At 39.0% G+C, this 243,793-nt stretch overlaps 5 protein-coding genes and 2 long non-coding RNA genes across 18 annotated transcripts; 3 read left to right on the forward strand and 4 right to left on the reverse strand.

Moving 5' to 3' along the window:
- The first annotated feature begins 44,019 nt into the window (after window positions 1-44,019).
- SMPD3 (sphingomyelin phosphodiesterase 3) lies at window positions 44,020-144,895 on the forward strand. Of its 2 annotated transcripts, none has more exons than XM_038147935.1 (8): window positions 44,020-44,300; window positions 109,714-111,337; window positions 123,148-123,223; window positions 129,571-129,726; window positions 133,900-133,989; window positions 134,813-134,876; window positions 139,349-139,511; window positions 140,325-144,895. In XM_038147935.1, exons 2-8 carry the CDS (start codon window positions 110,006-110,008, stop codon window positions 140,424-140,426), a joined length of 1,983 nt encoding a protein of 660 aa, XP_038003863.1. In that variant the 5' UTR covers window positions 44,020-44,300; window positions 109,714-110,005; the 3' UTR covers window positions 140,427-144,895. The 2 variants fall into 2 exon arrangements, with proteins under 2 accessions (XP_038003863.1, XP_038003864.1); XM_038147936.1 differs by lacking the exon at window positions 44,020-44,300 and adding an exon at window positions 56,663-57,425.
- LOC119705474 lies at window positions 134,893-156,474 on the reverse strand. Of its 2 annotated transcripts, none has more exons than XR_005258245.1 (4): window positions 155,934-156,474; window positions 152,504-152,619; window positions 140,306-140,438; window positions 134,893-137,717 (listed from the first exon to the last, which is right to left on the reverse strand). It is a non-coding gene; the product is annotated as an uncharacterized LOC119705474 (long non-coding RNA). The 2 variants fall into 2 exon arrangements; XR_005258246.1 differs by having other exon boundaries at window positions 152,504-152,622.
- Window positions 156,475-157,075: 601 nt separating this feature from the next.
- PRMT7 (protein arginine methyltransferase 7) lies at window positions 157,076-173,861 on the reverse strand. 2 transcript variants are annotated; one of them, XM_038147847.1, is made up of 18 exons: window positions 173,074-173,861; window positions 172,110-172,279; window positions 171,331-171,367; window positions 169,899-170,048; window positions 169,243-169,351; window positions 168,413-168,525; window positions 166,947-167,188; window positions 166,610-166,787; window positions 165,400-165,527; window positions 164,456-164,615; window positions 163,964-164,047; window positions 162,905-162,952; window positions 162,008-162,097; window positions 161,250-161,411; window positions 159,695-159,769; window positions 159,129-159,289; window positions 157,830-157,926; window positions 157,076-157,293 (listed from the first exon to the last, which is right to left on the reverse strand). In XM_038147847.1, exons 2-18 carry the CDS (start codon window positions 172,202-172,204, stop codon window positions 157,138-157,140), a joined length of 2,085 nt encoding a protein of 694 aa, XP_038003775.1. In that variant the 5' UTR covers window positions 172,205-172,279; window positions 173,074-173,861; the 3' UTR covers window positions 157,076-157,137. The 2 variants fall into 2 exon arrangements, with proteins under 2 accessions (XP_038003775.1, XP_038003776.1); XM_038147848.1 differs by lacking the exon at window positions 173,074-173,861 and adding an exon at window positions 172,812-172,860.
- SLC7A6OS (solute carrier family 7 member 6 opposite strand) lies at window positions 172,881-176,933 on the forward strand. The gene is made up of 5 exons (XM_038147860.1): window positions 172,881-173,106; window positions 173,888-174,265; window positions 174,601-174,801; window positions 175,672-175,795; window positions 176,261-176,933. Exons 1-5 carry the CDS (start codon window positions 172,963-172,965, stop codon window positions 176,380-176,382), a joined length of 969 nt encoding a protein of 322 aa, XP_038003788.1. The 5' UTR covers window positions 172,881-172,962; the 3' UTR covers window positions 176,383-176,933.
- An 866-nt stretch (window positions 176,934-177,799) lies between these two features.
- On the reverse strand, window positions 177,800-218,571 carry SLC7A6 (solute carrier family 7 member 6). Of its 5 annotated transcripts, none has more exons than XM_038147850.1 (10): window positions 218,436-218,571; window positions 199,098-199,661; window positions 195,072-195,197; window positions 193,155-193,299; window positions 190,569-190,692; window positions 182,620-182,723; window positions 181,493-181,589; window positions 180,686-180,835; window positions 179,817-180,000; window positions 177,800-178,648 (listed from the first exon to the last, which is right to left on the reverse strand). In XM_038147850.1, the coding sequence occupies exons 2-10, from the start codon at window positions 199,618-199,620 to the stop codon at window positions 178,554-178,556; spliced, it is 1,548 nt and encodes a 515-aa protein (XP_038003778.1). In that variant the 5' UTR covers window positions 199,621-199,661; window positions 218,436-218,571; the 3' UTR covers window positions 177,800-178,553. The 5 variants fall into 5 exon arrangements, with proteins under 5 accessions (XP_038003778.1, XP_038003777.1, XP_038003781.1 ...); XM_038147849.1 differs by lacking the exon at window positions 218,436-218,571 and adding an exon at window positions 205,265-205,373; XM_038147853.1 differs by lacking the exon at window positions 218,436-218,571 and adding an exon at window positions 205,236-205,257.
- Window positions 205,375-218,429, forward strand: LOC119705439. The gene is made up of 3 exons (XR_005258227.1): window positions 205,375-205,728; window positions 207,832-207,880; window positions 210,218-218,429. It is a non-coding gene; the product is annotated as an uncharacterized LOC119705439 (long non-coding RNA).
- Window positions 218,572-219,259: 688 nt separating the features above from the next.
- LOC119705437 (receptor-interacting serine/threonine-protein kinase 2-like) lies at window positions 219,260-232,134 on the reverse strand. 5 transcript variants are annotated; one of them, XM_038147858.1, is made up of 13 exons: window positions 232,012-232,134; window positions 229,583-229,748; window positions 228,610-228,763; window positions 228,251-228,406; window positions 227,963-228,111; window positions 226,098-226,147; window positions 224,870-225,031; window positions 224,438-224,523; window positions 222,864-222,932; window positions 222,469-222,577; window positions 221,341-221,493; window positions 219,722-220,022; window positions 219,260-219,393 (listed from the first exon to the last, which is right to left on the reverse strand). In XM_038147858.1, the coding sequence occupies exons 2-13, from the start codon at window positions 229,732-229,734 to the stop codon at window positions 219,372-219,374; spliced, it is 1,563 nt and encodes a 520-aa protein (XP_038003786.1). In that variant the 5' UTR covers window positions 229,735-229,748; window positions 232,012-232,134; the 3' UTR covers window positions 219,260-219,371. The 5 variants fall into 5 exon arrangements, with proteins under 5 accessions (XP_038003786.1, XP_038003783.1, XP_038003784.1 ...); XM_038147855.1 differs by having other exon boundaries at window positions 222,412-222,577; XM_038147856.1 differs by having other exon boundaries at window positions 222,412-222,577; window positions 229,583-229,744; window positions 232,012-232,105.
- Window positions 232,135-243,793: the final 11,659 nt, after the last annotated feature.

Below are 243,793 nucleotides of genomic sequence, written 5' to 3' on the forward strand. Positions count from 1 at the left end.
CTTGCCTTCAATTCAAACCTCTCCAACCAGGCTTTTGTCATTGAGCCCAAGTTTTTAAAATTGCTTAAATGATGCTGAAATCTCAGCATCTAATGCAAAAATAAACATTCCAAAGCCAAACATAGCATGAAAATCTTCCACACAGACTGAAGCAAATTGTTGACAATCAAGTCTTACATAGAGACTCTTTTTGGAGAGAGACTAAATGCTTCAATAATGGCAAATTACCTTAAAGAAACCCCAGTTTTCTTAGCAGGGATGCACATACAAAGATAGCATTTAGCTCAGAGCTTAAGGGTGTCAGGAAATCGGAAAAGAGAACTGAAATGTCAGGCAGCAAGAACAAGTGAGAGGCTGGGCTGGTAGAATGGTGTCTGTAGAGCTATGATGTATTTGTGTTTGTTTTTAAAATCGACTTCATCAAAGCAAAAGGAAAATTCTGACTCCATGAGGGAGAGAGAGAAGGAAAAAACATGTAGCTAGCTGGACTGCAGTTACTGGCATCCTACATCAAAGTCTACAAGACCTAACTTAAGGCTCCCTGGCCAGAAGAGTGTGATGTTGGTTTGCTAAAGACTGCTGCTGTCTGGGAGTCCTGAAGTTATCAAATATTTGCACAGGATCCGTGTATAGATCGTGTGTCTTAAGAGAATGTTTCCTGTGAGAAGCAGCAAAGGATCTGGATTTACATGAAGATAGAAAACATTGTCTCTTTTTCTCTAATTCCATTTAGGTAGAAGTCATTGAGCACTGCAGGTCTCAGAGACCTCTGCTATTCATGGTGAGTGCCTTACCCAGCTCCTAGAGATGAAGTTTTCTAGGCTTCATCTGAAGATGTCTCAGTTCCCAGCTAAGGAGTTGAGACTCACCTAAGGGCCACAAGTTTCACTGCATTTTGCCATTTTTTCATGTCTTCCATTTTAAGAATACAGACCATAGTTTACTTCATCTCCCTGTTCAGACCAGCCTGTGCAATAAATTCAAGGTCGTCATGTTATTGCTTTTCCAGCTGTTTTTGTTATTAACTTTCTGAGGAGGATCACTTATTTATTATCACTGAGACAAGGACATAAACACACAAGACAGTACTATACATCTCTAAAACAGGAGTATCACCTAATTTACGCAAGAATTTGTGTCTGTTGGAGCTTAACAGTAGAACAAGACAAGTTTTATTACCTAATTTGTATGTTTATGATCAGTCTAGAAGGATTCCATTTGTAAAGTAAAATTTATACCTTTTGTGATGATAACATCTCAGGGGATTTAGGTAAGGAAATAGTTTGGTTCATAGCAAAAGTTAGAGAGAAATTACCAAATTACCAAATTTATTTTTTAAAATTGCCAGATTTTTTTAATCCATAAATGAAATCCATTTTGTAAATGTAAGAATGACCTGTTGGATGTACGCCCAAGTGTGACCAACTACTAGCAAATGTGTTTTTCAGAAGCATAAAACAGTGAGGTGCACAAGAAGAAATACTGCTGCTATGATTCTCTGCTTGTAGCCTCTGTTAAATATTTACGTTTTCAAAGTTTCATTTAGTTTTTCAGCTAAATACGGTTTCTAGAATACTGAGGGCTTAACATCACCCTATTTCTGTACCACAAAGCAGCCAGGATTTGGTATCAAATCTACATGAAAAAGTCATCTTATACTTAATGTAAGGCTGCTTTTGGGAATAAATATTTAGCATCAGGCCCTTAAGAAGCAAGATACATTAATGGAATAGAGTAAGATACTGTGCATTTACTCCTTTCAGAAAGGCTTTTGTAAATGCTAAGTGTATGCTCAGTCAGTGTTTTTTCCTGAATGTTTCAGGTCAATAGAGTAAACAATTTAATTTGTTATTGTTTGTTGTTTGTTTCTATTTCCTGTACTCCAATTAGTAAATTGAGATATTAAACTGATTTGTCTGGTTTCACTAATGAATAGAAAGCAAATAGAAAGGTCAGGTTCAGACTGAGTTTTCAGAAATGTACAAACACATGATCCATAAAAATGCTTTCATTTACAAAGAAGAGGCAGGTTGAAAACAGGAAATACCATATTATTCTCTGCTGAAATGAATCAAGTTGTGATAAATAATAGGAGCAGTAGGGTTTAGATCTGACCTTACATTCCATCTGTTTTACTGCAACAGCTCTGAGATCCAGCTGCAACCAGGAACCAACACCAAAACAGACTGGGAGGCTCTGGCTGCCTTCAGCAAATAGGAGCAGGCTGTGGTGCATCCTCTAAGGCACAAAACTGACTGAAGCAGCCCAGAGCACATCTTGAAAGCTCCTGAGACTTGTCACAAACTTTCACTGATAAGCTGTTAATTACTCCTTTGCTGTTGTCATGTCATCCTTACTATAATTCAGTTATGAATTGGTTGCAGAGAAATAACTCATTTTCTCCCAAGCTCTGTGTGTGTGTCATCAAGGCAAGCAGTGAGTCAACATCAGAGCAGATTTGACTTCAGTGGTTTTGTGGTTGAAAACTCTGCAAGGTCCTTGTTTCAAGGTGCATCTGCAGCTTTCAGTCCTCAGCATAGGACCACCATTCTCTGTGTTACCAGCTGCCCAGAGCTGGGGCACAGACTTGTAGCAAAGTAAAAAATTATGAAATGCCCTATTAATTCAAAATGGATGTAATGGGTAATTTTCAACCCACTGCACTAGTAGTTTGGGACATAGCTATAAGACTCATTTACTTTTCTAAATAAGGCACCCTATTTCAAAAGGTGTGTGGGAAGCTATGCACAAATACAGTCAGCAGGAATTTGTATGCTAAACTCCCACATTACAGTAAAACGTCCTGCACCACAGGAGGTGGCATGTAGGAGTGGGTGGGCAAACTTCAGAACAGAAGAAGGTAGTGAATCACTTGAAAATTTCTCTTTACTCTTTATTTATGTATTCAATTACTTGTCCCACTTTTTACCTCCTAAGCACTCTTATTTTACATGGTTATTTCAAGGCTGAATAGAAGTGCTACATTCTTGATGCAAACTTGTCTTTACTCCCACTTCCTCTTCTCTTTAAATTTGAGATGCAAAATTTTACTGAAACATGATGAACCAACTCCCAATGCAAGTTCCAAACCTAGCTAGCAGTTATTGGTTGTTATCCAGGATTCCTAAAGATGTACCATCATTCTGCTACACTTTAATTTAAAGACATTTATATTTTGTAGACAAACAAGTCCTGTTACTGTTTTTCTGTTTCATAGTAACTATGTTACTGTTTACATAAAACAGGAGAGATACATGGCACATACTGTAATACAAACTTTCATTGGACACCTCAAGAAATGCAACTTTTCTTTTTGGTCCATCCCGGTGTTAGAACTGCCCCAGAGTTGGCAAACAGAATGTTCATTGTTTAAGCAGCTCTTCTAGAAAAATAGCAGTGTTCGAATTCTAACACTGCATGGCTAGAAAAGGGACAATAGGTGGGTGTGTCTGCATGATTCTAGAGCAGCAAAAGCATCAGGGCCAGCTGCTTGGACAGACCCTTGACCAAAGACTGCATTTTTAAGTGGTCACAATTGATTCTGAATTTGTGTGTTTATACATTTCTCTATTTACAGAGAATTCAAACCTGAGTTTATTGCATTTAAAACTCTCCTCAGCTTTACCATTCATCTGCTCTCTAAGTTAACTTGCACTGGAAAGTCAACTATGGAAGAAAGCACATCTTCTAATTCATTACTGAATTCTCTATTTCTGGTAATTTGCAGAGCTTCTGCCTGAAAAAAAAAAAAAAACAAAAAAAAACAAACCCCTACATTTAGTCCAGAGACTTATTATATCATGCTTTAAAATCAGCTTGTGACTTTTAAATCCGGTTCTAGACTGGCAGGGTTTCATTAGAGATGTTTCCAAAACTAGTAATTACCCTCTTAATGAGCCCTTGAAGATATTGTTTATATTTCTAATTAGATTTACTGAGGACACTCAATCAGTTCAAACACAGCTGGGTGCATGATGCTGGCTGAGACAGTCAATCCACTGGAAAGTCCAGTCAGACAAAATTGCCTTTTGACAAAGAGCACTGAGCACTGCTACCTTGCAATCTGCACAGCTAATGAAAATACTGCTGCTTTGCATAGTCCACTATAAAAATGGTGATTCTCTGCTAGAGGAGAGATTTTTTTATTTTTTAATTAATCTGACTCTCAGTTGTGGTCCTGCTGAACTCTACAGTATTTGTGGATATTTGGGATTTGGTGGGGGGTGGGGGGGAAGGGCTGCCTCATTCATTGAGATCCTTGGCCCAAGGACAAGGGGGAATGGTTTCTGACTGAAAGAGTGTAGGTTTAAATCAGATTTTAAGATGAATTTTATTTGCTCCTTTAAGTCAGAATTGTTAGAACAGGATGTACGTGTCCACGATCTCATGGAAACTTTCTTAACCTACACCTGATGGCCAGTCCAGAAATAATGGGGCACAGCACAGCACCAACTAACCACAAAACTGCAAACCAGATATCACAGCAATTCCTAATGTTTCATTTCTATGTTGCGAATAATAAGCAATGCCTTTGACTCTTTAAGAGAGTTAAGAAAAGTATTTATGTTCCTGTCAGGGTGATCTGATAACTTCTAGAAGTACTTACCTATGTAGTGCTTAATGTTAATTATTCTTTACTGTGTAATTTCTTTCTTTTTCAATATCTTTTTACATTGCCTTTCTGTGCTCCATTTATTTCAGTGCTTTTTCTACCCACAGTGAAGTTCTAACCTACAAACATGTCCATGAAAACTGGAGGAGCTCCATGGAAACTAAGGTATTCCTTTTTAAACTGACTAATTTTCCTTACATAACTGCCAGAAGATGACCTGGCGGAGCTAAGGCATTGATGAAGATGGCTAGAATATGCAGGCAATAATGTATTTACACAAACTGATGTTTGCTTTAAAAAATATTTTCTATACTTAACTGCTGCTATTGTCTTCTGCTGCTGGAAACTAAACCAGGAAAGCCGTATGTTCCATTTTCTCTGTTAGAATGAACATGCTCCTCAAGCACATCAGATGCAGAATAGAAAGCAAAGCTATAAAGTTGTTAGTAACATTCTAATTTACTCTAGAATTTTACAGAGGGTTCCTAAGGCTGACTGAAAAAATTTCCCCCTCAATTTGAAAATAAAAATTAATTTTAAAATTAATTCAGGCTTCAATTAATAAGGCTTCATCTTTGTCACCCAGCTGCAGCAGCATGTTCACACTCAATAATCTCCATTGCCATAGCAACACACACTTGTCAGATCGGGGCTGAATTGATGCAGAAATCTCTGTGCAGAAATCTGCTAACCCCTAGATATGCAACTGTGGAATTCACTAGGATTTCTTTTTACTTTTAGAAATGTAACATTGTTATACAATACAAAATAAACACCTCAAACCTTCTGATCTGATCTGTGTGACTTGCTTTCTAATAAACCAGAGTTTTGAAGTGCTTAACACAGCTAGAAACAGATTATTCAGGTTACAGGTTTTCATGTAGGAAATTGCAAATGAAAGTAGAATCATAGATTATACTGAGTTAGAAGGGACCCACAAGGATCATTGAGTCCAACCCCTGGCCCTGCACACGACACTCCAAAAATTCCACCCTGTGCCTAAGAGTATCATCCAGATACTCCTTGGGTTCTGCCAGGCTGGAGCTGTGATCACTGCCCTGGGGAACCTGTTCCAGTGCTCAAGCACGCTCTGGGTGAAGAACCCTTTCCTAATACCCAACCTAATCCCCCCCGGCACAACTCCAGCCGTTCTCTCTGGTCCTGTCACAGCAAGAAGAGATCGGGGCTGCCCCTCCCGAGGAAGCCGCAGCCCACGATGAGCTCTGCCCTCAGTCTCTTCTCCAGGCGGAACAAGCCAAGAGCCCTCAGCCGCTCCTCATAAAGCTTTCCCTCTACTTACCATTTAAATAACAGTACACAAACACTGGGTGTCATCCTTTTCCCTTTGGAGTCAGCAGAGAGTCCCTTCCTCTTTTATTCTTTGTAGAAAAATGTTTGTTCACTTTTCCCCTACAGTCAGTCATGAGATACTCAAGTTCCATTGTCATCATGCACAGCTGGATTAAGAAAGGTAGGGGTGCAGAGAAAAGTGATTTGTGCAAGTTTACATGTAAAGCTGGCATGAGAAATACTGTTTCGCAGCTCTGGATGAGTTATTACTGTATTTATCATTAATACATATGCTACCATTTATATTTTCATCATTACCTGATTAAAAGAAAAAAAGCAATAATAAAATCTCTCAGCCAATGTTGCCCATTTCAGCTGGCTCTGGGAGTTCACCACATAGATTGCTAGGCCTGGTTTTCTCTCCAGTATGCTGTGGTTTAGAGCCTTGGTACATTTTTAATCAATGAAGCTCCAACTGGGTTATAACAACATTCCTAATTCAAGATGTAACATAAATACACAATTTAAATGCTAATCTTTAGAACAGATAGAAATGCAGGGATGCACTTAATAATTTACTTCCACAGAATATTTCTTCTTTTCAAAAATATGTTTTGAGACCTTTAAAAATATGGAGATAATTATGAACTTAATCTATAGTTTTAGGTTTTCTAACCTCAGGGTCTGTGGAATAATTGAAATCATTAAGTTCTACTATGCATTTGTATCTGGGTGAGAAAAGATCCCAACAAAGTGTCCTGGGCTCCAAAACACACTATGCCATCTGAGTACCCACACAATAACTATTCAGGCAAGAAAAACCATGTGTGCACGTACAATTTTAAGTTTATTTTTGCTGTATTTGCTATACTTACCTAGGCTACCATGCAATAGCAGTGTTGCTATGGGAACAGGTTTTCAAAAAAGTAGATCACACATGACAGGCAGCACATTTTTGGATGTTTTTTGTATGTATTATGCCAGGGTGGATAGCAAGCATATCAAAGTAAAGGCTAACTTAAAATCTTATATGCCCTGATCTACAATGAGATTCCATTGATCATTTTGCATTATATTTTTTTAAGGATTCTATAAAGCACTACTTGTTTCCAGGTGTGTAAGAATTCTTTTCCCTCATCCTTATATACTTTATATTTAATTTGTAATTTCTTATCTTCCTATCAGGTCCTCCCCTTTTATTTTGTTTTTCCCCAAATATAGTCATAATGTTCATTTACTCATTCATTCATACCTATTTTTTTCTTTTTTCCCTCTTTCTCTCTCTGTCTCTGTGTACATTTTTCTCAGGATTTTGAACCCCCTTTTGTGTATTTTGCAGTCTCCCTTTACTCACAGTGTTAACCCCAAACAAAACACTCAGCATTTGCTCTGACACGAAGGGTAGCTGCCACTCTAAGTAACAATACTTAGAAAGGCATTTTTTCATTCAGCAAAATGGAATATATTTCTTCCTTCCACCTCCTCAAGAGATAACATAAGAGGAAGAGTCACTTCTCCTTTTTGCTTTATGCATGAAAAGAACTATGGCAAAATTACATATGCTTTCATTTGTTCTTTCAAAATCTCTCAATAAATCCATTTTTCAGAGTTTATTTCCTACTGTGCAGACTACTAGCAGGTATGATACTTTCTGTAAACTGATGGTATCACCTTTACATCCTAGTAGAGACTTTCAAAAGCTTACATCACCAAAGCTTTGAAAATGAAAGGTAACACAGGCAGCCAGCTGAAGAACAGCAAAAACCCATGCAAGTGTAGCAGTATTCCAGAAATCCGTTGCATCAATTCCTTCTTTTTAAAGGAGAAAATGAAAATGAAAATGCCCATGAAAATGTTATTAAAGATTTTTGTAGGTCTTGACATAAAAAATGGTCTTTCATGTCTTAATTTGACTTAATATACATTGAAGAACTCTCTAGACTAATAACTTGACTGACAAGCATCCTGTCTTGGGGTATAGGAGCTATATTGTGCTTCATGTGACATTTTGAGCTGTTAGTCAGACACCAGCAGTGTCAGGAAAACGTCATCCCAAGTGGAAGGTAATATATTTGGATCAATTCTACTTTTTCCAGCTTTTTGATTTCTTCCTGTTCCATGATTATTCTTCTGCATCAACATTTGCAGGAATTTGTAATTCAAATATAGAATTTTTCAACCACTAGCAGCCCAAGTTCCATCTGGGATTTGAACAGTCAAGCTGAGCTCCTTCTGCTACACACAATACTTACACCACCACTGCCAATAAATATTGTGAAATTAGAATTCTGCAGGCAGACTTTCTAATGAACAGAACAATTTGCTCTTTCACACTCTTACTATGATTCTAATTATGATTCCCATAAAAACTAATTTTGTGAGGTAACATTTTCATATCCCAGTCAATCAAAATGTTAGTCACACAACCCTAAATTCATGTGCATACTTAATAAAGTTTTAAAATCTGTGAGTATGAGCGGCATGTCTATATGAACATGCACTGAAAGATGTATAGCACCAATTTCCTTGAGTGATAGTGAACTGTGGGAATTGTATGAATAACTTTTTTTTTTTTTTTTTGCTTCTTTCTTTTACAGAAGCAAAAGACTCAACATAAGCTTTTATAAAACTTAGCATGCAACAAGAGTAGTGGTAGAATTGGCTTACACATACATAACTAGAAGAGATTTCAGTTACTCTCTTTGCACTTAATGTATTAAATTAAATAAAAACACCAAGATCTGCAATTTTCTACTGTATTTCAACTGACATTAATATTCAAATAAAAGTGTGTTTCATTTTTGTAAGATGTACCATTTATAGTCTACTACTTCATCTGCTAACTCAGAAATACAGTGATTCTGAAGTTCACCATCATTGTAAAATTAGTCACTTTAAGCCATTTCCCTTCTTCAACTACAAAGTAGATAAAGTTGTATTTGTCTGGAAAGTACTTTAGATAGTTCCCATTTCAGATGAGATGGCCAACAGACTACAAAACAAGCTGCTGCTACACTGCTTTCCCTGAAACTGTTAAAAACGAGGCTAAATTAGAAAACTGACACAATGCAGAAGATAAATATCAGAATCATAAAGAGCTTGAATATAGTGAGTTTTTCTATTTCTCCCTCTTGTTTTGATGAAAATGAATGACATACCATTAAGTGAGTTATTGTTTGGGGGGAAAAAAACCCCAGGTATTAATAGCTTTGTAAAAGGTCTTTAGGCATACATAATGTATGTACTGACTGCATGAAATTCCATCTGTTTGTAGGATGAAAGCAGAGTAAGTCAATATTGACCAATTAAGCTTATTAAAATAATATACCATTGCACTACAAAACATATTGTGTGAGTAATCCTTACAAAATCTCTGAGGCTATTAGCAGTTTTCCCTGCCCAGTATATGCCTTTTGAAGCCATTAGAAATTAGTTTCTTTTTGTAATTTAACTTCTTCGTAAGTACAGCATGAAGTGAGCACTCTCATACAGGATGCTACAGGTATCAACAGTTCCTTAGGCATAAACACCAAAATGCAAGATGTAAACATTAGTTCTTTACTGTTTATGCTCAGTTTATTCCTGAACACCCAACATTTCAGAAAATCCCCCAACTCTCTAAGCGTACTGTTGATGGAGTATTTTGCAGTGTTTTCCTCCTTTTGGGGAATGTGACACTAGATGGCACATCACACCATGAAATGTGTAATGAAGTGTAAGCAAATGCTGCTTGCACTAGCGAAGACTACTCATTCAAAAAGCTTCTTAAATCAATACAGTAACACTTCTGTATCAGACTCAAGGTCTGCTTCTGAAAAAGGTCCTTGAAGAATAAATTTCATACATAATTCATAAGTAGATGTTTAATTTACTACTAAATTAATCTTAACAGGCTGATGCTAAAATACAATTTAGTATCCACATGAGAGTCATAGTTATTAAGTTATCCTTTTCTTTTAAACTATTTGCAAAATAATACCAGCATGGTTTAGTTTAACTAGTGATGTGTTACTGTCCAAACCATGATTTTAATTCCCATAGCTTTGAGTGGAACTGCCAAACTTGAAACTGAGGACTGAGAGCAGTTTTCAGAACTCAGAGGTCAGTGATTTTTTTGCATATTGGAAATTACTATAAAGTTTAGGTGTAGTCCCCCAGACCTCATTCTTTCATAAAGTGAGGTTGTATCACGAATCACAATGGATCCTATGATCAAAACCGTACAGCTCAAGGACTGGAGCTTTCCAGGCAACCAGTATAGTTTATTCATAAGGCAAGCATGAAGTGCATTTTTAGGCCTGTAAATAAGTATCTATGATTCACCTAGGTATTATATTTGTGATGCATGGTTGCACAAAACCCTTTAAATTAGATCTGTATTTCACATGCCTTGGAAACATTTAAGTAGCAATCTAGCAGGCAGAGTATTCTTAAGCTGCACTGATGTTTGATGCATGAATCCTGTGAGAAAATGCAAAATAATCTCTGGGTACAAACTGGCATGCATTTCTTTTAAGCTCCATGAATAAAAAAAGAGAGCTTCTCTTTTCAAAATAGAAATAAAGGAAGACCTCATAGGGAAACAATTTAGTCAGTGAAAAACAGTGCTTATATTTGCCTTCATTTGAAGGCAAGGAAGTGAGAACATAGAACAAAATGTAATTTTTCTGGAAAAGAAAAGTAATTTTTAGAGCTCTACTTCACATACTCTGAGTCAAAAGCCTAGAATGTTTTAAATGACAATGTAATTGAAAAAAAAGGAATTAAATGGTTGCCATGACTGCCTCCAAATGCCTCAATGTGCTTTCCTGTCTTTATTTTTAATCCTAACTCTGAATTAACTCTGAATTTTTGTCTTTTACTGCATATCAGCCATTTTTCTTAAGAAGTCTATGCCACTGCTTGATATCTTTAACTGGCAAGGCCAGACAGCTTTGAGATAGTAAATCTCCCAGTCCAACATTTCAGTTCAACATTTTACATGTTGGAAACAAGACTGGAAAAGGGTACTTCAATATCTAGTTCCTCTGCTATGCAAAGATAACCGGGGTTAAACAGTTATAGCCTTTTTTCCTTTCTCAGCATGATTTTTCTTGTCTCTGGGTAGATACCCAGCCTAGAATAAGATTCTCTAGCTGTATAACATGATTTGCTCCACTTGCATGGGGAAAAAGAGCCCATGCAGCTCTAAGGACAGCCAGGCAACCAGCACTCCAACCACAGCTATTTTGGTAGCAACAGCACCTTACAAAGTGGGCTCCACTAAGATAATGTGGTTAAAACTGCATCACTCAAAGAGGTTCAATTGTCAAAAATAGCTTTCCCTCAAATGCAGTAATCAGGCTTGTATTTGTATGTTGAATTACAGGCAGTTTTCCATTGCAAACAACTTTGTGGCAAACCAGAAATACAGGGTTTTTTTCCCTTCCCAATACCCACATGCTGATTTATGCTGTCCATTAGGTAGAAGGAAGTTTCCTCTGTCTTCAAAATAAAGCAATCCTTTAATAAAATGAGCTTGGACTTTGAAACGACAAAATAGTAGCTGGGATAATGTAATTCAAAGACAAGCTCTCTCCTGTCATAATGCTGTGGCTAAACCATAATCCCTTGAATCCCATTATTTTTGAAGAAAGATCCTGGCTGGTACTACCCATCAATGAGGCTCTGTTTCCAACAGAATTACACTCCAATTCAGACACTTTAGAGTATGCCATGTTTTCCCCTGTAACTTAAGGAGAAAAATAACAAGTTTTTCAACAGGTCAGCTTCTTCATGAGCAACCAATGCTAACAAATTATTAATGAAAGAATCGTGTTTGCTGTTAGGTCATCACAGCGTGAAGGTGCTTTTTACATATTTTATATAGAAATCATGTTTTAATTGCAGCATTATGTAGCATTCCATCCTAGGATGGACAAACAATAAGCACTGGGAAGATCTGTTTCTAATCTCAGCCAGCACTCAGGTATATAGGGCTACATAAATTGACAAATCAGTGAGTTTGGGAAGACTTTATTTTATTTGTGTTATTTTACTTAGTGATAGTGTTATAATTAGAAGCTGAAAGTCCAAGGATGCAGGAAGATTTAGAGATAATAACACAGCCCTGAACTAATGACATAGTCCTGCACTCTAAGGAGAGCAGTTTAGGCTTTGAGGACTACAGCCACTAAGAGTTCTAAAGCCACTGTAGGATCCAGCAGGAGCACAACCATATGCACAAACTTTAAATAGCAAAGAACAAAGAACATGAAACCAAATAACCGGGTTAAAAGGCTACTCTTTCAAAAATCACTGGAACTGTGGGCTTTGTACTTTACCATTTCAAGCCCAGACTTACAGCCTTGTGTTAGCAATCAAAGTCTACAATTAAAGGGAGAGATTCTTTAAAATAGTCAGCAGTTTCCATTGAGGATAGAAATGAAAGAACTAAGTCTCCTGAACTCCTGATCAACCAGCAAGTTCCAATCAGTTCATGTATTTTTAACATGTCACTATTGAATTCTGAGGTCTGCACATGAATCAGGTCTTGTTAAACAGCATCTTTGATGCAGTGTGGAGAAGAGGTATTTGAGAAATATTTTCCTTTAAAACATAGTTTTAGAAAACCAGAACCACCCCAACTGACTTGTAATCCAGTCTCTTACTGCAGCCACAGTGTTGCAGACTGTACTGCAGTGCCACCTTATTCGCAGCAACTAAAGCCCTACAGATCTGCCATCATAAAAGTAGGGTTTTGTAGCATGCCAGCTGGGTGCACTCCTTAGATTTGCATCCTTAATAAACTCTAGGTAGTTAAATATCTGGTAAATTTATCCTGACATTTCTGATTTCTTTCTTTCTTTGTAAAGGGTATATATTTTTTAACATTCCAAGTGCATACATCAGCAGAAAGCAAAAGTTGGAAAGTTGATCAGAGTACAAAGCTGATTAAGGAGGAAATTAAAGAAGACACTGTACATGCTTGGATCAGGAATCTGTTTGCAGTGGTAGATAAATTGTACACACCTCCACTACTGTATCTGAATTTATAGGAAATAAATCTAAGAGCAGAAGGCTACTATCACTCAAGATAGTAGTTCATGAGCTATAGTTCATGAAGCTATGAAATTACTGAGTACTTTCTTTTAGTGTTTCAATTTAACTTTACAAATGGTGTTCTCCATTTCTTGCACTCATTGTAAACTACATAATTAAAAGATATCATACTCTGCCACAAAAGAATTCTTTGTTCTCATTCCTTTTCCTAAAATAAATTCAGGTTAAGGTACATTATTATTATGCATGTCTAGGAAAGTAGAACATATCCAAAGCTTTTAAGTGCTCCTTCCCTAATTCAGTTATTCACATTAAATTAAAAACTTTCACTTCAGAATGTGCAGTTGATATTGCTATGGCAACGTTAGAGGAGTGAATCCAATTTTTGGAAAGATTTGCTATCCAGATTTGTTGCAGTATGACAAGCCAGTGGTTCCAGTCTGGGACCCAGTGTTTCTTACCACACACAAGAAGGGGGGATTAAAAGAACTAAGCAGGACCTTCTGCTGGACACTGCAGCTGTTCACAGATTTCACAGTGGCCTAGCAAAAACTTGGAAATCAAAGGTAAAGATTACAATGACCAGACTACCAATACTTTATCCAAAAAATGTCAGTAAATTTCCCCAGTATAAGACAGCAAGCAATGAGAGCAGAAGAGTAAAGTCTTCCAGTCCTTGAGATGTCACAAATTTATGGACAACAGAGTAAGTCAGGTTGAACTGCAGTTTATTGCAAATTGAATTTATTACCAGCAATAGAGACTTGGTGTTTTCACTCTGCATAGCAATTTTTTCCAGTAACTCTCTGTAAAGGTTTAAGTAAACAGGAACAATTTGTTAAAGAAAAATGATATCTCTATGACTGTTATAAATGTCCCATGTCATCTTATCTACAGTAAATGCAAAGGAAGAAATTTAAATACCTAATACCAGAAAGAGACTGTACTTAAACATATGTCAGCTGTACCAGGCTTAGCTGAATACCATATGCCATGGAGACATGACTTACTTACACTCATATCCATATACAAATTATGTGACATTTTGCTTCCCTATCAAATTAATATTTTAAAGGATATTACAGAAATGGTGGAACAAAGGCAAAAATCTGATTATACAGGTAGATTAGCCTTTGGCATTCTCATTATTTAACTTTAAAAATGTTTTCATATTGGTCTGTAAAATTTAAGAATAATTCTTTAAAGAATAGAAGGCAAGATATAAGGAAAAATTAGAAATAGATTCCATTTAATAAAATCTTACCAGATCAAAGCCACCCTAGGCTTAATTTGAAATTCATATGTTTAAAACCACAGAATGGAAACTTCCAGTACTGTTGAAAGCCATGTTCTGCATATAGCCTTTCCCTTTTGGAAACTGAACCACAGCCTTGCTCTTTATTTACTGAACTTTCTCTGTACTTGGTCATCACTGAAGTCTGTCATTACAGACTCTCTGCATAGTTCCAGGCCAAAAAGCAGAACTATTTGTGAACCTTTGTAGCAGCAGAGGTAAAATAGGGATACTAATAGGAATTCAAGGCATGTATTAACATTCAGGATCTTGAGCAGAATTCTTTAAGCAAACAAGAAGGCAAACAAGAACGAGCTGCAAATACTGTGTACATTAGTCCTAGATGAACACATGCAGCAGAATCAAATGAGCTGTCATTCATCCACTTTACTTCTATTTTTTCGTTTTCATTTCCAAATGAGCACCTAGTTTGAAAAGAATCCTGTTCCCTGATCTTCTCTATGATTTGCCAAAACTAGAAATGTTGCTTGAGGTGTTTTCATGAAGAGAAGGGTAGTTTAATTTTTCATTTGTGTTCAGTTTTGAAGGATCAGTGAGTGAACAACAACATATATTTGCACATCTATCGATGTGGGTGAAAAAACTGGAATATTTCTTAATGATGATGTAGCTATGCTGATGTAGGGATTAAGAAACAGTGATTTTATAGTCTAAAAACTGCATGAACCAACAGAAGCTCAGCAAGTAGAAAATTGTCAGTAAAATATAAAGCCAATCTGGTACATGCTAACTAAAATCAGACATATTTAGCTGTTAATTTTGCCTTATAAAACACAGTGATTATCTGTCCTTCTCGCAGCTCTTTTTCAGTTTGCTTCCTATTATAAAGCACTGTTTGTTAATGTAATGTTAACATTATTACAGTAATATTTTATTAATGCATGTCTGTGTGTGGAACAGAATTTACTGTTAACCATTGTTATGATCCTTCAGCTTTTTATGGCTTAACAAGGAATGTGTGCTCACAAGTGTTCACAGCCTAACTATAAAATCTCCTTTATTCTTCTAATGATCTTACTATTAGCTGGAGCTTGATTTGTTGATTCTAAATTTAATTGAAATTTAGAAGATTTATATAGTATTTGCACATCAATTGTAACAATAACTCTTCATTCACAAAATTCTCCTTTTGTTGCCACATGGCTTTTTTAAGGTGGTCATCTCAGATGTTTAAATAAAAATAATTGGGAAACTCTATATGGTTTGAGTAGCTTTTTAAACTATAAACCAGCTTTTGTAACTATAAAAGACCCCAAGGAAGTACAAAGGAACAGTTCTACATATTTTCTATGAACAAGAAAGCTAAACTAAGTGAAATAACTGGGTAACTATGAAAAAATAATCCTATCATTGGAATTCTAAGAACAGTATAAATAACCTACATTCCTTTTTTCTCCATTCCTCACAAATTCTCTTAATAATCTTCCTTCCACCCAGTTGAGATGAACTGTCGAAGGAGTAGAGAACCTACATACATACATACACACATATATAAGAATCATCAAAATCAAAATGAATGTACAGTCAGAGTAACCAGACTTCCCTATTTTTGAGACCACACTTGATCTCATGAAGTCAGAAAACAAAGTGCCATTATGTGCCTTAAGCAGAGCTTTTTATTCCATTTGTGCTCCAGAAGAGGAGCTGTGTTAGGTGGATTTCAGTATTGCTCTTTTTACATGAACAAAAGCAATCTTTTTCATTCTTCCTGTTCTATTTAAGTAGTTTCCTTGCCTGCTCTGGTGACAGTCACATAATCTCCTAATTCACACATGATGTAAAATCTGACTAATGAGTAGCAAGATTTATTTTCATATAACTGACAACATATATAATGTGCAAATCCAGACTAGAAATATTCAGCATCTTAACTCTTACTTAACTTTTCTTATTTGCTCAGTTGAATCCCCTTAGAAATGGAGATAATATTAGTTGAATATTTCAGACTTTGAACAGAATGCTTGCTTATCATCTAAAATTAAATTATTTGCATTTTTAAAGAAAAATGTCTGTGTTTATCACTATAATTGCTCGTGTTGAGAGAACCTGTTTCTAACACTGGGACAGACAATAATAAAAAAATTAAAATAACTTAAAACATCCATATGCATTACAAAAACACAATTTAAATCAGCAGTCTAAGCCAGGGCTTAGAAAGGGGCATTAGGATACAATATGCTGTATTTTATGCTCTACTGCAGTGAAATGAAATTTATAAATGTGCTGAAGGTTAAAAATTTTTTCTAAAACATATGGCTATAGACACTCCTGGAATTATGATAAAAGCTAGTAATTTATTTTAGTTTAAATAAAAATCTTGTAAATTCCCGATTGCTGCATCGAAAGAAAGAGCACCAAATGACTGAACAGGAAGTTTTAGCATAGAGTTACAATGAAATTCTCCTTTTTTTATCTGATTGTCTCTGTAACATGCAAGGAAATATCACCAGGCACAGATTAGTGTCACACTCCTGAAGCTGTAGGTAACTTGGAGAGATATTTCCATAATCCTTCACTCTTAGCAGAGCTCCAGAGGGGCTCATAGGAACATCTATATATTTAGCACATAATGAGGAGAGAGGCTTTGGGCAAGACAAGTATGTAGGGAGAGGGAAGGTTGTAAATTATTAAATGTTTCAAGAATTACAACTGTTACTAAATGACTGCACAGTTACACATGCTATACCATTTGTAAAGGGAGGTGATTATGAAACAAAGCAATACTAAAACAGAATGCTGAAATCAGTTGAAAGAACTCAAGAACTGTTCTCTCTTGACAGGTTTATACCATAATATTCATAAAATATCTATAAAGATACATTTTTCAAAACCAAGTGAGACATTTAGCCACAGCATTCTGCTGCTAACAAAAAAAACTAATGAAACAAATGCTAGCTTGGATAGGCTTAAAAATGCTGCAGTATAATAAACATATCCATGAACTAATCTCTTACAGAGTGATAATACTTTGATGTTCTTCTGAGGAAGAAAGCTCAGAATATACATCTGGTTTTCATATGGTAGTTTATGTGAGACCATGTGGCCAAACAATTACAAAATTTTGACTTGATAAGGTCCTCATTATATTTTCTCTTATTCTTTATTTTTTCTAAAGCTTCCACTTAAAATTATTTGTAATAAATAGAAAAGAAGAATCCCCTTCAAACAGCACTAAATTGAGTATGTCTCTACATAACAAAAGTCAAAACCAACATTTCAACTTGAATGTATGTTGTGCATCTCTTTGTAACTGGAAAAGTACATCTTACCTTTATCTTTGCCAATTATGTGCACCATCTTAAACATTATTTTCTCTGAGAATTGCTGCTCCTCTAAAACTGAAAAAAATAGAAAAAAGAAATGGTCACATTGTACTTTCTTAAGGTCATAATATAAATTGTCACTCCTGTTACTATAGAAACAGAGTGGATTTCATCATTCTAATGCATACAGTGATAATTGTTCTGCTTTCAGTCTATGGATAGGTAGTTAATGGTGCCGGTTGCTGTTAGCACAAACACAGACTATTGTCATCTAAGCACAAAGCTGCTGTCTCCTGTTCTGTCACTGTGAGCTTTCCTAACCATCAGCAATTCATAGGGGAACATTCAGGCAGAATGAAGTGCTGTTCACAGGCCTCCTTTCTGTGGCTGAAACAGAATTCCCTGCAGGAATTATATTCTCAAATGAAAACCAAATAAATATGACACAGCACAGAGTCCTTCCTCAGATTGTCCTGTCACGTCATTGCACAAAAACTGTTTTCTGAGCTTGTGAAATTTGCATTGCATTGAGAAAAGCTTCAGTTTACATCCTATCTATAGAGCAGGCTTTCACTGGTACAGCCAGATACCACGAGCTTACAACACACATCTCTGTGCAACTGCATATTTTAACCTTGACACTATAAACAGATCAGTGGGTACAAAATAAATGTAAATATTGCAGTTCTGGGAGTTCACAGCTATTCCACAGGTGCTCAAATTTAGGCTCATTTAGAACACACAAGTGGAAAGTAAGGCGAAGTGAGAGCAATATGGGATAAGAGAAGAACTATCCAAATTCCAGCATTGTCCAGTCTCAATCCAAAACTCGGTTGTATCAATTTTAAAACAGATGCACTCTAAAATGAGCAGATAATGGGTTACTAAAACTAGTGTTATGACTTTTACTCAGGTTTGGCTTAAAACATGAAAGATTTATTCCCAATCAGTTATTCTCAGTTCATGGTAATTTGGCAATATTTCATGGAAGTTGTGGGGAATTATCTCCTTATAGGAGATGCAGCTAATGTGTAGTTTAAATATTAATGAGCTTATTCTTTATAAGGATAACTGCAATGCTTAATATAGATTAGTCAAGCATATAGATGCTTTTCTTAAAATTGACATGCTTCAAATCAATAGGGTTACAGGTTAACTATAAAACCCTGTTTTCTGTATTTAGCCTTCCTCGCTCAACACCATGAAATAAATAAATTGTTACCAGGATGGTATTTCCCTCTGATGTATGTCTGTGCAATTTGGTTCTGAAACTCTTTCAGAAACCAATACTATATAAAAAGCAATTGGTTTTTCTTATCAATTTTAAAATGATAAGAAAAAGTCTAAAACTGACAAAAATGCAATGAATTAGAGCAAAAATGTAATGAATTAGAGCAGTGTATAATCAAAAATAGACACATGCTAAGTACTATGAAAACTGAATTGTGACTGGAATTATACTTGGAAAGGTCTGTTTAGAGGTCCCATCTGTGAACACAGAAAATTATAACAGACAAAATGATGATGGTGGTATAATTTGTGAGTACCTATAATGACATTAGCTCTTGCTGGACAGAAAACCACCACGCCATACAACTCCTGAACAGATTTTTCATGAATTATTTCTCCTCAGATCCTAAGAATTGTAACATATTGATTCTTACTCATGAGATTTTATGCAGTGTATCCCTGCTTGTCTCTGACTCCTGAGGTTTTCCCAATTCCCCTGGGAATCATCTCTCTGTTATTCATAGATATGTACATACATACCCTACTTATTTTGTATTTAGGTCACATCAGCTATGCGCACACAGCAGCACCAAACAGGTCACCATATGTCCAAAAATTCCACATATATTTGTTATGTATGTGCATTCTGAAACGCAATCATTTTACTACAGTGAGCATACACATTTGTTCAGAAAAATGGTAACCACAATTAGAAATTTGGCAGTATATCAGCTACACAGTAAAATCAGTCTGTTGGAGAAACATCAGGGTTACTGCATGAGTGCTCCATAGTGCACATACACATACAACTTCCCCACAAATGTCAGGCAAATATGATAGCCTTGTGTTTTCTGAAGATTTTACTTTTTTGGCAGACAGCCAGGCTGAAAAATTCTGCTGGAAACCTATAATCCATATCTGGTAATATCTCACTTCCTAGCAAGGATATATAAAACTATGTGAGAGAAGAAACAAGGTTCTAATTCTCCCCACTTTGACAAGAGCTCAGAGGAAAGAAAACCAACAGTGTTCTCTGCCAATGTGGCTTGCTCCAGAAAGCTGGAAATGGCTGTGACCATGATTCCTGCCCTTCAGGCCCTGGCACATTTGCCCACAGCCTGGCTCATTTGCTCAGGACAGGCATTGAGCTGGGACTTGGAACAGAAACAAAATTTGACCAGTGAAGTCATGTCGACTTTTTTTTTAAACAAGTGTTTGCTTTGAACAAGCATAGCTAAAATACATAGACCATAATAGGAAGAGAGTAATTAGGCATATTTCAGTAGCCAGCTTGACTCCCATTATGCTTTGCTACAGACAATATTACATACTTCACCTTCATTAGTGATACTGCAGTGTATCACAATATACTGTTTTCTAACCTGAACTGAACCAGAATGCACTGTGTGGCAAAAAGACCAATGAAAATTAAGTAAGAACAAATTACATACTGTGGTAAAAAGAACAGCAGTACAATTAAAATTTGGAGAGCAGCAGTCCAGCAAAAGTGGCATTCTTTTACTATTCCAAATATCAGGTAGTGAGATCAGTACCTTGCAAGCAAAACTGAAGCATGTAGAAACCTGTCACATTTCAAGACAAATCACCTATGCAAGTGCAGCAGCTTTTATGATGAACAATGCAGTCATACAAGGCTGGATGAACTCAAAGAAAAAACATCTGGAAAAAATTCACTGCAAAATACATCTACAGCTCATTTGTGAGCTACTTAGATGAGATTGCATCTCTTCTTCAGGGAAAGCTGGGGAGAGAATCTGTGTCTCTGATCCAGGTCTTTTTGAAATCCAGACAGATTTTGCACACAGAATAAAATCAGCTTGCTTTCTTACAGGTGTTTTTTGTATGCAGCTGTTAATTTTCTTGATAGCTTTTGTGCTTTCATTGCATTTCTCTATACTTGGCATGGTGGGCAACACCACAACAAACTGAAACATCCTCACATGTACCAAAATTTAGAGCTCACAGTTCACTTAAGAGAACTTTTTGGACACTAGTATGGAATACTTCCAGGCCACAGTCCCTTTACAGCTATTAGAAAGGGGATTGAGACAGGAAATTACTTATTAACAACATTTTAATGTAGAATGCCTTGTTCAGCGAAGCAAATTTGGTCTGGGAAGAAACTCTTCCCCATCAGCTTTTAAAATGATTCAGGTAATATTCTTCCTGATCAAAAGACTAACCAATTTCCTCCTGACCACATCCTCCTCTGCTCTGACAATGAATGCCATGAAATAAAAGCCTGTAGGCACATGCTGGAGTAAAAATATTTTTAGATTTTTAATCCCCTGGCTGGATACAACCATATTAAATATAGATTACTTTTTATGACTAGAGATAAAATGGAATGAAAATAGGAAAATTGTCACTGAATAAAAAAGAAGTGTGGCATTGAAGGTATATGATGTACTGTAGATAACACAGTATAGAAAAAGCTAATGTGTATGTTCATCATATGAGGCAGAGCAATGACGATAGCATTTCTGATGTATATAATTTAATATTAATAATTTATAAATATATTCTCATTCCAATTCCACGACTGAACCGTTCTTGAATTTAAAGGGTCTTATTTTAAAATGTTCTCTATACAAAATGAGATTGAAGCCTTGCAACCTCCATTTACATAGTCATGTCTTGGGACATAGAGAAAATAAAACTATTTTCCATTTCAAAAAATTCTAAAACTCAGTGATATTTGTACTTAATGCAAAAAACTTCAGCTCCTTTGGCTAGTCTTGCAAAACAAAACAGTCCCATTGTGATGAAGGATTCCGAATACAACTTAGTACTATAAATAATATGACAAGCTGATCTTTCAACTAGGTTTTCATGGTACTGGTCCTGTCAACAAGTGGGAGTTTTCCTGTTAAAATTATAAATATGTTGGATTTCCATTGAGGTTTCAGGATATCTTCTTTTGTTATGGATAACATTTATATTTTCTAGAAATATATCTGCCTTTAACACAGAAGTACAAATCAAGCAAAGCAGTCAATCCTCTCCGTGCAGCTGACCACCCCAATGCCAGGAGTTAAGTGGGATAAGCTGTACAGCTACAGTGAGCAGTGAAGTGTCTGCTGGGGAGGACTACTGTGGAAATTGTTTGGCTACCCACTGAACAGTTTAGCAGTAGACAGAGAGAAAAACATTAAATGCTATGTTTTAAAATATTACCCCAAATTTATCCAATTTATTGCAAGATTCATATAGCCAATCTCTTCTGTCTGGAGCAGAGTGCATATAGGATGGATTGGGGAAAATGAAGGTGTTCCAAAGAATGGCTCATAACATTCGTGTTATCTTCAATGGAAGTAGCAAGGCTGTAAAAATCCTTCTTCAAGTATTCCAGAATCCAAATTTACTGAGTTCATCTGGAAGCTTCCTTTCATTTATGAACTTAAATCCTTTTTTTGGTAGATCTTAATGACATATATTAAAACCCAAGGGCAAAGAAAAAGGAAAATAATCAACTCCATACCCTTTGTGCACATTTTTCTACTCTGGTTACATAAATCAGTCATTTATAACAGGAAAAAAGGAACTAACACCTTCACTTGGAACACAGGAGGAATATCAAGGTACCTAACTAGACAGCCAGTGAGGTGGTAAAAGTCCTGCATTAGAAAAACAAAACAAAACAAAAAAACCCCAAAAAACCATTCTTTGGTTTGTTTTTTTTTTTTTTCCCAAAATAGCATAACTTTGTGTGTGATTGGTCTGGTTTGGTTTTTTTTGTTGTTGTTGTTTGGTGGGGTTTCCCCCCAGCAGAAATTTTCTTTTCCCAAAATGGCACGGCAGACATCTGAAACACTAATCAACTGAGAGACTGGAAAAGTTCTTAGTGGACACAGCTCTGGCTAGACTTTTCACAAAATAAACACTGTCACTTAAGTGACTGAGTTTAAGGGCTCTGCTCCAAAAATAATGCAGAACTCGAGTTTTGCCTATCGCATAGAAGGAAAAAACATTGGAGTTCAACATCTTTCTGCTGATGAAAAGGGATTATTTGGCTTGAAACTCCATATTGAAGTGCAATGTTCAGTTTTGTAAAGTAAGAATCATTAAATAACACTGAAGCATCTATTATTGCACAGTGTTTAAACATTTTGAACTCATAGTTCTATTTCTGGATACTTCTTTGTCCCTGTTTGAAATTTTGAAATTGTTCACAGCTCAAAAAGGAAACTGAAGGCAGCCTTTAAATAATTGTCTCTGCAGATGAACGATAACTAAATTTTGAAGATCTAAGGAGTCAAGAAGAGCACAGTAGCACACAAAGCCAGTTTGATTACAGAGGGTCAGACTAGCCTATGTTTCATCAAGTGTTATAGATTCTATTTTTAAAAACCTTTAAACTTGTGGAAACTTTCAATACATTGCAGTGTGTAGAACTGAAAGCATAATCCTTCACCTCTGATATTGAGCTGCCTTTGCAGAATTCCTCTCAAAATGTCTTCTATGAAGACTGCATATTAGCCTGTTCACAGAATTCTCCTCTTTTCATCACTCTTTCTAAGAAACAGGTGTCAGCACACTAAAATTACTTCTGTTTCCAATAGTCCCTGCCCAGTTCTAAGCTCATGATCCATTTTCCAACGTCTGTTATTTTATTTCTTCTCCTATTGGAAGATCATCTTCTACCAATGGGTGTCTGAAGGGAGGGTCATTTGAAAATCTCAACAGTTAGGAGAGACATTGTGCTCAGATTGGACTGGTGCAAACCTGCAGGAGTCACTAGATAGGCACTGGCTCATTCCAGAGCTGAATTTGGTACTTTGTGTTTACATTAATTGTTTCACCATTTGAAACAAATGTTTATTTAAAGCTGATTGAGGTAAGAGTTGACACAGTGTGCCATTTACATCATCAGTGCTTTTGCCACTTCATCTCAGCAGGTTTTACTTTGAAGAAGCAAAAATAGCTTCATCAGACACTGAAAGAAAATCTTAACGTTCTGGTTAATCAGCAGCAGTCTGTGAAGAAAACAGCAAAGTAATGAAATCTCCACTTCTGAATAATTGTACTTGGAAAGAAGTGAGATTCCAGCATAAATTAATTCTGAGCATCCAGCTCAGTTTTCAGCTAGAATCAATCAGTCAAGTACTGAAACTAAATTCACAGCTCTTCACAGCATACTCCTTTTGGTAGAATGCAGAAAGATTAAAAAAATAAAATAAAATTAAGGCACTAAATTATTTTTTCCTACACAGGAGATCCATTATTTGTACAATAGAAATCAATTACTGATGTGGAGAATTTTAATAACCTTATGTTCTCAATGTTCCAAATCCAAGTGATGGATACACTGGAAGGCACATTGAGGTATGTGCCTCAGAATTCTAACTAAATGTGATTTACTACTGGAGAAATGTTAGCAACTCTATCCTAACACCCTACCCCCCAATCTTCTGTTGTTTTACATCACGTGAAATCTTCACACAAAGTTCATAAAAAACTCAACTACAAAGTTTGAAGATGAGTCCACATTAACCATGCTTCTCAGACTGAATTTATTATTTCAACAACTTTAAAAAAAGTATAATGAAAAGAAAGCAGCTAAAGGGCTATTTAAGATATACCATAAAACTTGGGGCCTTCACCACCTTGAGGTGACAGGGAAGGGAAGGAGCCAGCAAAAATTTTACCCACAATACTATCTTGTACAGTGTCAAGTACCCAGTCACAGAAAATGAGAATCGCATAAACAGAATGTAAGAGGAAAATGTAAAAATGACATCCTAGGTTAGAATGGGGCTGTTATGGGTGAGCCAAATGTAGCTTTGAGATCATTCTACCTTAACTAATCAGAATTTACAACTTGCTCCAATTTAAGTCTCTGAAGTGCCTGAAAACATATTTTGGTAATTTTATTCCACCACTGCAAACATCTGTCTCAAAGAATAAGTGTCCTTAAGTCCTTGAATACAACATATGTTACTCATTCCATTCCTTTGGGTACTTGACCAGTCTTCCAGAGCCCAGTGAAATTTAAAAGCCATTTAAAAAAAGAGCAGAAATTCTAGACCAATTAGAGAGCTGATAAAGGACAAAATTTCTCTGGAAAAATATCTTTCTTGTGACTGAAATTAGCTAGACAATGTCTCCATTATTCTCCTGTGCTTCAAGGCAAATGTCTAAACCTTTAACATCCCTCAAAAAATTTTAGCAATTTAACACCTGGAATTCTGAGAAACTTTTCTGAGGAGGAAAAAAGTAATTATTTTTTTACTAAGAAACCCATCACTAATTTAAACTGTAACTTGTGTAATCCCTAGAACCTAGCATTCTGATCAATTATGCCACTTCTCACTGCATAGTAATCGCTGCATCTCAAACAATTCATCTCCTCACCAATTACCAAATTACTGAACTAATCCTCATTTGCTTTACAGCAGTTAAAAAAAGACCTTTATAAAACTGTGTGCAGTGCTGTGGAATCGGCAACCTTCACTCCAGTCTCTTCTGTACTGAATGAATCTTAACTTGTGGTGGTGGGAAAATTATCTATATTTCTTCTATCTTTCACTGTAAAAAGAAAACATGTACAATCTTTTGCTCTCTGGTTTTTTTTTCAGTTAGAGATTGTTTAAATGCTAAAAGATATCTTAGACTTATTTCAGCAAATTACTGAGCTAATGTTACAAGAACTCCTTAATTTACTCCTTTTCCTGTACCTGCACGAAGAACATGCCCTGCTGATGGCCAAGGTGTTCTATAGGGACAGGAAGAACCATAGGACACTTAATTTGTATCACTTAATGTGTATTATCCAGACAGAGACAAAACATGCAAATACTCAATACTATATGAGATACATCCTTCACTGCAAGAGAAGGAAACTTCTGGAACTGCTTCCTGAACTTCCAGTTACTGACACAAACACGGACACTGATCACAGAAAACTAAAGGTGCCCTTCCAGGGAATGTTACCCATCCCATTCCAGCCAAGCTCTCTGTAGTGCCTCTGGAAGACAGACAGAAGGCAGACATTTTGATGTTCTAGAAGAATACAAATAAATACTTAAGTAAATAAGGAGCTGCACACTTGGTTCTGCCAACACCATCTTCATTATCTTCTACTTGTGCAGCAGCCTCTGCAGAGGGAGCCTTGAGCTTTGATAACAGCTTTTCTGGTTATTAAAGGCAAAGCACAGAACCTTCAACAAAATGGTGTTTTCACATGACTTTCTAGCACTTTCAACTAAAAGGGAAACAAACAAATAAATAAATAAATAAATCGGAAATAATAATAACCTGGGATCAGATCTGAAATGATCACATCAAAGAAACAGATCTGAGAATTAACAGTACATTAAACAGTTGTGTTTTCTGGAAAGATAACTGGAATGACTGTCAATAAATAAGCATCTTCTTGAGACTTCTGAGAAATAAACTAATTGGAAGCTCATCAATAAATACTGCTGGAAAGACAGAACACAGGGCACATAAACCTAAATATCATGGTTTTGCATCATTGCAGCAAGAGTCATATATGCAACCTTTCCTCTGCTTGTCTCAGTATTGAAAGTCCTGCTGCAACTATTTCTAAATCACATAAACTTATAAGTCGACCAAGTATCAACTGAGAGTTTAATGTTGTGAAACAGAGTGTAGTTGACTTATTTCTCATCACTCTCTGAAGGATGATGATTCCTTTTTTCCCTTGCTTCAGAAGCTGAAAGCTCTCTGTTCATTTGTTATGATATCCCAGGAGATCAAGAGAGACAGAAATTACACTGTCATGACCACAGCTCTCAGCATTTGCTTTCTGACTACAGCATCTCAGATTTCAGTTTTGTTTTTAATGCTTGCTAGTGACCCACTTCAATGCAGTTCGAAGGCAACATTACTATGTAAAAGTCACTACAGAGTCCAAATTAAAGATCTCATAATTGATCTGAATGATGGGTCTATCCATTGCAGAAGGCTTGAATTGCAAGGCTTGCTTCTTCTTAAACTAATGGTAGACTCCTCTGTGGTCTCAGTTTCACTCTTTATTGCTTATTTTAGGAGATCAAAATACAGTGGTTCGTAAAGATGATTTGGACCACATTCATCTCTGAAATTACTCCTGCAAACTCCTACTTGTTAAAGTAAAAGTAAGCATTTTTGCTTTAAAAAATCACAGGAGAACTAGTGTTTTACTATGAGAAGAGCTAATTATTAGTATACAGACAGGCAGTAAATTCAGAAACAGAAAAAGAAAGCTTAAGCAACAACAAGAAATGAAATACTTTAAACACTGTCTAGGTAGCTGCTGGCTGCACAGATGCCACAAACAAAAAACCCCAGCTGGCTTAAACTAGTGGTTGTCCACTTTATGGTCACTAGATTTTCATTTCCATGGTTTGGGAAAACTCTTAAACTTGTTTCTTCATGACGAAACTCAACATAACTGCAAAGATGATGAAAATTATCACGAGGAAAAGTAAGGCAGTAAAGCTACTTTTGCATACTGCAATAAAATTCTAATGTAGGAATGTCTTCCTCAGCAGTAGTTAACCACAGGTCAGTTTGTTTCAAGCCAAATTTTGGGTGCAACTCAGCCACTGCAATTGCTACTCAAACTCTATCCGAGATCATTGTTAAAGTGATTTTACAAGCAGGAATTATTCAATGCAATAACTGAAGCAGAACTTTGGCCCTTGTACTTTAATCAATAATGGACCACGTATCACAAGAAGAAAGATGTTAGTGTATCACAGCTGCTTTGAGAACAAGCAAAATCCTGGGAATGATCAAGGTTGGCAAACTGTAGCAGCCAGCCCTGTGATGCTGCCACAGCAGACAAGAACATAAAATCTTGCTGAAATACTTGGCATTATCAAAAAATATATTAAAATCTATTCCACCTGAACAGACCAGCTCATCAAGAAAGTGTCCCCCTACCAAGGTTATCCATGACACTTGATTGATTTCTGATATCCTCTAGGATTTAAAGAGTATTATACCTACATAAACCAATGCAGTATAATCCTAGAACATCTCATCTATCCCAGTTATTTCAATCTAGAAATGTTTTAGGGATTCTGAAGGAGAATTCCATGGTAATGCAGCTCAACAGCTGTCAGTATCCATCCAGTCAAACAGAGCTAGCACCTGGACCCAAGGAAAGCCCCCTCTCATGTCAAGTTGAACAGAACACAAATGCATAATCCCTGAACTGACATGGAAATGCACCCTCAAAGTGAGTTACCCATGGGCTCCTGTATTCCTGCTCTCTCACTTTTGTAAGGGATATTCATTTCATCGCCCTTCCCTTCCACCAGCACAGACATGCACAGTCAACAGATCTGGGAGTGGAAAGCTACATTTTCACCAAAGATGGATTTTCTGAAAAGCACAATCACAGCACCACATATGCACCAGTGTCAGACCAGCAGCAGGTTGCAAATTTCTGATCACAGATGGCTGGGCTTGGCTTCAGTCTCCTAGGAACTATAGCCTAAGTTCTTACTGGTTTGTGTATTTTATAGTCCACTTGTACGTCAGTACAACTAAAACCCATTTCTGTGTAATGCTCTCCATGGTTTTAAAATGTATTAGTGTATTCCAGAGATTCTCTGGTAGGAGATCAGTGATCCTGCCAGAGGGGGAAAAAAGAGAAATCTTTTAAAAGGTCATGTTTACTACATTTGAAGTTATATGCTACAGATTTGCTAAGTGGACAGATTAGGCAAAGTGCTATGAAACATAACTGAGCTTTCTTTGGCTACTGAATACTTTGGAACAGTCTACAAAAATCCTTTACCATTAGCCTCAAGATAACTGTTACTGCAGTTCATTTAATCAGAATTCTTGCTAGCACAGGTTCTTGTCTACACATACTTACATGCCAAGAAATCACTTACTACTGAGTCATTACAAAACTTCTGGAAATTACTCTCACTGACAAAGCCAAACAAAAGCCAAAACTCAATTCTGTATTGTTTAGTGTCCTCTCAGAAAGAGCCAGCACACAAAGATTAAAACATTTCATGTGAATGATAAAAGCAAGAATTTAATTTATGCCTTATTTTCAGCCTCTTGTTAAAAAAATGTTTCATCTGTTTGTCAAGGAAGATTTCCTCCTTAGGTCTGTTCTTTGCTACCATATGTAATCCTCATGTCACATACTATATGGAATACACATTCGTCTTCCACCTATAAATTAATCAAGCTAAAAAATTGCAATGGTTTTTCATTCTCACATGCAGACAGTTGTGAGTTATAGTTGGTAAAACGAATGAAATTAAAATATTCTTGTTATCTTCTATGGTTTTCCCCCCTAATTTCTATAATATAATAGCAGAGATAAGAATTAGTCCAAATGATTCAAAGGAAGTGATTTTAATCTCATCCAAACCCATACCAATGTATTATGTCTACTACATTTATTTACAGAGTTCAGAACTGAAAAAAGAAATAAGATGTTGCATAGCGGCTTTCCACTGGACCTTTCTCTTCTTTATGTTATCTTAATCTATTCAGGGTGTCTGATATTGTAGCAACTTCTACTTTCCATTTTTAGTACTTAAATACTGTTTAACTGATATTTTATACACAGAGGATTAAGTTATCTACTTGAGCAAAGACTTCAAAATTAATGCTTTCTGATGATATTTTTACTCTACTGAGCAAAAAGCTAGAAAGACAAAAATTGTTATACTAGCTTGATTATGCCTATGATTAGCTCAGTCTTGTCTCCAGTGCTGGCCAATATCAGACACTGATTGCAAAAGTAGAATAATTTGGAATCCACTTTGTAGGCAAACCAGGGAGTTATTTTGTTAGGCTCTGGGCTTGCTGTAGAGGTGAAAGCTTTCTAATAATTCTTAAAGCTCCACAATACTAATGCAGTAAAAATCATACTAAAGTGTACAAAAAGGCAAAATTCTGTTCTGTAGTTAAAACTTGACAAACTTAAAACCCACGCTTTCTATGTCAGCTTAGAAGTGACTCTCTTCCAGAGGGCACTAAAGTCCATTTCTCAACTGTTTAGCAATTCTGCTTCTAGATACTGGGAGCAATAGTTTACAGCTCACAAGATGGCCTGGGACCCGACTGGAGGGAGGAGGTAAAATGCTCTATTGGATTTGTGGTAGAAGAGAACTCCATACCAGATTTAACAGGCCCTGCAGAGCCCAGTCTGAATGAACACAGAAAGGTCACAGCTGCAAAATAATCAAGGAAGGTGTCAGAGGAGTATTCATAGGAAGTACGTAGAAAAGGCAGTCCTTTGTAAACTGAAAAGTGAGGATGAAAAATGAAGTCTGAGGTTCTGGGCATGATTTTGATCCTCCTTAGGCTATAATCATGGTGATACAACAGCACCCAGTTCTCAGATCCATTTTATGTGAAAGGTATCTACATTATTGTCTTGGTGAAGTCAACACTAGGAGCTTAAATAATAAACTTTTCAAATAATTGCTTTAAGTGCTAATTTCTGTGAAGACTTCAGACCTCAGACCTCTTTTTCCATGATGCTTGTAGATTATTCCCAGTTCCTGCATATGAATTTCCCAAACCTAAGACCTCATTTTAAGACGCCAGAGAAACAAAATTTATTTCAGTTTTCTGCTTTCACTTATAGTAAGAGCTAGGCTAGATTTCCCATTACATTGTATAAACTACATTGCCATGCTCTGTAACTCAGTCTTTCAGCTTGATAAAACAGACAGAACACCCTAGAATTGGACAAATGCATTAGTTTGTTATACCAAGTAAATTCAGAGTGCATATGAGCAAAGGGAGAGTAAAGAAAAACATGTCAAGGTGAACATCTTAATAATTTGTGAAGGTTTCTGGTTCTACAAATAATATAACCACTTATGTATTTGAAATTAGGTGTTTCTTGTGAATTCTTGTAGCAGCTGGTAAGATCCCTGCTGCAGGTCATGCATGACAGTACAAGAAGAGTAAACAAAACCAGGCATTGCTTGTCCCAGTGAAAGGAGATGGGAACATTTTGCACAGAGATCGCATTTTTATTTGATTAAAACTTCAGCACTGCTCATGGCATTAAATTATATAATTAATTTACTGGAAGATTAGTTTCAATGCTATGCCTTTTAATAGAAGCTCAACCTGCAAGCCAGAATTTCTGAAGGGAGCAAGACAACCAGCATACTTCAAATACCAAAGTAATTCTTATTTAACAAAGCATCTACATAATTCTAAAACAATCCCATAAAGATCTATTGACAGCAGGACCACTCTGTATTAGTCAGGGTAAAAAGAAGAGTTAATAACAAAAGTGAAGCTGGCAGAGTATTGTTTTTCCTATTCATCAGTGCTTGGGCATGAAAAAGCCATTGCAGATCACAATGAAATCAAGGCTTTATATGTGTTCATGGAAGTATGAGAGGGAACTCTTGTCTCAGGTATTCACTGTTAAATTCAGATCCAAATCCTTGGCTTAGCTAATTCAAACCTGCTGCTAACATCCAAGCTACTGCCCATCCTTCCAGACAGCAGTTTTGCCTCAGCACTTCCTTGTTGATGGGATTTCATACCTGAACAGAATAACAAAGAAACAAATACTAAGGGCTGCACCCTGAAAGCAAACCATTTAGAGATGAGAGCTCAAATGCAAACCAGCAAGTTCAGGAAAGAGATTATATTTCTCAATGTGCTATTGTGTCAAGGTGCTGTTGATAATGGCTGTTATTAATTTTTGGCTCACAGGTAGTAATTCTCAAGAAATAATGAGAATTTGTTGTGTTCCAGCACAGCTTCTGCACACAGAAGCCGTGAAAATACACCACTGTCAAGATTCACACAGTGAGAAGGAATGAAAAGAAGGATATTTGGCAGAAAGATATTTGTCCTCCAATTTGCAGGACAAGCTATATATCTCCTTCACATTCCCCTTTTTAATAAACACAAATAAAAGGACTTGGCAACTGTGCAGGGCTCCTTTACATATGTGGAGAGCATATGAGAACACACATGATTTTTAAATTTTCTGTCTGAAAAAATGTACCAAATATGAAGTCCTTGTGCTTGTAGTTTATTCTTAAATACCTTCCACACCCAATTATTTTAAAAGAGAGGGAAAGAAAAAAAGAAAACCACCACCAAATTTTAATGCTGTTCACTACCTGTGACTAAGAAGTGTTTCCAGAGGACTCCAAGTGTATTTCAACACTTTTTATTTTGGTCTCCTGACTGAAAATTAAATTCCTCTTGGGCCTCTTATATCAGTCTTAGCAGATGATGCCTAATGACAACATTCTAGTGTTTTAATAACAACAAAAAGAACAGCTTTCTTATTTTATGACCTATGATTGGTTCTGCACCTCTTCTATACTACTGTTAGATTAAATTGTAAGTAAATATATTTCTTGGCAAGTTTTTATATCAAGTGACACTTGATTGTGCATAAATAAATCCAACAAATGTTAACTACCTAAGCAAATAGTGTTCCAGTGCCACAGCATACAGCTTTTGGTAATGGTGATTATTATCATGAGCAGAAAAAAACCCACAACATTTGATTCAGAAAATAGAGAAATGGTTAAGATTATATTAATTGTCCCAGCTGACTTACAAGAACCACTATCACTCTCTTGGATGGTAGCTTACCTCAGAAGAGCACAGATCATATCAGAAGAAAGAGAGGATCAAGTACAAAGAAATGTTTGGGGGTTTTTTAATGAGGAAATAAATTTGGAAAGGAGAATTGATATTGTGTTAATTTTAGGTCTGAAATGATTCTCAGATAATTCAAAGTTATGATTCTCATAATTAGAAATTGCATTTCCCCTTCTCTGCCATGACACAGCAAAGCACCTGCTCACAGGAGCTTCACAGCAAACAAATGAGAATCTTCTGCTCCAGAACCCACCTGTGAGCTCCTAAACCAGAAGATAGTGCTATGTCTTTTCTTTGCTGAGCTTTGCTGGGATGCAGAGGAGACTGAAATGTACTGTTCCAGTAAGAGCTGATATGACTTAATCCAGCTGGAGCATTTACCCCACTGTAACCTTTTGTGTAGGTGAGCTCTTGAGGGCCCAGACTTCTCTCCTGGGTAAGTGAGTACTGAGCACAAATGGGAAGTGATGGTCTGGAGCAAAGCCTGTGGGTGTGTCTGGGCTTTGTGCAAAGCTCTGCTTGTAGAATGGAAAGGATTCCTGCTGCCTGCCTTGGCTCTGAACTTCTGCTTTGTTCAGCCCTGAGGAAGTGACCTGGAAAGAATGAACTTGCAAGATGTGGGAAATAAAGCTTTAAAGATGCAAAGCACATAACATTAACGAAAGCAGAACTGCCAGGTGGTAAATAAGCTTAATGAAGAAATCCTACATATCTTCACAAAAATCTTCTGGACACAATGTACAAGAATAAGCAATGAATATCCCAACCGTCAGTCCACCTCTTTTGGCTAATATTGAGCCTGCTCTTATTAAGCACAAACTTTTAAAGTAAACTCTACACTAAAAGTTTTAAAGTAGTTATATGAGCTAATGCTTTTTTCAGTTCTCATTCCCTCTCCCAGGAGAAATTATCTTCATACTGCATTCAACAAATATGCATAAGCATGATCAAAAGGGTATATATTATTTATTTCTGCATAAGTTGCAGAATTCCCTTGCTTCTTTGGGCACTCTAAGCATTTAAAAATGAAAGATATTTCACTCATCTGCCAAAATAGGTGACAGAACCTTTGACAACAATGATCTAGGGGGATGCACAACATAAATTAGGCAGGCCTGTTGCAATAAATTGACAAATTGCTTTTACAAAACTGCTCAGCCCCAAATGGTATACAGTAATTAGCAGAAGAGGTTCTTAGCACCTCATCAACATGAGGAAATTCAACACTTTGGATGTCACTGCCCATGGCTGGGGGGTTGGACTAGCTGACCTTTAAATATCCCTTTCAACCCAAACTAATATTTGAGTAAACACTTTTTCTAAAATTGAAGTCTTGTTTAACAAAATGTTTACATTTTAAGTATACAACTTGACTATTGGAAAGCTTGCTTTTAGCAGGAAATATTCCAATAGAAATGGTGATTAAATAGCTTAAAATTTCTGGCATTTCTGCCATCATATCCCTTGAACTGTTAACTTGCTACTTTTCCAGAGCACGTGTCTTTATGGAAACCATTAGTGAAGGGTGGGGCAAAATTTTCCTTGGAGGAAATTGTGCCCCATTCCCCTTTCCCCTCACCCCCCTTAGCCCCTCAAATAAATTCTTGATTCCAATTTCAGTGAGGATACAATTTTTAAAATGAAAAAATCATTGAGAAGGAGAAATTAAGAGTTATTTAAATGGCTTTAAACAAAACCACATTTCTGTTCATTCTCAATTTCACATCTAAATGGCTTGTGGCAAATGCTCAGCATAGATAAAAGTTCATAATCCTTTTAATAATAATTTGCCTGCTGTTTAAATCCATTTTATTTTTTGGTTAACTGAAGATATTTTTGAAAGTATCATAAAATCATAAGAAACCAATTACATTGTTTTGTTGGCACAATCCATTTTTTATGTCACAGGGTGTGAAACTGCTAAAATGCTAAAACGTGAAATTCAAGGATGAAGGCACACATAAAAAGAACTCTGAGAAATGAATTAGGGTGTTAAGTGTCATCTTCATATTCTTATAGTTAGCATTGGAGAAAGGAAGTATTTAGCACAGAAATCCAGTCTGAAGCAATCCTTCAGCCTTCAGTTAGCATCCAACCTGGGCAGTTCTGAGGGTGAGATGATCTTGGACCTATTGTACAGCTTGAGGTACTTCTGCACCTACCACAGTGAACACTTTCAAAAAATGCACTCAAGTGCCTGCAGGAGATAAGAGCAAGGAGCTTGGCAGTCTATCAGTTGGAAAACAAATCTCTCTGATAGTAGAAACCAAAAATGTTTCACTGGAGGAGAATACTACGTCACATCAGAAGAAAATGTTAACCTCTCTCAAATTTTGAGTCAGCAAGTCACTGAGATTTCTACCAAATTCACATGTTCAGCTTCACCCTCCCTCCTGATTCCCTTGTTGCATTGTCCTTAGAGGAATAAAGGATTTAAATAATCAGTAAGTTTTTAAAATCAACTATCTCGTGGGAATATCTTTAATAAAAAAATCATAGAACACATAGCTCTAAAGACTAAAATATTTCTTTCAAATTCAGAAAGAATCACACAATAGAGCCAACTAGAAAGATCACCCCAAGTAGCTACAAATGTCTTCAAATGCTTGCTTGTGGATTTTTGTTTTTGGTTTGGTTTTCTGTTTGTTGGATTTTGTTTTCCACCAAGAAAATTAGAAGGAAATAGAGAAGCGGTTCAATTCTAGACTTTGGTCTGATCTTTTTCATTTGTTTCATTACACAATGTGTTCATTTTGTCTCATCTCTCTAATATATTTTTCTCAGAGGTTTCTGTTTTAGCAGACATTGAATTTGTTTCATAAAGCTCATTAAACTTTTTTCTAACTATTTATTACAGTAATTTTTTCACCAGATAGGCAGTATATGCCTTTAGTATGGACTAATACTTTATGAATCTTGTTTTAATCAGCTTAATTCTTTCCCTCCTCCCCGTACTACTTAATGATCTATATTCAGATCAAATATTTTTGAAATAATCTGTTATTCAATGTTAATCTGACAATCAAAGTCAATTTTTTTACTAGAACCTAACAAAGCAAACTGTTTATGGCAATTATTCAATATTAAACTAATTTGAATTACAAAGCATTCTGAAATTTCCCGACTTGGATGTCCAAATGTAGGCAGCTTGATCTATGCTTAGGAATCTAAATTAATGGTCTGGCTTTTCAAACATGCTAAGCAATTTTTTTTCTCTTATAAGGCTTAACTAATTAAATCTAGCACAAACTTAGTATTTTTGAAGGATTATGAAAGGGGCAAATACTTGGTTTTCATTTCACAAATAGCTTGCAAAGTGAATAATGATATTTTAATGTTTTTATACTAAAAAGTACCATGATAAGTGGTTTTCTACTCCAACATAAATAAAACATTAAACAAAACAGTAAAACCATCCATAACATCAATGGAGTTGTCTTCTAAAAACCAAAACATCCAATTCAAATGAATAATGAAAGGCTTCAGCACAGTTTTTGTGATTACAGTATTTACTTATAGATCATCTAATTTCCTCCTAAGGCTAATGTGGAAACTGGAAGCTGCTACCATACACAATCAATAATCCTCTTAGAAGCTTAGTGTGAGATGCAGGAGACATTGCCAAAAGTAGTCGGCCAGAAATTAAATTCATTTCAGTTTTGTTGCTGTTGCTGTTGTTTTAAGGAGAAAGCAACTCAAACATTGCCCAGCATCTCTCATTTTACTTACTGACTTTTCTTTGCAAAAGATGATGTTCAAATCTTCTAATGCTTTGTCTGACTGGCTGGACCTTATTAACACAATTTGAACTTGGAGAAAAAGCAACAAAACATTTTGTAGTTCATGATTTCTGTGAAATGTTGGTTACAACACAGAGGGCAAATTCGGCTTGTCAGTCTTTACTGCTGTTAAACATGCCTTGGGCCCTGAAGAAGGCTGAGTCACTTTGTGGGGGAAGAAATTACCTGGTTGCATTAGAAAGTGGAATTCCAATAAAAGATCACATCTGATGAAAGGCACACACATTCTTCCCAGGGACAGCAGGAAGCAGAACCAAGCAGATTCAAATGTACAAGATGTTGCATGTTTTAACTAATGCTGTTCTCTGACAACATCAAATACCCCAATGCTCTGTGTGGATTGGCCTCTTGCACACTGGGGGAGAGAACCCATTTCAGGCCAACATGAAAAAATCCAGTTATGCAAAGCAATTTAACTGAACCTCTGAATTTAACTATGGTGTCCAGCAGTATTTTCCAGTTTGTGTTCTTGAAGTCAAGCCTAGAGAGTTACTGTTCTAGAAGTAATCCAGCCTGACTCATTGAAATGATAACATTTTCAGAGAATGATTAGAATGGTCCACCATTAAATAGCTGCATCAGGCACTCCCAAGGAATGAAGCATTCAAAAGCATTCAAAAGAATTATCCACTTTCTCTAGAGTCACTTAAATGTCTAAGTTATTAAAATATTAATCCCAAGTGTTGAATGATAGATCTGTAGGCACACTTAAGTTTTCCCACCACTGGGCCATCCAGAAAAATGAACATTAAGCATGATTTGGAGAGCTTTCAAGTCAAATGTAAGAACAAATTCTTAGATTCACTGAAAAATTATTGCTCTAATGTTATTTTTTCAAGTTTTGAACAAAAGATCTGCTAACCCCTTGTCTCCATAAGGGAAATTCAGACACTAAGAACTGAAGGGAAATAATCAATACAACGTGAGTTGTAAGGAGAAAGTAGTCTGTTATTTTGAAATGTCTGTAATCCTCAAAACTTGGTAATGCTATGCAAGGGGAGATCACTGCCAAAAATCAAGTTAGGAGATTGCACATATCACTCGGTATTACTTTCAATTCCGATTAAGTGGCAAGCCCAAAAATCAGGAAAGGACAAGCATTTCAAAAACATTAACATAAACTAGTAATCACTCAAAGTACAAAGGACTAATCAGAAAAATCCTTAAATTGAGTAACTGAGATATTAGAGTATTTTGTGCACTGTGCTCATTCTGGTTTGCTTCTGTTTTTTAAATCAAGGTTCCTCTTTAGTGGGGACCTTTATACGTTATATAACTCCAGTAATGAAGGAATGTGTCTGCATTCCCAAGGATGGGCAGGAAACAAGAAGGAATACTGATGAGTGTACAGTTCCAAACAGAATGATCAAAAATCAGAGACATTTTTATTTGCCCCGAGAAATCAGGTCTGTAGTGTCTATTACATGTCATTAAAACTGTTCACAGGACAAGAACTTGAGATGCCCTGATGTTTCTGGTTATTAGGACAAGACTAAAAGCAATCATCATCCTCTATTGCTCACTTGGAAGCTACAATTATCCTGGCCAGTAGGACTTGAAAAAGGATACCCATTCTCCCAGAAATCTGAAGCATAGTTTACTACTCTGGATAATTACACTGCTTAAATTGCAGATCCAACACTAATTATTCAATTTGCTGAGCAACAAAAAGATCTGAAGCTGGAAATAAACATTTGGTTCCTGCTTTGCTGTCTTTTGTGCATTCTAGCTAGGAACATGAGAATTGACTGTGTGCTTATGTGTTTCTCTGAGTGACTGTCTAAATTCACTTTTACATTTTCTTCCACTAGGATCTTTCTGGATCTCAAGATATTTGTCAGATGGGCTTTAAAACAAGATTTCTTAGACTTCTAATGTAAAAGTAAGAGAAATACAGGTCAAGAGAGAGAGAGAAAAGAAAAAATTCGGACTGCTTTCCAGTCCTGATGAGGTAAAAAACAACTTACCTACAAACTTCAGAACATCTTGTTCCCTGAAGATATCTAGATACTGGATAAATCATTCACCCTCCTTACCTTGTAAGAGGGAACAAAACCTCTTACGATTTTGAACTCAGTACATTTTTTTGGCACCAGATATCTGATGTAGCTAACTAAGTTAAGTGTAATACTGCTGTCTTGAATTTAAGCTCTGAGAGATGAAAAAAATATTAAGTGAAAAAAGTACAAGAAAGTTGTTTTAATGATGCTATTTTTAACTCTCAACATTTTCTAAATGCAATCTGCTCCATGCAGTTGATTTGACTACAATTTATATTAATGAAACATTTCAACAGCACACTGCTTTGCAATAAAAAGCTTGTAGCTATGGGCACAACACTGATTAAAATGAAGGTTTTGGTGGGTTACTCAGTTGCAACTGGGTTGCAACCAGTAACTGAGAAGGGTTATGGTGCTTTTTTCCCCCCCTACATAGAAATAGAAAGAACCTGTCATGGTTAAAAATCATCTCAGATCAAACAAACCTATTGCATTTTTTTTCCCTGTTAGAGGATGATTATTCTCACCCACACCCTTACAAAATTCCATCCATAAATTACAGGCAGCCTCAAGCTATAGTACCATAAATACCAAAAGAGAATACTTACTGTCAACTACCAGATGTCTTCATGTCTTAATCTATGGTAACTTGCCTTCTGGTTGTGTGGTCCAACAGGTGATTAAAAATAAATTTTGTAAGGCTGCAATAGTGGTTTTGTACACTGCAGGCCTTTGGCTCTTGATAGTAAGCTGCATTTAGAAGTAATTGCTACTCTCTTGTCAAGCAAATCCAAGTAATTTTGAGAGGCAGAGTTTATGGGCATTATTCTTATGGTATTTAGGAAGATGAATGAAATAATTTTATTTTTAAGGATTCACTGTTTAATTAGCACACTTATTTTGCTAAACTCAGTCGTAGGGACATGAAATGTTTGCCTGCCTTTTGGAAACTGGCACTTGAAACGCTACTCTGCTAAAGAAGTTAAATTAAAAGTGCAGCAGGAGATAAAGCAAACTTGCTTTTGGGGGACCATGCCAGTAAAATATTTTTCATTATCAATACAACACTATTAATGAAAAACCTACCTAACTTTACTCTCTGGATCAAGTTTTACTTTCTACTACCTTCAGATACAGTTTAGTCATTATGAGACCCCTTATCCTTCCTTGGTGACAGCAGGACAGTCAATACAATCCATTCTCTTTTCTTTACACAAAGCACAGCTGCCTTATGATGAACAAGACATAGTTTTTTTCCTCAAAGAAAAAATATTCCTGCTTCAAGTTTATTTCTGTTCATGCAGGCTTCATAGTGAGGGTGTCAGAAGCCACAGCATAAAGTCAGACTGGAAAAATTAATTTCCCACTGTAGATTCTAATAAATGGAAGTATGCAATTATATCATATCTAAAAAAGTGTCTCTTCATAGCAGTAACAGAACAAAATTTGCTGGCAACAATTCCAATACCTACCCCAATGCCTTACTGCTCACTATACCTTGTTTCTCTGCTTTTTTCATTCTCTACTTTTATTCCTTTACCTGACTTGCTTCCCAACAACACAACTCAGTTACAGATACTGCATTGTGATCCATTTCATTTCTGCAAACATGACAACTGTTGTCACCTCCTGCGAAGCCCACTTGATCACCTTCTTGGATTCTCCAAATCTCAGAGAACTACAGCAAAAGATACGACTGTCTAAGTAAAGCCTTTTAGCATTATTGTCTGACAGTTCCCTGCCATAATTCTGAAGTCTTGCACATTTACAACTATTTCACACTTTTTTTCCTCCTCGTTTGTTAACTGATGCTCTAAAATCAACTGCTTTCTCAGTTCAGTCTATTCTGTCTGTACATTTGACATCTACGCTCAATCAGTGATAAACAAACTATTACAACTCCATACATAGAATCCTGTGCCTTGGTATCTCTTACTGATAAAACATTGAACCTCCACCAGCAGAATCATGAAAGACTTATGCAAGACACATCAAACCAGATTGCAGTACTCTCTATGTGAATTGGAAGGTCTAAAACTAATTTCAAGGCCCTATTTAGATAGTGACTATTTAAGGCCTTATCAAGGCTGTATCTATGAATTTTTAAAAAGAGTTGTATTCTTTTAGCAAATACCTTGAATTTCTTCTTTTATATATCTTTTCAATTTAAAAGACTCTAACTGTATATGGCTCTGCCATTTATTTTAGCTATACCATTTGGCACAATCTCAGCTTTTATATTCTGTTAACAACTTAAGAGAAATATTCTTACTTTATTCTGTCAGTTTATTTCTCTGCAAGGCAAAGAAAATGTTGGCCCTGTATGGTTATAATTTACTGAGGATGAGAAAATGGAGGTAGTGAGGGTGAATCATCACATCTGCTGTTCTTTCATTTAATAAGAACAAACCTTGGAAAGCATAATTGGGCAGTCCTCAGACAGAATGATCAGTGATCCTTCAGTATGTCTAATTAAATGTTTACTAAGCCCATCAATAAGAATTTGGATGTACAAAACCTAAAAAGAAGAAATACATTGTGGTATCTGTTGAAAATGACTGTAATTTTTTCTTGCTTTCCTTCATAAGATAGATGACCTACTGAGATAAATGCAGGGATTTCATTGAAATTGGGAAGAAATTTAATCTTTTATCTGGGTTTCCCTGAATCTATCTTATGTGTGCAGGAAAATGGGAGTCACTGTCTCCAGGGTAAGCAGATTGGTTGCTGCTGACAACAGCACACTACAGCTGCTGTTAGCAGAGACCAGAATCCATGAATCCAGTGATTCAGCTGTACTCGAATGGCTGATGGCTCCTTGTGTAAGATCTCAAAGAACTTTTCATATTTGATTTGATAAAGATATTCCAATTTTACTTCCATCTGGAATCAAGTGTAAGTGTAAAAACTTTAACCACGCCAGACCTAATTCCAGGTTTGAGTGTGTTTCTCGGGAATTTCTATGAGAGCTTGGGAGCATAGCAATGTTTGTTCTTCTATTTTGGTGCTCAGAAAGTTACAGTTCAGAACAGGGGGTCTGAAAGAGGAGAGTAGGATTTATGTGAGCTTTTGATTAACTAAGTTACTATGTATTAAAGTAACTTGTATTAAGTTCTTTCAGGCACCGAATCCTTTAATTAAAGATAATTTGAACTGTGTTACAGTTTGAATTAATGTATTTAGATTATTCACAACCATTTCAAAAGTATTTTTAATGTGTCTATATTTCTATTTTTCTTCTTTGCAAAGCAGAACATGGTTAGTAGCTTAGGAGGACCCTTTCAGCTAACAAAAGAACAAACTTGGCTTCATTAAGATGAATGGGGTGGGAAAACAAAGAGCAATGAGCAGGAGTAGTGGTAGCTGTCCTCCACATTAGCACTAAAAGGTTTGCTTACTTGTGGTCTTGTAATTTGGGAGTGCCCTATAGCTGCCTACACTCTTGAAGGTTTTCCTCAGGCCTCATGTTTGCCTCAGCCAGGCTCTTTGGCAGGGCAGGGCAGGGCAGGTTTCCACTGTCTCCATCTCAGGCAGCCTTCTGGAGAGGGAGCCCCAGTTGCACACTAAAGCCCAGCCTGAAGGAAATCCATTCTATTATTACACAAATGAGAAAGAGATGCCAAATGGAAGAAATTGTTTACTGTAATTTGTTCTTTACTGTATGAAACCCACATCTTGAATAATCTCAAGAGTCATTATTCAAAGTGAAGCATTTGCCATAATATTTTCCTAAGTACTTTCCACATCTACAAGTGTGTTTCAGTCCAACAAAAGTTGCAATAAAGTAAATGCTGTTTTAAACTTATCTACCATACTTTGCTACAACTTTCTAATGCTGAAAAGTTCAGCAAGGTAGGGAACAGAATACGTAATTCTGAGTGAGTGAGTCTTGTGGAAACACTGGGGAAGGTACTTCAGGAAGCAATTTAGCAGTCAGCATGTAGCAAAGATGAGAATAATTATCAAACAGCTGTATATATTCCAAAGACTTATGCTGTGATCAAGTTAGCATGCTGGTGGCATAGAATGTTGTATCATATCAGGCATCCATTACAACAAATCTGGCAGTACTTTAAATCCATGAACCACTGTGCAAAATGTGACATCAGTGTCAACTTCTCACCCTTTCAGGATGGCTGCAGAAGAGATCTTGCTCAGTAGGGTGTGACTGTGTGATCCAGTTGCTATCTGGGAAACCTATTACATTTAAAAACTATCCAAGAAAGCATCCAAAAGTGGGCAAGAAATAATTATAATCTCTACCCATTGAATAAAAAGTAGCAGCAAACCTAACTCCTGCATCACTGATTTAGAATAAACCACATTGGAATGAAGACAACCCAAAGGGAGGTTTTGCTAACACAGTGTAAATAAAATGTATTGCTCAGTTTATTTGGCTGCCCCAGATTTCTGTCATATTTCTTGAAAGCTGGCAGTACAGTAGCTAAAATCTTCTCCTAGATGAGGGCAATGCTTGGAAAACAGGATTTCACAGCATCAAAAGCAGGGACCTTCATGAAGCTCAAACATACTGGATCCTCCACCCAAGCCTTCAGCATCTTTAAGTGCCACATAATTCAGGGTGAGATGGGAGCCCAAATTTCTAAATTTATTTGTTAAGTAATTTTTTAATAATACTTGAAAGATTCTTCTATTGTAGTCATTAGCAAAAGAATAAATTAATTTCTAATATAAAACTACACTAAATAATTTTTTTTTATGACCAAGTAAGTAGAAAATGCTTGGAAATAGTGTACCGTTTCATTTGTAGTTAACTAATAACACATCCTGCTTCAGAAAATGCTTCATAATTATATGAAAAGCCCTGTATAAACATAGATATCAAAGACAGCTTTCTAAAAGCTGTCTGCAATTGGATTTCAGGCTTTTTTGCTACATTTTCTGTCGTGTTTTGCTTTTGATGAGGCACAGTCCTGACACTGTTTAGCTGCTCTGAACAGCTACACATGTATCATACAACATACAATATGTATCATCTATCTTCTGAATCTTGGTGGGAGGAAGGGAGGCAGTACAACTTTCAGGACTCTCTCAAAGACCGTAAGAACTATACTATCACTTCTTTTTCTCCTCCGAAAAAACTGACAAAAATGGACAGTCAAACATTATGGAAATGCTCCCCATATTGAACCAGAAGAAGAGCCAGAAAGACAATAGCTGGGAGCAGTAAGGCAAGTTTAAAATCAAGTTAATGTGACTTGCATCAGTTCTGATGTTATTAGAGGTTCTCCAGTCTAAACAGAAATATTATACTTCTTATATTCAGCAATTTGGCTTTTATTCTTTTATTTTTTTAAACTAATGCTTAAGGTTCAGATATGTAATTTATTTCCAAGATAGCATACATTCAATTTGTCTCATATAGGCTGCAGAGTAGCAGATTTTATGCATTACTCTAAAAAAAAAAGCTTTTTCAGCTTCCATCAAAAAAGCCCAAAAAAGGGCAGACTCAAACATTTTGGGAAGTCTGCACACAAAGCGCAGCGCCGCAGTGCCAACACCCCGGTGCGGGGCAGCCGCGGCCCCGCGGGCTCCGGGCGGGCGGAGCTCGCCGCTCGGGGGGCGGCGGCTCCAGGCGCTCTCCCGAGGGACTCCCGCCCGGGCAGCGGCTCTGCGGCCGCCCGGGTCAGCCGTGGCGCGGCCCCCGGCACCGCCCAAGCGAGCCGGCGCTCTCGGCGCTCCACGAGCGCCAGGACTACACCTCCCGGCTGTCCCCGGAGCGAAGCCGCCTCCTCTCCGCGGGGCGGCTGGGAAGCGTGGCCACCGCCGCCCGTTCCGCTCGGGCGCCGCCCGGGCCGGGGCCCCGCGGAGCGCAGCGGGGCGGGGCGGGGCGGCCGCAGCGCGGCGGGCGGCGGGCGGAGCGCGGCCCCCCCGCGCCCAGGGGCGGGAGCGCGGCGCCGGCCCCGCCCGTGGCGCTCCGTGGAGCTGTTCAGCGCCCAGGTGCTGAGTCTCCCCGCGGCTTACGGAGGCTCCGGCGGCGTTCCCTTCTCGCCGCTCCCCGGCGCGGCCATGGCCCCGGCGCTCAGCCGCCTCCGCCAGGCGTTCTGAGCGCCCGCCCGCCCGCCCGCCGCGCCCCGGCGTGGATGCAGCAGCTCCAGGCGCCCCTGGCTCCGCGGGGGAAGGCGGCAGGTAAAGATTTTCCCTCCCCGCCCATCCGCATTGCATCTCCGCCCGCCCTCCGCTCGGAGCTGCCGGCTCGGGGGGCTCTTGCCGAGCCGAGAGCCGGAGGCTGCCGGAGGCGCGAGTTGTGTGCGGGGAGCGAGCTCCGCGAGGCGGACCGCGGGGAACAAAGCGGTGCGGTCCAGATGCCTTTTGAGTAGTTTCGTTATTTTAGTTTCCGGGGAGTGGGGAAGCGAAGAGCGGGATGGCTGGTTAACTGCAAATATCTGTACTCAGTTAGATGTAGGGGAAAATACCCCTACGTATATTAATGGAATCATGGAATCACTTTCTTACTCTCATGGTTCAGCAGGAACCATGGAAACACAAAGATGTGTTTGTCATACAGGTAAGATAGTGCTATAGTAAAGACTGCAAAATGGTTTCCTTGAGTACCCTCCTTAACTGTAGTGCTTGTATAGATTTTGTGCTGCAATGATTTCTTACTTCTTTCCGTGTGGATTACCAGCCCCACTGAAGAGCTAGGACAAGCAGCAGAAGGTCAGAGTAGCAGCCACAGTGTTTCTGTGACAAGGTGTCAGAAAAAGAGAGGAAAAAAATTCCACTTTTTTAAAGGCCAAATGGCAGGTTGCATCCTACATGAAGTCACTTAGAGCCAAGCATTGTGCTGTTATGCCTGATGCTTCAGGCTTCCTCTCAGTGCTGGCTGATGAATAGGGAATTGAGCAAGCGTATTAACCATGCATAATCAAGCAGCAAGTGTTCTTCACTGCTTGTATGTGTAGTACCTTCTGTCACAGCATCAGTGAGTATTCCTGAGCTATCAAAAGACTGTTTCACCCTAAATTGAATAGGATGCCCCCTTTTTGTGTTGTTGGTAACTTATCCTTCTGAGAGTGGCAGGGGAAGGGGAAGCCTGGCAAAACAGAAACTCAGCACTTTTCTCAGGTGTAGATGGCGAGAAAAGTTTAACCCAGGAGACTGCACGGAGTCAGAGCAGGAACTTGTACAGTTTTTGTACTGATTTTCAAAAGAAACTGAAGAACCAAACTAAGATTAAAAAATTGCTTCCTTCAGAAAATCAAATGCAGTCTAATTGGGATACTCTTAGCACTTTGCCTTAACTTACTTCTGCCCTGTATCTAGAATTTCTTTGTGTATTAAGTATCTCCTCTCCCCATGTTACTGTATCATTGTCAGAAGAAAAGAGCCAGAAAAAAAATTGCAGGCAGCAGCAAGGTAAGTGTTAAAAGCAAAATCGTGAGACTCACATAAATTCCTATAATATTAAAGATTCTCCAGTCTGGACAGAAACATAGTCCTTCTCATTTTCATTGACTTGGCTTTCTTTTTAAAATTTTATTTTATTCTACTAATTATTAGGGTTCAGGTATGTAATTCATTTCTATGATAGTGTGCATTCAATTTGTCTTATCGAGGCTGCAGATTAACAGATTTTCTGCTTTACTGTAATAAAAAGAAGTTGAATAGATTGAATGCAGTCTGACAGTCATCTCGCATCCAAAAGCTCTCCTTCCAATGTGCACCTTGGACATGCAGGGGCATAACATCTGGCTTTTAACAGTAGCCTTTTAGGGATCAATTGAGTTAATAATTAAAATAGTGCTTTACTGTAAAATTAAAAATCAATTTGTGCACATGATTGTGTGCAAGGCAAGCTTCCCCTCACACCAGCAGAATTAGATTTCCTGACAGAGCTCCTCCCTACCTCTGCCTTTTAGTCTAAGAACCATCGAAGCCTCAGAGCACGTGATCACTATGTGTGATTTAAGCGATGCTATTGAATTTTTTCCACAGGGAACAATTACTATAGAGTGACAAGTCAACCATTTTGATCTTAACAGATCCAGCTCTGTTTAGTGATGGTAACCACAGCATACTCTGCCTAACCCAGTCTGAATATCTTACTTTAGCAGTTTGCTTCTAATTTAAAAGGACACTGTTAAACCTTAACATAGGTTCTCATTTTTGGGTAGGAATAAGAAGCTTTATAACAGAAGGACGTTGTAGACATTTCAGCTCTATGTTTGCAGTTGCTGCTGCCTGCAAGAGCCCTCAAGAAGCCACTAAAATATGAGAAAAGCTGAGCAGCATGCTCTGACCACACCCCTACATTGCCATAATTCATAAACCGAGACTCTGTGCTTGCTGCCACATTCTTATTTCTACCTGGTCAGTTAGGACAAAGACAAAGCTGCTTTGTCCTAATGAAGCCAGTGCAGTGTGCTTTTAATAGAGCCAACAATCTGGGCTTCCCAAAACATATTAAAAAGGACTCTTGTGTTTCCCAACATTGTTTATGCTAAAGGCTATTGCAAATAGAATATTTCTGCTAATTACTTGTATGCCCGCTTGGGCAATAAACAATCAATATTTTACTGATGTAGGATCCACTGCAACTTTCTGTGTCCAGTTATCATGCCTTCAGCACAGTAAATTAAATCTCAAGTTGCAATTTCTTTGTGGAAATGTTTAACTTCCAAAGGAGACTGCTGAAGTCATGGAAATGTTTCCATTACACTTCAGTAAAAGTCTATTTTTCAAAAAGACTTGCCCAGAAACCTGACCTGGATATATTTTAATGTTAGAGCCACTGTTATGATGACACTATACAGCAACACATTAAGGGTAGGGGGTTTTTGAGGATTAAAAAATTCTTATAAGGACAATCTGTACAAAATGCTATAGTTAATAATCAACATGTGTTACAGAAAAGCAGAGACTTTTTAACTGCTCTCTGTATGAGGGAGAATGACAGGACACATACCTTTATATGGTATGGATAATCAAAGTACTCTGAATTACCAAAACATCTTTTTAATATTGTCCCCTAGGTATGGCTGAGATGGCTAATGTATTTTCTACAATTCTAAAAACAGAAAAAATAATTTTATGTATTGTGTAGTGCCAATATTCTACTTGAATTCTAGCAATTCTTGGTGTTGAACATAACTAGATTTTACTTATCCCCATAAATGCCTGTAAATTGTTATATGATACTCCCAAGTCTACTCTTTAAAAAAGACATTTAAATGCACACTGCAATAAGCAATTATGTACTGCTTAATTTTAGAAGAAAGGATCTGCTAACTAAAAAGGAGCAATCCCAGTGACTTGCTTCAAGTGTCAAGTAATGTTTTCAGTGATTTTTGAAGGTATAGCTTCTAAGAATTTGATTATAACATTTAAGCATTTGTTTTAAGTTCTCCACAACACTACCTAACAGAAGAAAATGGTAGCTGCACTCCAGGTATTATTGCTATAATCATGTACTTTTATGTCTCATAAGTCAAAGCCACTCTAAAATCTGGGAAAATGTTAGACTATGATTGAATTGTGACATTGTTGTAAAAAGGGACAATCCATAATTTGAGCTGACAGCGCAGTGCTGACAAGAATTGCAGAAATATTCACTTCCATTTTATTTTGTCTTGAACAAGTAGTTTCTGAGAAATGGGCAGTTTGGAGACATTATTTAGGAATGCAAGATTTTCTTCCTTGTGTAAGTTCTATCAGCTTTGTTTCTAGTGCTTGGGATGGGGGCAAGAAGAGGAAAACTATGGGACAGAGGGCAAGCCCTGCACATACAGTTGTACTTATCCACTGGGAAGTCACCAGATTTTGGTGATTCCTGACTTGGTCATGCACATACTGCCCTTTGAGGGCTCTACTGTCAGCCACTCAGCTTTTACTCTAAAAGGAGGCAGAATGCTGTCACACCTTAAAGAGGTGACCAGCAAACATCCTCTTGAGTCAAAGCAGGAGTAAGCAATTTCATGATTATAGAAAATTTCAGTGAATGTGAGGGAGACTGAGAAATCTCTCAGTCTTGAATCTTGTGCTGCAAGTTTGAGGTTTAACAAGCATATTTAAAGAACAGAAAGCTCACTCTGTGTGAGCTGACCCCAGTCTCCTCAGTGGGAGTAAGTGCCTGGGCAGAATGCCTGCTTCTCTGTCAGGGATGATTATTCTCTCTGGCCTAATACTTGATAGTTTGCATTCTTCACTCACCTGCTATTTTACAGAGCAGAGGTGATAGGCCTGGACTAGCACCTGTTTTCAAGAACTGCATGAAACTATTTGTTCTGTTATTTTTCAGATTTCTTTTTTTTGCCATGTGTCTGAGGCTGTGTCTGCTACCAAAAAATTACACTTGGGTTTTTTTAGATCTCTTGCTACTTGTCCTCAAAAAAATGCAACTTGACAAAATTTGCAAATACAGACATCTGAGATATTCCACATGAAACACACAGGTCCAAATTATTGAAAATTTCTGAAACAAACAGAATTTCCATTAGTTTCCATTTAAGATGGTTATCCAGACTTATTTAAATTTGGAACCAAGATGTCTCATAAATTATAAAAGAAGACTAATCTCTATAGAACCAATATTCCACTCACAAGAAGTTTATCCTCTGCCTGTCCACTTATTTTTGTGTCAGCATAAAAAGATTATCCTTGCTACATTTGCAGTAGAGAGTTGTTCTGGTGACATGGTTTGCTATCTTTGCTTTGGAAGTTCATTAAAACTTCAGCATCACTAACACAAAGCAGAAAAACTGGCATCCTAAAAGTATGGGAAATTATTTTTAAAGGTGCCCTTTGTTAACATGATTCACACAGCATCTGTTGAAACTTGCACTTTGAAAAGTAGTGTGTGACCTATGACACAGCTCAACTACAGAATAAAAACAAGATTTAACAATTCAGTTTGGTTTTGAGATAATTAAAAATGCATATTCTTCATATAATAAGAGGATGTTTACTCTAGAAATATTTTACCAGGGAACAGGTTACAATTAAAAATCATAGGCTGAGAAATTCTGATTTTAAAATGAATTATGTCAATGCTTAGACTTGTATCACTGCCTTATGGGGAAAAAACCCACAAGATGCACTATGAGTTCAGAGCAAATTGCAGAGAGCACATTCTGAGTTCTGTTCTGGGTAGCTGATTGCTGTCTCAAGGAGTATAGTTAAGGAAAAAAGTTTAACGTGGGTTTAGTACAATCACACCCCCACCCCCACTCCCTTGTCTTCTAACGGCATCAACTTGAACAGCATTCTATTACTGTTACATAATTGCAAAGTTTAACCACATATAGCTGCTTAAATCTGAAAGCTGAGATAATAAATGCAAGACAAGTATTTTCTCTGAGCTACTTAAGACTTCTGTTAACTACTGTTCCTCAATCTATTTCAGTATTAACAATAGCAAAAATACCCTTTTAAGTGACAAGCCATATCTGCCATTCAAAAGTACACAAGCTTCTAAAAGAGAGATAATAACTGGATTCCATCTGTCCCTCTTGACTATTTCTAAATGAGTTAACATTGATTAACAGTTTTGCTTTAACACAGGGTTTTGGTGACTTTTTTAGCTCTTTTCCACCTATACTGTGCTTCAAGCACAGTAGAAGCTTTTCACTTTCAAGCAGAATGTCTTGCTTCAATCTTTTCCCTGCCAAAAGAAGAGTTAAACAGTAATTTTATTCCTTTCACTTACTCCAAACATTGGTACAGCCATGTTAGAAAAAGGGGTAAAATTCCATAGATTTCTTTTGGGTAACTGCATTGCAAAGAGGCTAGCAGGAAAATTCATGATCAGCAAACTGTGAAACTTTGTTTTCCTACTGTACTAAGGAATTACTGCCTGAAGAAAAAGTAGAGTTTAACCCTTTCTGGGAAGAAATAATATCTGAGGAATGTAAGCATCTATCTATTCAGGGGCTGTAGTTCTCTGTAGAGAACTACTCTGTAGAGGCTACTCCATCCTTCCCATATTGCTAAGCAGAACAGTCTGTCATTGAAAACAATGAGAAATTCTGTCTCAGTGAGGAATGACAAGTGAAAATACATCAGAATTATAAGTGTGTCCTGAAACACTTCAAATATCACAGACTAGAAGAAAAAAATACTCAGTTCCTGACTCCAACACAGTTACTTCTGTGAAATCAGCACTGCCATACAGATGAGGGATCAAAGATTTATAGCTTTTCCTCTAGGAGTCCTTCATTGAGCTCGAAGCTGAACTCCATTGATGACCCTACCTGCAGAAAGAAAAGAGGGAGAGTCTAGAAAACCCTGCATGGACAGGAGTCTTTTATCCAAGCTAAGGAACTGGCAGCAAAAAATGAAGAAAGATAAGAATCTTGTTAAGTTCATTATTTCCTTGTGAACTAATATGTGCTAGTAGATCTAGTCAGAGGATAGAGAGCAGTTGGTGTTCTCTTGTTGCCATGAGTGAGAGAAAAGAAGGATAAAACCCCTCTTGGAATTCCTTAGTGCCTCTTTGAGAGAGAAAGAGAGGGAAGAAGAGACCCCGACAATATGAATTCTTGGGCAGGTGGATACAGACTGTGCTGGCACAGGCTGCAGCTGGGGATCCTTGCTAGTCCCAGGGGGTGCACATACCACCCCTTTTTCATGGTAGAGCTTTAAGCTGTTGTTACTCTGCAAGCATGGCAAGACAGAGCAAGTAAAGATGACTCCATAGTCTAAAACCAGCCCTTCATTGATTCTAGTTTTCCAGAGGAAACTTTTCTTACTCCCACAGCAAAGCTGGAAAAATTACTGAAAGAATCTAGTCCTGATAAGGTGCAATTATGTAAATTATTCTGTTTACTGCCAGGGTATCAGCTATACGATAAACATTCCTTTGAAAGGACAATGTACAATGGAAATTAAGCACAGGAAGTTGGCTGCCACAGCCTGGCAAACCTAATTCCAATGTATGTTGCTGGAAACAAATGGGAATATCTTGGATATAAAAGGATTTTCACTGCAAGAAGGCCTGAATGGCAATTCACTTGCCATTTCACCTTTCTTGTTAAACTATTACCTTTCAAATAACATGAGTGACAGAAGTAGGTATTTGCAACTTTTTAAAAACCAGTTTCCTGATAATTTCATAGAACCTCAGCTGTGGCCCAATATCCTCCTCTTAATGTCTTCCAAAGGAAGACATAATGTAGCCTATGGACATAAGATGAAAAAGTACAGGCACAGCTGAATCTTTATTGAACATAGACACGTTTGTTGAAAGCTTCTCTGATGCACAGCACACACACTGCTGCTGCACATACCTAATTGCAATAGTCCTGCAAGAAAAGGCTATGGAACACAGAAGAATGGATGTATAGATAGAGAACCCTACCCTACCAGACCACTAGGTCAGCACAAAGTAAGTGTTCTTTCTTATGTTGACTCTTTGGACTTTCCCAGACAGCCTTCACAAGTAATTTACAGCAAATATGTCATGTTCATCTCAGCCAGCTTATACAATGCTTGTTTTCATTATTTCCCAATGGCAAGGTCTTTAAGGTCTAGCTTATACATTAACCTTGCAGATTTTACACATTAAACTTCAGTCAGCTAAGCCCAGTCCTGAAAGAAAACAAAAGAAAAAAATCCCCCGATGTTGGTCTCATTCAGGTCTCTCATTCTCCTCATAACTTCAGGCTTTTAACTATTGCTTCTCACACTGTTTCTTCTGGCACAAACAAGTTTCAGATGTCACATCTAAGAGGAGCAAAAGGAATTTTTTGTTTGTTTAGTTATTGTGAATAAATACATCCATTATGCCCATTCACTCTTTCACTTGGTGGTCTGGCAGCTACCTACAATTCTTCAAAAGGGCTCCATAACACAGCAACAAAGAAAGTTTTCCTCCATGCAATCTCAGTTTCAAATGAATGTATTTCCTTCCCATAGAAGCTAGGAAAATCCTGACAGATGGAAGAACCAGTAAACAACTTCAGTCCTGGAATGGCTTCATATTAACTCTATGTCAGGCAGAGATTACAGCTCTGATTTCATAATCTGCCTCTGAAGAGCTGCTTCGGACAACACTGCAAGGCCCGGCTCCAGATTTCTCCATTCAGAACTTATCTATAGAGTCTTTAGATCTGTGCCACAGCTGTTTTTACAGAATATGAAAAGTCATTTAATTTAGCTTCTTACTGAACACATTATAGGTGAATGGAACAGCACGCCTGTTTTAAAAAGTATAAAAAAGAATAGTGAACTCTATACAGTGATATTCCTATTACTTTAGGATGTTGCAATGAGCATTTCTTGCCAACTGGGTGTGACTTGCTCACATAGTTTTGATAAAATGTAACTCTATTTAATTATAACACAATGTAAAAACTATGATAAAACTAAAGCCATGATGGAGAGATTTTATTAGCCTAATATAAAAATTGAGTTTTTATTCACGTCATACTTCCTTAACTATATTGGTGGACATTCCAGCTGCTGTGTTGGGAATTCTCTTTGGTAACTGAGATTATTTAAAGCATGAAATCTTGAAATCTTGTGAGGCCTAACTTTTTTTTTTTTTTTTTTTAAGAGGGAATTAATTGAGATTTCTTTTAGTTAATAGCATGCTAAGTAGTAGCTAGCTCCTTCTAGCCCAGCATGTAAGTAGATTTTGTTTGCTCTTAAAATACCCTCCCAATCACATTCTGGTGAATAGTTTTATTCTTCTGAAACCAGTTTACAAGTTATTTCAAGCAGAGTAAATTATCACAGGAGGTGTATTCACCTAACAACAACGACATTCCTTAATGTTCATGGCATAATGCTTGGCTTGAACCCAGACTACAGTGCATATCCTGGTAACAAGAAGGGAAGATAAGTTGTAGCTCACCAGTTTCCTCTGTAGCTTCCTTGGATTTGGATACTTGCTCTTCTTAGCATAAGACATCTGTAGCTTCACATAATGAGAGAAAAAGTATGGTAGTGACCAGGTCACTGTTGAAGATTTGTGGACAGTTGCAAATTTCTTTGCCTCTGCTGGTGATATTTAATCATATGACTTACCATGATCACACCTGAGTACCTCACTTAATAGGGTTTTGGAGACAATCTCTGCTGTCACCTTCTTACTGGAAGTCACTTTCTGGAGTTAGGGAGTTGATTTGCCTGGGACAAAGACAGAAAAGAAATTAATTTACTCTCACTGTCGTCTATGCTGCTGTCTGAAATGTTTTCACTTTCTGTGCACAAAGGAAAAAAAGGCCTGAGCAATGGCAGAAAACCACAGTGTGGCTTAGTAAAACGTTTCTGTACTGCTGGAATTACTTATTACACTGGCATAAATTCTGTTACCAATGCAGTAATACAGCCTAATACAGCCCAGAAGGGATGAATGTAGGATGAAGACACTTCTACCAGCATAAGAGCATCACACTATGAGAAGACCTTTTTCAGTGGCAATGTTTTGTTTGGAAGCAAACCTTTCTCAGATGCACAGCCCCTCATGAGAGGCATTAAATGACAGGTCTAAATTTATCCTGGAGGTCATAAGTACAGTGGGGAAATGAAATCCATCTCAGTAATTATTAGTTACTAATAATCTGAGTGTAAGCACACTCAGATTTCTTTATCATTAAGAAACATCAGTTGTGGAAGAAATCCAGAAGATTACAAACAATGACATCTAACATGCAAATCAACTGGGAGTTTTAATCTTCTGGGGCTTCTCCGTTGTGGACAGCTGCCAGCTGCAGATGCTTGGCTGACTAATTGGCACTAGTAATAAACAATATTTGAGTTAGTCCAGGAAAGGAGCAGAAGGTCTGAGAAAGGATTATTAATATATATTAAAAAGAAGAAAAGCTGCTATGTCTCTATTGAAATTATTATCTGTGTGGTTCATTCCTACAACTGAAAATTGCACTAAACCCGTGTAGTTGTTTATAAAGCTCTCAACACTATCTAACTGAATCTCAGCTATTGGAAGATTATAAAGCAAGTATAGTGTACAAAAATAAACCAAACTGCTACTATAATAAGGAATACTGTACTCTCAGGGCTTCATAAAGTAATTTTGCATCCAGACCTGACTGGCTTACAAGCAAATAGAACTTTTCATCAAAAAGATTGCTAGATTGTTTAGCAATATGCCAGCCCCTGAAGACAATCTATCCTATCTGTAACATTGATACCACCACAGAGAAGTTATTATCTAACTTATTGACAAAAGGTAACAATCTTACACTTCTCAGGAGCTATTACCTGACTCGTGTAATATCTGAAACTACTTAGATGCTTCTTGCAGTGATTGTAGAGTTCCTGTGCCACAACAAACAGAACTGGATAAGGCCTTCCTTGCATTCCGACATGCAATCACCCAGACAGAATTCAGGGACAAGTTGTCAAATTGAACAAAATTACTCTGAAACTTTCAGGGAAAGAAGTGAAGTGATAGACAAACAACTTGCAAAGGAACCTGTAAAAAGGAGGATGAAGAAGAAAGCAACCATTAAGAGCCAAGGATGGGATCGAGAGGATTGAAATATAGGATATTCACGTGCAGCAACAATTGTTTTAAAAGCTTCTGAATAAAAAATTAACAGCTGATGGCATACTCTCTAGGACTTACATCTAGTCTGAGAAGGAGAGCTGTTAAGATAGTGAGTGAGCCAGCAAGACAGATGGCTGGTGAAGGAACTGACACTGCAAGAGCTGGAACATTCAGTAGGGAGGAAAAACAACAGCTACACCCATGAAGGGACTGCTGCCAAGCACGTAAGTGAAGTGAGCAGAATCACACAATTCCAACAGTTTCTATAAAAATGTCGATGATGTGCTGTACTGCAGGCAATGTATAGGGCCCCAAGCTGACAGTTCTGCATCAGCACAGAAGCACATAGACAAAGGAAGAATCAAAAGGTCATTACCTGAAAAAGCAGCAGCAAATAGTTCAGAGATGTGAAATTATACAAGTGAGTAAAAAGAGATTTTACAAGTGAGGATATGCTCAATAGGCATAAGCATTTAAAAGATAACTATATCACCTAGCATTCATTTGCAAAGACTACCTCTGGTATTCAATATAAAACCAGTGTCAGAAGCAAAGGATTATGACATCACCTCACCCCTCCTCCCCAGTTTAAATCTGTCTACTAGGAATAAAATAGTTTCCACAAAGCTTGCATTTCTCACAAGTACAGATTTACTATCAGTAACATTCCAGACATTCATAACAGTCAACTCCAACACCTGCATCTTGAAACCCACTAAATATTTGCAGTCAAGTCTGCACATACTTTCAAATATTTTTTATTACAATCCACCTGTCTTTACACTGACAAATAGAACCCTTGAAAAATCTGGCCATAACATATTGTTGAAAATTGAGTGAATTCAATGCACAGGGTTTAGGGGTTGTAGGAAGAAGAAGTTTGAGAACTGAACAGCTTTGCATGCACAAGGAGGTGTTGTGAGGTCTCATGAAAACTGATCTCAAATTTTGATACCATCATGAGGAGAAATAATTCTTACAAAAAAGGAGGTTTAGAATACTACCCCAATTGAGCACCTTATTTGAAAAAAGTTTCTGTGTTAACTTTCAGTTAGCCAAGTTGCCCTTTCCTTTTATTTTTCCTTTTTACTTTTCCAGCCCATTACTGCTGCCAGTCATTGAAAACAAGAGGAAAAGTGCATCCTTCTTTTGAGTTCTGTGATGGTGTTTCTGTATTTAGCATTACCACACAGGCATACACTGAAGTACACGTTGTTTTCATTAATCGTGCGCTGTATAATAAGTGTTTAAGCTGTACAGTTCAAGAATAACAGCTCATTGCTGAGGACAGATCTCCAGAAATTCTCTAAGCACTGATTAGCCTATTACCACTACTGTAGTAGAAAAATGACTATGGCATAGACAAGTAGAATATTAAAGATAATTCCAAAATTCATCCAGAATATGATTATCTTTCTGGTATTTGGCAAATTAGATTACTTTTCAAGATGCAGAAAGATTTTAATACAGAGGCCAGGCAAACTAATTAAATAAACAGTATGGGAAGGCTCCATTATAGATCACACATTAATGCAAAAAGCCAATATAATTATGAAGAACTCAAGTCAGGCATCAATAAAGGTAGTAGGGTTTATTCATTATTATCTGCAAAGGCACCTTTTCCTTGGTTTAAGAACTGTGTTGTTGAAAGTTTGTTGCATAGCATTAGTAAGATACAGGTAAGGTAAAGAAAGGCTATTCCTCAAGAGGGCACTGACACTTTATTCTGAGGCCAAAATTATCTTCGAACAAATAAAACATTGAGATGAATAACATAGAGACCATACTTGATCCAGAGGAGAGCACCGGCGGACGTTTCACTTTCACCCTTCACCGGAGCACCTGGCTCCCGGGGACAGCAGAATCTGTGACCAAACCCCCCGAGCCGCCACCGCCGCCTCAGGGCCGCCTCAGGGCCGCCTCAGGGCGCCGCCTCAGGGCGCCGCCTCAGAGCGTCCCCGCCCTCACACCGTGCTCCCGCCCTCACACCGTGCTCCCGCCCTCACACCGTGCTCCCGCCCCCGCCGCCGGGCAGCCAATCAGAGCGCGCGGCGGGAAAGCAGGACCCTCGCGGCGGCACGTGCGGGCGGGCGCGCTGACAGCGGCTCCCTCAGGGCGGGCGAGGCGCCTCAGGAGCCCGCGCCGGCCGCTCCTCCGCTCGGGCGTGTCACGGTAGCCTTGCAGAAGGAGGGAGAATGAAGGAAAAGCCTGGAGAAGCGCAGGAACAGCAGCAGCTGAGAGAGGCCGGTTAGCGAGAGGCACGGCTGCTGTGTCTGGATGTCGTGGGTCATCTCCTCGGAGCGGGACTGCTGCTTGTAAAGCTCTTGGTTTGCTTTCTTCAGTGTTGGCGTTGTGGAAATAAACCCTGCTAGGCAGTGTGAAGCAATAAGGTGTTTCGATGGCTGTAGCTTTATTAAGTAATTAAATGTTTTATTAAGTAATTTGTTGTTAATATATATTAAGCATTGTTATAGACTAGATTATTAAGCATTGTTTTAATAGATAATTTCTTTCCTGTCAGTGTGCAGATCCTTACCCAGGCTGTACCGAGCTGAAGTCAAAGCCTGGTTGCACTTTCTCTTGAAGGGAGAGGCTCAGGGTAGACGGGCTCATTTTCAAGGAGTCTCACGAGGGACCAGCCCAGCCCACAAAACAGGGAGTTAGAAAAAAACAGCACCAAATGATAAGTAAGTGTTGCAGGACAATATCTCTCCTCTGAAATTACTGAGAAATGATGGAAGCACAGAAAGCACATGGATCTGCCATCCCCTCCCTCTTAAGTGAGTGAACCTGTAAGTTGGGTAAGCACTCTTAATCCTCAAGGTTAGCCTGGGGTGGCTCTTCTGTAAGCCTCCATCAGGTTTTATTGAGGCTTTAGGATCTTGGGATCAAATTGATTAGCTATTCTGTGTTGTGTTTGCTCAAGGGACAGGAAGGAAACATTAAATTATGCCCACCTGAGGTTACTTGCTAATGAATAATGTAATTATACACCAGGGTATTAGAAGGGTTTTACATTTAATCCCATATGTTTTTGTTTTCTCTTAAGAATAATCTATGTTTAGATAAGCTAGAATTAACATTGCCTCTTTGAAAAGTCTGTATTTGTGACCACAGTAAAAATAGTTTTTGTTAGGAAAATAACATGTTTAAATTATCAGGGCAGGTGGCAGGCAGAAGTAAAAAGCCAAGCACTTCATGCTTATATTTTAAAGGCAAGAGTTTCTTAACAGATGCATGGAGACTTCTCCTTATAGCTCTGGTCCCAGCAGAAAATTGATGGTTCTTTTTCCATGTGGCAGTTCAGAGAACTAATGGAAAGTGACTTTCTAGTGTAACAACTATATGAAGGGGACAAAACTGTCATTTCAGTTTTACATTTGAACACAGAAACATAAACAACTACTATACTGCTAAATTCTAATATCCTCAAACAAACTCCAGAAACAGAACAACTTTTATTTGTGTCTTTGGAACAAAGCATTGTGCTGAAGGCAGAATTTTTGGCCTTGGTATTTCATATTTTTTAGTAAAGTTCAAAGCTGTGAAAGCTTTAAAATGTGTAATTCAATCTCATTTTGCACAACACTTTAGGAAGTGAATTCCGGGGTATGTGTTAAAGCTAAGTGATACCATTCTAGCCCACGTAAATAGCAAATGGTTACATTCTCTTTCACACCTGTATAAATTTACAGTTGGATGAATATTCTGGTTTTGTCTTTTTTTTTTCCCCCATGGTGTATAAACTGGGATAATTTACAGACATTGAACCTGATTTGGTTACAGGAAAAGTAAGGTGTGAGGAATTGCTACATTTTCCTTCAGGCCAGCTCATTGTTCTGGCTCTTACCTACTGTCTGTAGCAACGCCTCAGGCTGATATCAGTGAGGAATTGGCAAAAGGAAGATGTGCTCAGTGCTGGCTCAGAAAGACTAATATATAAACAAAAAAGAGGCTAAACCTAAAAGTGGATGGTGCCAGTAAATGTAGTAATAGTAGTAAGCTTTGTGATTACAAATAGACTTCTTCAGTAGATGTACTCTGTATGTCCTACGTTGCCTCTTACTTTGTTCCTCCCCTGGTAGAAAAGCACTGTCAGGACTCCCTTTGGTGACTGCAGGGTTGGTTTTGAACATATGAAAATTGATTTTTAAGAGCTTGGAGCCAGGTTTTCAAGTACTTGGCATCTATAATTGGGGCAGATTTTTGAAAGAGGTTAGCACTGACTGTTCTGAGCTCTTGTGAAGATTTGTCCATTTTGATTTTGTGCCTAACTGAACTGATTTGTTGAAAATCTGGTCTCTGTAGCAAAGCGTGACATTCTTAGAATGCTGTGAGGACAGTAATAACACTTCCAAGAAAAAAAACAAACCTGTACAGCACCCCCCACTCAGTTCAGTACCCCAAAACTGCCACCCAGAGCACAGAGTATGAGTAAGGCAGGGTTGTAAGTTGGTATGTGTTGCCAAACAGTTTTCTAGGATTTCACAGTGAAAACAAGCATGGTTTTGCTACTTCTGTTCTGGATGTGTTTATTTAAAGTAAAAACTGCTGTGAAAGGAAGCTATAAATGCTAGTTATAAGAGTGCAAAAATGTCCTATGTGTTTGGGGAGCCACAAGAGGAAAGTGCTTTAATTAAAATGTGCTGTAGCTGTTGTTATTAATTTTGTGTGTTCTGAGATAACAGCACTGCTTCTAGAGTTGTGCTGCCTTCTGACCTGGGGCCTGCCATGAACATTTTGATTGTCCCTCACTGTAATCAATGGTGTAAATCCTACTGAATTTGATTTTGCAGTGTTGAGTCCTATGTTAAAATAGTAACAATATGAACAAAATGAATGTTTTGTGTTGGGAAAAAAAATTATTTAAATCAGCCATGGGCAATCTTTTTTTACTGGCAGAGCTGTTACAGGGTGATAATATTGATTTATGTGGTCTTTCTGGCTAGTTATGTCACTTACTATTGCAGATTACTGCAGAAGATTTCTATTTCTGTTTTCAAATAATTCCTTTTATTTGAAATTAATTTAGTGTCCATTTCTGCAATGTTTTGGCCTTATCTTTGGTCTCTTAATCACTGTCTGAAGAATGAATTATTAATTGTTGCAGCTGAAGAAACAAACCTATAATTTTCTGTGGCCTTTTAAGGGGAAAAGACAAAGCAAACCAAAACAAATCTTTATTTTTGTACACACTGTAATGCTTTTGTGCTGTGCTTGCACAGTTGAAATAAGGATCTTCAATAACCCAGGATAAGCAAACAATAATACTGTAATTTTCATGTAGGAAGTGTGGGATACCTGTCTACATGCTAGGGTTGCATTTATAGAATAGCTGAGTGGACCTCTGATAAACAAATGAAACTAAACTGCAAATGACTACATTTGAGTTGGTGCCTCTCAGAGCAGTAAGATTCAGAAACATTCACATACAGGTGATAAGGGAAAAGAGATGAGCTGTTCTTGAGATACCTGCTGTAGGATGACTTTGTTGAGACTGTTCTGAATATGCTGCAGTGAACTGAAGGCTTGAGAGGAAGCAGCAGGATACTAAGTGTCAATAGGAGGCAGAGTCCATGGAAGTTACATTGTATTGAATAGTTTAATACTGCTTCGCAGGGATGCCTATTTTCTTTCTCAAGGAGGAACAGACCCACAGAGGACTGGTGGCCAGAGAAAATGGAATAAACCTGAGCAGGAGGAAAACAGCTTCTGGTACAGCAAAAAGGGAAATCTAAGGAAACTGATAAAAGCAGAGGCAAAAGCTGCACATTCTTTTCACAGGATGTATCTGAAAGTTCATCACTTCCTGACAGGAAGTGATCCAGTGGAATATAAATAGTAAAGCTGTCAACTGGCAGAGCAGCAAGTAATAGTGAGTTTCATTTAGATTCTCTTTTTTTCCTGTTACCGATTTATCTACACGCAATCACATAAAGATATCAAAGTAGCCAGCTGCATTGTGGTGTGCTGTGGTGCTGTGTAGTACCTTGAGGATGCAGACCCATGCTCAGTTTCAAGATGATGAAAATCCATGCTGCTATACAGTTTTAGTTGCATCAGTTCCTTGGTTTAGTTAACTCTGCAGGGCTGCATGAGGTGCCAGTGACAAGTGCACAAAATACCATGAAAACATATATAGCAGGCAGGAAAAAGTGCAAACCAATCCTTTCTGGTAAAGGTTCACAGTGACCAAGTCAAAAGTTCTGTGAACAGATGAAAAATGGTCTTGCACACAGTTTAGTTACTTCTTGCCATTTAGAATATTATTAAATTATGAAATGTCATCTTGCATTTAAATTTGTCCAGCTTTCTGCTCTGGTTTGCTTTCTGGAAAAAATCACTGAAGTTTTTTAGGTGCTATGGAGACAGTGCTGATGTCAGAAATGTTTTCAGTGGGGGCCTGGAAAAGGGAACCAGATGGCTGCAGTTACTGGTGAGCATGGCTGGCTGTTGGTGCATAACTGAGCAGTGGAGTGCAGTGCAGAATTGCTGAGCTGGCTGTGGATGGTGACTCACACTGGCAGCAAGGTGGGAGAGCCTGCAGAGCCTGGGAGCTTTCCCCTGCTGCTGCAGTCACACCGTGCCCTGTGGTGTCCCCATAAGCGCAGCCACACCACATGGCTGCACTGGCTTCAATTCATGCCAGCTCAGGTGCCTGTCATGCGTAGGTCTGGGCCAGATCACACTGCATGTTCAGCTCTGGGGTTTTTTCTGTCCCAGGAAATGATGAAATATATTTCTGGTACTTATGTTGTCCTGACCTTTATAGACCTTTATATTCTGGGTGACTTCACAACTTATGGGGCTTTTATAAGACCTGATGACCCAGGGGTGAAGAGACAGTATAGGTGTGGCTTGAAGTGCCTCTGTTAATGAAATAAATTCTTGGGTTTTTAAAGGTACTGAACTTTTGGGTAATGTTAAATGCTCTTGCCTTAAAAAACTTAGCAGTGTATCTTGCATTTAACTGGAGCAAAACCAGAAACAGTACCACCAAAAAAGCTTTCCAAATTCCAGACTTCTCCCAGTCTCTAAGAAGAGCCTCCTCCTCTGTGAACTTTGAGTCCCATTTTGTGCAGTTGAGATCAGTGCAGAACTCTGCTGCTGAGGTCACTGGCTTGGCTCTGGAGTCAGCCACACTGTGTGGTTCTCCTGCTTGCCTCTTCAGCACACGAGTGAGGGGACCTTACCAGCTGATTAACTGTGGTCTGCTCTGGCTTATCTATTGTGTCACTTGCTTTTAGTTTTTATTCTGAAGTACAGGTAAGCAAAGAGTCTTGGTGGTTTACTTATCCAGCTTTCTAACAAGACTCTGTTGTTTGACCTTTCCTTGTGCTTAGAAGAAGCTGTTTCTAAATATTTTTGGGGTCCCCTTTCTTCCTTTGAAGTCCTTTGAAACTCTTATTTGCTGTGATACCTGTAAAGAATTTACAGTCTTTAAACAGTGCTTATCGTGATGTTCACTTGTGTTTTCCAGTGATTCTGTTCAGTTGTCTAAAAAGAAAATGAAATATTCTGTAAACTCTTCAGAACAGAGACTGGCTTTTTGTACAAGTGTTTATCACAGCAGGGCCCAGAAATCCAAGCAAGGGCCTATAATACCACCTCAAGAGAGAAGGAAAAGAATGTTTCCAGGTATGAATTATTTTTTCATAGGAAGGTAAGTGTGTGGTGCCTTCAGGGATCATTTCTTCATAAGGAAATGTCCATTAATTCTAAGAATATGCAATGATTTCTAATCAGGCTGACATATCTATAATGGAAAGATCAAGACTTTTTTATCAATGGTATTTAGGGCACCAGCAGCATTTCTGTGAGTTCGAATGGTCTGTGTGCCAAAATCATTCTGCTGGAAACCTACAATTATTCTGTAAACTTCAAAATCCAGAATTCAAGATGAAAAGAGGCTGAGAATTTCTGCACTTGATGGGCTCAGGCTGAAAGCTGGAGAAAAAGCATTTTGCCTTTTATGCATTCTGTCAGCTACAACAATGCTAACCAAAGAAAGTGTCATCTCCCTAGAGTCTCTTTTCAGACAAATGTGCTACAGGGCAATAATGAATCTTAAAAGAAATTCATGATGGGAAAAAGCAGTGTTTTGCATATAAATGTTTCTAATGGAGCTCTGAACATCAGTCTTTTTCTCTATTACTTTGAAAAATACCATATGAATCCTTGTAGCTGTTGGTAATTCAAAACATGGAAGGTGATATTTATTTTTGTTTGTGTTATGTTCCTTATAAAATATTAAATACTCTTTTGGCCAAAATTGCTACTAACTCTTTGAGACTGTACAGAAATATTATTCATAACTTCAAAAGCTTAAGTTGCTAATGGGTGACTTGGATAAGCTGTGATTAGCAGAGAGCAATTCCTACTGATCTCCTAGACAGGAGTACTACAGGTAAGTAGATTAAAATTTGTAAGGAAATATATTTCTCCAGCATTGTTGACCTAATGATTTTTTTAAGAACAAAGTTATACTTTAAAGCCCCAAATAAGCCACTTAGATTTTGAAAATTTTTCTTAGTTTTTCTCTTTATATCATCTCTGATTTTTTTAGGCCCTACATATCTCTTTAGCCATGGGGAGTAAATTCCCTGACTATGTTTTATTTTAAGAGAATTAAGATCCCTGTAATTTGCTGGACTCTTACAAAAAAAAATCCTAACTCCAAGTATGTTAGGAGTTGTTAATCAGAAGTAAATTAGATCATCACTAAATTAAAAAGAATGGACTTTTTTTTTCTGTATTGCATGGGGAAATTGATCACTGTTTTAATTGTCCATCTTCATGCCACATCCATCCCAAGCTCTGCCCACAGAATGTGTCATCAGGAAAATGCAACAGTGCTGAGATTCCACTGCCACATGTGATTGAAACAAATTTTGACACTTCTTGGAAATTTCACAAGCGCATCTACAAGCTGAATTCTCTGCATAGATTCTTTGGACCAAGAAAATATTTTACTGTTAGTCCAAGTTTTTCCGGATTCGGCTGTTGCAAAATGCTGTTCTTAATACTTCTTTTTAGTAAAGCGGGAACAAATGGTTGGCTGCACACGGGTGTTCTTGTTTGTTGTTGTTCCTCCTTCTTGCAAAGTACATCTCCAGGGGATGACTATTACAGAATGATCTGACTGGAAAAATAATCTATGTTCCATTAAGACTTTGGTAGAAGCAGCAATCCAGCCTATTTAGCAAATAGAGACTTTATCCCATTGTCGTGTCACTGTGTGCCAGTGGTGTTGCCTGAATAAGTTATGATAAAATAAAGGGGATTTGAGTCCTAATAAGTGGACATAATGTCAATAGGTTCTTTTCTGTGGTTCTGGAAAATATTGACAAGAAGTAGTTTCCTTTCTTCGTGGGTGCAACTGTGACCTGGTTGCATTGTGCATAATAGGTATTTTCACCAGTTCCAGTTTTTCACTGGAGATAAACTTGTAAAATTTAAGTCACTCAGGAGTCCCTGGCACTTCTTGCAACTTTGAAACTCAAATTACAAGCCCTAATTGCTTGCTGTGTTATGTTTTTCTTTGCTATTAGGAAGTACTGTAGTGATGGCTGCATATTTTTAAGGCTTGTATGCAGTGATTCTCTTTTCTTGACATAGCTGGGCTCCAGTGGGGACTGCACATATTTTTGCCCAAAGACAGAGCCAGTTATGATGTGGCTTGTGCTGATCAGTGCTTATTTTGCTTATTTTGGCAGTCCACAGGATTTGGTTACTGGCTACAAAAATAGTGTAGAATCCTTTGGGGATGATAGTACTGATTTAGACCTAAGAAGACTGATTTTGAGGTTTAGCGCATGTCTGAAACCAGAGAAGCGCACCTGCTGGATAGGATGAGCAGCTGCTTCTGAGTTACTTGAGTGTGAAGGCATTATTTGCTGTGCCATATGCAACTTGTTTATTACAGATCTGGATTCCAAAATAGTTTCTTTTAACTAGGGTTTTCTGTCCTGGACTATATTTATGATTTTTTTTAAAATAAAAAGATTTAAATAAAGGAAACAATAAATTAGTGTCTGACCCAAATCTGCCTTTTGCTTTTGAAGTCAATTAGTCAGCCAGTAAAAACCTACAAATAAGCTGGTATTGCACTCCAACTTTCAGAACCAGAGGAATTTGCAAAAGGTTAAAGGTTGCAAATACTTATAAAAGTGTTTGTTGCTAGACTGTGTATGTGGATTCTAAAAATTCTGGTGTTCTTTGAAATATCTGTGGAACTGTTCTTTGTAGGACAAACCTTTTATGTTTTTTTTAGAAACATTGTGAGAGAATAGCAAACACTCTAGAGAGGGGGAAGAGAATACATGGAAAAATAAGACACGTTCAGTTTGCAGTAGAGTTTTTTTGTTTTTTTTTTTTTGGTCCTAAGTATTAGAAAATCACTTACAACTGTATCAAAATCTACCAATATTTCACATTCCTGAATTTTTGCCTACTAATAATCACCAGTTTATTCTTCATTCTTTACTGCTGGACACTGAAAAAAATATAGACAACATTACAATGGTCTCTATTGATTCTAATATCTTCAGTGTTTAGTTTTAGAGTCAGAAATGCAGGGGTTTTCATGTGTCACATCATCAGAGGAACACTTTTCCATAACATGTTATACATTTTCTCACTTTAGAGACATCTTATAGAACTGACAGATTTATAGTTACTGTTCAATCTCTACAGAAAAATAGAATTTACATGAGTTTCCTATTTCTAATCCCTATTTGAGATATCATTCTGTGTAGCATGCTTTCTTTTCCTTAGAAAATCCTGTTTAAAAGATTTGGCTGGTTTCAGAAATTAGTTCTGCTCCATTGTTAACTTCACAATTCTTCATTTTCCTTTGCTGTAAATCTGACTTCTGAAAAAATCTGTTGTTTTCAGACAAAGGCAAAATAATTTTTTTTTTTTTTTTTACTTTTTGTGCATGGAACTTCATTCATACTATTACTCCTTCTTATAAAAATGATGAAATTTGATTTTAAGTTAGGTTTTAGGAGAGTGAAATTTATTTAATTTAGACTGCCTTTGTGTTAAAATATGGTTCTTCAAAAGCACTGAAGAGGCTTAATGTACTGATTGTAAGATTTAGGGACTGGGAGATCTGGATTCTTTCCCTGATGTTCCTTCATGTTTTCTCTGTGTGTCAAGTTGAAATCTTGCTTCCTTCTGCCTTTAGAAATGCTTACAAATTATGCCTAAAAAATGTGCTGATTTATAGATGATAGAAAGTGCACACAATGTTTAGCTTTGGGTTGAGGTGTTTGAGTTCTGGGAGGCCTTGTGCTGTCCCCCATAGGAAAATTGTTGTCTTTGAATATTCTTAACTGCCAGTACTTTCTGAAAATATAAAGACATTCTTTAGATACCCAGGTGTTTTTCTGTTCACGATTGTGTTTTTCTACAGTTTAATTAGAGCTGAATTCTTAAACTGGCATGGGTTTATCAGTACAAGTGACCTTTTCTGCTGATATCTTCAAGAGAACAAGGACAGAGAAACAGGTGTTCTGGCAGAAAGTTCAAAATAGAATAATTCAAAGTAGTTTCAAAGGCCAAGGGAAACATTAAGGTTACACTTCTATGAGTAGTAGTCAGCTAGTGTAGCTTTGTGCAACTATAGCATAAAACTGTTGTGTGCACAGCATCTCGGCTAATCCTCTGCACTTCTTTTTTTGTGGTTTTTTTTTTCCATTTTCAGTGGAAAGACATGGGTACTTCTGTGAGAAATGTATTTCAACTTTGTAAGTCTGAGTAAAAATAGTTGCTTTACAGAGGTCGGAGCAGTCTGCCCTGCTATGCTCAGAACACTTTTTGGATATATTTGAAAGCAAAGAAGAGCATGACATTTTGCCTGTGTCTTTTTTCACTTCAGATAATGTTTAAATGTAGTATGATAAAATGTGGAATGGTTTTGTTTGGAATAGGTTTTGTCCACACCTAATTGCTTATAAGAGATGCAGTTGCTAATTCACAGCAGAGCTAAATGACTGCCAGCTCCTCACAGGGACTCGTGGCAGCAGAAAGACATGCTGAATTTATCACATGCCCTTTATATTACTTTCCTTTGAAAAGTGGAGCATCTATATTTATTGTCTATATTTACTCCTTCTTGATGTCAGGTGGATGTTAATATGTTGTTAACTCTGATGCTTGTGCTGAAAGCAACAATTAATTTAAATAATCAGAACTCAAAATAGGAAGAAACAACATATCTAGGGAAAGAGAGCATTGTAGTGTTACTTAAGAACTAAAGCACGTCTGATAAAAATAAAAGTTGCAGTTTACAAAAGCTTACTCCTGCCTTCTGCCTTGTTTGCTCAGGTGAACTGGAATAGGAGGTGTGATATATTATAGAAATCAATGTTTGTTCAATCCTTAAAGACCAATAGAATTATGAATACCAAGCTTTTGTGGAATTATGGTAAGAAATAATTAGTTTGCCATTCCTGCGTCCTGCTTATAAGTCTAAGGTAAATGTCTTACCATGTCTTTCTTTAGCCTTAATCCAAGAGAAAGTAAACCAACTTCATATATAACCCAGGATCAGCACTGAAAATATTACATACTTGGAAATTCCAATACCTAAAAAAAATTTGACTAATATTAGGATTGCTCTATAACAGAGGACACACTGAATGGTAAGTAAAACTCAACATTTCATGTTGGATAGGATGAAGAGAAAATAAACGGTAAAGGGTATCCACATATAATCTAATTACATAGACTGGCAAAGAAGCACCATCCCATTGATACTAATGTGGTGTTGATTGTGACTTTTTTGATGTAAAATTGGGGATTTCCTTCTGTAAACCTTCCTTTTTATAAGAATCAATAAGTAAGATGCAGTGATTTTGCAATTTGTTTTCTCTCTTCAGAGTTGAGGGAGATTTGCACGTTCTGTCGCAGCGTGTGTGAAAGACTGTTATGCATATTTATATGGATTGGGCATATGCAATTAAATACATAACATAGATTTTAGATTTTTTGTTTGTTTGGATTTTATTTCAGTTTTTTTGTTTTAATCTGAAACCAGTTGTAAGTAGCTCTTGTCAATAGGTAGACATATCTTCTAGATGTGTTGGTAGACTGTGGCTATCTTGTGCAACAAAACATGAAAAAGAAGTAAAAATCCACATTAGAAATTTATATTTTAACACCATCTGAAGATAGGTGTCAATTTTTTTTCAGCATGCCTGCAGTTGGAATGAACGGCATTGATAAATTTTCAGAGTAGTTTACTAATTTCTGTTATTAGTGCATTACAAAGCAAGTACTGTCATATCAACTGCATTGAAGTAGCATCTCTCCAGTCTTTTTTGTTTAAATCTGCATTGTGTTTATTCCCATGTCTTGGATATAATAAATCCATATCCTGGATATAATAAATTTTGCCTTTAGCATTGTAAGGAAGGCACATTTCAGAAGACAGTTACTGTATATATGCAGAATTACTCAATTAGGTATGACTAAGCCTAAATAAAGTATCAGGTATTTCTGTCAATGATATGGCTCAGAAGCTGCTTCAGTGTAGGTTAAAAACAAACAAAAGTGTGTAGTCTAGCTAAGGGTTTGGACTTGTGTTTTCATATTCCAAATGATGACTCAGTGATATTTTGGTGTACTGTGGAAATTGCTCTGACACATGGTCATCCATCACTATGAGTATGTGATCCCATAATAAGAAGTACAGAGATTAATGTTTTATTACAGCAGGGTAGCTTTTACAAGTACCTATGTAATGAGAGAGGGAGCAGGGGGATTGCAAAGTCTCCATCTTTCTAGAATTAATATGGAACTCAAATGACCTAAAAATGAAGAACATTATGATCCTGGAAAAATTAGCAAGCTTAAGTTTCATTCTTCCCCCTATCATGGCTCGTTACTGAGGAAAATCCTTTCCATTGCTATTTTGTACAAAGTGATATTCAGCAAGAACAGAGAGTGCTCATATCTCCTAGATGACACTGAACCCTCCCAGCAGCCATACAGAATAATTTCATCTCTGCAATGAAATGTCTGTAGTTCACACTATGGTTCTTTCACTATGGTTTGAAGCAGTGAGGTAGCTCCTTTCAATAGTTGGTTCTTTGTGTTCTTCACCTTAGAAATTACTGATAAGATAGGAGGAACAGCACTATGTCTGCTTGATTCTGCTTTCTGTCCTGCAGTTGGGCTTTCTAAAATTCACAAGCATGATGTGGTATAGAAGGTAATTACTCCACAAGTTCAATACTGTTTTCCTTAGTAATTTACAGTTATGAATGGTGGGAAAGTTTTTGATGTCATCTGTTTATTCCCCCAAATTGACTTGTACTGACTAGTAAAACCAGCTTTGACTTGAATATTGGGGAAGAGCAAGGTAAGGAAATCTACCCATAGTGACCAGAGTCATTCTATTTTGTTGTTTTCTTCTAATTCAATACCAGTTCTGGATATGATAAACAGAGCAACTGATAGTAGCCTTTAAAATCTGGTAATGGTCACTGAAAGCTACAAGATGAGAATTTTATACCTGATTAGCCTTGATTTAGTCAGTAACAGACTCATCAATTTCTCAAGATGCAACAAGACAACTAACAGCCTGCTACACATTCTACAGCTGTCTCCTGACATGTGAAGAGATCAATAGGCCTGTAAAGGGTCAGGAAGTGGGGCAGTTTCAAAAAACCAGACAAACCCAGGAACAACTCATAGTGATGAAGGGTCATGGAAAGGAGAGAGAAGATGATTATCCAGCCAGCATCACAGCTTAGCAGGGACACAACACTAATGCAGCTAATCTGTATAAACCCATTATAGACAGCAACTAAAAATGGGGGGGAAGGCATGCTCCTGAAACCCGGGAGCAAGGAGAAATCCACCTCGTGTTTGATTAGCTGTGCATGGTACTTGCCAGTGTCAGCATGTTGCAGTCAGTGGATAACTCAACAGGCACCTTGCTGATTTTATAGCTGACATTTGGGAGGTGGGCACAGTGGCAGTAATGCTTCTCATGTCTGTTGTGTGTCACTGTATTGTCACTGTGCAGTGTAATAGGAATATGATTTAGGTAACAGCCCTAAAGTTATTGAAATTGATGGATATTTTGTTTATCTGCAGCTGTGCTCTCAGGTTGAGTCCTTTAGTGTCCCATTTTGTAAAACATTCTTGAACTGTCTTCAAGCTTGCTGCTTTCCCCCACTGATCTGCTGTCAGGAGAAAAGCAAACATAGCATCTGTTTCTCATTGACAGAATTAATAAAATAGAAGCAGACAGGATACAGAGCAAGCATAATTTCAGCACTGCTGTTATGCATTATTTTTCCCCAGCAATGGAAGAGACAAGTTCAACTTGATATCCTGCAACAGCCCTCGAGGTGAATTCCTTTAAGTAAAGCTGTAAATTTAATCATTACATCTCAATTTTATATCAGAAGTTCTAATGGAAATATATGTAGCTTCTGTTATCTATTCTCTCCCTTTAAGGAGAAGGAAAGGAAAAAGACTCTGATGGCAGAGTTGCTAGATTGATGTCAGAATTACCTGTTCCACTTCAGGGACTTGCATACTTGGTTGCCTGCCTGCTGTTAAACGTAACTGGGAACTAAAGGGCTGTTAAATTCTGTGGAGGTACTTGCAGGGTTATACCCTCATTTTTCTTCTGCTCTGCTTTGCTCTATGATGGTTAAAACGTTTAAGACCCTAGTTTGAACCATCTGTTAAATAGATCTAATATTAAATTTTTGGAACTGACTGGATGCTCAAATCAGCAGATAATGTTTTGAATGACATATCAGCATGTTCAGACCAAGAGGGAGGAAGTGCAGTAGAGAGTTAGAGGCTTTGGAGAGTCTGTCTTTTAATTAAAAAACCCCCTCCCAAAAAACATAATAGGGAGAGTGGAAAATTAAATCAGCTCATACTAGTTAGTGCCTTTCCACTAAATCAGTTTTTTTGGCACCAGAACCAAACACTGTGGGAGATGGATATGAAGCAGTTTTCACTTGGAATTTTATTTGAGTAGAGAGTTTGAGATAATTATTACAAGATCACTGTGGATCTATAGGGGAATAAGTCCATAAAAACTTTAGATTTACTGCTTTTTAATAATGTAATTACTGTCTTGCTATAATAAAATATATTAAAATATTGCTTAAAGTGTATCTTATTAACCTCTCAGCAATCCCAGACATTGTTAAGCAGTGAAATTAACATTTGTTTAAAGCAAATAAAATTTTCAAGTTAGAAAGAGCTTATAGAGAGTTACAAGCTGTGCAGGATCATTTTTTATCCATTTTTCTTTTTTACCACAGTAATTAGGCAAGTTGCCAGGCAGCACAATGGAAAAGATATTTTCTTTAATAGAATATTTTTTTACAGGCACTGCTGGACACATACAGACATCTCCTGTATTTTTGTTCCTGATGATGCTCTCTTCCTGGTTGTACTTTCCATGAGAAAGACTTTAGGTCATTATCTTTTTTCTAAGTTATCTACAGGCTGTTTGGGGTTTGAGCCATGTCAGCTAGTAAGACAATTGCTCACACTGGCCCGAATGTTTCTGGGGATTTTTTGTCTTTGAAGTACCATGAGGATACTTGATATGCAATGTTAACTAGGGTGCTGCACAAAGAACCTTCTGGAATAACATGTGCAAGAGCTGTCCTGCACATTTTACAGCATTTGCATGACTGTAAGAGCCCTTCTGCAGCTCCGCCTCTCACCTCTGTAGCTCCCTCTGATCTCCAGCATGAGTCTATGTCAAGAAAAAAATACTTTACTGCAGTAGTTCCTTAGTTCTTTGTTTTACATTGATTTTCTATCATTGTAGGACTGGCTATGTTTTCAAGAATATTTTCTTTGACTGAAATGCTGAGAGCTTTTTGCAGACAACCAAGCTGCAGAGAAGGTTTTTTGTGTTCTGTCTCATTTAAAAGGCATTTAACTCCTGTTATTGACCCACGGTACCTGAGATTTCTAGAACATTCAGTGTGATTTTATGATATTTTTGATTATATTGAAATCCACTATTCATTTTTTGTAAATTTGGTAGTATCTGTTTTTCATTCTGCTACTGTAGTTCAACTATTAGAGTATGGATAATCAAATCTGGAGTTGATTTTAAGAAAATCAGACTCTCAGCATTAGCAATTCAGTTAGTAGTTGGAGGTACATTTATTTTCCTTTAAATATTTTTGAAGCCCAAGTTTGAGCTTTCAGATATAAAATTTGAGTTGTTTGGAATTAAGCTGGTAGTAAACAGACAATTTGAGTGTAACCAGTTTTCATGGGTTCAAAATGCATGACCTTGAAAAGATTTTTTATTGTAGACTTTCATCAGCACTAGTAAACTATTCAGCAGAAATCAACTTCTCTTCCAAAGTCTATTGTGTATTCAAAAGTCCTTTTCTCAGTGCTGTAAATATTTTTTTACTATAGTTCAATGAGTTACTTAGCAAAAATATACCTCTTCTATTGCAGAGGCAGCTGTCCTTCAATGTTTATTGTGCCTTTTAACTGAGACTCCAGTCCCAGTTTGCGTTAATGTAGCCTTTTCAGGAGGATAAAATACAGAATACAAAAATTTGTGTTAGGTTTTAAAACTTTAAAAGCTTTTTGTGGGTTGAACAAATTTTGTTTTGAATGGAGCAAATTCTGCAACTAATTGCATCCAAAGGATCTGGGATGCTGGTTACTGAGAGAGCTCCTTCTTTACATTCCATTTCTACAAGTGAAATGCAAACATTTTGTATGATTGCTGCCATCTTCCAGAAAATCTGTGCTTCTTTTTGTTTGTGGGATGAGTTGAGTGGTTTTGACCATTTTATATAAGCTTACAGCAGTTGAAAACTTTTAGGCATAGCACAATAATAATGCCTGTGGTAGACTTGATTTCTGTACAGGATCTGAATAATTGGAGTCTGAACAATGGATGTTGTGTGTGTACATGATTAGGTGTACTAATACAATAAATAGTAATAATAATAATTATATGCAAGCTGGTGCAGAACTTGGTCTTGCTGAACTAAAGGGAATTAACTTGAGGATATAGAGGAGCCATTTTCCCGTGACTCTTAATTGCATATTCAGTTGATACTTCAATTAATACACTTCCATTGATGACTGTGGGAGGGGCATGGCCTCATAAAGGATCCACAAAATTACAGTGACAAAATGGAACCTCAGGGACAGGAATGCCTCCATTACAGAGGTTGTGCTTCTTCTGCCCTGTGCTTGCAACTTGTCCTCAGCCCTTCAGTGAGCTGCATCTGAAAATGCTGCTTGGAGAGGATGGAGTCTGTAGTTTCAGACTGTTTTCATTCTCTCCATTTCTAGCTATAGGCCAATTCTACCTGGTACAATTAGACCTGGCGGAGTACAGTTAAATACAGGTTTTGTTCAAAATTACTTTATTTCAAAATTTGCATTCTAAACATGTTTGGGTTTTTTTTCCCATTAGTTTTTTTTATATATTAGATTTCAAAGAAACTGAGTGGGGAATTGAGGACATTTTTGTTTGCTAAAGAAAGTGATTTTAGTATTAAAATTTCTAAGAGTAGGAAAAAATATCTACAGTTAAAATTAATTACAGTTAAAATACTATTCTAAAAATAGAAAACTACATTTGAAGTTGCAAGTAAAGAAGATGTTTAAGATTTTGTTCATGGAAAATATAGCACATATTCCACTACTTAGCTTCATGCATATAATATACTGTTCTATTTGAAGATCTCTGTTGGGGTGGAACAATTTCTCCTAGAATATACAAAGCTTAATATTATTGTCTGTCACACATCCTGCTGAAGGACCTGGGAAGTGTCAGAAGTTTGGTTACTCAGACTGACATTTTTTCAGTTTCTTGCTTAGTTTGTAAGATCATATAGCATGTGCTCTACAGGTATGTCTATGCATGCTATATACATGCTGACATAATTTCTTATTGCAGTCTCCACCTTCTTGATATAAAGTGCTCATATTGACTACAGAAAAGTAAATAAAAAATAGTTGTGAGTCATGTTATTGTATTGAAAGTATTGCTATTTTACAATCTAATCACAAAGGCTTTTCCTTAAAAAAAAGTAGGACTAATACTTGGATATTTGTTCCATCTTCATTCCTCCCTACCATTTTCCCACACTTATAAATGTGTTGCAGATGAAGTGCTGATTTTTTAAATCAACTTTTGTGACCCTTTCATGGGTGACATTCTATTCTCTTAGACTGCAGCCGGCAAATGGGAAAAATGGGTCACAACCACAGAAACCTGTTCATAGGCCCCAGATATCTAACTTGTATTTGTCTGGTTGGTCATTGGCTAGAAGCCAGTGTGGTACTAAATCTGAGCAGGAACTGCATCATTTTCTTCTGTGGTTCCTTCTAAGGAGCAGTCTGAGAACTGAGATACAATAGCAGCAGCAGCTGTCCTTGTGGCCCTCAGCTGATGGAAGTTGTTCACTGCTCCCTTCAATCTGAAACAGATCAACTGAAACATTCTGGTAACAATTTTTGAGCTTGTAGTAACAGCACATGTAGAGATATTTCATCTAAAAATTAATCCGAAGTTGAAGTCCCTGTTAGGCAGCTGATGCTCTAAATCTTTGCTGTTTCTTTCCTCTTCTGCCCCTGGCTTTAAAATGCTGCAGGGAAGGCTGAGAAGCTTGGTAGTTTTCCAGCCAGCAGGATGAAGTAGTAGCTGCACTGGAGCAGTTCCTTAGCTGTAGATTCTGAGCCCAAGGTTGGTGTAGTCTCTTCCTGCATTAGCTGAAAGCTTTGTTCAGACTTAATACAAGCAGGAAGGACCTTCTCTATATAGAGAAGCTGTTTCATTATGTGACTTATTTTATAAGTCTTCTATCTATATGAAATGTAATAATTTCTCAAAATTGGCAGTCACCTTAAAAATTATATACAAAGGCATCTTGTTATTTTAACTATGAAATACACAATTGGGTTATTTCAGACACAGGTGAACCAATTTAAAATAGAAAACTAATAAGTACTTTTCATTAAATCTGTTGATATTTATTGACTGATAGCTATGTGTGAATACTTGCATTTTTAAGGGGAAAAAATTCTTTCACCGTTTCATTTATTAAAAAAGAGTTTAATAATCTTCATTTGTTTGACTCAGAGGTGGTTCTTTTTATTAGAGATTTGCTGTCTCATTTTTGAAAAGCCCATTGTTTGCTTCTGAAAGGTCCTTAATAGAGCTTTAACAGGAGACTAAATTTGAACAGCCAGAAGTATTTGAATAAAAAGTGTGCTTATTCTCACTCTGGATTGTTTAAATTTTGATCTTTAGAAATGCAGAAAGAAACTTGATGATGTCTCCACTCTGCCTCTGCTGCAACTTTAGCCTTTGAATTTTTTCTCTACCAGCAAAATTTTGTATGTGCCACTGATTATCAACATAATTATTATTTGTTGCTCTACACATCAGAATTTTACTTCTGAAATGAGATATTAGGAAATCAAATTTCTTTTGACTTGTGGGGAGAAAAAAGTTATATACTTGGATATTTTACACACAGACTGTTCTAAAAATGTTTGATGTACTGGATTGTGGTAATTCTTGTAATAACTTCTATTTGATCAAAATGATGTTGAGTTATGCCTCAGTAACCTTGAGTTATATAAATCTAATTTCTGGTTAAGCAACAATAGTCTTACATATGCAGAAACAAGAGAGGACTGAAAGAAAGTACCAATCTTACATCCTGTTTAGGTGAGGGTTTTTTCACTCCTTTTCAAGGTCTTGTGTAACAGTGCATGAAGAACCAGGCCCAAGGAATAGGCTGTGTTAGCTGGGTATTTTTTCCTGAGGAAACTGTACTTTTGTTTTATTCATAAATGTGGAAAAAAAAAAAAAAGGATTAGCACATCATCCCTAGCTAATAGTTAATGGAATAGTTGCAAACACCCAAGTTCTATCCATGTTTTCTAGTTGGAGACCAGAAATTTGTCACTGCTTTAGTAAATTTAATGCGCAGGGAACTCGTATGCAGTAAAACAAACTGTATGATTACATTTAAAGATGTCACTGATTCCATGTAGTGGGAGAATGGGAATTGTGTGCCTGATTGCACATGGGAAGTATAGATTAAAACAAAGTCTAGTGATCCAAATGTTGGACTGTTCAGCAGCTGATGGTGAGCAGGTCCTTTTTAGCCAAGTCTTCCCAGCCTCTGCACAGCTGAGAAAAGCAGCAGTTACCACTTCCCACCTCAATCCAGTTCCTGCTGAAGAATATTGTAGAAAAGGAAATAAACTTTCTTCATGATTTTTTACATACATGGGTTATATAGAAAATACAGATTAAGTGAAAGCAAAATAATTTGCTGAATAGGATTTTTTCTGTTTTTCTTCTGCCTTAAGAAAAACCAATTTTGAACCAAAGTTATTGAAACATTAGTCTTTTATATTTTCAAAATTAAATATTTAGGGCTTTCATTAAAAGTTCTTTTTTTCAGTTATTTTCTGAAGTAAAGTTCTAAAATCAAAATACAATTATTCAAAATTACTGACTTTGAAATCAAATTAAGATAGAAGGGACAGAGAGTTGGAAATTTTCCATTTCTGAGCATTTATTTCAGTATTTTAAACCTTTGGCTGTCCTGAGAAAATAATTCCACAGAGAGATTTTCACAGGAGCTCACAGAATAGAATCTTGCATATTTTGGACTTCTTTTAAAAACTAGACCCAAATGTATTTTCAGATGACTGTATAGACATGACAAAGGTGACATCATGAGACCTTTTGAAATCTACAGTGAGGTGGGTTTTTTGCGGGGAAGGATATGTGTGTTTGCTTTATTTGGGAAATACTGTCTTTTTACACATTTTAATTACTTTTTTGCATTTAATTTCTCCTACAGCTTTCTTCATTCTGTATTGGGTACTTGTTTAATTTTTTTTTTTTGTATTTTGGCCTAATTTCTTTTCTTTCTCGTAATTTACTGTTAAAGTTTTCCAAAGATCTTTACAATAGGCTCCCAATTTTAAAGTTTTTTTTTTTGTTTGGAAACCATAATGTTTGTGTATAGGGGATCTTTTCATCTCTCAAAAGTTCACAGACATTGTGGGTCTGGGTTATCAATAATCAGCTCAGCCATACTCAGAGTAAAATGTCATAATTGTGTTTGCAGGTGTTGCTTGCATAAAGCCAAATGTAATTGCTAGAGAAGTCAGCAGGAAAGGGAATTCACTTGTTCATGTACCAAGCTCCCAACTGGCTGCAGTGATGAGCAGCAGGACTCTTGTATATCCAAGTGCTCCCCTGCAGAAAGTCTTAGAGTGGTTCTAGAACCTGTCATCAAAAGTTTGTCCTGTTATTGCAAAGGATGAACATGTCCCATGTAGAAAAGTCCTTAAATCATGGCTGGTAGTCCCAAGATTCCTACTTTTTTTAAAGTCAGATTTCACCAAAATATTAGAAAGCAATATTTTTATTGGGAAATTATACAAAGCTCTGCTTGTCTAATATTTGAAAGTTTTGCATTAAAAATATTTTGTGGAGCATTAGTTTATCATGCTGTAGTAGTCTTCAGGCAGAAATTATGTTCAGGGGCCAATAGCTTACTCATGGTTTTGTGAGGAAATTAAACTACTGGGGTTGGGAAAGTCACTTGGTTTTATTTTACAAATCTTCTCAAGAATTTGGTAAGGGAATATGTTCTGGAATGTTTACACAAAGTAGCTGTGCAATAAATAAAAGAGTGTTGCAGGGAGGATGTTTTTTCTTTTCAAGAAAGCTGTTTATAGCTCTTGAGTCTAGAAAGATTGATGCATAAAAATTGACTTGTGGAAGCAGAGATGGTTATTTATAGGACAAAATGTGTGTTAGTAGCATTGCAGAAGCTTTTCCTTCCTTAAAGTCTTATATAGTCACGTTACTATAATGTGTTCATAATAATTTATATTTAATCTCTCTTCCATCAATAGCTGAGTATAGAGCTGTTCTCACCTTTGGTGTGCTGGTATTGCTAAAATCAGAAACATGTGTGCTAGGACCTGGTGTGAATACTCACCTGTGTGATTCCCGTTGAGGTTAACAGAATAACAGAGCAAACTTTTTTAGGACCCAGATCTTCAGTCCAGGGAAGTGAGGAATGTATGTTCCTGACTGAAAAGTCTAGGAAGGTGCTGTCTTCTGATGTGGCCAGCACTGGTGGAGTTACAGGGGCTCTCTCCATGAGGACAGCAGGATGTGGCTGCAGTCAGGGTCTCTGCAAAACTGCAGTAATTATCTGTCACTAGGATGAGGGGATGTGCTGGAGTCTGCTGCTGAGAGAGGAGGGTGCTGAGCACAGTGTGGAAATATCCATAGTTGGCTGCTGAATCTGACATGAAACATTGTTTAGGAATATGCATATTGAATAGCCTTTGGTTTTTTGTGAGATACAAATATTGTAAAAAATGAAGATTTTAAGCCTTTAGGAAGTCAATGTGTTCACATACCTGTGGATTTAAAACACATCTGCACATCTGCCATTAACTTTTTTCGGTGTTGTACAAAATGTTGAATCAGTCAATGTCTCTGAAAACTGATATGGAGAATATGTCTTTCTGTCTGGCTGATTCAGAACAAAGTAGTTCAGAAGCACAATGAAAAGCAGTCACTGTTTTGTCTTATCTCTTTTGTGCCATATGTTCCTTTGCTCAGCTGAAATGGTGACTGTATAAGAATATCCAGTCTTCTCTACAGGATTGTCTGGAACTGTGTAAAGGGTTTCTGGCAGGTGTTTGTAGTAACTGTTGAACTTAGAACTCGGTTGTACATTTCATGTTGCTTTTGCCACTTTTTTTGCAAGAAATTTCCAAAGTGATTGGAGCATATTTTTCTTCAGAAATGTTCATTGTAAAGCCTTGATTACTGCAGGCAGTGTATGAGGTGCTCGGGAATTCCAAATGGGTTTTGTGGAACTTGATGGTAGAGCAAAGCTATAAAGCTAAATGTCAGGAATGAGGCACCTTTCATTACCTGAAAGTGTAATGGAAAAACCAGCTCTAATGGCTATGTTTTGGCACATACCTTTCTCATGCTTTGCTTAGCAAAGGTAAATATGTACAACTCCAAAAATGCCATTGTTGCACAATTATTTTTCAGCAGAAATCTGCTGTGTATCCCTTGAAGTTTCCTTTTCAACAGGCATTGCTGAAATTTGTGAGAGAATAGTAAATATGCCTCATGTGAATGATAGCAAGGCAACTATACTGGTGGTAAAAATGTATTTTTTTGATAATTTTTTTTCCTGCAAATTTTAAGTCTATTGTAACTGGAAAATGCTGAAGTGTAGAACTTCTCTGTTGTGGCAGAAATTAGTGGCAGGACTGAGTAATGCAGTGGGAAGTACAAAACAAATGTAATGCAATTTATTTGGCTTTGGTGGCTTGCACTTCTCAGGAAAATCTGAGGTGTCTATTATGTGTGACAAATGTGCTGGTGAATCCAGGCTTGGAAACATAACTTTTGATTACTACAGGGAATACTGTACTTGATTTGTTGGGCAAGATTTGCCAAGAGCATAATGAAAATTGCTTTGTCATTTAATAGAAGCTTAAAAGATGCAGTGAGCTTGGATGAGATGTGAGGGATCTCTAATAGGGAAGTGGTTACTGTAAACCCCAGTGATGCTAGACTGCTAATACCATCTGTCCCTTTGTCTTCTGATTGTCTTGTTTGCAAGATTTCTGTTTGTGTAGTTTTTGGGCTTGAATGTGCAGAATCTTGTAGCTATAATAGTGTTTTACGATGGGGTGGGGGGAAATTATTCATGTACCATTTGTCACCTGACTGTAAAGCACGATAAAAAGTGATTATTACTGTTTTTTAGTGCAGTTAGTAGTAGAACAGTCTTGTGGAGCATTTGATATATATTTACCAAATGATATGCTTAAATTAATGACAGTTTTCTGTTTATATGCATCCCTTCTGAAGGTTGTACAATTACTAAGCATGCGATGTTTGACCAACTGGTGAGACATATATGCAAGGGATATTTATTAACTTTTGTATGGAAAATTCTGAGGCTTAGTACTAGATTTTTTTCAAATATTGTTGCTTGTTCTTATTTACAGCACACTGTATTGTGTGCATGGCAGTTACCTTCATTTTTTCTAATAGCATCTGATACACTGTTATAAAGATACTGCTGCTCAGGAGCCCAAATATTAACAGCCACCCCTAAAAGGTCACCTCTTATTCTTTACTTAAAACTATGTAATTTTTGTTGGTTTCCTGGGAGGAAATTCTCTCATTGCAATTGCTAAATATATTAAGGTTTGGATATTAAAAGGGAAGAGCAATAATAGAAGGGAGGAGGGAATTTTTGAAGTCTAAATAACTGCCTGTAAAAAGACTGTTGAATTTCCAAAAGAACGGCATGTAGAGAGGTCACAAATAATAAAAGACAGACTTAATAAAAGACGTAATTAAGCAAGATTAAAGCAATAAAATATCTGATGCAAAGGACTGCTGATTCCTTTTAATCATGTTTGCAGTAATAACAAATTTCTCATGGAAAGTCTTGGTCAGTTTTAGACATTGACATACACTGCTGTTCTTTAGGCAGAATTTGCTGGGTACAGAGAACAAATTAGATTATTTCTGTAAGCTTAGAGGTTTACTAGTATGTAAATCACTATACATATTTTGAGTGATTTCACGTCTAAGGTTCTGTGAAGCGTTAGGATTCTCCAGTGTGTAGAATGAACAAATATAGTCAGCATTTGTTCCTGAGTGAAAATCACTCTCTCTGCTCTCCAAAGTGGCTGAGGGGCTGATTAAACTGGTATGGGCTATCAACTCTCACAACAAATATTCTTCTTTGGAGCAGAAAGGGGAAGACACCAGGTGCAGGAGAAAATAGGGCTTCTCTTCTTGCTGTGACTGTTAAGAAATGAATGATGACAGACACAGAAATTCAGATACAAAACTGCCATTGCACCTGTTGCTCTCCTGCTGTGGTATTTTGATGGTAGAAACACTTTCTAAAAGTATCTGAGAATAATTTTGGAACCATGTGTTTACCTTGCTATCTCAGGATCCCACTGGATTTACTGTGGCACTTTGCTGTCCATTTTCGGGGATGGACTTCCTGGGAATTCTATTTGAGTCAGTGAGGTAAATTCTGGAAAAGAGCAGCCCTTTGCAGCATCTTGCACCTGACCTTTCAGAAGCTGAGATTCCAATTTCCTGATCCAGATGGTTGAGGAAATAGAATAAGTCTCTACAGAATCTTTACAGATGTAAACAGTTCATTAATAATTCAAATTGCCTGAATTAAGACAGTCATTCCATTCTTTATTTGGTGTCTGAATTAGTGTAATCTTATTTCCTTTATTTCCTGTACTGCCTTTACCAAATCTTATTTTGATATAGCATATGATTAGGACATGCTATGAAATAACATGTTGTAAAGAGTACTATTGAATGACTTTGGTCATAATCATTTGAACAGTGATGACTGGAATGTATTTAAAAAGAAATCTTTACATATGAGACCCAGAACAAATAGCTTGTAGTATTATATAATTATGTGCATTCATTTGCAGTTACATCTCAGGGTGACAATCTGGTCTAATAGTAATTTGGATAAGAACTTCCAGGCATTACTGGGTCTTCTATTCAGTATAGTCTGTATATTTTGTGTAATTTTGTTGCTGTTTAAATATTAGCTGGTTTAGCATTCAGTTTTAAAATTGTTCATGGTTGTTTTGTCTTAAAAATGAGGTAAAGTTATTATTGTTGCAAATGAGCAGCTCTTTCACTTTTAGGTGTTTTGAAATTAATCTTGCTCTTCCATTTTGGGCACTAAAGGTGTCCTCTCTCTCTCTCTCTCACACAGAGGGGTGTGAGAATCCCTAAAAATGCTAAGTTACAAAAGGAAGTAGGTGATCCTATTAATTTAATTTAAATAAAGTTTAATAAAATAAAATTTAAACGTGTTTCTGGCCAAGGGGAACAACATGGAAATGAGTGGTAATACTTAAATTTTATGGAAAAAATTCTATTTTTTTTAACTCTCACTGTCCATGTAAGAAATGTTATGTTTAGATGGCAAGTTCATTCCAAAGCTGCTGTACAGATCTCTGTGTCAGTCAGCCAGAAGTACTGATTAGCCCATGCTGCCTGGTCTGGATTCTCACACTACAAGAAACAGCAGAGCCCTGCTGGAGGCTTATGGAGCTGAACTGAGCTCAAGTGGAGGTGCAATGCTCTATTGCTCAATCAAGAAGAAAAACTCTTAAATACTTGTTTGAGTTCCTGATTGGTTTTTGGCCATACCTGCTTAATTATTTTGTTGCCAATAACCTTTACTAGTGAGAACTGGAGTCTCCAGAAAAGTAGGAATTGTAGGTTCTAATCAGAGCAGGTTTGCATTTTTTCCCCTGATAGTAAAATTGTAAATGCACCAAGCTGCTTTAGTTCTTCACTTGTAAATATTTCTTTGAAACATAGATAATTCCTCTATCTTCTAGCTTCTTTTAATAAAGGGATTTTCTCTAAGAGGGAAAGAGTTGCCTGATTTAAAGCATTTACCCTTCTGATAGACAGGCTCTGTAGAGCTCGGCTGTAGAATTGACTTGCAGTTGGTTGCGCTTTGGATTCTACAAAATGGAATGGTAAACTAACAGCATAACATGAAAGGCCCAGATCACCCCCTCTCACACCTGCAGTCATTAGAAATGCCATTTCTGCAAGCGTCAGGCACACAGCTCTGTGAGTGACAAGGCTTTCTGGCTTCTCTTTGTCAGGTAGCAATTGTTAGGTTATGTGAACATGAATACAGAAGGATTTCCACATCCAGTAGTCCCACTGATGATGGCTGAAGCATTTTGAATGCTTTTGTGAAAGGTCAGCTTTGTTGGTGGGAAACAAGAAAGGGCAGTGGTTTTAGAGCTCTAATGTTAGGGGAGGTGAAGTGGAAGAACTGAAACGTGGGAGGGATCTTACAAGCAGCCAAGACACTTCTGTTATTACATTGCTTTTTAATATTTTTTTTTCTAAAAGCTCTAAGGAACTGGAAAAGAATGAAGTTGAGATTTGATTAATAGTTGGCTAGACTGTAGTTTGAAAGAAATAGAGTACTTTTGAAATAGATTTGACTTTTAAAAAAGAAAGATAATCTGTTATTGCTCTATTTCTTACATCATTGTATGGCAAATGAGATATACTTTGAAAGAACAAAACACAGCTGATATATCAGTGTGACAGCACAACTAATTCACAATCAGAGAAACTTCCAGAAGGCATCAGAGTCACATTCTCTGTTTCTGCAAGAAGAGATCACACTACTCCTACATGTGTAGAGAAGCATCGTGTACTATAGGTGCCTGCAGTGCCTGGAGTGTAATTCTGTTCAAAAATAAACATTTCCTAAGCACTGTGTAAACTCCTGCATATATAAAGGAGAAAGTTACATAAACATTTAGATTGACAAGACTACTTAATTCACTCAGGATATGTCATGGGATACATCACAGCCCCTGGGCATCCCCTTAGCATGTCCACTACGAGTGGTGTCTAATGAATTCATAAGTTATTTGTTATGCACCACGTGCCTTTGACTGGATCATGTCAGTCTGTATTGTGCAATGGAATATAGAAAAGGGCTGCACTAATAGGAAATCGTTCACTTGGTCATTGAGACATTTACAGACAAGCTTAATCTGCATGCATTGTGATTTTGACTTTTTTCCTGATAGTCTTCTAATATCTAGTGTTTTGTTGCTCTGCAAGTCATTCTTCTGAGATAAAAATAATGGAAGTATGAGGCACTCTTTTCTTTGTGTTAAAATTGAAGCTGCCATTTTTCCTGTATATAAAATTGAATCTACTAAGATCATGAATGTTATTGTGATGACTTATTTAAAGACTTTTTCCAGTTTGACCATTCTTCTGCTTTTCTACTGGAAATGGTAATGAAGATATCAGAGTGAAAATTTAACTTAGCCTGTTTTGTCCTTAACATAACTCTAGTCAGATTGAAAAAGTTGTTGATGTCTATTTTTTCATGACGCTGTTTTGAAGAACATAAACATGTATAACTTTTCTTTATGAGGCTTTTGGGTTCCTTTGTTTGTTTGTTTGTTTGTTGTAGTTATTTTTGTTGGGTTTTGTTGTTGTTTGTTTGTTTTCAATCTAAGTTGTGCTTTTGCTCTTTCCCCATGTAGGATTGGTTGTATTTTCAGACAAACCCCCTCCTCTTTTTTTTTCCCAAATCACTAGTGCTATCAGTCTAAATTTACCTGATCCTGAAGCTAACAAAAAACTCATATGACTGCTAATAGGAAAAAAAGAAAGACATAGAGCCTGCAGTTACCATGCCAACACTGTTCCCTGGGGTGCAGCAACACAGAGATGGATGCTGTGAAATTAAGATCTGTGTGATAGGTAGGAGGTACCTGTGCACGTGACTGTGCACTACTTGGAGCTTTCATGTACATTGTATTTTACCATTTGTATTTTAAATTTTATGCATTAATTATAATTAATTTATGTTGTTCCCTTCACTCTCTGTGTGCACATTGCAGTTTCCTATTTTTGTGGAATGAGAGAATTTGGTGTTTTAAAACATACAGTGTAAATAGTAAGTTTCATGAAAAATGAATAAAAAAATGGGTAAGATTTGATGAAGAAAGAATGTCTTCTGGCTTGAATTCTATCTAGAATTTAATTGTTTCTGTAAAGCAGTTGGAGTGCTACTCTACTCTCACCTCACATCTGCACAGTCTATTTGTGGGGGCAATATGGGGATAAGCAAAATGTTTCACAAGAGAACCACTAACAAAACTTGCACATGAGACTGGTGCAAGACAACATTTATGTTGTATTTCTCTGCTTATATGTGATTTTTCCATGTTTGCTTACAGCTGATCTTTAGGTATTTGTTAAATATCAAAGACAAACCTCCTTTTTCTTAATGCACTTGATGTGTTTACCTAAGGCTGCATCATGCTACAAAGTTACAGCTTGTTCCTCACTGCATAAGTACTGCTTCCTTAGACTCAAGTGAAGGGTTTTGTTCCATATTCTCTCTCCCACTCTGTGCTTAGTAGGGGTGACAAGGGATTAGGGAGTATAATTCTTAGCCAATATTTAAAATGGTCATAAATCAATAGGACCTGGATTAGAATTGTATGTTACAATTCTACAAAACTGTCCCATTTGAATGTTTTGATTTAGTGACTGCTTTGAAAAGCCATTTTTAATACCTTCACACACTTACATCCTGAAGCAAAACCTTTCTTAGTTAAACACTTCAAAAATTGTTTTCTTTTTTTTTTTTTCCTGCTGCTTTATTTGTTTCTCCATCCTCCGGTCACAAATACATGCAAAGCAGAGGCAGAGCTGTTTATAACATGGTGAGCTTGCCAAGTTGGTTTACTTGAACTTTTTTTGAAGACTGTGGATTGGTTATGTAAGTAGAAATTCTGTGGGATATTTTACTGACACTTTTTCAAGTCTCTGAGAGGTTACTTTGTGCACTAGAAATGCCAGCCTTGAAGACTGAAACCGAAAGCAGCAGAAAGCTCATCAGCTCCTAAATTTAAAGTCTGTTTAGATTTTTTTGTGGGTCATATTAAAGATAACAGTCTTTTACTCAATAGCAGCTAATTAAAAATATTTAAATTGCAATGTTTTTGCATACTGATTTTTGCTGAGGTCACAAAGCAACAAAGTGATATTCATGGTAACTGCACTTATATAATGTCCCAATGAGGTTTCCTTCCTTCCAGGCCACAGCTACTCCAGAAATGTTCAGCACAGCTGCAAGTGCACTTTGTCAGTGTTAATAATTAACATTCAAAAAGCAGCTAAAACAAGAACTCAGCCAGAAAGGTAACTAAATCTATTACTGTTAGTTATGTGGAAGTATAAAAGGGATTAATATGTGTTGCAGTGACATTTAAAAGCTGGTCTGCTACTGGAGAGAAACTTACCAAACCAAAATATGTGGTTCATGGTTTAGATCTACTGGGTGCAGCTATGTATACTGGGGACTTAGAGATTAAAATTTAAAAGTAACTGAGATACTAATATAGCTGAGTCCTGTCAACCAGTGGTTCCTTCTGGGAGGGTTTTTTTGAGGTGGCAGCTAAGGCCACCTACCATGTATTGAAACCTTTCCATTGAACCAGGCTCAATGAAGCTGTTCTTGACATCTGCAAGCATCATGTTAATGAGGCTAAAGTATACAAAGGTGGATGAGAGCAGAAAATCTAATTAGGAGCTGCTGCATAACAGCTGTTACATCAAAACACAGCACAGATACAGGAAAAATATGCAGATGAGGGACACTAATTTTGTATGATAAATGTATATTTTGTGTGTGATGCACATAATAGCCTGTCTTGGAGATATGTCTTATACAGTCTGCCTTGGGTTGCCTCATTTGCATAGTAAACTGCTTCCCTGTGACTCCATATGAAGAAGGAATTCCTTGAGCAATTCAGGCTAGCTCCTTATTTGTCCATAAAATTTGACTGTGAAAGCCATGGGAGTTGTAATTCTGACTTAACAAAGATTTTTGTAGCATCAGTCCTTTCCTGTAAAACCTTATGAGTTAATTAAGCTGAGGAGAAGGGTCTGGAGTTATATGTTACTAAAACTTACTCTTTCAAGTTTTCAAAAAATACCGTAAACAGATTTCATTTTTCAGGTTGTAGCCTGGAGGAGTTGATCAATGTATAAAAGTGATGAACTTTTCCCTTGAAAATATCCATAATGATGTATCAACACAGCAGAATTTTTCTTGTAAGCAAAAAAAACTTTATCTCCAGTCTTACATCCTCAGTTTTGGATTTCTGTTGGTCTTTTAGCAACTGAATTGTATAATGCCAAATTCTCCAGCTGGAACTGGAGTGAGACTCCTGTTGCCACATAGAATGACCACTTGACACTTGAATGCCTGCTGATACCATATTAAAAAGAACTCTGTTATATTTGTGATCCATCTGGAGGAAAACTGTTTTTTCAGAAAAAACATTCACTTGCTCATATTAGCAAATGAACTAAGTAGGCCTTAAATGTAACACACTTGTAAAACAATATGTATAAATTAACTTTCTGAAGAGAATAATGCCACTTTTGCAGCTATGTTAATGGGAAGAGCTAGGAAACAACGGGACATGGCAACTACACGAGTCCTGAAATTAAACTGAATTTTTTTTCCCTAACTAGTGGTTAAAGCAAAGGTTTTTGATTGTAAATCACAGAAAATCAGCTCACAGAGGATACTTTAATCATACATTGTCAGGCAGAGCACTTAGAAACATGATTTAAGTGTTAACTAGGAGCATGGCATCTACCTACCTTGCACTGCACGGGAAATGAGTTTGGTATGCTGATGCATAAATGAGGCCAGCCTCTGAATTAAACCCATCAGCCTGTCTGAATGAGGAAGTTACCCACCTGATTGAAAGTGTGCCTCATGAATATTCACTCATTGCATTGGGACAATTCAGAGCAGATTACAACATCTAGTTAATAAACAGATGCCTTCTCTTTAGCATGTGTTACCCCTTATCCACTCCCCTTATTTCAGAAATGTTTTCACAAGATTGGCACTTGACTTCTCCTGTGGTGGATCAGTTTGTCAAACCAAGAGCTGAAGCCTGGGGTTTGCAGCTTGGTGGTGGCATGTGCTTATGTGCTGATCTTCATCTGCTGAGCAGCTTTCTGCAGCCTTCAGTCCTGAAAGGTGCGCTTCAAATGGAGACTGTACGTTCCCAAATGAGCCTTGGTTTGTAGAGTGAAAGGGAAAATCACAGTCAAAGAGTGGGCTAAAAAGGAGCTGGGCACAGTTGATCCTAGTCCAGGGCTGGCAGCAGGGATTGTAGTAAAAATATTACCAGCTGTATGACACTGGCAGTGGGGGTCTCTCCCAGGAATCTCTTTGAATATTTAGTCAGTACAGCAGAGTTTTGTGATTAGGACTTTCCAAGATGATAGCAAAGTCTGCTGAGTATCCCCATGCAATTCTAAAATCTGAGAATAAAATTTGCCTTGCTTAATCACTGCCCAAGCAAAAAAGCTAGAGTTGAACTATATATCTGAGGAAAAAAATATTAATTAAGACCTCTATAATATGCTTGTAATTCTGATATCATGGGAAAGTGATTGAGTTTTACTATGATGCTGCCTGACAGGGCTCAGTGCTGCTTACATCCTTGCTTTTGCTATTAGGAAAGCTGTTTGGGTCATCCCTCCTAGCAGATCTTGACAAAAATTAAAAATCTCCAAACTGAAAATCTTATGTTGATATTGGTACTGGTTAGGAGGTAGCTGTACTTACTGAAGCACCAAATTCTTGAAATTATTTATTGTTTCCTTTTGAGAGGCATTGTCTTAATACTAGTGCTTAAAGTTTCCTTTTCTTAATGTTGGTTGTCAGAGTACTTGGAAATTTTTTTATAATTGTCACTCTTTAATGCTGCTGAACGTGTTTCGCGGTGAAGAGTTTAGTGACTGTATTAAAAAATTAAAATCCTGGTAATGCAGCTCATCCTGAAAAAAGTGGTATACAGCAGTCTCAACATAATTCACTGACACACTGGGTAGGTTTGGTCCTAACATACAAGTATTTCAGTGTTTGATATTGATAGAATTGTTTATAATGTAAATTTATTAAACTGGAGCTTTATATAGCAACCTATCAAAATATACATTGATAGCTAAATTAAATATGAATTACTGTAGCAGAGAAAGAGAAGAAAATAAATAATGAAAAAATAGTGACAGTAAAAGCAATGTTAAATTTGGATGGGAGAGCTGATGAGTTAAAAGAATGCAGAACACAAGGTGATATGTTACAGTTTTTTCTTATATTCTTGTTTTCTTTTCCTTGAAGCTTATGCTGTGCAAGTGTTTGCAGGCACAGATGGGCAGCCAGGCATGCAGGGTTCAGTAATAACAAATAATAATAGCATTTGACCTCTCTTGTCTCTACTGTGATAGCAACATGTATTCCATTAGCACTCTGATTGCAGTGCTCTCGTCAAGATTCCTGGTTTTTGCTGCTGGAGCCTAATAGCACTTGATCAATTGATCTTGGGAAGTGCTAAGCTTTTTCCCAAAGTCTTTAATACTTGGCTATCATCAGGTGAAATTTTTAGCAGTTTGATTCTGTCTGTAAGTAGAGGTGAATGAATCAATAAATGTTTAATGATTTTCGTTGAACTAGAGAATCAGGAATATATATGTAAGAAATTTCTGCTTTCTGCAGTATTTTTTTGTAAAATTAGATTAATAATACAAGGATCTCAATAGGACACTGGGAGCTTTCCTTGCAGTCAATAACTAAAAGTCTATTTTTTTATATTTCTGGGGAACTTCCTGTACTGTATGCCCTGCACTTACTCAATTTTTAAACTTGTGCATGGATGGCAGGCTTGTACTATGTGAGTCACAGGTTATTTCTTTGTATTTTAACAGTGTGTATTTTAAATCTGCTTGTAATAACACATTTTTTCATATATAACCATGTGCCTAATTCTACTTATAGCACCACCATAATATAATATATTGAAAAGGAGAAAAAATATTATAGGAAGAGCCAGTGAATTTTTGATATTTCCAAAATGTGAAAGGCTACAAGTACATGGTGTGAGATCCTAGTTCAAATCTAGAGTTGCAATGTGACCGTTCCAAACTTTGCAGCTGGTGCTTATCTGTGTCTGACAGAGCAAAGCTGGGACTTCAGTAACACACACCCTAACAATTCAAGTGTCATTTAGTTTATAGATGCATTAACAAAGACCCTTTGCAGTTGGAGTCATTACTTTGCAATCCTTTTAAGGAGAACTGTGAGCTTGCTGGTTCTCTGATCTTTATCCTATCCTCAGCCTAATAGGGTAAGAGTAGTTGGGTAAATGACAGCAAAAGCCTGCTAGCAGCCTTAAAAAGAATCAGCCCAGGTATGAAACAAAGAAAAAAAATAGAGAAAAGTTGTGAAGTGCATATCTTGGAGAACCCTGTTGTTATACCTTTGTTCAGTTTTCTATAGTTTGGGGATAGGAAGCAGGGACCTCCCATCTCTCTAAGTGCCAGTGCTTTAGTAAACTTCTCTATCCAAAATGGGGGTTTTGCTTCCTCCTTGCTTATTTCTCAGAGTGATTTTACTGTCTTCTGCTGCATTTTGGAATTGTTTAGACTAATATTTTCTGGGCAGTGCTGTATGCTGAAGAGGTTTGGGTTTAAAGTTCCTTGATCCTCTAAAGAACAAAAAGCTAACTGATCATTTTGATAGATCAGTGGGGGAAGTAGGGAAAGCAAACAAATCATTAAATAAATTACTGTTGTGGGCTGATACAAGAGGATTTAAATAAGAGATGCTTAGAAGAGATTGTTTGAAAAGACAAGGATGGAAACTCTGTGAACCCTGCAAAGCAAAGATGGAAACTTATTTAAGCTATTGACTTCTAAGGAGATGAGAAAATCCCACCTTCAATGCTTTGTGTGGGGGGAATTCTTAATTACAAGACACTTGTTGCTCTTTCTGTAGTGGAGAAACAAAGGACTGACTTGTAGTGTTGGAAAAGCCAGAGCTGTAATGCTAACTCACTTCCCTGGTGGCTTTCTATCAAAGACATTTTTAAAGGCATTTGAGCATCAAACTGTTCTTTGTGCCTTTGAAAAATCCCTTGTGTGAAAGCAAGGGTGATTTAGAAAGGCTTATCATTTGGAAAACCTTTGATAACACCTCATAGTGGTTTCACAATTTCAGAACAAACAATCTTAATTAATTCTTAATAGGAACCTGCTTACAAACTCATTCCTGCTTTCTCAAATGCATTCTTAGTAAAGAGAAGGCCATAGTGAATGTCTGGATACCTGATGTGGATCCCTGAAAAGGATGAGATGTGAGCAGTGTACCCTGAAAGAGGTGCCTGGCACAGAGCAGTGCTTCAGATCCTTCTCGACTGTTACACAAATGTGTATTAAATTTTCCAGACTGCATCTCCATATTTATTCCAGACTGGATTTGCTGCTGGTGCTTTCCTTCATGTTTCCTTCCTACCTTATTCCTAGCTTCTAAACCATGCTGCCTTGGATCCTTGCTGAAGTAATTTGTTTTCTTGGCATCACATCTTAAGAGGGTTTGGTGTAGTCAGGGTTGTCTGTCAGGTTGAAAGTTCTTATCAGTCTTGAGCTGCACATTACCAATAACTCCATGAAGGTCATTCCATGGAATATGCACAGGAACAAATGCTGCTCCTGGGGTACAAACTGTGTTTCCTAGTGCAAAATCAGCTGTGCTGTTCCATTATACTGGATCCATGAGGGGAGTCCCTGTGAGGCCAGTCCCTGGCTGCCACCCGGATGCGGCAGTAAGAGAGTTTCTGCAAAAAGGTGTAAAGCCTCTGAAGAGAAGATGTAGATCATAACAACAGTGATGGGAAGTACTCTTCATGTGCTTGTCAAATACCCATCTTCACACAAAAATACATCTTGGTGTCTATTTTTAGGATCATCACATCCAGAAAAATGACAGGTTTTTCTGTATTTAATTTATTTTCAATAATCATACTTGCGCTGCTGCAGATCTGGGGGAGAGATGCTACATTTATACCTTTGCTTAATGATAAAACTAGCTTAATCTTCTGATTTCAGAGTTTGTTAACACAAACTGCATTTGAAAATGGTAATTTTCCTTTCATGAAATGGCATTAATGGGGCCAAAACTTGCTTGGTAGCTGCATGACATTTTAAAGAATTTTGTGATTTTTGTGTGCCATGTGGCATCAGTTTACAGTACTCAGTGTCCTTTTTAAGGAATGAAAGACTAGAAGGGACCATCTGGGTTATCAAATACAAAGCCTCACAGTTTCAGGCAGAGAGAAACAGACCTGGTGCAGGAAGGCCCACAGAGTAATTTTCTTTCAAGTATCCTCCCTTGTCAAATACAATAAAGTCATTTCCAAAACCTTACAACAAAGTAAAAAATATTTTTAATTAAGGAGAAAGAAAACTACTGTGTCAGGTTTTATCAAGGCCAAGAAGAAAAGCTGAAGTGTAATGAATTGCATACAAGTTGGGAGAAAAGAAAGAGCACTTACAATTAACTGAGAACAGTATTCAGAAGACTTGCAAATTTTTCCAGTTTACTTATTGCCAAGTGCATTTCTAAAAGCAAAAATGAGCCCTGCTTGGCACACAGGCTGTGTATCAACCTCTTACCAATTTGGAAGGGACACCAAAGCTACTGAAGAATGTTTGTCCAAAGCACAACGATCTATGAGTCCAAGATACAAAGGAACATTTAATTTTATGGTATAAATTATCTTTATTTTTGAGAGAATTATAAACTAACAATTATGAATGGATAGTCTAGTAATTCAGCTATTCATTGTAAGCAATTTTTAGTGGGTTGATTTAAAGTTAATTTTGAAAAACAGCATCTTTTGTTCAGAGAAAGGAACTGCATGTGTTACCATAACATTATGCAGATCAGCTGCCATTCCAGTAGCATTTATTTTAATAGGAGGAGGTTTTCCTACTGTGAGGGGGACAGGCAGTTGTTTAGTCCTTCTTGAGTGCAATTCTTTTTTCTGTCTTAGTGTCTCTTGGAAGAGATATAATTTTTTCCATATCTGTGAGACAGTGAACAGGTGTATACTTAATGTATCTGGAGTTTCTTAATCCATAGGGGCATGCACTATATTGAATTAATCTCCAGAAGAGAATTACACAAGGGAAATTCCTCTTCCCTGGCCCTTTCTCCTTCTCTGTACATAGAAGAGAGAGATATTCCTACTGAGGATTAAGTATTTTTTATTCTTTGCATATTATCTGTGATTACTTTAAATTCTTTTTTGTTGCTTTTAGGAAGGTTTTGTATCATAAAATAAAAAAAATTTAATACTATTAAGAAGTGTGAACTGGCAGTGTTAAACATACACCACGGTGATTCCACCAGTTCTTTCCTACAGCTTTTACATGAGTAATGATAAAATAGCTAAACAGTTCTTCTTATCAATATTAATATATGCAAATACATCCAGGAATGCTGGTGCAGACCTACATGCCCATCAGTTCTTAGAGTAGAAGTCTTGGGTGAGTAAAGTCAGGAGTGTGGTCAGCATGGTACAGTGTAAGCTCCCTCTGGAGGATGAATTTTCCAGAGTTCCTGATTGGTTTTTGACAGGTGTCCCAGCTCCTGCCTGTGACCACCTCCTCTAGCTCTTATTTAGATATAGTTTAGGTAAAACTTTACTGATTTGATTCGAAATTTTGCCTCGCAGAAATGGAAAGATTTGTTTCTTTGTGTCATGATTAATTTATATAGTACCCATACTTATTCAATTTACAATATTAACAAATTACCTAAAAACTTAAAAAATACCCTACGATTAGAACAGCAGGAAGGAAAGTTATTAAATAACTTTGTATATGGAAACATAAATTTTAATTAAAGTAATTAGGGTTACCTAATGTTTCCATAAAGCCAAGGCACAATATAGGAAGTACGGAACACTAGATAATACATTCCAGAATGTGAAGAGGCAGAAATTAAAAAAATAAAGCAGAATAAATAACAAAAATGAAAAAAAATCCCATGTGTTTCTCCAGTGTTTGTGGAGCTGTGATTTTTTTTCTTCGTAATGCCAAACGTTTCTGCCAAGGCAGGTTATTTCCAAACCCATGCAAAGAAATAGATTCAGATTCTGTTTCATGTCTCATGCACTGCACAACTTCAATACTGGTAGGGTTTTTTTGCTTGTTACTATCTATATCTGGTTTAAAAACTGTCCTGGCCGAGAAAAAAAAATCTGGTTAGCATTTCCAGTGCAAACACATGAACCAAAAAATCTGATAAACAATGCACATTTCTCAACATTTAAAAAATGCTGAAGAGCATTTAACACAGAATTCCTGAGTGATATTGTAACAGCATTGTTCCTGTGAAAGGCAGCAATATCTTGCTGGCTAAATAAGCAGCATTACTGCTTTGTTGGAAGCTTCTTGCATTATTTTTATAAGTAGAGTATTTCTTGCTTCTTTTTTGTTGTTTCTCATTGTTTCTGTTGCTTTGCTATTTGTATGCAAAAGGTTATCTCTTGCTAAGTTCCCCTCTTCTGTCCACAGGAGACAAGGAGCAGCTTCCAAGAATCCCTTTGACATCATTTAGTAGATTGTACTGAGTGCTAATGGTGCTTTAAATTTTATCTTCAGTATCTCAGGGTGTGATCCTAAATATGAGCTGAAGATTTTCAGCACACTCAGACTGAACAAACCTTCTCTGGTTAAAAATGAAAACCCCAGAAATGACTGAGAAGCACCTTTGAGCAGACAGAGCCCTCTGCCTAGCAGATAAAAAGGCTGGGATAAGTTAACTCTAACATTTATGTTTTCCCTCAGTAAGATAGAGAAAGAATTGGGAGGAATTAATTTCTTTTAATTACTTCTCCTATTTACTATATTCCCACATGCAATTAGAATTAATTTTGAAAGAGTCATTCTGGATCTCTGCTTTTGCACAGTGGTCTCTGCTCTTCTGGTAGCTGAACTGTCAGCTGGCTGCCTTTGCTGAGAAGCTGGTGAATGAGGCTTCAGTTACCAGGGGCATTATCAATCAAGGGATGGTGAAATTCTGCCTCAAGGGTTTGATCTTTCTGGGAATGCATTTCTAAGAAGGCCTCAAAATTTCAGACTGAAAGGTGAAGATTGCCCCACAAGAGACAAAGGCTAGCTGAAGGAATATGAGAAATAATTGTAGTCCTTACACAGCAGCAGGTAGCTGCTGCTTGAGTCTTTCCCTTAGCCCTTAGGTCATTGCAAGTGAAGCTCTTCAATCTGTTTCTAAGGTCAATTCACTGGAGGGTTCCAGTGTGGGTCTTTACAGTGAAAAATATGAATATGCTGAATGCTTCCAAATGGTTCTTTGGGGTATGTGTATTTATTTGCTTTGTCAGAATTTGTTTTGGGGGGTGGGAGTGGGAAGCTGAAATGAATGCAAAATAAAGTAGATAACAGTGTATATCTTTAATGTGAAATAGTTATGACTGCTGTGAGCTGCTGCTCTTGGTATGAGCCTTCTCTATGATCCAAGCATAGCATCTGTTTTCCCTGTATTTTGCATGTGCACTGACATAATGATTTTGAACTTAGGATCAATAAGCTGAGAAAATTAGTCATTATATATGAGAGCTGTGTTTTTTTCCCAGGGAATTTAATCAGTAACACCATACACAATTAATTTGAACAAATCTCAGCAGGGTACAATGGGATCAGGAGCAAGAATATATTCTTAAGAGTCAGGCAACACCTACAGTAACTGCTCAGATTAAAATTAGAATTTGAATTAAAATTCATGTGATAGCCATTTGCCTTTAATGAATTTCTTGGAAATAATAATTTCTGAAGTACATGTTAAGCCCTTTCATTAACCTCTAAAAGAATGCCTCTAAGTGTTGCTCCTTGGCTGAGATGTTAATATGCTAGTCATGCTGATGACCTGTTCACAAAAGCTGAATTTACCAGCTGCATTTGCATTGATCTACAGATGAAGAGTGCTATTTCAGAGCTGTGGTGTTCTCCAGCTACAACTGTATGCAATTATTTGAGTGATAATACAACATTAATTTTGTTGATGAAAATGCATCCATTTTTAATGTGATGAGTATGAAATATATGATTTTATATATGTATGATGGGAAATCTTGTACAATGAATAATATTTTTTTCATCAAAGGCACCAAAATAGACAGTTACTGCAGTCATAAAAGGTTATAGTGAAGGGGTGAGACACAGGGCAAGAAATTGACTGATCTCACTTGGGAGAGTCGCTTAAGTAGCACTGCGCAGCTGATTGTTGGCTCAGAAAATAAAATTGCCTATTTTCAGAGGACAGCTTCTCTTCTGATATTCTGACTAGCTGAGGTTCACAGCTCATGGGGTCCTGACCAGGGAGGTGCCTCCCTAGCAAACTGTGCCTAAATCCGAGGTGTGTCACAGCACAGAGCTCAAACAGGACTGGCAGAGGGGACAGTGACCGAGCAGGGGCACACAGGGGCTCAAAAGCTCCTGCAGGGGCAGGTGGCAGATGCAGGAATGGAACTTCCCTCTGCTCTGTGTCTTTGTCCCAGCTCCTGCTGCTGGCTGGGAAGTTTCTGGATTGCTGTGTGTGCTTGCGGTGGGCAAGGGGGCAAAGGCAGGGTCTGAGCTGGGACCGTGGGTGTCACAGATGTCAGAAATGGTGAAGCACATCTCAAGGTTTCTGAGTCAGTGCTTTGTCTTGTACTGGCTGCCATAACCTGGTTATTACTCTGGCCATGATGTTTATCCTCCGGATACAATAGAAGAAAATAATGGAAATTTTGTAAAGTTACAGTGTTGGGTTACTGTGGAAAGGTCACCCTTTGTTCTGTCCTGGCAGTCCAATTAATAGAAATGATGGAATTAACTGGCTCTTCGAGATGAAAGCTAGTGATCAGATGCATCTCTGATTCCATCATGTGATATTCCTCTTTAATTTAGCATATTTTGAAGGTAGGGTTTTAAGCCTAAAAGCTATGTGCTATGTTGAAAGCAGACATATGCAGCATAAAGACAAATAAGTAGAAAAAAGGTGTATTAGCAGTACTTGTATGTTTGTGTGCATTAAAAGAAAACCAATTATTAGGCAGAGTTAAAAAGAAAGGCATGTTGTAAGATTTGGGCTTCCTTCTGTGTGAATGGCGAAGTATTTTGTTGGTGATTAGTTATTTCTTGTACACCTAACTGTTCCTGTTGGAGGAATTTCCCTAAAGTAATAATAATAGTAATTCAGTTATACTCCCCAAATATGAAGAAATATAAATAATTCAAAGGATTTTTATAGTGAAAAAAGGATGTGGTCACAGCCTGTAGGGAAAAAGAGATGGGATCAAGCATGTTCAATAAGGTATTTAGTAAATCACTAAAAACTGTGATTTACTAAACCTAGTGCCAATAGGTTTGTGTCATAAAGCAAAACACTTGAGTCATACATCTTGTGTCGTGATTACTTTTAGTATTCAATGGGAAAGTTTCCTAGATTATCTATTTATAAATAAGATTTTTTTCATTGAATTACAGTGTAAAGTCTCTTCTAGCCTCACCATATGAAACTGAAATGGCAGTAGATAACCCTCATCAGCTCCCAGCCTCCTTCTATGAGGCACAGTATCAAATAATCCTCAACTGTTCCTCGTTCAGTATTACTCAAGTCCTTTACTCTGTGATTTATCTTAAAATATAGCACTGCTACTGATGAGTGTTAATCTACTTTTTCAAACATGTTTCAAAGCATATCCCAAGATTACAAAAGAAGGGTGTCTTCTGAGCCCCAGTGGGAAGGTTACTCAGAAGGTCCTTGCATGGATAGAAAAAAGAAAAAAAAATAGAAAAATTAAAAATTACTTTTAGAAACTTCCCCTCAGAAAGCTAATAAATCTTTGAGTTATTTTAAATTTTCAAATATTATACTAAGCACAACATAGTAGAGAAATGGTTTGGGTTGAGCTCTGTCCTATAAATAATCAGTGTCTGTACTGCCTGGAGTATTTTGGAGTTTGAGGTTCCTGTTCTTTTTCCTCCACCAAGTTTTCCTTTGAAGTACTTCTTTCACATGGCTGTTGCCACAAATAGAGAGTATGAGTTTCTTCAGGGACTGACACTGATTGGAGCTGATTTTGGCATTCTTGAAAAGCCACAGCTAAAATCTGAGAAAGGGTTAGGCCTGGCTGAATTGCTTGTTGCAAATCTGTTGTGTGGATTTGTGGGTATGAGCCATTGTAGGTGGATTTGGTGAAGAACTTTCAAAATAAGCTCCTAACTTAACTGGGAACTGTGAAGTATTTTACATAAAAAGTCATGCATAAATATGTGTTACATAACCACAGCAAGCAGCTGTGATGGAGCTTCTGAGGGGCCTCGGACAGGCAGCAGCCCCCAGCCTGCCTGGAGAGATCAGTGTAAATTACAAAAGCAGTTGGTTCCTCAAAACTTGTTTGCCAGAGTTCTTGCAATTGAAAAGGGGGATGAATGTGATAAAACAAGGCAGCTATTTGGTTTTCAGGAAAAATTCACAAACATAGAATTAGTGCTTTTATTTGTTGTTGTTCTGCTTTGTTTTCAGATAATGCTGCAGCACAGAAAATACTGGGTTGTAGGAAGTGGAAAATCATTTAAGATTTTATTTTATGCAGAAAATGGAAAATTATTTAAACCTGCATTTAAGTTACAGTTGACTTCAAAGAACACCTCTGATTCTGGAGGAGGGGGTTTGGAACTGAAGTGAATTTGCTTTGAATTTACTTCTATTCATGCCTTCCTTTCTTCTGTTAGTTGCTTATAATTTCATTGATGTATCTACCAGTGGTGTACATGAAAACATGGTATGCTAATGACATAATTAATATGCCAAGCAGCGCATGAAGACACCTTGACAGGTTTGTGGTTTACCAACACTGTTTTACAAGATTAGACTGGAGCTCTCCAGCTGCCTGATGTGAATTGTTTGCTCAGTCTCTCATAAAGCTGAAAATCAAGTTGTTATCAGCTGAGTGAGCAGCAAAGTGTTACCATCTTCAGTACTTACCAGTTGGGCTTCTTTGCCTTAGTGAGCCAGTCATAATTTTCAATTAGTTTAAGGATAATAAATTCAGAGAGCAATTTTGATCTCAGCTACAAAATTACTTGTTTAAATGCTTAAGACAGTTAGAGATACAAAGGAAAAATTATTCATATGTAGGAAAAAAACCCCCAGAACATAAACTTTTTAAGATTTAATAGAAGAGCTTTTTGTCTTTGGAGGTTGAAATGACTGGATTGTGCATGTAATGGCCTTACAGCTTTTGGCCAGTAGGCCAGTCCATCCCAACAGATCCATAATCCTTTGAAGCAGAGTGAGCAGAGTAACCAGCTGGGGGTACCTGTGCTCAGCGTTCTGTGCCAGCTCAGTGACCTCAGCCCTGACCAGCCTGATAACCCTTCCTACAAAATGCAGCAGCAATATTTCAGGACTTTGTGGTTTTTTTGGCTGTCGGACTCGAGGGTGAACGAATGTGGCTTGTAAATGAAAGGCTTTTGTTCCCTAGGAGAAGGAGATTGATGTTAGAGTGGCTGTGTGCAGTGTGGATTGTGCTGCTCCCCAGGTGTCTCTGTCATAGCACTCTGCTTCTCACAGCTAAGGCAGCTCTGTCTGCTGATCCGATTGCAAGTTGTTGTCCTTTTGGTGTGAAAGGTTTGCTGTTTAATTGCACAGAAATAAGTGATTTCTTGTCACCTGTAGCCAAGGCACAGTGGAATTCAAAGTTCTGCTGTGCTTGCTGTACAATATAATTTTATGTCACTTACACAAGGCCTCAGGTCTCCTGATTTAGCAGCTTAACACCTGTCAGATTCATAGAACAAAGTCAGAATAAAAATTAATGTTCTCTTTTGTGAACTCCCTTCACTAGAGGTAATCCAAAGGCTTTTTTTCTTCAGTTTTGCTGGTGCATTTACTGCACATAACAATAATTATCTGAGATAAAAATCTACTGTACTTTGACTCCCGTTGATAGTGAAGCTCATTACACCCCCATTATAATTATTACCCTCTTTATGTATACCTTGTTAAACACTTCAGAAGCTGGCATCCAGGGGATGCTGTTTTAAGAAATTTAAATGATCAGGATGAATTATGTAAGATTTTCACAGTACGTTCCTTCTACATCACTTCAAATCTTACAAAATTTGGGGTGCATAATAATCAGAATTATACAAATAATATTATTCTGTCTAAGAGTTCTCTGACACTTTCTAACAGTTTTTCTGACACATTTGCTTCACTAATGCAAATTTATCTCTGGGAGCAGTCCTACTAAAGACAATATAGGAGTAAAAGCCATGACTAATAAACAAAGGGTATCTCTTCCTGCAATACTCAAGTAAATGTATGTCTTGAAAAGTGTAGCACAGGCTAGGGGCAGCCAGCAGAAATAGAAATGCAACTAATAGCTAATAAGGATGACTACAAAAACCCAAACCCCCAAACATTCATGTATCATCAGCTGTACCACTCAGGACATAGACTCTTGGCTCTTGGTATGTGACAACTTCAGCTGTGTAGTGGGAATCAGTTAACCCAAAGCCACAGAGATTACCACTCTCAGAAATGTTGCTTTTCACAATTTACACCTTTTTCCTTGGCATTTCTTTGGCAACTGTTCTGTGACATGCAAGAGATAATGCAAACTTAGACTGAAATATGATTTTCATTTCAGTGCTGAAGAGCTTCACTTCCAAGAACACAGCATTCAATATATGAAAGCCTGCTTTTCTATTAAAGACAATTGAATTTTTAGAAATGTATTTCTGCTCTGCAAAATGACTCTTAAAAATTGAATTCTGAAGTGAATCATAGGGCAAAATGAGTTTATTTAATAGCAGGACAAGACTATGCTGGTTTGGAAAATGTAGCAAAAGTCTCTACAGTTTAGGCATGGCTATTGACAGTTCTGTGTGGATGCTGTACTGTTTAGCAGTTGCATGAACCTAATAATTTACACAGATATTTTACATGCCTGAGGATGCTCTTTGTAAATAATGGAGCTAGTCCAAAGAATGAAACAAACTTGACAAATACATCAATGCAGGTCTTGTAAAACCAAACCCCTATTTAACTCACTGTGGTAGAATTGGTTGTGCAGAGTTTACTAAAACCAACCTTTTAAAAATAGGGGTTTTTTGTACTGTGAATATACTTGGACCAAATTTTAATGCACTTCATTTTTTCCCCCTGGAATAGCAGTATATATCCCTAGTATTTTTTTGCTGAACCATTTTAACATAAAGCTTACCTGAGTGAGTAAAAGCAGCAGTAAGATCTAGGATGTTTGCTTTGCATCCTAAAACTAATACTGAGATCAAGCTGTTTATACTGGAGGTAGGCCCAGGTCTACTTTGGAATCATCACTTCTGATTCTCTACAGTTTTGTTATTTGGACTGAGATCTTATTTAACTTGTCTTACATTCAAGTGTCTGAAAAGATCATGCATGGAATGCCATGCATGAAAATCTAATCTGCAAATACCATGCGTTCGTGCACACAGCTTCTGGTTATTTATTAAGGAGCAGCTGTTTCAATTAAACATTTTACTTTTGGTCAAAAAAACCCCAAAAAACTAGTAATAGTTTGACTCAGTACTGATATTTTTAAAAGCATATTAAATGTTTAATTTTTTTTCCTGCTGATGGCTAAGAGAAGCATCTAGTTACTTCATTTGTTGGTGATCAAATAAGAATACTGCAGAAGGTATTTTTAGATGGAAGCAAACACTCTGTCCCTCTTGCTTCTCCTGGATATAGGAAACTTTCTGATTTCCCTCTAGTTCTAAGAGTAAACAAAAAATGAGGTGTAAAATGAAATATCTGTATCTTGCCCTGATATTCAAAAATGCATTTAATAACAGAAAAACTACAAACATTTGCTGTATTTTTAAGGAAATAAAAGTCCAGAGAATAGTGAGGTGAACTTTGTATCCATATATGCATACCCCACTAAAGTAGCTGCTCATTTGCACTCATTCCTTGTTTTTATTCTTTTAGATTTTTGTCAGATTCTCTTACTGAGTTATGCTACTCTCTTGATTTAGAAGTGTTAGAATGTTGGGTCTTTAGCACAGCTTCTGTCTCTTTTCTAAATATGGACCACTTTGATTAACAGCAGTACAATTTTGATGTTTCAGGTGTGTTATGGATTAAACATACATTTTGTATACCACAAAAAATGAGATTACCCTTTATTCTTGTTTTTCCACAGAGATACAAAAGCTTCTGGCTCAGAAATAAGATTTCCCTCTCCCTATCCCACCTCAAATTTTGCGTTCACTTTTTCTATGAAGTCCTTTCCCAACTCATGCAAAAAACAGCAATGTCTGAAGAGTGGGAATCTCTGAAACCTGGAAGCTGAAATGTTGAAAGTGTCGAGGCATGAGCCAGGATCTGTTCTGCCAGCAGAAAGTATGGGAGACTCTTGGGCAATTTAATGTAGAATGCCAGAAACCTGGTTCTTATCAGGCAATGTCAGAGGACTTCAAAGGCTGCTTCATGGCTGAACATTGCTTCCTGTGCTGTAACAGTGAGGCATCCAGAACAGACTGATCATGTTCTTGGTTTGTCAGGATGTCTTGAAAGGCAAAGAGGAAAGATCAGCATTTTCTGCGTAATGCAATGGTTAATAAAAAGTGAATGAAATTTTAGGACAAGTGGGAAACATATTGCAGTACCTTCTGTTCTGCATTCTTGTGAGAGTCAAAAAGATTTTTTTCAAGAATGCCATTTTGGTGGCAAACACATATCAAAAAACATTGCAGGGTTGTGGTGTTCCACCCTGAAGGGAAGGGAAGCACCCAAGATTTGTATGTGCGCGTGGTTGAAAAGGAACCACAAATGTCAGAGGCTTTTAAAAAGACAGTTTTATTGGTAAATTATACACTTGGCATGGAAATTGGTATGTTAGTCCCTTATCTTCCCATGTAAACACAGTGGTGGATTTTGAATAAAGGGTAGAGTAAAAGAGAGAGGGAGAGACAGAAGGATCACCAGTGTTGGCTCCAGCATTGATCCAGCAGCCTGGGACGTGCACACTGGGGCTTTGTGGAGGTAGGTTTCTATAGATAAGTTTTCCCTACCCTGGAGATAACTTTCCCACTTTCTATGCAAGCTGTTACAATGTGCAGTTCATTCTTCTTAGAGTGTCTGGAAATGGGTCAGAGCCCTCTGGGGCTCAGAGGTGGTCTTGCTTTCCCCTTACTGAGCCAGCCTTTGGTGCATGTCTGCTTCCTGACCTCAACCCCATGGCTGTGTTATGCTGTGCTTATTCCCAGGACCCAGAACAAGGACATTTGTGCCAGAAAAGTACTGCCCTACCTCCCCTGTGGCCCCTTCTCCAGCCCCATCCCATTGTTTCTCACAGCCTGTCCTTGTTGGCTCCGTGGCTGTTGGTGTTTGAGACCTGCAGTCAGCCCCTTGTCCCCAGGCTTCTGCAGGGGTGTCTGTACAGATGTGCAGCAGCAGAACGTGTAGTGGGTCAGAATATTCTTGACATGGGTCTTTTTAGATACTCCTGTTCCCCCAGAGCTGCCCAGCCTAACAAGGAGGAGTGTGTTACTGTGGAGTAGCCAGCAAAGCCTTGTAGTTAGAACAAGCCATGAGGCTTCCTGGAATAAACCTGCACAACCTCTTCTCTCTGCTTTCTTAGGCGTGGTTTTAAGACAAGTCACCACATAGATCTTGTGGTTTTAAATAATTCATTCTTCAGTATTTGAGAGATTAGTAGCTTTGTAGTATCTGAGCTAAATTTAGCTATGCTTTATGTGAAGATGGCAACAAGTGTTCTTTTAGAGTGCTAAGTGATTGGATGGGATAATTAAAAAAATCACATATTGCTTTCTGTCTTCTTTTATGTGTTACTCTGTAAGAAGAAAATATGAGAAGATTGGCACACTTTAGTCTACCAGTGTATTGCAGTGCCATGAATTTACAAATAAGTAAATGTAATATTTTTTCTTGAATTTCCTATCACATTTGAAAAGTTGCAAGTGTCAAGTGCTCTGGGTTGGTTTTTATGTTGGTAGGTTTTTGGTTTTTTTTGGTAATGAGAATTTTAATAGATGTGTGTTTGGCTGTATGAAAATATGCAACAAAAGTACTCGGCACATCTTGGAGCAATTTGATTGTAAAAAGCTTGAGTTTGAATTCTTGCATTTTTGTCAGAGTAACTTGATGTAGAAGCAAGTTTTGGGAGAGGGACTTGGTATTTATGTGTTGAGTCTTGAGCAATGCTGGGTTTTTTATGATTGCCACCATACAATTAGATCTCTGGGTCCTGGGGAAATACACCTTTGTCAGTAGAGCTGGAAACTGTGAGTTAAGGAGTCTAGTTTTGGGGTTTCCATGAAAACTTATCCAAGTTCCAAAGGCTCTGCTTTTCCAGTTTTCCATGAGTAGAACATTAATAAATGTACTTCAATTTTCTTTATAAGGGTAGCTGTGTTTTAATTTGGTCACAATGTATTTTAATTTCCTTTATAAAGTATTTTGAGAATTGTAGGTAAGCATTTTTTATAGAGGAACAGATACGTATTGGCAGGAATTTGTCTTGGATTTACTCTAGGTTAAGGTAACTTTTCTTTGGCACCTTTAAGAACAATTTCAACAGTATAAAAATATCCACTCTAGGGAAAAATGATTACTTTATACTTCTATTGAGCTGTCATGGAGTAACCAGAAGCCCGGAGGCTCAAAGTGCTGCTTGAGAAAGTACAGCTTTTCATTTTACAGGGAGTCTGTGCCCCTGCTAATTTATGGGCAAGGCATGGCTGTAGTCAGACCTCTGTAGGATTTAGATGGTGAAAGATGAGTAGGGAAAATTTTATCTTCACTTCTGTCTTGTGCACCTAAAGCCAATATTGTTCCATCTCACTGGGTTTTGTTAAACAAACCATCTACAAGGATCAGATTTATTTAGCCATTATTGAATTACTCCAGCTCCTGTAAAATACGAGGCTAAAGCACACTAAAAGGTGATTTTGTAAATAAAGCTCATTCTGTTTCTATTGTATAAACAGAGCTTAGTGTCACAGATTCATACTTTTGTAGGCTGCAGTTGTCTCACTACTGAAGTTCTCCAAATAAGGTCTCAAAACAGAGAGTGTTTAGCTTTCCAGGTGCTGGGTGAGATCACCAAGTGGTCAGATTAACTTTTTTTGTCTAAATCTTGCCTGATAGCAAAGCTTTTCTGAAAACTTAGAGCTCTCTGGATTTGCAGTTATTTTCATCTATCAATATGCTATTGATTCTTCTTTTTACCAGTTCTCAAGGCCAAAAATAGGAATTGATACTTTGGAAATATGTGATTGTCCCCTGTACAGGAAGAGACAGTTCTGCTGATTAGGATTTTTTTTTTGGTATAAATTCTGAAGTAGTTACTTTAACAATGCAATCAAATAATTGTTTTAAAGTAATGTCCTTGCAGATCAGAACTGACATTGGTTGCTGTTACTTAGTTTGCATAACCATGATATTTTTAGAGGCATTCGTGGCATTGGCCCCACTAAAATACAACAGAAACTGTCAGTCTGCTTCTATTTCCACTGAAATAAAAATAATTGAAGAAAGTTTACAGAGTCCAGATTTTTAGATGAGTCTTCATGCCCTCCAGTGAAGTAGAACTAAATGCCCTTGTAAAAAGTTCCCACATGGCTTGTATTTGATCGGTTAGCTGATGTTCACAGGCTGGCACTGGTGCACTCAGAATGCACAAAGCTTTGGAGGTGTATTTCAGAATTTTGGAGCTGTACTGGTGAAGTTTTCTGGGCTCGGGTCAGGCCTCCAGGGAGCAATTAGTACAGCTGGTGTGTAAACACAGCATTCACTGTTGGAGTGCAGTTTGTATGTGTGGAGTAAAGAATAGACCTCTCCTAGGCTTGAGAGATGTGATGTGTCCCTTCTGCATTTATGACTCTGGATGTAAGTTTGGAGCAAGTATAAGCTGTTGTGCCAGGGTAGACTCAGTGTTGCTTGCAGGAATATGAAAGCTGATTGTTTTCTGCAATAATGCGTTCAGCTTCAATTTTTCATCCATTTTGAAAGAAAAAAGGGACAAAGCTTACATGTTTTTAGCACTTTTCAATAGGTTATAATTGTTTAGATTTTTTTTTAACCCGTGTTTCCACACATTAACATAATTGAATTTATATTTTTTAAATGAAGTTTAAAACATAACCCAATATATTTAGGTAGCAGAAGGTGTGTGGGTATGGTTTTTGGCCTAGGAATATGATCTGTGACTACCAAATTCAGATGATTTGCTTTTGGAAATGATAATCTGCTGCCATGGCCCACGTAACTGTAAAGCTCAGAGCAAGTTTTACCGTGTGACCACAAACAGCTTTTCAGCACTTTGGGACAAAAGCTCCCATTTGGGGTGAGGAGGTATATAGGGCAGCAGGCCAGCCCAGTTTCTCTGCAGCTGCAGCCAACCTTTTGTCAGATAAAGGGGATGACTCCCACTCACACTGGTGACCACAGGTACCTTGGTCACTGCAGATCCAGCTGCAGCACTGAGTGACCAATGGGCTCCAGCCCTGCTTCAGCTCCCTTACCTGTGGTCAATAACAGCACCAAATCTCCTTCAATGTACAGCTTTGGAGACATTCAGACAGAGGCATCACTGAGATCCAAAGGACTCCTTAAGACAATTTAGCACCTCCTTGCTTCAAACACAGATTTCATCATCACAAATCTACTCCCTGAATATGCCAGAGGCTTGAACAGCTCCCTGGACTTGTGAGGGTGCTTTGGGGTTTTTTACTGCAACATGTGCTTAACTGCTGACTTCTCTGCTATTCAGGGAGACTTGTCAATTCACACTCCTTAGTATTTTATGTTTTACAGGTTAGCTCAATGAAGTTAGACATCTTGTTTATACTGATTCTTGCCTGTTGGCTGCCTAGGGACAAAGAGACAAGCTGCAGAGCAGCCTGGCAGTGTTTGATGACCTTCTTTAGAAAGGAGGGAGAGAGTTTAGGCAGAAACTGGTAAACGAATGTTGTAATGGCAAGTCTGCAAAAACGCTGTCCTCCTTCCCTTCTCTTCCTGCCAAATCCTTAGTTTGAATGGGTTCTGCTTTATTCATCAGTACCAGTGATTCACCAAATTCAGCTTCTCATACCAAAGAGGATCCATGTTTGGCCTAAGTTTTTACAAAGATTTTCCTAAGCTGTAAATTGTTATTGATTTAAGCGGAAGTTAAGGTGAGCCAGTAAGTCCCACTTAAATTCCCTCAGCCTGCATTGTGAACTCCTTCATGGAATGAGTCCCAGCCAGGATGACAGGATCTCAGTTAGAACATCAGGCTGTGAAGTGATCACAGGGGAACAAGGAGACATCTTCATTAGAGCCACTGACCCCTTGAGATGGCTGCATCTCTGTAATTACAGCCATGTAATCAAGCATGGAAAGCAGTTCACGTGGTTTTGGCCTTTTGGAGTGGTTTTTTTCCAGAAGGTTAGTTCTAGCTGTTGAACTAGATTCTAATTAAAAGCGTGTATAAGAACAATCAGGGGAGCAACACTGAATAAAGGAAGGAAGATTTTATGAAGTGTGTCTGGGAGGAAAACCAGATGAGAACAATGAGGAAAGCAAAAATTTGTGGTTTGTCTAATAAGCCTGAGTGAAAATTCCCTCAGTTACCTTAGATCTTCGTTTCACCTGTGCTCAGTTACAAGCACTAATTTGTGTGGTTTCACATGATCTAGTGGGATCCTTTTTGCAAGACTGTTTTCTCTGATTCATATTACAATGACAATAAATAAATCAAGGTAACAAAAAACCACAGCCTAAATAAACTGCATTTCTAGAATTTGTTTTTAGATAAATATTGCTACAATCTTCACTGGAAACCAACTGTCAGGATTCAAGAAACACTAGTTTTAATGAATATACATAAATTATTATATGAAGTTACCCACAGGGTAATTTTCCAAATCAGTCAGCCACTTCAGCAGTTTTATTCTGTTTTTAAATAAATAACTGTTGTGCTGGTGATTTACTTATAATTTTAAAAATACATTTTACTGTATTCTTACTGTATATAGGTGATGTTATTATCACCTTCGGAGAAAGTTTAGTTGTCTGAATTTGAAAGTGTACTTTAGTTTCTAGGCAAAAGGAAGTTAAAACTTTTCTGACCATTTCTAGACTGTTCTCATAACATTATTGTAAGATTTGTTGTTTTTCTTCTTATTCTCCTATCACTTGTTGACTTGTATTGTCCTTTATTTAGTTTGCAAGCAATGCTGGAGTTAGAAACATCTCTTTTGATCTATCATGTCTCTATCATACTTCTGGGCATAATTATGATCATAAAAATCTTTGAAACCTTTCTGCCTGCTGTCTTGTTATCACTAAAGTTGAGATGTTCTATACTGCCACCATAAAAAAAATTAAATAAAGTCTATTTTTAGCCTTCAAACACTCACAGAGTAATAAAACCCACCAAACAACGCTGCCGTTTACGTCTTTGTAGCATACAAAAATATCTGTTTCATTGCAATATCTTAAATTCTCCCTTAATCTCCCAAACCCCTATGAATAAAGCATTGGATTACCAAGTAATACCCTTCATCACAAGGAATTAGGCACTTTAGCTTTAGGCTCCATCTAAACCATTGCATTAGGAGAGCTGTGACTGACGTCATGTTTTCCAAGTTCCTGTTGACTCACATGGTGCCTTCCCTCACCCGTTAAGATCTTGTTGAGATAAAATCTGTCTCTCATGACCCTCTTAATTCTCTTTTTTTGGGGTGGCTTTCAGGCACTAGCATGCATAGGATTTTCCTAAGGAAAGGAGTAGGAAACTTAGTTCCTGTTTGTGTGTGTGCCAGGGAGTCTGTGACAGAGCGTTGGCAAATTTTGTGATTGCTTTCATCTGTAAGTTATCTGTAAGAATAATAATTTCCTTGCAAGAAGAGGGTTTTTAATTAGGACCTTGATGTGTCTATGTCTTCTGTCTGCAATATGCAAAAATTTAAAGGACATCCAGCTCTTCCTTTTATAGTCTTTTCCCTTTTTCCCAGCTATTATATTTTAAACCTTGCTGTGGTGCCAGGGTTTTTGTACTTCTGTGCCATGAGTTGTGGGAATTCTATTAGAATTCATGGAATAAAATGCATGGAATGCAAGTGTGTATTCAAATCCTTATTGCCTCCTCACTTCAGCAGGCTGGTAGTGAGAAATGCAGCTGGCACCTGGTCAAAAACCCTCCTGATTTTGAAAGATAGTCTCCCTTTTTAAGGCAGAGGAGATGTAGGAGTCACCAATGTGGCCTTGAACCATCATACAGCCTTTAGTGTTTACAAAAAATCACATTCTTGCTAAAAATTGTTAAAACAAACTTCAGTCCAAACTGCTTCATGACATGTGCTGTGCAATCTTATCCCATGAAAAGATTTGTGATTGCATTAATTTTTCTTCCATTTTTACAAATACAGTATGTTGGATCTGCAGTAAGCATGAATTCTTTTTACACAGTATGTCTCCACAATCTGGATAATGGCTTTTGTGAAGCTCTTTTAGTTGGGTGTTTCATGGTTTGCTGGACAGCTTTATCTTGTAGATTTATCTTGTAGATTATCGATACTGCAGTCCATACTAGAACTGGCAAGAGTTGTATCGAATTGATTCTTTTTTTTTTTTTTTACTTCAACACATCACCAAGCAGGCATTGACTGCTCTATCTACAAAACTGTCCCTTGGTTTCATGCTCCCCAGGGAGTTGTAACATCCTGTCATCATATGCTCAAGGAAACACCTATTGAAGACCTAATTAGGCAAGTTTTAGGGATCCATTGGGCTTTTGCATTTTCTTCTGGTCTGTTATTTTAAAATAGTGAAAGTCATTGACCTTATATTCTGCAACACTGCTACACCTTTCACCAGGAAGGCTGTCAGCCTGAAAGTTGGAATATAAGGCTTGCAGTCTGTCCTCACTTCACAGATCCCAAACACAACATTCTGTTTACCCTTGGCACTGCTGTAAACAAGAATCTTTCTGGTCTGCTGAGTGATTATGTAAATAGGGCTTTTATAAAGCATTTTAAGCACCCAGTAGAACAGAATAACTTCTTTAGAGATTTTTCTTTTCTAATGGTAATTACATAATTGGATAGGTTTTAGGTTATTTTTTTCCTATCTGATGTGTAGATGCCAGTCACTTTTGAGCATTTTTACTGAAGGATCCTAAAAATCATCCAGAAAAACAAATCTGCCAGGCTCCCCCCTATTATCAACATCCCAAAATGCCTTTGGCACTGAGTAAATGCCAAGCATTTGTTATTTGGCACTTGACTTGTCCCTTATTTCTTTGAACTCAAACATGTTGCATAAGATTGGTGAAGTTATGCTGAGCTAATAATTGAAACAAAAAACTCCTGAATCCTCCCTTGATCCAACCTTTCCAATTTCCATCTAAATACACTATATGTAATAAGTCTTTAATTGTTGTGAGAAAAACTCAATCTGCTTTAAACTTCCAATAAGTGTTACTTAAACTTCCAATACGTTTTGTCTTTTGTTTCTGCAGGTTTCTGTTTTGCCTCTGGAGAGCTTCATTATGGCAGCCCCCAGTGAACAATGACATCCTTTGACAAATGCAGATGCCAAAAAGCCAGACAAAAACAGTGGCCTTGTTTCATTTTTACTCCAACACAGTGAAATGGTGCTCTTAAAGTTTTGTTATTGACTCTCACTGGAAAAAAACCCAACAATCTCCTGACCAGACCTTTTTTCCCCAGCCCTCTCCCAGTGTTCTTATGGATGCTTGACACAGTGACATCATGTAGTAGGCCCTGAAGTGTTGTCATAACTGAGTTGCAATGGTTTTATACACTTCTCCATTTCCCAACAGCTTTCTGTCAGTTCTGCATTCTTTTTCCTGGGGCCTGATTTTCCCATGTTACTGGCTAGCAGACAGGCTCGTGGGCTCTTTTGTTCCAACCACCTATGAAAAACGTCAAAGAGCAGATGACCCATGCTATTTTCACGCACTCTGCATCATTATTACCACTCCCATCTACCTGGCACTCTTGGTGGCCTCTCTTCCTTTCGCTCTGATTGGCTTCTTGCTCTGGTCCCCGCTGCAATCAGCCAGAAGGCCCTATATCTACTCCAGGCTGAAAGACAAAAACCACGCCAATGGAGCCACACTGCTCACTGAATGGAAGGCAGCAGGGAGCGGGAAAAGCTTCTGCTTTGGCAGTGCCAATGTTTGCCTGCTGCCCGATTCTCTGGCAAGATTTAATAACGTTTTCAATACACAGGCCAGGGCTAAAGAGATTGGCCGGAGGATCCGAAATGGGGCGAGCAGGCCACAGATTAAAATCTACATAGATTCTCCTACCAACACATCCATCAGTGCAGCGAGTTTCAGCAGCCTGGTCTCCCCCCAGGCTGGAGATAACCGCACTGTTAGTGCTGGCATCAAAAGGACAACATCAATGGAGTACAAAGGAGACAACTGTGGCTCAAACAACGGCGAGGAGAACAGAGAAGATAAAGGTGGAAGTGGAGAGCCACATGAGGGAGAAGAAAACACTTGCATTGTCCGTATCAACGGAGAGGAGAATGGCCACATGTCAGACACAGAAGCAGACACTGTCAACGGCCAGGCTCGTGCCAGTGGCCCAGCAGAGCCTTCGCTGGAAGGTGATGCAGAGGTGTCAAAAACACCAAACCACAAACAGAAGGAAGGAGATTCTGGGAGTTTAGACAGTTGCTCTGCCTCACGAGAGTCCCTAGTCAAAGTCCGTGTTGGAGATGGTACAGTGGACCAAAGCACTGTCAACAACAAGCTCCTCTACAAAGCTTCAATCATGAAGAAGACTTCGGTGCGGAAAAAGAAACACACAGATGAGACCTTTGATCATGAGATCTCTGCTTTCTTCCCTGCCAACCTGGACTTTCTGTGCTTGCAGGAAGTGTTTGACAAAAGAGCTGCAGAGAAATTGAAAGAGCAGCTCCATCACTATTTTGAATACATCGTCTATGATGTTGGGGTCTACAGCTGCCATGGCTGCTGTAGCTTTAAGTTTGTGAACAGTGGTCTACTTTTTGCCAGCCGCTATCCGGTTATGGATGCTGCCTATCACTGTTACCCCAATGGAAGAGGAATGGACTCCTTGGCTTCCAAGGGAGCCTTGTTTCTCAAGGTAAGAGCCTTTTAGAAGCTGTAAGTATTGACTCTGTATGTGTGGCAAGTTATAAAGTTACATTATTTTCGTATTTCTTTAGACCACAATAGAGGCAATATTAAGATTTAGATTTCCTGATATAGCCTACTGGGTTATAGAGATAATCTTTATGGGATTTGTAGCCTGAATACTGCGTTAAAATGATGGATGTGTCTGAAACAATGAGGGACTATTGGAGGTAGAACTCAAGTATAATTTCAAGACTCAAAATTTGAAGTGATTTTCATGATATTTTAATTTCTTTCTTTACAGAAATCTCTGTAAGAAAGTGCATAAATTCTAAGCCTCATAACATGAGTACAGTACAATGAGCATCACTGTTGGAAACCAGCTTGTGCTTGTTGAGTGTTTGTCTGGCAATCAAAAGAAAATCAAATGTCTAAATGTCAGTATAATAAAACTGAAAGAATTGCAGTGAAAGGTATGGCTACTCTGCTCTCTTGCTTGCAAAAGAATTAGTAAGGAGAGATATGAAGAAGAATAAACAAGACAAACATGCCTGAGACACTGGGGAGCGCAGAGCTTTTTTGTGTTATTAACACAGTTTACATAAATTAACTTATGGTAGAGAGAACAGGAAGCCTGGGGTTGTATGTCTGTAAATCATGAAAAGCAGAAAGTCTGCATTTGTTTTTCCAAGACCTAGTGGCTGTTCATGCTTAGCTCTTGGGAGTAGCTGGCTGTGCTGTTTCTAACCTGGAAAGTGGGCTTTTCTAACTTGTGATTAATCAAGAACCAAAATTTTTTGCCACAGATCCAAGTCTGTAGACCCAAACCTGGAAAAATCTGAAAATGTCCAAAATAGTGAATTTCAGATTTTGTGATTTAGCCACAGTTTGGAATGGGTTTCACTAACTAAATCCTGAACCTCTTTTCTAACATTGGCAAAGTACATCAGATGCTCAAATTATATGTACTTCCCAGTCACAAGTCCTCAAGAAAAGACATTAACAGTCATTAAGAATATGGATTGTGAATAAGGATCAGTGGGAGGCTTTGTACTCCATCTGTAGTTTTTAACCAAAGCAAAAACTTTTGGTACTATGACTTGTGTAAGAAAACCCCCAAATACTAGAATTTTGTTTCTGATAATAGTTGAGGGTTTCATGTACATTGACTTAAACAAAAGCCAATCCTTATCTGAATACAGGTGTCCAAAAACTAGGTCTAAGCTCTCTATATTGCACTCTTATGTGTTTATAAACAGCAACAACTTATTTTTTCATCACAAATTACTGCAAGCAAAAAATAAATGTAGATCTTGTGCAGTATAAATATTTCTGGGGTCACAAAGACTACCCTTGAACATATGCATATATTGGGGATTAAGAGATTAAAACCAATCTGTTTGTAACTGCCCATTGCTGAGTCATTGATTTGCCACCCTGCTAGGCAGGCTGCAATGTCTCCATTTCTCTTGCAGAAAATTAAGCCTCCTTTCAAGATTCCACTGGGAAGATGAACTTAATTATGGATCCAAGTTGTTAAATAATGTTACAGTTGAGTAGGGAATAGAGGCCAATTATTATAAAGTTCCAAAGATGACTCCATTCTTCTGAATATAACAGTTCTGCCCAGCCATAAGACTGTTTTTCCTCCTCTCTGTGTCATTCTGATATACTTTTTTTTTTTAATACCAAAAATATTTTTTATTCTGAATTAAGTCTATCTTAACAAGAATTTCCTTTCTATCTGAATTGTACATTAAATGACCAGTTGTACATAGGTCATTTCTTTGATGACAGCAAAAACATAGAGTAGGAATAATTATTTAATTTTGTCTTTGAAATAAAGTAGGTTTAGAGGCTGTTTTTCTTGATGTGGTGCTTAGTCAGCAGCTGGATGGGTGTGGACTCCAGAGACAAAACCACATGCAGTAAGTGAAAGCCTGGTTTATTTTTGAAGTCAGCAGGAATCAGTGCAGTAAGTTCAGAAGCCTCGAGCTGTTCTGCTGAGGCAGCAGGAAGCTGACAGAGGGTACCAGAGCTCTGGGTGCCGGGTGGCCAGCACTCTGCCATCCGAAGGGACAGCTTATCTCCCTGCTTCCAGGAGGGACTTTTACTGGTCCTTACAGAATTCTGAATGTCCTACACAGGGTTTCTCTGGTTTTAAAGAAAGTAAGAGAGCCTCGCAGAACAGGAGTGTCCTAACTGCTTCCCAAACCATGGGGGCATGCAGAGCCTCTGTCCTGTGCAAACCCTGGGTTTTTAAGTTCCTGACTCCTGTGGAATGCAGTGTCCCATTTCTGAAGTAGGAAAGGCATCAATTGAGTTTTGTTTTGGAAAGATGCTTGCGAAGACTGTTCCCCTTGCACAGCTTCCATCTCTGAGTAAAGGAGCAGTTGCTCTCTGTGTTGGTTAAAAGCCAAAAGCTGTGCAAAGCAACTTAGGGGAGCAGGCCCATATATTTTGAAAATATGGATAAAGCCAGTTAATGTTTCCACTCATGGGGAGGATGAAGCCTTTATTACAATTATTCTGAACCTTAAGAAACATCCAACATCTAAATTAAGAAGGACGTTCAGAGAAAGAATCTGATTGTTTTTTAGTAAGTATGATTGTCTCCTTACTACAAATAGAACTGTTAGGGAGACAAATTAAAGGTCTCAGAATTAAATATTTAAAGAAAGTTGAAATAATTTGAAAATTACAAAACTGCTTTGGGGGACTCTGATGCAAAACAGATCCCTACTGCCCTGGTACAACTGTTTTGCACATTTTTTCATTTTAGAATGGGTTCTGTTTCCCATGAATAAGAAATCATTTTCCATTGCCCTTGTCTTCCCTGCCCTATCTTCACTATCTAGATTGTAAAGTTCAGGTAGAGATTTGGAAGGATTTGAGAGATTTGCTTAGTCATACAAAATTATTTTACTTGAGAGACTTAGAGCTCAAGGATTATTATTAGTAGCTGTAATAACAATCAGCTCTTACCCACTGCTTTTCATTCCTACATCTCAGAGTGCATAATGAAGAAAGGTCAATATCTGCTTAACAGAAGGAGAAACTAAAGTACAGGAAGGTAAAGTGATTTGATTGTGGCTTAACACCTAGGGTGTCACAACCAAGGAGCCAAGCTGGAAGTAAATTACAGAGGCTTTTAGCACAGTTTCATGCTACCTAACAGCTATCTGGAGACCTGTGCAAAGGAACTCTGCCTGTGTTCTCCTCCTAAGGATGTCTGCCACAAAAGGTGCTGCTGCTGGCATTTTCCTGACAGAGATCAGACTGGTTTTTCCATCTGTAGAGGCTGCTGCTTTCCAGGGCAGGATGAAGACATGAGGATGACATAGTTGAGAGGAGCCATTGTGTGAAGTCCATTTTCTGCAAAGAGGACTAATTTGCATTTGGCACTTGGAACTCTTCAAGCTCTGCCAGTGCTTTTGTGTCCAATCTGAGGGTCTCATTGGCATGTAAGAAAAACAAGATCACTGAAAAAAACAGCATATATGCAGGGGGGAAATGTCGCAGCCAAGTGACAATTTCATGTCTGAAGTGTTAAACCATTGTTCCTAGTTGCCATAAAGACTCGGAGGAGAAGTTAGCAAATACATAAATCAGCCAATCCATTTTCATACTTTGACAGTGTGGGCCCTTGGGAGACTCTGCTGAGACTCTCTGTTCCAGCGTGGCATTTCACATTAATTTAAAATGCCGAAGAGAAGAGCCCTGGAGTCACTTTGTAGGTTTTATAACTTCCATTGTCTCTGCTGCTGCTCAGCTGCAGACAGAGGTGGGAAGGGGGCCTGGCACAGCCCCTGTGCTGGTGACTGGCACTGAAAACTGGCTTGGACATGTCTGTCTGGAGCGTGGTGCAGACTGCAGTGGTCTCAGCTCCTCTGCAGCTGCAGCTTTGGCTCACACATGATGTTAGTGCACTGTAGTTTTGATGGATTTAAAGGGAGTTATAAAATATACACCCTGTTCAGAAAATGGAAGTTGATTTTACAAATCAGCATTGTCAAATCAAGTTTAAAAGGTGTCAATGAGTGCTGAGCAAAAATTGTGTAATGCATCACCGGTCTGTTATTTACTAGAAGGTTTCAAAATGACAACATCCCTCTTTAGACAGAGGATCTGGTGTGAAGCCTTGGTTATGCTGTGCCAGGGATGCTGTGTCAGTTTTGGACAGTAGCGTAACAAAACTGGAAAGCATCCTTAACTTGACTTGGTGAGTTTGCCCATATTTTTCCAAGTGTAGCAATCTCATAAAACTCATTTTTGCTGACAAATTTCACCTCTCTTATCCTTAAATTGTAATATTTGTAACAATAATGTAAATCTAAGCTAGATTGTAGATACACAGTCAGAGTAGGGAGGTGAGTGAAAGAGGCATCATTCTCAAAATGGCTGTTGACTGAGAGAGAGGTTTTGGAGGCTTCTTGCTCCCAATGGGACTGGGAGATACAGATGGTGTGTAGAAGGCTGTGCTTCCTACTGTTCCTAGTAGGAAACTATTCTGGGGTTTGGCATCTGCCAAAAGAGTCAATTTTAGCAAAAATAAGAATTCTAAGTTAAAACAGAGTATGTGAGCATAATGCAAAACTAAACTCTGATGTGGGAAGTTTGAACAGTTAATAGTATTCTTCAAAATCAAAAGGCAAAAAAACATCTTGTGGATTTTGCTAGATTTCTGGAAGAAGTGGTGTTTAATTAATATTAATTCCTAAGGTTATTAACAGATTTACTTTTCAAATTCTCTGAAAATGAAGGCTGTTCTCAGGGAGTACAGTAATTGTGCAGAGAACGTGTTATTATTCATTGCTTAAAGGAAACCTAGCAACCTTTGCTCTGTGTGCAAAGCTCAACTTGTTTTCCAAAGAGCTGATATGGTAGTAACAGATGGTAGAAGGAGCAGCAGCTCTGATTGCAAAACTGTTTTGAAGCACAATTTTTACTGTTTTCTCCTCTCAGGGAGCCTGCTTTGTGTGAAAAAATGAGGGTTCCCTAAATTCACCTCTGTGATTCTCCCTTTTGATGTTTCTGATGCAGATGCATTTCACTTGAGTAATTTCAGCTGCCTTTGCTGTCCCAAGGCAGCCCATGTGAGCTGTGCCTGGGAGTGCAGGGGCAGCTGCTGCAGTTCCACACTGGGTTGAGGGGAAGATTTTGGACCTCAGGATTGCACAGAAAAGGGGAATGTCTCCTTTCTGCCCCCAGTCAAAGAACACCTAGAGTTTCCAGTGGTTAGATTTTTTAGTCCTTGATCAGCTGTCCAGTACCTACAGTTATCCCAAGATGTATAAAAGAAATGTCTAGTGCTGCTCATGAATTTGTTTAGATTATTCTAAAGCTGTGCCATTTAAGGCAGGAGGGTAACCTAAACATTTTCCACATGCTGAGTTTCTGCTGTAAAATATTAATGCAGGAATTGGATGGAGTCCAATAAACTGAGACTTTTAAAAAAAAGAACAAAAAAAAAGACTCTACCATGGCACTGACCATTTTCCTTCACTTTGATATAATTAATGCTATTAATCATGGTCCTTTTCCCCTTAATTAATGGGGATAAATAAAAACTGTTGTGCAGAATGAAATACAGGTTTGAGAAAATGTGAGTTGTGGGCTTTCTCCTCCTCAGAAGAGGAAGAGCCCTTCATTAGTGGCACCAATTTACAGCCACTTTCCCTCATATATACGTTTAATGAAGCTTTGCCAAATAACAAATTCTCTGAGTTCATGGAGCAGTAATTGTTGCACATGGCAGGTGGGAAAAATAGGATTCTGAAATAATCAAGAGCAAATGTAGCTACAAAGAATTGCAGAGCGCCACACAGTTTTGAGCTGACTTCTATAACATTTTAAACTTCTTTAATATACTTTAAAAACATGTTTATTATAATAAATTAGGGATTTAACTAATTTTTCTTCTTTAGAAGCTGCTACATATTTCTGAAGGCAAAAGGCAGAGCTGTTGAAGGATGGAAAATAAGATAGATCTTTTTGCACCATGTCTCAGCTAACCAAAAATACACCTTTCTTGGGAGCTATGACTAATCTAAGTCATCTCTGTGGGACAGGAATGTTTGAAGTGGGAATGGGAGTAGCTGCAATTTCTGCTTGGCATCTTCTCTTAGCAGTAACAGGAATGAGGACTGGGACAGCTTGGCTGTCCCACTTAGGTTCTTAATGCTGCCTCTCCTGCTTGCATTGGAAATTTGCTGAAATGGGAGAAAAAGTCCAGGAGCAGTTGATACAATTTGGAAGATTACAGAAATGTTGTACTGGAAAGAAGACAAATTGTGTTTTCCATTTCTTTCTTTTCCCTTGCTCACTGTTAACTCATTATAATTGCATCGGGTTACATAATGACATCCCCACTGCAGTGGAACAGGGAGGCACAGAGCACATCTCAGGGCACCAGCCCTGCAGTGGGTGTGGAAATGCCACTCCATGTGCATGTGCACCTGCTTTATCCACAGCAATTCTCTTGAATCTCAGGCTCTTTTTAAGGGAGCTTCCCTTGAACTTAAACAATATTGGCTACATATGGTGAGAGGAATATTTCTGTGGGAGTAAGTCACTGTCACATCGACTGGAAATTCTGTTTCTGTGTCCTGCACTTACTCCCTGTCTGAGGTGTTTTATTTCCAACACAAAGAGTTACTCAAGGCCCCTGTGCAGATGATGTTCTTTACAAATGCCGTGTTCATACTCCAGTCTTTAGGAAGAAAGGTTTTTTTTTCCCTCCCCAGAGCATGCAGAGGTTCTTTCAGCCTGGTTAGTTTTTCTTCATAACATGACCATCATTAGTGTGGTTCCTGCCATGACTGTGAATTCATTTCCTGGAGAGTTCTGTACTGTGGTGACTTTTCCTCTTCAGAAGAGCAATGCAGGCAGCAGCACTATGGTTACATTTATTTCAGTGGCAAAATTGACACCTCCATGGTCACCTAAGTGGATGAAATGGAAGGTTTTGCTCATTTACAGCCCAAGATGAGATTAAACTATAGTGGTTGAGGCTGGAGCTAGGCTGTGTAGATCCCAATTTACCTGAAGAAGTCTCACTGTAACAGGCAGGTTATTCACCTTTCCCAGCTCTGGCTTTATTGGCCACATGGGGATTCTGAGGTGACAGACTTTGAGAACTTTTTCCATGAGTATGCCAAAACTTTAGCTCTCATCTGGTTTGTATACCCGGATTTGCTTCCCCTGAAGGGAGAGACAATCACGTGTTCTTGGACTTGTATATTAGTAACTCCTTTGTTCTGGAGGGTACATGTTTAAGAAACTATTTTATTTTGGATGTTTTTGAATGGCCTCCTCTTGGCAATGTGAAGCTTCTAGAAAATGTCACTAAAGATTAAGTTCTCCTCATAACAAATGTTTTGGTTTTGTGTACATATTATTGGTCATTTGAGACTCTAGATTATTTCTTTAATCAAGTGAGATTTCTCATGCACAATTCAAATTTTTAATCATTAAAGAGCATTTCCTTCAGAGCATCTGATGATTTACTAACACAGCAATGACCTGTCTGAAGCTGTTTTTCAAAGTGGTAAAAAAGGCTCCAGTACTGAAGTAGCATTCTCATGGGTTTTGTTTAAGTATCTGTTGATGCTTTTCTTGACATCCAGATGTGATAGAATTGTTTTGCACGGCTGGAACAGATGTGTGTAAATATAAATTCTTAAGAGACAAGGTATTTGTCAAGTTTGCAGCTTTGTATACTTACTGTGCCAGTATATGGGAAACATGAGATGTGCAAGATTTTCCAGTTAGCCCAGGAAATTCCCATGATAGCAAGCAGTGTGATTAAGTTTCAAGTTATTTTCCCTTGCTGTAGCTCTAAAATTTCAGTTCTTGCTACTCATCAGGGTTTTTTTCCTGTGAACAAGAATCTTTCTGCCATAACCTTGCTGGCTTGATTTCTTTCATGAGCCATTTATTACCTGATACCAGTCTCAGTGGAGGACAGACCACTCCTCAGTCATGTAGGACAAGCTTTTGCAAAACAGTTCCAGGAATATTCCCAGTCTTGCACAGCACAGTCCCAGCGTGGTGTCTCCAACAGATTGTACTAATGTGCTGTGGCATTGAGATGAAATCTTTTAATAAAATGTACTTGATGTCAAGTACTTTTGTGTGCTTGACACAGCCAATACTTGGAAAACAAAAATTCAGAGCGGTCAGTTTTGCACTTACTTATCTCATTTGCAGGTAGGGGACAAATATAAATATGCAGCAGCAGAAAATTTTGGCATTTTGGATTCCAAACACACTCTTAGTAGGATTTCCCCCTTAAGGGAAAAAGTCTCTTTCCCATCTATACTTAGATTTTATGCCCCTCTCCCAAGGGCAAACAAAATGTGATGGTCAGTGGTGTAACAGGGATCTGAATCCACTCTTAGCTTCTCAATGTTTGACTAATTTGATTATTGCAAATCTAGTGAGAATTGGAATAAATTTTGCATATTTCAGCATAATTGTGAAAAAGGCTAATTTTAATGTGAAAATTATAAAACTTGACACTATATTAAACCACACATAGGTTCTGTCAGTTTTAATTTTACATCGAGGTAACACTAGAGTTTAACAGGTTATCACATACCTTTTCCCTCCTGTGATCATTTTAAAATAAATATTTTAAAACATTGGGACCTTATATTTAGATATTTTCTTCCTGTCCATTTCCATACACAAAGAGGAATGGTTCATGGCACAATCAAGACTGTATGGTGATTTTTAGAAAGCAGTGCCTGAAGAAGGTCCCTGCAGAAGGATGATTCAATAAATGTGTTATTGACACACAGCTACCAATTTAGGGCAGCTGAGGTGAGCTAAAGTCAGGCTTATGGTGTCTGAGCCACTCTGGCTTATTTGGTTACATATATTTCTTGTGGAAATGTGACTGTAGATGTTTCTTCTGTGTTAAGCAGCTAAAGTTATATTTGTGAAGTGCTGGCTTGGTGTGGTGGAAGCAGAGCCCTCCTGCCAAGGTCCACGTTGGAGCCTTGTCCTCCTGCCACGTCGCTGCCCCGGCCGAGTCAGCAGCATCCAGCACAGCCTGGAAAATGCAACATCTGAAATAGCTCTTGGCCACACAAAAGATTGCTTTCATGTAGAATTACAGGGCTTGTAGTATTGCAGAGGTCAAGTAGGTTTCCTGTCTGCACAACCCACAGTCCTTGTCCATCTGTGAAATACCAAATTAATCTGAATAAACAGGTTTTTCTTACTATTTTACTTCAGATTGTATTTAATACAGTAATGCCTCTACTGTAGCTGGGAACTGACCAGGAAGACACAAAGGTATTTATTTATTTAGTTGTCACAAATATTTGCCTCCATTATGATTATACACCAAATATACTGTTTAGTGGCTGCCATCAGTACTGCCTGTCAAAAGAAATTACAAGCCCCTGAAAGTCAAAAAAGCTGGAGGAAATGTGAAATTTGGGAGACGAGCTGCTTTGGATGCACTTCCATGCTGGCATTTTCCAAGGAAATTCTAATTATGTTAATGTCTTCAGCTCTTGCTTTTGAGCTTTATTTTTTTCATCAGCAGAGTGTTTATGAAAGCCCCTCTCCTCTCCCCGTGGGACTGTGTGTTCCAGCAGAGCCCTGGGGCACCATCCCCATGGGCATTTGCTGTGCTCAGCCCCTCCACAGAGCACAGCCAGGCTTCATCCTGGGCCATTTCTTACAATTCTTTGAGAGTAAAAGATCCCAAGTCCATCTCAGCACAGACGAGCACACAGGCACACTGAGCAATACACATTTATTCACGAGGAATGGAAATCAGCATGATCCTGTGCACAAGCTGGTTCAGGAGTACAGGGCCTTATCAGGCACTCCATTAAGGCTGCACAGGAAAGTCTAATGCCAGTTTGAGTGGACTCTTTTTCTCAATTGGGCTATAATTTATGCTTGCATGTTCAGCTTTTACCATTAAATCTTTTCTGCTTTCTGAATAGAAACACTGGCATGATTCCACCTGCTTTGGTCAATAAGGGGATTATAAGGAGCACATCCCTGCTCTGAGGCAGAACACTTTTTGTGCTGTGTTCTCCTTCCAAAGTGGTGACATTGAAAGGTGTGTGACATCCACACTTGTCCTCTGCTGCAGGAAACACTGCACATTTGCAAGCAAGTGGAGTTTATAGTTTAGGGGGTTTTTAATAGCATTGAAGAGAAACCCTGATTTTGAATAACTACATTTGGAAGATATGGTTCATTCACATGCCTGTCCTAGACAGCAGAGGAAAGGAACTGTTTTCCACTTTTCTATTGGAATGGCTTATGTTGCATAAAAAAGTTGGAGAGAAAGCTCCTTACGGTTCATCAGGGACCCTGAGATGTCCAGGCAGGAGGAAGAAGTGTGTGCAGTGCAGCTCCTGCAGCAGTCTCATCCTCTGAGCCTGCTGCCATCCTGGGAGCTCAGGAGAATCTCCTCTGGGGGTGAAGCACCAGAGACTGCCTGTGTTTGCCTTGGCTCCCTCTGCCTCCCTGGAGCAGGTTAGCTGAATGGGAACAGCAATAAGAGCACCATCAATATCCATTTGTAAAACTGCCTAAAAAAGGACTGAACAGACTGAGGACAGAATAAAGCCAGTTGTTTATTACCTACTCCTCTGGCTGGCACAAACCCTAAAAGTTAACAAGGCATTGTTAAGTACAAATGACTTCTAAATTCACTTACTGCAAAGCTGCCTTTTCAGTTATAAAATATATCAGCTGGTTCTTGAATCGCTGAAAAACAAGAAAACCAACCAAGCTGACAAAATTGTGTCCAGATGAAATGGAGCTCTGCTTGTTGTTTAGAGGTGTCAGATAAAATTTGAGTCTAGCCTTGTGAAGTAGAGTCATCTGTGGTGGTGTTTTCTGAGCCCTTGGTACAACTTTCCTCTGTGGGCATTTTCTTTAATTCATGCAGTGCTGCCACATAAACTGTCAACAAGAAAACCATAGACTCAAACTTGTTTCTTGCCACAATACAAAACTTATCCATTTTTCATTTGGAATTTTGATTTGCAGCTAAGTCCTGAATTGCCAAAATTATCAATAGAGTTGAAAACCTAAGCCAGAACTTGATTTTTTAAAAAATCAGAAATTTATTCTAACCCAGAAATTTATTTTAATTTTCTTGTGTGTCTACCTGCAAGTACATTTTTAAAGGATTGTAGCTTAAGATATAGATGAGGAATTATATTACATTCCAGCTTCCCTGGAAGCTCTTGCAGTGTTTTTTGTCTGCTTGACAGGCATGGGGGCTGCTGCTGTGAGCTGAAGGATGCAAACATTGCTGAGGCACACCAAGGCCCCCAACACCTTTGCAGAAGAATGTAAAAAATCCATCAAAATCCAAAACTTACTGTGGAATGGAGAAAACATGATCAAACCCAATATCTATTTAATATTTCATCCTTTTTCCTGGCATTTTTCCTTTTGCATTCTAATCATACCCAGGCAAGAACCAATCTGCTGGTAATACTGCTTTATAAGGCCCTTGGGTGGTGGGCCTGAATTGTACATGGGAACGAGAGCTGGGCCAGGGAACCAGTGGGACTGCAAAAACAGGAGACAGTAACATCTTTTATGTGTGCAGATCAAAATCAAAACACTGAACATGGTGATATGCAAAGGGTCAGTGTGCTGGCCACAAGCCCCAGTAAAGTCAGGAAGCCTCAGTGTGTGTCTCTGGTAGTTTTTTCTGGTTTCAAAATAGAGTTGGCTGGAAAGAATGGTAAAAAAGGCTGCACAGATGGACTTGGAAGTAGAGTTGTATGAGCTCTTCTATTAATCACCTTTTTATTTCTTCCCTTCCAGGTGCAAGTGGGAAGTACACCTCAGGACCAAAGAATTGTGGGATACATTTCCTGCACTCACTTGCAAGCTATTGCAGGTACTGCCCTAAGATTCATATCTTTGTTTGTCACTATTTGCAGGCCTGGGGTGGAAATTTTGTGCACAAGAGCAATAGAATTGCCCCTCCTGTGTTTCTGACTGTCAAGTGCAAGTGTGTGCTGCAAAGAAGGGTAGACAAGTATCACCAACCCTTTACATCTTCAGTCTCAGAGTAATTATTATGGGGCACAAACAGAAACTATCCCTTGGGAACTTTTCTGTGCTCCCTCTTAACCAAATACTGGTATTTTAGACATACATTACTATCATTGTTACTCAACAGCATTTAACAACCCATACTGTAGCAGCACATAAACAAAAATTTCTTTGTACATAACTGAGGGATAATCAGAAGTTACATGGGGCAGTAATTCTAGCTGCTGATTTCTGGTGGAAAAAGCCAAAATTCTCTGCCTTTTGACCTACAAATTTCATCCATGAATGACTAGCAAGTTAATATACTCACTGGAAAATTCTCCTGGTCATATGTTTAAAAGCAGTTCTGAACTTAGAGTAGGTGTAGTTATAAAAACCAAATCTAGAGACCTTTACTGTGAGTATGATCAGCATTTTACTTAGCCAGAGGGTTGGATACCCTTCCTTCATTAAACATGGCTGTGATTGTTGTGCTGCTGGGAGCAGGACAGCCCTGTCACAGGGGCTGCTGCCAGCCCATGTGCTGGGACCAGGCCAGCCAGGGCTGCACGTGGCTGCGGGGCTGTGCTGCTCCATCCTGCCTCAGCCACACACGGACCTGGCAGCACAACTGCTGCTCCCTCAAGTCCATTAGAGACACTGCATGGTTCTAAAAAAGATTAATGAATTTTTCAGCTACTTTTTAACAATGTAACAGCCTTCTCTGCTTTTCTATTTTAAACTTACGGTAATGTACTGTGAGATTGCTGAGATTTATTGCTGTTCCAGTTTAGTTTCGTTTTTTGGTTTTGTTTCTAGTTTTCAGTCCTGTTCCTTTCTACTACCTAGTCCTGTATTCTCAGTTAGTCCTTGATAACCCCATTGTGAAATCCCTAAAATATTAAAGAGGAAGAGGGGGGAGGGAAGAATAAAGGGGGAGTAATGTTCAATTTTCAAAGTCAACCTAAAGTTTGTTCAAGGGTAAAACAGAACCTTTTATTTTCCTGCTTTGTATTTTTAGGCTTATCTGGTTTGAACTACATTCAGCTAGAGCAGACAATGATTTAAGAGTCTGTCCCTAGATATATCGTATTTGTTTATGTAATGAAATGGAAAACTAAAGTTCGTAAGTTCGGCAGAGCTGTGCTTTCTGATTTGCATCACTTGATTCATAACATTCATGCATTAAACAAATTATCCAAAACCCCAGTTTAACGATGTAAAGATGTGTATCTATAAAAACAAGCAGCGTTTAAAAGGTCAGCCATTTAAATCATCTTGTCACACATGGCTGAGTGCAACCTGGTTTCCCTTCTAGGATACGTAAACTTACACTTGACAGTTCTGAAACTTACATAAGTACAAAGTGAAATGATCCAACTGCTTATGATCAGGGACCAGCTGCTAATGCTTTTCTCAAGGTATGTGCTGGCTCAACTCTGTTCTGAGCAATTACTATTTGTTCAGACCTGACCCTCAACTTTTTCAAGAAACCTTAGAATTAGATGTAGTTTTTCCATTCAGGTCTCTGCCTGGTACTGGTTGCTGCTGTGAAGAAGCTCTTTATTTCCATTGTGGAAATAGTTGCATTTCAGTGACAAAATGAAGGGATCCTTTAATGAGATTTGATGTAATTATTTTGCAGGGCTGTTAATTTTACATGGTTCTTTTATGTCTGTTGATTAGTCAGTGATTAATGTTCTGGCCAGGTTTTGCTGCCTTGAATCCACCCACATCCCGAGTGCCGTTGAGTCACGGCTCTCAGACACCCCACCAGCCATCAGTACAGAGCTGGCCTCGAGCTACTCCAGCCCCAGCTGAGCTGATGCAGCCTGCTGGATGCTGTCTCATAACCTGCTCACATCCCTGTTCTGCATTTAGTGTGAAAGTAGCCATTGGCAGCCCAGCTACTGGGAACCCACACTTCTCCAGCCCCAGTTTCAGGCTCCCGAGCCTGCACAGAGCTGAGGCAGAACTGAGAAAGCTCTCTCAGTGTTGGAAGCTGTGGTGGTGCTGTCAGGAGCAGCTCCAGCGCTGAGCATCCTTAGGCAGTGATTCCACAGATGTTCCTGAAGTAGCAGAGCTCTGTGTCCCCAGCAGGGCAGCCTGTCCTTGCCCTCCTCTCAGCTGTGCCACCCCAGCTGTTGTAGTCTGTGCTTTACTTGGCTGGGGACCTGACCCAGCTGAGAAGGAACCCAGCAGAATAAAAGGCGACTTTGTTCCTTTCGGTTTTAGGTGGTTTGTTCTTACTTGTGTTTATTCTATTTCCTCAGTCTACCCCGGATTAAGTGTTACAAGTGCAGGGGTCTGCACACAGTCAGGTGTGACACAGCCTGTCTTGCAGTGAACTGAAGCCTTTGGTTTGTGACTTGGAAACAATTTTTCCCTGTGATTAGGCTTCACATCCTACACTCTGCAAGTTTTTTTGCTCTTCTTCCCCAGGTTCCCTGCCAATATATCCCATTCTGCTCTGCCTCCACTAGATTTTTTAATTTCCTGTGACTAGGCCTGTATGTGCTTTGTCCCTCAACCACAGTGCTCCTTCCAATGTCTTTCAGACTAGGATAGAATAGTCAGTGTATAATTCTTGCCTGAGTTCTGACTGAAGCCAGGGTTTCACTCAAGTGTTTTCTAAGTGAATGGAAAGGGCAAGTATGATTATTCTACAATGAACAAAGGTGAAGTATGTATTTATGCTGGCTGAAGTTTCCCATATTACCCTTTCATCCTTCTACAGAATTTGAAGCTGAAAGGAGCTTTCAGAGAATTCAGAAATGCTGACTGCAGGAACCCGTCACGACACAATTATGTGCATTTTTCCAGGCCAGTTACCGAAGAAAAGAGTGCAGAGCAATTAGCACAAATCTGTATTCTTTGGCTAATCCCTGGTGGCAGTCAGATTCTGTCTGAATGTTTAAGAAGTTGAACCTTTGCTGGGAGTTACTACCTAGTTCTCTTCTCCTAGTATTTACTGAACTGTTTCCCTGGGTGTGCTGGATGCAACTTTGGCTTCTCTTCTACTTGGGTGCCTGATGAGTTCACTTATCTTCATCTCCAAAGTTACTGATCATTAGGAGCTGCTGAGACTGGAATCTGAGTAGTAACTTTTGCATGTGGATACGTGCAGTACCTGCTGAGAGCTGCAATGAGCTGGATAATATTAATCTTAGAAAACAATTACATTCAAGTCTTTCATTAGAGAGATCCCATCTCGTGTCCTGGAAATGGAGCTGGCTATATGCCCCTGCTCCCAGTAGTGCCCTGAAGAACAATTCCTTCTATGACCTCTAGTGGGGATAGTCAGGGAAGCTGGGCTGTCACAAGTGCACATTTGGCTGAAGACAGATGGAAGTCATGCTCCCAGAGCTCCAAGGTTTACCTGTCAAGCCCTGAGGTTAAAAGCTGTACAGGGCTCTTACAAAGGCTCAGCATCCTCAGAGAGAGGTGTGTGTCACGGTGCAGTTAATGCTTTCCTAGTGACAGCAATACATCTTATCAGACACAACATCATTTTGCCTGTGTGTCTCTTGTTATTCTCAAGATTTTTCTGTTGGAGAATTTTACCTTTTTGTGTTTCAGTTAAGTGAGTTTGCTGTATTTTTCATGCTGATCTGGGACAGGTTGCTGCCTGAGTTTTATGCCCATGTGGTAATGGGCCTGTTATTTTATTTCTCATTTAGTGAAGCCATGCCAGATGGATAATTCACAGAAAAATGAGTGAAACATCCTTGGCCATTCAGGAATGTAAAAGCGCATCTTAGAAAATGAAGCAATTTATGTAATTGGGACTTTGTGGGGAATGAGATTTTACTGCATTCTTGTCAACAAGAACCATGCCTAAAAGTTCCTTATGAGGAAACAATGGCAGGTCAGAAAAAGTGCAGCCTAAGGAGAGGAGACAGCAGAGGAAGATTCAGATGCTGCAAAAGGAGAACAGTCCATGAATTTGAATGAGCTTCAGCAGGAAAGAGAAAGCTGAGGCAGCTTCAGGAGGAGAAAACTCTTGTCCAAGTGTGAATACCTAATGGTAGGGTGCAAGGAAGGTGGAGGCAGCCTCTCCTCACTGGGGTCCAGTAATGGGACAAGAGGCACTGGGCACAAACAGAAACGCCATTTAGACACAGGAAAATGGTTTTTATTGCAAGGATGATGAAGCTCCAGAACAGGCTACCCAGAGGTTATGGAGTCTCCAACTACAGAGATTTTCAAGACCTGGCTGGATATGGTCAGTCCTGAGTGACCTTCTGTGGGTGATCCCTGCTTGGGCAGAAGGGTTGGACTGGATGAGGTCCCTTTCACACGCTGACACATTCCATGAATCTGTGATTTCTGCCCTATCTTTAGCTAAGCAGGAAGGATCTGTTAGTCACGCACACCTTTTGTAGTGAGTGTCACCTGCTCCAGGCTCCATTTATTCCAAGTGACCTATTTCCTGTGCTTTTGTTTGGCTCCCTCTTCACTGTGGGGCTTTCTTGTGCTGTCATTGCAGGGGCTTTCCCAAGCTGTGTGAGTAGGGTCCAATGGGAACCTGAGGAACAAGCAACTAGAAACTGTGGGTTAGGGAATAGGTCTGGGAAACACATCTGCTTTTATATTACAGCCCAGCTGGTAAAAGTTTGTTAGGAGTAACACAAACAGAAGAAAAAAATCAAGTTTTTTGCTGTTGGAATTACTAGCCTAAAGAGATGAGTCAGTGCCAGAACCTACTTAAAAACCCTCTTTCCCTAGTCATGCTCTTTTCAATATATCTTTTAATTGTTTAGCATCGTATCAAATAATCCTTGGTTGAACATTTCTGATTCTGTTTGTATTTTACTGTTAGTTTAACACCTTCCTGCTCACCCCTGCCCTGAGATGATGTTGAAATTCCAACCTTTCACAGGGCAGCAGTGGTAGGAAGGTGAAGCCCTAGTGGCTGGAGCCCATGTGTGCTAATGCAGTGACAGTGCTAATGTTACAGAGCTCACTTTTTAAGAGTCTCTAAAGAGTCCTGGTGACAGCTGCAGTTGAGATGAGTGATTAATAAACTGTGAGGGTGCAGAATTAAATATTCAGCATCTCCACAGTGGCCTCTGAAAGAAGCTCTGGACATGCATAACTAAAGTGGTTTTACAAAGTAGTAAATTATGTCAAAGTAAAATTCTACTCAGACTAAGTAATTCTGGGCTTGCTGCTCTTCCTTCTGATTCTGGCATTTGAAAACAAGTATTTGATTTTGAAGAAAAGTAATGTTGTTCTTGATATATCTTTAAAAGTCTGAAACAAGCAAAATTATAGCTGTTAACTCTAGGGATAGTGAAAACAAAACAAAAGGAAAGACAATATGGTAAAGAATTGTTTCTAGAATGTATCTTTCTGCTCCTTTGACCACATCAAAATGATTTGCTGTAATCATTCTAAGTGAGAGACAGTAATAATTTTTTGTTAGACTTCATGTCACCTGATGTGCTTGAAGTTAAGTGTGGTTAGTTTCTGTAATTAAAGAGCTGTTTTGTGTGTCAGATGGTTCCATTTGGCAACCAACCAATCTCAACCCTTTCATGTAGAACAGGGCACATCCTGGTGTAACTCCCCAGAACTGGTGAAAAGAATCCTGTTCTTTATTTCTGGATTTCCACCTACCTAAACCTGTTTCCAACATGTACCTTAAAAAATATAAAAAAATGCTTCCAGTTTAGGCATTCTCCTCTTGACCATAAAGAGAACCCCTCCTCAGATGGCCTACTACAGTATAAGGAAGCTCAATGTACCACTGATGTATATTTACAATTTACACTTGAAAGCTAAACTTCTCCTTTAAAAAAATTAGAAAGCAAAGCAAGATCAAGTGATTTACCCTAGAACATACTGTCTAGTTCTGTCTGAAGTAGGATTTTAACTCTGAATTCCTGATTACAAACTTAGTGCATCAGATTCTCCTATGACAAGAAACATCATTGTTTTGGGTGTTGTCTGCAGCACAGGGAACTTGGCCTCTCATTTCTTCAGACGTGCCTGGCTCCAGAAGGAGACACTTCAAATCATCAAAAAGTGTGAGTTCTAATGGAGCTCCTAAGAGGCTCAGGCCTATGAGTGCCCTGCTGGCCACACCATTTCTTATCTTGCAGCCTTTTTCTCAGGATGTCTGCCAATAGCTCAGCAACTCATATGTGGCTGAGTAACATTCTAACAGGAGGTCTTACTCCTTGTTTTGTTGTTTGTTTGCTACAGGAGACACAACTGTTCGATGTGAGCAACTGGATATGCTTCAAGATTGGCTGTCTGAATTCAGAAAATCTACCTCCTCCTCCAGTACAGCCAATCCAGAGGAGCTGGTGGCTTTTGATGTACTCTGTGGAGATCTCAACTTTGATAACTGCTCCTCTGGTAAGACAAGGTTTGCCTTTTCCTGGTGTCTTCCAGTCCTGAAAAGAAATAGAAATGTCCTTGATCCCTGTGGGTTATAGCAGTATGTGACTATATACTAAATTATGACTGCCTTTTGCTAGGAAAAACTGAATTGCTGCAGACACCTCTAAAATAGGTATGAGCTTTGAGTGTGAGCTACTCCCCTGGCTCATGCCATGAGGTCTGTGGAATTATTAAGCATGATGGGTTTTAAGGCACAAAGAGCAATAATTTGTGACTTGTGGTGGCAATAATGAGGACAGATCCAGTGGTTTAGCTTTACTTGAATTAGGTAGACATTTACTGTTCAACAGTTTTAGTTACTAATTGTGGGGTTTCACCCCCGGATTGGGATGACCCCGAAAGATGGAAAAGTCCCTCCTCCAACCCGTGCCTTCGAGAGATATGTATGGGATTTTTGTGGAGAAAAAGTAGTAAATTCATGCAGTTAAAAATAATTTGGTAGCACATGTACGCAGACATAGAAGACTAATGCTGCAGAGAGGATTCAACTTTGCTGAGTCAGTCTTGGAAAAAAATTAACTGATGCTATGTACTTTTGAGGTTTTTTTTATTTTAAGAAATTTGTTTTTTTCTTTTAATTGGATGCTGAGGGTACTAGAAAAAGAAATTCACAAAACCATAATTAATGGGTGGTGAGCTCACAGAGAGGGAAGCTTTTCCCAAACATGAATATTATACTGTGTAACAGTTAAACTGCCAGTGTGGAGTGCAGAGTGCAGTTCTGTATCCTCTGTGCCTCCCTGCTCTGTCCAGCTCAGGCACCCGGCAGAGCTCCCTGCTGGGCTGGAGCTGGCACATGGAGCAGAGGCTGGGGCTGAGGGGCCAGCCCTGGAATGCTGCCACAGAGAGCATGGGGCAGGCACAGGGAAGGGGCTCAGCACAGGGACACTGCCCAGGGCACCTCAGGCTGCAGCACCCAAAGGGATCCAGCAGTTCCGAGCAGGGTTTGTGGATGAACAGGTGAATTGGGCAACAGCACCCACTGGATTCTGGAGTTTTTATAAGAATCAGGTAACTGAGATAGAGAGCAACAACTGTACCAGAAGGAATTTTAACAAAAAGCATTGTCTGAGCTAAAAGCCCCCAAACTGATATCTTTAATCTTATTACTTGTATCAGACAAATGAAATGGAGGATTTTAGCAAAGTTTGGTAGAAAAGACCAGGAGTCCAAACCCCAGCCCTTCTCCCACTCGTTTCTAGCTCGTGTACAAACAGGAAATCCATCACAACTTAGGCTCCAAAGTGAGCTCGGAATGGTCGCTGGTAGGGGAGCAGACAGTGGCAGAGGCTACACAATGCTGCAGTCAGACAAACACGTCTTAGGGTGAAGAATAATGCAGCAGAGGCAGTGAGCTTTTGAGGGAATACAGGAAGGAAATGGCCAATACCAGCTCTCCATCTGCCCAAGCTGCCCCACAGGCCCAGGAGCTGCAGCAGAGCTGGGCAGGCAGGCAGAGGCCGGGGGACAGACAGACAGACAGACACAGCTGCTGGCATCTGCCCATTTCACTTGCAGCACTGCTGGCTGGATGGAATGGCCTGGAGGCAAAGGTGTCCATCAAGGAAATAAACAAGCTGCTGCAAACGAAATGGGAGACTGCCCAGCCAGATGACAAATGGACAGTGAATGGGCTCTGCAGCAGGGGAGAGAGAGATGGGAGTGAAGCTGCGAGGCAGAACATATGGTCAGGACTCTCCACCTGAGAAGTGTTGGCACTCTACCCAAGATCTTTCCCGAGAAGCACAGAGCATAATTAATGCAATTCTGAGCTGTCTTTTTAATGACAAAGCAAAAATAACAATTTGCTTTTGCAAATAATAGCTGTAAACATTGCAACTACTGCTACAGAGGATTGAAAAATGGATTATAAAAATTAATTTTATCTTTGCTATCTCTGATGCTTATTTACATCACCCTCCCCTTTAAAATGCACCCAGCCTAGAAACTGGAATTAAGCTGGCTATTTTTTTTTATTTTATTTTCAGATTGCTTTCTTTCCATATGTACTAAGTAAGATTAATGCAACGTTTTAAAGTTCTCTCCTCCCTTTTTACATTACTCATTGTTTTAGGGACATTTGCTAGCATTATAGGTTAATTGAGTAGCTTAAGTTTTTAAAGCAATAATTAGCTTCCTGTAATTCTCTTTGTGATTTTCTGTATCCTTCCCCACTCCACAGACTGATACAACAGCTAATTAATGTTTCAGTGAATACCAAGCTTCTATTCTTAGTTATATTGACAGTACAGTTTTCAAAGATCTTCAGGTCCATGAGTGACCTTATGCTTATGACAAATTTTCTGCAACTCAGTTTTCTCCTCCAGTTTTACAGAACATTATGGCAACATTTGTACAGGAAATTCACACTCAGTGGGAATGTTACCAGAAAGTTCCTTACTGTTATCAGAAAGTTCCTTATGTTGCTTTCAACTGACTGGTGTAAAAGTTTATTATATTTTAAAACTTTTTAGAATAAGAAAAAAAGCCTTCCAATCAGATGGGCAAAGTTTTGTGTCATCAGCCGTGACTTGTCCTGGTCAGTCCCACTGTTGTAAATTAATATTTTTTAATCCATCTTGGTTTTGAGGGAGATTCTGTAGACATGATACAAGAAGGGGAAACCTAAAGAAATGAAAAATGGCAAAGATTTCGTCTTCTACTTTTCCATAAACATTAAACAAACCAATTGGCTGCTCAGACAGAAAGAGCAATTCTCTGTGTTGCCCACGTGGCAGCACTTAGGGAGGGTTAGTCTTCCAATCATCTGCTACAAGTCCAGGATTCCCTGAAAAATTAGTTTTTCAATCTCCTTGCAGCTCTGAGGATGTTGTCAAGACTGAGAGCTAGCTGGGAAGATGTAATGAGACTGATGAGCTGTCAGTCAGCTGAACTAAAGACCGTGAACAGCAAAATGGCAAACAAGCCAACAGCTGTGAGCACAGGACTGCTTCACTCCACCTTTTTGTTCAGCGAGAGATCAGCAGCTCCTTCCTTGGCAAGACGAGCATTTTACAGGAGGAGATTTGATGTGATCCTTGGTGTGTGAGCTGGGCTCCGTCTAAGAGACACAGCTCACAGTTCAGAGTTTTGTTTTGGACTTTATTTCCCATTTTCACACGTGCTCTTGGCATAGACAGTGACAAATACACAACAGCAGCAGCAGCAGCTCCAAACTCAGGTGAATATTCTCCCAAGAGAAAGCCTTCAAGTATTGCTAAGATGTTTTAGCCTTGTAAAGGCTGTAAGTGCTGTGAGGAAGTTTTCAGGAGCTGTTTGCAGTTTTGTTGCCATTTAACAGTGGAATTGTAGCCATTGGCACTTTCAGGTCCCAGTTTCTTTCCCAGCTATGGTGATTGTGTTGATTAGCAGCACACACAGAACTGGAACCTGCTGGTTTGCTCAGGGTCTGAAATGCTGGTGTGTGCAGTTTTGTGGGATTTCTTACCAAGAGCTTGATGTGCTTTCAATGCAAGGAGCACAGTAGCAACAAGGAATAATTTAACATAAAGTTTGATAGTCATGCTGATTATGTTTAGAATGGCTTTAATGCTGTAGATAACATCCCAAGCAAATTATCAATTGCCTGTCCTTTCTCTGATCTGTTATAGCTTGGATAACATTCAGTCAGAGAATTCTTCTGAAGCGAAGAAAGCATAAGGCTTTATCTTCAAACTTACTGAGATGTGTAAATAAGCCCACAAACAGGCATTTCCTTTGCCATTGGGAAGCTAGCCCAGCTCTCCTCTGGGTGCTCTGTCTCAACAAGAGTTTTGTACTGTGTAAGCAAACAATGGCAGTGGCAAGGGGGGAAATACACTGAAAAACTTTCACTTCAGCTCAGAGCAAAAAACTACCAAAAATATCTTCCACTGAAAAGACTTTGTAAGAAAGCACAGGAAAGCACTGTTAATAGCAAGCATTTGCTGGAATTTCTGACAGAGGCAAGATCCTGCTGTGCAGTAAAGCTGTGGCTGGAGTGACTCAAATCAAACCTTTGTATTTAGGATTCTCCTACTGAGGAAAAACGAGGGCTTGGTGTTGCTCTTGTGGCAGAACACAGAGCTGTGCGCAGGTTCACAACCGGGAGCTGACGTGCCTTTTCCTGGGCTTGTTCTTTCCCTGCAGAGGACAAGCTGGAGCAACAGCACTCTCTGTTTACACACTACAAAGACCCGTGTCGAGTCGGTCCTGGGGAGGATAAGCCTTGGGCAATCGGTAAGAGTTCTCCAGCTCTCAGTGTGGGAACGCCTCCCTTCTGCCACCCACAGCCTGCCCCAAGCAGCAGCTGCTTCAGCTGACCAGCAGTAAGAGTCTGGTGGAGGACAGATGTTTATGAAGGGTATTTCTATACCATAAATTGTATGTAACTTAACAATATCTCGTGGAATGATAATTAAGCACCAAACAGAGATCTTGAACTGCATTCCACATTCTAGAAGTCATGCATCAAGCTACCTGAATGCCTTCCCCATATATTCTACCTTTAAAATAATCTCTAGATTACTTGGGGGGGAAGGTAGCCAATTCATTGTTTCTGTACTTTGTGCATGCAGTGAAAGCCTGCAGCTTCTGCTCAGAGTGTTTCATTTGGTGCTCAATAAATCCTGTCAGTGAGGATGTAACAAAGCAAATCCACTCCACGAATTTGTAAGGTTTGTATTACAGAAGATTTCCTGGAACTCTGAGATATTAATACCTGGTGAGACTCAGTTGAACTCGCTGAAGTTTTAGAACAGGAATTAATACTTCCCCCAGAGGAGCTTTAATAACTGTGAAGATACTAAAGTTAAGTAGAACTTTTTAATAATGAGGCTTTACTCTGTGGTAGGAGAAAAACAAATTAGAGTCATGGGGCTGAGAAAGTGGAAGTGTGGAGACATTTGCAAGGTGTCAAGTAGTAGGGAGGTCTGGAGAGAGAAGTGAACACTCTGCTCAGAGCAGTCCCCTCTCTCCCACACACCTGTGCCTCTGCAATCTTCCCAAGAGGCACATCCCAGGAGCTATGCTGGGACACTCACATCTCCCTTTCTGTTCACAGGTACCCTGTTGGATCCTGAAGGATTATATGATGAAGAAGTGTGCACCCCAGATAACCTACAGAAGTATGCAATTCCTAACCTTTCCACATCTTTTAGACAGTTCTGTAAAAAGCAAGTTCATTGCTTGCTGTTTAACATTTCAGATGTTCAGACTGAGAGGTATTTTATGGACTGAAAACAAAACAAATAATCAAATTTTTACCCAGGGGTGTCTGGGGAAGAGGATAAAAAGGGCAGGAAAAGAGGCCGGCTCTCTAACTCAAATAGGGTTGGCTTCAGTGGGTGGAAAGATGAGAGAGCTGCAGGCAGTGTGTGTTTGTCTCCAGAGCTGGTCCTGCCTGGCCAGGCCCATAGCACAGGAAACTCCAAGCACTGCCAAAAAGAGTGCACGGACAGCTCCTCTGAAAGTCTCTGCAGGCAGCCAGTTCTGAGGTCACAGCACTGCAAAGGGCAGCAAAAAGGAAATGTAGTTTTCCTCAAATAAAAACCCCACAAAATTTAAAACACCACCCCCAGCCCAACAACTACTGAGTTACCCCTTCACTGCAGAGTTCAATACACTTAAAACAGGAGCTCACAAATACAGACAGGAATTAAACTGCACAGCAGACAGAACTAAAAATATGGCTCAGGATCTTCCAGTGATACTAGTGCAGCACCACCTCTAAAGAGTGTTGGATATTGAGAAACAGGTGTCTGTGGTTTGAGCTAGGGGAGTTATGAGGAATACAAAAAAATCTTAATTAACAGAAGTCTTAAGATAAATTTCTTGAATACCTGTTTGTTAAATAATATGCCAGTGGAGAGAAATTAATAAGCTTTGTAAATTTTAGAGCAGCACTTAATTAATGTGGCAATCCTTTTGTCACCTTCTCTACCATGAAGGCAAGCTTACTGTGCTAAATAAATGACTAACTATAAAATATGTTCTAACTATGCATTACCAAAATATACTACAGAGGTAAAGTTATTTAAATTAAGAAGTCAGTGCAGATGTTTCTGTTGACACCCAATGGAAATGGTACACTATAGGAGGTTGATGTAATTACTCACCAAGCACAGTACACTTCATGGCATAGCTGGACACTTCATTGAATGTATTGAGGCCACACCCTGAAGTTTTCTTTCAGTTTTGAACAAAGGAATTGAATTCTAGGCATCAGGTTTGGCTTTAGTTTACATCCAAAATAAAAATTTTTTACAGCAAATCCTGCTTTGCACATTTGAGAGATTACAAATTTTCCAGACATTTCTAGTCACATATTAAAAACATAACTTTAGTACATGTGAAAGGGATTTCTGGAAAGCAAAAATAAGGTAATTTGGCTCTACAATCAAGTTTGCTAATGCAAATCTATATGTGGGTATAATATTATATTTTATGCCTCCAAGAGCAGGTTTGAAGCATTTAAAAAAAACAAAACACCAAAACAAAACCTAACTCCCTTCATCCCCTAAGAAAACCAAACCACACCAAAGCCCAAACAAACCCTGTGTTTTAAAGTGGCCTTTTCAGGCAATGTGTCACAAAATTCCTTTTGGGGTATTATGTTTTATTCCCTGAAGAGTTACTGGTGTTCAGCAATTATGTTCCACTGACAAATACATGACTGATTAAATAGGGAGCCATCAAATAATCAATAATAAATTAAGAATATTACTTCTGCTACCTCTGGGCATGCACAGCACCTCTGGCTGTGACAACTGAAAAATAGCCTTGAGTGCTGGGAGCAGAATATACACAGGGCTTCTTGCCTGCTAAGTTTGCTTTCAATTTTTACAATGTGTTGTAGTTCTTTTGCACTGATGAAATAACCCTCCACGAGACTGTAAATCCCCCTGGCTCTGCAGGGAGACAGGGCTCTGTATGTGTGCATTCTGTGGAGGTGCCCATGTAATGGAGAGCCATGGTTTCCAGGAGAGGCTGAGGGAGCCTGTCCTGCTGTCTCTGCAAAGGACTACCAAACAGGGAATTTGCAAGGAAATTCCAGGAAATTTAAAGCAATTAATGGAATCTGGGCTTTAAAGACATTTAAATGTTAAATGGCACAATGGCTGTGGGGCACTATCTAGCTGGCAAATGTTGTTCACACGCACAGCAAAGCAGGGTACTGCCTAGAATTGATCCATTCTCAAATTTTTCCATAATAAACCTTGATAAAGCTTTACAGACATTTAAATTGGCAATGTCAGCTATCCAGAGAATTATTTCTTCATCAGCACTCTTCTCTGGTTTATAAATAAAAATTAGGTATTTCACATTACTAAAATAAATAGGCCATAAAAGCAGCAGAACAACTTGTTCTTAACTATGTCTTTTATGTTAAACACAGAGTATGTAAAGCATCAAACTAGAACAACAGACTTGGTACAAGTAATGAGCAAGTAATTTATAATGATCAAATAATTAATTCGCTAGCTGTAACAACCTGAGCCCTGCCACAGTCCTGGAAGCCACACAAGCTTCTGCTCAGAAAGGCTTCAAGAAATGCACACAAATAATCCCATCTCACAGAGATGATTGTCATCTTTAAGTTAAGCCCTGGAATAAAGCCAGTTTTATCTCTGAACCCTGACCAGAGGCAGGCCTAGGAGAGCTCATGCCAGCACAGCTAAGAAAAAATTTAAATGCAATTTTTCCCAGTCTCCTCTGCTGGACAGGGGCTCACAGTTCTGGGCTAAAGGCTTCAATACCACTGAGAAAAGTCTTCCTTAGCTCAGGTGCTTCTGGCCAGAATGAGAGCTGGTCCCTCGAGGTGTGGGATGAGGGAGTTTTGCTTCGTGGCTCCCTTGCAGTCCCTGCTCTTGGTGCTCCTCCACTGCAGCTGGGCCAGCAGCACACAAGCAACCAACACAGGGATGGGGCTTTCACACTCCAGCTCCGGGGTACTTGGGACTGAAACCCTGCCAGGGAAAAACAAAGTTCCAATTATTTCATTCTCCCTTTCTTTGTATCCTATGACTCAAGACAGTTATTCTGATAAAATTGAGGTCTAGTTGTGCTCAGTCATGATTAGAAATGTTCCCTCAAATTGTCAGGGTTTAAGTGGCAGCACGGCTGAGCCAGCTGTCCTGTGCTTGTGTCAGCTTCCTGGAGAGACAAACAGCAAACCCCTGTGCACAGAGAGGTGCAAGTTCTCAGCAGCAGCACATGCATGCACATTTACAATTTGCCTCCCTCATGTATTTGAAATTAATATATCCCTTCAATCAGCACTTGTGCAGTTAAATAAATATCCAGCACTCACAGACTTTTTAAAAGACATAACTGAAGCTGAAACAAATTCATGTCTTAAATTAATGCAAATAAGATTTTTTTACAGTAGTGCTGCAGAGCTAATCAGCAGTTTCTTCTATTTTGTTACTTAATTAGCTTTGCCAAATATAAATACAATTTTTGAAAGAGGTCAGTACCATCAAAGAACTTGCTTCCTTGAACCTAGAAAAACAATATAGGAAAGTGAATCATTTGCAAGAGCTCTTTGGAGAATAAAAATGGGGTGCAGACTATAAGCTAATTTAATGTGAGTTATTATTAAAACAAAGCAACACAAAAAAAGAAAGTTTACTTTAATAAACTGATTACAATAAGCTCTAAGAACCTTCAATACCTCCCTAAGTCCAAAGGGGATTTAAGAAGAGTTCTGATCAAATGACTACATGATCATTTTTTTCATTGATATCTGCTAGAGATTTTTAATTAAAAAATTAAAACCTACAGGTAATGTTTAAGCACTCAAAATAAGTATTTTAATAGTATAGCAGCATCTTATTTCCTTGAACACAAGATTGGTACCTAGAAGACCAATTCTCAGTTTTGAGTGCTTCTCTGTGTGGCCTTGGGCTGGGTAATCTTGCAAGGTGGGGGCAGTGCTAACACACCTGCTGAGTAGCTCCTCCATGTGGAGGAGTTTGCAGTGTCACAGACAGGAATCAAGTAAATTAGGCTGTCATTTCTAGTGAAGAAAGGGCTTGGGGTTCAAGACACAGTAATCTGATGCTGAAACCTGCTCAAAACCACCCACATGTGCCCAGATGTGTGTTCCTGCAAACCAGTCCTCACCCATACCCTGTCTGTAAGGCTGGAAGTTGTAATTTCAGGAGCTGGTCTGATCAGAATGGAGAGGTTTGTATCAAAGTGCTCAGGTTTTGTACTAAAGCAATCCAGGAAACAACTTCCTCCTCTGCCACTTTCAGCAACACTGGAAATCATCAGAGGGGCTCTGAGCTGCCTTATAGCACTGACAGCAGGCTCCCCTCTCAGTGTTTGTTCTCCTGGCTTCAAGGGAGCTCTGGGGCAGCACCAGTGAAACCAAGCCTGCCATGAGGCTTTAAGAGCAATGTCAGCAGTTAGAGCAGCCTCGTAGTGGAAATCACATTTGGAAAAAGATGTGCTTTGCAGGTTTAACAGTCCTTTGGGACTGGGGTTATCCTTACCAGGGATTTGCAGAGAACCCTGGGTAATGTGTAAATGGCCAGGATGAGCAAACATTTAAACACTAAAACTTGCTTTGTTTGTTTTTTTAATGAAACAGGGTGCTGGAAAGTGAAGAAGGAAGGAAAGGATACTTAGTCTATCCCACCAGCAAGAACCATGGTTCCAGTCAGAAGGGGAGGAAGGCATCACTGAAGGGAAATGGGAGGAGGATTGACTATATGCTCTACACAGAAGAAGGTCTCTACCTGGAATGGAAAGTGGTGAGTTTCAGAGTTGCCAAAGAGGCTGTAACTTGCACAACACACTTCTGTGAATGGCACTGCAGCCTGTTCTGCTTGGATTAACACCCGTACTCCTGGGAGGACCTGCTGCTTTGCTATTTTCCACTTCTGCATGCAGGTACCATGTTTGTAAAGCTACTCCATAACAAAGTTGAGTTTGAGGATTCCAGCAGCAGCACTGGTAGATGTAATGCTCTTCTAAAACAACCAACCAACCTTGATTTCACTCCTTTAAAGCTTTTGTCCAACTGTTTTGCCTGATGCTTTTCCTGTGCCTGCAGTCTGAATATTTTTTAATGTTTTCAAGTGTCTGGATGTTCTTTTATGCCTATATAAAACTACCTAAGTTACAATTCTGCAATATGTAGGCAGAAGATGGCATGAGGGAGTACCCAGAGGGAGAACTTTTAGGGTGCAGTCTGCTGCCTAGTGTAGGGCCTTGCCTTACAGAGTTCTCTGATGGAAAGAAGGAGCTCATTCACATCTATATTTACCATACCCTACTGCAGCACTGCAGATGAGTCTGTCTGGAACCACAGAGATGTTACTGTAAATGGAAAGAAAAGGTCCAGCAGATTTCATCCAGACCAGCTGAGCTGCGTGAGTGGCTCGCCTCACCCTCTGCAGCACACTGCCATGCCCTGAATGGCAGCTCCCCATCAGCCCAGCCAAACCAGGCTGCTCCCACACCTCTGTAATACACGAAGGTAGTTCAAAGAGGCTGAGTTCTGATGTGTGGAATGACAGACTGATTTTTCAGCTCCTTATCTTACCTTTGTTCTCCTTGTGCAGGAAGTGGAAGAGTTCAGCTTTATTACCCAGCTGGCAGGCCTGACTGACCACCTTCCAGTAGCAATGCGTCTCATGGTGTCTACGGGAGAGGATGACCCTTAAAACTGACCAGCTCTGAGGGATTAAAAGAGGGAAACATGAATGATATTTCAAAAATATCAGAGGATAAGAACGAACTATTCTGGTGCCACGCTAGGAAAGATGACCAGACCTGACCTGGGCTACTCCCAGAAAGTACCAACAATGTGGATCTAAAAAGGGAAGAAATGGAAGGGGCTGTGGTCAAAAGCCACTGTCACCAGTGGCTCAGGCAACAGGGCAGGCCTGTACTACAATGCTTTCACTGTGGACCGAACGGAACCGAGATGGAAGTCCTAATTCCTTCTGAACCAGTGCCATTCTTACTAAAACATGTTTTTATACTAATATATAGCACAATTTAGTTTGTACTTAGTCTGTGAGTTAGTGCTGCTCAATGGTTTTTTGCATCATTTCTTTGTCTAACTACGAAGCCGCAGCTTTTTCTCTTTCTTTAGCCTGTGACAGTTGTAGTTCGTGCTCGCAGCAGCCGCATGCGCCCGCACTGCATGCACCGGAGAGGAACCGGGCAGAGGATCCTGGCAGCAGGCAAGGGAGGGCACAGAGCAGGCCCAGCCAAAGCCTCCTGGGACTGGAAACCCTTCTGTCAGTACAGGTAGACCTTAAACCAAACAACTCTCTTCAATTTGCAGACCAGTATCTTCCTGTCTGATTTAAGGATAATTAAAAGATTTGGAATTGAGACTTCAAGAACACAGTCCCACCCTTATTCCAGCTGTGTTCCCACTGAAATTATGAACTCTTTTGTCTGAATGATGACTCCAGAATCAGGCCTTCAGCTTTTTAAATGCAACTTATTCCCTTAAGAAGAAATAGTTTCCCTGTAATGTCTTTCTTTCCCACGGGTGGGACAGCTCTGAATCATGGTATGGGATATGTATGTTACAGTAGAGTGAATAGATTCCTGTAGTACCATTGGTAACACCAGAGCAAACATTCTGCCTTAGCTAGAAAGGGTAAGTGGGAAATGAATTGTAAAATGCATGCTAGATATAGAGTAAAAATAAACATAAGTGACATTTATGAATGGGGAAAAAGGTGTAGAACAGTTTGTGATCGATAAGGCAGAATAACCTGACCATTTTCTAAAGGAATCAGTACACTTAAAGGGGAAGTGGAACGTGGCCAGAAGGAGAGTAGAGAATAGAACTGTGACTCTTGGCCTTAGGTAACTGCTTCCCAGGAACAGAGGCTGTTTTGATGTCTGTGAGACACGAATCTCCATTTGTTAAGCACCCACAGACTTGAATGGGGGTCTTGTCACCTGAATCATAGTTCTTTCCATTAAAACTCTTCAAATGTGGGGCTCCCCTCTGCCATCTTGTCCCCGTAACCTGACCTACCCAGCCTCTGTAACCTTAAAAATAATGAAAACCTGAGAATCAGGTCCATAACAAAACTTGGCATTTTTTTAGGGATTTAATTTCAGAGGGTTTGTGTTGTTGGGAGAACAATGAGACCCCTTCTGTTTTAACCCTCACTTAGTTTCTTCTGCCTATTTCCTGTTCTAGTTTAGTTTTATTTCCTCTTGCATTACAAATCCTCTGTGTTAAGAAGAGTTAACCCAATAGTAGATGTACTCCACTAAGTAACCTGTTTTAGTTATGCTGCCCACAAACTCCTGAGGACGCTCTCGTTTTGGTTTAGTTTACCCTTGCTGTGAATCAGCTTGAGCTAAATCAGAATAGATCTAAATTAGAAATCTCAGTCTGCACAGCTTCTGGTACTTGCTTAGTTAGCTACAGTGAACAACAGAACTTGTACTTAGATCTGATTTTGCAAATAACGAAACTCGTAGTAGTCGTGAGAGTACAGGACTAACAGGATTGGCTAATTCCGAGGAGGCAGCAAGGCCACTGCTCACACTCTCCCTCTGCACCTGGTCTTGACACATTTTATGCCTCGTTTTCCAGTCCTGGGGTTCCTTCAGCAGAGACTGCCTCTTAAAAATGTACTGTGCCAAACCGTGGGGTAGTCTGAAGTGTAACCCACGGGGACTCAAAAATGGAACCAGACTCAGCTCCCCTTTTTATAAAATTAGGAATTCAAGTTTACAGAATCAGAGACTTTAGTGTACTACCCCAGTGCACCACCAGTTTCCCACTTTGTATGTCTGTCTTTATACAGAGGGTGCACATATGTGCAATGTGTTTTTCGGGTTTCTTATTGCTCCAGTCAATTCAGAAAAACTTGTACCCAAACCAATGCTTTTTAATCCTGTTTTCTACCTTGCTTGTATTTTATTAATCTTTTTTAAAAAACCCAAACAGTACCAGTAGCAACTTGTGTGCTGTCCAGCAGATATTTCTCAGTAGTAAGACTAACTTCAAGGTATGGTATTTTTAATAGTTTTCCTAACAATGTAAATTAAAATTTGATATCAATTTCACCAAGTATCAGTTGCAGGAGCTGAATTTGACACTGTGTGGGATACAAACATAAAACTACTGCCAAACAATGTTACATTATTTACAGTAAACTACCATGGTCTAAATTACTTTAAAATTTGTTCTGTGGCTTTGTGCTGACTGAAAAATCAGCCACTTTCATCAACTTTGAGATATGCTGAGAAATGTTTTTTCAAATTTGAAGTAAACTGTTTTAGATTTTGATGTTCCTAGTTCCTCAGTGCTCGAGAACTGGCTAGTTGTAAAATGTTCTCTTATACAATGCACACACATTTAACCAGTGAAAGTAGTTCTCATTTACTGTCTTGGGGATGTGGCTTTGCAGGGGAGTGATGCTGGGAGGTTCAGCACTGTGGCACCACTGTGCAGATGCTGCTTGGTTTTTGCATTGATCCTGTGCCTTCTGCTGCCTTGGCAATGCTTGCAGGGGTCAGAGAGTGTCTGTAGCAGTGAGCTGGAATGAACAGGTTTCCCCTTCCACGACTGTGACCTCCAGGAGAACAATGAGCTTTGCCTACACCACTCCAGCCACCACAGTTCCATCCAACACCCCACAGAGAATCCACTCAGACAATGCCTGTACTGGCACAATATCAATCATCACAGGCCTTAGGCAGACACCATAGAATAAAATATTTGCATTAAAAAATAAAGGGGGGGGGTGCAGGGCTGGGGGTAAAGAGACCACACCCAGAAGAACAAACCCTGGAAAGCTTTTCCAGATGTCAATCCTACTTTGCTTATGGATAGCATGACCCAATTTATAAGTAGCCTATTATAAGAAATCAAGTTAAGCTTACTCTACTATGCTTATCCCACTTTGTACCGGGATTTCAGGCATCTTCAATAAGTGACTGATAAGACTATGCTTGGTTTGTTACCTGCCCCTCACCAGGGATACTGCAGATGAAGTGAAATCTTTTTATAAAAGCTAGATAACATCTTCTGTTTCTCATGTTCAGTTTGCATTTTACAACAGCACTTCTAGAACAAGTGAAAAAAAAGGCCCAAAGAGGACAGTTGAAAACCAAACATTTCCAGGAGTTTTGACGGTGTCAGGTCCTGACAAAGTTGGTAGCTTGAGATCACTTCAAAAATGCACCCTAGAGATGGAGCCACTGAGGCCAGGGAGGTACACCCAGCCTCACGCTGGGGGAAAAGGCACTTGACTCATTCCAGTGGGGCCCAGTTTTACTCCATCCCAGCCTGGACACTTGGTAGAAGCCGCCTAAAGCCCCCAAACAGAAACTACCAGAGCCTGGCTCCAGGAGAAGCCTGCAGCCCGAGAAGGTGTGTCCTGCAGGCTGCAGAAGGAGCTTACCTGCCTCGTGCCAGTATCGTGACAGTTTTATCCCAGAAACACTCTCAGTTAGCCTGGCTAGACCCTCAGGCCTACTTGTTGGGTAAGACAGTAGGACTTAAGGAACATACAATTCCAATAAGGGTTTATTTTTTTTTAATGGCTTTTGTTTGGTGGTCAGATGAAGCCGATCTGACTGTCCCCAGTTTGGTGTGTGAGCTACCCTGGATCACACAGCAGCACGGCAGTGTCAGCACATATCATCAGCTCAGAAATGAAACAGTTTTGCCTCCTCCTGGCACTACAGGATGAGGACAAAAATACAATTCAAGCACTTTGAAAACCTCCCAATTTTATCCATTATGAGGGTCAAATTGTTACTGAAGGTCTCACTTTTCCATGCTATTTTGTTTTAAATATAATCTTGATGCTTTTAAAGACTTGTATTATTGCTGAGGTTTAGAAGTCCTGTAATAAGAATAACCTTTTTTATTTCAATGATTTTTCGGTATTGTATCCTTCTGGAACCTAATGTTTTTATATGGTAAGCACACACCTTCTGACATTTTGTTATAAATGTATTAAAAAAAAAGGAAAAATTTAAATATTTTCATTGGTTTCTTTACCTGCAAGAAAACCACAATCACAGACCTGATAAAAACAAGGTATTTTAAACAATATGGAGGGGTTTTTGTCTTTTATTGGTGCTGAAAGGAATAACTGGTTGATGCAAACAAGATAATAAAATTTCAAGGCTCAAATGATTCTGTGCTGTCACTTTCTCTGGTTTTGTGATGTGGAGTCTGATGTCACCAACACAGATCTGACTCCAAATCACAGTCTGGTGGGTGGGTCAAGTACAGCTCACTGTGCTACACCTGTTGTAGTGAACTTGCAGAAAACACAGGATGAAAGAAATGAGTCCTTTTAACTCCCCCTCCACTGCCCCGACACAGATCTGCACAGACTCCCTGAGCAGTTTTCCAGGGGTGCAGCCTCCTGCAGAGCATTCCCTGTGCATCTCACACCATGTCCCTGCTTTAGGGACAAGGCCCTGCCCTGGAGCCTGGCCCCAGACTGCAGAACAGGGCAGGCTGCAGGAGCACAGCTGGCCACCACAACAGTGATCTGGCCCCTGAGCTCAGGGAGAGCAGCTTTTCATCTCTGTGCTGTCCAGCCAAAGATAAAAACCACACATCACACCCTCTGTACAATTGTTGATATAACAGAACAATGTCAAGAGAAAAGAATCCATTTAACTGGTTTAGTCTTCCCAAACAGTCCCATAGAAGCCAGTAGGGAACCCCTCCTTGAAGAATTTATTTTTTCCACAAGCAGAAAGGATGCAGTCAGTGGATTTCATGCAAATGAGTAAGAAAAAGGACAGTGCACAAGTTTCTTGTCATTGCCTCAGGAAGGCACCACCCCATCCTGTGAGGCAGGACATTAGAGATGGTTTTCTGCAGCTTTCTCCATTGCTGCACAGGTGATTTTTGTCTGCATTCTGATGCTACCACTGCATTATACTTTGACAGACTTGATTTTCCAGTGGTAGATTCCTAGACTGCCTCTCTTGCAATACCTGACCTATTTTCCCATCGCTGCAGTTGGTTATTATGTGAGCAGCTCATGAGTGGGTTCCCTTCTATGAAGTGCTAAGGAACTACAAGTTAAAAACACAGTAATTTCTTGGACATTTGCATATTGCAGACAGTTACAAGAACAAGCACAGAAAACTGCAGCTCCTTCCTGCTCCCTGTGGCAGGAGTTGCAGTGATGAACTCGTGCCCACAGCTGCCTGTGGGTCAGCACTGGAACAGCACTGCCATCTGCCTCCTTGGATATTTCACAGGCTCTCTTGGCCAAGCACAATTACTGAAACACAAACCTCCCTATCCCACTGAAATGCCTGCTCAGAATGGTGCTAAAACCATCCTTCTTGTAGCCCTTTTCTCTCACTATTTAGTACTTTGATGTAGCAATTCTCCTCGTTGCAGCAAATTGAAGTGGCTCATCTACATTGTCGTGACCTTTCAGAACATTATTCCAGATTTCCCATCTACCACTCCTAGACCTGTATGCCCATTTTCTTCCATACTTTCCCTGACATTTAGGAAAGCCTCCAAGAAGCCACTTGTGAAATCAGTGTGTGGGGCTTGCTAGGAAGACTGGCAGGAGAACAATAATCCCATTTCTCGTATTTTATATAATGGTAGATTGAACCACTGCTCCTTACAACCATTAAATGTGGGCAGGAAGAAATATGCATTAATTGAAGAAAAGATGAGAAGAAAATGGGAGGAAGAAAAAAAACATCTGAGAATAGTTACACAAAAAGATGGAATCTCCATCAACATTCAACTCAGGATGTATATTCCTGCTTCCCAAACACCCTCAAAACTCTTTCCTGAGTCTGATAAACATTTCATACTATTTCAGATCACATGAGCTGCTGAGGTTGTGCTCAGCCCTGTGGTACCAAAAGCCACATCTGAATAGACAACTAATCAGAAAAGGACATTAACTCTAGCAGAAAAATGCAACAGCTTTCCTGTGTGCTTTAAAGGATGAGACAATTGAATATAACCACAAAATAAAGGGACATTTTCCACATGTTCCTATTAACAAACCAGCTTTCAGCTGGCTCCCCTGTGAGTAAATGGTGGAATCAGTAGAAAACAGCACCTGCTTGCTCTGCCCCTCTGGAAGTGTCTGTAAGCTGATGCTTCACCTTCTGCTGCTCCCACAGGAGCATCTCACCAACTCACAGAGTGCCCACCACTGCCAAACCCTCTTTTCCCCTTTTGTAAGTAAACCTTTGATGTCTCCGAAGCCAAACCAAGCAGAATAACTTCAAAGTGCTTCAAGTGCTACAGTGTTTGGTAGCCAGGTGTGTCAGAATAACCTCTGTAAACACTGCAACAAAAGCCTAGAGCTCCATACAGCTTTCACTGTTACGCTACAGCTGATACACCAGGGTTTATGCCAAGCTCGGCTGAAGCTCCTCAAGCCACAGCAGTTTTTGTCTAAATCAACCAAAAGCCTTAAAAGTCCCATTCCTATTTGCAAATGATTCGACCCTTCCAAATCCTAGCAAGAAGATGTGTCAGCATGCAGAGGTCAATAGGGACCTTAATGTGACCCTGAATGCTGGGCTGCCATTAGGACACAGAATATTGATATCCCTGACTGCTCCCTGCCCAGCTGAAATGGAATTTGCCTCACAGACACACACATTGAACACTGTATTAGCTACCAACTGATAAACCCTTCTGCCTTAACGAGACCAGAGGATGGTGGCCAAGACACTGCAGTGTCACACCAGCGAGTCAGAGCTGCCTGCAAAGGACAGAGTCTGCAGGGCAGGGGGGACAGACCCACAGATGTGACCTGGGACCCACACATGCTGAGCAGGATGATTCACACAGAGTTCAGGATGCAGGATGCAGCTGTGCTAAGAACTGCTTTATTCCACAATACTACTGCAATTTTAAGATTCTGGATTCAAGGATGTCCCATCCCTGGAAGTATTCCAAGCTATGTTGGGTGAGACCCTGAGCAACCTGATCCAGGAAATTACAGCCTGCCCATGACAGAGGGGCTGGAACTTGATGGTCAAGGTCTCACATTCCAACCAAATTCCAATTCTGGGATTCTGTGGATTCAAACAACTGAAGGAGTTTCCAGTGCTGCCACAGCATCACATGGTGCAGTGTCTGCTCAGAAGCCTCTGAACACCTTGGTAGTGTGCTGTGGGAGTTCAGAACCTAAAATTACCCAGAGTACCTGATTCCACCACAGTGAACAGAAAGAGATGAGCATGATGAGGGGAAGATGACATCTTTCCACATCAAAAGTACCTTTCTTCTCATTAAAGAGGTTTGTGAACTTCTAAATGAGCAGAGGATTCTGAGTTTGAACACCCAGCCTGCTACACTTTGGGTAATGCCCTCACCACCTTTTTAGACCTACCTAGGTATAATTGTTACCTTCTTTGTAACACGTTCTTGAACACCTTCTAAATGCCAATTCATAATTTTGAATACCCAGCAAAATTCAGCTGGATCTTTAAAACACTTCTCCTGAGGTCAGTGGCCACCCTTCCACCAGCTCCAGCAAGCCAACACAGAATGTTTCATGTTGCTTAGTAAGGACATCAGGGTGTCAAGGAACAAAAGGCAGCTGCAAGGTCTGCAGGACACCAACCAAACAAAAATCCTGGGCCTAGCATGGTGCTAAGCACTATGCTAAATATACTTCTAATGAAAGGTGTATCACACAAGACAAACTAATTCTCAGTATGCAACCTGGTCCATTATCTCAGCCCCAAAATCAGACTGTTACGAAACAGGTATTTAAAACTCTATTTTCTGTTATTCCTTGGTTACATTTAATTCCTCTCCTCCACATTTGCCAATGAAGTTTTTATAGCCATAGCAAACTCAGACTTTTAAGCAAACTTGTCTTGTGTGCCACAGTAAGCACATAAGGACTTCATGCTGCAGCCACTTCATTATAAGTGTTCCTGAAACTCTGTGCCACTTTTGAACTCACAGTGCTCACCTGGTGAGATCCTTTTGCCCACAGCTGACCTTGAGTGTCCTCTCACCTCACTGCAGAAACCTCACCATGCTGCAGCTCTGTTCCAAAGCCAGAGCAAATTAGAGGCTGTAAATGCAGCATTTATTATACAGTGGCAGAAAGAAACACTGGGTCTGGTCAAGGGCTGGGCAGTGGCTCCACACCCAGTATAACAGGTCCCTGTCCAGGCCTGGATGCCTGCGCTGACAATTAGAAAGTTTCTGACCACAAGACCAGGAAAGTTCAAAACCAGCTTCCAAATGACCACAATGGAATGCAAAATAAACAAAAAAAATTCCTCCCTGAAACCCCAATGCTTTTAAAACAGAGGTGAATGTATATTTACAGAGAGACTATGCTTGAGCCAAGCTGCAGGAAAGGATGATACAGAACAACCCAGAAGGTCCCACTCAGTCCTGGCTTTGGTTTGAGGACGGGGAAAGTACAGAATTTCTTCTGCTTCTGGGTTATGCTTATTTATAAGGGAAGCATAATTATCTGTTTGGGACTGTCAGTTTATTATTTAAAAAACCCCAACACTGCTATTTTTACTCATGTTTTAAACGTGGACAGAACTGGAGCTTACAAGCAGAAACTCTTGAAGTATGAATAGCTGCCTGTCAAGGCTCTGTGTGAGAAGACAGTACTGAAAGCACAGGGGGCAGGGGGAGTGGAAGGGAAAGGAATGGGAGGTGATACTGGATCTGCAGACATACCGCAAAGATAGGAGAACATCTAAAAATATTTTTAAAATGCAACAAATAAAGTTAAGTACATTAAGAAAGATTAAATGGCCCTTAATTGCTCAGGAAACATTCCCCAGAACACACACAGCTGACTAGCTCTGTTGGTGACAAGCATGACTACACCTTGCCTTTATTTTTAGACATGCTTTTTTTGTTAAATCTTATTTTAAATGTAATTATTTGATTAGCTGTTGCCCAGCCAACCCAGGGAATGCAAATACAGACTGTCTCATAAAGAGAGTCACAGCTCTCAGCTTCTAGGGAGGTAAACAATGGAGCAGTGTATCTCATTCCCAGCCAGAGGCAGGGACACAAGCGAAATATTCTCCCTGCAAGCAAAAGGATATGGGCAGCAGCATCCAAGAAAGCAGCAGGAAGCTGGCACTGGGTGTAAGGCACTGCATCAATCTGAACAGATGATCTCCTGTGAGAAAATCCCAGTATTCATTCAGGGCCTGCCTGACTGGCACAGGGACACAGCAAAAATGGCACCATTCTAAATGGGGACACATCTGCCATCGAGGATGCCCTCAAAGAGAGTGGGATAAACAGCACCTGAAAGGGCCACATCCCATCCTCACCAAAACCTCCCACTGCTACTCTGGAACAAGGAACACACTGCCAGCCGTTTCTGTACATCAACACACCCACAATGGGGCACCAGGAGCCCAGCCTGGGCACTAACCTGCTTTGGGAAGCACTGCTGAGATGCTCTGAGGTGCTGGTGCCCCTCTTGGAAAGGAAATGCTGCTTATGCCTCTACCCTGCTGCTACATTCATGTCAGCTGTGAGCATGAAACAAAGCCTGGCAGCACCACACATGGATGAGGCTGGCCTTGAAGTGCCTCATATCTGTGACAAGCACAAAAGAAAACAAAAAAATTAAATGTTTTGACAGCACAGGCCCATGAAACCGGTGGAGCAGAGCACCCTGCTACAACAGAAATAAAGACTGTTTTGTATTGAAATATGAAGACATAGTTCTTCCTAGATATTTCTCTTCCTTCTTCCCTTTTTGAAGACTTTTTTTCATGTATACTGCAGGGTATTTGTCAAGATAATGCAAGAAAAGATAAAAACCTAATGTTTAACACAGAAGTTGGCTTCATAGTTAATTTATTCTGCTGTGCAACACGGAAGAAACTGCTAGTTTTTGTTGAGCACCAGTCAGTATCAGCAAAAAATGAAGGGCCATGGCAAGGCAGGAATCTAAGCCCCTGAAATCTAAAAATAAATTTATTTAATACATGAAGGAGAAGAGATGCAGCTTCCCTATCAACTTCATACAAAACAGAAACACATACTAAGCCATCATAATGCAATATGCCAGCACAGTTTTCAGCACAGGGCCATCAGGTATGAACACACTGCCTCCAGCAAACCCTCCCTCCTCGGGCATGGCCACCCAGCATTAGTGCACTCCAGTGACACACGAGAGAACTGCTGTAACTGCTGCACAACACCCTCCCACAGCTAAGGCCTCTTCAGTGCTCTCAGATAAAGCTTTGAGTTTCCAGAAGCATAAACTTTAGATGAAATGCACTTCTAGGCAGAAAGAGCTTTTGCTCAAGAGAGGGTCAAGTCCCTAATTCTGGCAGACTTCCTGGCTTGTTTTCCCATTGGCCTCTGACAGCTCTGCTCTGCTCTCAGGACCAGCCCGGCCAACAGGGACACAGGAGCTGCAGGAAGGAGAGGTGGGCACTGATTTCAAGCAAGGCCCAGGCTCAAGAAGAAGCAATGTCAAAAGGGTCACTTAAGGGCCCATCACCTAAACTCCATTGACAGAATGAAACCACTTGAGTTGGAGTCCAAAGATGATTGCTACTCAATAGAACCAGGCAATGAGAAGCATTATGGAAAATCCTTAAACAGCATCAACTCAGGAGCTAAGATACACAAAACACCAGTGCTGATTTAAACAGCAGGAACATGAGCAGCCAATATTAAAGCCACTGCCTTGGACACTGCATGTCCCAGCATGCCAGGACACACACGTGGCAAAACAGCCAGCAAAATTATATGGTCTGAATATTCTCTTCACACCAGTTCATTACCCCTTTGTGTTCTTGGTTCCCTCAGGCTGGCAGTCACACTGATACAAACTCAACACATGAACTTTGGTTTCTCAAGTCCCACAGTTGCTCACAGAACACAGCAAGCCTCCTGGCCAGCTGCTCTCTCCCTGTGGGCTGGCAACAGGAGCTGACACATCTTATTTTGGGTAGGAGACAGCCCAGAGCACTGGGATGCACAGGGAGGGCTAAGGAGAGTGTGTCCATCTTCCCCTGCAGCTCAGCCCCTCTGGAGCCCAGCAGGAAGGGGCATCAGGGCACGATGGCAGCTCAGGGAACATCCCTGGCCAAGTGTCCCCTGGGTGCCACTCCTGTGGAGCAGCCAGTTCATTCCCAGTCTGGATGCACTCCCAGCCTTTCCACCCCACCTAAAGGGAGCCTCATCCTCTATCACCAGCCCCTGGGCACAAGTGACTTTGCTGCTGCCTGTCGGGTAGGCACGAGATGAGACATGCAGATGTACTGTACAGTCCCTCCAGCATTCCTAGAAACACCACAGCAGCAGGGACAGGGCATTTTGGAGTGCTGCAGTGAAGGCTGCTTGTCTCTCCCTCCCACCTCATTCATCACCACAGCTTGATTTATTTGCTGATTGTCAGGAGTGTGAGTAATTGGTTTCTTAGATACCCTGACAGGAAGCCAGAAGGTGCCTTAAGTGAGGACAGATACAGCAGGATCTACCACCCTGCAGAAGCAGCAGCACACTCAGTAACCTGCAGCACCCACTCCTCCCCAGGCACAAGTACATCACTTCCCCAAGGGAGTGAGTGGTGTGCAAGGCAAGAGAGAGCAGAGGCTGTGGAAAATGACAGGAGAAGCACAATCCACAGCAAAGGGGCTGCTGCAGCTTGTCATGCAGCTGCACTTCAGCAAAACCCTGAGGAAGAACCAGAGGGTACACGGCCAGTCTTGTGTAACTTATGGCCAAGATACCCTGGGACTGTGCCCACACCTCTGTGAAAAGCAGCCAGACCTGCAACTGCAGGGCTTTCCCTTGGCACACAGGAAAAGCATCAGCTCTCATTCAGTCGTAAGTGCCCTTGTCCACAAAAGAGGCATCTTCGGGTCTCTCAAATCTTAGACAGAATCCTGCTGGGGGGGAAAAAAAAGTGGGTCATCTTCATGACAGCTTTTGAAAACCAATGATCTGTAGCTTTGTAAATATATACAAACACACACATATATATATTTATTTATATTAAATATGTAACTTCTGTATAATATAAATATATTTTACATGTGCATTAAAACCCAGGTGGCTTTAATTACTGAGCTATCCAAGGATTTACTGCCTCTGAGTCTTTATCTGCTGCATCTCAGTCAAACCTCATAAGGCTGCATCTGAAATCACACTGTGCTAAGAAAACAAATGATTAAAGCAGAGCTAGGGAGTCAGGGGATTAGTCTATTCTGCATGGCCTTGAGCAAGTCATTTTTAGCTCTGAGGCTCTAATCTTATAGTGAGCCTGGGGCAGATGAAACACTCACACACCCACACAAACCACACTTAGTTTTTTTCTCATCCAAAAAATAGAGATGACAACACATACCTGCCTGAGAAGCATCCTAATCACTAATCTGCATTAAATGCTTGGAAATGGGAAGTATTACAATGATTAAGTACCAAGCCAAATTAACATTTTGCAATGCTATCAGAGTCAATAAGGTAGAATGACAACACAAGCACCCATTGTATTCAGCTCACAATCATCACTGGAAAAATCCAACTCTAGGAAGCTCTTACAGTCTCTTCCCTCCCTAACAACCAGCTGTAACTACAAATAGAATACAAAAGATGAGTGACTAAATGAATTAGCCCTGAACTGCATCCTCTATCTTGTTAAATGCAGGAAGCCCACATAGAGCAGTTTCAAAGGGACTAATGAAGGAGAAAAGCAAGCTGCAGGATCTCAGTCCTTGAACTGCCCAGCTTTCAGACAAAAAGTACCAGTTCTGCAAGTAAAGGAGCAAATTTTGCACCTGCCATGATTTAGAAAACACCCTTTAAAATGCAAGACTTGTCCTTCATTAGGGCCATGACAACCTCACTGTCCAAGAAGTACTATTCACTGTGTATTCAGCATGAGAGTTTGTTGCCTGCCTGCTTGAACAGTAGGTGCAGGTCTGGGTTAGATTTACTAGCAGTTGCCTCTTTTTGCACTAGTTTTCCACTTCCATGCATGCATGTACAGTGTATCTCATGACACAAGTATGATTTGCATCAGACAGCTGCATTGCAAGTCTCTGCATTTTCCTGATTTATAATGTGCTAGAAATTTAGAAGTGGGTTCTCAGCACCCTCTTGTGGAGCTGTGCTGTGGTAACCACTACACCTTAGTAAAATCATTGCAATTCAGAGCTACAGAACAGTTACTTCTGCAGTAAAGCCAAAACTGGGAAGTTAAATGTGAATGGCAACACTTGGCAGTTTATTGTCTTTTAATACCTGACCAAAACCTGTGTCTTGCATTAAAAAAGCTGCCTAGTTATACACTAGCTCTATTGATCTGAACTGTAATACTGTTAGTTCAGTGCTGGCAGAAGAGCCTGTTTCTATTACAATGTGCATCTGTGCCTGCAAGCTTAGTCACGATCAAAGCCATTGTCATTTAGAAAAAAAATTGCCTGTGCTGGCAGCACCAAATAAGTTCCTTCCAAGAGAAAATAGGATTCTTGCTCTGCTTATTAGGATGCCCATAGCCAGCAGCTCTTCCAACTCTGAAGATCATTGCAATGCTTCTGTCAGCTCTGGGAACAAATAGGAGGCTGACTGCTGCTCCTGGGTAATGTGTTTGTTTGATAAAGTGCCCTTCCTCCCCCAAGTGTGTGCCTGCAGTAAAATGCCCTGTGGAAGAGGACAGAGATAGAAGCAGTCTCTTATTTTGTTCTTGCACACATAAGTAAGAAATGGCCAGTGTCCCTCTGTAAGCAGCTGTTTTCCACACAGTTGACAGATCACATCAGGTTTTTAAGCCCAACCTGAAGAACTCAGCTAAGTCAAGAAAGATTGATACATACAATAAATAGTCCTAATTACACACACTGGTGGTAAAGGCTTGCCTCAACTTAACAGCTCCCAGCAATTTTAACAATTTTAATTTTAAATCCTTAAAGCACTTGCAGTGCCTGTCTGAATGCACAAGCCAAACCAGCAAGCATTAGTGATGCTGGTAACACTCACAGTGAATTAGAACATGCACAAGGTTTCTGGAGCCTATCCATCAGATTTTGCTCTTCTAAGGAACCCACAGGTGCTAAAATATGCTCAGCATTCCATCCTTCCAGTGGTGAAGTTTTTGGGGTTTTTTTTGGATAGCAGCAAAGCAATTTCTGCTCCAGGTGCACTGAAATTTAAGATGTTCTTCCTTATATGCACATAGCACACAGCTCAGCCCTGGGAACACACTGCTGCAGGTGGCTGCTACTGCATCCAGCCTCTGCCCTTCCCCTTCACTCCACCCACCCCTGAGAACCTCTACAATCCCAGGTGTCAAAACACAAAAAGGGCTCAACAAGGATGCCCCTCAGTCACCATCCCTAATATCCACTGCAGGGGCATGTAATTTCAACATGTATGTAACACTGATAACAAAATACAAATTCCCATCAGTGTGGATTTCTTCCCTTTGGCATTTGAACAAATTTATGTTTTATTTTTTCTTAGGAAGTACAACTCAGGCACATCCACACACAGTTATCTTTGAGAAAGTTAATACTACACAATCGAATACTGTAAATTTGATTGTGGTTTTTTCCTATCTTATTTTTTCAAACATATAAATTCTAATATATTGCTATTTGGTTTGTGTTCCTGATGGAACACGGTACTCTTTTGCTGGATCCAGAATGACTTGTGCAGGTGAATGCCCTTTCAGAAGCTATTCCTACTGCAGAGCAAGAACAGCAGCTCATGCTTTCTGTGTCAGGCCAGACACAGGAGTTACAGGACACAGCCAGGAGAAGAGCAGCTGTGCAATGCCAGCCTTGTGCCAGCCTTGCACAACTGTGCCTGTGCCTTTTTAAAAAAACATAAAGGGCAAAGCCTCTACTATTTTAAAGGCCTGGCCATATTACTGTTCCCTTTAGAACTCTATTGTGTCCAACACATAACAGATTTGCTACCATACTTTCCATGGGCTAGTCACAGTGTATCAAAACTAACACAATTGTTTCATGAACAGCAACCTAAGTATTCCAGAAAAGTCTGAAAGAGATGACAGACTGGAGTTAAGCATCTTAAAAGTGCAGTTTTAAAAAGTGAAATTCACACACCTCAACAGGAGCTGCAGGGTTTCTGTTCATTAGGAAAATGGATCTCAAAATTTGGGAATACTGCAGATGGCTTGTGGGTCTATAAATATAATCACAGCATTAGGAAAAAAAAAGGAAGAATTTTTACTCACAGATGATGTGTCATGGTGACCAGGAAAGAAGAGTAGGAGAGGCTCCTGCTGCCTTGTGGCTTCTTTATGATATTCCTTTCACTTTGCTAAAGCTGCTGCTCAGAGAAATAGGAGTAGCTTTGGTAACTGTCATCCCTGTGGATGGCTGACATAATTTGGGACTGGCAGGACATTGATTTTCTATCAAAACTTTAATAGGTCACACATACAAAACAGAGATCAATTGATTGTTCATCTAAAGCAGAACTCACTTCACACAATGCCACTGCAGCCAATGTGATCTGGCAAGCAACTAAGAAAACCTCAGTAGTGGACATGTGCTACTGCAGAGCACCTTACAACGTAGCCAAACTGGCAGGTTTTACTTACACCTCTGATGGAATGAGTCATTTTCAATCATATATTGAATATTACATATCTCATAAAGATTTGCTTTTTGTCCACGACTCTTTTTCTTTTGTTTCTGGTCAGATTACCATCAGTTTGTCACTTCCAATAATTTGAATATATACTTTTTAATTTCCAGTCACAGCTTTTCAGATTTTGGTCACTTTTTGGCACAGATTTTGGTCACTTTTTTGGCATTTCCTCAGAAATGCAGCACCTCAGATCATCAGCTGCAGAAGAACATCAGTGCACCACAGTTTAATACCCTGGCCACTTCAGCTTAGAACCAGCCACAACTTAGAAAAGTCTGAGAGCAGCTAAGCTGTTTCCTTCTCCCTATTAAATGTACTAACATACATATGTAAATTGACTTGGGATTTCTTTTTGTGCAGTCTGGAGATTATTTCCCATTTTACAGTGACAAGAGCACAGCCTAGAAATAGATGTGCTTAACTCACTTTTCTCTAATGTCAGTGTAAGGCTCAGTGTCCTCATCCAATGATATGCCATGCAACAACCAGCTGCTATTGTCAAATCAACTGTTTTTTACCTCCTTAATACTATGTAAAATCCTGAAAGAGAAGATGAAAAGCATGTGTGTATATATGTATATAAACCCTGACAAGAACGCCTGCCCCTAAGAAATGGTACCTCTTTACCCCACTAACTGTATTTGGAAAACAAACCCAAAAATGTTAAAAGTATGTTAAAGAAAAGTTTGCTCTCTGAACACAATGAAAGAAACCCTCTGCTGTACAAAAAAGGGAAATACTGTATGTTTATTATAATTTAGTAATATGAGCAGGAGGAAAGTATTTTATAATAGCTTAAAATCCATGGCAATCTCTCCTGTCTTTGTGTCAAAATTTATAGCATATGTGACAGCAGTAGGGTCTGACAGAATTTCTGATTCAATAACAGAGCTGAAGAAATAAACAGCTTGCTTGCAGTGGGGATTCCATTCACAGCTTCCCTACAGGAGAGAGTTAAAAGTGAAAGCAGTCAAAATCTACAATATTATTATTATACAGTAACAATGGAGTAAGAGTTCTTGTTCTTGAGCACACAATGCTCAACAGTCATCATTTACACTGCCATCCACTCCACTACAGAACACATAACTTGAAATACCATCTGCTACACAACACACTGAAGTCACTGACTTAAAAATGGATTTGGTCAAAGAATACTGAGATAGAATACCAAAAATACTTACTCCTTCCCCTCCAAATTTTTGCTTTTGTTAAACTGAGGTTATTTGTATGAAAAAACTCTGCTTTGACCTAGCATACCATTTCAATTTTGAATTTGATTCCAAACTAGGGAGCATTTGGTTGCAAATCAGACCCTCCCATTTTAAGGTACATCCCCTGCTCCCCACAAAACAGATATGTGATGACAGAGTGTTCAAACAGTGTGAGAAGGAGTACTACACAACCCGAGCACGGCCAGCAGAGACCCTCTGCAATCCTACAGACTTTGACATAATGAATTAAAATGAAGATATACCTTTTCATTGAGCAGTTGCATCAGTCCTGTACTAACAGAGATATCAGCAGTAAGATGATATTCCATCCACAGAACTGCTCCGTGGCTCTTGCCTTTCCTAGGGAGAAATGCAGGATAAAACCTGTCACTTTACACAATCCTGGCAGCTTAAACACTGCACTAGTGTTTAAGTGAGAGCTGCAAAAGCATGAACAACTTCCTTCCTTGAAAGAAAGCTGAACAGCTGACTGAGTTGGTAATTGGGGGCAGAAACTTTAAAGTATTTGCAGATATGAAATCCAAAAAGAGGCAAGGAAGAGAACATGTCATAACTACATCTGCTCAGCAGCACAGCCACTTAACCAGCACTGAGTAACATGGCATGAATTACACAGCATAAGCTGAGAACTTCCTTTAGAGACCCCAGCTTCTACTGACTCTGAATTTAGAGGAAATATTTACCACACACACCATGTCACTTCAAGTGCCTGCTCCACAAGAAGCAGAGGTCACGCCACTGTGCTGCCTGTAAACACAACTGCTGCAAAGGCACAGAGACCCCACACAGATGGCTCTGCAGTCTATGAAAGCTTGACTTTTGTTTAATGAGAAACACAGCAGTGTTTGAGCCATGTTATCATTAGATCATTAAAAAAAACCAACTTTCTCGTTTTTAAATTCTTAACAGCATTTCAAGTTTGAACAGAATTAAGTGCAATCTACAGTTACAGTGGAAAGTATCTCAGAAGATGTGGCAAAATATAAGGACTGCCAGGAATATAGGTAGAAGGAAGAATAACATATACATTAAAAGCTATTAACATATATACAACAATTATATGCTACTAGCATATAATTTTAAAGCTATTAAACATAATAAGTTATTAATAATTAAACACAATAAATTTGACAAGCTAAGTAGAAAATTCTTCCGCAAGAACTCAGCAGTAGGCAACAAACAGAAACACTAAAAACCATCCAAGTAATATTTTATTTTCTCTAAACTATAAATCAATCCATTTAAATTTTAAATCAGAGTTATTAAAATGTTATTTTTTGAAACAGAGGCCTATTATCTAATCCAATAATATCAAACATTATTGTATTATTGTTATAGCTTACTGTGAATACCCACAGGAAGCTTGTGTCAGAGCAACTTCCACAATCTTAGGTCAGATTATTAAAAACTGCCAAGTACATTTTCACCAGTTAAGTGTAATACACTTAAAGGAGCTCTAAACTCAACTCCTCTAAAGGGCTTGACTGGGAGGTAAAGAAATGGACAATGACAAGAATATTTATTGCAGTGAGAAAACTGACCGTAAGAGCTTCACAGAGCCCTCTGTGCTGAGACAGTGCTGTGGCACAGTCTTTGTGAAGTCAAATGTCAAAACTTCCTGCGGCTCTGACAGTGACTTGCAGGGATATTCCCACAGCGGGTGAGGTTCTGCTTCCCTGGATTCCCTAAAATTCAGAGAATCCTGAAAAAAGGAAGGAATAAAATTAACTGACAACAACAGAAATGCAAACCCAGAGTATTCAAGCAATAAAGCTGCAAGAGGGCAGGAGTGCACTTAGTCACAAGGGAGAAAATGTCCTACACGCATGAAACCAGATGCTGTGACTGGGGCCCTCAGCCCTGAAACAGAAATGGACACTTTCAAAACGCAATGCATTGAAATTTTCTTTTCCCTCAACATGAATTCCACTCTACAACTGCCTGTACTCCTCCAAATTAATCTAGAGCAAAGCTCTAGAAACTGATACAAATGAATCTCAATGGTGTTCTGCCTAATACACAAGGTTTTCAACAGTCACTAAATGCTTTATTGAGCCAAACTGAATTTTTATTTTGCTAAGACTTGTGCTGAAACTGATTTTCTTACTTTAATCATATCATCCATAGTCTGGACATCAAAACCTTCACAGGTGCCACATGGACTCCGGATTCTCCACAGGTCCTGTAAGAAACAACAGCATTTCATTTGGCTTTATCGAAGGAAATGGGAAATCTTGAAATAATTTTAGCTGTAGCTTAGACATTTAATAGCAAACCAGAAACTATGAATGTATTGCTAAACCATTACAACTACTGCAAGAATCAGAATATAATTCTAGGAAAAGGTTTTTTTAAGTCGGTTAATTCTTTAATCGTTGTTTTCAACTCAATTTTATGTGGAATGATCTCTGAACAAACCCTGTACATGAAAGTATAAAACTGAGGCTCAGGTGACATGAATGTTACTCCACATTCTGCTATTTGCTGAATAATCTTCAGCCATCACTCTGCATGCTTTGGTTTCCTCATCCAGAACATGAAGAGAATAATGCTTATTTACTTAGAAAATGCTGCGAGTTCTAGGGAAGTAAATCCTCTAGATAAGAGAGCATGGAATGAAATTTCACTGCTCATTTCAATCTGATTATACCGCTGATTACTCTAAATATCTGCTCCCTATTACAGGATTCAGATTTACATTATTTACTCAGTATATAGTTAAACTCTGTACACTTTTGCAGAAAACTAAAAAAAGGTCCACCACAGCTGATTAGTTCCAGAGGGGAAAAAGAACAAACCCCTTCTCACATGCACAAATCAAAGGCAGAACAAAGAGAACAAGGTTAAAGAGCATTCAAATAAAAAAACTGTTAAGGAAGAGAAGGCTCAGACACAAAAACTATACAGCTAGTGAGCCAGAGGGGAGAAAAAAACTACAAAAAAAGACCTGGCATTTTTAACAGATAAACTGAAGGCTGTCTTTATGTGAAAATTCATTACATTATAGGTGTTTTTATTTAAAGTATGTACATTTATTTACACTATGCCAGATTACAGAGTTCCCTCACTTAAGCTACTGGACTCTGCATGTTAATGATGAAAGTACTTAGTTTCCATTTTCATAGTGGGTAAACACTTCACAGTCTTTTGCTACAACATCCTCAATAAATGAAAAAACTACGTTTATAACTTTGTATGATCTTTGAAGGATGAGTTTTCAAAGTATTTTTAAGATGTGCTCATATTCAGAACTGTGCACAGCCGCAGGCAGTTAAAAAATCCACATGCAATTGGGAATCCTGCCTACAGTCTTATAAAGCCTCATTTCAAAATCTGGTATGTTGCAGAATATCTACTTTGTACATATATTTATATGTAATATACATAATAAAATAACTAATTTTATAAATAACCACAACTGTCACATCCTTCACTAATCTCTAATCTAGGTAAGTATCTTAAAACATGCAGCCCTTTTATTTTAAATGGCAAAATTACTTGAGTTAATTTGCTGACAAGAGATGGCTGAAATAGCAAAATTCATCCTTCAAGATAGCAAATACTCTTTTCTCAGATGGTAAGTACTGGACAGTATTAAGATGCAGTAAGTTGTAGAGTACTCAGTTTTAAGTGGATTTGTGTAAATATCTGAACAATCTCACCTGGAACTCCACAATCATCATGTGCAAAGAAGCAGACTGAGGTAGGACAGTGACATTGCTGGCAAGGTGAGTGCTCACAGCTGTCCTGGCATACCAGAAATACAGGTTATGCCATGGCAACAAACTTGTCGTGAAAAACGGCTCTCCCACAAGGACAGAAATCTTGGCAAAGGAGGGAAGAGATAAAAAGCATTATAATAAAGAACAACAACTCACAACACAGGCTGTTTAGATCTTCCAATAGCTGCCAGTGCAATATATTAAGTAAAATCACCTAGATTGATCCATAGTGATTTAATTATTGTACACTGCACGTACAGCACACTGGACATTGTTCTGTGGGTTTAGCTACCACATTTTAAATTGAATTTTACTGCAACAAAGTTTGTGAGAAAATACTGAGTTTGAAAGGCTTTGTAATGAGTCATAGAATTCTGAAGTTTTGGAGTATGTTATTACTTCCAAATAGATTGCAATCTTCTTGAGTGGCCTGTGAAAGAGTTACAGCCTTGTAGAACCAGTTAAACTGCCTTAACTACTGGGAAAATTATGCAGCAGGGGAAGTCAGACCCTTCAAAAACAAAGCAACAATCCTCCCACAGTCTTTAGTCTCCTTTAATTTTAGTGGCACGTGGTGTGAACCATTTTAATTTTAGATTGATTGGGATATAACAGAATTCATTGCGGTTACAATTCATTTTTACCTTCTGCTCCCTACCAACCCCTGAAATTCAGTATAATGGACAACTGTAATATACCTTTTTATCTTCCAAATGAGAAGGCTTCAGCAACTCAGGACGAGCTTCTATTATTTTAATTTTGTCTTCAAGATGATTTGCTTTAAAAAACTAAAATCAAAAAGTAACACACTGTCTTTATCAAAAGCCACAGTTGAGACCAAAATAACAATTTCATTGAAAATAATTAGAAGGAAAAAAACCCACAAAAACCAACAGCCAACAGAAATTTTAACAAAGCTGCCTGCCATAACTCATGAGGATGAAACAAGTGTATTCTTGAAGGCTGCATGCACCTAGAGCCAACATGCCACATCTAGGGAACTAAAGCATGTGTCCTTATCTATCTAAAAAGGCAGAGAGCACAAAAGTTGCCTCACCTTCATTCATTTGCACTTTGAAGCATATGAGAAGGATAATCAAGAAAGGTAAGAATCACTTCACCTATGCATACACTGCATATTTGGCTTTTCTTTGAGACCAGGTTCCAGCCCTCCCTTGCCCACCATTCCTGGTTTTGCACTTCTGAGCCACAGGCTGATCCAGATTTCTTTCAAACACACAGTGGTGACTGAAGGAGCCACAGCCCAGTGATGACTCTGAAACTGCTTCCAGTCACTCCCCAGGCACCAGCTGCCTCTCCTGAACAGCCTCCACGGCACTGGCAGAGCCTCTGTGCCCTTCCCCAAGGCACAGCAAACATTCCCAACTGTCCCAGCTGGAAGACAGAACTGCTGGATGCTGCTTGCCAGGTGAGGCTGGTGCAAGCTTTGGGATGCTCTCACTAATCCTCAGAACTAATGCTCCTTGGCTTTTATCACCAGGGCAATGGCAGCAGCAGAGCAGCAGCTCAAGCAGACAAGCCAAGAGGCATCTGCAAAGGAGAGATCCAGCTTTAACAGAAAACGGAATACTCACTTTTTCCATGACAGAACAGGACACTCCAGAGTTTTCTAATGTAAACACCTAATGAAAATACACACTTAGTCAAACTAGCTTCATAGTTTTTAATTAAAAGCATATGTAACTGAAGAGTGAAGCAACATTCTGATGCCCTAGTGAGCACAGTTCATAAGAACATGCATATATTCCCACTATAATAAACGTTTTTAAGAGCACAACACTCCCCAAAACTACAGGTTAAATACTTCTGTTTTCACAACTACACCAGAAAAAAACCAAACATACAACAGAATGCAAATACTTATTTTCCATTTTTAAGTTGCACACGGCATATTAACATTTGTCTGAAGCACATATTTACTCATGAACAAATTAAGGAATATCACCAGTGTGCCAAATTGTAAATACTGCTTAAAATGACCTGACTGTATCAGCTGGAAAGTGCTCAGAAGCCTTTTGCAGTAAGAAAAAAAATAGTTTTTATCTAAAATTGGTGAATTGTTAGGCAATATGCAACATTCCTCAGGATTATATTACATTACACATTCCCAGATATTCAGTTTAACTCTAACAGATGTGGTTTAAAGAGCCCCCCATCAAGTAGGGCATTTATGTGTGTGAGACAGCCAGGCAGCTCTCAGTTACACACAGAGCCAGTATTCTTACTGCTTCCTACTTGGCTCTTACAGATCTTCCACTCTAGACTAGGTAATAAATGTAATAATGGAGTTGCAAGCATAAAACAAAAATACCCTCCCAGACATTTAGGTCCATAGAGTTTTTCAGAGAAACAAGAAACAAGATGGCAAACAGGAAGCAGTGCGGAATAAGGAACAGCACTTTCCCTCAAAACTACACATTGGTAAATGTCAAATCTGGTAATTATTATCTTCCTAGACTTCAGCTTGACCCGAGATGAATTTAACTTCCCCTTCAACACAATGTGAGCCTATTCCTCACTTGTCCCTGAAGAGGCGCTGCAAATAGTTAAATAATGAGCTGGAAATGAACTACACGAGAGAAAAATACCAAGCTAAAATGCAAAGATCTGAAAAACAGGACAAAGTACTGTACCTGCTTTGCTCCAAGATAATGAGCCAGCACGGGCAGCAGACTGCCATCACTGATACAAAGGCAAACACTATCTGTTTTCAGAACCTACAGAAAACAAATAGTCAGTTATTCTTATTGCAGAGGGAAAAGTTTTCCACACTTTATATACTTTCATATCAAATAACTGTAAAAAAATTCTCATGTAATGCCTTGGGCTTAGGTCTGAAAAGGTTTGCTCAAAAATGTAATGGATGTCGTTATTCAACTCCCACTACCATGTCTAACAAACACACAGAGCTACTACAAATCCTCTGCAAAAATGGCTGCTTATAAATTCAATACTAAAGTTTTCAAGACAAAACTATAATGTTCATCTGCTGATGGAAGAAAAATACACTTTGTGAGCAAAGTGCTTTGCAGGGGACAAACAAATTCCATAAATAATGACATAAATAAACCAGTATATGTATCCATCAGAGAAGCCAATAAAACCTGCAGGCAGCAAGCACTCACTTTCCTCAAGGACTTGATGTACTGGCATGTTCGGTTCTGATCATTCAGCTCCCCAAAGCGGGGCCTGTTCCAAAGCAGATGGGCACGACACCTACAGACAGGACTCTCCACACAGACATCTGCTTTGTGCTCCTCTTCATCTGCTCTGTTCTCCCCTTCTCTGGAAAAAAATTCAGTGTAGCATCAGTAAGACATTTTTGCAAACAGGCTCATTGATGCATTTTGGCTGATACGCACAGCAATGAATACAAACTCTGCTGTCACTTTTTCAAAGTTCCTGGCTCTCCAGAGACATTTCTGCAACTCTGCATTTCCAAATGAAGAGAGGTCAAAAAGAATTTTCACCTTCTTTAAAAGACAAAACCAAGAACCATCCCCCACTTTACCACTAACTGTGATGGTTATGTAATTTAGGCTTTGCCCTTTCAGCAAAGAGGTACTTGTTTGGATTTTGGATTCTTAAGTAAAAAAGGCACAGCAGATTCAGACATTTTAAAGCTAGCACTGGTTTTAAAAATGTTTGCTGCAATTGCCATTACAACCAACGTGATTAAGCTCTTTTTAATCTGAGCAGAAGGCAATAATCTTAAAAAGACAGTGCTGACTAGGAAAATAGAAAATGGAAACAGAATGGCAATTATTTCACTTCTTTACCTGCATACCACTTCAGCAGTGCTGTATTTTAGGATTTCCAGGAATCAACCATGATTGTTTTATGCTTCTTTGTCAGAGAATGCAACCAGATACAAGGCAGGAGCTTGCAGTCCAACTGAGTTTTTAAGCATAATGTGTATTTTCCACCTGTGCATTGCCCATGAAGCAGCCTTTAATATTTTTCTACTCTTTAGGTTCTAAACTTGCTCTTCTACATAAGGATATGCTCTAAGAGCAGCAAATACTCCAGCCTGGAGTAAGAGAGCAGCCTTTTTCACACAGATTGTTACCTGACTTTCTGCAGGCTGTACCACACAGAGTACTCATCACGACAGGCAGTCAGGTACAACTTCTCACCCTGCACAACTGGCTCCTCACGTGGAAGAAAATAAACACACTGCATCCAGTGATCCCTCCACTGAAAAGGGATAACACACAAAACCTCAGGAACTCACTCATAAATAGTAATTGGAAAGTAAACAAATAGCAGGAAATCAATTAGGAAGAATGGGCACAACTTTGAAAATGCATGATTAATTTAAAGAATCTTGTTCAATTTAGCAAGGCTGAATAAAGACCAGTATCACATATTGAATAATATTGATTTCTTGCAACAGAATAAGCCCGAGACCATTGGCTTGCTCACTGGCCAAGCTTCTACTGCAACCAAATGAAAAACAACCCAAAATTACTTTGCATTTATTAATGTTTACCCTCCACAGTTCTCTTGTGTTAGAAACCTGTATGGAACTGCTGACAGCCTCATGCACCTAGAATTAAGCCACTTAGTCTCACTCTGATCACAGCACAACTACTTTGTGTTTCAAAAAGCTGGTTTTTGCACTGCAAATATCCTATGCTGATCAATCCCTCTAAGCTGACTGAACACCTCCAATTTGGTAATTTCAAATTTTATTCTCAAACATGCTAAGTGTAGACAACCAATCATTTGGTAACTTCCTTTTGACTAAGTTCTTCCTACTGGTAAATACATTCACACAGCGACACAGGAATCTGACGTAATAGTGATAGTATTTCTGTAATTATCTGTATCAATCCAGCACTTTCCTACACCAGCCTCTTTTTTGTTTAATGAGAGTATAAATATACTACCACAAACATAACACTTACTTGGAAATTTAATAGAAGAACTATAAGGAAGCAAACCACAGAGTAATATTTTAACCAGGGATACAGACTAGTTAAGGAAAAAGATATGGAAATTTTTATTTCTTGAACATAAAAGAAATAATATCTGGAAGGACAGCTTCAGTCTTTAAGCTTTATATAAAAGATGATCCTTAACATTTAACATTAAAGAAAACCTAAAATGGGCATATACCATAGCTAAAATTTCTACAATTTGCTTATTTAGCATCTTCCAATACATTAAATACTAGAAAAGTTCCTAAGCAATTTAAGGCAGAGCTGCTTAAACCCCCCAGTACTCCAAAGAGTTTCAGTCATCTGACAATGGCATCTGAAGGCTCAGTATTTTACCTGCAAAGCAGAAGTGGGTTTTACCCAGTAGGGAGCCATCGAGCAATTTATCCTCCCAGAGGGGTCCATGTCAATATCCCACCAGGAAAGTACAATTTGTGCCTTGCCAGATTTCACAGGCTCCAGCTGCACTCTATAGTAGGTAGAAGCACTCTGTACTGGCTTACTGAAATCCACACTGCAGGGAAGCATGAAAATTGTAAAAAGAAATAATAGAAGGGAATTTGTAAAAAGAATTCTTCAGAAAATTCTCACCAGTTTCTTAAGCTCAATACACAGTTTATACAAAAGGCATAACAGGATAACTTTATTTTGAACAGAACAATGTCTCCCTTACCTGAACATTTTCACCACATCACTAAGAGTACTGAAGTCACTTGAAGGCATTTGATTCAGCTGGATATCACAAACAGAAGGAACACCTGGACAGTTCTCCATTTCTGAAGGTGGAACAAGTATTTTTTCACCATCCTCTGCTTCAACATGAACAGGAAACAGTTTCTTCCAGGACCACATTCTTCTGGATTCCACTAACTGGACATACACTGTTGCCCTGTGAGGCACTGCCTCACATCCTTCCTGAGTGTTCACAACAAAGGGTAAACACATTCAACAAGTTTCACTTATTAACATAAGGGAGAATTAAATCAATTGAAATGCAAACCCATTTAAAGAAAAGTTGGACTGGGAGCTTTGAAATCTAAAAATATAAGTTATTTTAGAGACTTCTGTAACATCACAGCAATTTGTCTCTCTGTGAAACCGAATACACATATCTATCCTGTTCAGTGTGGTTCAGCAAGGCCAGATCACTTCATTAACCATGCAACATTATCAGTTTACTAGCCTCAATTAAACTTGCATTTCCATTCTTGTTCTGAAATAAGAGATCTAGCCTGAGCTTCTCAGGGCAGAAAACTACTAAGCTATCAGCAATAAAAGAGAGTTACTGATCATAATGAGAAAATAAGAAAAATAATGCCTCAAATATTTATGCAAGGAAAACTTTGTATCTATGCTTAAAGAGTGGAAAACATACAAGTTGTCCGAAAAATCCCACTATGAACTAAGAACCAACCATGAAGTCCAAAAACAACACTTTTACAGAAAAAAAGACTAATTGCAATTAAGAGTTCTATATAGAGAGTGGTACAAAGTTATGGAGTGCTATTGTCTTTATATGGTGTCTTTAAAACTGGTGAATGGAAATTTGGAAACCCAAATAAAGTTCTGCCATCCACATTTTAATGAAGGGAAAATATTAGAAAATGTAAAAGAGAAAGCCCTAAAATTATACCCATAGATTATAAGTCAAAAAAAAAAAAAAGGATATTATTTAAATATAGCGTTTAACATATTTTCACGTGCAAAATGCATATGGAGTAGTAAGAGCACAATAGAAAAAAAACCAAACAACCAAAAATGAACCAATGCCTGGGAGGTGAAGCTCATTAAATTTAGGAGAATTTTTAAAAATGTCTTGGGACAAAGTTGTTATTAAGGAGAGCTTCAAATCAGAACTGGATGCCTTTCTGAAAGACATTTGTTAACCAGCAAGTTATTGGTTTCAATACAAAGCAATTAGGTGTAATTTCAGAGCCTGTGACTTACAATATGAACTCAAATAGCTTTATTCTAGGAATGAATCTAGTAAATTATTCACTGAATGAGAAACTAGCCGATGTGATGGTGTACTTACCAAGGGATACAGAAGCCTAAGTTCTGTATAATCTCTATCCTACTTAAAAAAAAGGCAGAAGAATTTCTCTAGTGATAGATGTGACACACTCCCTATTTTCTTACCTGTACAAGATATTTGTGTGCGTGCTCATAGGTTGGTAAAGCTCCTTCTCCAATCAGCTCTGTATCAAATAATTCTGTTACCAGGATGTTTGCCCGACACAGCATGTCTCCATCTAAAAGACACAAATTAACATTGTAATGTTAAATCTTTATGAAAGTCTTTCAAGAAGATGCTATCCTGAATACACAAGTAATTAAAAAACTTATTCCTGTTAAAATGTCTGCTGAAGACTGGAAATTACTTTCCATTTGAAATACAAATGGCTACTGAGATATTACCAGAACACTTTCTTCCAAAGCAGATTTCCAGTGTTACTTTCTAGAATGTAAAGAATCACTGAACCCTTAAGGTTGGAGAAGACCTTTAAGATCAAGTCCAACTACTCACCCAGCACCACCATCATGTTCAGCACTAACCCATGTGCCACATCCACACATTTTTGAACACTTCCAGGGATGCTGACACTACCCTTTCCCTAGGCAGTCTTTTGCATGCTTTACAATCCTTCCTGTGAAAAAAAAGTTTCCTAACCTCCAGTCCAAACCTTCTTGGGCACATTTTTAAGCTATTTCCTGTCATCCTGTCACTTGTCACCTGGGAGAAGAGCCCAACCCTCACCTGGCTACAACCTCCTTTCAGGCAGTTGTAGAGATGAGGTCTCCCCTGAGTGTCCTCTTCTCCAAGTTGAACCCACCCCAGCTCCCTCAGTATTCTTGATGCACTTGTTTTAATTAAAAAATGTATAAGAAATAAGAGTAAGACCTATTCCTTCATGGTTTTCAGGTACTTGCCAATTTTTTTAAGCCTAGCCTTTTCTCACTTTTCTCACCTGGGCCAACTGTGACTTCAGTGGAATGCTTGTTGATTACTTTGATCTTGTCAGAAAAACCATTTTTCTCCACTATCTTCACAGCAGCATTAGCCATGGGCTTGAACACCTGTGAACAGCAAGAGTGTAACGAACTAGTACCACTCAAGTCAGCTTTCAAAAATGGAAGGGCACCTACACAAAATGCAATATATTTATTTCTGAAAAAAAATTAACATCTTATCTTTTCCTATGTTTGAAGTTCACTACCACGAAACAAGGCAATGAGCCTCACTTGAAAAATTCAGAGCTTCACTGTTAGTTATCAGCTGCCTCTAAAAGCTACTCCAATTTAACTTTTGAAACACAAGAATACACATGAATACTGCAGCATTTACATTAAACAAATTCATTTCTTTGTAAAAATAAAGATATCTATACATGCATCAACAGCAGCCCCTAAAGACTTATATGTACTCAAGATGTCAATGAAACCAAAACACCCAGCACTGAAATACTCACTGAAGAGTGCCAAAAACCTGCTTGCATTAACAGTGTAATTGTGAAGAGAATCTACGCTTCATTCAGAACAAAAATAACAGAAATAGTACACAGCCTGAAAATAATAGCATCACAAAGAACATGTTGGATATGTGCAACCCCTAACCAATGCTCACCTCAATGGCATAGCAGAAATCTGCCCCAGCTGAAGCTGCCATCATGGACAGGAGTCCTGTGCCAGTCCCTATGTCCAGCACAATTGCTTTCTCACCTCTCTCTTTTACTCTGCTCACTGCAGCACGAATACCTTGGTAGTATTTCACATTCTGTGGAAAAGAAAAGAAAAAATCAGCAACATTTTATCCATTTATGTTTTTAATTTTTGTGCAGAAATCTTGCACTCTTTGACTGTGAGTTTATAACCAGAAAAAGGCCTACAGCTACTCCTCATGCCAAACAGTCACACCAAAGCCATCTTCAGCAACAACAACTGTACCTGGCAGAATCAGCCCATTTAAAGTACATCAATATTTATCCCAATGTTCATAATACCATTGGTCAATCAGCTATTTATAACATAAGCATGATTTCCAAAAGTGATATATTTTCCCAAGTAAATAATAACCAGATCCATGGGAGATACTACAGGTTTTCTGATTAATTTTCCCTGCAGGACCACTCAAATAGTCATATTCTCCCTATGGCAGTATAAGAGCTGAAGTATCTTGGTTTAGATTCCTCTCTTCATCTACTCAAAAAGGTTCATACATGAGAATTAAACCAGTGTGAATCCTGGTTTTTAGTTACAGGCCATTAAACAAAAGAAAGAAAATAAATGCTGTCAGCCACAAGATACAGATTGATATATATGCCTTTATTTTCTTTGTAACAACCTATACTATAAGACATTCATTTCCAAAAGATTTATCAAGCCTTTCCAAGGAATACAAAACCTTTGAACATTATACATTGGGAAGGTCTGCTGGATCCCTTTCTGAACAATTCTATTCAACCATTTTGATACATATAATTCCAGAAGCTGTTTTAATTTCTCAGACACAACCTGCTGCCTCTACACAGTTTACTAAATGCCTGATCCCACTGATATATTTTAATTCAATATGAATTTAAGACTCATCGTGGAGGCACCACAAAAATCTTTCAAAATGTTATTGATGGAAGGCTGACTTAATGGCTAGAGGAAAATGAATATTTGAACTATTCACTGCAGATTTCACCATGCAGTACATATGGTAGAAATACCACAGAAGAACAGACTTTACTTATACTTCTATAAAACTAAGAAACCCAGCTTCACTTTTACAGCCTTTGAATTCATCTAATGAGCTCTCTGTCAAAAATGTCAAACACAGAACAGCAAAATCAGCTACTGAATATAAAAATGTTCTGCAGCAAACAATAGAACAATAAAGTCAGATGTAAGAAGGCATCTGTTGATCTGAGAGCAGGTCTGGTACCTTATAGAGTACAAAACTGTGATCATTTAATCTTTCAGAGAAACCCATATAGTCACACAGTGACAGCTATTCAAGGAGAAATGCAATGGCTCTTTTCCCACCATTCAAAAGGGTTTGCTCCTGTACTTACTCTGTCCTTATCATGAAGCATATCTGCATAGCGTGACCTGCAATTAAAGATATTCCAGTTAAAATACTCCATTCTGCAAAGCAACTGGTCCCTGTGCCCCACAAATGCACAAACTGACACACTCTTTGAGGACCTCAGGCGTTTCTGTAATCTAAGGGATAATGTAAATTCAGTGATCCGGCCATCAGCATATAAATCAACTCATGAACCACTGGCACAAATCCTCTCCCCACAATGGACCCAAGGCACAGACAGACCTATGGACAAACAGCTGTGAAGCAGCACCTGAGACACACATAGAGTCATACAGAGCAATGAAAGACAGGCTACTAATGACTTTTTTTTTACCAGGACTTAAACTTCTTTGTTTCCCATTTCTCCATGGGTTGCACTAATCAAAAATACCCCAAAATATATCTTCCCACCTTCTCTGGCTATTACATTAAGCTCTTAAAAAGCTAGAACAGGAACAGTTATATGTTGCACTTGCATTTGAAAGAAATTTAGTCAATGCATTTTGTCCCAACGCAGTCATTGTCAGTATTAGGATCAGCACCACAGAAAAAATTTAAAAATTTAAAAGGAAACTACTTTGAGAATGGTTTACAACACTCTATATTGACAGCTGTACACCACTGGGCACATTTACTGACACAGTCTGTTCACCTCATGCCCTTGGAAGTTCTACAAAGACAGACCCTCAAACTGCCCTTGAAAAATGTAGGATTTGCTCATTTTCTGGTGTCCTTTAATGGAGCAAGCTACTTTTCCAAGCATACCTTGCAATCTCCTGGTGGTAGTCATAGTCCTCACCCTCTTCTATCCACTCCATCGAGCCAGTGGTTGGATTGGCTCTTCCACAGAAGGTCTTCATGATCAATCTCAAGCCCTATTGTATTATATTGTGTGCAGCTTTGCTTTCGCTTCAATGTAATACACCAAACAGCGTCTGTGGAAAAAAAACCAAAAAACCAAACCAACCATAAAACTTTTAGTAAACACAATAAGTATCACTTTAGCTCTTGTACATTTCCCCCACTACACCTGCCGTGGCCAGAAGGTCGCCAGGCGACCTGCCTGGTGACCGCTTTATGCTTTCTTCCTAAGGACGTTTTAAGCTAAAATCTGTCACCTAGCCCTACAATGAAAGGAGATCCTAACGATAACCCAGGTGTAACCCCTGAGAACACAAAGCAGAAAAGAACGAAGGCAGCAGTAAATCCTCACGGAAGAGCATCCCGTAAGTGGATCAGGCCGGCCGCGGCCCCTCTCCCGGAGTCCCCACAGGAGGGAACCGGCACAGGCCCGGCCCTTCCCCGCCTCAGGAACGAGCTGCGATGGGGCACGGCCAGAGCGTTCTCCGCCATCCCCAGCCCGGAACCAGCGCAGCGGGCCCGAGAAGCCGCGGGCTCGTCCCTCCTCAGAGCCCCAGGCCGGCAGCTCCGCAAGCCGTGGGTACCTTCCCCGCCACGTGTGCCCACCTTGAGCACCGCGTGTGTGCCCGCCCCGAGCGCCGCTCGTGCCCAGCCCAGCACCGCGTGTCCCCGTCCCGGACGCGGCGGTCCCTCCCCGCTGCCGCCGCCGCCGAGCCCGAGCCGCGGGGCCGCCGCTCCGCCCCTTCCCGCGGGCGCCATGGCGGGCGCGGCCGTGCTGCGCGTGCGGCGGAAGCGCGGCGGCCCCGAGCCGGCCGAGGCGCTGCTCCTGGCCTGCAAGCGGCGCCGGGCCGAGCCCGTGGAGAACAACCTCTTCAAGCTGGTGGCGACCGTGTCCTCCAAGGTACCGGGGCGAGCCGGGCGGGGCGGAGTGGGCCGGTGCTCCTGGAGGGGTTTGGGAAACGGCGGCTCTCTCTGGCTGCTCCTCGCGGTCTTTCAGGGCTCCCCTGTGGGTGCGGTGGTCTGGAGAGCAGCCCGGCCCCGGGCAGCGCCGTCCGGTGCCGGTAACCGAGGGCACGGGGCTCCTCCCGCGCTGGGTCAGCCGCGGGCAGGGCAGGAGCGGAGCTACGGGCCGCAGCACGCAGTGACCCCCGTGACAAGCTGTGCACAGCTTTCCTCGCTTTTCTACGCTTAGAGGCTGTTCCTCTCTTGGAAACTACAGAACAGTCAGTAAGCGAAGCTTCAATTTCTGCTGTGTGAGATGCTGAAGCTCAGCCCTACAAGGATAACAGCCGCCATCCAGCCTTTTATATTGAGTAAGACTTGTCCGTCTTGGGAAATGGTCTTAGGACACTGTAAATTATATTATGCCCTAAATTTAGGTCCATTGCAGTCTTCCAAAGGCAAAGGTGGTTTTGTTTGAAGAGCTATTCTCTACCACAAAGTTGTTTAAAAATCAAATTGAAAGTCTTAGGCCTTCTGTTCTATATCTTGTGCTTTCTTCCCCTCATAACAAGAGAATATTATGATTGTTATGTTGTTTAAGCTAATAGTAGAAGTTACTTGAATGTTGTTAGGATTATTGGTACTGTGGTTCTTCATCCCTTCTAGGAAGGAGTATGACTTGCTATGTTGATGCTATCATTATATTCCTTCTCCTCCTCCTCTTTGTTCCTTTCCCCCAGAATGAACCAGTTCAGAAGTACGTTAAAGATGCCATCACACGGGACAAGGCGGCTAAGAGCCTGCGCCCCTCTTTGGGAAGCACCCAGCGAATCCTTCAGGATCTCCGTTGTGCCAAGCAGGCGAAGAGGAAGGAGAACCGGTACCGGGTGATTTCCAGCCACCGGCCTGACTGCACCCACACAGCCGCACCTGCCACACACGGCCAGGCTGCGCCCCACGGGGACACGTCCGAGTCTGAAGCACTGCAGGATGCTTCACCAGAGGAGAGCGGTGCTGTGGATAAGAGTTCAGACTGCTGTGGGAAATTCCAGCTGTTTGATATTGTACAAGAAGAGGAGACGGTGGGAGATTCCAGTGTAACCACTGCAGACCCACAGGTCAGCTATGAACTTGGGGTACTTGAAGTACTTTGGTATGGCTGTTGAGTGGTACGTGTGGGCAGACTGCTGTGGGAGTTTTCTTGCACTGTAAATATTCCACTATTTAATAGGAGCTTTAACTAGATTGCAAGCTGGAATGTTTCATGAGGATCCTAAGTGCACTAATGTTGAAACAGACAGTGTGCAGAATTGCTGCTTAAGGAAGGGCTTGTACCCCCTTATTTTTTCTTTGCCCTGGTCTGATGCATGAGTTCTCTTTTCATCTGAAAACTGTTGGCTGTAAATAAGACTTTGCATAACTTTAGTGGAAATACTAATTTTTTTTTTCTCAGCGGAAGACTGATCCAGATGCAATTCTCTGCAATGCAGTAGAGATGATCCGTGAGCGTTTAAACGTTTCTGAAGATGGTAAAAAAGAACATGGTCACAAAGAAGATGAGTATGTTTATGACATCTACTATAAGGAAACATCAGCCCCTGATTGGATTGAAAACATTCTTTCTGTACAGCCCTATAGAGAAGAATATGAATGGGTAAGGGTGTGGAAAAAACAATCTTTCTCAACTAGAAAGATCACAAATAAAAGATGTTTAAAGTCCTGCTCTTAAAAGCTGCCATGCCAAGAAAGGTCCTTTAAGATAGACATTGCACGTATGCTCAGTGACTTCTGTGTTAGGTCTTCTGTAATTGCCAGTCCCATGTTCCTGCAAGTTACTGTTGATCCCAGGACATCATGTGACAAAATGGAAGAGATGGTGCTCATGTAATGAGAAGAATTTGTCTGGTTTCAAACTGCCAATTAAATTTTGGCACAGGAAACTTGAGTAATTTATGTCTTGCTTGCAATTAGGACGCAGCCATTAAAATGTCATTGTAAATATGACTGAATGAAGAGAAGAGCAAGGGGGAACACACAACTTTTACAGTATTGGAGGACTTGACTTTAATCTTCATATGAGATATTTTTTCATAATAAATTGTTCTTCAGTGACTGTGAAGTTAGGAAGTTTAATGTAAGGTTTAGTCTTGTGTTGTATAGTTCCTGTGATCAACAGACTTGTATATTGGGAGCCTGAAATTATTTCCTCTCTTCCTTGATCCATTACACTACTGCTGAAGTGAGCAGGATTAAGCTAGACGTTATCATTGAAACACTGGAGTGACGTGTGTGACTTCACTGATTTTTGGCCTAAAGCAGATTTGAAATGTTATGGTGAATGCAGTGACAATTCAAAATTCTTCTGCAGTGTGCCCTGTGTCACTGCAGAATTCCTTCTGCCTGCCATCAGTTAGTACTTCCTGGCTTTTTCTGATCTGTACAGTATTGCACAGGTGGAGGAAAACCCACTTAACATTCACTATAAACACAGACACTCAGCATTGTGTTTTGTGTTGACATGCAGGCAAATGATGATCCTGGTCCAGAGGAAGTGTATGAAGATGAAGATGATGAAAACGATGAAAATAATTGGCGTAATGATTATCCTGAAGAAGATGAATTCTTAGCTGAGGAAGATGGAGATAAAGGTACACCTGTCATAAATGCTGTTTGCTTTCCTGCTGTGTATGTATACATCCCCTCTTTTTTACATGCTATCCCTAAAAAAGCAACTTATCTGAGGACTGCTGGGGTAGCATTCTGCTCTTAAAATGGTGAAATGTGCGTAGAGGAGGATTATCTTTCTTGGAACTAGAAGAGAAATTAGTGTTTGTGAAAAGACAAAATTGAGATGTCAAATTGAGGCTGCTGGAATTGCAAAGGTTTGCTTGCTTACAGAAGGAATCTATGACTTGGGTCCACATGCTTGTGAAACACTGCCTTTGCCCTCTGAAGTCCCTACCCCAGAGTACTTCAAGCACAGTTCAAACCTCAGCTCATACAGAAGTTGTTCAGACTTCATTATTTTCTCAAGAAGCTTAAACTAGTCCAATTAACTTAATTTTTAAGTAAAAAGAAGGGATAATCTAGAAATGTTGATGTTTTCTCTGCAGACTCTGAAGAAAGCTTCAGTGATGAGGACCAGTGTTACAGGAGAAGAACATGGGACAAATATCGACAGGAGGTTTTGCAGGAATTTGGATATGATGAGATTGAAGATCTGGATTCTGACTGACAGCCTGGTTTTGGAGACGAAATGCATACTGAAGGTGAACATTTGCTGCTGTAGGAGAATGTACTATCTGAGCAGCCAGCTTCAGCTGGTGGATATTAAACAGATGGGTGTGACTACAGCCACTTGACAACATAAATTTTTTTCTAAGCATAAAATGCTTTATGTTTTAAAATAGAATTTTCCACCCGTTGCATGTGTTGAGGTTTTGAAGGGACCTTTTATTTATTTTTGTTTTCCCAAAGCTGCATGCCCAAGTGTTTGTGCCTGTAGCAAACGTACAGATATGGAGGTACTGTGGGCAGCAGCACTTCTGGTCATGACCAATACGTCAGGTTTCACAAGAAGATCCATGTGTCTGCCCTGATGGCAAGTGGAAGTCCTGGAAGGCACCCTATCCTACTGCTTTCTCCTTTATTTGTTCCTAAATGTCAAGTGACTTTCTTCACAAGTGTTTGAACATATGAAATGCCTTGACCTGTCCATTACTCTCCACAATAGTTTTACTGTTGGAGTAGAACAATGTGCATTTAAATTGTAAATAAATTTTTTTTACCAAGTTTTCTTTACTCATTTAAAAATCACAGAAGTTGGTATAGCTGAACCCAGGTCACCATTTTAATTTGCATTTGTACATCTTTGAACAATTCCATTTGGACACATGAAGTATTTCAGCACTCTCCTACTTGAGTCTGTAAAAAAATAGCTGATAGGATTAGCTCTTAGCTGGTCAATGTCATTCATGAACTGGAGGCTGCAGCAGTACTTATCCATTCAGTCTTGACTGGTAATAACAAAGGAGTGGAGGCACGGTATTTTTGTTTGCTTCAGAGAAAAGTTAACAAGGCAGTGCAAAAATCCAAATATCTCCACTATTATTCAAGTCACTGATGCAACTGTGGTGCACCCTTTGAAGTGTGTATTGCTTCAGCCATAATCTTGTAATTACAAGATTTAGTTCAACTTAAATGCACAAAGCCATACATGTGGCCGAACTCAGGTCAACTGAGACAGGCATTCTGGACTAAGGTAAAAATCTCAGGTATGCGTTTGAAGTACATCTCACTTTGCCAGACAAACAGGATTCTTGTTGCCTTTTGCTGCACCAAAATTCAGTATCAAAACTGTCCTGATTTTAGGCTTACAGCTTTAGAATTACATAACCTATGAATCAGCATGTCTATGCTGCAGTAGTACCTTTTACTTCTGTTTTTATTTCTAGTTTTTCTCCCTGCTACTTAGCTGTCAAGATGCAGTATCTGCCACAGAAATTCTGCTATAGAAGGAAAAAAAAGTGGTTTCTGGGATGTTTTAGATGGTCACTTTCTAGTGAACAGCACTGAAATTTATAAAGGGAATTTTCTGACTGATGCAGTAACTCAGCTACTGTGTCTTCACTGAAACAGTTCACAAATAAATGTTTACAGGCTTCAAACTGAACATTTTAATTTTGGAAGTTTCATAAAACCTAGCAGAAATTTACAAAGTACTAACAAGTTAACAAGAAAAAAAATCAACCGTTAATCAAATCTTCAGTGGCAAGGTGCTTAGTGATTAAATCCTTGCCACAGTCGGGTACATTTCCATGTAGCGTACAGAATAAAATCTTTAAGGGAGAAAGGTTGGTTCAGTCTATAAATAATGGAGCAGAACTTAATTTATCATCAGGGGAAGAAAAAAAAATGAAGTAGTTTGTTGTGACCAGTTTTCTTCTGGGAAAATAACTGAGATAGTACAGCAAATCATTTCATGCAAGCATCCATCAGAATTAAGCTGGAAATGACTTCGTCTTTGGAGTCAAAGTGGGTTTTAGTCTGATGTAATAATGCATTACTTCACCACCTGGTTCTGCAGAAATCAAATTTGATCCATTAGCTCTTACCATTTTCATACCAATTCTGAAGAAGAAACAGTATTGACACACAGCTTGTGTGAGTAGGTAATGAGTAGGTAATCATTATCCAATGAAAACCTGCCTTGAAAACATGCCACAGTTTAGGAGGATGACACAAGGGCATGATCCATGTTGGAATCCATCTGCATGTAAGAACATTTTCAGCATTTCTGAAAGACCACCGAAAACAGTTTTTCTGTGTCTTCCAGTTCCAGCTCTTCCCTTTCATTTGTGTAATTTCCTTTATTCTCCCTCCTGCTTCTTGTAATGGCTTCAAACTTTACTTGGATTTGATTTCTGGTTTCTTTTCCTCATTTGGGTCCATCTCTGTTAAAACACAGTAACAGAGCAGCTGCATGTTTCGTGTGACTGCATCTGCAGAGAAATTGGAGATAGATTAGAACAACAGCCACCTTTCTCCACGCTAATTACAAAACACATCTGACTAATGAAAGCTGTCAGGAATGCTGTCTCACCTCTCTTTAGGGAAACAAACAATAAAAGCTAGCACAGTAACTGTGTCCCACTTATTTTTAACAGAATCTTAAACTGTTCTGTTGATATCCTAGGGTGTTCTGCTTCTTAGGCACCTTAGGGTGTTCTGCTAAGTAACTGAAGTAAAATCTTTTTTCTCTATAATTAAGAGAGTAAAATTGATGGAACAAAGAAAGTAAAACTAATAGCACACAGGGAAAGCTACATGATTACTGAGTATTTACATACATTCTACTACTGCAGCACCACATCCTGCTTTTAGGGTCAGGCTATGTTATTAACCTTCCTTACCACATCCCTCATCATGGCTGTCTCACATAGTGACAATAACAAAAGAGCACCGATGGAGAAAAATTGAAATTTGTGTAATTTAACTGCTGTAATTCAACAGAAGGCAAAATTCCATTCTTTACTGACACAAAATCTGTTTTCAAGTAACTGATTCAGTAAAGCTGGACAGTTTGTGCTACCAAGAATGTTCACACTTTTTACAGTCATCAGTCTTGGTTCAAATCAAGACTTTTTCCTGATGTTTTGGCTGTTGCTGAACAGTGTTTGCAGAGTATTCAAGGCTTTTCTTTCCTCTTACTCAGCTCTTGCTGCAGCTGGCAGGATGGAAGAGGGCAGGAGGTCTGGCAGGAGGATGGCCAGAACACCCAAACTATGCAAGGGCTATTTCATGTTATCTGGTGTCATGCCTAGCAATAGAAAAGGGTTGAGCAAGAAGTGTTTGCCTGTGGGAGTGTTTCCCCATACAGCTGTTGCTTGGAGACTGGCTGCACACTGGGCTGCCTGCGAGATGTGTGACTGATTGCTCTTGCAGCCGCAGGGCTTTTTCCCCTCTTCACTTACTAAACTTTCTTTGACTTAACCAGCAGGTCTTCCCACCTTTGTTCTTCCTGTTCTGTCCCTCGTGCTGCTGGGGGTGCTGATGAGCCAGCCCTGGCTACTCAGCCGGGTCAACCCCACGACCCTTTCCATCAACAGACCAAGAGTCACCTAATTTTCCTCTTTCCTAAAAACATCTCCAGCTAACAAAGAAACTTACCCATGATCTTGTTAATAAATTGAGGTCTCCTTGATGCAGGTAAATAGACTCCCAAGAAAAAGAATGGAATTCCAGATAAAGCAATGGCAATTCCAATCACGGAATTTATAAAGTCACTATAGAGTGGCACTACCACCAGAAATATTGTGCATATACAGAATATTATTGGGAAAGCCAGACTCAGCTGCAGACAGAAAAAAGAGAACACAATGTTAATGAAATATTCACTGTCTGTAGTTAAAAACATTATGATACAGACTTTTCTCTCTGAAACCCCCTTTGTGAAATTCTCTGCTCTTCCTCTCGTATATCTGGCTATTTAGGACCATAAGCAAATTGCATAATTATTTTTAATGGAACTGTTGCTAAATATTGCAAAAGTAATCAAGTATGGTAACTGCTGTGCATAGTGGCATGAAGTGTTTTTAGACAAAACCAGTAAAACTCAGGAAACAAGAATTACTGACTTTTTTGAGTAGAGTATCAAAGTATGAGTTTATTAGAGGATCAGACACCATTGGAGCTAAAGGTGATCACAGAGTTACTTAACTTGAGCATTTCCAGTCAGAGATTTCTGCTGCTAGATAAAAGGCTAACTACTATGTTAGGCTATTGAGACATTCTCCAGTGGGCCGACAGAAAGGGTACTTATTGAACTAGCATATAATAATAGAGTGTACTGACACAACAATCTCTTGTTCCTACCTATCAGACAAGCTAACTTTCACAGTACAACATCAAAGGGAAACCACACTATGTCCTGATCAATCTGTAACCTTTCGACTTAACATGTATGGTCCAGATTTTAGACAGTACTTTTATGTTATATGGAGGGCAGGGATTTTCAACAATTGTGTAATAAGTATTACCTTAAGAGGTCTTGGCCGATCTGGTTCTTTCCAACGTAGATATAACTGCCCAGCAATAGAGAGACCAACAAAAAACCAGTAACTGAAGCTGAAGTAATTAATCAGCTTGAAGACATCTTCCACAGCCAGGTAAATAAGGGTCATAAAACACTGTCAGAAAAGAACAAGACTAAGAATCTAAACCCAAAGATTTGAAACTTACTGTTTATCCTGGTTTTTGCCTTTAAGTAACACCTTATATTCCTTAGTGTCTGCCATAATTTTATGCCTCAAAAATTACTTTCTCAGCAATCACCTTGATGATAGTGTATTTTATCTCTTGTGAATTTTTTTAAGTTTTCCTTTCAATAATTCATATTCTTGTTCTGAAAAAGTTGCCTTAATTCATTGACTGGATCACAATAAATTACATTCTGCTTCAGGGGACTGGGTTTTCTCTGAGCTGCATTTAGATGTGATAAGCATCTGAGAGAGGCACTTTGGGCAATAGGAATTATTCTGTCTTGAGCAGCAGAAATATTTTATATACAATATGTCAATTATTAGTTGCAGTTTCAACTGGCTGAAAATGCAATCCATTGTAAACAGAACACATTTCTTATGGCATGGCCTTTTGCTAAACTGATGTTCTGACTTCAGCATGAAATAGAACACGTACATGGACTAGTTATTTTATACTTTTCTCATGTTATTTTTTATACATATATATTTGTGTACATTTTTCTAGCCCTGTGTTGAAGCTCCATTTTGAGGGAAGCTGTGCTGTGTGTCCCATCTAATTAGTTGAAAAGAAAAGCAATAACTTGCATTGAAGAGCAGAGCTGGCACAGGTGTGAACCTCTTTATGTGGATCATAGACAACAGATCAGGAAGGTGACCTTCCCGAGATCCTACAAAAAATAGCCTGAAAGAAAAGCAGTAAAACACATGTTGAAACCGTGGGCAAGAGAGAATATATTACAGAAAATCAAAGAATAACACCAGTCAAAGTAAATATTTACAACACTGAATTTCTGTCCTTTAAACTGGAACCTTCTTATAAAGATGTACTGTACAACAACAATTGAAAGGTAGGTAAGCTTTTAGAAACATGCTGTTAACAACCATTTTTTAAAAAAAAAATCATCCTACAGGTAAAATAGGCAATATCTACAGTAACTGAAACAAATTTCTATTGTTTCACGAAATTCTAAAAGCTAGCACTGAAAACATTCCAACTTAGGGAAGAACAGTTTTCAATGCCAACCAGAAGAGATTGCCAGGTCCCTAAAATGATGTCACTCAATCACATACTCAAAAAACAAACACACAATTTTATTATCAATTCTTCTATATTGACTGCTTCACCAGATGATCATATTTCTTCTCAAAAGAGGCATTGCAAATTCATTCAATGGATAGGAAGAATATTAAAATGCCTGAATAAATCTATTTAAAATTTTTGCTAGTTACATCCACAATCAGTGCTCAAAGAAAAGGTTCTACACAGTACCCTAAGCTTTCTGATTGCAGCTTCATAGCAGTAGCAAGTTTTTTAGGGTTTTTCCAAGTAAAAAGTTTTAAAATACTGATTTTAAAAGGTCAGTATGTTTTAGATAAATACATTTGAAAACAAAAATTTGCTATTCTATTAAGTAAAATGAAAGCTGATGCAAACAATCAGAAGGCCTGAGGACTCACCACACAGACAAAATTAATTTGATATTATAATTATGCTCTGCATACGCTCAGGAATGCTTTGGGGAAACAAGGCAGTGTTCAGGCTGTACATACAGACACACACAGAGGTTTATTTAGATCTGTGGTTTTATTGTGGCTATTCATGATAGGTTCAGTTAAAAAAGTATTTTTGCCTCTCTCATAATAGATCAGCAAAACAGTAACATGTAAAAAGACTTATGAACATTTGTCAAACTGAAAGAGATATGCACTACCTTGATGATGCTAGAATTGAAGCATTAAGTCCACCAAAGCAAGAAAAGGCTACAGCAATGGGAATTGTCCAGCTGAATATACCAAATATCTTGTCGGCAAATGTCTGATGAAAGGGAAAAGAAAAGGAAACATGAAAATATCTGCAAAAAAGAATATGTGAAACAATGGCATCAGAGCTTTTGTAATACACTTGTATGAAAAAATAGTAACATAGTAAGGACAGTCCATAATGCAGCACAAAGAATCACACAGTTGTCTTATTTATTTATGGATTCTAAATAAACACAAACTTCTTTAGCCAAGCATCTGAAGTCATATTTTCTGCTCACAAGGGAAAAGAAAATGTTTTGAGAATTTTCTTCCCAATCCTAATATATTTTATTATCTAACTGTCCTACAGAGCACAAGTGAACATTCTTTGGATTACTAAAAATATTACCTAACCAAACAGGGAAGTGCCATATTGCAGTGAATAACCACTGCCATCATCACAGCCACTGTTTATAGATTCTATTCTAGGAATCTACTTTAATTTCCTTTTTTTGCAGTTTCCTAAGCAGCATCTTTTTCCTTAGCTCCACTGGCAGGGCCTCTGGACTCTACTCTCACAACTTGGCAAATAACAGAGCAAGTGATCTTATCACTTGCTCAATACTTGATGTTGCTAGACAATACTGCAAGAAACTGTGGTGACTGTCCATGGTAGAGCTCTGAAACCAAGAAGTCAGGAGCATCGAAGTTTCACAGCAAGTGGTAAGAGCCACTGATTGCCAGCAATCTTGGATCTAAAACAAAAATGGGTAATAATTTGCAATATACTGTCCTGGTCTATTCTGTTCAACCTCCTTGAGAAAAAAGGCAGAGAGACTTTGTATCAGACAACAGATTTGAAACATGAAGAAATTTAATTCATGCAGACTGACAGCTATTCCACCTCCCATCTCGGCCTGAGCATTGTACATATCTGGACACTAGCATGAAGTTAGGCAGAAATGCCCTCACACTGTGTTCAGAGGACACTGGTGGAAGCCTTCCTACCCATCCCGAGCCTACCTACACATAACTAAATCACTTCCATCATTTCTTTTACAGAAGCAAGCTAACAGTCATAGTAGCAAAAGAATCATGTCTACATTAGACAGCATGAAGTCACTATTTAAGGAAACAGAAAGGTACATACTCATGTATAAGTAGTATTTAAACAAAGATTTGAACATTTTACATCTTAGCAAGCAGCAGTAATCTAAACCTTTTATGAACCTTTCTCTAAATCACTTTCTTATCTCTCTCTTGCTTTCTAAATTTCAAGATCCTCAGACATATAAAGCATAGATAGTAAGTCAGCTTTCTGCAGGTCTGTCTATTATAAAAATTTTCTTCAGTTTGTAGTACTTTAATATCTTTAAACACCTTGCTCTTGACCTCCCCTTCAATTCACTGGTCTTCATCATAACATTTATGAGCTAATCAGCTCAAGCAAAGGTGATAAACACTCAGAACTGGCCTTTATCTGTACCATATGAAGTTATCTCTATTTAACAGTGGTCAAATTCTGATTTAGTTACTCCAGGAACCAGATCATCAATAGCACTACAATCTGTTTTCTTAAATGTTTTTGTAGGTCAAAAAAGCCTGAAAGATTTAATATAGTTGATTTGGAGGGATTTTTTTGTTACATGAGTGCTTGATTTCATGAGACAAAACCCTATAAATAATGTCAATCTTTAGGCCACAAAATGCTGAGAAATTCACTGACATAAACCAAGGCTTGGCCAGCTATAGTTTCCTGTTCTTTGTGTGCATTGAAAAAATGCTTTGTCCAGCACATTATCCAGGTTATGGGTCAGAATCCAACTCTGCTGTGTTCCATCATTAACACTAAAAAGCAAAATATATTCCATCCTTTTGTGTAATTTGGTTGAGTCTCAAAGGCAGACAGTATTTCCTGCTGCTAAAGGACAATGCAAAACCACATAATCACTTCAAGGGAACCTTGCCTAAAGGCTCAGAGTCAATGCATCAACTGTGTCACCCTGGTTCTCAGAAAGGCATTTCTCTTCCTGAGCTATTTTAGTTTATCCATCTTAGCACAGCTTCCCTCAAAATGGAGCTTCAACATGGGTGGAAAAATGCATACAGATTCCTACAGATATTACAAAAAATAACATAAGAAAAGTATAAAAGAACTAGTCCATGTACGTATCTACTCAATGCTGAAATCAGAACATTAATTTAGCAAAAGGCCACACCATTAGAAATGTGATCTGTATACCATGGATTACATTTCCAGCCAACTGAAACTGCAAGTAATAATTTACATTACTGTTTATATTTCTGGTGCTCAAGACAGAATAATTCCTAGAGCCCAAAGTGCTTCTCTCAGATCCCTATCACATCTAAATGCAGCTGAGAAACCCAGTCCCCCGAAGCAGAATGTAATTTGTTATGATCCAGTAAATGAATTAAGACAAGTCCTCCAGAACAAGAATGAGGACAAGAAGAAAATTCTAGTAAGCAATTGTTGTAATATGTTAAAGGAATATTTAAACCTGAACTGCTGATTTCTGAAGCCAAACAATAAGTGAAATTACCAAACACAAAACTCCTGGAGGATTTTTTGTTTTAATATATAAAGTTAAGCTACAGAACAAGATGTTAGAGAATTAAGATGTTTAGTAAAATTGCCTAAAGGGTAAGCATTTAGATAAGTAATATTAACAGCTGAAGCTAAAGAAAAGAGAAAAAAACCTATTAATGTAATCTTATGCTGAAGGATGCAAATTAGCTAATGTATCATTTGGAGAAATTTTTTCTCCCCAAAGATGTTCTTTGCAAACATTTTCTATTTCCTTGTGAAACATCTGGAAATGGGCCAGTGTGAATGACAGGTGCAGGACTAACTCAAAGGCTATTTCCATCCTGTAATGCATATCCAATTGTTCTAGGAGATACTAATACTGTTCCACACATCTTGGAAAACAACATTTAATTCATATGAACCGAAAACCCCACAAATTATATACAGACCAAAATGCTACAGAGTGAATGTATTCTGGATGCAGGCTATGTTCTACATCAACTGTTGATCCAGCTCACAGCCTAAATAAGTGATTTCCCTAGAGCTGTACAAGCCAGACTCTTCAAAAAAGAGAGTAATGTAGTGACAACCTCTACCAAACACTGTCACTTCCAATGTACTTTCTAATGCTGTAGTTGGGATTCCTGACAGAGCAAAGGGTGGAGAAACTTCAAGAGTTAAACTTGAGGTGAGGCAATACAAAAGACTATTTTAATTGAAAAGCATCTAAAAAAAGTTCAGCTTGGATTGCTAAGCAGATCTATTTGCCTGCAAAATGATCTTCCAGCAAAACAAAGTTGAAAGATACCCGAAGCTTGCCTAATCTGTCTATTGATATTAACCAGCTTAACATGAACATAAAGACCCACCTGCCTTTAGGCAGGCATTTTGTGACAGTGTTTCACCTTCATTTATAACAAAAATCAGCCAAGCTCATTGCTACTACTCAGACACTTGAGTACAAATTTATAAATCCTTCAATACCCTCATTTTAACGGATGCCAAGAAATGTCTTCTTTAAAGCTCAGCTGTAGTCTCTTGTGAACAAAGACAAACCCAAAGATCTCCACAGTGTTTCTTGCTAGAAGAGTTACTGAAGTCTAAGTAAAAGCAGCCACAAGAAACATCCACTGCATGCATATCAGAGGATTATTTTGCATAAGAAGGCAGGGTAGAGAAAAGTACAACACGAAATCAAGTTATCAAGCACGCACACTGAGTGCACTGCATCAAGAAGGGAAAGGGGGAGGGAAAAGTAGAAGAGTTAGTGGTTGCTTTCTGCTACAGCCACAATTGTACAGCCATGGATCCTCCACAAATGAGCCAGACCTGGGCTTTGAGCTGAGCTCCTCACCAATTCTACTTTAACTACCACTACTTCTGGGAGCTGTGAAGTGCATTTATAAAAACAAATGAGCTGGCAATGAAGGAAAGACTAGAGCATTCACAAAGGTATGTGGAGGATGACAGAGGAGCCTACCTGGAGGCAGCTATAAGCAGAAACATTTAGTCCACCATAACAGGAGAAAGCCACCACTATGGGGATGGATATCATCTCAGGATTCTTCTGAGAAAGTCTAAAGAGCAAGAAGGATTAAGAAATTAAATTGTCATCTCTGCTATAGTCTGACAAATCCTGTAGTCCAGACTTGAATATAACTGCTTCTAACAGCTTGGAAACAGAGAATTCAGAGAAGTGCTGATGCAACACTTGCAATTACAGATACAGTTCTTTTATGCCCTCCCATCCATTGAATATGTAAGGTACACATGGATACATGCACACTGTAGGACATGCAGCTGGAATTGTTCCCTTCAGTTTTGATTGTTTTTTTCAAACCAACATCAGGGAATAATAATGAAGGAATAGTCTTTCCAGCCATGCACTTCTCAGCTGAACTGCCCTTATCTAATCATGACTAAAATGTTACATTACTCCCAGAAGAATGGTCAAAAACTGAATTACAGCTTTGTTTCAATGAATGAATGACTGAATAAACTACATTTTATTTTTGTCTTGGGTTAATTTGATCTCATGATCATCAGCTGGTAAGTTGTGAATGGTTTGCAAGAACACTTTTTTGTCCTTTTAAAGGTCCAAACATCAGTTCTGTACAAACAGGTTGAACTAAAGCAGCAGAAATTCCAGCATCAAGAGCTGCCACAGCAAAATACACAGGATACTGCCTCACACTCTGTAATTCAGGCGCACAGATGAGTAGCAAGACCCACATTCATATTACAAATCACAAGATGAGAACTGTTTCATCACACTTAGCTGCACATTAGAAGTGTACTTAGAGGCACACAAAAAATGTCAGACTACACCGAGAGCATACGGAGTCACAAGCACATGTGAGGCTGGCAAAGCACCACGCAGTATTGACTGGAGGGACAAATGGAGAAATGCAAAGAGAATGTAGCCTAAGATGAATAAGAAGCTTATACCAAAAAAATACCCAAGGATTATGAGGTGTTTCTATTAGGAAATTTTAAAAGGTATCTACAGAGCCTCTTCACGTAATTCATTTCAAGATTCTATTCCCCAGGAGCTTTTGCAGACCAAGTTCTATTCACATTCTTACATGAAAAATCATACAGAGCAGTAAGGGGATATATATGAATATATATATATATATATATATATATATATATATATATATATATATGAGCAATCTGACTGGCGTTTTGGAAACACAATTAATTCTGCTTTGAAGTTTCTCTTGAGGTGAAGTATAAATACATTCCCACATTACAGGAAGATCTGGTACTCAGAACTGTAGTATGTTTTCTTAATTTTGAGCTTCCGAGGACTCTAAGGTGCTATTGCCTAACAGAAACAAACACTTGATTTATGGCAATCAGGAAGCTGCTCATGCAAAAAAAAGCACCTGAGCAGAAGTTTTCTCCCACTGCCATAGATTACATTGTCAGGATACTGTATGACATCCCTCCCCAATGACCAAATTAGATTTAATGTCACATATATTAAAAGAAAGAGTGCCCATCAACCAAACCCAGAAAATTGTTAAGGTACAAAAGAAAACTATTTAAATGTCTGTAATTCTTGTTTCAATTTCCATGCTGTTGATCAATTCTACTCAAACAGACATAATTCTCTCGTTGTATTATTGTCAACATCTTTACTGGGAGAAAAAGGTACCAGTGCAGTAAGAAGTCCAGCATAAAATTCCCACTTCATTTTTAGGTCACTGAATGCAATCCTATGGCAAGAGAAACAGCACTACTCTGCTGCATTAATATACTGCATTCCTACTTGCATGTAAGTTGTCTCTTCTGTACAGCCCACATTACAATTTCCAATGTCAGCTCCAACAGTAAAACAGTTCCATTTATATTTTCATGGAGGTGCTGAAGATATTTGATCTAAACCTTCTTAGGTCTTTATCCTCTTCTTAGCATCTCTCATAGCTAGATGTAGAACAAGGGATCAGTGTTTCCCAAGACTCTTACCTATCTCATCCTGAAAATACAATATAGCATTGTCAAGTTCAGCTCAGCTTTTCAGCTTGGACTCCAAAGCCAGAGAACTTCCATGCAGCTGCCATTGGAAGTGTTGCATTGGCAGTGAGTTACAGCTAGCTCCAAGAAAGAAGGCAAATAACCTACTGAACAACTCTCCCTCTAAAAGCAACTGCCTGCCCCTAATGAAGCATTCTTCAGTTTTAAGGTATGGAATGTGCTCTTCATCCAAAGCAACTTTACTGGGAAGTGTCCATGCAAGCAAAGAAGAGGAACATGACACTGATGGCTAAGGACAAACAGATTTCCCTTTTCAGAAAAGAATCCAGTGAAGCCAACGAAGGAAGAGAAGTAATACCCAACAGGTCTAAGAAGAACTTTAAAATTTCTGTCTGAACTCAGTTAGAAAACAGATACTCAACACTTATTAAACTACACCAAAGAAGAATAAAACAGCTAAAACACACAGCCTCCCACGTTCCAGTTCACTGAGGGCGCATGGCAAAGCAAAGCAAGCCTGCTCTAGAATATGAGAGCACCAGAGTGAACTGATGGATCTACCCTAGACTCACAGGGTGATATTCAAAGATGCAACTGAAGTCATCCTCTTTATCCCCATTTGGCTGACAAAGTTGTACAGCTCCAAGAAAGATGACAGCTGGCTATGCAGGACAACCGTTTGCTCCAACCAGATTTAGCTCTTCCAAGTAAAAGAAGTAAGCTGCCAAACATCACCTATTGTAGGAACTCAATCAAGACCCACAGACATGACCAAGCACAGGAAGCGGGCACCAAGCTGTGCACTGGCAGCCAGTATGTTTCCTGTCAGGAGACAAAACAGCCCAGAAAGTGCTTGTGGAGCCAGCTGCCACTTTCACAGACCAAAAACACAATAGTAGTCTCAAACAACATAAAAAAGGTTGTTAAGTAACAGTGAAAGATGAGGTAAAATGTCTGCTCTTCTTTATTTGTGTTTGTGCTACAGAATAATTTTCATCTGCATAAAAGTTAATAGAAAAGTTTGTAAGGGTTTTCATAAGGAGGTAAAACAGAAGTCAGCTGTGAAACTCTGACAGCAATCACTGAAAAAGTGAGTGATTTGACATGATTACCAATCATCTGAAGAGCATTTGCAGAACTTTTAAGCTGGCTGTTGTTGTATCACTTAAATTTCTTCAACAAAAATGGTCTAAAAAATCCATTTCTTAGCCCCAACACTGGGACTCTACCACATGAAGCCAATTGTGTTTTAAAAGGAGGGCATTTTATAACCTCTTTTCCCATATAACCCCTTGGTATGATTTCTTTTGCCTCACAGCCACCAAGAAAAACAGCACACAATGTGATCTGGAAAGATACATTCATACTTCTTTTACCCAGAACTTTTAGTCCATTCCGAAGCTGGAAATAGCTTCACTCCACCCCTTCACAGCTCAGAGCCTCTTCACTGAAAAGGAGAAAGCCACTTCACTTCTTCCCAAAATAGCAACAAGGAGGCTGAAATGTAACTGCTGCTTGATTACACCAGAGACTCAAAAATGAAGCAATATTATTACCATGTTTCTTTAAAAATTCATCAATGTAATTTTCAACCAACACCAACTTGCACCAACTACATAAAGGGCAACAAGCAATCTGCATCTTGTATCACATGCAGAATATCTGAGCAGATGAAAATGCCTCGTTTTCATCAGATTTTTTTTAATAGCTTAAATCTCACCTCCTTTCTTCATTCATCCACTGAATACAATGCTCTAAGTCTTCTTAAAGACTCCACTGAGGATAAAACTCTTTTCCACCACACAGAGAATCCGGTTTTTGCTCATACCCTTACAATGATTTTTTTAAGCCTCTCAAACACTCACTTGTAACACTTGGACAACTTACCACTGCCACAGCATCACTAGCGAGAACAGCTTGAGCATCCAGCACTGTATAGTAAGCTATATTGGTCATAATATAGATAATAGTCACAATTGGCATAGACACTGCGATAGCCAGGGGCAAGTTCCTGTAAGACAAAAAAAATACCAAAACTCCAAAACCCACAACTGCAGAAAAAGAAAAATTACATTAGTAACAGATTAAAGATATTTATTTGTATCATTTACAATACAGAGAAAAGAAATAAAGCCAGCATAAATATTTCAAAAAAAAGGTATCTCTGGAATCAGAGTTTGGTTTCTTTTATAACCAGAAATTCTAATACAGAAGACTGGAAAAAAACCAGATTTTTATGGTAACTTAGAATCTAAATTATGTGTAAAAAGGGATTCTCTGCAACTGCTCTTCAAACACTCTAACTTCAAGGTTTCCACATCTGTAGTAACAGCCTTCAAACTTACATGCTTTAAATAATTTCCTAATGTCCATGTTAATTACCACATTTAGAACCCAAAGAGGCAGAGCTCTGAGGTACTGCCCTCCTTCTGCCTGGGGAATGGGGCTGTCCTTTCAGCACGCACTTCTGGAACTGATGCAGGGAGATTTATAAACCAAACCCCTGCTCTTCATATCTGCACTCATCACTGCAGAGAACAAACTAACTGGGCTGCACAACAGAGGCGCAGATCTAAAATTGCTGGACAGCTGTGAGCCCCAGCATGTGGTGTGTCCTATTAGCAGACACAGGTCTAGAAAGCTACACAAAAACAAGTCAAGAGTAACAGCAAACTGCTAGCCTCCAGATGTGAGCAGGTAAGAGTTAACTGTGAGATAAACTCACAGCCCTGAGTGTGCAGCTCCACAGAAACACATTTCTCATGTTAGGCTTTGGCTTTTCTCAGTCTAATTCTTCCCTCAAACCTGAATATTCAAATGTTCAAACGGGGAAGCAGAATTGAGAGTGTTACTGTCACATTTGCCCAGTCTGAAATCAAACACAGCAGGGTGACATTGATGTGCATTTGCCATGAACATTGTTTTCAATAACAACAACAAAAAACCTTCAAAAAACAAAACCCCAAAGCACAGAAATTATCAGTCTGACTGAAACTATGAAAGTTTCCTCAAAAACTTCCTGAGGCCCAGAAGTCCAGCTGTTTCTGTCTGCTGCCATGGAAGCAGAAAAACAAACTTAGCCCACAGTCCTTCATATAAATCAGTAAATTAGTAACTGGGAGTTCTGACTCTTCTTTCAGGTTGCACACTCACAGTGAGACCAGTGAATCCCAGCACAGAGAAGAAAAAGAAGCAGAAAACTGCATTTAATTCAGAAATATTACACAATGTAACAAAAATCTGAAACTGCATTTTAAGGACTTTGCGTCATCCAAGATTAACGCCAAGGGACGATGTCAAACATAATTTGTGGATTGCAACTTTTGGGTGGACAGGCATGAGGGCACTACCAAGCAAGTGAACATGAAAAATATGTAATTCTTGTAGTAATTTTGTACAAGTCTGGAATACCTCATTATTCCCAAGATCTGTCAATGCAGAAAGCTGAAATTTGAAATTCACTTTACCAGCTACTATTCTACCACGAATGAAGCTTGTATTAGGCGCTGATGCCTATCTAGAGCAAATGATTATGAAGAAATTTTCATCACCTAAATATCCTGTGAGAAAAACCGTTTTTCAAAACAATGCATCTAACAGAAGAGCTATCAAATGATAACAGAGAACACTATACTAACTCTAGAAAGGAAAGGCATTGCAAAAATATTCAAAAAAGAAGCTTTTCAGCAGAAAAAATGCCATGATTTGAGGGACCAAATGACTGATGAAAATACAAAATGTTTGCCTTCTGACTATGTGTATCAAATCTTTGCAAGAGGATTTAAAGAAACAAACTGTCAGACTGGAATTCAATCTAACTAAAAATAGCTAGGTTTTCTTTAAAGTACTTATCCACTTTTTTAATAGATAGCTTTCCTGGTTAGAGAAATGCCCAGCATAAAACTAAACATCCAACAAAGAAGGGAATAAACTGCAGAAGTCAAAATCAGCCGGGAAAATGAAAAAACCATCTCATTCTTCTTTATCATTCAGCTACAGCCATCTGGATGCAAAAATTATCAAAGGGGATTCTGTTCTAACATAAAGGTATCTGCTTAGAGACTCACAACTGGGCAAGATTAGCCAGTCACACTTTTAGAGTATAAATTCATGGAAAATATGAATATTCTTAAATATGAAATCAGAATGATTGCACAGATAAACACAGGCAACATTTAGGTACCACTGCAACAATGACACCTATTATAATAAATTGTAACAACATCTTGAACTGAAAGCTTATCTAGCACTGAATACAGCATCCTGCAATCATCTACACTTAATTGTTCTTGTGTTTTAATTTCTTTGTCACTTTTAATGGAGTTTAGTAAATCTCTGCTGGTGGCCATCCACAGCCTCACCAGTAGAGCAGTTCTACTCATTTCTGTATAAGCTCAGAATTTATCAGTGAATAACAGCCACAAACCCAGCAACTTGGGAACCATCCCCATTTAGAAAGCTCAAATAATTTACCTTTCTGGGTTTTTGATTTCTTCTGTTACATAATTGAGCGTATCCCAGCCAGAGTAAGAAAACAAGGCGGAATATAATGCAAGGGAGATTTCTCCAATATCAGTAGAGGATCCCTCAAAAGAGTTCTTAAAGTGCCATGTGTGTCCTGTGTGGAAAAGATGCAATGAAGGACAGGATAATAAAATACAGTAAGTAGTATTTTTCCATGCGCCACAAAATTAAAAAAAACACCTCAAAAACCCTAACTCCTTCAAATCTGCTTATTAAGAACTTTTTTCCAATTCTACTACAAGTTTTAGCCACGAGAATAAGCATGGCTTTTAAAAGTACTATGAATTATTCTGTGTGTATAATACTGTTCTACAATTAACCACCTGGTTTGTCCACAGTAGCACAAGAAATTCAGGAACATTAAGTTCAGACTAAACTATGAACAACTGGCAATGACAGTACTCAGGTTAAGTGTGGGGGTTTACAACATATATATATTTAGAAAATAACCCATTCAATTCTTCTATATCCTTTTAAATTTTCAAACATTTAGCCTATGCAGAAAACAAAGATTACAAGTGACTTAGATAACTATGACAAAAGAACCCCACACAAACACCTACAGGGATGTTTAAGATTTTGCTACTAATCATAGAAAACTGAGAAAAATTAACAGATTATAAAGTATTCCTGTTAAGATAAATTTTTTCCAAGCTAAAAGTGTATGTGCGGTTTCTGGACCAGTATTTGGGAAAACTTGTGCCATCTTTTGACTGTAAGCAAGTCAAGACAAGTTCATCAATCACAGCTTAAAATATTCAGACTCGCTCTATATACAAACATACAAAACCACCAAAAACAGAAAGACAAGTTATTGTGCAACTCCAAAACCTGCCCTATACTATTCATCCTTAAGTGTTTAGACTCCATTAAAACTGTAATATTTGAAGCCTCTAAAATATCTTTACTTATTTCTCTTTTCTATTTTTTATCCCAATCACACATTGCTACTCCCTTGGCACAGACACAGGTGGAGTAACTGCTGAGTTAGGACCACAAAATGGAGGCAACGTCAAGGAAATTGGATGTGAACAAGCTTGGTATCTACGAAACAAGGGATGGGCAGATGTGCTAAGGACTAAACCTGGTGCTCACATATGCACATTCTTGATTGATTCACTGTAATTATCTTGCTCATGAACTTTCAACAATAACCAGTTACAGCAAAGGACATAAATTGTCAGATTGCCAGGGAATGACAGCCCTTTATGGCAGCTTTGAATGCAGGGTAATTTTCTTAAGCTAACACACCAACAAATTCTTCCCAAAGGAAGGGCTAAGAACAAAACTAAGTTCAGAATTTCTCTTCACTTGAAGGCACAATGCCCAACACATACACTTTCTAATTCTCAACAGCTATAACAGAACTCAGGGTTTGAGCAAAAACAGAGCTGTAGCTTCACAAATCTACCTACGTATTCCTAGCACGTTTGTGCCTTAAGTTCAGACAGTTTCAGGCCACAGATTCATTTTGTAAAAAAAAATATTCAATTTATCTCACAGTAGAGATGTTCCTTAGAGAAATTTATAACTTTCACCACTCCCACTGTATTTTGCTGTCTCTGTGTATTGCTGTTTTCACTTCCTTTTTAATTCTGTACTGCAGGCTGTAAATAACACAACATTGCTGAGCAGTCAATTACCTTCTTTCACCAAGTTCAAAGTCAACTGAGATAAGATGGATATCTCATGACACAGTATCATGATAATCCTAACATTGGTTAGGATTGGTATTTTCAAGGTGGTGTATTATACTTTTTTTACTGAGGCACTTCATAAAACATGCAGAGGTAGTTCACAGTCCTTAGATCAGTCACTCAGTTTAATTGATAAGCACAAACCTTTGCTACAATTTTACAAGCTTACCCTGGCAGATTTTAACAAGTCCGGCGATGATGATGGCGATAAGAGCAGCAACTTTAGCGTAAGTAAATATATCCTGCACACGTGTGCCCCACTTAACATAGGCACAATTTATAAATGTTAAAAGACCTAGGGAAGGAAGAAAAAAGAAAAAATTAAAAGTCTATTTGAACAATGCTCAGTTTAGCTCACTTTTCAAAGCTTTTAATTGTAATCTAAATATGCACTGGCTTGTTATACTATTACTTAGGTTAAACTAAGCCAAATACATAGGTACTGAAAACACACTGGTTCCAACAAAACAGCAGGAAACAGATGTTTTAAGCACTGTTTCAACAGACAGAAGGAAATACCTTCCTGTTCTCTGATTACATGCCCATTTTCCTATTGTTACCTCTCATCAGCTGTACTCTGCAACTACCCTGAAACTAAAGAAACTGCTACATGAAATAATTCACTTCAATGTACCAATATTGTTCTAATAAATGAAAGATTATCTAGAAATTCCTTTGGGCAAATATATGAAAAGAGTGGTTGAAAAGGTTTCTTTATGCTTCGTTGTTAGATTGAGGAAGAGTTCAACATCCATGGAGTAGCTGGAATGCTAAGTATGCTTACAGGTGATTCAATACCCTTTTCCAGTTCTCCTGAACTGTATAATGAAGAGAGAACATATTGATTTTACAAGGGCATGTACTGAGAGGACAAGGGGTAATGGCTTTAACCAGGAAGAAGGTAGATTAGATTAGATTGGATTAGACTAGGTGTCATCAAGAAATTCTTCCTCGTGAGGGTCATGAAGCACTGGCACAGGTTGCCCAGAGAAGCTGGGGGTGCCCCATTCCTGGAAGTGTTCAAGGCCAGCTTGGATGGGGCTTGGAGCAACCTGTGATAGTAGGAGGTGTCCCTGCCCATGGCAGGGAGTTGACATGAGATGATCTCCAAGGTCCCTTCCAACCTAAACCATTCTGTGGCTCTAAAGAGCACGTGCCTTACAGCTAACACAACAGCAGTCTGGATTTTTACAAACTGGTAGGAAGTAACGAGTATTCTGAATGCCTTTAGTCCTCTATCCCAAAATAAATTAGTCAGACCTATTTCACAAGATTGCAATGAAACTTGAAATGAGACTTTCAGATCTCACAAATATTTTGTAGTTGCTGACTAAACTTACTCACATGATCAACTTCCCCAAGACAGTTCTCATGACTCTCAACATTTTGCTTATGCATTCATTACCTTTCTCTGAAGTGGAGAGCCAGACAACCTTTGCCTGAACTCAAGGGCTGGATATTGAATAGGATTCAGTATCTTCAGTATTCTTAATTTAACAAAATCCTAATCTGGTACATATTTTTCTTAGCTAAATTATCACTATATAATTGAAACTTCTGTATTGGAAACAGTATTTCTCCCAAATCTCACTTTTCTCTCTAGCTAGTGAAAAAGTGTTTATATACCACTGTACTTTTTATCTCCATAGAACCTTCTTGTACTGCGTATTTTAAATATGCATATAAATAAAAAATAAACTTGATTGTTTCAGGAGTAAGGTAGCAGTAAATGAATATTATATAAAAAGATGTGATATATTATTTCCTTTCCCATAATCCAAGATTACCACGATACTATTGAGATAAAAATGATCTTAGCACAGCTACCAAATTGAAAACAGTAACTTTTAAAAGCTAACAAAAGAAACGTAATGATCAGATAAGTATGGCACTCTTATGTTACACAGTCTGGACGAGCTGGATGAGGTTCAACTGAGCCTGGCAGGATGAGGGGGAAAAAAAACCCAGTCGTATCAAATTTCAAAAGTCAGGACTGCTGCAGCTCCCAAAGAGCCCTCAGGAAAAAAACCAACTCTGCTCAGTCTCTGCTCTTCAGTATTAGGGACTGGTTTAGGGACTTGCTGGATTTATTTCTGCCATATTTTTTTAAGCAACTTTCATGGGGATTAATTATTATTAGTGAGTTAGGGCTTGGTCTCTACTTGAGATGAAATGATACTCTGATACCTAATAAGGGAAAAAAAAGAAAGATTATCAATATTCTGAATAAGCCACATCTCTCTTTTGCTAAAAATACTGTTTTCTTCAACTTAATTATTGTTTAGCCACTTAAAGTTTCTAAGAACTGTCAAGTTTAGTTCTGTAGCACCAGATGACACCCCACGGCCAAAATGGTTGTCAAAGTAATGCTGTATAACACAAAGACTGTTCTCACACTAGCTCTAGTATTGCTATTACTAAAATTAAAAAAAAACCCCAACAAACAAAACTAAAAGTAAACCCCACAACAAATCCACCCAGTCTCACATACAATCTGTACCTAACCAATGTGCAGACTTCCACTCCCAGCAGCTTCATTATTAAGGGATTAATCATATCCAGAGCTAGGGATGTGACAAACAACATCAGCAGTGCCAAGACAGGGAGAAGTCTAAGTTTTAACAGCTAAATGAAGCTGTAGAGCAGGGGTGAGTCTTAGTACTAACACTCAGAACAGGGCAGAACAAGCATTTAAACCATAAACCAGACTGTTAAATTGTTCCACCTGCCTGAGAGTGATCCTGCTGTCATGTGTCTCCACTAAAAAAAGAGGTGCTAAATCCTCTTTATTAGCAGCCTATGTAGAAGACATCACAGTGTTTGTCTAGACCTACTACATAATAATTTTAATTTAATCACTTTGTCTTAATTTATTGCTTTTTAACCAACTCCTTTTTATGAGAGCTAACTGCCCTCAGAGTGAGGAGATACCTTAAATGGAAGAGCAGGTTCTCCCACACTCCTTAATTTGTGCCAAGATACCTTGGGACAATACCTGTTTAAGGAACGTGAACATGACATTACAGGCCCTTCACTCATTTGGAAGAAGGAGGGAACAGAACTGATTAAACTGACAGATTTCCTGGAAGAAGTTTGTGATTATTTTTCCCCCTACCTGGTCTTCAACCAGCATGTTAATGCTTCCACAATAGTAAAAAAAAACAAAAATGGAAGGGGAAGCTGCAATCATCATAACCAGTTACAGAGGTCAAATATCCAAAGTACATGCTCTGTCATTTCCCTTTCCTCATCCTTTATAGACAACTTAATAAGAAACATCAGAGCTCTTCCAAAAGATGCCTCAAAAAGGAACCAGCTAGAAGCAGCACACATCCTTGCAGCATATTGTTGGCAGTAAAAGAGTCCAAGTTCTGTGTTAGCTTTTTGATACAAAATCATGTCAATAGAGGTGACAGGCTCCAGAGCACATGGCGATGGATCAGTACATCACAAAGCATTGTCCTACACACTTGCTGAAATAGAGTTTTCACTGTTTACTGGAAATGTAAAATATGTATTTAAACACTTTCTAATAGGAAACACCTAAAATTAAATAAGACACACAATTCAATCATACAGTTTCATTCTTTTGATAGCAGAACAGTCCTAGTTTGAAGTGTGTGGGCAGCTGTTCTATATTGACTAACAGAGCTGGCTATATGAATACAAATATTTCAATTTTATGTACAGACAAAATTTCCACTTTTCAAAACAGCTTTACCACACACACTGCTGTACTGATCTTATAGTTAATCCCAAGCATAAAGAATAATCTTGAATGAATGATTTTTTGAAACCAGAGTAGTAACTGAACCATGTAACCATTGAGAAATTATTGCAAACCAAAATACATCAGAATTTATAGCATAAGAGCCATTCTGCAATAGCTCTTAAGACCACACCAACAGTATCCCGAGGTTTGATTTGAAATAACTCTCTCATAGGAGATGTATATACCATTTTTGACAGTAAGTAAGCTTGGAAGAGTTCAATACCTGGTTCTGCTTCCAAATGAGAAAATAGTCGTTCACTGACTGAACACCTGCAAGTTTCTCATGCTGGAATTGTTCTTTTCCCCACTGTAACTCAAACCATTTCAGATCCAGTACACACCAACTCTGAGTGTGGGTAAGATGTTTTAATAAAACGTACCCTGGATAAAAACTTACCATAGTAACTTTCAAGAAATACTTACATTCACAAGCAGCTGCTATCAGACGACAAGCCACATATGGAGGGTCACAAGAAGGGAAGAAAGGCTGAACTATGTAGTTAGCAAAGGTGATGGCAATGATTGCCTGACTAGTTGGTTCAACAATCAGGAGTGAGGTCCACAAACGAATAAAAGCAATGAAGCTCCCAAAAGACTCCAAGATATATGCATAGCTGGCTCCTGACTTTGTAATAGTGGTTCCCAGTTCAGCATAGCAGAGAGCTCCAAAGACTGAAAATATCCCTCCAATTGCCCAAATTATTAAAGACAATCCATAAGATTTGCTGTAGATAAGAACTCCTTTGGGCGAGACAAAGATACCTGAACCAATCATGTTGCCTACTATAAGGCTTATCCCATTTATTAAAGATATTTCTTTCTTCAGTTGCAATGTATTTTGGTCTCCATCCTCTGTTCCACTTCGATCTGTCCTTTCTGATTTATTGACGGGGCTGTATTCAGCCAGTGAAATTTGTGATTTTGTATAATCTGTCCTTTCTGCCATTGTGGAAAGACTGTGAATTCTCCACGACTCCAAATCACAATCTGAAACAAAATATAGACAGCTGAAATCATTATTTCTTTTTTTTATCCCAGGACTTTATTACAAAATATAAATTAAGATATTTCCTTTTGTTGCTTCATGTTTGGTTCTTTTTACACAAAGTCAAATTCATGCACAGTTAAACATCAGAACCAACCTAGACAAACCAAGAGACAAATTCCTATATAACAGAATGAAAGAGGAACTGCTACTATCAGAAAAACAAACAAACAAAACTGTAGGAAGGACAGAATTAAAGGACTGGTATCTTGAGAAGACCAGAAGAAAGACCAGAAAGGACAGTGACATGTTACAGATAAGGAGGCACCATAAGACCAAGATGGAAGTTCTAAGCATGAACATGGATGTATTACGATACTAAAACCACCAATCCAACTAGTGTGCCTACACAGGTAATTTATGAGTGATCTAGTAACGTGTTATCAATGCACTGAGGGCCACAGGCAGAGGTACTCACTCCACTGTGCCCTTGATCCAACCCTTGACCTCTACTGACACCACAGCTCCTCGCTCCCTCTGCAGTACTCTGTATCCAGATCTCACTGCCTCATCACTCAGCTATCTAAAAGTACAGACTGTACATAAAAACCCACCGTAGTTTCAATCTAAATTTCTCCATTAGCAAATGTATTTTACAGTATCTAAGGACACAGAAATTAGCTTTTTTCCTCGGCTTCAGAACTAACTGACTGACTGGAAAAGAGCCATCTTCTTCTGAAGTCTCCAGAAAACGCTCCCACGCCTTCCAAAAGCAAGTTACTGCTAATAAAATCTCTCAGCTCAAGAAGACATTGATAATTCTGAATAAGACCCAACAGACCAATTTTACACAAGTGTTAGATCACTAGAATATTAGTTGCATAAAAAAACCAGGCCCTACATATCTACCAGAATTATTTTCATAACTATTCAGTTGCCCTGCCCCTGATTAAACTTTTAGTGTATACTTCAGCTATTTTACTGTAGAATTTAAAAAAAAAATTGAAAATCTGGGTCAATTAGAATAAAGCAGCTAATCTAGTGTGGGATGGATTTTGTCCTTCTTTGGGGATAACAGTAATTTTACAATAGCTTTTCTAATTGCAACAATAAACTTGTCAACTGAGACAACAAAAACCCTGAATATGGGAATTTTGAAAGGTCAACATGCAGTCACCCAAACTACATGTACATCTAGTAACATATGAACATACAAGTTCTTGCAGGCACACCTTTCTGAGAGAATACTCCTCCTCTATCATAAAGCCACCTTGTATACTAAAGCACAGAGAATCTGACCGGACATTCCTGAACTAGAATGAAAATGTGAAAATTACAAAGATTCTTTTCCATCAATTAAAGAAGTAACTTCTATTGAAATGGAGTACAGATTTTTCATTGAAAAATATTACATCATTCATCTCCAACTCATGAATCTTTAGATACTGTGTTCTTTTAAATAATGCAAAGTGATTATTATCACTTTGTGATAATCACAAGTGATTGCATTATTGCAAATAATGCAATTTGTTTAGTCGGATGCCTTCTGGTTTATTTTTCTCTCAATACTCCAAATAAATTAGGGAGCCTAATTACTAAATACACATTTTATCATTTATACGAGTCAACATCAAATATCACAGATACATCAGAAGACATCAAATTTCACACTTATAATCAAACAAAAATTTTTCAAACTTCCAGAAACTAATCACTGCCATTTCAGAACTTAAAAGCTTGAGTATTATAATGAGGCACCTCCAACAAAATTAACTAGAAGAGAGGCATCCCCGCAGTTTCTACAGATGAGAGTCAGCAAAACTGCAAAGGAAAAGCAAAGTAAACTGATTGCACCAGTTGTTACCTGTTTCTCTTGTTATTTATTCTTCCATCTACCTTGTGCCAAATTCATTTGCAACCACTTACAGCCTGACTTTGCATTAGTGGTGTAGTAGAGCAAAGTTTTCAAAAATACACATGCTCTATAAAGTTACAAGATTATTTGTTTGCTTTACAAGAGGAAGTTATTATCTGTAAATACATATAATCATTAATCAATTATAGATATGGTGCAATCATCAGAAAGCTCTACAAAACAGCAGAATGAATAATAAAGCAGTTGTTTTCATGACTAATTTGGCTGTAAGAAGTGGATTTAAAAGAACACTTGTGACCCTTGTAACCACTTGTAAGACCACTTGTAACTTCACATTATAAAAATATAATTCAACTCCAAACTGGGTCTTTTCATTTCCATGAAAAGAACTCGGGACAGGACACTAGCTGCAAATATTTTTTAGAAGGCAATTCACCCTGAAGAAATGTCAGCAGAAAAAACAAGAATACTACAGCTATTATTACGACATCCAGCTACCTTTTGAAAACATGCCATGTTAATTTTCAGCCCTTACAGCAAAAGGAAAAAACTGCATAAATATATTAAGAACTGATCATGAATGTAAAACACCATTCTGGTGGTAACTACACAGCTTTAGGATTTCTTACTCACATATCCTAATCATCATTTTCATTTCTTCCTGAACACCTTCCAAAGTACAAATTCATCAGAAGCATACACATTACTTGGAATACTCAGGCATTTTGATGATTTAAGTCAATTGAATAATTCAAATCCCAACAAACCTGGTGTGTTAATGCAGAGCCAGTTTTGCACAAAGAGTAACCATGATAGATTTACCTCATGGTCTGGAGTTCAGAGGTGCATTTAATTACCTGCAACTACAGACTCGGGCACCCTTCAAATGCATCCACCTCAGTGAGCAGCACGTGACTGCAGTTCTATAGTTTTGTTACCTATGACCTTGACTGTTTCTTGCCCTACTATCTCCACCCTGGAAAGAACAATCACAGTGTCTCTCTGCCTAGACTCTTTTGTCCCCCAATTCTCCTTCTTCCCCTCTGAGCTTGCTTTTGCTATTCCCAATTTCAGGAATCTGCCAACAACTAGGATTTGCCTGAAGGTGTGTACAACAGCTCAATGAAGATTTGATACTTCATTCTCTTCCCTAGTCTTGTTTGTTTTGTATGCCTTTTAAAGCCTTCAGGGCAGGAATTGCTTGTTTGCCTGACCCACGTGATGTGTTATACCACCTTGGACAAAATCAAAACTGTTGGCACGTATTTTCTCTCAAGTACTTCACTTAATCTTAAATGGAATCAGAATCTGCAGCTTTGACCAATTGGAAAAAAACTTACCAAGAAAGAGGGAAAGCAGAGACTAGAGAAAACTGAAGCTATGTCAGAGAAAAATCACATATATCAAAATCCATTCTTCGTTATTTCAGTGGAAACAGAAAAGAGGCTCAGAGGAGGAGAACCAGAGACAAATAGTATACATTTTCTAACATACAATAATTCTAATATACTGCAGCTAAAAATACTTTCAGAACAATCTCTCTTGCTGCCAAAGCCTGACCACAGGAGTGCTATGGCTAATGCAGGGTTCTGCCCCCACATAAGCTAACCAACATGTGGATTTCCTCATCGCTCACCCTTGTGCAACACAGTGTCTTCAACTCTTTTTTTTTTTTTTTTTTTGCTGATCACTGCAGCTGTGAGGAATCTTTTTGCTGATATTTGTAGATTTTTATTTTTTTTAACGGAAATGACGCTGCTGTTGGTATAGAAAGCTATGATATGAAACCTGTTTCAGAGTGACCTGAAACTAGGATCACTTCACTGTTTCACCAAAAATGTATCTTCTGGTGAGGCTGATCACACTGCAGCCAGGTACCAGAGAAGCTGATGAAGGTTAACATGCAATCAGCAATGTACTAACACTGCATTACCGGGTGGCCCTCCTTTAAGGGGAGGGAAAGAGGAACCATCTGCCAGGATCCCCTTTTTCCCACTGAGCAGAAGACCCGTCAGTTGTTCGACCTGGGATGAACCTGCAAGTGATTTAATGACCACGGTGAAGTACCAAACTGCTAAAAGCTTACTGTGTTTGCTGTGCTTTTATACAATACCTGCTCATTAGCAAAGATTTCTGGTGCTCTTGCTTCTGTCTTCCTCAGCTCTTGATTGCATAAAACAACTCTCACTGTAACACAGCTTTATATTGGCTGTTTACATACACCAGATGTAAGGTTCCTATTTCTGAACACAATGACTGGCCCTATGAGCAATATTCAAGATTGTTCTATACAGGAAAACAGCATCAAAGTCTTCAGGGAGTTAAGCAACAACAGAGCAAAGGCTTATTCATTGCAATGTATATATTTAGGCACCTCATAGTCTGAACATTTACATGGGAAAGGCTTAGAGTTTGTCTAGGACATGTTTTTCCTTTTCTGGTGAGAGAAGAATCACTGCCCTACCATATATACGCTTAACAGACAGGAAGCCCGTGCAACAAAAACAATTCCCACTGTAAAGATCTGTTCAACCAAGTATTTTGTACTTGCATATACAAGCACACCATCTTTAGCACAATAAAAAAGAAATCCTACCAACAAACTTTTGATCAAATAGCATTGGTTGTAACATCTGTTAAAAAAAAAAAGGCAAGGTATGTTTCTCATGTAAAAAAGTATGAAAGAGAAGTTACTATGACAGTCTTTTCACTTGATAGTTTATCAATATGGTAGTAAGTAATATTTTCGTGGTTTTCTTATTTTTAATTATTTTCATATTTCCAAGGAAAAAATCAGAAGTAAGCTCCCAGCAGGGACTTTGATCAGTCTTGATTTAGGCTGGGAGTGCACAAAGATGCTGCAGTGAGAGGAACATCTGGTGAAATTTATACAATAAGCCCCAGGTAAAGACAGATGGAACAATCGTAGAGTTTGTTAAAGTAATTCACCTTATTTTTCATGCTGGGGCAGAAAAGCAGAAACCTCTTCAAAGGAGGAAAAACAACACCAAAAGGCACACGCTACACCCATGTGTACTCTTTAGGTGGCACTTACAACCGCACCTGATCAGATCGTAGTTAATACCCTCCATTTAAAAACACATAAAACAACCAAAATCACTACTAAACGTCAGCAAGAAAAGGTGTGCTGGCCTGAGGGTCTCACTTCAGCGCCCTGCCTCAGCTCGCTAACAGAGCAGTGATAATTCTCTGCACCCACCACCAAAAGGCACTGAAGGAACACGTGGCTTCACACAGCCACCCTCGAGTCGCCATAAGCGTGGCCCCAGGGGCTGCGGCCGCCCGCCCGAGGGGTCCCGCTGCAGGAGGGGGGCATTTCCAGAGCTGTCATCGCTACTCTCGGAGGCCGCTCCGCTCCACACAAGCGGTGGTGACCCTCTTTCTCCTGATAAAATAAGCGAGGTTCACACAGCCCCGGGAAGGAAGTAGCTGCGGGCACCCGCCTCAGACGGGGTCTGTCAGAGTCGGGGCGCCCTTTAAAGGCAATACAGAAACACACACGGCATTCACGCGCCTACCACCGCACGCTTGCGGCAGCCCGGGCGCCAAAGCCGCCGCCCCAGATGCTCCGCGGGGAAGGAGCTCCCGCCGCAGCCCCTGCACTGAGGCCGCTCCCTGCCCGCCTTCCCTCAAGGTGAAGGGAGCTGAAGGAAAGCGGGGAAGGAAGCAAAAACCCCACCCGGGCCGTGCCGGCCGGAACCGCGTTACCTCCGCTCCCGCGGAGCTGTCTCGGGATGCTCCCCGCCCGTTGCCACCCGACACGCGATGGCGGCCCCTCAACCCCGCCCCCCCACGCCGGCATCGCCGTCGCCGCCTTCCCGCCGCGCCGCCCCGGCACCGCCGCCTCCGGCACCGCCTCCGTCGCCTCCTCCGTCGCCTCCTCGCCCTTCCCCGGCAGAAATCCGCTATCTCCCGCGTGGTCGCCCCGAGGGAGAAGCCGTAAGGAGCCCACCAGCTCCGCGGGGGTTGCGCGGGACCCTCCGGCACCCGCTGGTGCGCAGGGAAGTGTTTGCAGGGCCGGAGCTGCCCCCCGCCCCGCGGGGTCCGCGTCGGCCCCTCCGCTACCGATGGGTGAGGGGAGCCGCGACCGCCTCCCCCGCCGCAGCCGGAGCGGGGGATCAGCCTCCCCCTTCCCTGCAGGAGCAGGATGGAGAAGAGCCCTAGCGCTGACGGTACGGCACGGCGCCTTTGCCAGCCCGGGCTGGGGGCCCTGCCCTCACCCTGAGGGCCTCGGCCACACGGAGCTCTCGTGGAGCCCCGGCGGACGCTGCACAAAGTTACATCCACATGAGTTACACCCGCATGAGTTACACCTCCTGAAAAACCCTCACGCTTGAGACTGAGGGGCCTGAGAGGGTGGAAACCCTAAAATCTGGTGATATTGTGGGTTTCTACTGCATAGGTCCTGTGCGCCAGTCATAGTGGAAATGAAAATAGAACGGTACCACTGGTGTGTTCCAGCCTCCAAGAGGGGCATAGCTACACCCAAAATTTGGCTTTGTTAAAATAGTAATGGACTTCCCAAGAATCGTGATTAAAAGCGACCCATGGTGCCTGATTATAATAGTAAGGAATTGGCCATTCGGCAGATTTATCTGGGGTGTAATGAAAGCTTTCTTGTCTTCCACTAGCAGATTAATAGTTTTACCCTGTCTAAACCAGTGAACCCTAGGCCGCAGCCCCCTCTTAATGTTCTTTTATTGCCTTTTTGCTGCTCCCTGTGAGTCAAAGGGATGGTTCAGTGCCTGGAAGGACAGCAGGGTTCAGGAGACAGGGTAGTCTTACTCTAAATTTAATTACTCCTCCCTTCCCTGGTCCACAGTTATTATCTACCATCTGACACAGATAAGTAAGATGTGTCGTTTTTCAAGAGGGTAAAAATCTTAGGGGCAAATAAAAATTATAAGGCTGTAAAAGAAGAGGGAAAGGAAAACGATGCACTGTAATACCCATTAATGTGCCAGTAAATGCAATAGTGGAGTCCAATTTTATTGCCACAAGGCTTACGTTTCTGATTTCCATTCTGCTTCCTCTCTCAAAGTTTGTGTGTTTTATCAAGGAATTGTTTTCCTTCGTTGTCACAGAGACAATCAGGCTACTAAGCAACTGCTGTACTCATCTAGATCTCCAGATATTCATTACACTGTGTTTGGATTAAAATGAATTAAGAAAGTGGTTTTTTTTTTGTTAAAAGTTGGCATTTTAAGTGCACACAAAGAAGATAATAACATTAGACTTTATTTCTAAACTATAAAGCACCATAGCAAAACAAACTCTCATTTGCAGGAGCCTGATCTTCTCAGCTCTTTAATTATGTTTGTCTCAACTCTTTGTTTGGCTTTTGTCAAATACAAACTCTTCTAAATCTATTACCTGCTGAAGCTACTGACAGTGTTGCAAAGCAGCAGACAAAACCAGTCTGCTGCCTTCTGGGAGCTTAACAGCCCTGATAGGCAACTTCTTTGTTTTCAAGCCACTTATACAGCACTGACAGAAGATAAAAACATAGATGACATCCCCAGAATAGAATCAAATTCATACAATATGAAACCAATTGTTGTTACAAAGATAATGTGAACCAGAAAGCAGACATTAGATGGTAACAGTGCTAAGTGATTCTACAAATGTGCCCTCTGTTCTGTGATGCAGGATTTTCAGGTAGCCGGGTGTTTGCAACAGTCTCACACGTTAATCAAAAGAAGTATTGAGTGTGAATGTAAAAGATGCAGCTGATTTCAGTCGTTGGTAGGCTGCATTTTAAGCTCTCCCATGATTGAATCTACTGTAGACAGCATTCACTCCTCAAAAAAATGGACTTATAAAATGTGAGCTTTATAATTTAATAATTTATAATTTAAAAGCTATAAAATTGCCTTTAGAAACAAGAAATAGATGAGAACTCACAAGGCATCGGAAACAAATCATTAGGCATATGCTGGAAGTATAGAGAATGACATTTTACCTGAGAACTTTGAAAAATATTTATTAGAAAAAGTGCCCATTTGAGGGTTTCAAAATAGAAGTTCACCCCCTGGATTATGAGAACTTAAAACACTGTAGAGGTTGGTATGAGAGATCCAAGTTAGGACAGCATCATAAGGCTAGACAATGCTTCTGAAATGTTTGCATGTGAGCAGAAGCAAACCTCAGAATAATCATCCAGATAGATATTTTTGTTAATTTTGGTAAGGTTCATATTTTATAAATGACTTTTTCCGTTTTACTATGGAAGTGAAATGTAAGTCTGGACTCCTTTATTTCTTCTCTTGTTACAGATTACATAAATTGTGTGGCTCTTCCCTGATGCTCCATAAATGGCCACTGGTAAGTTATGTTTATACAGGAGTGTGTATTCTCCAAGTGCTAGCAGACAAAAAACAACTAAAAAAGATTGTGTTTCCACTAGGGTTTTATCTGATACTAATTTAATCAAGTTAAGATCTTATCTCTTTCAGCTAATGAGAACAAAGTCAGACTGAGTTTTGCTTAAGTCTGTGAGTTTTGTCCTATCTGCTTTTTTGTGTCTGACTAATATTGCCACTAGATACATCTTAGAAAATGTAATTCAACTCAAAAAGCTTGAAGAATAAACCAATTAAATACCCCTGAACAAACCAAATTGAAATAGCATCAGATTATGGGAAACCAAATCCACATTATATTCATTAAATGGTTTTAGAACATGAAACAAAACCAAGGTAAAAATTGCTATTAAATCTGAGTGAATTTGGAACCTTATACATCAGCTTTGTGCTTGTTCACAAGTTCATTCTGGTGAGTTTAAGCATATCCTCACAGCATAAGTCCCCCAAGAATGTGTTGCTCATGCACTTAATTAATGGAAGAATGAGCGTGCACTGAGCTCCTTAAGGGTCAGCGCTGAAGGGGTGCTGTGTAAATGTAAGCAGTACTCATTGCAGCTTGGAGCTTATGATGGAAATGTTGCTTCCTGCCATGTTTTTGATGGTTTCTGCTGGTTCCTTTAGAAATTCTACCGTACAGAGTGAGTCCTGGGACCACTTTGATGTTCGTTTTGAAATGTACATTCTGTTGACACAGGAGTTATTCACAGGGGTCATGAAATTATTCAGGACGGTAAATCTGGGAGTTTAGCCAGATCCCAGCAAATGACAATTTTTATAAGTACTTAACAGCCAATATTATTTTTTGTTAGTTTTTGAACCTTAATAATTTCAAACAACAAACACAATATCAACCATGTATTTCAGGAAACAGAATCAGTTCAAAAATAAATGTAAGTGCACCTGTTTCTTTTCTTTGGCTAAAGCTGAGTGACTTTGTTTACTAAAACAAATTCACTGATCCTTTGCCCTTTGTTTTCACCTTCATCTTTCTAGCACACAAATTTCTGCAGTAGGTGGTTTAAGCAGGGGAAGTGGGACTTACAGATGAGAGTGACTATAAGCACCAAAGTGCTATGTAATTAAAGGAAAAGGTCTAAATTTAGGCTTCTATATTTACCTTCCCCTGCTCCTAGCTGCATGTCTCCTCCTACTCCAGCGGCCTTCAGCATTTGATGGTGCTGGCACTTGCCCAGCCCCCTCTGTAAGGCAGTTCTGCTCGCTAAGCTGGCAGAAAACAATACTTTATGAAGGTTGCTTTTTACTATCAAAATCACAGAAGTACAGACATGGAGCAAGCTAGGAGCAGAGGAGGAGGTAGTAGAAAATATCCCTTTAAGGAACAGAAACTGTGGGATGTCTCTGCAATAACTGCAATTATTTAATACTCTGAAGATTAAAATTAGTCCTTCTTTTATGGGAAACTTAGCTTGTCTATACTGAAGTTTTTTAAAACAGATTGTAAAATAAGCTTTGACATCCCATCTTTTAATTTTATTTGTCCTATCTGATTATGTTGCCTTTCAGGTGCCTTTTTCTTTTCACTGCCTTATCTACTCTCACCAAAATTTATTATTTGCTTACACATATTTTTGTTGCACATTATTGCAAGCTGGTTTTGTTCTGTGCTGTCCATGCTGCAAAGCAGAAGTGGGAATAGATATCTTCTAAAACATGGACCAGTTGTCAAATGTTAAGTTTGTTAGGAAGGCAAAAAAACCAGCAAAAATATCTCCATCTTCAAGTAAACTTCAAAGGTCTCTAGGACTTTTTTAATCATTAATCATTATTCTGATTAATGCCACAAACTTTGTATTTTAATTTTACATTTCTCTTGCTCATGTAATCTTCTCTATTAAAAGGGGAATGTGCAATACATAAAGTTTTTCCCAGTCAATTTTGGGAGTTTATTTGGAAAAAATAGTCCCTTGTACATATACTTGTTTTAAAACAGATGGTTTGACTTAATGTTTTAGACAACTAAATCATTCAGCTTTGAGACCCTACCCTTTGATTATACAAATTGTCTTATCTGTGTTGAATTACTTCATGAGCATCTGGCTATTTATTAATGAGAGTGAATGAATCACAGTCTTTGTTTTCCTGGAAAACGACATGGGAGTTAGAATCATTGTTTCACAAGTCTTATAACACTGCAGGGATTTTTTTAAAGATAATGCTCTTTGTCCATGTCTAATTTGAAGGCTATTAAAAGTGATTATGTATAAAAACAAACTAAGGAGGATTTGTAGCTGTAAAAAATAGCATCTTAAGGATAAGTATTTTTTTCTTGTTTCAGGTCCCAAATTAGCATGTGGGTACTATGATTGAAGAATATGAAGTCTGTAGTTATAATGTTTGTAACCAAGTTCAACAGCATTTAAATAAATTTCTTCTGGATGAGACAGTTTAAAGACATCTGTTGGGTTGGGTTGTTCTTTTATCTTAAGTAACTCTGGCCTTCTAATGCAACTGCTCAGACTTTCTTCAAAAGAGTAAAGTTCCTCTGTTATAGATTCCCCTGTATTATTGTCAGTCCATTGTTGATATATTTGTGGTACCTGTCTCTCTCTCTCTGATTAAAAGCAGGAGTATTCTGAGATTCTGATTCTACTCAGCAGTGGTTGCATTGACACTCTGTTTGCAAGCAGCTGGTAACTAGAGGCTGAAGCCAATGTCATCATTTTGTTTGTATTATCATGCTGAGTCCAAACTTTGCCATTTAAATACAAACAGATGTTCCTTAGCAGAGCTATTTTGAATGCAGACTATTACAGTACAACCCCCAAGTGCTGATCCCACTCTTCCATCTTTGCATTTAGTGCACTCCTGTTACTTTTTTCTTAATTACTGAATTACCCTGAAACATTTGTACAATACAAGTAAACTTGGACCTTTAATAAAAGTTCTCTGCTATTTTATTTAGGGAACTTATAATAATACAGTGTAGAAACGGTTGTTGGATGAACAGAAGTAAGGACAGCCTTTATTCTCTAAACTTTCAGACTTCTGGGGGATTCTATAGTTGTATTTGATCCAAATTTAGGTTGCCTTTAAAAGTAGAGTTTTCCAAAAAAATAATCTCAAAGACCTTTCTGTACAGACTCTACACAGTGCATGCTAATCAAAAATATATGTTGATCTCATACATTTTGCCTCTAAGGAGGACAGACTAGTGTACATGTGGTAAGAGTGATAAATAAGATATAATTAGCATGCCTTGTAAAAGGCATTGTGAAATGTTGTTTCACAAATATAAGATCAGAACACCTTTGAAGTTTTCACTCAAGTTCTTGCCCAAGACTCCATGTTCCATGAGCAAGATTTTCAGAATCTCTCACTATTTAAAAGTACACCTTAAGAACTGAGATGTAAAATATCTTAATGCTAAAAGAAGCTTTAAGAGTAGGGATTTATTGCCAGTCCATTTGCCTTTGCAGTAAATAGGATAGCCCTATTAATGGCTTTATTAGTCTTTTGTCTGCCAGCATAGTTGTTCCAATTTCAAATCCATTCTTTGCTATTATTAGAAGGCATCCAGCCCTAAAATCAAAATTATGGTTGACTTTGCTAACTTTTCCAAAATGATTTCTCAGCAGGCTATTTGTGAGTGTTTTGCACTTTGCTCCTTTGTTCCACACTTGGCTCTTGATTACTTGGTGTGTACAGTGTCCCACAGAGCAAATCATAGTGGACTAATTAAGAACTACCAAGAGCTTCTCAAGTTATGCAAGATCCCCAGAACTATGAAAAGCCTTTTCAGATTCCCAGTCACGTACTGTGAAGTGCCATAAATCAAACTTTAGAAAACACTGAAAGCTGTGCTTCAGGGACTTACAGGTATACTTTAGTTCCAAAAGAAAGTACTTACTATTATTAAAGTTTACTACTAGGTTTTTAGTACTTTTTTTTTTTTCTCAGCTGAAATCCCACAGGCTTTGAACATTCTGAATACCAGTAGCATTGATTTAATGACACATGACCACTTATTGGTGACATTGGTGAAATTGAAGTCTTTACTTTTACATGAGTCTGGAAGACTAAATGAAGTGAGAGCAAACACTTGGGCTTTACTGATAGAGCTTAGGCAGGAGGATAAAGGAAACGAAACCTCACGTGTCACATTACACTCAGGAGGTCAGGGAGTTATTTTTACCTCAGTGTCACTAGTATGGGAAAATGCAGAAGACCTCACCTTATGTGGAAACTATAGGAGATGGCCAAGTTATTTGTTAAGATGGGTCATCAGTGTCATCTTGTGCAACAAACCTTATGGCTGGACTCCTGCAAGTGTCCTCACCCCACACATCGGTCACTTGGTCATGTAGGGTGCTCAGTGTTGCTCTACACAAACAACTCTATTTATCCTTACTACAGAGGACAGATTTTATTACTGAAGTGTTGTATCTTTGGGGAAATTGTTATTTTGTATTATTCTATGCTAGAATGACATACATTGTAGATAACCATGAGGCTGTGTCATTAAAACAAAACCTAAAGATTTAGATTTGGGGGTCGTACTGAAACAATTGGGAGGCAGCTACATTGCATGCTGTTGGAGTTAAATCCAATGTATAGCATACATTGGATGTACATTGTAATACATTGTAAAATTACAGCTGTGAAATCCTGATAATTGCCTTTTATTTTGTTCCTTAAAAAAGGCTTCCTTTGTCCAAGAAAAACACCTGTGATTAAATAGCCAGATGTAAAAACAAACAAGAAAAATCCTGTCTACATGCCCAGGCATATCTTGAAGCCTCAAATGCGGAGTGCACCTTTCCCTCTGCAGCTGTGTCTATGCACAGTGACTGGGACAGTTCCTTGGCACTGTTACAAGCAGGAGAGGCCGGGCCACAGGCCAGGTGCTCCTTCTCTTTCTACTGAAGATGGACATAAAGAACACTGAACAAGAAATGACAGATTTCACTGATGGGGTCTAATTTGGGTGAAGAAGCTGACAGTTACCATAAGATTTAAACCAAAATAAATAGTCTCAGACCACCTAAGAACACAGTGGACTTGGCAGTATTAGGTTTACAGTTAGACTCAATGATCTTAAAGGTCTTTTCAATCTAAATGCTTCTCAGATTTTAAGAATTACTTAAATTGAATTAATTATATTGATATGCTAGTAAATGGAATACAGGAAAACATTCTTACTAAACACATCAAAATGCAACAGCTGAGGGGTTAAAATGCTATTATATATCTTACAGAAAATTAAATTTAACTTTATTTTTGAAAGACATAATGTAAAACAACATCCAAATCTCTCCTCTCTTTTTCATTTCATGAATTCTCTATGTAAGGGAGAGTTTTCTGTAAACAAATAAATCTGCAGGTTTGAATGCCAGTACATGATCAATTGCAGTGGAGAGAAAAGGTTTGAGCAAGAGTTGCCAGACTGAATTTGAACCAGCTCTGCAGGAGTCAGAGCACAAGGGAGGAGAGCAGAGCAATGCCTTGTTTTGCAGAAAGCCTCCCTGAGTTTAAATATTTCTTTGCCTGTAAATCTTTAGTCTCATACAGTGTTTAATAAAACCTGTCTGAGACATGCAGTCTTTCAGAAAAGCAATTGAATTTTTCTGTGAGGTCATACCGATTCAGCCCAAGTAACAACCTATTTTTTTTCTGTTATTTCATTTGCATTTTAATATTGTATGTCCTAAGGTGTTCTTTTTTAGTGTTCCTGTGGTTTCTTGTGAAAAGAGGAAAGAAAATACATGAACGTGAAGTAGCTCTCTCAGCAAACATTTAATTAACTGGACAGCAATCTTGCTGGATAAAGATTGCATTTTCAAATAAATGGAAACATTTTCATTGTATTTGAGAGAAGATGACCACCCATCATCTGCTGCAAAGTAAAAAATGTAGGAGAGCCTTATTTTCTTTTAGGAATTTATAATAACACTCTAAAGGGTGAAAATAATACCCAGGGCTCTTTAATTCAAGTTATCTCCATTCCATTGTCCCAACAGCTGACTTGATAACAGACCCATGCCTTCACAGGTAGGTGTTAGTGGAATGAATAGTGATTGAGTTACAGGCAGTTATAAATAACCATGTTATTTAGCTCCAAGCAAAAACATGTTTATTTTTCCCTTAAATCACTTCAAATGTTTATGGCTTGCATAAATAAACTGGACAGGCTGAGGGAAAAGGTTTAGTAAATCACTGTTGTTTGCATGAATTTTGTCAACTAAAGAACTCTTGATCAGGTAAAAGAAAGTTCCATGAATATTGCTAATTTTTCTGGGTATAGGGAAGGCGCCTGTCTTCATGATGGTCTTTAAATCTTTTTTAAGCCCCTGCCTGAAAGCCAGTCTAGAATGACAAAGCACAAGAACAGACCAGGTACTCTGTTTCCTCACTGCACATTCAGTGCCTCTGCTCCAGACTCTTTTGTGTGCCCTTCATCTCCTGTTTGCTAGACCAAACACACACAATTTTATCAGCTTGTCCCTAACATGAGGTCTCCTCACTGCTTATCAAACTTTCCTCTCCTCTGGGTTCTGCTCAGTCCATGCTCAGAGCTGAGCACTGTTCTCTCACAGCCAAAACACTGCCTGCAGGGAATGGCAAACCAGGGCTCCTTTGCACCTGGCACACACAGGGGAGCACGCAGCACTCGCCTCACTGTGCTCTCCTTCCATGAGACACGAGCCTATCACAGCACAGGGAAGTGGCATGCAAACAACTTTCTTGGGAACATATTTTGCAGCTGTTACAAGCTAATTCTCATACAATTGGGGTTTTTAAAAATATTTTCCAGGTGTATTCCTTAGTCACTTTTCTCATTTTTTTCCCCTACCAGGTAATGTTCTAATGAACTGGAAAAAAACCTTTGAGCCCTTTTCAGCAAAAGGACAAAAAATTTAATGTTAGTATTCATTCTGTTAGCTAATATGGCACACTTTTTTTGGTAATCAAAAAAAGAACAAGCTGTACAGCCAAGTTACTTCTGAAAGGGTAAAATTCAGGCATGCTTTCTGCATGAAAGCAGATATTCCATGAATATTGCTTTTGCTTTGTGGAAAGTTCAAATACAGCAGTTGGAAATAGGTGTTGAGATATTTTGGCATGTTATCACATTTTAAGGGGTAAGTTCTTTTTCTAAATTACGGTCATTTAATTAATCCTGGTTGAAGGAGTCCAGAAGTTCTTTACCTGATGCCTGCCTTCTCTGAAAGAAGAAAGGTCATTCTTAAAGCCCAGAAAAAATGGCAGTTTGAGGCTACAGATTTCTATAATGTTACTTGGCATGTATTCTTGTCAAAGAGAAACAAAGGCAGGAAATAAAATATTGATGACAAATTGTATTAGCACAAGAGCTGGAAATAGTATGTCTAAGCTTCTGATCTACCATTTTTGCTGGGGTTTAGCAAAATCCTTGCAATTAATATGTTCTTGCAGCTGTACTGAATTTAACGTTGCCCAATTAAATCACTAAATAAGTTCTTTTCAGACCTTGTCAGGTAGTTTAATTTATGTTGGATTTACCTTCAAAATTGAGGAGTTTTGTTTAACTCAGCTGACATACCATCTGTCAAGTCAACCATGTGCTCAGTTAAGGGAATGTAGTTCCAGGCAGGCAATGAAGGAATTGCTTCTCTAGAAAAGGAACAAAATCAAACTGTGCTAGGGCCTTTTGAGCACCAGTAAAGTATTTTGCAAAGTGGGGGAGCGCTGGGCACAGCTGCGTGCAGGAAAAGAATGAAAGGGAATATAGTCCAAGGCAAGATTTCCTGAGGCATAAAAGACCACAGCATAATATGTATTACTGGAGGAGAACATAGTTAATAGCTGTATATTTCTGAAATCAATAAATAGCAACAAAGAAATCTAAATTTTTTGTGCCTGTCTTGATGATGTTCGGGTCCTTCCCTAACATACCAGGCCCACAAGTATTTATTTATGCACTTAACCTTCCTTAAAAATCATCACATGTGATGCTCAAGTGACTAAGCCTGGCAAGCATGAGAATTTTACAAGGTCATGTAGGACTCAGACTTGAAACAATAAAATAAGAACCCTTGAGGTTTAGCATGTTTTCATTAGTGCTTTAGGTTTTGTGCATTTTAGACTACTTATGTGGTGTTAAATGCTTCTGTATATGTTAGCAGTCCATTAATGCATGTTTTGAAATTGTGTAGATTAGTATTTTATGAATATGCACTTTTTATCTTCCTCTGATGTTCTCTGGAACTGTTTTTAACAGGCACTGGTAATGACATTTGAGTGGTATTTATAGCTTTATTTGCCTTGCTCTCTACTGGAAAGACTAATCTCTTAAACATTTCATTCCAGTACCTCAGATTAATTTTCCACAAATCAACTTCAAACAAATTCTAGTGCAGACATTCTTACACTGCAGAAACTATCCCATCTCAGATAAAAGCATGGTATAGTTAGGACAAAGGGCAAGGGACAGTCATCTTTTTGCAAATCAGCAAAAGATAGCTGCAAGCAGTTGCAATCAAGAATAAAATTACATTTATTTCAATACATCAGAAAAATAAACATCTGCCTACTCTACTCACCATTCCTTTAATAAATGTAAATAGTTTCATAAAATTTGTACAGCTTGTCATTTTTAATGACTATTCATTCTTTTCTGAATAACTGCAACAGAGTTTTACTAATCAGTTTTTATGATCAGTCCTGAAGTGACTTGGTTTTATTATTCTCCTTGCTGTTTTCTAGAGATACCCAGGTTTCATATTTCCTTCCTGCAACTCCAGTTTTTCTTCACATTCAAGTCTTGTTTCTTCCCACAGATACTAAAGAACAGTTTGATTCTTCTATCTATCTTTACTCCTGCTCAGTGCCATTTATTCTACATTGTTTCATAATATCAAGGTAACTGCAGAAAACAGAGGTGAGGACCATAGAAATCTTAGCTAATGAACAAGCTTGGGCAGGAGTAAAATACCATAAGCTTTCAGCAGTTTGATATTTCATACCAGTGATCAACATGAGACATTTTTAACAGCTCACACTACAGGCCTTATGAGAGTATGTATTTTTGGTGAGAAAAAATGCTGCTGGTTTCAGGTCACTGCATTTTAGTTTGGTAGCAAAACTTTTTGTATCAACAACAGTTTTATTTCACCAGATGTGTACCATCCCATGAAAAATACCACACTGGAAAAGCAGACAGCTTGTGCTCCCGTTGTTTTGATGCCAGTTCTTCTATTAACAGCTAAGATTGGGCTTAGGTTTGGCATCAGATTTTATTCTCAAGTAGGCAGCTGCTTCTAGAAAAGGGCCAAAACTGTTTCTGTGTCAAAACCACAATTACAAAAATTCAGCATAGCCTGCCAGCCAGCTCATCTTTCACAGGAGTATAAAGTGTCCTGCAGAACAACTGGAATGATTTTGAAAGCTGCTTTAAGTTTCAACAGCATTGCTGGTTTCTCTTTTAAAGGTCTGTAGGTGAATATTTTCTGCAGGTGAATTTCCTGCAGGTAAATGTTTACTGAGTATCTTATGCCTTCTAAAGAGGCAAAACACCATGACAGCAGTTCCTTTCCTCACAAGCAAGACATCATTTTTTTTAGCAGAGACTATTGAAATTTCCCATTTAAAGTGTAGATTTTAAAGTGAAAAAAATTCAACTGTGAAATAGATATTTAGCTCCTTTAATAAGCAAAACTATTGTCAACATATTCCTATAGACATTGCTTTTAATTGTAACAATAATTTAATTCAAGGCAGTCTCAAAGTTCAATGAAGTTATGTTAAAAAAAAAAGTTTATGCTTCCAGCAGCATCATAGCTGGAAACTATGATGTAACACATTTCTTATTTCTTAACTGTGCCCAGACAACACATCATTACTGCATTTGCAATCAGCCAAATGACTGAATTCAATGAGAACTTTGAAACTGCAGAGAGAACAAAACCAACATACAAAAATAAATAACATGGTTTTGCATTTGAAATACCTGTAGATGGTAAAACAAGTTTTCATGTTAACCTGCTGCCATGAAGCTTGAAGAAGCCCCACTGGGCCTTTAAAAATCCAGCACCTTATATCATTATTTTCACTATAAAGAAAGTAAGCTTATTATTTCTCTTTCAAATTATGCAGGTTTTAGCTGGGATGGAGTTAATTTTCTCCAAAGGAGCTCATATGGGGCTGTATTTTGAATTTGTACTGAAAACAGTGTTGACAATTCAGGGATGTTTTGTTATTGCCAAACAAAGAGCCACGGCCTTTCTGCCCCTCACCCCACCAGGGAGGAGGCTGGGGGTGCACAAGGAGCTGGGGGAGGATGAGCTGGGACAACTGACCACAGCTGGCCAAAGGGATACTCCAGACCATGTGGCATCAAGCTCAGCTAGGGAAGGAGGAAGGGGAAGACATTTGGAATGATGGCATTTGTCATCTTAAGTAACCATTACATGGGATGGAGCCCTGCTTTCCTGGAGATGGCTGAACACCTGCCTGCCCTTGGCAAGTGGTGAATTAATTCCATGTTTTCCTTTGATTGTGTGCAGCTTTTGCTTTACCTGTTAAATTGTCTGGCTCTCAACCAGCACGTTTTCTCACTTTACTGTTGTGGAGCATAGTTGTCTTCTGGGACAAATGTTCTTTTCAGCATCCAGTGTGAGGCTTGAAGGGTTCAAGGTAACAACAGATTTTACTGGAATGTGTTGGATCACATTTGTAGCTGCTGTTGCTGTTGATCTGTTGACAGGCTCCTGTGCTTGCCACGGCATTTTTTTGCCTTCTGTACACAAGTGTCTGGTGCTCGTTAGTGGCCGGGCTGTTGTTTTCACTGCCTGCTGTACCACTTATCTTCCTTCACTGTGCTTGGGAACATTCTGATAACAGCAGTGTTTCTGGACAGACCAGAACTCCATGTGAACTCGAGTCAAAGACTCCATGACCTGAGGATGAGTTCAAGCAGCAGCAGGACACTCCAAAGCATCTGCAACTGTGGGGGAGTCCAGGCCAGAGCAAGAAAACCTCCCAGTATTCCCAGGCTGTCTCCCATTGGAGTACAACCATGACAACAGTTCAGCAGAACCACCATTTCAAAATTACCAACTTGGCACCTCTTCTGCCTGGTTTAATTTTACATTTGAGCTGCAGACATGTTTAGAGAGATACAGGGATGTAAAGTGTTAACGTTTCTCCCTTTAATGAGTACTCCAAGTCCCGCCTCTCTGAAGTACTGATGTACTGCTACATTTTCATATGACAATTTGTGAGGAAAATGAAGTAATTTATATGCATAATATAAAACTTCCAAGTCTTACTTAAGGCCCTACTGAAGAAATATTTCTTGATTGTCTGAAGCCTTTCACTATAACAGCTGGCTCAGATATGAGTGCAGTGAAAGGCAGTCAGTTTTTTCTCCTCATCCAGTATTCTGTTGATCATTATCCTTATTTGGAAGTATTTATAAATAGCCATTCTTCCATATTGTGACCTCCAAAAAGTCATGATTCATTTTCCTCCCTTCTAAAGAAAAAAAAAAGCAAGGAAATAAGGTGTCATCTCACTTGAACTCTGTTTGCTCTGGCACATATTGCACTTTTCCCATCTCTGAGGTCCAAATCAGCATTTGTTATACCAGTTTTGGCAATTTCTGTTGGCAGCAGTTGACTTGACCTTTTAATCCAGTTAGCTTTTTCCACTACAGCACTCAAATAATGGGCTGTTGGAAGAATTGCCTTTGGTCAATGAGTTGTGAGACACCAACGTAAATCTTTTGCCATCACAAATTACTAGAGCTCAGATGCATACAACAGACTGTGAAAAAAATCAGTCACAATAACAGCCTGTTTACCTTGGAAGGACAGTCTGGGCATGAATGACTTGTCCCAGAGGAATACATTTGTTCACTGAAAGTGCAGTCACTACAGCTTGTGCTGCCCTCTCCCCGAGGCACAGGCAGGTGTCCAGCAGTGCCCGGGCGCGGGCGGTCACGGTGGGGCAGGAGGTGATGCTCTCGTAATCCATTCGGGACAGGGTCTGCTGCGAGCGGAGCACGTCCAGCAGGTGGTTCAGGCGTCCTTCTGTCATGCAGCTCAGTATGCTCTGTCTCTGGCAGGCAAGGATTTGACAGCAGTTTCCTTTGCTGCAAGGACCTTGAGTGAAAAGGAAAACAAAATGAGATAAACCAAGTGCTTTTGTCATCCAGAAATCGTTAGCAAGTGATAGCATCGACACCAGAAATATGAACTCAGTAGAGGAAGGAAGGAGGAGGAGTTAGTTTGTTTGCAGTCTATGTTTGAAACTAGGCCAAAAGTATTTTCATCTCCTGTTTGAAACTCACAAAGACCAGATTACAGCAAGTAAGTGTTTCTAAACCTCTGGGTGCTCAGATTGTGTGAGGGGAGAAGATTTTCAGGTCATGCTCTATTCATCTAGCATTTGTATTTGACTTCATGCAAAGCACCTTGGCTGGACACAGATGAGAAAACTTTCTCCTATAAAGGTGGAAGGACAGGTAACAGGTACTTCAGGGTAGCAGAAGAGTTTGAAACATGTAACGTGAAACTGGGAAAATGAATATAGATCAAAGTCAAACTAATACCAAAAGTAATACTCTTGATAAAATGGTTGAGAGCTTTGAGTTCTGCCTCTTTTTATGAGGTGATTAGAATACCTAGTGCTGACATTAGGGTTTTTAGTGTACAGTAAATAGCATACACCAACAGAAAATTAATAACCAAAAGTCGTGTTGCTTTGGAGAGCATGCTTCTGTCATTCTGATTTCTGAGTGTTGCCAGGAGAGTTCTGTGATGAACTTTTCCTGCATGGTCTAGTCTGTTGATTTATTAGAAATTATGTCATCACTCAAGTTAGTTGCCATGGAGAAGGACAGCCATCTAGATTGAGACTTGTTATAGGCCAGTTTGCAAAAAGTTAGCATAAAAACCTCACAAAGCTTCACCCACAGGCAAAGAGTCTTCACAAATCAAAAGCTGACCCTTTCTGCCTCTGTCCTTCAGGAAGACCTGAGATGATGTGAGGGGATGAAGGGTCCCCTATCACCTGTTTCTGTAGTCAATAGCTACTTTTGCAGAGGTAGGCAATACACAGCTTATGATTGCAAAAGAATATTCCAGACCTAAACAACTAATGTATTTCACATTCAGTGTGTGCTATGTTTTTTGTATTTTTATTGTGGTCTTTTCAGAACTGTTCTCAGCCTCACGGTGGTCCTAAAAGAAAAGAACAAGCCAATGTTCTCAGTGGTCAGTGCCTGAACTTCTGAGAACAGAGGAGCAGCTATACACAAATAGAGACATTTGTATCAAGTTAGAATCAGTTACTACTCTGAATACCTGAAAATGTGCACAAAATTTGGAAATATCTGTTTCCTCCAAGTTATAAACAATTTAATCACTGAGATCTGGCCAAGGTGAGTACTGCCAGCTCAAAGTGGCAATGGTGCCATACCTGTCACTGCTTGTCCAAGGTACATTGGCTGTGGTCTGTGCTTAGGAGCCAGTGCTGGGGAGCTGTGCTGACTGCTCTCTTTGCCTGCAGTTGAACCAGATGAAGGATTTGTGCAAAAGGAGCTTGATTTTCTTCTCTCAGAGCCTGGGTGATCTAGAAAAAGTTTAAGATGAGCAAGATTAGACCTCTGAATTGAACAACAAGAAAACATTACACATATGTCAGGCGCTACAGGAGACAGGAGCTGAAGACTGACTTGAGATTACTTAGGCTCTTGTTAATACATCATTATTCCTAGGAAAACTTTGGCATATATTACTACACACATCTGGCTTTTCTGTCTGTAGGAAGTTGTTCTTGAAGTTATGGAACATTTTATTCTGTCCATAAGTCTGATGGCTATTGATCAGAACTGAAGTGCTTGGAAATGCAGATGTTGCTACAGGTGAATTGACTTCTGATGTCTCAGTTTTTGTACCTGAAGGCATGAGAAATACAGGCTGTCTATTCTTGACACAAATATAAATACTTAGGACAAAGCTACATTGGAAAGGCAAAGAAAGTTATCTATATAGGAACAGTGATTATCAGGAATTATTCACATGTTCCTGGCAACATTGCCTTTTTAAAAATATTTCCAGATAAGATAAAGATTTTAAAGATATCTCCATTTCTTAGCAGATTACAAAAAAAAAACCAAAAACCCAGTTATTCCTGGTGGCACAAAGCAGCCAGATGATTCCCAGAAGGGACTTGTTCTCTCAAAAGCAACAGCCAATATTTGATGTGTGAGAGAAAGGCAGCTCTACATTTACAGCTCAGTATTCTAAAAAAAAAAATTAGTACTTTTTTTTAATCTATACATCTCAGTGGAAAGCTTTGTGGTGTCTCTGCAGTGAACTCTGTGGCTTCCTGCAGTGAACTCATGCTTCAGATGATACCAGTAGAGAGCACAGCTTTCCTCTGAGAAGCAACAATTTTACAGGAAAAATTACATTTCGATATGGAACAACTAGTAATATTTGTCCTTTCTTTGTAACAGCTGGAGCGAATATAAGTCAAGACAGTGACCTTTGGTTGCTGTTGCATTCTGTGGGGTAGTACTTGAGACACCCATCTCAATATTATCTCTTCCTGCTGTATTTGCACTGCTATCAAGTAGAACATTTGGCAAGCTTGGCACTACAAGAGGAATTTTCTTGCTGATTAAGCGATTGCCTTTTTGTGGACAGATGATCTGAAAGAGATCAAAATAGAGAAGAGTTATCTTCTTGGCAACTTTTGTTCCAAAACCTTTTCTAAACAGGAGAGGTTCAAAACAAACCCCAAGGGGAGGAGGTTGTTTTTGCAGGAGCAATGTCAGAGTGAGCTGCTTGGAAAAGGGTAAAGCAGTGGGGTTTGTTGGACGGAGTTACCCTGGCCAGGAACATTTTGCCCAAGTGTTTGGATTACACAGTGTCCAGCTGTCAGGAGGAATAAGCAGCTGATGAAGTACTCTGGAGACTCCTGTGCCACGAACTCACCTCTGAATTGCATGTGCCTCTCTGCAGGGTGAAGGTCTCTGAGCCTTTGCATGCGTTAAGCGCTCTCTCCTGGAAGAGGAAAGCCACAGTAACTGCAGTGAGTGTAGACCTGGTTTGTGCCATTCACAGCTGCCAGAAGCAACAGTTTATAGTAACATAACTTCTACTGGCAAGGTGTTATACTGTAAGGTACACTTGTATATAGTAACAGTGAACAGCACAGAGTGAATGGGCATAGAATCTGACAAAATTCTACCCTGTTACTCGTTCCAGTGTTTCACATTTATTTTAAAACCCACTGTTGAATCATGCAGGGGAAGGGGAAAATAAGCTTGTATTGAGAGAGATTGGGCTAGCTAGAACATGTTTGCCTTTAAGTAGCCAAACAGCATGGCCATCCTGTGTTCAGTGTGCCAAACTGTCTGCAGTAAGGATGTGCCAATACTTGTAACTTTTTTTCAATTTGTACATCCACAGCAGATTTGTTAAACTATTGTTTTTTTAGATTTTATACTTCAACACTTGTGAATCAATTTCCCAGAAACTTCAGTTTCATTTTCAGAGTAATTTTGCACTTATCAGTTCAGTTGTTTGAACTGATAAGTGCAAAATTGAATTGTGCTCACTAATAAAATAAATCTTCACAATCTAACAAATTAAAAAATAAAACCTTGCTCAAGGGAGATTGAAGCATTAAATTATGGAGTATTTGGCAGTACAATCTTAAATAAACTTCAACAATAATAAAAATTACTTTGACTCTAACTATGCCACCTATTAAAACATTGATCAAGGCTGTTCTGTAAGCCCAGAACGTGATTGCAACATATAGAAATAGTCCTGCATGCATTAACATACACAATGCACAGTAATGAAACCAACAACACAGCATGGGTTGTGTAACTCCAGCTAGAGTCAGAGTCCTTGTCCAAGGGCCAAAACACATGTTTTCCCCCAGTGCCTATGTTACCCAGCTAGGATGCAGCTCTGCTTGTGGCAGTACCATTTGTGCCATGGCAGTGTAAGCAGATGGGGAGTTAGCTCCATCCCTCGGTCCCTGGCTGTTCCCCATCCCCTCCTGTGGAATTAGAGAGCCCTGAGACCCTGGGGTGAGCAGTGCCTTGGCCTGAAAGCCTGGCAATTTAGAAGCAGTGAAGGGTACAGAGCAGTGCTGTTACTGGTATTGCTAGAGGTACCAATGCTGTTCAGGTTTTGAACTAAATGGTTTCTAACCAGTAATACAAAAAAACTGTCCTTGGTTCTCACTCTAATCTGCAGTACTTGAGCTGATGTTTGTTCTCACTCACATGGGTTTGCCAGTCTGACTCCAGGTGGTGACTAGAAAGAAGTTGTATTTTTAAAATAGCAGGTAGCAATTGACTAATATTCTAGAGAACCTCATAATATATATTCTACAATTTCTGAATGAACCTGAAGTGCCAAAGGGTACTCTCCAGCTCTCTGGCATGACCAGTAAAACAATCGAGACAAAATCTTCACAGGTTTTGGGTCAGAAAGATCGCAATTGAATTAATCAAGTAATGTTGTAGGAGAACATGAAATTTTGCACTGACCTTTGCGTCCATCAAATTGTAGATTGCTGCAGAAATTACCTCCTTATTTATACTAGTCAAAACTCCATTTAGAAGGTGTACACATTCTGTAGGGGTAATAAAGCATTTTAAATACCACATTGTGTATGAAAGCATATATACATTTAGGCATCATCATATTGCAACTAACTTTACTATTATATTGAGAAAATGGACGAAATAGAGGAAATTGGTTTAATACAACTTCCACCTCATACTTTACTTTATAGTAAACAAAATTTTGGAGACAAATAAGTCAATTTCTGGTAGGAAGCTTCAGTTAGAGGAAACATCAAAGGTAGTCTGATGATCCAAAGACCATTTCCACTTCAATTGTTCAGAGTGCTAAAGTAATGTTTCTATAAAGACTGTCTCCATTACAGATCTTGCACAGAAAGAAATCCTGACTGTTACCTGCAGTATGTGGTCTGTAATCTGGTTCTTGATGCCAGCACAGAGCAATGAGGTGCAGTAGTCTGTTCCTCTCAGGCAAATTGCTTGGTATTAACTTTTCTGAAATGCCTGGCCTCAAACTGCTGCAGATTCCTCTCAAAACATCAAGCAGGGGTCCTTGGCCTGCAATTTAAAAGAAAATGTCGCTTCCAAAAATATTAAAGACCTCTTAAAATGACATCCAACGCAAGTAATATTGTATATTTTAAAACAAAGACTGCTTTTTTAAAAGGAAAAATATATTAATGCTCTTGTAAATAGATATGCTAGCCTTTAACATTAGCTATAGCTGCTTATTGCAAGAGGACTTATCTTCCAGGATGAAGAACTCTGTCCAATATTGAGTCACAAACGGTTATGTAAACTTGCACTGCAAATTACATGCACAGATTCCTCAGGAATACATGCTATTATTTTAAGCAGAGTTTTTTATAAAGCCTTACACTCACATTATGAGAGCAGAACAAAAGAATTGTAAAAAAAAAGAAATCTACTTTGAGCAGCCTCAAGATGGCAGCCATAAGCTGTATGGGCATTTAGATATTATTCCATGCGGTACTTTTTGAAGGTCCTCAGTCTGGAAAATACACAAGTCCTTCAATCAGTTTTGCCATGCAGAATGAAGCCCTTACTGATCTCCACTTCCATGAAACTGGGATAGTTCCTAGACAGTGACAATTATTATACAGTGCTTTGCAAACTAAGATCTCTAAAAGTGCTCACACTTTCATCTAAGAAAGTAAGATTCCCTGCTTGCTTGAGATAATTCATCATGAACTGACATTTCTGGATTGGTATTTGAAACTCACAGCAACTGTAAAAATGAGTATTCTGCTCATTCAGTTAATTACTTGTCACTGATTTTAAAATTCCAGCTGACAAATATGAAGTGCTGTTCCTTCTCACTGATGGTCCATGGAAAACCCAACTCAGTGGCAGTGCTTCAGCAAGCACAGATTGATACTAGTGGGGGAAGAAGCTCTGCCTTTTCCCTTCAGAAAGAGCAGCTTCTTTGGAAACACTTAGGATTTGGTGAGGAATTTACATCCTCTAATGTGGAGCTTTGTGCTGTAACAGTAAGAAGGCAAAGGGACATCTGAAAAGAGCATGTTTGTATCATAATTCCACTACAATAAGGGACTTTCTGGACAAGGTGTGGAAGACAAAGTCTGACATGAACAATAAATACCTTCAAAAGGTTTCTGTCTGCTGAGGCTCTCCCAGCACAAGATTCCAAAACTGAAAAAAACCAAAAAACAACAAAACAGTGAAAGACCATTCATTAGTTTGCAATCTGTATCTACATTCTCAGTTTCAAAAGCAACTTTATTGCTTTAAGAGAAAGGAGTTTTTCAAGACAAAGTCTATCCAAGTGTTTCCTAATTCCATAAGACCTTTTTTGAGTTCTCAATTGAGAACTCAATTGCTATTATAAAATCATCAAGTTGAGGGGTTTTTATTGTTTAAATATAGGTTCAATTATAATTACATTTCAGGTTACTGCCTTATCTCCATTTTATCCTGTGAATTTTGGAAGCTTCTATCCTCCCTTCGCTATCATTATTGGTTTGTTTTCAGGTAATTTCAATATCAACTGGACTTTTCAGCAGGTACCAACAAGCACATCAGTTAATGTACAAAAACTTGGTTCTGATGCACTATGTTTCTATTTTCTTCAGCAAATTTTGATGGGGCTCCAAAAATTCCTTTTCCAACATCCTAGGAGTAATTGCAGTGGGATCATAGATCTGTACATATAACTCGCAACTCAGATGCTATAAAATACAGTCGTTTAATACAAAAATCAAAAATCAGACACAGAAAAGAGGAGGCTGCTGGATGAGTAAAAATAGTCTACAGATAAGTCAGAAGCAAAGCAATCAAAAGGGGAAGAGGCAGTTCTAGGATAAACATATCAGCTTATTTATGTATCTTGCTGTAGTGATTGCAGTAGTTAAAAGATCCCCCTCTTCTGCCTTACTTTCACATAAAAATCTGGAAAGTATTAATGTAATGTGGACACACATGTAACTTAAATGTACTTTGTATTTCATGTATGACAGAGATTTCTGCTTTCTCTGTTGCACCACTGTTTAGATGCACACAAATCTCATGCATCTGAGTCACATCCCAGCATATTACTATATAATGTATAATATAATAAATATATACATTAAATCATATATCTGAAAGCAATTTTGGAAAATTAATTATGCTACCTGAAAGTAAGCCTCCACTCTTCCTGTGCAAAACTTGTGTTTGTGAACATGAGGTTAGTCACATCATTTATAGGTCTCCTCAAGTATATGCATTATTTGACTCATCTTAGAGCCTGCCTCTATGACAATAAAGCAGGAATTTAAATTTATAGGTTTCACAAAAGCTCAAAAATCAGAAGAGGGGTCTCCTTAAAAATTATTTAAAATATTAGTCCACAGCTCTGTGTGCTGGCCATGATGACGTGTGTCCGTCCAGACCAGTGGCACCTTGAGGTCCTCTCATTTATTGAGGCAGCCACAATGCTTGTAACATACCCAAAGGAGACCTATGGCAGTGAGTAATCTCCCTCCTTGGTATAAACCACTTTGTTAAAAAGTACAGGTGCTTAGTGGCTCAGTAACTTATCCCAGCAGAGTTTCCACGGGATCTTAATGGCACACTATTGAGAGAAAGGTCTTATTTTTACCTGGGCCTGATCTAGGCATAAACAATTCTTTCTGAAACTAAAGCCAACAACAGTTCACACTTATAAACAATGTGAAGCAGTTATGAGACTTCTAAATATATCTGAAAATTTTGGCAGCTGTTGCACTTTTAAAACATTTAGGTCCATTATATAAATATTTATATGACTGACTTTGGGAACAGTTCTTAACTTGGTATCTGATTCACCATATATGGGAATTTAAAATCCAATTCACTGCTGTAAATTGAGCTCATGCTATACTATCCTACTGCATTATGTATGTCTGGTATCTTTACTGCAATGTCTTTGAAGAGAAGAGCTTTGGCAGCATGGACTAGGTATGATGTGCCCTTAGAGACTCCATTCACCTGTAAATATCACCTTCCTGGGAAGGGAGGCCTCCTTCAAGTATTTCAGGAGGAAGATACACTAAATCCTGGCAGTTTCTCTGCTGGCAGTTCTGCAGGTCTGACTTCAGCTGCTGTTTCCTCCAGTTGGTTAGGCCATAATCTGATATCTACAGAATGCAAGCAAAAGTAATTTTAGTAACAATATAAAAAGTCTTGATATCAAATGTTGACTATTAGGATTGATATATGCAACAATAGGAGAATCACTGGATTTTATGTTAATGGACTAAAAGTAGAAGCTCCTACCTTGGCTCTGTACTGCACATCCAAAAGCACATTGGAAGGTTTCAGGCTGCAGTGGCAGAGAGCAGGTTCGAGGCTGTGAAGATGATGCAGCCCTTCAGCCACATCCGACAGGATCCTTATGAGTAAGGGAAAGGGAAGCTCTGGGTACAGTTGATGCTAAGTAACACAAAATACAGGTTTTGGTACTGTGAAGTTGTTGCTATTCCCATTTTTTTTTGACAACAAACAGAACCCCAATATGGAAGCACAATGCAGAAACTGAAGAACAGATTGTGACTACTGTCCGTAATTTACATGGTGATTGTTCTTTGATCTTGTAATTAATATTATCACCTCAAAGATGACATTTTTTTATCTACCTCATGGATGAGGGAGTGGAGGCAGCCATTGTTCATCCATTCAGTCACTATCCCCACCAGTCCATGGCACTGGTAAATCCCAAGGAAAGGCAGGAGACGTTCAGACTCAAAGCATCTGACACTTGCAATATCCTGAAGTAGCAACTTCCACTCTCTGTAAAAAAAAAAAAAAACCAAGTCAGAGGCAGGTTAGACTGAAGGGAACTTCAGCAGGAGATGAGAGTGTAGGATGTGGAAATGTGAGAGAACCCTATGGCTGAGCACAAGCTAGTATTATTTTACCAATAAACCCAATAACATATAATCTTCCAAACAATTGTAAGAACATGAAGCAGTCATAGTGTAGTGTATTTTTTCTAATATAGAATGAAAGACCTCTGGATGCTTTAATATGAACATAAGAGCCCAGCTTGAAGCAGGATTGAAGTGTGAAGGCAGGAAAAAGCTGGAATATATTAAATGCTAGACTGAGAATGAAACAAAGATTTACCTTTACTGTTCCCAATAGCTTGCATTCTTTTGCTATTAGTGACATCCATATTTGCAAGGAGATAATGTGTTTCCATACACATCTCACTGCTGTGTAACCCTGGCCATTCTTCCCTCCTCCCATTTCCCCTGCTCTCTGTGCATGCTGGTTTAGATTAAATTCCACTGAGGTCTCTTCAGGGACATCTAGAAAAATAACACCTGAGCGTACTGGTATTACTGATCCAGGTTTGTAGACATTATTATAGCAGATTAATCATTGACTTCAGGATTAAGCTCTATTTCATAAAAAATTGTAAAAACCATAGAGCTTGTTTCTCAGGAAAATTGCCTCCAAGTTGCCTCTTGGCTGGTCAGGATTTCTAGGAATGGAGATGTGCTTAGGGATCAGGTGATGCTGGATGTGGCAGGGTTTGTTCTGGTGCCAGCACTGCAGGTCTGTGCTGCCCACCTGTGTGGTGGGTTGGGCAGATAAGAGCCATACCTGTCTGTAGTGTCCTGGCTGGTCAGCACCTTCACAGAGATGGGAGTGCTCCAGGAAATATGAAAGGCTTTGAGTGCAAAGCCTGAGCCTGTCCTGGTCAAGGTAAAGCTTTCCAAATCTTCCTGGGCTACCACAGGTAATGGATTGGCCATTTCTTGATGGCTGGCTTGGGAAAAAAAATGTGGCAGAAAAAAGTTTTAAGAGGTTTTTTTTTGTCACAATTACCAAAGCACAGTGAAGTTGCACCACCCCTTACTTCCCAAATGACAAATCCAAGAGCCTTCCTTTCACCACTCTGTGTCAGACTTTCCTTACAAAGAGGGGAAAAATGCACTAATTGCAAAGGAGTGTCTGGACCATAATTTGCCATCTGAAGCTGCAAGGTGCTAATTAATTGCTCATCATTATTTCCATCTGATGCCTTTAAAATAGTGGACCAGTATTTATAATATGAAATGTGATTTTAATATGATACTGAATTATGTAGACAAAAAATCTTACAGTTGCATATCAGGCAAATAATTTCTCCACTTCTCATAAAAAAGGCAATTATTCAATAACTAATGTCAGCATGTTCTGCATCATTCTTGCATATCATCTTTCATACATCATGTGTAAATGCAAAAGCAAATAAAAAGGAAAATTTCCTGCTGTTGTGACCTGTCAGAATTCTGCTAAAAGGAGTTTTGTCTTTGTAACTGCCAGTAATTTGGGCAGTGCAGTGTCTGTGCAGGACCTCTCCAGGGCCAGCTGCTCTTCTCAGACCCTTGGCATGGCAACACACACGGATTAGAGACAACTTCTGCAAAGCCTCACTGTGTTGCTGCATCAGCAACCCTTCTAATTACATCTGTGAAGCTCCATTAGACTGGAGATAGCCAAAAAGTGAGTGGTAAAGGAGGACAACAAGCAATCCAAGATAAGAGATGGCATAAACCAGCTGGCACTGGTAAAGATTACTGCAGACCAGTGGTCAGTGAGTCAGAACTCCTCAAGCTGGAATACTCCCTTGGGGGTCCAGTAGACCAGGGCTAGGAAAGGAAACTATGAGGGAACTGAAGTAACTGTGAAGGATCGTTGCATGAGAATTGTGTCCTTTGAGGTGTGCTCTACAAAAAGAGCTCCTGGGATGCAGAAGGTCTCAAAGCCCAGATAACTTTTTCTCCACAAGTAAAATAGAAACAAAAGCCTGAAGATAAATTTGCCTGTGATCTTGCTTCTAGTTAATGAACATTTTATTGTTAGTTTAATCTCAGTTTTCTCCTGCAGGCACATTCACAATAGAAGCTCAGTTTTGCCTCTAACCACAATCAAATGCAAAAAGCAGCAGCTGATTTACCAGTTGAGCTTTAACCATATTTGATTCTGGTAGGAAAGCACAGTTGAACTTTTTGCTTTTTTGTTAGGTTATTGTAGTTTGAAAGCAATAACTGCCTTGGGTGCTTCTCTGAAGTTTCCTTAAGAGATAAGGCTGACAGGTTAACAATTTCATAAAATTTGAAAAGGTTCCTCTGAAGGAAGATAATTTTCTAAATGAATTATTTATTCCTTAAAGTTGCAAATACAGACCTCTCAAATCTACCAGTCCTGAATGTAAAGGAGGTAATCAAAATGCTGGCAGAAGCAAAATTATGTCTTAGTTTTATTCTATACAATAAATAAATAATTATTTATTTACATAAATCATTACTATTTACATAAATAATTATTTTAATAATTATTACAAAGCAATAAATAATAATTTATATAGCAAAAAAAATTACTAAACTCCAGCCATAGTGCAAGGAAGACCAAATAACAGTTTTACCACCTCAACCATTCCTGAAAATATTTACTTTTATTTAAAACTGAATCAAGTAATAAAATAAGCATTTTTTAAACTCTTGCTAACTGACTACTTAGACAAAAATTAAAGCTAATCATCAGCTCCTATTGTGGATTTGCAAAATCTAATAAAACTGGAGATTTTTTTAAAGTCAAAACAGAAACCACTTCAATCTTTATTGTTACAAACCATGTCATGACATTCTAAGCACCATTCTCCCTCTGAGTTTCTACATCTTTGTATTGCAAGGTACCAAGAAATTCTCTCAATAATTTTGCTCTTTTGAATGCTTTTTCTCCCATATCTATTAAAAATCTCATTAACAACCCCCAAAATCAATATTCCAGAGGTCACCTATGCAAGGAAACAGTTTGCTTTATTTTTTAGTAAGACACCGAAAGTTTCGGAAAACTTTGCCATCCTTGCCCAGCTGTGCAGGCAGAGGCATGAAGAAGACTGCTAGAAAGCCATTTATTTCAAGTTGCTAATTATAAGGTAATTTTAAAAAATTAATTCATAGCAAAGACATTTCCCTACTATGAGAGAAAATACGTTAATATGCAGATGTCTCAGGGAAAGAAACTGGAAATTAAAATCAACTTACCTCTGGAAACATAAAACTACGGAACGATGGAGTAGAACTGGTGTGATACCAAGTGTGAGTCGGCTTTGAACCGCGTTCAAAAGCAGCTCGGGATTTCCTGCCGGTGAGTCAGCTGGGCTGTTGATCTCTGCTTTATTGGCTGCCTGCAAACACTTAACATTTCCTGGTCTGATACACAACTGTAACTCTTTAGTGACTGCGGATAAGAGCGATTGCAGAAACAGAGCTTGGCCAGCTGTTTCTTCCATATCAGGGAATACCAAGAGGGAAAGGTATATTACAGTGTATATAAGGTACAACAATCATACCCTATTGGATACAGCCCAGGTACAGAACTATGTGGTGCTGTGCTCAGACTGTGCAGCTGATACTGATCTCTGCAGTGGGTCAAGCTGACAGCACAAGTTAAAAACCCTGTAAACTTTTTAAGCCAAGTTGATCTTAAAACAGGAGATGAATGCTGGGTTTCTGGTAGGAGGGTGGGCAGGCACAGGGTGATGTTGTGTTACAGAGAAGTCAGGTTCAATGGGCTGTCAAACAGCCCTCCCAAAGAGGATCTGGGGGTGAGGCTGAAAGTCAAGCTCTTATTACAGAAGGAGAAAATTACATGCTGGGCTGTATTAGAAATGCAGTCAGGAAAGTGAGGTAAGTCATGGTGCCTCAGTGCCCAGAAATGGTGAGGCTGCTGGAAATACTGGAATCAGCTTTAGGGCCCTCAGTTCAAAGAGAATGTTGACAAACTGGAGAGGACACAATGCAGAGCTACTGGGATGGGGCCCACATCCCCCACCCCAGAGGCTCGGAGGGCCAGCCTTGCCTCAGCAGAGGCAGCAGGCTGAGGAGGTATCAGGTAGAGTCCTACAGCTATTTGGAAGTCAGTTACGAGGACAAATTCTTCTCCATAGTGGCAGATAACCACCAGTGGTATAGGCAGGCGTCTCAACTTCAGAGGTTCAAGCCAGATGGTAGAAAAAAAATTCATCAGGTGAGAAATGCAGTTCTTTATGGGCCACTCAGGTTTCAGAGCCTCCATCCTTGAAAGGTCCTGTAGACTTAGCTAAACAAAACCATGGCTGAGCTGACCCAGCACTGCCAGCAGTCCTGCCTTTAGCAGGAGGCTGGGCTAGAAAATGACAAAAGCTCTGTATAATTTTAATTTTGTGAAAACCTTAGAGGGCCTAATTGTGTTCCTGCTGGGCCCCTAGCATGCACATTCCCACTGAAGGCTGATGGTTCTGCTGGATGCAAGGTGGAAACTTGGAGAGAGAGCACTTGTTTCAGCTGATCTCATTTCATGCAAATTCCTCTATTTATAGAGTCTGACTTAAAACCAGTGTCAGCCAATGAGACTCTGTCCACAGACTTGTGTTGGTTTTGGATCAAATCCTAACCTTCCCCTCTCCCAGGGAGGGAGGCAGTTAGCTAATCCTCCTGTGATCACAGGAAAGTCCCTTATGGCAGAAAATCATGTGGCCAGGGCTGTGTGGCTGAGGGGAAGCACACCAAGAGTGGGAAGTTCACAGTGTCCTTCTGCTGACAGTGGAACTCTGCCCAGCACCAGCTTGCTCTGCCCAGCACACCCCTCCTGAAGGGAAATTTAGTATGAAGGAGCAGAAGCTGCAAAGGTGAGAAAAGTGGCCTGTAACAATCCTAGAGAAGGCTGGAAGCATGTCAGGTTGTGTTGCTGGCACCAGAGGATCCTCCTCCCCTTGGCTTTGATTTATCAACACCATATTAATTTTTGTCCATATTCGATACTTCTGTGGAAAGTACATTAAAAATGTTTTCCTCTTTATAAGATGTTGGCCTGTCTGGCTCAGACTGTGCTGCAGGAGAATCACAAACTCTTCAAAATCCATACAGCTAATTAAACAAAGTTCTTCAGAGGAGCTTTGTAGATAAATTTGAAAGACTTAATTTTACAGAAATTCTTTGACACCTAAAGTAGTTTTAGGTACTTCTGTACTTTTAGAATATCATGTGATGGGGAAACAGAGTACTGAAACAATCCCACATTTGTTTACTCCTTTTGACTATTGTTTTCAGCTTAAAAAAAACCCTTAGCATAAAACCAGAAAGCTTAATTTTAATCCATGTGTGAAGAAAGCAGAAATTTACAGGCCAATTTGCAGTGCAGGTCTGAGCTAATTAAACATCATTATTAACTGAAAGTGTTAATTTAAAAAAAGAAATCTGTATTTTACCTAAATATAATTCATCCAGAGAAATTTAAAGCTTCTCGCATAACATAAACACTTGTAAACAATAGGCAAGGAAATCGTCTGCAGGCTCCCACAAGGCAGAAATGTCTTGTGCAGAAATCAGACAGTTAAGAAAACAAAAGTTTAGTTTGACTGTAAATTGTTACATTTGTTTGGATTTTGGTTTTCCTTAGAATAGGACCTTGCAGCAGAGAATAATGGGCAAGGCAGACATTGAATCATTCTCAGCTCCCATGCACAGCACTCATTCACTGCCATACAGCCATGGCATAAGACAAAGCACAAATAGAGTGAGTACAGTGAAAGAATGACACAGGACCAGAAGACTGAGGCATTGAGATGACCCAAATACCAAAGCCTCTGATATATATTCAGTAAACATTACACTTGGATATTTCAGAAGAGTTCCCAGCATCATTTCTCAATCTGGCTATTCCAGTTGAGCATCTGGGCAGGATAACTTGTGGCAAAGAGGTAGGTTCTAAAGTGCTGTTTTATTTCGCATCTTGTCTATTTTAGGAGGACTTACAAGAAGATAAAGTTGAAATGCTGTAGGTTTGAGATTTGCAGGATTCAAATGCTATGTAGTTCAGTTTTATAAAAGCTGGGCTGTTGTGCACGAGTGCAGCCAATGATTTAATCATCTTGCTCTGGAAGACAGAACTCCAAACAGGCACAATACTCACTCACTGTAATGGGATACTTTAAGATACAAAAAATTATGGTGTCCCTTTTCCATTTCATGGATTTGCAGTTGAACTGAGCTTTCCTTTTCTATTTTGTTTGTTTGTTTGGTTTGGTTTTGTTATGAAAAATTGTTTCTTCAAATGCCCATACCATGGTATTTTGGGAAATATTCACAACATTCATTATGCCATTAATGAGATGACTAAACAAAAGTTACCACAGCTTCTGGCCTTAGGCAAATTTCATACAGTGAGTAGTGTCAAGCACCTCTGCTAGTTAAATTCCACCAAAGACATTTATTGATTCATTACCCAATTATTTATACAGTGAAATCTTAAACAGGTATGATGCAATAATTCGTGTAATTTGGAACAAGATGAAGAACTCCCAGACTGCAGAGAGCTTAGGGACCATACTTGTTACAAGTGCCCTAGTCCTCATCCCAAGCAGTTGTGATCTGTTTTGGAACATGATGTCCTAAACAGTAAGACAGGGTGGAGGAATGCTAAACCTTCTGGTCTGTCAATCATGTACCTGCAGATAAGTAGTTCTAGTAAGTTAATGATGAAATGTCAGAGGCCTGCATTGTGTGACCTTGCTGTGAATGTGTGGCAGAGGTGAGGCTTTAATAAGCACCTTTCAAAGCCTTCACACACACCAAGCAAAACTGAAGCTCTTCTAGGCAAAGACTTGGTGAACACTCCCTTAGGCTCGCTCCCCTAAGGATACCTGTCCCAGGGTGAGGAATACTGCAGCCATATTCATCAATCTCCAGAAGAAGTCTTTCCTCTAGGACAGCATAACAGGAATATATTTTCCAATGCCATGCCTGTCTCCTGGATTTTTCCAGCAGAAAGTGGGCAACATTTTAATTGGCTTGATTCTGAGTGTTGCCTTTTCTCTACCTGGCAATTCTGGAGTGTGAAAATATGCATCTGGGCACAAATCATCAACAACAATTTTTTTTTAAGTCTGACCTTGACCAAATGCTGTTTTCCAGTTGCTGGGCTGATTTGGGTTCATTTGGAGATTTTTTTTGTTTGGTTGGGGTTTTTTTAAAGTTGCAACAACATGTAGATTAAAAACATCTGAAACATACAGATTGCTACTGATTTCCTGTAAGTGTTGGTATAATCAAGCCTGCTTGGAGGCCACTCGTATGGAGTGCCATGGAAGAAAGACTTCTGAATGGCTGCAGTAAACATCAGTGGGCTTTCAGTCATCTAGGAAAACACTCTGCTTATGGTGAAATAAATTATTTTAATTTGGTCATTAGCATACTGAACTGGAATTAAGTCCAACACTGCCCGAGAAGAGAACTTCCTTCTCTTCTGTGGAAACCAGCCAACTAAAACAGAGGATGTAAAAAGTGGAAAATCTACCTTGGTTTCCCAACAGTTCTACCACCACCAGTTGTATAACCCTTTGCATACCAAAAGAGCCTTTGTCAACCTTAAAAATTTTACCTGGGCTAGAATCCAGCATGAGTGATGTGAAGAGACAGTGCCTAAAAAGGTGAAAGGAGGTATTTTTGTGCAAAAAAAAAAAAAAAAAATCTGCTTATGGAACTTCAATACAGTTCAAAAATTATTACTAAAGTAGTTTTAACAGATCTTGCAGTACTCAAGGGGCTAAGTTTCAGCTTTCATTTGGAGGTTGCCAAATCGAAGCCATCTGAAACTCTATTCATTACAGACCCAAAACTTTGGAAGACAATGAAAAGAACACAAGACATTGTTTATTACACATAGTTTCATCAACTGCATATTAGTTTGAATGGCTGAGTTTTTGAATGTTTGAGTTGGTAACATTGCAAACAAGCTTCTCTGAGGAGGGTGAACACTGCAGTTCTTTGACTCCTGCTTGGCACTTACTTCCAGTAAATTTTTGCATGGCTTAGTCCGTGGAGATCACTATCACTTCTCCTGTGAAAGTGATGAGAGAACAGGGACACACACAGCAAGAGAGACACACATGCAGTGTCCAAACAGGCTGGAGAGCCCCAGTGCTGTGTGCCCTGTGATTCCTGTGGGCTAGCTTCATTTGGAAGTCAGCATTTCATCTGTAGCAAAGACACTGGAGCCAAAATACAGTAATAGTCCTATAGTTTAAGAAAATGCTGCAGTAATGCAGCATTATCTTTTGGGATTGATATTTTGACTCTTTTAACTTGTCAGTGATCAATCCATTTTAATACAGGCAAACAAACTTTAGTGAAAAGGAAACAGTTCTAATAATATAGCTGGAGGTACTTTTTTTAACTTTTGCGTTTTAAAGCTGAAAATAGCAGCGTGGCATGAGTCAGAATAGCCTCTACTGGGTGGACTTCATTCTGTTGTGTTCTTTCCAGGAAGTGGCAACAAAGAGAAATGACCTGTTGCAAATTTCCCGATTGTACTGCGAGAGACAAAAAAAAAAAAACCCGAGGCTTATCCATGTCCTCAAGTGACATGTACTCCCATTTCCTCTCAGCTTCAGTGGCACAGGAAAGCAGGTATCAAAACAGACAGCTCCATGGCAGATATTGAAAAGGAAACATTTTTAATTTGTGCAAAAGCTGATAATCCCTGACCCTGGCAAGCTTGGGAAAAGCCCATGGTTTTCCCAGCTTACACAAATGCCAGCTGTAGGCTCAGGTCTATGATTGTGAGAAACAACTGACATTAAGTGAATTTGCACATCTCCAGGTCATGTTTCCCTCTTAAAGCAAAATGCAGCAGTAGACATTTGGCAGTGTGTACACCCAACTCAGAGGCTCTCTGGATTAATAGTCAGGGGTGTGCTGCCCCTCAGAAGCAGCTCAGGGGAATGAAGGAAGGCACAAACAGAAGCCACATGAAGGTCAGAGGGGAATGTCCAGTGCCAGAGCCCAGAGGGTGTGGGAATAACCCCAGGCACCACCATGCTGGGAACAACCAGGTGGAAAGCAGCTCTGCAGGAGAGAACTTTGGGGTGGTAAGCAGCTGAATGCGAGCAGCAAGGAGCCTTTGTGGCAGAGGGTGACCAGCATCCAGAAAAACACCGCCAGTAAGGCAAGAGAGACCTTGCTCAGCACTGGTGAGACCATATTTGGGGTGGCATCCCCTGCTCTGGGCCTCCCTGTGCAGGACAGGCATTGTGTAAGTCTAGCAAAGGGTCGGAAATTGATCAGGTAATTGGATTATCTAACATGGGAGGAGAGGCTGAGAGAATAAAGATTGCTTAGCTTCATGATAAAGCTCAGAAGGATCTTTCTGATGTACGTAAACACCTGATGGGAGGAAGCAAAGATGGAACAAGACTCGATGTTGCCCAGTGAATGCACAAAAACCAGAAGAAATTGGAAGTACAGGAAACTGTTTAAACATAGGAAAACACCATAAAGGTAATTGAACAGTTAAATAGGTTGTGCAGAGAGGTGGAAGTCTTTAGAGGTTTTTAAAACTCAGCTGGACATGGTCCTATAAGCACAGATTTATTGAATTCTTTGGTTTTTTTAAAAACAACTTTCTACAAAATAACTGTGAAGTGTTGCTCTAAGAAATGATGTGACATCAAAGACTTGTGCAATGTCCAACATTGTTTTTAGCATTGCACAATTAGGAAAAACCTCCACTGGACCTGTTAACCCCATTTGACTTGAGTTCTTATATATGGCTCCATCATATAACCAAAATAAGCTTATCTAACAGCTTTAAAATATTTTTCCTGCCCCATGACATTATGAGGAAATTGGGGTCAGAGGCTCATGGGTTTCATGACTACTTTTTCTTGCTTGCCTGTAGAAAGCAATTGCTTAATTTTCCTGTCCTATATCTCTAATAGGGTCAAAAACTACTTGTGCTATACTTGGTCTTACTTAGCAATGGAACTGGTGACTTTACTATGCTACTGTAACTGTAAAAACTCAGTTCCTGACACTTTCAAAGAGAATCAGCTGATTCTCTCTGCAGTGAAATAAAAAGGAATAAAGCTATCAGAAGTGGTGACAATACGAATAGACAGAAATATTAAGTCCTGACACACCAACAAAGCAGCTGAGGGTTTGAGTTTAAATGCAGTTCCAGAGCCAGTGGGCAGAGCACATGGGTGAAGGTCACAGATGAGGTTGATGAGGACTGGGGGATTCTTGGTGTTCTCAGGCCCTGGCAGAAGATAAATCCCAGTAGTCACAGCTTATCTTCCTTTAAAGGTAGGCTCTTTGAAAGAACTGTGCTTGTATTAGAAGGTTCAGTGTAGATTTACTAGGCTGTAATGAATTTTTAATCTGTAATTGTTTAGTAGGCTTTGGTAGGATCTGTTTCTGAATGTCTAACACTAATCTTGAAAAGAATACTTTTAATAGCATTGTAAACCCTAATGCTGCTTTCTTGCAGTTCCCATTAGATGTTGGCCAAAGCTACACAATTGAATACTGTTATCTCTTCTGGAAATAGAGAAAAGTCTCTGATTTTAGTGCTCTGGCTTCTCCCTTCTCTTTTTGGTGATAAGCCTAAAAATGCATATTTTGACACACTAGTGAATAAGTTTTGTTCCTTTTAGCACAGGGAGTGTTTCACTGACATTGGAAGTTTTGTGTCTGTAATTTCCTTCTAGAGAAAACAGTTATGATTTATCTACAGGAACTTCATCAGCTGGTAGGAAACCACGAGGAAAGTATCAGAGAAAACAAGTTTCTCTAAATAGTTTCTAATAGGCTTTGTATGAGCTAGCTTTTTCCCAAAGCAGGAGTTAAGTCTCCTGGAGACCAGGAGATGAAGTTTTTGTTCTGGTACATGACAGTAGGTTGGGTCAGTGTATATAATCACAAAAACCATGCCTAGGATCAGGTTTGGTGTGAGAATGGTGTCTAGAAAACTCTTCATGTGACTGTTTACCAAAGCCATCTCCAGAATTCAGAGCTGCTTGGCAGATGGAGAAGAGCTGAAGGATTCCCCTGTTCAGGAACCTCTCTGTGCAGACACACAGTGGCCACTCAGTAGAGCCTGCTGGCCACCACTGACCCATGGTGCTAGAAGTTAAATACTCCCTGTACAGAATGAGTATAATGAAATAAAAATAAATACTTAAAGGTGAATGAAGATGCTAAAAAATAAACTAACCTTCTCATGTGAATATACTCTATTGAGGTTTAGACACATTATATCCCATTTGATGCTCTGTTTTGTCTTCAAGAAAATACTTTGAGAAATCAGTGTACATGCTGGATCTCAAAGACAACAGTGCTTTAGTTTCATGAGGTCACATGTGTCAGTTTGAGAATTTAAAAACTTTGCTTATTTTTCAAGCCACTGAGTTCGCAATGCTGTATTCCACAAGAATAAAAAGTGTTGAATGAAATTTATTTTAGCTCCTTGCAACTTGATATAATTTAGTTTTGTCCAGCTGCCACATTACTACTACTTCTCTCTCATCCTTTGAGTACTGGGAAAAATGTGGTTGTGTTTCTTTTCTGCTATTTCATAAGTGGGGTTTTGGGGTGAATTTTTGTAGCCTAACTGGCAAACATCCCCTTTCACTCTGAGCATGTGGGAGCTAATTTTAGTTTCGCTTTAGAGGGAAAGCTCTCCCTTTCAGCACAGGGGAACATTACTGCTTTTCCTTTTTACCAGTTCCACTTACAAGTTGAATCTCAAGATGCTTAGCAGTGTTGGCCATGTAAGGAGGAAAACAAGGATTACAGCAGTTTAAAAAAAAAAAAAGGTTGGAAAACTGTTGGCTTGTTTTATGTCCTGGAGCAGTTCACATGTTGAGAATGGTGTCTCCCTTTCTGGGCTGTATTGAGTAGCTGCTGTTTTCTCTTGCTTTCCACAAATTTGCTTTCTCTTCCCTGTTTTTACCTCATTGCTTGGGAAGATTATAAACTGTAGCTGAAGCAAGGCTGATCTGCATTTACAGCACTTAGCACAGAGAGGTTCTGGTAGCGATCAGAGAGTCCCTGCAGCAGTGCTGAACAAGTAGGTTTAAAATGACATGGCAGAGATACGCCAAGTGGAAGGCACCACCAGTAATGGTAACAACAGTAAGATTTGTAGGGGAGTGAGGGTGACATGGTAAACAAGAAAATAGTATTTTCTAACATTATCTAAGGAGATATTTAAGCAGGGAGGCACATGTGAACTGGATTTGGAGCTCACAGCAGAGTTGGTCGGGAAGGGAGGGAGCAGAAATCGTCACTTCTGAGGTTAGAAGAGATAATTTTTGTAAGGCTGTAGGAGTAGAAGTGTTAGACGGTTCCAGCAGGCATCTGGGAGGGTGCTGGGTGTGGGCAAAGGGCTGCACAACAGCAGGAGCCTGAAGGGACTGCAAACTGCCAGATCAGTGTGGGCATGAGGGATTCTGAAAAGAACGTGTCCCTCCCTTGTCTGAGTGCTAGAACAGCTTCCAGGGCTCTCCCCTGGTTTGTCAGACACAGCCTCTGCCTGTGATACACACATTCCCAAGGTAAGGATGGAGATCATCCCCCTGTGCCCCCAGGAGGTGCTGATTGTGCTGAGCACTGCGCTGTGCCTCGAACTGAAAGGATGCATTCAGGCTGCCTAAAACCCTCTCCGTGTGCTGGAGGTTGGATGGAACTGCTGGGGTGGGCAGCTTCAACCTCCCTGGCTGTTATGGGCACTGAGGATGGAAATGGTGCATTGCTTTGTGTGATCCAGAGTGTAAAACAAAACAAAACCAAACAAAACCAACCAAACAAAAACAACAACAACAAAACAAAACAAAAAAACAAACAAAAAAACCCCCCCAAAACCCCCCAAAAAAACCAAAAAAAATTAAATGAAGAGGAAAAGATTAAATAAAATGGAAAAGAGCAGGCCTGTCTCATTTTAGTCACGGCAACAGCTTACTCTCAGGTGGTGGTAGTAAACTTATTTGTAATTCAGAACTCTAAAGCCTATGTACAAATCAATTATTGTGTATTGATGGTAAAAGCGGGGATCTGATTGCCTGTATAAGCTGAGGATGAAAAAACACATTAATCCTGAAGTAACCATAGAGACTAATAAACAATGTCAGCTGTAAGTAACATTTTTCATTTGGCTATGAATCATTTGCAACCAAAAGTTCTCAACAAAGCTGCTGAAGAGACCTTGAATCTCCAGATACTTTATTTTGCCAAATCTTGGAATATAGGTTTAATGCATTTGTTGTCTAAGAAAGATTTAGTATATTTTTTTGTTGTTTCAAAAAGACAAGCAGCTATTTACTGAGTTCCTAGATGAAAAATATAAGCTGAAAAGCCACCAATTTACCTATTACTCCTGGAAGAGGGATGGTATCACAATTGCTGCTATGAACACCAGGCATGAAGGAGACCATGGATCCTTAGCAGGCACATTTGGAACTCATTTAGAGGACAGCATTCAGGAATGCTATGTGAATATACTTACTGGTACAGAGTATATGCTTGGTATTCTTAAAATAATATATTCATCCCAGATTTCTGGGTTATTTTTACACATATCCCCAAGGCATGTTACACAGTGCCAGTATGGCAGAAGTACAAAGCATCCTAAACGTATAAATCCAGATTATTATTTGGCTCAACCATGAAATCTGTTGCAAGCATTAAATTTTTTGTAAAACTTCCAGAATTTTGTGAAAGCACAAAAGTATCAGTGCCAAGATTTACAAAAGGTGAATCCTGACTGACAGGATTAAAGGGAAAATGTGACTACAAAGGAGTTTGGTTGATGTAAGTTTTGAAAAAAATCAGAGGAAAGTGAGTAAAGGGTTTCAGTGAGAAGCAATCAGAATATAAATTCACAGAGTAGCTGCATAGATAAACATTGTTAAAAGTTTCACTATACCATGTCACTTCAAATAAAAGGTTTTACAAAAGTATAGAGGACCTTTGCAAACATTAGGCAGAGATGAAGGGGAGGATGAGCTAGTTTGCAGGAAAAGCTAAGAAAGCAGGTGCTGGGGTGAGCTGCCATTTATTGGATTTGTCACTAGTCGGGCTTCACAGTGGTTTGCAGAAGACTTAAAATCCTTGTCCTCTAATCTGAGAGTGAAGGTGAAAGCTGATAAAATTTTGTGACTGATAAAAAAAAAAAAAGTGGTAAAATATTAAAAAGCAAAATACAGAAGAGAATTAGGTTGTTTGCTTGCTGGGCTCATTCTGGCAAAAGGCATTTGTCATAAATGTAGGGCTGAAGCTACTCCATCATGCAGGAAAAAAAAAACAAAACACATGAGCTTGCCTGGACAATAAGACTTATCCTGGAAGTCAGCACCTCCAAAACTGAAATGAAGGCAAGGGAGATAGAAACAGGGTTGTGATGTTTGTGTAGAGAGCCTCAGCAAGGTGGAAGTCTACACACAGCTCCAGCACATCTCTGAAAAGAATATAAAAAAAAAAACCCAACTGAATGAAGCAAAGAATGGTTTGCCAGAAATGTTCAGGTTCAGCAAAAACACTTCACAAGACGACCCTGGAGAATGTTACCTTTCATTTATCAAAAAGAACAAGAAACAGCTTGTTTAGCAGGGTTTAACTCTTCCATGAGAAAGGAAAAGGGGACTTTCACAGAAAAAGTAAGAACACAATGATGACCAAATGCCTAAGACAGAAACACATTGTGAAATAGGGACACACTATTTTAACACTGTGTGATTGATTACAGGAATCTGCTTTGTTTTGTTGCTTGTGGCTGGGGGGTTTGAGTGCAAGTTGGCTCTTGCTGCAGCCTGGTTTCACCACCCAGGGTCAGAGTGAGACCACCCAGCTTTGCTCTGTGCCAGCTCTGGGTTTTTGAACAGAGGGCAGCAATGCTGGGCCAGTGCAGGGGCCAGACTCAAATTCCTCATCATGAAATACCCAGTCCCTTGGAGGACTGAGTGGAAAGAGAAGGTTTAGTCATGGGAGGGAAGGAGAGGGAACATTTTCC

The sequence above is a fragment of the Motacilla alba genome, chromosome 11, assembly GCF_015832195.1.
Source record: "Motacilla alba alba isolate MOTALB_02 chromosome 11, Motacilla_alba_V1.0_pri, whole genome shotgun sequence".
NCBI lineage: Eukaryota > Metazoa > Chordata > Aves > Passeriformes > Motacillidae > Motacilla > Motacilla alba.

Bases quoted from the DNA above. Each gene is read 5' to 3' on its own strand.
- SLC7A6 (XM_038147849.1), bottom strand. From the start codon at position 205,358: ATGCCGGCGTGGGGGGGCGGGGTTGAGGGGCCGCCATCGCGTGTCGGG. The intron at 199,662-205,264 runs GTAACGCGGTTC...ATTTTGTTTCAG, and splicing joins ACAGCTCCGCGGGAGCGGAG to ATTGTGATTTGGAGTCGTGG. The intron at 182,724-190,568 runs GTAAGTTGTCCA...CCCTTTCATCAG, and splicing joins CTAGTGATGCTGTGGCAGTG to ACATTTGCCGACAAGATATT.
- SLC7A6OS (XM_038147860.1), top strand. From the start codon at position 172,963: ATGGCGGGCGCGGCCGTGCTGCGCGTGCGGCGGAAGCGCGGCGGCCCC. The intron at 174,266-174,600 runs GTCAGCTATGAA...TTTTTTTCTCAG, and splicing joins TAACCACTGCAGACCCACAG to CGGAAGACTGATCCAGATGC. The intron at 175,796-176,260 runs GTACACCTGTCA...TTTTCTCTGCAG, and splicing joins TGAGGAAGATGGAGATAAAG to ACTCTGAAGAAAGCTTCAGT.
- PRMT7 (XM_038147847.1), bottom strand. From the start codon at position 172,204: ATGAAGACCTTCTGTGGAAGAGCCAATCCAACCACTGGCTCGATGGAG. The intron at 169,352-169,898 runs GTGAGCATTGGT...TGCTGTTCACAG, and splicing joins ATTTCTGCTATGCCATTGAG to GTGTTCAAGCCCATGGCTAA. The intron at 162,953-163,963 runs GTACAGTACTTT...TATTTTCATTAG, and splicing joins ATTATCTTGGAGCAAAGCAG to GTGTTTACATTAGAAAACTC.
- LOC119705437 (XM_038147855.1), bottom strand. From the start codon at position 229,734: ATGGCCAATCCATTACCTGTGGTAGCCCAGGAAGATTTGGAAAGCTTT. The intron at 225,032-226,097 runs GTATTTATTGTT...TTTAAATTGCAG, and splicing joins CAGACAGAAACCTTTTGAAG to GCCAAGGACCCCTGCTTGAT. The intron at 222,933-224,437 runs GTCAGTGCAAAA...TTCCTCTTCCAG, and splicing joins ACAATTTGATGGACGCAAAG to GAGAGAGCGCTTAACGCATG.
- SMPD3 (XM_038147935.1), top strand. From the start codon at position 110,006: ATGGTTTTATACACTTCTCCATTTCCCAACAGCTTTCTGTCAGTTCTG. The intron at 123,224-129,570 runs GTACTGCCCTAA...TGTTTGCTACAG, and splicing joins TCACTTGCAAGCTATTGCAG to GAGACACAACTGTTCGATGT. The intron at 129,727-133,899 runs GTAAGACAAGGT...CTTTCCCTGCAG, and splicing joins CTTTGATAACTGCTCCTCTG to AGGACAAGCTGGAGCAACAG.